The following is a 248,391-nucleotide window of genomic DNA, read 5'->3' as shown; positions in this document are numbered from 1 at the left end:
ATCCGCTCCCCCGGGACATGACCCCGCCCTGCGACCCTCGAGTGCCTCCTCTGCGTCCCGGTGTGTCCCCAAGAAGCGGTGACAGCGGGGCACAGCCGAGGGCAGCGGGGCTGGATCCGCATCTTTGGGATGCGGGACACAGGGAGGGGGAAAAGGGATACCTGGAAAAAGGAGGGCGGGACAAGGTGGAGGTGAATAATTAACGGCGCCGGGAGGCGGCAATTAGTGACACAACCGGGCGCTTTGTGGCATCCCAGAAACGCGGGGCCAAGGGACAATTAGTGGGACGAGATGAGGGATGAGCGCCCCGGGAAAGGGACGCGCTCCAGAAACGGATCCGATGGAATGCGGGCATCGCTGCGGGGGCAACGAGGAGGAACGGGAAAAGTCCCCGGAGAGGCCGGGTTGGGTGGGATATCGGGAATAAATCAATCCCTGGCAGGGTGGGCAGGCCCTGGCACGGCTTGGGCAGAGAATTTTGGATGCCCATCCCTGGAAGTGTCCGAGGCCAGGCTGGAGCACCCTGGGGTAGTGGGAGGTGTCCCTGCCCATGGCACGAGATGATCCTTCACCTCCCTTCCCATCCAAACCATTCCAGGATTCCATATGATCTTCAGTTTAGTGACCTCAGCAGAGGGAAACGTTTGAGTTACAAACACCTGGAGCTTCCGACCCGACCTTCCCATCCCTGCCCCTCCAGGCTCGGTCCTGCGGCTCAGGCACCGCCGTTCCAGCTGCAAACAGCTGCATTTTCCATGGGCTGGGAGGAAGGTCAGTCCCTCCCGGGCTCCAGGTGCTTCCCGAGTTCAGGACACTGAAAGGAGGAGCAGCTTCCAGAGCCATCCCACCCCTGCTGGGCCCTCCCAGGAGGGTTCCTTCCCCACTCCAGCAGGAAGTGGAACACAGGGAAAAGCAGCCAGACTGGTCCCTGGTGCCTCCAGGGCTTCCCATCCCACCCCTCCACTCCTTCCCCACAAACACAACCCGTTCCCTGCGGGAATTCTGTGCTGTGCAGCAAAGCCCTGGGGACTGATGTTATTCATTGCTGGGGAAATGAGCTCACCCACAGCTCTGCAACACAGAAACAGCCACCATTCCCAAAAAATCAGGTTACAGGGACACACCAGAGCTCTGGGATCAGCTCAGGTGGTTAGAACTTGGTTGCAACAACACCAAGGTCGTGGGTTCAATCCCCTCTGTGGGCCATTGAGTTGAGAGTTGGACTTGATGATCCTTGTGGGTCCCTTCCAGCTCGGAATGGTCTGGGATTCTGATTCTACATTAAATTGCCTGTGAGACCCAATTCCAGGGAACCTGCAGGAGAATCTTGGGATGTTTGTTTTGTCCACCTGTGCCTGAGATTTGAAACAGGGCAGTGAAACAGCCCAGAAAGAGGAATTCAGGAGCAGAGCAGCTCCAGAGCTCTGGCCCAGAGTCCCACTGGCTGCTGTCCCTGGGGCTGGAGTGGGAAAAGAGCCTGGCACAGGAATTCTGCTGGCCCGGAGTGGCAGCTGTAACCAAGCTGTGTTTCCCTGCTGTCAGCACTGCTGTCAGCACAGTGAGCTGGTTTCCCTTCTGCCTCCTGCCCAGACAGAATGACCTCAGGGCTGGGATTGCAGCGGGCTGGCCGTGTCTGCAGAGGGAAGTCCTGTGGCTGCAAGTTGAGGTGATCTTGTTTTGACTTTAAACAATGCAAATGACATGCAAGTGCGTGAAGGAGAGGGGCAGAAATAACAGCTTTGTGGTCACTGAGCAAACTGAATGGTCTCAGCAGACTGGCTGGGCCTGGGCTCTTGTGCAGGCAGTGAAAGGAGAGTTTAATTCTTCATGAAAGGAACTTTGGGGGTTGTGCACTTCATAGGAAACCTCTTTTTTTTTCCATTGGAGACCAACTGATGCTCCAGGAGAGGGGCAAGATGACAACAGCAGGAATTGTGGGTGAGGAAAGGGATGAGATGGGGCTCAGGTGATGATTAGGGAGGATATTTGGGACACTCCCATCCCTGGAGTGTCCAAGGCCAGGTTGGACAGGGCTTGGAGCAACCTGGGACAGTGGGAAGTGTCCCTGCCGTGGAACTGGATGATCTTTAAGGTGCTTCCCACCCAAACCATTCCATGACTCTGTGAAGTTTGAGTGTCAAACAGCCTGTGATGTTTTGCCCCTGCAGAGGAAGGGCCAAACCTGCTCTGTGTGTCCTTCCAGTGCTCCTTGGTGGGAATCAGCTCCTCGTGGATTCCTGTGCTGGCTCCTTAAACCTAAACCCCCATTCCCACTGAACCCCAAGCTCTGGATGTGCCCAAAATCACAGACAGTCCCAGTGCCTTGGAATTTCTGTAGGATTTTCAGGGACAGCTGAGGGTGCTGAGCAGCCTCAGGAGGGGGAATCTCTCCAGTTCCTGCAGCTGGTTTATGGAAGCAGGAGATGATACAAACTCCAAATGTGGATGCTCAGTATTCCATTTATGGGAATGAGGAGAAAAGCCACATCCAGCTCCAGTTTGCAGCTCCAGCCCGAGCAGGGATGGGGGAGGTGGCTCCACAGGCTCCTTGTCCTCATCCACCCTGGAGTTTGGGGGTTTTCCTTGTTGCCAAGGCCAGATTTGCACAAAATTCTTTCATTTTTTCTCTCTTGCTGCTTCTCCCATGGCAGTTCCCTGAGGGAATCCTTCCTGGTTGGCACTGCAGGACTGTCCCCTGGTGTTGAGCAAATCCAGCTCTGTGAGGCCCCTCCATTCCCATCTTGTCCCTTTTCCCATCTGGAAAAAACTGAATTTCACCCCAGAACTGCTCAGTGAGTTCCCTTTGATCTGCTGGCTGGGGCAGACCCTGGAGCAGCCACAAGAATTCCATCCCTTCAGGCTGGATAAGGTGCTGCTCCCTGTGCCAGGCTGGGAGCAGGGATTGCTCTGAAGAGCCCCTGATGTTCCCAGAGCTGTTCTTGGCTCTGCCCAGTGTGGATTTAGCAGGAGCAGCCCCTCTCCTGCTGTCCCTGCCTCTGGATCCTGTGCTCCATCCATGTGTTCCAGAGATCTCCAAGCTTTTCCCACTCCAGCCCCAGGGACACTGTTCAGAGCTCTGCTCCTGAATTCCTGTTTCTGGGGTGTTTCCCTGCCCTGGCTCAGGAGTGTTCAAGATGCTGTTCCCTCTCCCCTCAGCTGTTCAGGTTTTAATACAAATTTGCTCATTCACAATTAATTGTTCCTTTTCTTTACCTTCCAAATCCAGTCCTGGTCAGTTCTGTAGTGATTTTGATTCAGGCTCTACCAGTGTGATGCTGTTCCACAACTCTGCAGCTCCACAGACCATAAACTCCCATTTCTGGGAGTTCTCAGCAGCAACTTTTCCCCTCTGCCACCACCTTTCCATGTTTTAACACAGATTTGCTCATTCAGATTTAATTGTCCCTTTCCTTTTTCCTCCCACTCCCTGTCCTGCTCAGTTCTTTAGTGCCTGGCTATGATTTTTATTCAGATGACTCAGGCTCTGCTCACAGTCTGTGCTCCCCAAGCCCCAGGAGGGACAGGGGGTTCCTTGAGGCTGTAACTGACACCTTGGCCACGTGTCCTCTGCTGTCCCCTCCCAGGTTTGGGTCCTTGGAGGCTTCAAACAGAACACAAGATGAGGACATGAATTTCACATTGACATTTTTATTAACGCCAACTGTTTTTAAATCTTTTTTTTTTTCCTTTGTAACCTTTTTTTTCTTTTTTTTTTTTAAACAATAGCACAAAAATGTTTCAGGGAAGCAGCCTGACAGTTAGTCTGATGACCTTCCAAAATACAGTTAAAGCCACACCAAATACGAATTCCTGTTAAAGAAAAATAATAAAAGGGAAGGGAAAATGTGGAACTCCAACCTTTGTGTTGTTAGAGGGTGTTGTGGCTGGTTAGTGGACCACGCTGCTTTGGGAGGGGATGATGGCACACAGCTGGGACTTCATCATCATCATCATCATCATCATGCCAGTCAGCACTAATTTAAGGCTTCTTAATTACCATCAACATCACAGAAAGGAAGGAAAAGCCACGGCCAGGAGGAGATGGGAGCAGTTGGATCCTTTGGCCAAGGAGTGGGGGCTTGGCCTGGCCCTGCAGCATCTCCTGCCCTGCATGCAGTGGGAGGGGGCAGGTAGGAACAAAAAATGACCCTTTTCTCTCCTCCAGTGTGGCTGTGGAAGGTGTTTCCTCACAATCCCCTTCTCTCGAGGAAGGAACATCAGTGGGTGGAGCCCAGGAGGGGACTGAGGAGCAACAGAACGTGTTTGTCTTTGCTTAGAGGTAACACAAAAGGGAGGGAACCCACTAGGCAGGGACTGGGGGGGTTTGCAGGAACATGTCCCCAAACCCTCACCCTTGGGATGATGCACAGACTGTTCTAGCACTGCCTGCCTTCCCAGTGACCTGTTCCACACAAGCTGAGGCATTAACCCCTTCCTGCCCCAGCCTCTCCACTGACCCACAAACCACTGGTTTCCTTTATTTTCCTTTTTGGGGATGGGGAGGGTGTAAAAAACAGAACATCTGTCAATAGAGTGTCAGGAGGAAGGGGTGGGGGTGTTAAATATTTTAACCACTGACAAGGCTTGAGGAAGTTTCACAGTTTTGTTATGCTCTATTTTATTACTATCATATTTACAGATTTCTTTTTCCTTGTTTTCTCTCTCTCTTTTCGCTGAATTGCTGATAATTTTAATAGAATTTTCAAATCTGGAGTGTGAGCAGGAACCAGTTAAACTCTACATTCACGGTCCAAAAATCCCCCACACCGAAGTGGTGGGGAAAAAAAAAAAAAGGAAAAAAATAAAACAAAACCCAAAAATACTCCAAATTCTTGGCATTCCGGGTGGCTCCTCCCTTGTCCCCCCCCCCCCGAGGGCGTTGCAGGCCTGGTGGCACCTGGGGGGGGCTCACACGGCGGGCTGGGGGCGCTGCGCCAGGAAGTGATGGATGTTGTCGGCGTCGCGCCGGAGCCAGGCGGCGTTGAGCAGGATGTTCTCACAGCACTGCTGGACCGTGCGCTCGGCAGAGGGCGCCGGGTGGCTCTCGAAGAACGCCTGGGAAGGAGGAGAAACAACCAGGGGCAGTCAGGATCATTGAATCATTGAATCAAGTGGGTTGGAAAAGACCTCCGAGATGATCAAGTCCAATACTTGATCCAACCCCACTGTGATCACCAGCCCAGGGCACTCTGTGCCCTGGGCTGGTGATCACAGTGAGGTTGGATCAAGATGTGGTGGATTCTCACTCAGTGCCACATCCATAGAATCACAGAATCCATTGGGTTGGAAAAGCCCTCCCAGATCATCAAGTCCAACCCTTGGTCCAACTCCAGTCCCTTTACCAGATCATGGCACTCAGTGCCATGGCCAAGCTCAGCTGAAAAACCTCCAGGGATGGGGAATCCACCCCCTCTCTGGGCAGCCCATTCCAATCCCTGAGCACTCTCTCTGCAAAGAATTTCTTTCTGCTCTCCAACTTCAATTTCCCCTGGCAGAGCTTGAGCCCATCGTGCTCCCTTGTCCTATTGCTGAGTGCCTGGGAGAAGAGACCAACCCCCACCTGGCCAGAACTTCCCTTCAGGCAGTTCCAGACAGTGCTGAGGTCACCTCTGAGCCTCCTCTTCTCCAGACTGAACACCCCCAGCTCCCTCAGCCTCTCCCCACAGCACTTGTGCTCCAGTCCCTTCTCCAGCCTCGTTGCTCTTCCCTGGCCCTGCTCCAGCCCCTTCCCTGGGTCCTGTCCCTGCTCACACAGAGCAGGGACTGGAGCTGCAGCCCCTCATTCTCCAGCTGAACAAACCAACTGCCCTCACCCTCAGCTTCCCCTCAAGGTCCTTCCCCATCCTCCTTTCCCTCCTTTAGTCTCCAACAGCTTTAGATCCATCTTAGATTCTGCCCACAGCACTCGAGGTGAGGTCACACCAGCACAGACTGAAAATCTGGCTGAGTTTTCTCCAAACAGGGAGTGGGAACAGCAAAATCCCTCCATTTCTCTGCTAAAGGAAAGCCCCAGTGGCTTTTCCATCAGCCTGTCCTGTCCTGTCCTTGCTGCAGGGACAGCACCAGGCCCTGAGGAGCTGAATCCAGCCCCCCAGGCAGCACATCCCGTGGGTATTTCGGGACACCCAGAGGGGACACTGGGCAATCCTAAGGCCATTTTGCAGCAGCATTTGTGCAGGGATCAGGTTTCCCAGAGCTCCTCCCAGGCCTCTTTCCAAGCCATGGAATGACCTCCAAGGGAAAGCAGCACTCAGGAGTTGTGCTGGATGGTCTCCCACTCCCTCCTCCAGAACCAACCCCAGCGATCCCTGCCAGGAACTGAGGCTGGAGGAGCCTCCCCAGAGGCTGCTGTGACTTTGCACTTTGCAGTCAGTTAAAGGAGAGCCATTCCTGCCTCCATCCAAGCAGCTTTTCCTGGGATTTGGCACATCAGCTCACACTAATGTGGCCACAAGGTGCCATGGAGGCTCAGCCACATGAAGTGCTCCAGCTCAGAGCTTGGTGTGCTGGCCCAGGGAGTCCTCTTGGAAAGGAATTGGGATTTATTTAGGGATTTGTTTCTGGTCAATGTTTTTCAAAGTGTTTTTTAAGGAAAAAACATCAACTATAGTGCAAGATTGCTCTGTAAAATCTATTAAATGTTCTCAAGGAAAAGATCACTAGATGGTAAAAAGGGCAGAGAGGGCTCAGCTCATCTTTGGAACAAACAATTCCTTCTGAGTATTTCCCTACCAGGAAAGTGGTAATTAAGGGTAATATTTTTAGGTTTCTTCCTCAAAGGAGTCAGTCTTGTGAAAATGTGGGGAAAGAATAAATAATCAAGCCCAGAGGCATTCTCAGAACTCCACCAAGACAAAGGGGGTGTAACAAATCCCATTACCTGGAGCCACCAATTCAAGAGAAACTCTGCAGACCTGAGTCAAAGCACAGCACAAGTGGCCACAGGAAACTTGGAGCAGAGGGTGGAATTGAGCCAATTCCTGGCAGGAATTCCCCCTGGGTGCCCTGTCAGTCTGGGGAGGATGAGCCCCAGCTCAGGGTGGAACCTGGGGAGGCTCCAAACTGTGCTGGATTTTACCAAAGTCCAAAAGAATGAAACAAAGCACCAGAATTGCACATTAATTTGCTAATTGAAGGCATTTCAGTGATATTTTATCCCACCCCAAGCACTGAATTCAGGGACAGAATGGGGCAGGGCCACAGCCCAGCCACAAAACCCACATGGAACCTCCTGGCTCTCCCCTCAGTGCTCACAGTCACACAAAGCCTGTCACAGATGAGTCAATCCCTTCCTTAATTCAAGTTTCTTACCTTCACTTCTGCAGCCATTTTATCATTTGCAAATCCATCCACTGTGAGCTGAAGGGAAGAACAACACAAAGCAAGGGTGAGCCTCCAGCATTTCCAAGAGAACAGGTCAGGGCTGGCTTTTCCTCACACCTGCACGTACCTTTATTAGTCTGGATATTAAGAATCCCCCTTGGTATCGATTATAAAGTTCCTCCCAGTTGTCCCTTACAAATTTCCAAGCAGCTTTCCTGCCCTGCTTGCTGCCTCCAGCTACTCCTCCAATCACTGACACCGTGTCCTGGGGACGTACCTCTTCCTGGGGATGGAAATACAAGGAATATTCCACACTCTCCCAACAAATCCAGCACTGGCTCTGTGCTTTTCCAGGCTTGATGCATTTCTACAACCAATCTGTCAATAAAAGCTTCCCCCACCCCCAAGTTTTAAGGCACAACTCAAAGGTTTAATCTGTAAATAAAAGCAATTTTTCCCCAAAAAGAATTTTTAAGAGAAGGTTTAATTACTAAGATAATTTCTCCTGTTGTGGCACATTTAATGTTCACACTGGTCTAACCCCCCAAGTGCTCTGAACTTGCCATTCCCACAAGGGAAGGATTATACAGAGTCCTGAAGGAATATCCTAATATTGGGATTATTATTATTATAATTATGGTTATTATCTTAATATCCAGCAGGGAACTTACTGAAAGTGCAAAGGTGAGAACTTTTTGAATCAGTTCTGGCTGAGAGATGGCTCCAAGAACACGTTCAATCCTGTTCTTCTCCTCCTGCATGTCTGCCTGCTTGTGGAGCTTTGGAGAAAAGGGAACAGGGTTAAAAGAGCAAAGAAAAAAGGCTGATTTCTCACCTAATGAACTCACTGGGTATGGCAGAGCTGCTAATTAATCTTCAAGCCCAACATGTGACAAATTGACCTGGCTGTGACTCACCCTGCAGTTACTCCCCCACCACAGACTCACCCCGTGCCCATCAGCACAAATTAAATTAGTAATAAACTGATTTGCATCTCTGTTTATGTAAAGGTCAAGTAGTGTGTAAGGTCAAGGATTCCTCCAAGCCTCCAGCAAGGAGGGATTATCCCAAAAGGAGAGCTGGAACACTCCACTAGGTGGCAATTTCACACCAGCCAGGGAGCAGGGATGGAGCCTGGGTGTGGATAACCCCCATTTGGGAGGAGCTTTAGGGCTGAACTCCCCAGTTTTGGTGTCAGGGTGCACCCACCTTCAGCATGGTGTCCAAGGTGGAGCTGTCTCCGTGCTTCAACACAGTCACATAGACCTAAGAGAGAGCAAACCCAAGGGGTGTCCTCAAAACTGGCACCAGTGCAACAACTTGTAGGGATTTGGGTTGGAATTCACACATCTGGAAGGTCCCAGCACTGATGCCTTGTGTGTTTTAAGACTGGGTTTAGAGATGCCTCCACTCCTTCACCTCTCCCTCGATTTCAGCAGGATTTTGGCAATGCCAAACCCACAAAAACCAGATTGCCAAGGACAGGGATGTTTCATCCTCCCCAGGATCATTGTCTTTGGAAGCTGATCCAAGCCTTGGGCTGATCCAACCTCCCACCACCTCTGCCAAAACCAGCTGGCCTCACACCTTGGCCCTGGTTTCCTGCAGCTCCCTGTTTAAGGGGAGCAGGGACAGAGTTTTGGGCCCCAGGGTGTGCAATAACCTACAGGACTCCTCAGATCAGCTGACAGGATGTGTTTGCCTTCCACGTGGTCCTTAAACCGGCGTCGGGCCTCCTCTAACGTTGCCTTGTGCCCAGCCTTGCCCAGTTTGCCCAAGACCAGCCCCCTCAGAAGGGCATCCAGGTGACCTGGGAGTGAGGAGAGGGACAGCTTGAATTATTGGGAGCCACAGCTGAGTCCAGGCCTTTTCCCCCTCTCCTTGGTGGGGAATACATTGATTTTTTTCACAGAAAAAGGGTTGGGAGAAGAGGATTTCAGCCCAAACACAACATGTAAGTCTAAAATATGAGTTAAATCAGTGATTTTAACCATTTTACCTACACCAGGACTGACAGGGCAGGTAAACATGCACATAAATGGCTTTCCATCCTTGTAACCCAAGGATTTTCCTGCATTCCAGCAGATGGGAAGTTAAGCAGAGAATTTTTACCAGTCACTGAGCAGGTACAGAAAGGTTTTCCCATTTTAACTGGTGCAAAACTGAAGGATGTTCTGGGGTTTGTGTCTGGTTTTAAATATAAAATCATCCCTGAATGCCTCTTTTTCCTCCCTCCTCTCCCCTTTCCCAAATTTCTGATGGCTCACTGAGACAAGAATTTTCCAAAATCATTGCTGGATTTCACAGACATTTCCTCCAAAATCCTGACTTTCTGACATAAAAGTTTTCCAAATCCACCCGTGGATTTCACAGAAGTTTCTCCCCCAAATCCTGACTTTTTGACATATAATTTTTCCAAATCCACCAGTGGATTTCAGAGAAGTTTCTCCCCCAAATCCTGACTTTTTGACACATAATTTTTCCAAATCCACCGGTGGATTTCAGAGAAGTTTCTCCCCCAAATCCTGACTTTCTGACATACAACATTCCCAAAACCTCCACTGGATTTCACAGAAGTTTCTCCCCCAAATCCTGACTTTTTGACATATGAGTTTTCCAAATCCACCAGTGGATTTCAGAGAAGTTTCTCCCCCAAATCCTGAGGTTTTGACACATAATTTTTCCAAATCCACCAGTGGATTTCAGAGAAGTTTCTCCCCAAATCCTGACTTTCTGACACTCAACATTCCCAAAACCTCCAGTGGATTTCAGAGAAGCTTCTCCCCCAAATCCTGACTTCCTGACACACAACCTTCCCCAAACCACCCCTGGATTTCCCAGAAGTTCCCCCAGCCCTGGCTCATTCCCACAGCACTCTCCCACCCCCCAGGACTCCACAGAGAAGTTCCGTACCCTCTCCAGGTTTGGGGTCCCACCCCAGTCTCTCCCCGATGGGGGAAAAGACGTCCCTGACGAAGCCCTGGATCTCCTCGTGGAAGTCGGTGTGGGACAGGAGGGTGGAGAGGATGCCCAGGTTGCAGCTCAGGTCGCTCCACACGGTGTAGTTGGGCTCGTTCACAAAAGCCTCCATGACCTTCAGCACCTCCACAGTGCTGATGATCCCGGCCCGGGCCTGGCGGGGAGAGCACGGACTGGGATGAGCTCCCAGACAACTGATGGCTCACTGGTTTGTTTATTTATTGCTTATTTGATTATTTATATTATTATTTCTTTTGTTTTCCACTTTAATAATAAACAATACCACTTATAATGAAAAATATTTCTAATAAGCAGTGACATTTTGAACACAATAGTATTATAATAATCTATAACTAATACTATTTATGAATAGTATTTATTGTCAATAGTAATATTTCTAAATTATGATGATAAAATAAAATCAAGAAAAACAAATATAAAAATATAATAATAGAATAATTAAAATAATGGTAGATAAAAATAATGAAAATAATAGTATTGATAAAATAATGATAATGATGGTAATGATTATGATGATAGTGATGAGGATAATAATGATAATAATGGTAATAATAATGATAATGATGAGGTTAATAAAGATGATAATAATGATAATATTGTTACTATTGATAATGATAATAATGATGATAATGGTAATAATAATGATTATTATAATTATTATAATAATGATGGTGATAGTGGTAATAACAATAATGATTATGGCAATAATGATAATGATTATAATGATAATAATGATGATAATGATGATAATAATGATAATGGTGATAATGATAATATTGACATGATGACAATAATTATGCAAATATGATAATATTGATAATGATAATAATGATAATTTATATAATTATGACAATGATAATAATAATGATGATAATAATGATGCAAATATGATAATATTGATAATGATAATGATAATTTATATAATTATGACAATGATAATAATAATGATGATAATAATGATGCAAATATGATAATATTGATAATGATAATAATGATAATTTATATAATTATGATAATGATAATAATAATGACAATAATGATATTAAGGATGATAATGACAATCATATGATGATAATAATGATAACGATGATAATGGTAATATTCTTAATATTGATAATAATAATGATAATTATTATTATGATAATGATTATAGTGGTAATAATAATGGTGATGTGATAATGATAATAATGATGATAACAATAATGATAATAGTGATTATAGTGGTAATAATAATGATGGTGATAATGATACTAATGATGATAATAATAATGATAATAGTTATTATAGTGGTAATATTAATAATTATGATTATGATGATGATAGTGGTGATAATGATGCTGATGATAATAATGATACGATGATAATAATAATGATTATAATGATGATAATGATGATAATGATAATTATGATAATCATTATCACGATAGTAATAATGATAATAATGACAATGACAATGATGACAATGACAACGATGACAGTAGTGCTAACGGTCCCAACCCTGTTTGTAACCCTCCCCTGCCCTGGCAGCCCCGGTGCTGCCCAGCAGTGCCACTCACCAGAGAGAACAGGTCGTTCTGCAGCCCCAGCCTGTCGACGGGCGGCAGCGACAGGTCGTGGATGGCGGGGATGAGCGCCTGCAGCATGGCCGCGCTGTACTGCGTGCGGAAGAACCCCACCGTGCCCAGGTTCAGCTGCGGGGACACAGGGACACAGTGCAGGGCAGGGCACGGCTCTCACTGCCGGGCACGGCACTCACTGCCGGGCACCGCGGGGAGAGACCCAGGATGGGCGGGGGAGAGGCCCGGGATGGGCGGGGGAGAGGCCCGGGATGGGCGGGGGAGAGGCCCGGGATGGGCGGGGGAGAGGCCCGGGATGGGCGGGGGAGAGGCCCGGGATGGGCGGGGGAGAGAGAGAGATCCAGGATGGGCAGGGGAGAGAGAGAGATCCAGGATGGGCAGGGGAGAGAGAGAGATCCAGGATGGGCAGGGGAGAGAGAGAGATCCAGGATGGGCAGGGGAGAGAGAGAGATCCAGGATGGGCAGGGGAGAGAGAGAGATCCAGGATGGGCAGGGGAGAGAGAGAGATCCAGGATGGGCGGGGGAGAGAGAGAGATCCAGGATGGGCGGGGGAGAGGCCCGGGATGGGCAGGGGAGGGGCCCGGGATGGGCGGGGGAGAGAGAGAGACCCAGGATGGGCAGGGGAGAGAGAGAGAGACCCAGGATGGGCAGGGGAGAGAGAGAGAGACCCAGGATGGGCAGGGGAGAGAGAGAGAGACCCAGGATGGGCAGGGGAGAGGCCCGGGATGGGCAGGGGAGGGGCCCAGGATGGGCGGGGGAGAGAGAGAGACCCAGGATGGGCAGGGGAGAGAGAGAGAGACCCAGGATGGGCAGGGGAGAGAGAGAGAGACCCAGGATGGGCAGGGGAGAGAGAGAGAGACCCAGGATGGGCAGGGGAGAGAGAGAGAGACCCAGGATGGGCAGGGGAGAGAGAGAGAGACCCAGGATGGGCAGGGGAGAGAGAGAGAGACCCAGGATGGGCAGGGGAGAGAGAGAGAGACCCAGGATGGGCAGGGGAGAGAGAGAGAGACCCAGGATGGGCAGGGGAGAGAGAGAGAGACCCAGGATGGGCAGGGAGGGATCCAGGATGGGCAGGGGTGGGGCCCAGGATGGGCAGGGGTGGGACCCAGGATGGGCAGGGGTGGGACCCAGGATGGGCAGGGGTGGGACCCAGGATGGGCAGGGGAGAGAGAGACCCAGGATGGGCAGGGAGGGATCCAGGATGGGCAGGGGTGGGGCCCAGGATGGGCAGGGGTGGGGCCCAGGATGGGCAGGGGTGGGACCCAGGATGGGCAGGGGTGGGACCCAGGATGGGCAGGGGTGGGACCCAGGATGGGCAGGGGTGGGACCCAGGATGGGCAGGGGAGAGAGAGACCCAGGATGGGCAGGGGAGAGAGAGACCCAGGATGGGCAGGGGAGGGGCCCAGGATGGGCAGGGGTGGGACCCAGGATGGGCAGGGGTGGGACCCAGGATGGGCAGGGGTGGGACCCAGGATGGGCAGGGGTGGGACCCAGGATGGGCAGGGGTGAGGTAGAATGAGCTGGCAAAGTGCCCAACACAGAGAGAGAATCGACCCCCCTCCACTAAGGTAAGAGGAGGGAGGGAAAAAATCAGAGGACAAAAAAAAGAAAAAAAAACAAAAAGAAAAAACCCCCAAACCTGAAATAGCAAGCTTCTTATATTATACAAAAGAGGCAATTAAAACCAGAATGTGATATAATACATATATATACAGATGTGGGGAAAAAGCCAAACCAACAACAGCCACTGAGTTGCTCACCCAACAACACAGAGCTCCAGGACTCAGCTCACAAAACACTCCAAGCTCCCCCCAGAGGATACTCAGCAAGAGGAGAAAACTAATAACAAAGGAGAAAAGTTTTCTCCTCTCTTGCTGAAGTAGTTCCCAAACTAAACAGCTGTGAAGTGAATGAGGCTCAGCACCCCCAGTAGGGGTGAGAGCAGGTCTGCTCAGCACAGGCCATGAAGGGACTGAGCTGGGCACCTCTCACACCTTCTTTTATACCTGATTTGTATGTCAAATGATATGAAATATCTCTCTGGTTGCTTAAGTCAGGTGATGCTTGTCCCCTCTAATCTGTGTAGACCCTCTGGGCCTGCTGAACTGAGGCCAAGCTCAAACTAAAGCCACAACACCACAGCAGGTCACAGCAGTGAGTGGCCATCATTAAATAAAGATAAAGCACAGGAAGGGAGGAAAAATGGGGATTTCTGAGGAGAAATGAACAGGGAGAGGAGAGGGAGCTCCCCCAGCAGCTGCTGTCCCTCAGTGTTTAGATCCTTTCTGGTTTTGAATTGTCTCTCAGTTTTCAAATTTTCTCATAACTTTTAATTTCTGTTTTTAAATGCCCAGTTTTTAAACTCTCTCAGTTTTAAAATCCTCTCTCAGCTTTGAAATTCTACTTTTAAATTCCCTCTCAGCTTTTAAATCCTGTTTTTAAATTCTCTCTCAGCTTTTAAATTCTCTTCAAGTTTTGAAATCCCCTCTCAGCTTTTAAATCTTCTCTCAGCTTTTAATTTCTTTCAGCTTTTAATTTATCTCAGTTTTTAGTTTATCTCAGTTTTTAATTTCTCTCCCAGCTTTTCAATTCTGTTTTTAAATTCTCTCTGTTTTTAAATCCTCTCCCAGCTTTTAAATTCCCTCTCAGCTTTTAAATCCTATTTTTAAATTCTCTCTCAGCTTTTAAATTCTCTCCCAGTTTTGAAATCCCCTCTCAGCTTTTAATTTCTGTTTTTAAACCCTCTCCCAGCTTTTAAATTCCCTCCCAGTTTCTGAGTTCTCCCCCAGCTCTCAGACTCCCTCAGTGCAGCCAAGCTCAGCAGTCAGTGATGGTTTTCCACTTGCACATTTCCCTGGCAATGACCACCAGAAAACCTTCCACTAATGAAAGATAAACAGCACTATTTTTGCTCAGGATGGACTTGAACTAAACTCTGGTTGCCATGGGAGACTAAAAAAGCCACCCCATCTCAACTCCAAAGCTGCCTCTGATTGCACAGGCTTGGATTCCTAAAAAGTTGCAGTTTACATTGTCTGGAGTGGGTTTGGAAGGGAAAAGGCTCCTCTAAGAAGTGTCCAGAGAGGAGCCAAAACCCCACAGCAGCATAGAGAGGCCCCCCTGGAAGGAATTCAAGACTCCAAGAGGAAAGGACAAGAAGAGAAGAGGAAAATGAAATGCAAGGGAACACCCCAGTGGCACCAAAGTCAAGCCCAGTCCTGCTCTCCCTGCTGAGGACTCACCTTCACCCACTGCTCTGGTTTGGTGTCTTTCAAAACCACGGTGAGCTCTGGTTTGTCCATCAGGACCTGCATTTTGGCACAGGTGGGGTCATCACTCGTGCAAATACTTATGGGCACCATCCACATGGGGAAATCCTCCCCTGAAGGAGAAAGGATGGAGAGGAAGGTCTAAGGAAAAACACAACACTTGGAAACAAGGTGTTCACACAGATCCCAGCGGCAGGTTCAGCACTGGCTGCTTGAAATTAGGCAGGAAAGAGGCACAAAACTGAAGGGAAATGGCAGTTTTAGGGTTAAAACCCAAGAATCTTTGAATCCTCTTTGAAGGCAAAACCATTTTCATTTATAGGATCATGGAAGATGAGTGCAATCTGTGTCTCAAGCAGAGGTGGCTTCCACATGAGGCACTTTTATTGCAGCCCCACCATCACCCAGCTGGCCCCAAACTGGGCATTTCTGGAGCCAAGGACTGCAGAGCAATTCTGCTCCTGGGAGCAGGATGTGGAAACCACACGTGGGAAGCCTTCAACCTCAGAATTCCTCAAGTTTTCCCACCAGGATCCAAGCAGGGATCCACCTGTTCCACCTCCCAGAATTGCTGCCATTCCCTGAAAAGCAAGAATTGTCCTGCTCCTGCTCATCTTACCAGTATATGGTCCACTGGCACAGAATTTCTTCTGGACTAACTTCAACACTCTGTCATCCTCTTGCTGAAGAGAAAGAGAAGGAAGAAGAGGAAGGAATTAATAGAACATCTAATTTCAGGTTCTGTTGTCACTGTGTGTGCCCTCTGCTTTCTCCTCTGGAGAAAGGACCTGCCTCGGGAATCTTTCCAGAACACAAACCCCTGCTCCTGTTAGAACACACATTCCCTGTTTCTCAGCTGAATTTGCTCCCAGTGATCCTCCCTCACCCTGCAATTCTTGTGGAATAAGCATAATTGAGGTGGAATGAGAAGCAGGGTGAGCTAAACCAGAGCCTCCCTCCCTCCCCCAGCACACATTTCACACACACACAGAGCAAACAGGCTCTGTCAGCAAACTCCAAAGACCCAGGGGGGGTTCCTGGGATGGCTCCATATGGATTTGCACCAGGAAGCTGCACCTCCCTCCCTTCAGAACCAGCACTGTCAGCACCCAAAGCCACCCTGATCATGGAGAAGGCTTCAATCAGTGGATGCACTAAACCTGATCCTAAAGCCCAGCTCAAGGCAGAGTGGAATTTACCTGTTCAGCTTCCACATAAATGAGGGGGAATCCCATTTGTTTGGTCCACGTGTTCATCACAGCAGCAATGGGTTTGCCACTGGCTTTTTCCAGGCTGTCCCAGAGATCCTCTGCAGAAGAAAAGTCTGACTCAGGACTCCCAGAGTCTTGATGTGTCAGGATTTATTAAGGATACACAAAGGAGGTTGGGCTCTTACTCCAGTTTGTCTTTATGCTTTGAGTTGTGCTTTTATTAAATTATAATAGATGACAGGCAGGAAAAAGGAAATATTTTAAACCACTCATGGGGGAGAAAGGAGAGAAGCAGCTTCTTTACTACTAAAAAAACAAAGCAAGCAATACACACTGGGAGAAAATATCATAAAAATTAACATTAAAAATTCAAATAGAAGCATCTCCTTCAGGTTTTTATATATGATGTGAAAATTGCTGAGCAAACACCACAGAGTGGTTTGGGCTGGCAGAGCTTGATGTTCCACTCCCACATTTGCACAAAAAGGTTTAAGCAAAGAAAGTGCTGGGGGACATTGGACAAGACTTTGCCCTGTTGGATCCCACACACGATCAATACCTGCCAAAGGGAGCTTGCAAAAGGCTCACCTGGCAGAGCACAGACTCTGTTTCTAAACTCCACTCCTGAGCAGAAGTGGGGAAGGGCAAATCAGCCCTTTCACAGCCCCTCAGCCCCCCTGAGGCAGAAGATCCCTAAGGATGCTGATTCCTGGCTCTGCAGGGCATGGAACTGGAAACAAGCCAGTTATTTCCTGGAATTTCAGTTGTCTCAGGTGGAGAAAGGGCTGTCTGATAATCCATCACTTCAGCACTGAAGGGCTGGACCCCCAAGACCCCCTTTGCCACCCCCACAGTGGCCTCACAGTTACCTGTGGCCGCGTTTTTCTGCTGGAACTTCGTCAGATACAAATTCATTCCTTTCCGGAAGTCCTGGGAACACACAAGGGACATGTCATGGCACCAGAGCAGAGCCTTTCCCACCCTCCCTCTGGGCTGCATTTATTCCCAGGAACCAGCCAGGGGCTCTGCCAACCAGGGCTACACCTGAAATTCCTTCCACATCCCCCATTGTCTTACTCCTCCCAGATTAAGTTCAAACAAAAACTGGGGGATTTTTCAAAATACAGGACTCACAGATTTCATTTTTTTGTTAAAAACCAGTAATTTTTAACTGTGAAAACCATCTGAAAGTCTCCACGTGGCTTTTCCAGCCCAGTCCCTTTACCTCATCCCCAATGTAGTCGTGCAGCATCCGGATCACAGAGGCTCCCTTGCTGTAGGAAATGGCATCAAATATTTCATCCACTTCAGAGGGGTGGCCCACACTGACCTGGGGGAGACAGGAGAGCTCACAGGGAGAAGGATCTGAGCTGCCACAACAGTGGATTTTGCTTGTTGGTTTGTTTGGGGGGTGGCTTTCCTCCTAAAGCAGCCACATGCACATCCAGCACTGGGCTGTCTCAGTGGATCTCTGCACTCAGGTAATTAAACTGGGGTGGGTTTGTGAGTTAAACACACTTTAAGTTGGGTTTTGGTGTTAAATCAAATGGATTTGGGGTTCTTCCTTCAGTGTTTGGTTCAGCACTTCCCCCAAGGCAATAAAACCAGTGGGAAATGTTCTTCCTTCAATATTTGGTTCAGCACTTCCCCCAAGGCAATAAAACCCATGGGAATTGTTCAATGCAGAGACAGTGAACAAAACACACTCAGGGAGTGAATCACTAAAATCACCTTTTGCACAAAGCAAGGACATTTCCCACCATCTATTCCATCAAATTCTCCTTCAGCCACCAGAACACCAGGAATGAGGAGGGAGTTTCCTTAGTGCAGAGATGCTCAAATGGAGGAAACCCCCCAGAGCACACCCACAGCTTTCCCTTTGTGGCAGGAATGATATGGGAGCTCCCTTTGGAATGCCCAGGGGACCAGCTTGCCCAGGGGACCAGCTTGCCCAGGGGACCAGCTTGCCCAGGGCTCACCTCAATGGGGTGACTGTTGTCCAAGGCATCGAGCTCCTGGGCCCGGGTGTAGTCGGCTGACACGAACTGGGTCCAGATGTCGTACTCAGGGAAACAGTGATCCACACACAGGTACTCAATCCATGAGGCAAAGCCCTCGTTCAGCCACAGGTGGGTCCACCACTCCTGCCAAGGAAAGAATCACAGAATGGATTGGGTTGGAAAAGACCTCTGAGATCAGCAAGTCCAACCCTTGATCCAACCTCACTGTGATCACCAGCCCAGGGCACAGAGTGCCCTGGGCTGGTGATCACAGTGGGGTTGGATCAAGATGTGGTGGATTCTCACTCAGTGCCACATCCACAGAATCACAGAATTATAGAATGGATTGAGTTGGAAAAGCCCTCTGAGATCATCAAGTCCAACCCTTGGGCCAACTCCAGTCCCTTTACCAGATCATGGCACTCAGTGCCACGGCCAAGCTCAGTTGAAAAACCTCCAGGGATGGGGAATCCACCCCCTCTCTGGGCAGTCCATTCCAATGCCTGAGCACTCTCTCTGCAAAGAATTTCTTTCTCATCTCCAACCTAAACCTCCCCTGGCAGAGCTTGAGCCCATCTTGCCCCCTTGTCCTATTGCTGAGTGCCTGGGAGAAGAGACCAACCCCCACCTGGCCACAACTTCCCTTCAGGGAGTTCCAGACAGTGCTGAGGTCACCTCTGAGCCTCCTCTTCTCCAGGCTGAACACCCCCAGCTCCCTCAGCCTCTCCCCACAGCACTTGTGCTCCAGTTTCTTCTCCAGCCTTGTTGCTCTTCTCAGTTGGGTTGGAAGAGACCTCTGAGATCATCAAGTTCAACCCTTGATCCAACCCCACTGTGATCACCAGCCCAGGGCACAGAGTGCCCTGGGCTGGTGATCACAGTGGGGTTGGATCAAGACATGTTGGATTCTCTGTCCCTGGAGGTGTTTAAGAGGAGACTCAGAGCCACATCCAGTCCCTTCTCCAGCCTCGTTGCTCTTCTCTTCTCAGTTGGGTTGGAAGAGACCTCTGAGATCACCAAGTCCAACCCTTGATCCAACCCCACTGGGATCACTCTGGCACTCAGTGCCCTGGGCTGGTGATCACAGTAGGGTTGGATCAAGACATGGTGGATTCTCTGTCCCTGGAGGTGTTTCAGAGGACACCCAGAGCCACATCCAGTCCCTTCTCCAGCCTCGTTGCTCTTCTCTGGCCCCGCTCCAGCCCCTCAATCTCTTACCTCAACTCAGGGGCCCAGAACTGAACACAACACTCAAGGTGTGGCCTCCCCAAGGCAGAGTCCAGGGGAAGGGTCACTGCCCTGGGCCTGCTGGCCACGCTATTCTTGATCCAGACCAGGATCCCATTGGCCTTCTTGGCCACCTGGGTACACTGTTGGCTCCTGCTGAGCTTCTGATCCCTCAGGATCCTGTCCCCAAACCCTCCTCTGCTTCTCCTCTGAAACATTTCCCCCTGGGAGGGTGGAATTCCACAAGGAAGGCTGTGACAAACCCCACAGGGATCAGCCCTGCTTTATTTTTGGAGTGGAGACCATCCAATTTGCTTTTGCATTTCTGATGCATCTGTTTCCCAGACAAGGCTCCAAATCTGGTGCCTAAGGATGGATGACACTGCAAGGGGGATTTGGGGGAAATTAGATTGGATTTCTGTATCTTTTCCCCTCCCTTTTTCTCTCCCTTATTCCTCTGGTAATGTAACTGCTCACAAATCCATTTCTTCCCCTGGAATTTTCCTTATTTATCAGAAAAACTGGGATACTGAGCTGGCCAGAAGTGGCAAAGCAGAGATGCTACTGAGGTTTTCTGCTCCAGGCACCTCATTAGAGAGGAAGAAAAGCTGATTTTCTGGGAATTAAGTAACACTGGAATGTCTTTTCCTACTTCACAGCTGCATCACAGAAGATAAGACAATAACCAACATGAATAAGCTGTTAGATAAAATTCTGGAAGACCCAGAGCTTCAGAAGGAAAAGACAAAGGTAATTTAATGCTAAATTCTAACTAGGACCACATTCAAACAACTCCTGATTAATTCACATGGAAAAAATGTAGGAAGACTTCCAGAGGACACTACAGGAAATAAGACAATGGTAATAAAGCACTATTTAAATATTAAAATTTATTATTTTAAAGACACCATGCTGCTGATTAGGGGCATTTAACCACACTTGGGGCATGACAGGATAAAAATAATAAAAATAGAATTTTTAGCTGTTACATACCATGGTCACAAGGTTTCCAAACCACTGATGGGCAAGTTCATGTCCCACAACCAGAGCAACCCACTGGCGAGATGAAGAACAGGAATTTTTGGGGTCAATGAGCAAAGCAGTCTCCCTGTGTTGGGGAGAGAGACAGAACTGAGCAGGGGCCAAGCCCAGGGGCAGAAACACAAGCAAAAGAAGGTTAAATCACCTAAATAAGCTAAAAAGTGATCAGCACAACTGAAAAAAAAAACCAACCCCAAAGCTACTTCAGTGTAGACATTTGGACAGTTCCACAGCTCTTGGAATGCTTTGGAGCAGGAATTCCTTATGGCATGCAAGAAGACAAGTGGAAAATAAAAAGCCAGGCAGGAATGAGAAGGTTCATCCTTTATTTATAAAGCAGCTCAGCTACAGAATCTAAGAGGCTCAGCTGCAGGAGGGATGCACAGCACACCTTCCCTGCCTCCCCCATTCCCAAAGGAATTCTGGCTCTTCCAAGGTGTCTCACATGAGTTTCTCCATTGAATCAGCACAAACCTCCCACTGGCAACCCCCTGCCACCATCAGGACTGATAAAAAGTCCTGGAATGCTGTAACTCCAGGGAAAACCCCTCAGCAGAGCTGGTGCCTCCCCAAGGGCAGAGCCAACGTGTCCAGCTCAGCACAAGGGGGGAAAATGAACAGCACCATTAAGAAAAGCTTCCAAAAATTCTCCTCATCCAGGATAAATACATATCAATTTTTTTTTTCCACAGGGTGTAAAATATCAGATTTCATCAGAATTGCAATGAGAAGACAAATAGATTTGAAACCTGGAATTTCTGTTTCAGTTTTTGAGGCCAAATTGAAAGCTTAGAAGAAAGAATTAAAGCTGTGTCAGGATTTCAAGTCCAAAGCTTACAAGTTGTTCAAAATGCAGGGAAATCATCCTAACAATGAGCACAGAAAGTGGAATATCATCAAGCCAAAGCACAAAAGCTTGACCAGAAGAAGGAAAAAAATAAAACTGAAAAGGAAGGCAAGTTAATGGGTTTGATTTGCTGCTCTCCACATGGTTACTACTCTGTGCTTGCTCAATTTCCCAACTTGCCCACAAGGTTAAACAAGAAACTCTTCCAGTTGTGTCAGTGAGTTTGACAGGGAAAAAAAGGGGCCAGGAAAGTTTTCCTGCAGAACAGGCAGTGCTGCCAGACACTTAAACCCCTCACACCCTTGGACAGTACCTGCATTAGCTGGTTTTTGCCTTTCTAAGCTGTTCAACACCACCAGAATTATCCAAAGTGAAGGTATTTACTCTGTCTTATTTGGGATGACACCCAGTAATTACAGCTCCCTAAAACTAATCCAATTATTCCAAGAATTAGTGAACAAAGAGGGGGGAAAGACAGTATTTTAACAGCATACCTATAAGTAACAAGGCCCCAGTTCTCCATGGCACCTTTATAAAATAAATACAAAGGTTTATTGATATTGATACACACCTCTTCCTAAACGTTTATAATTCAAATGAAATACAGTTCATCAATAAAGTGAGTTACTTTACCAGCAGCAAAGTCTGCAATAGCTATGAGATCAATTTTAGGAAGAGGGTAAGGAACATTGAAGTAGTCCTTATAAAAAGGCAGAGTTTTAGCAGCAACCTGTAAGAAACAAGAGGAGAAAAGTGCTGTTAACTTGGAACTGGGAAAACTGGAGAAATTATGATTGAAACTAAAAAGCAGCACAAAGATTTCTTCCAGAAGCCCCACTCCCACAGCACAGTGGTTTGGAAGATTCCCCATCCCTGTTTTGTCCCAGGCTGTTGCCACCCCCCAGGACTCCTCAGCATCTTCAGACCCAAGTGACATCAGGGGATCAGAACTACACCAGAAATCAGAACTTCATCAGAAATCAGCAAATAGAATTTCATTAGAACCTCAGGTCAGAACTTCATTAGAACCTCAGGTCAGAACTTCATTAGAACCTCAGGTCAGAACTTCATTAGAACCTCAGGTCAGAACTTCATTAGAACCTCAGGTCAGAACTTCATTAGAACCTCAGGTCAGAACTTCATTAGAACCTCAGGTCAGAACTTCATTAGAACCTCAGGTCAGAACTTCATTAGAACCTCAGGTCAGAACTTCATTAGAACCTCAGGTCAGAACTTCATTAGAACCTCAGGTCAGAACTTCATTAGAACCTCAGGTCAGAACTTCATTAGAACCTCAGGTCAGAACTTCATTAGAACCTCAGGTCAGAACTTCATTAGAACCTCAGGTCAGAACTTCATTAGAACCTCAGGTCAGAACTTCATTAGAACCTCAGGTCAGAACTTCATTAGAACCTCAGGTCAGAACTTCATTAGAACCTCAGGTCAGAACTTCATTAGAACCTCAGGTCAGAACTTCATTAGAACCTCAGGTCAGAACTTCATTAGAACCTCAGGTCAGAACTTCATTAGAACCTCAGGTCAGAACTTCATTAGAACCTCAGGTCAGAACTTCATTAGAACCTCAGGTCAGAACTTCATTAGAACTTCAGGTCAGAACTTCATTAGAGCCTCAAGTCAGAACTTCATCAGAGAATCAGCAAATCACAACTAGATCAGTTGAGTTAAACCATATGTTTTAGTCATTACAGACATTTATTTGTCCTCTTCAATAACAAGCTCAGCCTTTTTGAGCCATTAAAGCAAATCAGAACTAAGTTAAACCTTTTGGTGACTGCAGACATTGGTTTGTCCACAACTGAAAGTCTGTGTAAAACCAAACTCAACCTCTTTGAGACATTGAAGCAAATCAGAACTGAGTTAAATCCTGTGCTTTGGTCACTGCAGAGATTGGTTTGTGCACAACTGAAATGGTTTAGTATCAAGCTCAGCCACTCCAAGCCACTACAGCAAATCAGAATGGAGTTAAACCTTATGGTTTGGTCCTTTCAGACACTGGTTTGTCCACAGTTGAGCTCTTTGAGACACCCCCAGAAACCCCATGGATTTGGGTGATTCCTGGGCACAGTGACCAGGAATCACAGAATGGATTGGGTTGGAAAAGACCTCCAAGATCAGCAGGTCCAACCCTTGATCCAACCCCACTGTGATCACCAGCCCAGGGCACTCTGTGCCCTGGGCTGGTGATCACAGTGGGGTTGGATCAAGACATGGTGGATCAAGACATGGTGGATTCTCACTCAGTGCCACATCCACAGAATCACAGAATCCATTGGGTTGGAAAAGCCCTCCAAGATCATCAAGTCCAACCCTTGGTCCAACTCCAGTCCCTTTAACAGATCATGGCACTCAGTGCCACGGCCAAGCTCAGTTGAAAAACCTCCAGGGATGGGGAATCCACCCCCTCTCTGGGCAGCCCATTCCAATCCCTGAGCACTCTCTCTGCAAAGAATTTCTTTCTGATCTCCAACCTAAACCTCCCCTGGCAGAGCTTGAGCCCATCGTGCCCCCCTTGTCCTATTGCTGAGTTCCTGGGAGAAGAGACCAACCCCCACCTGGCCAGAACTTCCCTTCAGGCAGTTCCAGACAGTGCTGAGGTCACCTCTGAGCCTCCTCTTCTCCAGGCTGAACACCCCCAGCTCCCTCAGCCTGTCCCCACAGCACTTGTGCTCCAGTCCCTTCAGCAGACACCAAACCCCCTGAGCTCATTTACCTCCAAGGCAAACTTTCCTTGCTCTGCTTTGCCCACGGGCGTGTAGACCCTCACCAGGACCCCATCCTGAGATCTGGCCTCCACAAAGTCGTACTCGCCCACCACGAAGGCCACCAGGTAGGTGGACATCACAGGGGTCCTGGCAAACTTCACCTCCACCAGGTTCTCGTCGTCTGGGTAGGGCTTCCTGTCCACCACGTTCTGCAGGAACAGGAGCAGATCTGTCAGTGTGGGGAAGTGAAACTGGGATTGCACAATGTGTTGGAGTGGCTATTCCAGCCTTGTGAGTCATGGACACACAGAAGGGGGTTAAGGTTTAAAGTGCAGGCCATGGTGTGGCTCCACTCCTGGTGAAATGCCCTGTCCCACCTGGAGATGATATTATATATCAATTATATGTTTTAATAATATATAAGTTATATTCCATTATTTCCAAAGCTTCTGTCCTTCCAAAGTGACATTGCCCCTATCCCAGGAAGGCTCCAGGAAACCTTCCTTTTTTTTTTGCTGGAAACCTTCCCTTGAAACAAACTTTTACTTGACACAGAAACCTTCCCTTGAAACAAACCTTCCCTTGAAGCACAAACCACATGGGCAGAGCCAGGCCAGACTTTACAGGTAACTCTCAGTGGTAGGAATAAAAAAAAGTCTATTTTTAAACCGACTCTTCTGCAGCAACATCATCTAAAAATACGTGCAGGCAGCAAACTAAAAATGCCCATCTGTGTTTGTGACAGAGGTGCTTCTGCTTCCATATTTTATCCCAGTTCTGGACAGAAATTCTCCAGAGCAGAAAACTCTCAAGTACTTCTGGATAACACACAAAGTACTTTCCCACAGTCAGTCCTAATCCACCAGCACGTGGCTTGACATAGGCCAAGATCTACTATTATTTATTGTATATATTGTATACATATTTTACACATATTACATATACTATTATTATTTATTGTACTTTTTTAAACCACCAGCCTTGTCCAGCCTGTTCAGGCTTTGTGCATCTGACACAAACATGATCTTGTTCCAAGCTCTCAGCATTTATTGCTCCTTAGCAATGGCAAGACAGCCTGTACTCCTAATTCTGCTCCCAAGACACTTTATTAATTATCAATTAAGCAGCTGGTGTTATCACAGCTTTATTTTAAGTAATATTTATTTGCACATCAAGGACTCACCATATTTGACAAAGCTACTCTGTCTTTAGGAACCACCAAAGAAATATCAAATGTTGCTTTAATTGCAGGTTCATCCCAGCAAGGGAAAGCTCTGCGAGCATCAGTAGCCTGAAAAAAAGAGCAGGAAACAAATAAAGCACAGAGATTGTGGCAGTAAAACACTCAAATTCAGATTATCTCACAGCAAGAGGTGGGTGAATCGTGGTGTGGTCTCCTCACTGACACTCTTGGCCTCTGCATTAGAGGGTTTTATTCTTATTCCACTCTTGGTTTGGAAAACATAAAAGCAGCTGCAAAGGCCTCTGTGCCCTGATGGAATTGTACAGGGTGAGGAAAATTTAGCAGAGTCATGAGAGGAGCAAAGCTCAGTCATGTGAAAGCAGAGAGGGCACCCAGGCGTTCACAGGCCCTGCACACACGACCACCCGTTTATGGTCCATCAAACTCCTCCCAGAAAACACCCTCTGTGTGTGCCTGGGAGGGCTCTGGGCTTTATGTAACTGGGGGGTTACAACAGGGTGTAAAACCTGCCATTTGGGCCAGGTTTATGTAACACAGAACCCAGCTCAGGGCTGGGGTGTCAGTGAGACACTGAGATAAAGGCACAGGGTGTTGTTAGAAAGAAATGATGCACTTAAAAAAATACAGTTTGACTCAGGTGTGTGACCATGAGTGGCTCCACAGGCAGGATCATCCCAGAGCAGCACCACCCCTGCCTGGGGAACCTGCAGATCCAGAACTCACTGAGGCCACAGTGGAAAGGCTGTTTTTAGTGTGACCCACACTCAGAGCAAGAAGTCAAAAATAACAGGGACTTTATAAATTTATCCAGAATCATAGAATGGATTGGGTTGGAAAAGACCTCCAAGATCAGCAAGTCCAACCCTTGATCCAACCCCACTGTGATCACCAGCCCAGGGCACTGAGTGCCCTGGGCTGGTGATCACAGTAGGGTTGGATCAAGACATGGTGGATTCTCACTCAGTGCCACATCCACAGAATCACAGAATCCATTGGGTTGGAAAAGCCCTCCCAGATCATCAAGTCCAACCCTTGGTCCAACTCCAGTCCCTTTACCAGATCATGGCACTCAGTGCCACGGCCAAGCTCAGCTGAAAAACCTCCAGGGATGGGGAATCCACCCCCTCTCTGGGCAGCCCATTCCAATGCCTGAGCACTCTCTCTGCAAAGAATTTCTTTCTAATATCCAACCTAAACCTCCCCTGGCAGACCTTAAGGCCATGCCCTCTTGTGTTACTGGCAGTTGCCAGGGAGAAAAGACCAACCCCCACCTGGCTACAGCCTCCTGTCAGGGAGTTGTAGAGAGTGATGAGCTCTGCCCTGAGCCTCCTCTTCTCCAGGCTGAACACCCCCAGCTCCCTCAGTTTCTCCTCACAGGACTTGTGCTCCAGTCCCCTCACCAGCATTGTCATAGAATCATAGAATGGATTGGGTTGGAAAAGCCCTCTGAGATCATCAAGTCCAACCATTGGTCCAAGATCAGCAAGTCCAACCCTTGATCTAACCCCACTGTGATCACCAGCCCAGGGCACTGCGTGCCCTGGGCTGGTGATCACAGTAGGGTTGGATCAAGACATGGTGGATTCTCACTCAGTGCCACATCCACAGAATCACAGAATCATAGAATGGATTGGGTTGGAAAAGTCCTCCCAGATCATCAAGTCCAACCCTTGGTCCAACTCCAGTCCCTTTACCAGATCATGGCACTCAGTGCCACGGCCAAGCTCAGTTGAAAACCCTCCAGGGATGGGGAATCCACCCCCTCTCTGGGCAGCCCATTCCAATCCCTGAGCACTCTCTCTGCAAAGAATTTTTTTCTGCTCTCCAACTTCAATTTCCCCTGGCAGAGCTTGAGCCCATCGTGCCCCCTTGTCCCATTGCTGGGAGAAGGGACAGATCCAGGCAGTGTCTTGGCCTCTTCCAGGCCCAAATCCCAGCTGGGATGAGCCCAGCCCGTACCTCGAACTGGGTGACGGCGGCGTAGCGCGTGTCTCCGCTCGGGGTCGTGTATTTACTCCGGTAAAACCCCTTCATTTTGTCGTTCAGCTCCCCTACAAAGTCTATCTTTAGTGTCCCTGTCCCTGCAACACAAACAGAGGGGATGTGGTTATTGGAATGAGCCCTGGATCTGCTCTGGATGTCCCAGTAGGGCTGGGCTGACCCACTGCCCCTCTGGAGGTGCCCCCTCTGCTGCTCCCCATCCCGTCTGTGCCAGCCTCCCCCAGACCCCCCTCTCTCACCAAACAAAAACTCCAGAAGGGCATCCCAGGCCAAGCCAGGCTCCCCACAGACTTTCAGGATGGACCAGAGGCTGCTGCAATGCTCATTTTCACCTTCTAAACCCAAAGCACAACCAGGAGAGACAGACCTTAAGCCATTCCTGAAATCTGATCCTGCAATCCTTACCTTAAAGTTTGCAGAAATATGGGATGTGAGTAATAACAGCATGCTCTGGAATCCACTCCATCCAAAGCCAAGATGGAGCCCTGGCTGTGTTCAAGCCCATAAGTCAATTAGTCTCAGGATTTATTCTGCCCTTGATGTCTCGGTGCAAAAGGGGAAACCTGAGCCTGCCCAGAGCAGCAGCCAAGATCCCAGAGAACCAAACACTCCAGCCTGATATCCCAGAATCTGCTGTTTGTACCAAACCTCCAGCCTGATATCCCAGAATCTGCTGTTTGTACCAAACCTCCAGCCTGATATCCCAGAATCTGCTGTTTGTACCAAACACTCCAGCCTGATATCCCAGAATCTGCTGTTTGTACCAAACACTCCAGCCTGATATCCCAGAATCTGCTGTTTGTACCAAACACTCCAGCCTGATATCCCAGAATCTGCTGTTTGTACCAAACACTCCAGCCTGATATCCCAGAATCTGCTGTTTGACTTTATCCAGGTGAAATAAAACTGCTTTATTTCAGCTGAGGAGCTGCTTCAATCTACAGGCTCCTCAGAGCAAGAAACTGTAGCAGTTTCAGAAGAATCCAAACATCATCGGAGAGGAAAATCCTCAGGAGAGGGAACAGCTCATGTGGAATAACAGGAACTGTGTCCCAACAGCAGGGAAATAATTAGAGCCACCTCAGGTGTTGGGAACAAATATCACCATTAATCAAAGCAGATTTCCAATCCCAAAGTGACTGACAGATCCCACAGAGAGCACCACACCCACACTCAGGAATTTCAGGGGAGGCAGAGCTGTCCCACTGCAGCTTTTCCAAGTGCAAACCCCTTGAACCCAGGGCTGGAGGCAGCAGGAAGCAAAGGGAATAGCTCTTACCTTTCTGCAGGGTGCTGGGAAAGGAGAGAGTAACCTTTTCATCCTCATTTTGATAGTTGAACCCTGTGGCGTGAACCTCTGGAAAAGCAAACACAGCACTTGGGTCAAACTCAGCCCCAGAGATGGTTTTGTGCTCATGAACATTTATAATAATAAATAATAAAACGTTTCAAATTCACTGAATCAGCTGAACCCAACGTGCTGCAGCCACTGAGCAAATCAATGGAGACTGTGAATAATCCATAACACAAATGTGGGGAGGCAAAGGAACACCCTCCCCGTGGTCAGAATTCCAATGCCATGGCCAGAGGTGAAAGCTGAGCTGATCAATTATAAACCTGCAGTAAGAACAATACCTGCACACCAGGAATGTTGGGAACAGCTGCTACAATCCTGATAAATGGTGAGATATTGCACCAAAACTCCCCTTGGTGGGAAAGATTCCATCAGTGCAGCAGGACTTTTATTAATTATCCCAAACAGGATGCTTAGGGTTGATTCACCCAGTTTGTGGCTCTGCCTCTGAAAAGCACATTAATCTCCAGAGCAAGGGGGGGTTTGCTTGGATTTAACCACAAGGAAAAACACAATGGTGGTGTTATTTTAAAACAGCCTTCAGAAGCAGGGCCCTGCCTTGGGGTTCCTGTGCTGACCAGCAAAGGTATCCCAAACCCACCCCAAAATGAAGCAGTTTGGTGTTTACACAGCACAGGAACTACCTGTGGGTGCAAACACCCAAACTGTGGGCCAAGCTGGAGACACAGGGGCAGGGAATCTCCACAGCAATTAAACTTCTTCCTTCCTCATTCAAGCCCCACTTGTTGCCTCCAACCTGAAGTGGATCTGGGATCCCTCAGCCAAAAAAGTCTGGGACAGCCACACAGGACCTCCCTTTGCATGTTCTGCTCCCTGTGTCATTCAAGCACTGCAAAAACCTCGGAGAAATCACGTTGAAGAACTTTAAACCTGCTCCAAAACACAGGAGAAATGGTTTCTACAGCAGCATCTTCCACTGCCAAACCTGATAAAGCTGGACACAAAAACACATCCTTTTCATCCCAAAAGGAAAACTTGCCACTCAACCAACGACTTGAATAACAAAGCTCGTTTGCAGCAACGATTTCAGCCACAAAATGACTCGTTTTCCAGGCTCAGGTATCACTCCAAGCATCCAGGTGCTGGGTTTCAGCCTCAGGGTGATCACTGAGCTGTCCCACACGTGACAGAAGGGGCTGGAAACAGGTTCCTGTTGTTCTAAAATTTCAAGTGCTGTTTGTTCTGGAATAGTGTGATTTCAGCCTTAAACCTGTGCTCACACAAATGCAGGGACTGCAGGAATTAATTAGTCTGAAGTGCAGGTTTCACAGAGCTCTGCTTAGTGTCTAAGCAGAGTTAAACACAGAAATGCTCCAACGACATAGAAAGAGATGCAAAAATAAAGTGCAGAAACAAATGCAAGCAAAAAAGTCCTTCACAGGATCAAGCAGAAGAATTTCAGACTCTTGATCTGTGCTGAGGAATCACAGAATCATAAAATCACAGAATGGATTGGGATGGAAGAGACCTCTGAGATCATCAAGTCCAACACTTGATCCAACCTCACTGTGATCACCAGCCCAGGGCACGGAGTGCCCTGGGCTGGTGATCACAGTAGGGTTGGATCAAGACATGGTGGATTCTCACTCAGTGCCACATCCATACAATCATAGAATCCATTGGGTTGGAAAAGACCTCCCAGATCATCAAGTCCAACCCTTGGTCCAACTCCAGTCCCTTTACCAGATCATGGCACTCAGTGCCACGGCCAAGCTCAGTTGAAAACCCTCCAGGGATGGGGAATCCACCCCCTCTCTGGGCAGCCCATTCCAATCCCTGAGCACTCTCTCTGCAAAGAAATTTTTCCTGATCTCCAACTTCAATTTCCCCTGGCAGAGCTTGAGCCCATCGTGCCCCCCTTGTCCTATTGCTGAGTGCCTGGGAGAAGAGACCAACCCCCACCTGGCCAGAACTTCCCTTCAGGCAGTTCCAGACAGTGCTGAGGTCACCTCTGAGCCTCCTCTTCTCCAGGCTGAACTCCCCCAGCTCCCTCAGCCTCTCCTCACAGGACTTGTGCTCCAGTCCCCTCACCAGCATTATCACAGAATCACAGAATGGATTGGGTTGGAAGAGACCTCTGAGATCACCAAGTCCAACCCTTGATCCAACCCCACTGTGATCACTCTGGCACTCAGTGCCCTGGGCTGGTGATCACAGTGGGGTTGGATCAAGATGTGGTGGATTCTCACTCAGTGCCACATTCACAGAATCATAGAATGGATTGGGTTGGAAAAGCCCTCCCAGATCATCAAGTCCAACCCTTGGTCCAACTCCAGTCCCTTTACCAGATCATGGCACTCAGTGCCACGGCCAAGCTCAGGTTGAAAAACCTCCAGGGATGGAGAATCCACCCCCTCTCTGGGCAGCCCATTCCAATCCCTGAGCACTCTCTCTGCAAAGAATTTTTTCCTGCTCTCCAACTTCAATTTCCCCTGGCAGAGCTTGAGCCCCCTTGTCCTGTTGCTGAGTGTCTGGGAGAAGGGACAGCCTGGGAGTTCCAAGATTTTGGAAATCAGTTGTAAGATGGAGCATTTAAAACAGAATCTGTGCCAAGGACATCCAACTGCCAGCAAACACTGGGCAAGGAGCACCAAAAATAAGGGATTGGCTTTTCTTCTTCTCACTCTGGGTGTACTGAGGCAGAAAATGCAGGAAGAGCTTCAGGAGAACAATCCTGATGGGCAAGGTGTTGATCTGGAGTGGGCTGAGAGGAGCTGGTGCTGCTCCATCCTGCAGATCCCAGGAATTCTGACCCACCAGACAACAAAGCTGTTGTTCTGGAACAGCAGGTGGGTGCCCTGGGACAGAGGGAAGGACAGGCTGGAATCCTGCTGGAATCCTGCTGGGAATGTGGCAGCCTGCAGGGATCCTGCTGCTGGTCCAGGCTGTGGTCAGAGGGTAAGAGAACACCTGAGAAAGGCCGGATAAGGATCAGCTCAGGAATGCAGAAACACTCCCCTCCTGGATTTTAAAAGGACCACAGCAAACCACAAACATTTTTATCTTTTTCCAACGATCTGATAGCAGAGACAAACAGCAGCAGGACGTCAGGAGCAGAGCTCCAACCTCCTGAAACTGAGGAGTGCACAAGAATGTGTGTTATGTGGATCTTCTGCCAAAGGTTGACAATGGATATCAAGTTTCCCCCTCCTCCTCCTCCTCCTCTCCCAAATCTGAAGTGCTCTTAAGTGTGTTGGAGTTTGTGGATCTGCTGCTTTACAAGCTTTGTAACCTGTACCAGGAGAGACAGAGCTGGACAGAGTGAGAAGATAAAACCTCCAGGGCTGTCTAACTCAAAGCAGCTCCTTGCACATAAAATTCCAAAGCAATGGAAGATTCAAAGCTACATTTTTCCATTTCAACTGACTACTCAGTGCCAATAATTTAATCCAGAGCAAAAGAACCATGGAAATCCATCAACAATACTTTTTGTTAAGAGTTTAATAGAACTGTTTGTAACAAAGATGTGATTGCAGCAAAAGGCTGTGTGAATTCCTACCAGTGCAATACAAAAGCTCCTGAGGAGAACAGCCCAGTTTTGGCAGCCTGCAAACTTTGGAGAGTTTGGCAGTGCAAGGTTGCAAGTTAATCACCAGCACATTAGGACACAGTCTGGGCTGAGCTGCATGAGAAAATCAAAAGCTGCTGCTCCAAGTCTTTGGGAAGATAAAAAAAAAGCCTAAAAATTGCACTCCAGAACTTGGATCACTCCAAATTCTGCAACAGCTACTGAAATAATTTAACTGTCCTTCCACAGAGCACTTCCTGCAAGTGCACAGAGAGCAGAGAGGGATCCATGGATTAATGATCCCGGTTTCTGGGTGGGATCACTTCTCACCCCTGGCTCCCAGCCAAGGACTAATCCAGCCTCAAATGTGCCTGAATTCAAAGCCCACACAAAAGGTGGAGTTTTCTCAAGTGGCCCTCGAGCCATGGCATGGAGAAGTCAGAGGCAATTAAGGTATGGTGCCTTAATGAACTTGCATTCCCACGGGAGACACAGGGGCTGGGGGCACTCTGGTTTCTCCAGCCTTGTCCTGCAATTCCCAGGAATGCCAACAGTTCCAAGCCCTCTCCTGCCTTTCCATGAGATTCAAACCACTGGCTGTAAAACCCCACACCAGTCAGAAGTCTTGGCATGTATCAGATATTCCAGTCCAGGCCACCACACTCCAGCTCTCCTTAAAAACCTCCACTAAAACTCTGTCACATCGAGGCCTCTCCAGAAAAAAAGGATGAAGAAGAATTTCCCTACAACAAAGGAATGTTCACAAGTGGTTTAATTTAACCAACTCCACTCTGCCACAGGCAGCAACAACAGTCGTTTTTCCCACCTGGCCCCAGGTGGGAATTCATGTTCCCTTTCCCTTCCTTCCACTGGAACTAACACACCACCCTCAGGAAGGTGATTTGTCTCCAAGCAGCCTCTTTTTTTCCCCTTGCAGAGTTTCCTGATCCACTTGGCTGCTCAGCAGGGCAAACAGGAATGCCAGGAGAAGGGAGGGAGGGAGGGAGCACAGGCACCACTGCCCTGCCCACAGCAGCACCATGTCAGGCTGTGTCACGACTGTCGGGACATGGCCCTGCTCACACACATCCCTGCTCAGCTTCCCACAGGCACTGCTGATTTTTGGGTTTTTTTTTTTTGGTTTGTTTCTTGTTTCAAACAGCAGCAGAGCCTCTGGTGCCACCAGCACCCCACAGTGGGAAAGGAAAGACCAAAATAATGAGTTCTGGCCTCAAAGCCTCTTAAAGGTTGAAGTACAACCCAAAGTTGTACTTTGGGATATTATTCCTGCTAAACAAACATCACTCCAGCTGCCTGGGATTTCCTGTGTGAAGTTGCCAACTGTTCCCCTCCAAGCCCCTCTAAACTGAAGAAGCTGCTTTAGATCCCACCAGAATCTGAGGAGATTCCAAGCCAAGGACAACCAGATTCAGTCACTCCATCCCAATTTCACAGATTCACAGGAAGCTCCAACTCCTTCGCATTCAGCACGTCTGAAACTCAATCCCTTCAAACTCAACTTGCTTGGGAATGTCTTTGCAGCTCTTCATTCAGCTGAGCCAAGTCAACCATCTGGATATGGGCAGGGCAGCACGTGCACCCCTAAAAGCTGCACTAGAAATGCTAAAAAACAGCTTTGGGGAAAAAATAAAAACCACCTCAATCCCAATTACTCGTGATGATCAGTGGGAGGAGCCGCCTGAGCAACGGAAAAGTGGGAGTTTGGAGCAGCTTTGTTCCATGACAGAATTCCTGGCACTCACACAGCAAAGCCACAATCCCCACTTACAAATCCCTGCACCGGTTTGATGATGAAACAGGAGATCTTTCTGAGTAATCAGCGGCCCTGGTTTGTTCCTCACTGTCACTGGGGGATTACGCAGCAGAATTCTTCACTTTAAAGCTGCAGAGATCCTCCCTCAGCTTCCCGACAAATATTGGGCAATAATCTGATTTCCCTGCAAATCTGCATTAAAATTCCAAAGGCCAAGCCCTTCCTCTGCTGTGTCCATGTTTGGAAGGGGGGACAGGGGGACAAGGAGCCCACAGTGCTGGCCAAAGTCTCCTGTACAGCCACAGAGCAACGAGCACTCAGGATTAACAGGAATTATTGGGAAAATAAAGAGCTGTTCTGCACAAAAATCAGCAGGTCAGCTCCTCAGACAGGGGACAGGGACCTGCTGAATAAGGTCTCTTTCCCACAGCTACTTTTTGGGACAGAACCACACCTGAAAGAAGAGAAGTGACAGATTATCTTTCATCTTTTCTCACATTACAGACAAGGGTGAGACAAATTCTTGCCCACTGAGACAAAGAACTGAGAGTTAACAACTCTTCACTGGAGGAGACTTTTAAAAGAGGATTTAAAGAGTTTTAAAGGAGAAAACACCTTTCACTCCTCACTGCTTTTCACACACTCTGCAGGCAGCTGGTACCTACGGAATTAAATCCCAGGGAACTGGCTGATATTCCTGTGGGTTCCCTGGACTGTATTTCACCCTCAGTTTCCAGAGCAGTTATACAATTACCATCCCAAAGCTGGACACAATAGAAGCATTAGTGAGACTGACTCGAGCTGTATCAACAGGTGCCAGCAAACACTCTGCCAATGCCACGCAATTTTCCTTCCAAAGCCATTTTACACTGGCTGGCCCCTTCCCAAGCCCAGAGATGTTTTAACCCCGTGAAGTCTGAGGATAATGACAGTGAACAGGCAACGAAACTGCACCTGGAGGATTTATGGTACAGCAGTTGTGATGCCAGAGTGCTGTACTCAAACTCCTGAGTGTCCAGAGTGACACACTCAAGGCTATCCCAAAAACCAGAAGGAATTTAAGCCACAGAAACTCACTTGGGTTTAAGTCTCTGTTAAGAGCTACTATTAATACTTCGAAGTTACAAAAGATCTACTCTATTTTATGTATTTTTTCTGATTTAACTGGTAAGAGATTTTATTCCCAGGTACTTTTTGACCTTTATTTTCATTTTCTCACTGGCAGAATAAGCCCTTGCTGGGTGGTTTGGGCCTGTGGCAGGGAACAGACTCCAGACACGCTCCGATCTTACTGGGGCTCGTTATCTCCTCATTACTCAGGACAAGGAATAGCTCCAGGAGCGCTTAGCAACACCCTGCTCCCAACCCACCCCACTGCTCTGGCAGCGTGAGAAAGGCTGGGAACGCTGCGGTGCCAGGGTACAACCCGCAGCACGTAGGGCACAGCTCTCCATTCCCTCCCTGCTGGAATGGGGTGGCCCAGCTCCAGGATCCTCAGCCATTCCCTTCCCTCTCGCGGCGCGGCACTTCCTGCGCTGAGCTCGGCTTTTCCAAACACACCCTCGGCACTGAGATCCCTCCTCACAGAGCTCCCTCCCCACTCAGCCCCACTCCAGAAACCCCCGGTTTGCTTTAACAGTGTATTAAAAATAAAAACAATTCAAGCCACTTTACATGCAAAGATTCACTGTCAACATTCTGGGCCCCTCAGTTGAGGAAAGAGATTGAGGGGCTGGAGCGGGGCCAGAGAAGAGCAACGAGGCTGGAGAAGGGACTGGATGTGGCTCTGGGTGTCCTCTGAAACACCTCCAGGGACAGAGAATCCAACATGTCTTGATCCAACCCTACTGTGATCACCAGCCCAGGGCACTCTGTGCCCTGGGCTGGTGATCACAGTGGGGTTGGATCAAGGGTTGGACTTGATGATCTCAGAGGTCTCTTCCAACCCAACTGAGAAGAGCAACGAGGCTGGAGAAGGGACTGGAGCACAAGTGCTGTGGGGAGAGGCTGAGGGAGCTGGGGGTGTTCAGCCTGGAGAAGAGGAGGCTCAGAGGTGACCTCAGCACTGTCTGGAACTCCCTGAAGGGAAGTTCTGGCCAGCTGGGGGTTGGTCTCTTCTCCCAGGCACTCAGCAATAGGACAAGGGGGCACGATGGGCTCAAGCTCTGCCAGGGGAAATTGAAGTTGGAGAGCAGAAAGAAATTCTTTGCAGAGAGAGTGCTCAGGGATTGGAATGGGCTGCCCAGAGAGGGGGTGGATCCCCATCCCTGGAGGTGTTTAAGGTGAGACTGGCCGTGGCACTGAGTGCCATGATCTGGTAAAGGGACTGGAATTGGACCAAGGGTTGGACTTGATGATCTCAGAGGTTTTTTCCAACCCAATTCATTCTGTGATTCTGTGGATGTGGCACTGAGTGAGAATCCACCATGTCTTGATCCAATCCCACTGTGATCACCAGCCCAGGGCACTCCGTGCCCTGGGCTGGTGATCACAGTGGAGTTGGATCAAGGGTTGGACTTGGTGATCTCGGAGGTCTTTTCCAACCCAATCTATTCTATGATTCCACTCAGAATCCCAGGATGGTTTGGGTGGAAAGGGACCTTAAAGCCCACCCAGTCCCACCCCTGCCATGGGCAGGGACACCTTCCATAGACCAGGTTGTTCCAAGCCCATCCAGCCTGGCCACTTGCCATGTACAAATCTATCAGCCATGGGACAACATCACTGCAGCAGAACTGGAATTATCTCTACAAAATCCATCCCAGAAGTTCACAGTTCTTTTCTTCTTTAAATGTCCAAACACAGCCCTTCTCTCCAACCTTATTGAGTTGTTGGATAAACTTTAAACCCAACCACAGGAACACCTTCCTCCTCTCCATCATCAAGATCATTCCATTAATTGACAATTCTGGTTGTAACAAAGCCTTTAATGACATTACTGTGGATTTTCCTTACAGAAAGGAATATCTTCCTTGAGGAAAGGGAAGCTCTGCAGAGACTTTTTTCTCTGAAGGATTTCAGAAACAGTTGGACCAAAGAGCTGCTGGGCTTGAAAAAGCTCCAGAAAAAAACCCAGGAAGGCTTTGCCCACTGTTAGACCATCACTGTTTGATGGAGCTTATTTTCCACACCTCCTTCATTTCATGCTCCAACTGCTAAAACCCTTCTGAGTGTTTGCAAATCTCCTCAAAATACAACTGGGGAAGTCACTGACTAGAACTGAGTGTTACAAACAGGCACTGCTGCTTCCACTTCCCCAGGAACTTCCAGCCTTCCAGGGGGCCTGATCCCAATCCTTGTGCCCTCAGTCACCTCCTCAGTCACTCAGACAGTGTCACCCTTTTCCCTGTTGTCCCACACTTGGAATAAGCTGCTCAATGCCAATGAAATGTCTCCTGCACTCCCCAAATCCTTCCCCTGGAGTATTTCCTGCTGCAGGTCATGACCAATACATTCCTTATCTAATCCCTGCCACAGATTTTGCCAATAATCCCAAATCCATAGGTACAGATCAGGTTCTTACACATTAATGCAATATAAAGGTAACCAACAGTGCCCAACCAAGCACCCTTTGCTGAAATCCCTCAGGAATGATGGGGCAGAACGCAGATTTCATGGAAGGAAAGGAAAGGAGGAAGGAAAGCGAGTGTGGAAGTGAGATAAGGAATCCTGAGCTTATCAAGCTGTTATGTAATGATGGAATCTGAGTTGCTGGCTGTTGGCAACAGCTCCCAGAAGTCCAGGGATGAGGTCAGTCCTACCTTCATCCCCTTCCGGCGCGTAGGAAGCCGTGATGATGTCGATGTCAGCACAGTTCATCACAATCTGGTTGGTTGCATTTTTCACCTGCAAGAGAAGAGATTCCATGAGCACCAGGATGAAAACAGCACTCCCTGCTCCCCTGAGGGAGACATTCCCACCTCCCATCCGCCCCAAACCCCCCCCAGCAGGTGTTTGAAGTGGAATTTCCTGGCTGGGAGCGGGGAGGAAGCGCCGGAACAGGCACTTGGTCCGTGTTCAGCCACCCAGGCCTGCTTATCACACTGTAAATTATTTAAGGGAATGAACTGCCGGGTCTGAAAGTTTGACAATAGAGCCCTTGTCCATGCCAGGGATCCCAGGAGCAATAAAAATCCATGGAGCCTCCTTTGGAGATGACCTACAGGAGACCAGAGCAAAAACCCTGGATGGGAGAGGGACAGAAACACACCCTGTGCAGGTGCTCGACTCTGTAAGAACTTCCTGGGTTAGAAACATCTGGCAAAGGATTCTCCTTCCCGTTTTCCTGGGATCTTCCCTCCTGCCAGCTCTTGGCTCCACATGCTTTGCTTTACTCACCAAGTGCCAGCTCCCTGCCTAGGAATAAACTGGGGGGCTGTGCCAGCTTTCTGTTTGAGTGCAAGGGCTTGAATGCAGAGGAATTCAAATTAAATATAAATTAATTACAAAGGGGTAAAATATTTGGGAGTTAAGCTGGGAATTATTTAGAAATTTATGGCTGAAACCACTGGAACAGTCAGACTGGATGGAGCTGGGAATGTTGCTTGCCCTGGATGTGATTTCAAGCAGGAGATGACCAGTTCTTGAAATAAAGGAGTAAAAAATTCTGTAAGAGCCAACCAGTTTAACATGTGCATGGAGAAACTGCTCCAACCTCAGAGTCAGCCCCTCAGAGCACAGGGAATTCCAGCCCTCTCTTTTCCTTATAACCTTCAAATGCCTGTTAACACCTGGACAGGTGTCCAAACAGGTATCCATGTCCAAATGGGGCAGGAACCACCTGGAAGTGCCTCCAGCCCTGGGGGCAGCACAGAAGGACATGGAGCTGCTGGAGAGAGTCCAGGGGAGGCACCAGGATGGGCAGAGGATGGAGCAGCTCTGCTGGGAGGGAAGGCTGGAGAGTTGGGATTGTTCAGCCTGGAGAAGAGAAGGCTCTGGGGTGACCTAATTGTGGCCTTCCAGGAGCTGAAGGGAACTGAGGGAAGATGGAGAGAGGCTGTTCTACAAGGGACTGGAGTGACAGCACAAGGGGAATGACTCCAAACTGACAGGGCAGGGTTGGGTGGGATACTGGGAAGGAATTCCTGGCTGGGAGGGTGGGCAGGCCCTGGCACAGGTGCCCAGAGAAGCTGTGGCTGTCCCATCCCTGGGAGTGTCCAAGGCCAGGTTGGACAGGGCTTGGAGCACCCTGGGATAGTGGAAGGTATTCCTGCATGGAACTGGATGGTCCAAAGGGTCCCTCCCACCCCATTCCATGCTCTCCCTGCCATGGGAGCTGCTTCCATGGGCCGGGAGCTGCTCCTCCCATTTTGAAGTGCCCAGCCCAGCTCACCCTGTTGGCATCTCCAGTGAAATGGGTTTATTGCATGGGAAGCCACAATAAAATAAAAGCTCAGCTGTCCCAGCTGTCCCTGTGCCACCAGGGGCTGGGATCTGGGAGAGGAGGAGCAGGAAGTGGATATTCAGTGCAGAGCTGCTCTACCCAGGCCCCTGAGTCATCTGGGGCATAAAACCCAGATTCCAGTCCAGGCAGTGATAAGAGGCTTAAGAAACTTAACTGTGTAACTTGGGAGGTGTTCCCACCTCCATCTGAGAGCCAAAGGGCTCCCACAGGCTCTTCCAAGGAGATCCAACCCCACAGTGGGTGGTGAACACACCCCAGCTGACCAGGAGCTCCTGTCTAAGCTCAGCCACCAACTCTGCTCCTGAAGCAAATCTCTCTGGTTTGTTCCCACTCATGGAATTGTTTGTTTAATAAATATTACCAAAGGTTTAAACTTTTTGAAGTGTAATTATTAGTGCCTCTTTCCAGCTCCTGCAGTGCTGTCACACCAAGAGGTGCAGCAGAGCCACTCGGGCCATTCATGGCATTAAACCCCAACCAGTTTTCCCCAATAAACCCAACCTGGTTCTGAAAGCAAAGCACAAAACAAGCAGCTGTCACAGCTGAGGTGACACAAGGGGAGATTTGATGATCTAGCAAAGATTTCCATCTGAAATCTTTTTTTTTTCCAATTCTATGCCCATGAAACTAAACAACTACACCACTCCCCCAAACTCAGAATCAAAGCCCAGTGGGTTTCATCACAATAGGAGGGTTTGGGGTTTCTCAAGGTCCTCTAAAAGACAGAAAAATCAGAATGAGAAAAGCTTTTTATAAATGTCTAGAGACCTTTATTCAATCTATAAATCCAAATCTCTCTGGATTGGGAGTTCAAGATGCATTAAGAGCTGCCCAAATTGCAGACAATGTGGGTTTAACAATAGGCTTGATCTTTAAAAAACAGCCCCTGCCAAGGACACAACTTGGAGTGCCTGCAAAATAAGACAGTTCAGTTTTAAGCAGAGACAATTAAAGGCTCCTTAGAAAGAAAATCACCCATTTTTAGGGGTTTTTTCTTCCTTAGTACCAATATCAAGCCAGTTTTACAAGAGTGCAACAACTAGGAAATGTATAAAGGGACTAAATGAACCAGCTAAAAAACTTTATCCTCCACCTGCCAAAAAACCAAGGGTGGAATTCCTTGTGCAGGCAGGAATTCTGAGAGAGTGGAGGGCAGGAATTCTGAGAGAGTGGAGGGCACCAACGCTCAGAGAGAGTGGAGGGCACCAACGCTCAGAGAGAGTGGAGGGCACCAACGCTCAGAGAGAGTGGAGGGCACCAACGCTCAGAGAGAGTGGAGGGCACCAACGCTCAGAGAGAGTGGAGGGCACCAACGCTCAGAGAGAGTGGAGGGCACCAACGCTCAGAGAGAGTGGAGGGCACCAACGCTCAGAGAGAGTGGAGGGCACCAACTCAGAGAGAGTGGAGGGCACCAACTCAGAGAGAGTGGAGGGCACAGGACCTGCTGAGACTCCCAGAATTTAGCTCAGAGAGGGAAGTAAGTTCTCCTGTTGCCACACAGGCTCCAGCATGAGCCTCCTCCTCCCCCTGTTCCACTGAAATCCTGAAGCACAGACACACCTGTGAGAACAAAAACAGGACCAGAACCCGCCCAACATACTTAACTTATGACCATCTGATGTCACAAGAACCTCCAGCCCAACCATTTCAGACAACTGGAGTGATTTTTGTATTAAAGGGCAAAAAAAGCAGCTTTCTGCATAAGGTATAAGCAATTACAAAGGGGGAAATGTGGGGCTGTCACCCTGGTTCACCTTGTTCTAGGATATAATAAATTTATTTTCAGCAACAAGAGGTTAATCAAGGGAAGAGCAAGATCTAAATGCCCACAATGAGCATTTCTGCACATTTAACACCAGAGGAACCCACAGGAATATCTGAAATAAAGGAACATAAACCTCTTGCTTTTGGTGAAACTCTGGTAAATTGATCAGAATTCCAATATTTATTGAGATCAGCCAGACACTGACACCACAGGGAAGGAAAATCCCACCCAAGGGGAGACAACAGTTTAAGTTGTCCCCAAGTTTTCCAAGGTAACATCATTTGATGGCAGAAGAACTAAAAATGTTGATTATTTGGCTCTGCCAAACAGGACTCAAAGATTTTCATTGGAGAAGGAAAGGATTTGATGGGAAAACCTTCTTAGGGCAGTAGGAAGAAGGATTGGAATGGCTTTGGTGGAATGTCAGCCTACCTGAAATACAGGATGAGGAGCACCCAAAGAGACCTCCCATACTCCAAACTAACTGTCCAGAGCCATAAATATGCCCAGATAATTCCAATTTTATCACAACAGCTCCAGAGCCCTTCCCTAAAAGCAGCATTGTAACAAGCACGTGTGTTTTTAGCAATTCACCTTCTAAAAGTAGACAACTAAAATTACCTCAGTTGTCTTCTGGGGTGGATCTGTTTAAGAATTCAACAGGATGGAATTCTTAGGGAGGAAAGAGATTTATTAATCTGTATCCCCTGCAAATTTCTGGGAGCCAAGGAGTAAAATTAGCAAGGCCATGACTGACTGATTGGCCCACTGGAAAAATTCCCTTCATTCCAAAGAGCATCCAGCCCCAGAGTGGCTCAGAGGTGTCAAATTCACATAGCCAAGTAAATCCATCTCTACATGAGCAGCCTCCCAGCCTCGGGAATTTCGGGGCTGGAAGAGCCTTTTTTGGGGGGAAAAGGGCAAAACATCCCTATTTTTGAGCTGGTGGCATAAGGAGAGCCCTGAGGTGTTGGCTTGGAAGCACCAGGTTTAACACTCAGCTTTAATCCTTAACTCTGAAATTCAGGTTTAATTTCACTTGCTGGAAATGCAAATTTAGGTTTAATTTCACTTGCTGGAAGTGCAAACTCAGGTTTAATTTCACTTCCTGGCAATGCAAACTCAGGTTTAATTGCACATGCTGGAAATGCAAGTTCCAACAGTGGGTAACACAACCATGTATTTATTATTTATCCTGGATAACTTCCCCTCTCCCCAGGAGATCCTGAGCACAAATACTACACCCATCAAGCTTCATTTTTCAGGGATTACACACAAAGAGTGTCACAATTAATCTTTAACTGGCATCCAGCAGGATCAGACTATACATTCCTCAGGCTGCCACATCCTGCATAATTAAGCTATAAAAAGCAACATATACAGGTTAAACTTTGCTAAATATACCAGAGGATCCTTAAGATGCAATAAAGGGGCTGCAAAAGGTATTTAAAAGGGCCACGTCCCTCAGGTTGTAAATTCTTTAGATAAGTTGCTTTGCAACCAAGAAACACCTCGGTGTGGTTTGCAAGGAGCCAAATGAATCACCCCACGACACTCTCTGGGGAAGGGAGTTTATTGACAGGGAAATACCAGGAAGTTGGAGGACAAGTGCAGCTTTCTGGAGCTCTGCCCCCTGTGCCACACCGGGGACTGTTTGCAACGTGAAGAACTCGAATTTAAGAGCTCAGAACTTGGGGAGGCAGCTGCTTGTTGATGGTTCCTCGTGTTTGTGGTGCTGGAGAGCACAAGGGTCACACATCCCCTCTTTGTTCCAGCCCTCCCAGCAGTCAAAAGCAGAGTGGAAAAAAAGGCTGAGCCACCCTGAGTAATCCGAGTGCCCTGCACTGATAACCAGGCCCTGAGAGCCAGGGCGGGCACCACTCAATCTCAGGCTCACAGATGAATAAATGAACTATTTCCACCCAAAACTCCTCATTGTGCCCATTGAGAACCATCCCCACGCCCTCAACAAATCAAGTTTAAACAGTCCAAGCTGACAGGGCTGGCAGAACAGTCCCAGGAGTGGGAGCTGCAGATCTGCCACCACAATCCCAGGAGTGGGAGCTCCAGATCTGCCACCACAATCCCAGGAGTGGGAGCTCCAGATCTGCCACCACAATCCCAGGAGTGGGAGCTCCAGATCTGCCACCACAATCCCAGGAGTGGGAGCTCCAGATCTGCCACCACAATCCCAGGAGTGGGAGCTCCAGATCTGCCACCACAATCCCAGGAGTGGGAGCTCCAGATCTGCCACCACAATCCCAGGAGTGGGAGCTCCAGATCTGCCACCACAATCCCAGGAGTGGGAGCTCCAGATCTGCCACCACAATCCCAGGAGTGGGAGCTCCAGATCTGCCACTGACTCTGCCACATCCAGGCTTTGTCCCAGCTGGGATGAGGGATCCTGGGGAAATGGTTCATTTAAGGATTTTGGGGGTTTTCAGCTGTGATAAATGGGAATTATGTACTGTCAGTTTATGTAATTGTTACACAACTCTACAGGCTTCAGAAATATTCATAAGAACATTAATTATATTATTTAAAAATCTTGAATAACTGGACAAGATCCAACACAGGGGTTATCAGATACTCCACAAGCACAGCTCAAAAAGCCACAAAATTCAACAGTCAAGAGACAGATTTCAGTCCCAGTCCTTTATCCAGAAGGCCAATTCCCTCACCTGAACACCAGAAGTGCCACAATAAACCACAAACAGGCATCTCTCCTTTTAAAGGCTCTGCAATCAGCCTGGTCACTCCTGCCACTGAAGGACCATCCTTATCTTTTGGGTCATAAAGGGGTTTATCCTCTGGAGATCACCTGGAGCTGCCACAGAAGTGTGAACGTTCACTATTGTGGCATAAAGACAAAGTGCTTTAAGTTATTTACAGGTGCTAAATCCAACACGAGTGTCCTGCCCCAAAGCCAAGGCTGGAACGTTTGAGTTGAAAGACCAAAATTCTGCAGAGAGGGTTGTAAATCCTACTAATGGTGTGAGTAAGAATGATCAAGTGTTTACTTGTAATACCTTGACTAAACATCACAGCCTGCACTAATTCCACTCTGCTCTTAAAGATGCAAAATAGCAAAGCAAACAAACCACTTTGGATGCAGGGAATGAGAAGGTTTCATGGTTTTTGGGATTAATCAAAGCCTCAGAACTCACCCCCTGGGTCAGAAAGCACCACTGGATTAAGACCTTGATGTGGATTGTTGCTTGTCCAGCCATTATCAAACTGGAATGGGGCTGAGGGGCTGGTGATTATTGATTGGCTATAAAGAAACAACAGCAGGATCCTCAAGAGGAAGCAGCACATGCATTTCCCTACCCAAAATCTGGAAAATTCAAAGTCTGTGGCTCAGCAGAGAATCCCTTTCACTGCAATGACTGCACAGTGATGCCCAAACCTTCAGGTTTGCTGAAAACAGAACATCTCTGGGGAGCTGCTCTTCACTTCAGCACAAGGTGCAGGCAGAAAGGCCCAACAGGTCCTACATTGACACAATTTGACCCCAAAAGCATAACAATGTTTTTATTTCCCAGACTCAACCCCAGCTCAAGAAAAGTATGCTCATAGTTACTGTTTTTCCTTCACTGAGCCACTCCCAGTATAAATAAAGCATCCTGTCCATGCAGGTTGTTCTTCTCCCCAGGAAGGTGCAGAAGAGTTTCCTTCTAATTTTCTGGAATGTGCCTTCCCTGTGCTTGGAGCAGTGGGAGCCCCAGCAACCCCCTGCAGGGAGATTCCCAGCCTGGGCCAGCCAGGTGAGCAATCCTTCCTTCCCCACTCCCACAGGGCTGGGATGTGGCCCGGCATTCCCTGGGTCAGGGTGTTAAAAGTTATCCAAAATAAAGATACAAAGTTAGAGCCGTGTTAAACACCTCACCCGGCGGGTTTTTTTCCATCCCGTGGGAACATCAGAGCAGTGAACAAGCAGGTTTGTTTTGTTTTGTTTTTTTTTATACAACCTGGAACCTGTCAGATCCCTGTTCTTCCTTCAGCCGTGCCCTCAGTGGTGCAGGATTTCACCCTGCCAGGTGTATCCACTGCTCCAGGAATTCCCTGAGCAATCCCCTGCATGGCAAACAATATTAAACACACCTCCACAGCACCAAAACCTGCAAACCAGCCAGGGGTGCCAGAGGAAGGCTCCAAGTGCTGGTTATCCCTGGATCCAAGCAGAGATCCCAAGGCTGCTGTTCAACACTCCTCTCCTCAGCAGCAACACGGGCTTAAAAAGCCACTGCTCCCCTCCCCCCGAGTGTTATTTTTAACCTGGATGATTTCAGTGATCCCATTTACAGCCCCACAGCTGTAACAGGACTTGAGGAGCAGCAACTTGGGTGCAAAGACAGGAATAGGTGGCCGGGATTAAGGTGGAAGAGAATGGGAATTTCTCGAGTTGGCATTTTCAAACCCAGCCCCCAAAAAGCTGGAACCAAATCCTGGGCTAGACAGCAGATCTAAGAGGAGATTTACGTTTTCAATATTTCTGTCACATGACACAAACTTACTCATCTCTGCTCGGGTTCCTCCAGGTCCCAAAAGTCACAAGATTCCCCATCATGCCGTGCCTTTCACCCTTCCCAGCTCCCACAGACACTCCCCAGCGAGTCATTCTCTCTCCCCTCTCTCTACCTGTGCTTCACATTCAGCTGCTTTATTGCCTGCTTGTATTTATTACCTCATTTTAAAACAAGGCTTAACCACCCCCTCAGACCAAGATTTAAATCTGTTCACATCTCAGATTCGAAACCTCCCTCAAATATTTTCAAGCCCTCTGTGCCACCACCCCCGTGGAAGGAAAAACACCCAGTTCCCCCTCACAATTCCGTACCCGTTTCAAACCACAAGGAAAGACACGAGGGCAAATTCGAGTGGCAGAGCAGCCTGAGAGAATGACGGGAGACTCCAAGGATTTCATCAACCTGGTTGTGGCTTTGAAGCAGGAGCAGGCAGGGAGGATTTCTGCCTTTCAGGAGAGGCTGAGAGCTCAGTGTTTTCGGTCTGCAAACCCCTTTCCCAGCGCTATCCCAGCCTCTCCTCCGAGCTTCCCGACACACCGAGGCCTACCCTTACCGTGCCACAACAGAGACTGATCTTCCCACCGCATAAATTTGGCTTTTTCCAGCAAAATCCCGAGCCATCCGAACGCCTGGATGGAGCAGGGGGGACACACGAAGGGAGAGCTCCCTATGGATTTAGGGGTTCCCTATGGATTTAGGGGTTCCCTATGGATTTAGGGGTTCCCTATGGATTTAGGGGTTCCCTATGGATTTAGAGGGGAGCTGTGGGATCCCGGGCAGGCAGATCCCGGTGTTCCCAGCCGTTCCAGGCTTATCCCACATCCCGGGTTGTGCCGAAGGAGCCGCCCGGGGGGACCCGCGGGGGCCGCAGCGGGGCTGGGCGGGGCCCCCCCGGCCGGGCCGGCTTTTGGGGAGGTCGGGAAGGGTTTTTTTGTGGGGAACGGGGGGTTTATCCATCCATAGTGAATGGAAAGAGAGGGCGGGGACTGCCCCGAGGGGCCTCCCTGCACCTGCCCGGCCTGGGTGTTGAGGGGAGGGGGAGAGGGGTCTGGGGGTGCCCTGAAGGGGGGGACGGGACCTCTGAAGGGCTCGGGGGGGTCCCCTGAGGGCTCGGGGGGTCCCTGAGGGGGGGCTGAGACTCCTGAGGGAATCGGGGGTCCCTGAGGGAATGTGGGGGTGTCTGAGGGGTCTGCGGGTCCCCTGAGGGGGGCACAGGACCCTTGAGAGGCTCGAGGGGTCCCTGAGGGGATGGGGGGGTTCCCTAAGGGGAGGACGGGACCCCTGAGGGAATGGGGGGGTCCCTGAGGGGATGGGGGTGGTGAAAGGACCCCTTGGTGGGGGGCAGACTGAGGGATCCCCCTGAGGGGAAGGTGGGCCGGGGGGGATCCCCTCAAGGTGGGGCGGGAGGAGGAGGAAGATGATGAGGAGAAAGGAGGCGGCGGCGGGCGGGTGAGGAAGGTGGGGAGGCCGTACCTGCACGGCGGCCTCCAGCTTGCCCTCGAAGGTGAAGTCGATGAGGTCCGGCTTGAGGCAGAGCCCATAGTTGAGGGGGGACACGTCGGCGGGCAGCCGCTCGAACGGCCGCTTCTCCGGCATGGCGGGAGCGCGGCGGGTGCGGGGCTGCGCCCCCCCGGCGGGGCGGCGGGGAGGGACGGGGAAAGGGGCGGGGGGGACGGGGAGGGAGGGGAAGAGAGGGAGGGAGGAAGGGAGAGGGAGGGTTGGGGCGGGAGGGGGGGGGGGGGGGGGAAGGAAAAGGAACGGCGGGCGGGAAGGGCGACGCGGCGCTGGCCCCCGCACGGACACACGGAGAGAGACAGACAGAGGCAGACAGAGAGAGGGACAGACAGAGAAAAAGAGAGAGAGAGAGAGGAGCGGGAAGGAGGAGCGGCGGGAGCGGAGGATGAAGAGGAGGATGATGATGAGGAGGAGGAGGAGGGAGGGGCGGGGGCGCGCGCGCGCTCCCGGCACGAGGCGGCCCCGGCGGGGATGGGGATGGGGGGGGGGGGGGGGGGGGGGAGGCGGACGGCGCGTGCGCGCCACGCGGCCGCGCACGTACAGCTGGGGGGGGGGAGAGGAGGGAGCGCGTTGCGTAAGGGGAGGGAGGGAGGGGCAGTGCGCGTGCGCGTGGCCACGCCCCCGCCCCGTGAGGGCCACGCCCCCTTCTGTTCCCTCACGGTGATGGCGGGAATGGGGAGAGGGGGTTAGTGCGGGGGACTGGTGGTCAAGGAGGGCACATGAGCGTTGTTGGTGGGGTACCGGCCCTCAGGGATGCAGGGAGGGCACAGGGAGCGTTGTTGGTGGGTACTGGCGGTCAGGGAGGGCACAGTTGGCACTATTAATGGGTACCGGCCCCTCAGGGATGCAGGGAGGGCACAGGGAGCACCATTAGTGAGGTACTGGCGATCAGGGAGGGCACAGAGCACTGTTAGTGTGGCACCGGCCCCTCAGGGATGCAGGGAGGGCACAGTGAGCATTGTTAGTGGATGCTGGGGGTCAGGAAGGGCACAAAGCATTGTTAGTGTGGTACCGGCCCCTCAGGGATGGAGGGAGGGCACAGTTGGCACTGTTAATGGGTTCCGGCCCTCAGGGATACAGGGAGGGCACAGGGAGAGCTGTTGGTGGGTACTGGCGGTCAGGAGGGCACAGAGCACTGTTAGTGTGGCACCGGCCCCTCAGGGATGCAGGGAGGGCACAGGGAGCACTGTTAGTGGGGTATTGATGCCCAGGGATGCAGGTGGAAATGGCACAGAAGAAGGGTGGAAATTGAATCAGGGAGCCTGCTCCAGCAGCTTTCCCTGCATCCCACTTTTGGGGAGACAGCCACAGCCCAGCCCTGCTCTGGATTTTGGATCAAGGAACTCATCCACTGGCTCCATGTGGTGTAAAACATGGATCTGATTAAGCTCAGCCTCCCAGAACTTTGTGCCATGGCTTTGTGGGTGTCAAACTCCCCATTTTAAGGAGGAAGCACAGCTGGCAGAGGCTGGAAATCATTCCTTGCCTTCCACCACTGAAAGCTGGGATTGATCCATTTTTTATTCCCTTCTCCACAAAAAAAGATCTATTTTTGCTGTTTAAAAGATAAGTTAATGCCAAGCCAGGGAAGGAGGGGAGTTGGATTGAAGAGAAGGAGCAGGGAGTTGAGGAGGGAACAGGGAGTTGAGGAGAGAACAGGGAGTTGAGGAGGGAGCAGGGAGTTGAGGAGGGATCAGGGAGTTGAGGAGGGAACGGGGAGTTGAGGAGGGAGCAGGGAGTTGAGGAGGGAACAGGGAGTTGAGGAGGGATCAGGGAGTTGAGGAGGGCGCAGGGAGTTGAGGAGGGAGCAGGGAGTTGAGGAGGGAACAGGGAGTTGAGGAGGGAGCAGGGAGTTGAGGAGGGAGCAGGGAGTTGAGGAAGGAGCAGGGAGTTGAGGAGGGAGCAGGGAGTTGAGGAAGGAGCAGGGAGTTGAGGAGGGAACAGGGAGTTGAGGAGGGAGCAGGGAGTTGAGGAGGGAGCAGGGAGTTGAGGAGGGAGCAGGGAGTTGAGGAGGGAGCAGGGAGTTGAGGAGGGAGCAGGGAGTTGAGGAGGGAGCAGGGAGTTGAGGAGGGAGCAGGGAGTTGAGGAAGGAGCAGGGAGTTGAGGAGGGAACGGGGAGTTGAGGAGGGAACGGGGAGTTGAGGAGGGAACGGGGAGTTGAGGAGGTAGCAGGGAGTTGAGGAGGTAGCAGGGAGTTGAGGAGGGAACAGGGAGTTGAGGAGGGTGCAGGGAGTTGAGGAGGTAGCAGGGAGTTGAGGAGGTAGCAGGGAGTTGAGGAGGGAACAGGGAGTTGAGGAGGGAACGGGGAGTTGAGGAGGGTGCAGGGAGTTGAGGAGGTAGCAGGGAGTTGAGGAGGGAACAGGGAGTTGAGGAGGGCGCAGGGATTCCAGGCGGGAAGCAGGAATTCAAGTGAGGGAATGTGGATTTGAGGAGGGGAGTAGGGATTTGATGGGGAGAACAGGGATTAGAAGGAGGGAGTGTGGCTTCAAGGGAGAGGAGGAGGGATTTGAGGAGGGCAGCAGGGGGTCAGGAAGGAAGCAGGGATTCAGGGAGACCTGGAGGAGCCAGCGGCACGAACTGGGGCAAGGAGAAAGTACAGACAGCTCTTAGCACATCGTTATAAAAACCAAGCGCTGCCGAGCCCGGGTTCATCTGGGGCTGCTGCGGGGCCGCATTGTGCTGCAGAGCCCCGGGGAAGGAAAGGGAGACAAGGAAACAGCTGGAAACAGCTGGAGCGGCGCGGGGGGTTCGGCAGCTGCCGCCCTCCTCCATCCTGCCACCTCCCAGCGCCTCAGTGGGGTGCGGAGCCCCGCGGGACACACGGACACGGGCGGACTGTGAGATGTGGGGCCTGCGAGGGGACATCGGTGCTGAAACCTGGGCTGGGGAATGTTTCCTGGCTGGGTTTGGAAGTGAACTCCCAGCTGGATGCTGGAGAGAAAGTGCTGTCTCCTCCCCGCAGAGACAGAAGGGCTGGAGCGGTGATCCTGCGGCTCATCAGGAAGGTTCCATGAGGGATTTGCAGCCAGGATGGAGGGAATAGGACTCAGCCTGGCTGTGCCATGCTGAGGGCACTCTGAGGCCACCATGGATGGCTGGAGGGATGAAACCCAGCTGTGCCACAGTCCTGCTGAGGGATTTTGCCAGCCCAAAAATTCCATCTCCTCCCACCTCTCCTCTGGCGTTTGCTGCCCTGGCACAGCTCGTGGCCAAGGGTGACTCTCCCTGAGCAGAGCCATGATAAGGTCAGGGGCAGGATGAACCTATTCCTGGAGCAGAGCTGCTCGGCACTGCAGGAGGGAAGCAGAAGGGATTGTCTCCTCCGAGCTTTAATTCCCAGCCCCTGATGGCCACAGGGTCACTGGGTGCCCTCCTGGCACGTGAGGAGCTTTGGTGGCCACGGTGGCCACAGGGCTCGTGCTCAGCAAAGGGCTCCGAGCGCTTTCCGTGGCTGCTGCTCCACACGGGAGATGTTGTCAGCTGACAGATGCTGCTGTCAGCAAGAATCCAGAAAGAAAGAAGGAAGAAAGACAGAACCTCCACGGAGAAAGCCGGGGGGAAGCCGCCTCCTTCACCATGTCCTGACCAAACCGGGTTCTCCTGCAGCGCCAGACTGGGGAGGGCCTGGGGACAAACGGATGGGGCGGGAGCCAAGAGCTGTAATTAGCCGAGAGCCTCTGCAGCCTCCAACCACTGTCAGTGCTCCCTCCTAATCGGGGAAAAAAGGGGAAGAAAAGAACAAGAAAATCCCCAAAGGAGGCTTTTCTTTTCGCGGAGTTCTCGCCGTTCCTGCGCGGAGTGGGAGCAGCCGGAGGGCACCGGCTAATCCTAATCCTGCCTCGCAGGTCTGGGCCGGCGGCTTAGGGCTGGAATCTCTGGCATTCGGGAGCATGGGGACAGCAGTGCTCGAAGCTGCAGAGTGGCTCTTGGGGACTCTTGCTCCATGGGACATTCCCGGGGGGTTGGGAGGTGTTTTGCCTGGATTCTCCCTCTGCGTGGCCCTGTGTGCGTGCGGCTCTTCCCGTCACCTCCTGGATGTGGGACGAGTTGCACAAGGATGGATGGATGGAGGTAAACGTGGCCAAGGCCCTGCCTGGAGGTGGCAAGGACAGCTCAGCTTTGGGCAGGCACTGAGCCCTGATCCCAGCTCTGATCCTGCTCTCCCATGGGGCAAATCCCTGCGTGGTGGCTTGTGCAAGGGCAAGGTGACACGTGGGGACACCATCAAGTGGCATCTCCAGAGGCCACTGCTGGGGTTGAGCCCCATCCCAACCCGGATGCTCCCAGTCTGTGCTCCCCAGGAGCCCCTCACAGTGAGGACGTGCCGTGGCTCCTGGGGGGTTCCTGAGCCCTGGAATGCTGCCCACGGAGGTGAAACCGGCTGGGATGGCATCACAGGGCAGCTCTGCAGCCGGGAGAGCCAGAAGGGCTGGGAAAATCCAGCCCCACGAGTCCTGAGCCGTGGGAAAGCGCCAGGGCCATGGGGCACTGGGGGTAATGACTCAGCCCTGTCTGCTCCAGGACTGGCCCCACAGCCCTGAGGCTTCATCCCGGTTTTCCAGAGGGCAAACCAGTTTTCCCACTGTGGTGCAGCAGTGAGATCCTCCCATCTCCTACTTTTGACCCTCCACATGCATCGCCCCAGATTTTGGGAGCTGCTGCAGGGATGCAGATGCCACCCTGGTCCCCCATGGGTGCCTGGCTCCCCCCGTGCCCCCCGGCACGGCCGCTCCCGGCTCATCCCGCTCCCGCCGGCACAGATAACAGCGTGGGCCGGGATCAACGGTCTCGGGCACAGCGGAGCCGTCACTACACATTAACCAGCTGTCCGATGGAGCAACGCGGCCTCGGAGCCAAGATCAACAGTCCCCAAAGCAAACTGGGAGCGGGGCCAGCCGAGCGAGCGCGGCCGGAGCCTCCGGCGAGCCCCCCGCTCCCGAGGGCCCCCCCAGGCCTCACACCCCGTGCCGGGAGTGCCGCTGGCTCTGCAGGATGGGCCGAGGCCGTGGGCGGGTGATGAGCATCCCCAGGGTGTCCCTGCGGCTCCCAGAGATGGAATTCCAAGGGGAGAGGGTGTGGGATAAGTTGGTTTGTGTTTGGGCGTGGGTGCTGCATCCTGGGCTGTCCCGGGGACATTGGGAGGGTCCTTTTCCCCTGAGCCCCCATTTCCAGCAGCAGCATCCTGGGAGTGCTGCATCCCAGTGTTTTGGGCTGTCCCAGGGTCACTGGACAGACTCCTAAAGTAAGACCCTCCCCAGCAGCAGCATCCCAGAGGTGCCGCATCCCAGAGGTGCTGCATCCCAGAGGTGCCACATCCCAGAGGTGCCGCATCCCAGAGGTGCTGCATCCCAGAGGTGCTGCATCCCAGAGGCGCAGCATCCCAGAGGCGCCGCATCCCAGAGGTGCCGCATCCCAGAGGTGCAGCATCCCAGAGGTGCAGCATCCCAGAGGTGCTGCATCCCAGAGGTGCAGCATCCCAGAGGTACAGCATCCCAGAGGTGCAGCATCCCAGAGGTACAGCATCCCAGAGGTACAGCATCCCAGAGGTACAGCATCCCAGAGGGGCAGCATCCCAGAGGGGCAGCATCCCAGAGGTGCCGCATCCCAGAGGTGCAGCATCCCAGAGGTGCCGCATCCCAGAGGTGCTGCATCCCAGAGGGGCAGCATCCCAGAGGTGCCGCATCCCAGAGGTGCCGCATCCCAGAGGTGCAGCATCCCAGAGGTGCAGCATCCCAGAGGTGCTGCATCCCAGAGGTGCTGCATCCCAGAGGTGCTGCATCCCAGAGGTGCTGCATCCCAGAGGTGCAGCATCCCAGAGGGGCAGCATCCCAGCATTCTGGGGGGGCTTCTGAAGATCTGGGGGGGGTCTCTGCAGGTTTGGAAGAGCTCTGGAGATCTGGGGAAGCTCTGCCAGTCTGAGGGGGCTTTGCAGGTCTGGGGGTGCTTCTGAAGGCCTGGGGGGGCTCTAAAGATCTGGGGAAGCCCTGCAGGACTGGGGGGGGCTCTGCAGGTCTGGAGGGGCTTCTGAAGATCTGGGGGGGCTCTGCAGGTCTGGGGGGGCTTCTGAAGATCTGGGGGGGCTCTGCAGGCCTGGAGGAGCTCTTAAGATATGGGAGAGCTCTGCATATCTGGGGGGGCTTCTGGAGATCTGGGGGGGCTCTGCAAGTCTGGAGGAATTCTGAAGACTGGGGGGGCTTCTGTAGATCTGGGGGAGCTCTGAAGGTCTGGGGGAGCTCTGTGAGGGCTCTGCAGGTCCAAGGGGGGCTCCGAGCCCCCCTGCACCCCCAGCATGGCCCAGGGTGGGGGTCTCGGGCAGAACAATCCCCCCCCTTTTGGCAGTTCCCGAGCCCCCCGCACTGCGCCACGGGGCACGGCGGGAGCCCCCATTGCACCCTCCGGGGGGGGGGTGTGCGGGGTGTGGTGTCCGCGTGGTGAGTGTGTGGGCGGAGCCTCCCCCTGGCCCCGCCCCCCCGCGGCTCCGCAGCCGATGGAATTTTCCACTCGCTGCTGCCGCGGCGCGCGCGCTCGCGCTCAGGCCACGCCCCCTCCCGCAGAGGCCACGCCCTCCCCTCCGCGCGCTCGCGCGAGGCGCCTCCCCATTGGTCCCGCCTGCCCGTCCCGGCATTCCCCGCGGCGGCAACATGGCGGCCGCCATGGCGGCGGCGATGGGGCTGAGGGGGACGCGGCTGCTCGGGCAGGTGGGACCGGGCGGAGCGGGCCGGGGGGCTGCGGGACCCCCGGGGAGGTGCGGGGAGAGCGGCTTGGCGCACTCAGGGCCGTGGCACGGGTGGGAGGTGTGAGCGGCGTTAAATGGCGGGTTGGTGCTGTTTGTGTCCTCAGGCCGTGGGCTCCCTGCTGCGCCCCGTGGCTGCCCCACCCTGCCTGGTGCTGCAGGTGAGGATGAGGAAGAAGAAGAGGAGGAGCCACGCGGTGCCCGAGTGGGCGCGGGAGCTGAGCCCGGCGCAGAAGGAGCGGCGGCTCCGGGCCATGATCCCCATCGCGGCTGAGGAACACGTCGAAAGGACCTTCTACTTGGCCTCCACAGGTGGGGCAGCAGCAGCTCTGGGGCCACAGAGGGGGAACGAGGAGCTGGAATCTCACCCAGCCTCCCACTCTGCTGTCCTGCCCGACCCCTGCACCTGCTGGCCCCTTTGTGTGTGGAATTAGAGAATCCCAGGCTGGCTGGCGTTGGAAGGACCTTAAAGCTCATCCAGTTCCACCCAGGGACACCTTCCACTGTCCCAGCTTGCTCCAACCTGGCCTTGGACACTCCCAGGCCTGGGGCAGCCACAGCTTCTCTGCCCACCCTGTGCCAGGGCCTGCCCACCCTCCCAGCCAGGAATTCCTTCCCAGTATCCCACCCAACCCTGCCCTGTCAGTTTGGAGCCATTCCCCTTGTGCTGTCACTCCAGTCCCTTGTAGAACAGCCTCTCTCCATCTTCCCTCAGTTCCCTTCAGCTCCTGGAAGGCCACAATTAGGTCACCCCAGAGCCTTCTCTTCTCCAGGCTGAACAATCCCAACTCTCCAGCCTTCCCTCCCAGCAGAGCTGCTCCATCCTCTGCCCATCCTGGTGCCTCCCCTGGACTCTCTCCAGCAGCTCCATGTCCTTCTGTGCTGCCCCCAGGGCTGGAGGCACTTCCAGGTGGGATCCCACCTGTGCAGACCCATTTGGGGGCAGTGCCTTCCCCATCCCTGCTGCTGGCTGGGGCTGCCCCTCCTTCCCGGGCTGTGTGGGCTGCCAAGAGCTCAGCCCAGCGACTCCCTGCCTGCTGCTCTTTCCCCTCACACCCCTCAGCAGCCCTGTGGGTTCTGTGCCCCCCTGATTTGGCTGCTCCTGAGCCTCTCCTGCCCTTTCCCCTCTCCCAGGGGACATCATCGATCCCTACGTGCCTCCCGAGGGCGACGCCCGCCTGAGCTCCCTGTCCAAGGATGGGCTGAAGCAGAAGCTGCAGCAGGTGAAGCAGACAGCAGCCTCCCAGCTGGCGTAAGTCCCTGCTGTTAATTCATCCATGAACTCCATTCTGTGCTGCAGGAGCTTTGCTGGCTGGTCTGTGGCACAGCTGGTGTCTTCTGCCTTGAGAGATCCCCAATATCTCACCTAGAAGGGGAATTAGGGGGTTGTTTCCTGCCTGTTTCTTCCATTGTCGTCGTGTTTCCACTTCCCCAGAAGTCCCAGGTGTGAGAAGGAACACAGGGCACCTCTCCTGGGGGGAGTGGACATGCTGTGCCCTCATTTTCTTGAGGATTCTGTGGATCTGTCTGGTTTAGAAGCACCAAAAGGTTTTGTGTTAGTGGGGAATCTCCAGTTCTCAGTTATTCCTTGGTGGAAGTTGGGCTTGAACTGTGTGGGATCATTTGGATCATCCAACACACTCAGGACAGTTCTGTGTGGGATCATTTGGATCATCCAGAATGCACAGGACAGTTCTGTGTGGGATCATTTGGATCATCCAGAATGCACAGGACAGTTCTGTGTGGGATCATTTGGATCATCCAACACACTCAGGACAGTTCTGTGGGATCATTTGGATCATCCAACACACACAGGACAGTTCTGTGGGATCATTTGGATCATCCAACACACACAGGACAGTTCTGTGTGGGATCATTTGGATCATCCAACACAGTCAGGACAGTTCTGTGTGGGATCATTTGGATCATCCAAACACAAAGGACAGTTCTGTGGAATCATTTGGATCATCCAAAACACTCAGGACAGTTCTGTGGGATCATTTGGATCATCCAAACACAAAGGACAGTTCTGTGGGATCATTTGGATCATCCAAAACACTCAGGACAGTTCTGTGGGATCATTTGGATCATCCAACACACTCAGGACAGTTCTGTGTGGGATCATTTGGATCATCCAAACACAAAGGACAGTTCTGTGGGATCATTTGGATCATCCAACACACTCAGGACAGTTCTGTGGAATCATTTGGATCATCCAGCACACTCAGGACAGTTCTGTGGGATCATTTGGATCATCCAAACACTCAGGACAGTTCTGTGTGGGATCATTTGGATCATCCAACACACTCAGGACAGTTCTGTGGGATCAGATCATTTGGATCATCCAACACCCACAGGACAGTTCTGTGGGATCATTTGGATCATCCAGCACACTCAGGACAGTTCTGTGGGATCATTTGGATCATCCAACACACACAGGATAGTTCTGTGGGATCATTTGAATCATCCAACACAGTCAGGACAGTTCTGTGTGGGATCATTTGGATCATCCAACACACTCAGGACAGTTCTGTGGGATCAGATCATTTGGATCATCCAACACCCACAGGACAGTTCTGTGGGATCATTTGAATCATCCAGCACACTCAGGACAGTTCTGTGGGATCATTTGGATCCTCCAGAATGCACAGGACAGTTCTGTGGGATCATTTTGATCATCCAAACACAAAGGACAGTTCTGTGGGATCATTTGGATCATCCAAACACTCAGGACAGTTCTGTGGGATCACTGCCATCATCCAACACACCCAGGACAGCTCCAATCTGTTCCTTCTCTCCTCTTCCTGTCTTTCCAGCCTGCGGAAGATCAAAGATCACGACCCGGATTTCAGCACCAAAACCTTCCCAGAAAAGGCTCAGGAGATATTTATTGAAGCTCACAATTGCCTGGCAAAGTGAGACCCTTCCCTGACCCTGCTTCTGTTTGTTGAGATGCTCTGGTTTCCATGGAATCATGGAATGGTTTGGGTTGGGAGGGAGCTTGAAGCTCGTCCAGTTCCAGCCTCCTGGGATTGGAAAGACAAGGAGGAATTCAGGGTTTCCCAGGGTGGCTGCCCCATCCCTGGGAGTGTCCCAGGCCAGGTTGGACAGGGCTTGGAGCAGCCTGGGCTGGTGGGAGGTGTCCCTGCCCATGGCAGGAGTGGGACTGGATGATCTTCAAGGTCTTTTCCAGCCCATGAAATGGTTGGCTCTGCTTTCCAGTAACAGATTTCAGACCTGCATCTCTCCTGGTTCCAGTTCCAACCCCCAATAAAACATTGAGGTCAGAACTGGCTCCCACATTCCTGTGCCTTTCCCTGCAGTTGCATCAGCTCAGCTCACATTCCTGTCCTGATTCCATTTCACTTTTCACAGCTGAGAATTTTGCTTTTCCTGTTCTGCCTGGAGCTTCTGTGCCTCCTGGAAAAGCAGGAATTTGTGAGGAAACCTCTTTGTTGTATTCACTTGGGTGTGTTTGCTTTGCAGTTTCAACAAGCAGAAACTTCACTCCCTGGTGACCGAACGCTGCTACCCTGTGAGTGTCTGGATATCATGGAATGTTCTGAGTGGGAAGGGACTCAAAAGGATCAAAGTCCTGCACAGACACCCCAACAATCCCACCCTGTCCCTCAGGGCATTGTCCAAACCCTCCTGGAGCTCTGGCAGCCTTGGGGCTGTGCCCACTGCCCTGGGGAGCCTGGTCAGTGCCCACCACCCTCTGGGGGAAGAGCCTTTCCCTGAGATCCCACCTGATCCCACCCAGCTTGAGATCCCAGAACATGCTGAACTGGGAGGGACCCAGAAAGGTCGTCCAGTCCCACCCGTGGCCCTGCACAGACACCCCAACAATCCCACCCTGTCCCTCAGGGCATTGTCCAAACACTCCTGGAGCTCTGGCAGCCTTGGGGCTGTGCCCACTTCCCTCTGGGGGAAGAGCCTTTCCCTGAGAGCCCACCTGATCCCACCCAGCTTGAGATCCCAGAACATGCTGAACTGGGAGAGACCCAGAAAGGTCATCCAGTCCCACCTCTGGCCCTGCACAGACACCCCAATAATCCCACCACCCTCTGGGGGAAGAGCCTGTTCCCTAAATCCCATCCAAACCTTCCTGACACAGCTCCAGCTGTTCCCTGAGTCCTGTCCCTGCTCACAGAGCTCTCTGAATTTAATCACCTGCCTCATTTTTTCTGGATATCATCCATGGATTTTTAAACCTCTCTAAAACTGACAATGCCTCATTTTCTCTGGACACACCAAAGAGCTGGGAGGGAAAACCCCAATCCAACAACAGCCAACAATCAAAACACTGTTGTGTGCAGCACTTTGCTTGTCCTGTCCTCCTCTGAGCTGAACTGCTGCTTGTTTTCTATCCTTGGTAGGAAATGGTGCGTGGGAACAGGTACAAGACCATCCGGTGGAGCTTTGTGGAGTCCCTGGAGCCGCCCAGGGTGGTCCATGTGCGCTGTGACAGCCTCGTCAGCCGCGGGAACCTCTACGGGCAGGTGACGGTGCGGATGCACACGCGGCAGGTACGGCCTGGCCTGGGCCCTGCCCTCCCTGCAGCCACCCTGGGCTGGGCTGGGCCTGGCAGGATCCCTCAGGCTCATCCAGTCCTCTCTGCAGCCACCCTGGGGTGGGGTGGGACTGGCAGGATCCCTCAGGCTCATCCTGCCCTCCCTGCAGCCACCCTGGGCTGGGCTGGGACTGGCAGGATCCTTCAGGCTCATCCTGCCCTCCCTGCAGCCACCCTGGGGTGGGGTGGGACTGGCAGGATCCCTCAGGCTCATCCTGCCCTCCCTGCAGCCACCCTGGGGTGGGCTGGGACTGGCAGGATCCCTCAGGCTCATCCAGTCCTCCCTGCAGCCACCCAGGGCTGGGCTGGGCTTGGCAAGATCCTTCAGGCTCTGCCCTGCCCTCCCTGCAGCCACCCTGGGCTGGGCAGGATCCTTCAGGCTCATCCAGTCCTCTCTGCAGCCACCCTGGGGCTGGGCTGGGCTTGGCAGGATCCTTCAGGCTCATCCTGCCCTCCCTGCAGCCACCCAGGGGCTGGGCTGGATCCCTCAGGCTCATCCTGCCCTCCCTGCAGCCACCTTGGAGCTGAGCTGGGCCTGGCAGGATCCCTCAGGCTCATCCTGCCCTCCCTGCAGCCACCCAGGGCTGGGCTGGGCCTGGCAGGATCCTTCAGGCTCATCCTGCCTTCCCTGCAGCCACCCTGGAGCTGAGCTGGGCTTGGCAGGATCCTTCAGGCTCATCCTGCCCTCCCTGCAGTGACCCAGGGGCTGGGCTGGATCCCTCAGGCTCATCCTGCTGTCCCTGCAGCCACCCTGGGCTGAGCTGGGCTTGGCAGGATCCCTCAGGCTCATCCAGTCCTCTCTGCAGCCACCCTGGGCTGGGCTGGATCCCTGAGGCTCATCCTGCCCTCCCTGCAGTCACCCAGGGCTGGGCTGGGCCTGGCAGGATCCCTCAGGCTCCTCCAGTCCTCTCTGCAGCCACCCTGGGGCTGGGCTGGGCCTGGCAGGATCCTTCAGGCTCCTCCAGTCCTCTCTGCAGTCACCCAGGGCTGGGCTGGGCTGGGCAGGATCCCTCAGGCTCATCTTGCCCTCCCTGCAGCCACCCTGGGCTGAGCTGGGCTGGGCAGGATCCCTCAGGCTCATCCAGTCCTCTCTGCAGTCACCCTGGGCTGGGCTGGGCCTGGCAGGATCCTTCAGGCTCCTCCAGTCCTCTCTGCAGTCACCCAGGGCTGGGCTGGGCTGGGCTGTGCAGGATCCCTCAGGCTCATCCTGCCCTCCCTGCAGCCACCCTGGGCTGAGCTGGGCTGGGCAGGATCCCTCAGGCTCATCCAGTCCTCTCTGCAGCCACCCTGGGGTGGGGTGGGACTGGCAGGATCCCTCAGGCTCGTCCTGCCCTCCCTGCAGCCACCCAGGGCTGGGCTGGGCTTGGCAGGATCCTTCAGGCTCTGCCCTGCCCTCCCTGCAGCCACCCTGGGCTGGGCAGGATCCTTCAGGCTCATCCTGCCCTCCCTGCAGCCACCCTGGGGCTGGGCTGGGCCTGGCAGGATCCTTCAGGCTCATCCTGCTCTCTCTGCAGCCACCCAGGGCTGGGCTGGGCTTGGCAGGATCCCTCAGGCTCATCCAGTCCTCTCTGCAGCCACCCTGGGGCTGGGCTGGATCCCTCAGGCTCATCCTGCCCTCCCTGCAGCCACCCTGGGCTGGGCTGGGCTGGGCAGGATCCCTCAGGCTCATCCTGCCCTCCCTGCAGCCACCCTGGGCTGGGCAGGATCCTTCAGGCTCATCCAGTCTTCTCTGCAGCCACCCTGGGGCTGGGCTGGGCCTGGCAGGATCCCTCAGGCTCATCCAGTCCTCTCTGCAGCCACCCTGGGGCTGGGCTGGATCCCTCAGGCTCATCCTGCCCTCCCTGCAGCCACCCTGGGGTGGGGTGGGACTGGCAGGATCCCTCAGGCTCGTCCTGCCCTCCCTGCAGCCACCCAGGGCTGGGCTGGGCCTGGCAGGATCCTTCAGGCTCATCCTGCCCTCCCTGCAGCCACCCTGGAGCTGAGCTGGGCTTGGCAGGATCCTTCAGGCTCATCCTGCCCTCCCTGCAGCCACCCTGGGCTGAGCTGGGCTTGGCAGGATCCCTCAGGCTCATCCTGCCCTCCCTGCAGTGACCCAGGGGCTGGGCTGGATCCCTCAGGCTCATCCTGCCCTCCCTGCAGCCACCCTGGAGCTGAGCTGGGCTTGGCAGGATCCCTCAGGCTCCTCCAGTCCTCTCTGCAGCCACCCTGTCCAACCTGTTTTTTGTCTCTTTTGGCAGATTTTGGCAATCTATGACCGCTTTGGGAGGCTGATGTATGGTGGGGAGCAGGTGCCCAGGGATGTTCTGGAGTATGTGGTGTTTGAGAGGTACCTGGTGAACCCCTATGGCTCGTGGAGGATGCACGGGAAGATCATTCCAGCCTGGGCCCCTCCAAAGGATCCCATCATCAAGGTAATGGCTCCAGGAAAAGGCACCAGCATGGCTGGGAAATGCAGATTCCTGGTTAGAAATGGACAAAGCTGAGCTCACAGTGAGGAGGGGAAGGTGGTGGGTTAACCCATGGGCAGGGCTGTTTATTGCCTGGCATTGTCACCTGGAGCAGCTGGAACAGGCTGAGGGCAGCCAGGGGATAATTCAGGGAGTTATTTCTCCCTGTGCCTGACCTGATAAAGTGCTGCAGGTGCTCTGTCTTCCTGAGTTATTAAAAATAGATCCCAGAGACAAAGGAGATGAGAATTCCACTGTTGTACACGGTCTGTCATCCCACCCTGTTCCCCCTTTGTGTTTTCCTTGTGCTGCCTCCATCCAATCCCCTCCTTTCCCTTTCCAGAAGCCTCTTCTCCCCTTCCCTCCTCTCTGTGACATGGAGAATCCCCAGGGCAGCAGTTCAGAGCTGCTCTGTCTCCTGCTGACCCTGTTCCCTGCTCTTGCAGACGGTGATGATTCCTGGCCCAACCCCGGACCCCTCACAGGAATATGAAGAAGTGAAGTAGCAAGTTCTGGATCCCAGGAAGGGACAGCAGTGACACAGCCTGGCAGGGAGAACTGGGAGAACTGGGAGAACTGGGAATGTGTGTGGAGGCAGCAGCTTGGACGTGGCTGTGCCTTCCCTGTGGACATCCAACAACCAAAGTGGCTTCAGAATGGACTCCAGTCACTCCAAATTTGTCCCTGAAGGAGTGAGAGGGGCTTGGGAGGGGGATTTGGGTGGGCTCTGGGAAGAGCTTTACTCTGTCCAAGTAGACTTTGTGTTCTGCAGCTTCAGCCTCTCTGTGTTTGTCCTCAGGGCCATTCTCAGCCCAACCTCTGTCCTGGACCTCCTTGTGAGAGCCCTTGGAAGTGTGTCCAGACATGGGATGTTTGTCACTTCCATGGGAAGTGTCCCAGACCTGCTGGTCATTCATTAAAATTTCCACCAGTAGCTGTTGCCAGGTTGTTTTCTCATCCTCTCTCCCTCTCTACTGATTCCCAAACTTCTTTTTTAAAACAAAAACCAGTGCAAAGCAGCAAGAACACTTCAAACCAAAGTCTGGGGAGGGGGACTGGACTCGTGGGAGTTTCCCCAAGGGGCTGAGGCAGCACCAAGAAGTCAATTTAATTTAATTTAATTTAATTTCCAGTCCTTGCAAGGCACCTCTGCCAGCGCTGGGGGGTTTGGTGTTTGTGACAGACCTTGTGTTGTCACTGAGGGACTGGCACCATCCTGTGGACATGGTGGCACCTGCATCAGTGCCTGGTTCTGCAGGATTGGGAAAACATACCCAGAGGTTACCTTTTTCCAGGGCTGGGAATAAACCAGTGAGGCTCCTTATTCCTGCTCTGTTCTGCTCAGCCAAGTCCCATTTCCTTCTCACAGAGCAAATCACTCACCAGCCCCCCAATAACAAAGCATTTCTTCTTCAGCCTTGTCTTACTTTTTAACTCAGCCATTTCCAGAGCATTTTTATTTCATCCTTGAGAGTTCAGGGTGGTTTTATTTCTGCCTTGAAAAGAGAATTTGCAGAGCTGTAAAAAAACCCACAGAGTATTCAATGTTTCTTGTGAATGATGTTCTTTTGAAAGGGCAGAACATCATCTTTATGCTGTGCCAGGAGAGGAGCCAGCAATGGAATCCCTTTCATCTCTTTTGGAAGTCAGAAGGGTGTCACAATCTGTTCCTGAGAGAACTTTCTATATGGAGCCTCTGCCTCTGCCTGGCTCAGGAGACACTCAGAGAGAGCTCTTGGAGTGTGGGAGCTGAGCCAGGAGCAAAAATAACTCTGGGAGCTGCTGGTTGTGTGTGCTGGGACAGGTGGGGGGATGTGACTCCTCAACCCAGACCTGCACAAGGGTGAGAGAATTGGGGTTGTTCAGCCTGGAAAAGGGAAAATTCAGTGACCTAAATGTGGCCTTGAAGGAGCTGCAGGAAAGATGGAAAGAGACTTTTCACAAAGGATGGAGGGACAGGACAAAGGGAATGGCTTCCCACTGCCAGAGGGCAGGGTTGGATGGGATTCTGGGAAGGAATTCCTTCCCTGGGAGGGTGGGCAGGCCCTGGCACAGGTGCCCAGAGAAGCTGCTCCATCCCTGGGAGTGTCCAAGGGCAGGTTGGAACAACTGGGACAGTGGGAGGTGTCCCTGCCCATGGCAGGGGGTGGCACTGGATGGGCTTTAAGATCCCTTCGAACCCAAACCAGGATGGGTTCCTGTGAGGTTCTCCAGCCCTGGCTCTGAAGGAAAAGGGTTTTTCTGTGTGGAATGTCTGGCTTCTGGGGGAGAATGGCCTTTCCTTGTACTCGAGCAGTGTGTGGCTCCCCATCTCCCCTCTCCAACCCTCCATTCCTGGGTTTCCTGCACAGCCTCTTCCTGGGGGTATCTCAGCTCTTCCCCAGCCCCAGGAATGAGCCCCTGAGTGCACACTCTGTACCAACACTGTTTATTCACTGTATTTACACGTGGTTACACAGCAGGGTGGGCTTGGGCCACCACACACCTCACACTGAGCACGGTGGCTGTGCAGTGGGAGCAGTTCCAGCCTTTCCTTCCCTTCCTGAAAGCCACCTGGATTTATGGATGGGGCTGTTGCTGCTCCCAGGGGCACACCTCGGACTGGGTTCCCCTCTCACCCAGCTCTGCCCTGCCCGTGGGGGCTGGGGGGGGATCCACACCTTCCTCCTCCCATGGACACACCTCAGAGGTTTTCCTGGTGTCTGTGCTGGGCTTGGCAGGTGCTGATGGAGCCTCCTCTGCCTCCCAGGCCCACACCTGGGCCAGGCCAGTGCTGGGGCTGGAGCTGCTGCTCTGAGGGGGCTGGATGCCAGGCAGGATCCTGCACAGGGGCTTGTGCTTGGGTTCCCCATCAGAACTGCCCTTGGATTTCTTCAGCAGGGCTGTTGGAGACCCAGCACTGGTTCCTGCCACCAGCTTTGGGAGTCTCTCCTTCCCTGGGGCTGCTCCTTTCTCCAGCACAGGCTCAGCCCCTTCCCAGGGACAGATTTCAGCTCTATCACTGGATTGAAGCTCCTGAGACTCCCAAGGACAGATCTCTGCCTTCAGGCTCTCCGTGCTCTGGGATTTCTTTGCAGGCTCTGTGCCCCCATCCTGGGGTTTGACTGGGGGCTGTTCCATGTCCAGGCTCTCCCAGGGACAGATGGACTCTCGGTCTTTGCTCCCCTTCTCCACAGGTTTGGAGGCTTCTTTTGATGGGAGTTTGTCCTTCCCCTGAGCCCTTCCCTTCTCCCACTGAGCTTCAGCCCCTTCCCAAGGGCAGATTTCAGCTCTATCACTGGATTTGCCCTCCTGAGCCTCCCAAGGACAGATCTCTGCCTTCAGACTCTCTGTGCTCTGGGATTTCTTTGCAGGCTCTGTGCCCCCAGCCTGGGGTTTAGCCAAGGGCTGCTCCGTGTCCAGGCTCTCCCAGGGACAGATGGACTCTCGGTCTTTGCTCCCCTTCTCCTGAGGTTTAGAGGTGGACACTTCTTTTGGTGGGAGTTTGTCCTTTCCTGGAGCTCTTCCCTTCTCCAGAACAGGTTCAGCCCCTTCCCAAGGACAGATTTCAGCTCTGTCACTGGATTTGCCCTCCTGAGCCTCCCAAGGACAGATCTCTGCCTTTATGCTCTCTGTGCTCTGGGATTTCTTTGCAGGCTCTGTGCCCCCAGCCTGGGGTTTGGCCAAGGGCTGCTCTGTGTCCAGGCTCTCCCAGGGACAGATGGACTCTCGGTCTTTGCTCCCCTTGTTCAAAGGTTTGGAGGCATCTGTTTCTTTTGATGGGAGTTTGTCCTTCCCTGGAGCTCTTCCCTTCTCCAGAAGAGGCTCAGCCCCTTCCCAAGGACAGATTTCAGCTCTATCACTGGATTTGCCCTCCTGAGCCTCCCAAGGACAGATCTCTGCCTTCAGGCTCTCCGTGCTCTGGGATTTCCCTGAAGGGGATTTGAGCAGTGCTGTGCTCCTGGCAGGAGGTTGTTCTGGGGGGTTCTCTGTGCCCAGGCTCTCCCAGGGGCAGATGGACTCTCGGTCTTTGCATTCCTTCTCCAGAGGTTTGGAAGCTTCCTTTGATGGGAGTCTCTCCTTCCCTGGAGCTCTTCCCTTCTCCAGCTGAGCTTCAGCCCCTTCCCAAGGACAGATTTCAGCTTTGTCACTGGATTTGCCCTCCTGAGCCTCCCAAGGACAGATCTCTGCCTTCAGGCTCTCTGTGCTCTGGGATTTCCCTGAAGGGGATTTGGGCAGTGCTGTGCTCCCATCCTGGGATGTTCCCGAGGGTTCCTGTGTGCCCAGGCTCTCCCAGGGACACACAGCCTGGCGCTCGCTCTTCCCCAGGGATCTCTCCGGACTGGCCAGCGCTGCCTGGCGTGTGATGCGCTTGTCCCCCCTGGAGCCCCCACTGGGGACCTTGGACTGATGGGAGGGAGGCTCAGCCCCTTCCCAGGGACAGATTTCAGCTCTATCACTGGATTGAAGCTCCTGAGACTCCCAAGGACAGATCTCTGCCTTCAGGCTCTCCGTGCTCTGGGATTTCTTTGCAGGCTCTGTGCCCCCAGCCTGGGGTTTGACTGGGGGCTGCTCCGTGTCTGCGCTCTCCCAGGGACAGATGGACTCTCGGTCTTTGCTCCCCTTTTTCACAGGTTTGGAGGCATCTGTTTCTTTTGATGGGAGTTTGTCCTTCCCTGGAACTGTTCCCTTCTCCAGAACAGGCTCAGCCCCTTCCCAGGGACAGATTTCAGCTCTGTCACTGGATTTGAGCTCCTGAGCCTCCCAAGGACAGATCTCTGCCTTTATGCTCTCTGTGCTCTGGGATTTCTTTGCAGGCTCTGTGCCCCCAGCCTGGGGTTTGGCCAAGGGCTGCTCCGTGTCCAGGCTCTCCCAGGGACAGACGGATTCTCGGTCTTTGCTTCCCTTCTCCAGAGGTTTGGAAGCTTCCTTTGATGGGAGTCTCTCCTTCCCTGGAGCTCTTCCCTTCTCCAGCTGAGCTTCAGCCCCTTCCCAAGGACAGATTTCAGCTTTGTCACTGGATTTGCCCTCCTGAGCCTCCCAAGGACAGATCTCTGCCTTCAGGCTCTCCGTGCTCTGGGATTTCCCTGCAGGGGATTTGGGCAGTGCTGTGCTCCCATCCTGGGATGTTCCCGAGGGTTCCTGTGTGCCCAGGCTCTCCCAGGGACACACAGCCTGGCGCTCGCTCTTCCCCAGGGATCTCTCCGGACTGGCCAGCGCTGCCTGGCGTGTGATGTGCTTGTCCCCCCTGGAGCCCCCACTGGGGACCTTGGACTGATGGGAGGGAGGCTCAGCCCCTTCCCAGGGACAGATTTCAGCTCTATCACTGGATTGAAGCTCCTGAGACTCCCAAGGACAGATCTCTGCTGATTTCTTTGCAGGCTCTGTGCCCCCAGCCTGGGGTTTGACTGGGGGCTGTTCCATGTCCAGGCTCTCCCAGGGACAGATGGACTCTCGGTCTTTGCTTCCCTTCTCCAGAGGTTTGGAGGCTTCTTTTGATGGGAGTTTGTCCTTCCCTGGAGCTCTTCCCCTCTGCAGAACAGGTTCAGCCCCTTCCCAAGGACAGATTTCAGCTCTGTCACTGGATTTGCCCTCCTGAGCCTCCCAAGGACAGATCTCTGCCTTCAGGCTCTCCGTGCTCTGGGATTTCCCTGAAGGTGACTTGGGCAGTGCTGTGCTCCTGGCAGGAGGTTGTTCTGGGGGCTTCTCCATGCCCAGGCTCTCCCAGGGACAGATCTCCTCCTTTATGTTCTCTGCACTCTGGGATTTCTTGGACTCAGCTTTGGAGCTTTCCAGGCTTTTCCTAACGAGCCTGGCAAAGATCCCGGTGTCCCTGTGCTGTGCCTGACTGCTGCCCATCTCTGCCAGCTTTGCTTTGGGATCTTCCAGCCCTCTGGATCCTGGTTTGTCTTCCCCTTTGGAAGTGCCACGCGTGTCCTGACTCAACCTCTCCTTCCCTGCTGGAGCTGCAGCCTCTTCCCAGGGGCAGATTTCTGTTTTAGGAAGCGGCTCATCCTTCACTTCCCATGGACAGATGGTGGCCTTTCTGCTGCTGATGGTTCCAGCTTCTTGGGATGAGGGTTTGGGCACAGCTGGGGGTTTTGCTGGGAGCCCCATCCCGGGCTGCTCCAGAGCTTCTCCGGATCTGAGGGATCCCTTCTGGCTGCTCCCCTTGTCTGCAGCCAGAGCCAGCCCTCCCACTCGCCCTGGGGCTGCTGCCTGTGGGGAAATCCCACTTTGCCCTTGGGAAATTTCACCACCATCTGGTTTTCCTGCTTTGGATAAGGCCATTCCCCTCTCCCAAGGGCAAACCTCTGCATCAGCCTCAGCTCCCTCTGCCTCCCAGGGACATACCGAGGCCCGGGCACTCGCTGGGCTCCTCGAGGGCACTTCTGGAGGCTCCAAGCCCCTGGGAGCAGCTTTGGGTGGAGCCTCCCTGGTGCTGGCACTGCCCCAGGGCTGCCCAGCTGCTGCCAGGCTGCTCCCGCTCGGCACACCCAGGGATTTTGGTCTGATTCTCTCCCTCTCTCCTTCCTGTTTCTCCTGCTCTGGCTGAGCCCCCTCCATGTCCCAGGGGCAGATCTGTGCTCTGACAGTCCTTCCCTGCTCCTGGGTCTCCCCAGGACCCAGAGGTTCAGGCTGGCTGCTCACCTTTTCCAGAGCCTTGGCCGGGCTCTCCTCCCCCTCGGGGATCCCACTGTCCTCAGGGGGAGCGATGGCCTCCTGGCGCAGCAAGGCTCCTCTTCCCACTGGCATTCCCAGGGATCCCGTGGGACAAACCCCAACCTGTGGCTTCTCCCTGGCTGCTCTCTGGGGGGTGGAGGGGTGGGGGCTGCTTGGGGTGGGCTTTGCAGGTGGCTGCTCCTTCTCCCAGTGGTCCTGGGGCTGGATGGACCCGCTGGTCCCCTGGAGCCCTTCAGCTGTCCCTGCCTCCAGTGTGACTGCAGGAATATCCTTCCCTGGACCCCCTGCAGGAATATCCTTCCCTGGATCTGCTGCAGGAACATCCTTCCCTGGACCCACTGCAGGAACATCCTTCCCTGGATCCACAGCAGGCACATCCTTCCCTGGACCCACTGCAGGAATATCCTTCCCTGGATCTGCTGCAGGAACATCCTTCCCTGGATCCACTGCAGGAACATCCTTCCCTGGACCCACTGCAGGAACATCCTTCCCTGGACCCACTGCAGGAACATCCTTCCCTGGACCCACTGCAGGAATATCCTTCCCTGGACCCACTGCAGGAATATCCTTCCCTGGATCCACTGCAGGAACATCCTTCCCTGGATCCACTGCAGGAACATCCTTCCCTGGGCCCACTGCAGGAACATCCTTCCCTGGACCCACTGCAGGAACATCCTTCCCTGGACCCACTGCAGGAATATCCTTCCCTGGATCCACTGCAGGAACATCCTTCCCTGGATCCACTGCAGGAACATCCTTCCCTGGACCCACTGCAGGAACATCCTTCCCTGGACCCACTGCAGGAACATCCTTCCCTGGACCCACTGCAGGAATATCCTTCCCTGGATCCACTGCAGGAACATCCTTCCCTGGATCCACTGCAGGAACATCCTTCCCTGGACCCACTGCAGGAACATCCTTCCCCATCTCCACCCCAGGAGCTGTTTTCCCCCTGCTGGCCACCTCCAGGGTTTCACAGGGATGTTCAGCTCCTCCTTGGTGGCCAGTGCTGGGTGGGACCTCATGCACCCCCAAGGGGGGCTCCAGACCCCCACCAGCATCCACATCCCCCCAGGGAGTGCTGGGCTGCTCTGCCACTTTGTCCCCACCACCTGTCCCCAGGGCCAGGCTGTCCCACTGTCCTTCTGTCCCACTGTCCCCCCAGCCCGTGGTTTCCCCAGGAGTGGCAGCATTGTTGTTCTGCTGGCAGGGGACTGTGTGCCCACGGGTGGGGGGCTCTGGCCTCTGCCTGCTCCCCTCGGGGCTCTTGGCAGTGGGGTCTTGGCTGATCCCCCCAAGAGACAGGGCTGAAGCCTCTGCCAGGCTCGACTTCTCTCTCCTGCTGCTGCCCCTCTTCCTGAGGCTCCCCTCGCTCTCCCTCTTTCCTTTGAGGATGCTCTTCCCCCTGGAGCGGTTGAGGGCTTTGATGGCGAGTCCCAGACTCCGGAATGTCTTCTGGGAGGGTGCCCTGGGGCTGGGGGTGGTGGCCTCTGTGTCCCCGGGGGTCCCTGAGTCTGCTGCCTCGGCAGCTTTTTGTTTCCTGCTCAGGATCTCGTCCTGGATCAGCTCCCAGGGACAGACCTGTGCCGAGATGGGCGCTGGGACCTGCAGCCCACCCTTCCCCACCGCGGGGTCCGTGTGCCCGGGGTGTCCCTCCGGTGTCCCCTCTGTCTCTCCCACCGGTGCTGGGGGGTCTGGGGGTGGCTCTGCCGGCTCCAGGCACTCCCCAGCTGGCACCGAGTGCCGCCCCAGGCTCTGGTAGCGAACGGGGGGCACAGGGGGGGTTTTCCTCACAGCCACCCGCACCTTCCTGGGCGGGTGGGCACTGTCCATGCTGACACTCTTGATGGGCGCGTAGGTGACGTGTTTCTGCACCTTGGCATCGCCCAGGGCGGACGTGTCCTCCTGGGAGCAGCTCTTGGCAGGGCCTTTGGGCTTCCTGGTGTCCTTGGGGGGGCCGTGGCTGGGTGGGTACCCCGAGGCTGGAGCTGACAGCTGCCTGCTGGTGTGCCACTCCTCACGGGCAGCTCGGCTGGCAGCGAGCAGGGCCTCCTCCCGCGCCCCACTGACGACACTGTGTGACTTCTGCAGGAGGGGTGCCCGGGCCGGGGGCTGCCGCCAGTGCCCCGACAGGTTTTGGGCACTGGCCGACCTGCACATGAGCGGGGCGCTGTCCAGGGAGTCGCTGTCGGATCTGTCCAAGCTCCCCGGCGAAGGCTCCTCGGGGAGGAGGATGCTGTTGGTGGGCGACACTCGTGGGGGTCCCTCGGTGCTGCTGCTGCGGGACTTGCGCAGGGCCGAGGAGCGGCGCCGGGATCCTTCATCCCGCATCCTGGAGCCGGCGCCGCCGGTGTCGCGCTTGGCCGAGGGGCCGTGTCGTGCTGTGGTGCCCACGCGGTCCCCGGCGCTGCTGCGGCGGGAGGAGGAGCCGTCGGGCAGGTCGGCGGTGCCGCGGCGGAGGATGGAGCGCGCCAGGCTGCGGCGGGAGCTGCGGCGCCGGGGCAGGTGCGGGTTGTTGGCCGCCATGCGCCACGTCTTGTGCACCTCCAGCTGCCGGTACAGCTTCTTCAGCTCCTCCTGCGCCGGCAGGGCAGGGAGAGGGGAGAGAGGAGAGCACGTACAGAGGAGGCTGTGGTTGGGGCAGCCCCTAAACCCCCCATGCTGCTCCCGCGGCCAAACACCCCGTGCTGCCCATCCCTCCGGGACCAACCAAGGAGGGTTTGCCCACCCGGGGTGGGTCACACCCTGCACCCCCTTCTCCCTCCCCTCTGCTTTGCATCAGGAAAAGATTGCGAAAGGCACCTCTTACTCTGCACAACCAGCGTCAAAAGAAGGTCCTGAGTGTGCCACCCACCCGAATGTCATCGGGGTCGAGACTGTGCTCGCTCCAGGCGGAGGCGATGCTGCTGTTCAGGCAGGAGCCCGAGCGCCGCATGTCCAGCTCGTCCTCGTACACCTCGGCCGTGATCTCCTCCCGCAGCGGAGAGCCCGTGTGCAGGAACTGGGGGGGCCACCACAGGGGAGTCACTGAGGGGTCCCTGATGGGCCAGGGGACCCCAGCCCAGCTCCCCAAGTCCCTGGGCTGAGCCTTAGAGTCATGGAATTGTGGAATCCTTAAGGTTAGGAAAGCCCTCCAAGATCATTGAGTCCAACCATTAACCCAGCACTGCCATGTCACCACTAGCCCATGTCCCCAAATGCCACATCCATGGGTTTCTGAACACTTCCAGGGATGCTGATTCCACCACCTTCCTGGGCAGCCCATTCTAAGGCTTTACAATCCTTTCTATTAAGAAATTCTCCCCAAAATCCAAGTTAAACCCTCTCTGGTGCCACTTGAGGTCATTTCCCCTAGTCTTGTCCCTTAATCCCTTGGAGCAGGGCCTGACTCCCCCCCAGCTCCCTCCTCCTGTCAGGGAGTTGCAGAGAGCAAGAAGGTCCCCCCTGAGACTCCTTTTCTCCGGGTTGAGCCCCCCCAGCTCCCTCAGCCCCTCCTGCTGCTCCAGCCCCTTCCCAGCTCCAGTGCCATTCCTGGGACACGGTACCTTGGGGATGAAGAGCAGGGCCAGGGTCATGGTGATGGTGCCGTGGGTGTGAGCGAAGAAGAGGAGCAGAGTCCAGTCAGGATGCAGGGAGGGGACGATGATGAACCTGGAAGGGGCAAGAAGGGCAGCACCAGGTCCCACCAAGGCATCCAACCCACCTCTAAACCCCACAGCCTCCCCCTGCCTGGGGATCCAGAGTTTCTGCCTGCCTGGGGATGTTTCCTGAGGATCTCCAGGGATGGGAATGGCAGTTCCCAGCCCCTCCTGGCCCCGTGTCCTACCTGACCACATGGAAGGCAGTGGAGATCATGAGCTCGTTGTGGAGGGCGATGCCCATGTAGCGGGGCTCGTGGAAGGCGGAGGGCACGGCGCGTGTGGCGTAGCACAGGAAGCTGCCCCACAGCAGGAACAGCATCTCAGCTGTGGGAGAGAGCAGGGAGTGGTGCTGAGCACCCAGCCCTGCCACCCTGCTGCCCTCAGCAGCTTTGAGGGGGCACCTATGGGTGCTGAGCTGCGGGGTGGGTGCTGCTGCCCACCAGGACCTCCCTGCATCCAGCCTGGCACGTTCACCCTGGATGCTGCTGGAATATGCTGGGTCTGGAGCAGCCCCTGGCACAGCCTTTCCAAAGGCCACTGGAACTCAACACCTGCACCAGGTGATTCACCCAGTACCATCTGGGGATGCTCAGAGGGGAGGGCAGGAGGCAGCTCAGGTGCCCCAACCCTCCTTGGAGCCTCCAGGTGGATTAAATGGGGCAAGGAAATTAAAACCCCAGAGGGCACATTTATGGAACGTGATCCTGGGGCTGTGGGACCCCCGGGCCACCCTGGGGGTGGTCTCACCGATCACCATCATGTAGTCCCAGCAGTCGTGGCCGCAGATGTAGAAGTGGAGCCCATGGGTGGTCTGGGTGCGGATGACCAGCGGGATGTTCTTGTTGATGTTCTCCAGCATCCCGATGGTCCAGGCAGCCAGGAACCACAGCACCAGGAGCAGGATGGGCGCCAGCATCCTCAGCACCCGCCCGCTCGACACGTAGGGCGCGCGCTGGGCCGTGCGGGACAGGAACACCTTCAGCACCCTGCGAGGGGCACAGGGGTGAGCCCCCAGCCCTCCCCCTGTGGGGGTCCTGAGCCCCCAGCCCTCCCCACTGCGGGGGTCCTGAGCCCCCAGCCCTCCCCACTGCGGGGGTCCTGAGCACCCAAATCCCCCCATTGTGGGGGTCCTGAGCACCCAGCACTCTCCACTGTGGGGGTCCTGAGCACCCAGCCTTCCCCACTGTGGGGGTCCTGACTCCCCAGCCCTCCCCACTGCGGGGGTCCTGAGCCCCCAGCCCTCCCCACTGCGGGGGTCCTGAGCCCCCAGCCCTCCCCACTGTGGGTGTCCTGAGCACCCAAATCCCCCCGCTGAGGGGGTCCTGAGCACCCAGCCCTCCCCACTGCGGGGGTCCTGAGCACCCAAATCCCCCCATTGTGGGGGTCCTGAGCACCCAGCACTCTCCACTGTGGGGGTCCTGAGCCCCCAGCCCTCCCCACTGTGGGGGTCCTGAGCACCCAAATCCCCCCATTGTGGGGGTCCTGAGCACCCAGCCCTCTCCACTGTGGGGGTCCTGAGCACCCAGCCTTCCCCACTGTGGGGGTCCTGACTCCCCAGCCCTCCCCACTGTGGGGGTCCTGAGCACCCAAATCCCCCCACTGTGGGGGTCCTGAGCACCCAAACCCCCTTGCTACCGGAGTCCTTATTCCCCAGCCCTCCCCACTCACCACCACAGGGATCCTGAACACCCAAACCCGCCCCACCATGGGGGTCCCAAGCCCCCAGTTCCCCCCCAACTCCGGGGGTCCCAAGCCCCCTGCCCCCCGTTCTGTGTACCTGTACAGCTTGAGGGTGATGGTGCCATAGACGGTGGCGAAGCCGAACATCCGCACCCAGCGCAGGACGATGCAGCGGAAGATGCTCGGCTTGAAGTACAGGATGAACACCTGGATTGGTGGGAGAGAGGGATCATGGATGGCATGGGGATGCCAGAGACTCGGGAATCACCTGCTTTCAGGCCAGCCCTCCCCACTGACCCTACAGCACCCGCCGCAGCTCGTGCAGGAGGGAGAGGGGATTTGGGCAGGGATTAATTCCCACAGCCAGCAGGAGAAAAGGGATTTGGTTTTCTGAGAAGGTTTATGCTGCAGCCCCCAGGGACTGTGCCAGCAAAATTAACAATTAGGTGGAGTCGTGCCCGTGCCCTGCTTGGGGCAGTTCCATCCTGTAAACTCAATCCCAGAGGGTTTCAGCCCCAGGGACAGCTGGATACTCACGGGGAAGTAGAGGAGCAGGGACCCGAAGAGAATGGTCTCCAGGAGGATGATTCCTGATGCCCGGATCCTCTGCAGGGACAGAGGAGTGAGGGAGCAGACAGGAGCTGGTGCTTGGAGGGGATGGAGCCAGGGCAGGATGATGCCCCTCCAAGAGCCCCCTCTGAGACTGCAGGGTTTGGGGTGGGAAGGGAGCAGGGCAGGGGGTGACAGTGAGGGGAGAAGCAGGAGACACCTTGGGGCAGGAGAAGAGCAGGGCAGGGGGTGTCAGTGGAGGGGAGGATGATGCCCCTCCAAGAACCCCCCTGAGACCGCAGGGTTTGGGGCAGGAGGGGAGTGGGGCAGGGGTTGACAGTGGAGGGGAGGAGCAGGGGACACCTTGGGGCAGGAGGAGAGAAGGGCAGGGGGTGCCAGTGGAGGGGAGGATGATCCCCCTCCAAGAGCCCCCTCTGAGACTGTAGGGTTTGGGGTGGGAAGGGAGCAGGGCAGGGGGTGACAGTGGAGGGCAGGATGATCCCCCTCCAAGAGCCCCCCCGAGACTGCAGGGTTTGGGGCTTGGAGGGGATGGAGCCAGGGCAGGATGATCCCCTTCCAAGAGCCCCCTGAGACCGCAGGGTTTGGGGCAGGGGGGAAGCAGGGCAGGGGGTGACAGTGAGGGGAGAAGCAGGGGACACCTTGGGGCAGAAGAGGAACAGGGCAGGGGGTGCCAGGGGAGGGGAAGGAGCAGGGGACACTTTGGGGCAGGAGGAGAGCAGGGCAGGGGGTGCCAGGGGAGGGGAGGAGCAGGGGACACCTTGGGGCAGGAGGGGAGCAGGGCAGGGGGTGCCAGTCAGGGGAGGAGCAGGGGACACCTTGCCTTGCTCCGTCGGAAGTGGTAGGAGACCAGCATGCTGAGGAAGATGGCCAGCATGCAGCAGGCCTGGCACGACAGCACGGCCGCCCGCAGCACCTGGTCCTCCTGGATCAGGCAGGGCTTGTCATCCTCACAGGTGGCACAGCCCGGGCGGCAGGGCCAGCACGCCAGGCGGGACCCCCCGTCCAGCCCTGCAGCACCTGTGGGGGCACAGGGAGGGCTGGGTGGAGTCACTGCACCCACGTGGAAACATCGAGTCACCTCACCTGGCGGGTGAAATCACCACGTCCCAGCACGTGGTGGCACTTCCCGTGCCAGGGTACACATTCTGGCTTCCTAAAGCCCCCCAGCCCTGGCCCCCACTGCTGTATCCATGGGTAAAACTGGGTGAAATGGGGCTGGGCATGGCACCCACCTGCCCAGGCACCGCTGGCCACTCCGCCGGCCCCGTAAAAACCCGGCTTGCACCTGCACAGGTACCGCCCGAGGACGAAGCCGCGGCTCTCCTGGGGGACACACTGAAGGAGACAGGCTGAGATGGTTGGGAGGGCAAGGGCTCACCCCCCAGCCTGTGTGCTCCCCCATCCTCACAGCCCCCCAGCCCCAGGGGCTCCAGCACCCCCAGCTCACGGCTACCTGACCCCACACCATCCTCCCCCACGCTCGGGAGGAATCAGTGGTTAAACATTTCAGAATTAAAAGCCAAAGCTTGGCCCCAAATCCCTCCCTAAAACCTAAATGGACACCTAATGCAGCCGAGCGCCCTAATCCTGCCCAGCCATGACGGCAGTGCCAGGCCAGGCACTGCTCCCTAATCCCCTTGGGCCGCATCCTGCCCTGAATGGGCCGTGCTGGCAGCTCTGCTGGGCATTGTTGTGTTCTGGAGGGATGCCCAGCACAGAGCCTGTCCCTCCAGAGGGCACCGCTGGCAGGAAACAGAAGCTGGTGACGCCTCTCCCACTTGGGGACAGCTTTTGGTCATTGGGATGGGACTGCAGAGCTGGGGGGATGTGGGGTTTGCCCTGGCTGGGTGTGCTGTGGGTTGTGCCAAGCCCTGAAATGCTCAGGCATCACCAGCTCGCCCGGGTGGGCACCAACAGAGGGGACGGGGGGTTGGGAGGACGGTGTGCCCACTGGCTGCCAGGCCCCGTGCCCGCGGTGCCCGGGCAGGGAGCAGGCAGGTCACACGCTGTGGCTGGCGGTGGGGAGGGAAGATTTGCACAATAAACCCCTCGCTGCGGTGCGAGAGCAGCTGAACGAAGCAGATGGGTCGGTCGGGAGAGGATAAAGCTCAGCCCGCAGGGAGGGACATGGGGCAGGGGCAGCCCGGGCATGGTTCGGTGTGGGGGTCTCCCAGTCCTGCCAGGTGAAGGGATGGGGTGTGGGGGTCCCCCAGCCCTGCCAGGTGTGGGGATGGGGTGGGGGTACCTGGGTGCTGTTGAGGTCACAGCGATGCGTGTCTGAGAACCAGCCCGGCCCGCTGGCACACTGGTCAATGGTCACATCCCGCAGCTCCACATCCACCCTCAGGACACCCCTGTGCAGAGGGATGGGGGTCGTGTGGGCCCTCCCCGTGCCCACCCTGTGCCCCCCACCCAGGGTGGCTCCCAGGAGGGGTCCCAGCTGGATCACCCACCCCCAGCAAGGCCGTGACAGGGTGGCCTGGGTGCAAGGGGAGCAGCACAAGGGAGACCAAAGGGGTCACCTCTGTGCAAATACACACGTGGGGTGCACACACACCCACCCCTCGAGGGTGACACCCCCAGCACACACACGGGGCACCTCCCAGCCCTCCTGACATCCCTCCCCACTCCCTCCGGGCTCTACTTACTTGAACTCGGGGCTGAGGTCTGGCTTGAGCCCGTAGAAGGCAGAGGAGAGCGTGACCGCCCAGGTGGGCAGGAACCTGCCGTCCCGGCACTCCAGGAACGGCGGCGACCACCTCACGTGGCTCGAGTCGCCCACGTAGCTGTCCCCCCGCTGCCACTTGGGGGTCTCCATGCTGCGCAGGTCATTGCTGAGCACACGCTTGCGGAGCGCGGGGGTCCGCTGGGACTTGAGGGCGTTGAACCACTCGTTGTCCCAGCTGAGGTTGCCCAGGCTGGGGGCGGCGGCCGAGACGTCCTGCAGCAGGATCTGCCCGTCCCCCTTGGTGGCCTGGAGCATCAGCCGCGGCTTGGGGGCCAGCGGGTGGGCGTCGAGGGCCAGCACCGCCCTGCGCACCCAGGGGTGCCCCTCGGCCAGGCTGCGGACCAGCGCCTGGTACCACTCCACGTCCTCGGCCACGCTGGCCTCGCGGATGTCGTTGGTCTGGAAGAGCATGTTGAGGAAGTTGGCGGCGTGTGCCAGCGCCTCGGGAGCGGCCCGGAGGGCGGCTCGCAGGGCCGGGGGCGGCCCCGGCCCGGGGGGTCCCGCCGCGACCCCCCCGCTGCAGTTGGCCCGTGCCAGGCGCTGAGCATCGCCCGTCCGCAGGAACGCCAGCGCCGCCGCCGCGCCCTCGGCGTCCCCCGGCGCTCCCGGCTCCAGGGTGGGCGCCCACGAGGATGAGGGGCCCGGGGACCATCCTGGCGGCCGCGGGGGTCTCTCCTGCGGGCGCTGCCCCGCCGTCAGGACGGCGATGTGGAACAGCAGGGCGCGGACGCCCCAGAACAGCGGCCACCGGCGCGGCCCCATGGCTGGGGCTCAGCGGAGCCCCCCGGCCCCCTGCGGGCCCCCCGGCCGGCCCGGGGGGCGCATGGCCGGCAGGGACCCCGAGCTGCCCGGAGCCGGCCCCGCGCTCTGCCGCCCGTTCTCCTCCCCCGGCGATGCCGGAGCAGACGTCACCGGCTCCAAACCGTGTTCAGCGACTGGCGCTGCCCCCCCGCCCGCCCCCGCGCTCCCGCTCGGGCGGCAGCGCTGCCCGGAGCCCCCCGCACCGACCCCCGCACCTGGCGTGATGCAAGAGCATCCTGATGGGCAGCCATGGCAACGCCAACGGGAATTTTCCTGCCGGTTATCCTCGGCAGCCGAGGGGACCAGGACGCCCGCGGGGTCCCCATACGGTCCCGGGATCCAATCCCGCAGCATCTGCCCCACCACCACGCGGGGTGTCCCTGCGGGGCTGGGGGCGCGTGGGTGCGGGATGGGGCGGGCAGGAGCAAGGTTTGAAGCCCACCCTCCGTGCGTGATGCCCCGAGCCCCGCGCAGCGCTGTCGTGTTCACAGAGGGGAAACTGAGGCACAGGAGCGGCTCAGCTTCCCTGCCCGGCCTGAAGCAACGGGGACCTCCCTCTCCAGCAGCCCCGGGGAGCGCTGAGCCCCAACCTCGCTCCGCCGGCGGGGCCAGAACCGGGAAAGAGCCGGGAAAGAGCCGTGCTGGGCTCGCGAAACGAAGGGCACGGGCGGCTGTGCCTGTTTCCCCTGCAGCTGTACCGGGGTGGGCAACGAGCCGCGTGTCCAGGTGTCCCCGATGCCCCCCATGCCATCATCCGTGTCCCCCACCCCTGCCCGTGGGTGCGGAGCTCGGAGCCGGTGCCCCCCGTGGGTGCGGGGGGGCTCAGAGTCGGTGCCGCCCGTGGGTGCAGGGGCTCGGTGCCGGTCCCCGGTCGGGGCTGCGGGGCCGCCGGTGTGTGCCGGAGCTCGGAGCGCATCCCGGTGCTCGCAGCGGGTCCTCCCGGTGAGTGCGGGTTTCCGGAGCGCATCCCCGCGCTCGGTGCGTGTCCCGGTGCTCTCACCGCATCCCCGCCGGTCCCCGCGGCCCTTTCACGTGCAGACGGGGGTCTCGCGGCGGGGGGCGCGGCATCCACACACCGGGGCGTGCCCAGCACCACCGGGAGAGGCGGGACCGGGGCCGGGGGGGCGCGGCCAGCGGCGGAAGCGCGGGGGCGGAGCGGCGGTGCGGGGGGGGCTCCGCGGCCGTGCCAGGGCGGCGGCGGCGGCCGGTCCCGGTCCCCTCCCGGTGCCGGTGCCTTCGGGCCATGCGGCGGCCGTAGCCATGCAGCGCGACGGGGATGCGGCGGCCGCGGCCGCGGCGTCGTACCGGGTGCTGAGCCGGCTGCTGGGCTATGGCACCGGGCCGGAGGCGGGCGCGGCGGGCGGCGCCGGTGCCGGTGCCGGTGCGGCGGGCGCGGTGCCCGGCGCGGGCGGGCGGCTGGCGGTGCCCGGCGGGCCGCGGCCGCAGCTGATGGTTTTCCGCAACGCGGCGGCGGAGGGGCGGCCCGGAGAGGACGGCGGCCCGGCGGCGGCGGCGGCGGCGGGCGGGGGGGGTCCCGGGGGGCGGCGGCGGCGGCGGCTTTGCCGAGCTGTGCCCGCGGCACCGCTGCGCGCTGGAGCCCAAAGCGGCGGCGGGCTGGGGGGCGGCCCCCGGGGGGCTGGAGCTGCAGCTGGCGGCTCTGGGGCTGCGGCCGCCGGGGCTGGGGGCCAAGGGGGTGGCGGGACCGGCGGGACCCCCCTGCCCGTGCCTGGGGCCGCCCGCCGGGGAGGAGACCAGCGATGCGCTGCTGGTGCTGGAGGCGCTGGAGCCCGACGAGGGCGGCAGCGGCTCCGAGGACGAGCAGGGATCCCCCGGGCGCGGGGCCGCCCGAGCCGCCGGCAGAGCAGCCCCCGGGCCCGCAGCGCCCCCGCCGCCGCCTCCCGCAGCCCCCGCGGGCACCGCCACCGGCCCCGGCGGCAGGAAGGGCTCGCTCAGGATCCGCCTCAGCCGCCTCTTCCGCACCAAGAGCTGCAGCGGAGGCTCCGCCGCCGGGGATGCTGCGGCCGCCTCGGCCGGGAGTCTGACCGACGTGTGCGGGGCCCGCGGCCGCGAGCAGGACACGGGCAGGTACGGGGGGTCTCCGGCACGGATGGGGCGCGTTTGGGGTGCTGGGATGGGTGTATTTGGATGTTGGGATGGGACGCATTTGGGGTGCTGGGATGGGACGCGTTTGGGGTGCTGGGATGGGACGCGTTTGGGTGCTGGGATGGGACCCGTTTGGGGTGCTGGGATGGGACCCGTTTGGGGTGCTGGGATGGGACCCGTTTGGGTGCTGGGATGGAACCCGTTTGGGTGCTGGGATGGGTGTATTTGGGGTGCTGGGATGGGACGCGTTTGGGTGCCGGGATGGGTGTATTTGGGGTGCTGGGATGGGACGCGTTTGGGTGCTGGGATGGGACGCGTTTGGGGTGCTGGGATGGGACCCGTTTGGGGTGCTGGGATGGGACCCGTTTGGGGTGCTGGGATGGGACCCGTTTGGGGTGCTGGGATGGGACCCGTTTGGGTGCTGGGATGGGTGAATCCAGGTGATGGTCGGGCTCTGCTCCCAGGGAACAAAGGACAGGACAAGAGGAAACGGTCTCAAGTTGTACCAAGAGACGTTCAGGTTGAATTTTAGGGAAAATTTCTCCATGGAAAGGCTGGTCAGGTGTCAAAACAGGCTGCCCATGGAAGTGGTGGAATCACCACCATCCCTGGAAGTGTTCAAAAAATGTGTGGATGTGGCTCTTGGGGACAATGTGGTTTAGTGACTGTGGTGGGATTTGCTTGAAAGTTGAACTTGCTGCTCTTGGGGGGCTTTTCCAACCTTTTTTTTCCCATGACCAGTGAGGTGGAAGGTGGTTTGGAGGAGCCACTGGAGCCCTGGGATGCTGCAGGTGCCAGGGAAGTGCTGTCCCCTCTGGTGCCACCGCTGGGTCCCAGGGACTGGAGTTCCCTCTCCCTTCCCACATCCTGCAGGGTGGTTTGCTGAGGCTCCAGTGGCTCCTGGGTGGTGGTGGGTGCTGCTCTCCCTCTTGGAGGAATTTGTTCTCCTCCAGGAGGAATAATGGGCAGCCAGATGTTGTCTGGGATGAAGGGGCAAATCCCGGGATCTGTGGCTGTGTCCCCCCTGCTCCATCAGCTCTGGCTGCTCCAGCTGTTTGCTGCCAGCTGTGGAGGGCACAGGGCAGCTCTGTACCCACTGCCCAGGCTCCTGTGCTCCAGAAACCACTTTCCATGGCATTCCCAACAGCAGAACTGAAATGCCTCCCAGGAGGGGAGTCTGGAGAGCCTGCCCAGGTGTGGGGAGCAGCGTGGAATGAGTGGATGGACTCAGTGTTACAGCCCAGCCCGTTCCCTGCAGGGTTCATGAACCTCCCACGGGGATTTTGGGCTGTGTTCCCTCCTCCTGCAGCCAAGGACCTGCTGAGGGATGAGCAGGAAGCTTTTCCTGCAGGCTGGAGCTGCTGACCTGGGGTCAGGTGTGACCTGCAGCCCCGGCGTGTGGTGACAGCACATTGGGCAGCCCGAGGCAGCCCGAGGAGCCCAAATTACCTCAAAATTAGCTGTGCTTTGAAGCAGAGGGTGGGTTGGGAGGTGGCAGCTCCCAGCCCTGCAGCTGCTGAGTCCTCTCTGGAGCCCCTGTGCCCCCGAGGAGCCTCACTTGGCACTGGGGTGTTGGAGCAGCTTGAGAAGGTTCCCCACAAATGACTAAATGGGCCTCAAACGAGGTGTCTGTAATGACATAATGTTTGCTAATGGGCTTGTGGTTAATTCGAGGAGTTCTGGGACCTCCCAGTGCTGGGATCAGGTGGTGGAGAGCTGGCAGGGAGCAGAGAACACCTGGGAATTGCTGCCTGGCTCTTCCCTTGGTCAGGGAGCTGGATGGTCACTGTAATGGTCACTTGAGTGGTCACTGTAATGGTCACTTCTCCTGCAGCTCCACACACTAATTAGACATTTTTTAACAGAGGTTACTTCAAGGTGCCTGATGCAGCAACTCTTGTGGTTCAGAGAGGACTTTGCTCCTCCCAGTTCCAGGAATCCCATCCTGATGATGAGGGATTGGTAATTAATGCTGGGTTTGGGATGATGGTGCACCAGGAGCTTTCCTTGGCTCTGCTGAGAGCTGGAGGTTGTTGGCCTGTGGCCCCCATGGATAGAGGATGGGTCTGGTGGTCTGATGAGGTGGGTCAGAGCATCTTTTGAGTTAACTCCTGGCTCTGTTTCTTCCCCAACTCTTATTCCTGACTGGAGGTGAAGCTGCTCCCTTGGTCTGTGGCTGTTTTTTTAACTTTAAACATCCACAAGAAGCAAAATTCCTGGTGTTTGGAGTGGAATAAGCAGAATTCCTGGTGTTTGGAGTGGAATAAGCAGAATTCCTGGTGTTTGGAGTGGAATAAGCAGAATTCCTGCTGTTTGGAGTGGAATAAGCAGAATTCCTGCTGTTTGGAGTGGAATAAGCAGAATTCCTGCTGTTTGGAGTGGAATAAGCAGAATTCCTGGTGTTTGGAGTGGAATAAGCAGAATTCCTGCTGTTTGGAGTTGCTGCCCACCTTCCCATGGTGCTGCCAGCCCTGGAGCCACCTGGGTGCAGCTTTTCCCTTCACCTGCAGCAGCAACTTGGAAGAAAACCAGCCCTGTTGTCCAAAATCAATAACAGGCTCTGCTGAGCTGCAAGAAACCAAATCTGGGTGGAAACACCAACCTGGGGCTTCTCACCCAGGACCTGAGTGTTGGTTTTTAAAGGTTATAGTTGTGAAATTGCCTGTTTTGGGGAGGAATTTGTGCAGCAGAGGAGGCTGGAGGGAAGGACACAAAGTTGGGCATGAGCTGCCACCAGTCCCTTGCCAGGCTGGTACCCAAATTTATCAGTTCTTTATCCTGGTGACCCTAAAATGTTGATTTTTCTGGAGCTCCAGGGGTTTCCCAGATTTGTGGGTGTGGAATTTCTCCATTCCTGAAGGGCAGAGTCCACCTTTGGGGTTCTCCAGGTCACACCTGATGACTCCTCTGTGGCTTTTGGGATCCTGCAGGACAGGAGGAGTGTGGGGTGGGTTGTTTTGGTGGAGGCTGGAGGTGGATTCAGCCCATGGGAGGCATTTCTTGCTCTCTCCCCGTGGCTGATGAAATGAGAAATCTCAGAAATTGATGCTGTGAAATTCTGGCATGAACTGGGGCTGTTTTGGTGACAGTGAAGTTCTCCCTTCTGGCTGCCCTGGTGGGTGGGAGCTGAGCTGTTCTTGTAGTTTAAAGCTGGTTGATATTAATCCAGGAGTGTAATTTTGTGTGTGGCTGATAATTAGTGAATTATTCTCTGTGTGGAGGGAAAAAAAATCCAAACCCCAACCTCAAATAAATGTGAGAGGCTTAAAATCAAAACACTTCCACACATTTTAATGGGTTTTAGTGGAGAATCATGGAATCATTTAGGTTGGAAAGGACTTGTTGGTTCATTGAGTCCAACCATTAGCCCAGCTCTGCCAGGATGATGGTGAGGAGACCTCGAGTGGTTTTAGTTGTGAACAGAAAGTGTTAAAAGTGTGAAGAAAAGTGATGTGTCTGGACATAAAAACCAGAAGTTCACTCACCCCAGCCCTGGATCCAAGTCCTGGGGGGGTTTCCATACTCTGTGCCTCAGTTTTCCCTGCCTGGATGTGGATAAATCCCTTTAACATTCCATAGGGAAGGTGCTGGAAGGAGTAGGGAGGGCACAGTGTGGTTATAAAACCACTTGGGAAGCAGCTTCCTGGGAATGTTGGTATTCCTGGCCCTCTCCAGGGGTGTCTTTGCAGCTGTTTCCAGCCCTTTGGGCAGCTCTGGGTTTGCCCCCTCCCCTTCCCCTGCATTCTGGGGGTCTGGTGCCCTCCAAACCCTCATCCAGGCACAGCCCCACATTGCTCAGGGCCCCAACCTGTTTGTCCAAGGAATTTGGCACTGCCTGAGCCGGGGGAGCAGCGTGAGGGCTGTTGGGAAACACCTCCTTGGCTCTGCCTGCTGGACTTGCTTGGGGATTTCTTTCCAAAGACTTTATTAATTACCTACTTAGCCATTTGCTTTGTGGCAGGACAGAGCCCCAGCTTTGCTGGGCCTGCCCTACTTAGGCCAGATAAACACGTGGATGGAGCTGCTGGGAAGGATGGAGAAGGTTCTCCTGCTCTGAGAAGGGCAAGGGGTGTTTTCTCCTGGTGGGATGGGGACTCTCCTCATCTCCCCTCACCCCGTTTTTCTTATTTCCAACAGGAAACACAGACTGACAAGAACTCAAAGTGCCTTTTCCCCGGTTGTGTTCAGCCCCCTCTTCACAGGTGAGCACCTGGAAGGCTTTTCATCCCAGTCTGGGGTTTCATTTTGCTGTGGAACGAGCAGTTTGTGCTGAATGATGGATGTTGATTCCAGGAGATCCCAAACCAGGATCTCTGTGGTGTCCCTCTGTCCTGCTTGGCCTCAGACCCAAAAAGGAGAAGGGTCTGGGACCAAGGAGAGTCCCTGGGGATGGTCCAGAGTCCCTGGGGATGGTCCAGAGTCCCTGGGGATGGTCCAGCTGATGCTCCAGAGTCCCTGGGGATGGTGCAGAGTCCCTAGAGATGGTCCAGCTGATGGTCCAGAGTCCCTGGGGCTGGTCCAGAGTCCCTTGGGGTGGTCCTGGGGATGGTCCAGAGTCCCTGGGGATGGTCCAGCTGATGGTCCAGAGTCTCTGGGGATGGTCCAGAGTCCCTGGGGATGGTCCAGCTGATGCTCCAGAGTCCCTGGGAATGGTGCAGAGTCCCTGGGGCTGGTCCAGAGTCCCTTGGGGTGGTCCTGGGGCTGGTCCAGAGTCCCTGGGGATGGTCCAACTGATGGTCCAGAGTCCCTGGGGAAGGTCCAGCTGATGGTCCAGAGTCCCTGGGGATGGTCCAGAGTCCCTGGGGATGGTGCAGAGTCCCTTGGGGTGGTCCAGCTGATGCTCCAGAGTCCCTGGGGATGGTGCAGAGTCCCTGGGGATGGTCCAGCTGATGGTCCAGAGTCCCTGGGGATGGTCCAGAGTCCCTTGGGGTGGTCCAGCTGATGGTGCAGAGTCCCTGGGTCTGGTGCAGAGTCCCTGGGTCTGGTGCAGAGTCCCTGGGTCTGGTGCAGAGTCCCTGGGGATGGTCCCTTCCCCAACCCCCCCTCCCCTCAGCTGCTGTTCTCCACGTGACCCCTCTGTGTCCTGTGCACATTTATGAAGCAGTTTCAGGCTGCTGAAAGCCCAAAGCTGCTTGTGCTGCCCTGGGGAGGTTCTGAGGACAACCCCCTTCCTTCTGGGTGCTGGTCATGGCAGGGACTGTGTGTGTGGAGTTGCTTTTCCTCAGCAGAACCTGCAGAGGAAAACTTGGAGATGACAAAATTTGCTTTAAATTTAGGAGGTTGATTTCATTAATTATTAGTTTATCCTATTAACTATTTTTCAAATGACTTATGTCAATTTTTACCAGTTGGTGGAGTAGTGGCAGTGCCCTCCTAGGAGATTTTCCTGCACAAAAGGCCATGGAATTGTCTCCAAAGGACTGGATTTTCCTGGCTTTGCTTTGTGGTGGCTCCTCCAGCCTCACACTCTGAGCTCTTCCTTTCTTTAAGGATTGTTTTTAGGGGATTTTCTCAGCTCAAAGTGGGGCAGAATTCCAATGTCTTGATAATTTACTTTCTGAAGGTCTTGGAGGAGCCTCTTCTTACCTTTCCCAACCTCTCCATGGGGCACCCCTTGGAAAAATCTGCCTCCAGTGCTCCTGCCCTGCCTGGGGAAGGATTTAAAAGCTGAATTTCTGCAGCTCCTCCTGGCCTGGGTGTCTTTGGTGTTGTTTTGCACCAGCTGAATGTGGCCCAACCCCTTCATTTTTAGGGTGTGGAGGTGAGAGAGGCCAGTGTGGCTGCCCCAGGGAGAACAACAACAACCCCCAGCACTGCTCTGAACTGGAATAATTAACAGCCAGGCCTTTGGAAAAGCAGGAGGAAGCTGAGTCAGTGCAGGGCAGGTGGATCCTCTCCCTGCCAGGGACCTGCCAAGGGGTGGGAGCTGCAGGGGAGTTCCTGCAACCTGAGGCAGCCTCAGCTCCTTCTCCTTCCCAGCCTGGTCCAGGATCAGCTGGTGGTTCCCCAGAGCCTGGTTGGGGTGAGTTTTTTGGAGGAAAAAACCCACCATGGCTGTTTCTTACCTTTGGGATTTGGATCCTGGTACTGAGGCCGATGCTTTGACCTTGATTTGATCTGATGTTTTCATTCCTCTCCATGATTTTAGCCTAATTTTAAGCATTTCTGGTTTTAAGTCAGACTGGGGATTTTAGCTTAATATTATGCTCCAATTTTAAGTTAGACTGGGGTTTTTTTAGCTTAATTTTAAGCTTTTCTGGTTTTAAGTTAGACTGGAGGGTTTTTACCCTAATTTTAAGCTTTTCTGGTTTTAAGTTAGACTTTTTTTTAGCTTAATTTTAAGCTCTGATTTTAAGTTAGACTGGGGTTTTTTTAGCTTAATTTTAAGCTTATCTCATTTTAAGTTAGAATTTTTTTAATAGCTTATTTTTAAGCTCTGATTTTAAGTTAGACTGGGGGTTTTTTAGCTTAATTTTAAGCTCTGATTTTAAGTTAGACTGGGGGTTTTTTACCCTAATTTTAAGCTTTTCTGGCTTTAAATTAGACTGGTTTTTTTTTTAGCTTAATTTTAAGCTTTTCTGGTTTTAAGTTAGACTTTTTTTTTAGCTTAATTTTAAGCTCTGATTTTAAGTTAGACTGGAGTTTTTTTAACCTAATTTTAAGCTTTTCTGGCTTTAAATTAGACTGGTTTAGCTTAATTTTAAGCTTTTCTGGTTTTAAGTTAGACTGGGTTTTTTTTACCCTAATTTTAAGCTTTTCTGGCTTTAAATTAGACTGGGATTTTTAGCTTAATTTTAAGCTTTTCTGGCTTTAAGTTAGACTGGGGATTTTAGCTTAATATTATGCTCCAATTTTAAGTTAGACTGGGGTTTTTTTAGCTTAATTTTAAGCTTATCTCATTTTAAGTTAGAATTTTTTTAATAGCTTATTTTTAAGCTCTGATTTTAAGTTAGACTGGGGGTTTTTTACCCTAATTTTAAGCTTTTCTGGCTTTAAATTAGACTGTTTTTTTTTTAGCTTAATTTTAAGCTTTTCTGGTTTTAAGTTAGACTTTTTTTTAGCTTAATTTTAAGCTCTGATTTTAAGTTAGACTGGAGTTTTTTTACCCTAATTTTAAGCTTTTCTGGCTTTAAATTAGACTGGGATTTTTAGCTTAATTTTAAGCTTTTCTGGCTTTAAGTTAGACTGGGGATTTTAGCTTAATATTATGCTCCAATTTTAAGTTAGACTGGGGTTTTTTTAGCTTAATTTTAAGCTCTGATTTTAAGTTAGACTGGGGGTTTTTTAGCTTAATTTTAAGCTTCTCTGATTTTAAATTAGACTGGGTTTTTTTTACCCTAATTTTAAGCTTTTCTGGCTTTAAATTAGACTGGGATTTTTAGCTTAATATTAAGCTCTGATTTTAAGTTAGACTGGGTTTTTTTTAGCTTAATATTAAACTTCTCTCATTTTAAGTTAGACTGGGTTTTTATCTTAATTTTAAGCTTCTCTGATTTTAAATTAGACTGGGTTTTTTTACCCTAATTTTAAGCTTTTCTGACTTTAAATGAGCCTGATTTTTTTCAGTCTAATTTCAAGCTTTCCTGGATTTAAGCCAGACTGTTGTGTGGGGGTTTTTTTACCTAATTTTAAGCTTTCCTTGTTTTAATTTAGATTAGTTTTAAGAGCTTTTCTGGGTTCAAGAGCCTTTGTGTCATTATTTCCCCAATCAGCATCCTGGATCCAAAGCCTTTGGGCTTCAGGGAATCCCAGTTATTGGATGTGTTTGTTGGAAAAGCCTTTCCAGCTCCTCCTTAGTCATTTGAAGGGCATTTTTGTGGCCTTTGGGGTGTTTGTGGTTGATCATTTGAGTCAAACTCAGAGGGGTGAGAGCAGAGTCAGGGCCAGCAGGTGCCACTCAGGGGTCACTTCCCCAGTGTCACCCATGGGCATGAGCTCTGCTTTTATGGGAATTCCGTGCTGGGAAGGCCTCTTGGATGCTCCTCATCCCACCCTGGTGGGCTTGGATGAGCTTCAGGCACAGGTGGAGTGTCAGTCCCTCAGCCTGACCTTGGGGCTGGGAGTTTCTTCTTCTCAGTTTGGTGTCTCTGCAGTGTCACAGTGTGGAAATTTGGTTTGGAAACAACCAGCAGGATGGTTTTCCAAGGCCTGTGGAGGTTCCTGCCCCTTGCCCTCCCTGGGCAGGTGCAGCACTGACTGTGTTCTCCACACCCCGCAGGTGAAACGGTGTCTCTGGTGGACGTGGACATCTCCCAGCGAGGACTGAGCTCCCCTCAGCCTCCAACTCCTCCCCCTCCACCCCGGAGGAGCCTCAGCCTGCTCGGTACCTTGTCCCTGTGGGAATGGGGGAGCATCTCCAGGCTCTCCTGCCCTTGGGCTGCTCCTGCTTGCCCTTCCTTGGCAGAGGAGTCTCTGGGTTTCCTGTGGATCAGGCAGGAGGGGAGGGATGGTGGGAGGGAATGGGATGGGTTTGTGGCATTTCTGCTGCCTTGGGGGGACTTTTCCCCTCCCCACCCATGGCCCAGTGAGGTTGGATCTCCTCTGGGTTATCCAGCTGGTGGGATTGGAGGCTCCTGCAGCTGCAGCAGCCTGGCTGGGATGCTCCTCATCCTCCTCTGGAGGAGCTTCCTCTGAGCAGGAGAGCTTGGGCTGGGTGGAGTCAGCAGCTGTCCCTTGTGCTGGGCCTGAGATCTCCTGGAATTGCCTCTTTTTCTCTTGCTGGACAAGGAATTCCTCCCCTGTGTGTGCAAGGCTGGTGTGAGCCCACGCTCAGAGGCCAGAGGAGGGTGGGAAGCTCCACGTCCCTTCCCCAGGCAGTGCTGGCTTCCTGGCTCTGTTCTGTCACACACCTGCTCTGTCTCCTGCTTTCTGAAGCTTCTCCTGCCTCTGTTCTCTCCTAGATGATATCAGTGGGACGCTGCCTCCATCTGTCCTAGTGGGTCCCATGGGCTCTTCCCTGCAGTCTTTCCCTCTGCCTCCGCCTCCTCCGCCCCACGCCCCAGGTCAGCCCAGCTGTGGAAGGCTCTGCCTCTTCCCTTCAGGCATTTTGGGGCTTCCTTGGCCAACTTTAGGGCCTTTTCCATCAGTGCTGCTGCCTTGGCTGCGCAGGGACACGTGATCTTGTGGGCACTGCCATGTCCAGGCTCTGCTTCCCGAGGCTCTGGTGGTGCTGCTGAAGGTCAGGGTGGCCCCAGCTCTGCCCTCAGTTCAGCCTCTCCTGTTCTCTGCTTCCTCTTGGCCCCATCTCACCCTGATGAGGAGGGTCAGCAGTGCCATGGGGACAGAATTCCAGGCAGGAGCCCCAGCTGGGGCAGCCCCACAGCCCCACACACACTTTTCCTGAGCATTCCTCCTTTTGCTTTCGCTTTTTGCAGCACCCAGAGGGCTCTGCCCCTTTTCCAGGATGTGTCCACTCCTCCCACCCTTCCCACGCCTTTCCTCTGAGGCAGGAAAGAGCAGGTGAAGGGAACGATTCCCATTGTGTCCTTCACATGGATATTGCCCTTCTGTGGGTGCTCCTCCTCCCCTGAGCTCCAGAGCCGTGCCAGGGGCTGGGATGGCCGTGCCAGGGGCTGGGATGGCCGTGCCAGGGGCTGGGACCACCAACCCTGGGCTGTCCCTGTGGCTGATTGGTGACCCTGGGCTCGTCCTGTGCCTGATGGTGGCCCTGGGTGGTTTCTCCCTGTCCCTGATGGTGGCCCTGGGGGCTGTCCCTGTCCCTGATGGTGGCCCTGGGGGCTGTCCCTTTTCGTGATGGTGGCCCTGGGGGCTGTCCCTCTCTGTGGCTGATGGTGGCCCTGGGCTGTCCCTCTCTGTGGCTGATGGTGGCCCTGGGCTGTCCCTGTCCCTGATGTTGTCCCTGGGCTGTCCCTGTCCCTGATGGTGGCTCTGGGCTGTCCCTGTCCCTGATGATGGCCCTGGGGGCTCTCCCTGTGGCTGATGGTGGCCCTGGGCTGTCTCTGTCCCTGATGGTGGCCCTGGGGGCTCTCCCTGTGGCTGATGGTGGCCCTGGGCTGTCTCTGTCCCTGATGGTGGCCCTGGGGGCTCTCCCTGTGGCTGATGGTGGCCCTGGGCTGTCTCTGTCCCTGATGGTGGCCCTGGGGGCTCTCCCTGTGGCTGATGGTGGCCCTGGGCTGTCTCTGTCCCTGATGGTGGCCCTGGGCTGTCCCTGATGGTGGCCCTGGGCTGTCTCTGTCCCTGATGGTGGCCCTGGGGGCTCTCCCTGTGGCTGATGGTGGCCCTGGGCTGTCTCTGTCCCTGATGGTGGCCCTGGGCTGTCTCTCCCTGTGGCTGATGGTGGCCCTGGGCTGTCTCTCCCTGTCCCTGATGGTGGCCCTGGGCTGTCTCTCCCTGTCCCTGATGGTGGCCCTGGGCTGTCCCTGTCCCTGATGGTGGCCCTGGGGGCTCTCCCTGTGGCTGATGGTGGCCCTGGGCTGTCCCTGATGGTGGCCCTGGGCTGTCCCTGTCCCTGATGGTGGCCCTGGGGGCTCTCCCTGTGGCTGATGGTTGCCCTGGGCTGTCTCTGTCCCTGATGGTGGCCCTGGGGGCTGTCCCTGTCCCTGATGGTGGCCCTGGGCTGTCTCTCCCTGTCCCTGATGGTGGCCCTGGGGGCTCTCCCTGTGGCTGATGGTGGCCCTGGGCTGTCTCTGTCCCTGATGGTGGCCCTGGGCTGTCCCTGTCCCTGATGGTGGCCCTGGGCTGTCCCTCCCTTTGCAGACGCCTTTCCCAGGCTGGTCCCGGCGCGTTCTCCGGAGGGGATGGCCCAGCCCATCCCACCCCTGCAGTGCCCCCTGTCCCGACCCGATTCCAGCAGCTTCGCCGCCAGCCTGAGGGAGCTGGAGAAGGTAAAGGGACTGCTGGGAGAGGGGGGAACAGCCAGGAGGGAAAATCTGCATGTTCAGGGATGGATCTGGGGGTTGATCCATCCCTTTTGAGGACTTGGGAGGGTGTGACTAGATAAGAGTGGGAAACCCCCCCTGCCTTTCCCCCAGTGAGGAGTTTGGGCTCTTGTGCAGGTGACAAGGAGCAGGATGGGAGGAAACATCCTGAGGTTGCACCAGGGGAGGTTTAGAAGGGATGTGAGGGAAAAAGGGTGCTCAGGCATTGGAAGGGCTGCCCAGGGATTTAAAAGTCACGTGGATGTGGCACTTGGGGGACGTGGGTTAGAGGTGGCCTTGGCAGTGATGGGGGAATGGTTGGACTGGATTGTCTCAGAGATCTTTTCCAACCTTAATTCCATGATTCTTGGAGTGTAGGAAAGCCTTTTGTTGTGCATGGAGGGGGTGTCCTGGTCTCATCTGCCCCTTCTCCCAGGCAATAGGACAAGGGGGAACAGGAGAAATTGAAGTTGGAGATCAGAAAGAAATTCTTTGCAGAGAGAGTGCTCAGGGATTGGAATGGGCTGCCCAGAGAGGGGGTGGATTCCCCATCCCTGGAGGGTTTTCAGCTGAGCTTGGCCATGGCACTGAGTGCCATGATCTGGTAAAGGGACTGGAGTTGGACCAAGGGTTGGACTTGATGATCTCAGAGGGCTTTTCCAACCCAATCCATTCTATGGATGTGGCACTGAGTGAGAATCCACCATGTCTTGATCCACCATGTCTTGATCCAACCCCACTGTGATCACCAGCCCAGGGCACGGAGTGCCCTGGGCTGGTGATCACAGTGGGGTTGGATCAAGTGTTGGACTTGCTGATCTTGGATCAAGGGTTGGACTTGATGATCTCAGAGGTCTTTTCCAACCCAATCCATTCCATGATTCCCCACTCTGGAGTGGGCAGGGATGGGTGGGGAGTTGCCCTCTCCTCCAGGAGCAGCAATTTCCAACCATCCACCCTCCAGGTTGGATATAAAGCTCTTCCACTGGGCACTCCAGCAGCAGGAGCAGCCTGTGCTGTGTTTGGTTGCTGACACCCCCCCCTTGCCAGCTCTCTGTGACACTCAGGCTGTGTCTCTCCCCAGTGTGGGTGGTACTGGGGCCCCATGAACTGGGAGGACGCCGAGATGAAGCTGAAGGGGAAACCTGATGGCTCCTTCCTGGTGCGAGACAGCTCCGACCCTCGGTACATCCTCAGCCTGAGCTTCAGGTCCCAGGGCATCACCCACCACACCAGGATGGAGCACTACAGAGGTGAGACTGGGGGGGCTGGCACCTCCCCTTGTGGTGCCATGAGGTCCTGGCACCTCCCCTGGTGGTGCCATGAGGTCCTGGCACCTCCCCTTGTGGTCCCCCAAGGTCCTGGCACCTCCCCTTGTGGTGCCATGAGGTCCTGGCACCTCCCCTTGTGGTCCCCCAAGGTCCTGGCACCTCCCCTTGTGGTGCCACGAGGTCCTGGCACCTCCCCTTGTGGTGCCACGAGGTCCTGGCACCTCCCCTTGTGGTCCCCCAATATGGGAATAAAGAGCTCCCTGTGCCTGTCCTCAGGCACTGCTCTGGAAAACTGGGAATAAAGAGCTCCCTGTGCCTGTCCTCAGGCACTGCTCTGGAAAACTGGGAATAAAGAGCTCCCTGTGCCTGTCCTCAGGTCTTGCTCTGGAAAACTGGGAATAAAGAGTTCCCTGTGCCTGTCCTCAGGTCTTGCTCTGGCAAATTGGGAATAAAGAGCTCCCTGTGCCTGTCCTCAGGCCCTGCTCTGGAAAACTGGGAATAAAGAGCTCCCTGTGCCTGTCCTCAGGCTCTGCTCTGGAAAACTGGGAATAAAGAGCTCCCTGTGCCTGTCCTCAGACCTTGCTCTGGAAAACTGGCCCCAGAGAGGTGCTGCCAGCAGGGGTTGGGGATCCTGTGCTGCTGAGGTGTGGGGAACAGCAAGAGCTGTGGGTGCTGAGCCCCTCTTGATGGGAAGATGTCCCAGTATTAATTCCAGCCTGTCCGGAGCCAGTTCCCTGTCCTTGGCTGCTGCCAAGAAGGAAGGATTTTCACCTGGTCCTCATAGAAAGTGGGAGAAGCTCTCACAGCTGGAGCAGTTTGAGGCTTTTCCATAACTGAGCTTTGGAAACTTCTCTTTTTGCTTTGTGACGTCAGGGCTGGGACTTGAGGGAACTCCTTTTCCTAAATTAAGGAAAAATTATTGATGGGCAGTGTGGTCAGGCCCTGGCACAGGTTGCCCAGGGCAGTGGTGGAGTCACCAGTCCTGGAAGTGTTCCAATAACCTGTGGATGTGACACTTGGGGACACAGGTTAGTGGTGACCCAGCCAGAGGTTGGACTGGAGGATCTTGGACACCTTTAGCCCAACCAGTTGCACAATTTTGGTGCAGGGAGAGGGTGTTGGTGCAGCACGGGGGTCCTTGGACTGGTGGGACTGGAGGTTTAACCCACTTGCAGGTCTGTGATCTGCCTGGAGGCTGCTGGCCTTGTGTCCCCATCTCCAGTGTCACCCGTGGGTCGTGTCAGGTGACAGGGACAGGGCCAGCTGTGTCGTGGGTGTCACTCTGCTCCTGCTTAACAGTCCCTTTAATTAAGGTGTTTGGAGCAGCTGGCAGAGACATGGAGCTGTGGAAAGTGATCCCTGGCTGAGAAAAGGGACACCAGCACCTGGAGGTCTGGTTTAAATACCCCCAAGTGCTCTGATGATTCCTTGGGAATGCTTTGGGATGCTGCAGAGGAGCAGGAATTTGTGCAAATGCTCTGGTGAAGTGTGTTTTGTTCAGGTTTCAGGCCCAGCAGTTGTAGCTGTTCACAAGCTCAGGCAAACGTGGCCTGTGGCCACCTCTGGGTTGAGGGGTCATGTCACATCTCTGTGTGTCCCCAGCTCTTGGAGAGCACTGGGACAACCTGCTGGTCCCACTGGTGTTCCCTCTCAGTGCCTCATCCCAGCTCTGGGAAGTTGGCCTGGGATGTTAAACTGTCTCTAAATGTCCCCTCTTGCCACCAGTGCTGCCATAACGTGCCACCTTCTCTGCTCTCTTGGAAGGGACCTTCAGCCTGTGGTGCCACCCCAAGTTCGAGGACCGGTGCCAGTCTGTGGTGGAGTTCATCAAGAGGGCCATCATGCACTCCAAAAACGGGAAGTTCCTCTACTTCCTGCGCTCCAGGGTTCCAGGTGAGGCCCCCCTGGGATCAGCCCCCCTGGGATCAGCCCCCCTGGGATCAGCCCCTCTGGGATCAGCTGCTGCTCTGGCCCACAAAGCTGGTTTAGGTGACTTTGGGCTGTGCTCAATGTCCTGGTCCCCATCCTTGCCCACTCCTGAGCCATCCTGAGGAGCAGAGGGATGAGGAGACTTCCCAAACCTTCCTTTCCAGGAGTGTGGAAGCAACGAGACCCCCCCACACTGTGACAAATTCAGGACCCAGGAAGCTGCTCCTTCCACAAGCAATTATTTGGCTACTGGAACTCCCCTTCCTTCCCTCCCTCCCTCCCCCACTCTCAAACCACTCCATGCTTTGGAGCTTCCCAGTTTTCCCTTGGCTGGAACCCACGTGGGGCTGTGGGAGGGATTCCAGGTGTGAGCTCAAAGGGAGCCCCAGGGGATAATTCTGTGGATTTGGAGTCCCTGGAGGGCTGTGGTGCCTGAGCCCATCCACAGGCAGGGGCTTGCAATCCAGGAGGGAATGGGGAAGCTTTGTTTGGTTGCTGAGCTTGTTTCCTCATCCATCAAACTCTGGAGGGCTCACATTCCCCTCCTGGGAATATGCAGAGCAAAGCCTGGGGCTTGGCCACGCTGCCTCCCTTCTCCTTTGACTCCCTTCACCCTCTTGCTGCTCAAAGGGAGGATTCATTTACCAGTCCTGGTGGTTTGGAGCTGGCTTTTCCCAGGATCTGCTTTCCCAGCCACCCCCTGGCATCAGGGGCTTGGGAGGGAGGAGTTTGCAGGCAAAGGGGGGTCACTCCTGGCAGGTTTGGCTCCCCAGGGATTCCCAAGGACTGGGATCCTGGGAAGCTCCTGGGGCTTATAAAAAAGGAAGGGGAGAGACTTTTTATCTGAGCAGAGAATGACAGGATGAAGGGTAATGGTTTTAGATTGGAAGAGGGCAGGGTTAGATGGGATATTGGGAAGGAATTCCTGGCTGGGAGGGCGGGCAGGCCCTGGCACAGGTGCCCAGAGAAGCTGTGACTGCCCCTGGATCCCTGGAAGTGTCCCAGGCCAGGTTGGACAGGGCTTGGAGCACCCTGGGATAGGGGAAGGTGTCCCTGCCCATGGCAGAGGGTGAGACTGGATGATCCCCAAGATCCCTTCCCACCCAAACCATTCCATGATTCCCTGTGGGATGCAGCCTTGTGCAGAGCTCAGCTTGCCCAGTGCAGCTTTTCCCTTCGGGATCAGCAGCACCTCCTTTCTAACACACCCTCCCCTCCAACGTTGCTTTTCTCCCCCCCAAGGCCTCCCCCCAACGCCTGTGCAGCTCCTCTATCCAGTCTCCAGGTTCAGCAACGTCAAATCCCTTCAGCACCTTTGCCGCTTTCGGATCCGGCAGCTGGTCCGGATCGACCACATTCCCGACCTCCCGCTGCCCAAGTGAGTCCAGGGATGAGTCCCTGTGGTTCCCTCCCAGCAGGGAGAAGGGTCTGAGTCTGCAGCCAGAGCTCTGGGAGGGAACAGTTGACTCCTCCAGCCTTGGAGCAGTGGGATAAATGTCCCGTGGGGTGTAGGGATGCGTTGGGAATGCTGAGCTTGGGAGCGAGGTGTTCCCTGCCATGGCACAGCTTTGGGATGCACATTCCTGTTCCTGTGGAACTGACTGTGCTGGGTGGGCTGGGAGGAGGCTCTGGCTGTGCTGGGGGGAGGCTGGAGGGGTTGTGGCTCAGGGATGAAGCTCTTCCTGCTCCTTTTCCAGGCCCCTGATCTCCTACATCCGCAAGTTCTACTACTACGACCCGCAGGAGGAGGTTTACCTGTCCCTGAAGGAGGCCCAGCTCATCTCCAGACAGAGCCAGGAGCTGGAATCCTCCACGTAGCGGAGCTGCCTCTCCTGTGCTCCTGGCACTGATGGTATGGGAATGCTGCTGGGCCCCATCCCTGGCACCACACCCGGGTCCTGCCGTTCCCTGGCACTGCCAACCCACAGGACCCTCCTGGGGGAGTCGTGGCTGGTCACTCCGTGGGCTTTGGGTATTCCCAGCTTTTCCTGGAGAGGGGAACGAGGCTTCCTGGCCTTGTACCATTCCCAGGCTTTCCCTGGAGAGGGGAACGAGGCTTCCTGGCCTTGTACCATTCCCAGGCTTTCCCTGGAGAGGGGAACGAGGCTTCCTGACCTTTTACCCTTGGAAAGGGGCGCGGGATTTCATGGTCTTTTCCCATTCCCAGCTTTCCCTGGGAAGGAGAACAAGGTTCCATAATCTTTTCCTATTCCCAGCTTTCCCTGGGAAGGAGAAAAATGTCTCATGGCCTTTTCCCATTCTCAACATTCCCTGGGAAGGAGAACAGTTCCATAATGTTTCCCCATTCCCAGCTTTCCCTGGGAAGGAGAACAAGGTTCCATAATCTTTTCCTATTCCCAGCTTTCCCTGGGAAGGAGAAAAATGTCTCATGGCCTTTTCCCATTCCCAACATTTCCTGGGAAGGAGAACAAGGTTCCATAATCTTTTCCCATTCCCAGCTTTCCCTGGGAAGGAGAACAGTTCCATAATGTTTCCCCATTCCCAGCTTTCCCTGGGAAGGAGAACAAGGTCCCACAGTCTTTTCCCATTCCCAGCTTTCCCTGGGAAGGGGGCCAAGCCTCCTGCTCCTCCCTCGTGCCCAGGTGCCCCCCAGGCTGTGCCCCCCCAGCCTGGCTGATCCCTCTCCCCTCTCTCTCCCTGCAGGAATTTGGTTGTTGCCGTCCCGCAGCCCGAGCCAGGCCGTGGTGAAGGAGGCCCAGACCCTCCTGCTGCTGGTTTGGCCAGAGAAGAGTGGCCAGGCTTGCCCAGCAGCCCAGCAGAGCAGGATCCAGAGCCCTGGCTCCCGGGAAAGGCGGCTCCGAGGCAGCCCAGCCCGGCCCCGCGGCCTCCGGGCGGAACAAGGAATGTCATGGCACTATTTCCAAGGGTTTGGGAAAGTTTTTATTTTTGATGTCTTTTAGTTTTTATTTTCAGCATGAGAAATAACTGTCTGATGACCCTGCTGGGTTTTATTATCCTGCCATGGGGAAACTTGGAGGTGGGGAGAGACGGAGGGAGAAGGGAAGATCCGTCTGCTCCAAGGCATCGTGGCAAGACTGTTCTTGGATCCTCACGGAGAGGGGATGGAGCTGGAGGAAAACTGAGTCAGAAGGATGTGCAGCTCCGTGGAACAGCTTTCTGGGAGAAGCTTGGAGCTCTGGGCAGCTCCACAGCACAGCTCTCCTGCTTCCCAGGGTTTGGGAGGAGAGAGCCAAACCCAGGCCTGGGCAAGCTGAGCTTTGCAGCTGGATTGGCAGGATGGTCCTGTCGAAGGCTGGACTCAAGGAAGGAGGAGTGGGAGCCATTGGGATGTCCTGGATCCAAAGGGAATGGCTGGTGCTGCTCCTCTCTGAGGAAGCACCATTCCCTGAGCAAACACTGGAAGATTCCCCGGAACCCCTGGGAAGCAGGAGGAAGGTGGGGAAGCTGTTGCTGGAACTGTTGGAGCTGTGTGTGGACCAAAGGTGCTTCCTGCAGGGACCTCAGTCCTGCAGAGCCACGGGATGTGCAGGCCCAGCCTCTCTCTGGCTGATTCCACAAGCTGGGAATGAAGTGGCTTCTTTTGGAGCAGGGAAGGATCCTGATGAGGAACTGGGGCATGAAGAGCAGCTCTGGGGTGACTCAGAACAAGGAGCAGATCCCTGAGGCTTCTCCTGGAACAGCATCTGATCCCTCCTGTCTCTGGGACTTCCATGGATCCACAGCAGTTCAGGAACAGCAAAACAAGGAGAGGTGGTGGCTCTTGCCATGTTTTTGGGCACAAATACCCCCTCACCCCTTCAAATCCTGGTCTGCTGCTTCATCCACTGCAGCCACTGAGTGGGAATTCCATGGTGGACTTTCAAGTGATGCTGGGAAGTTTGGAGAAGCCTCTTCATTCCTGTATTTAGAGGAGCACATTCCTGTGCTCTGAATCCAAGGAATTACTCCGTCCTGCCAGGTCTGTGGATCCAAGGGGAGTGCCCTGGGAGTGCCCTGTGAGCTGCCAGGACCTTGGGCTTGCCCTGCAGGATGATCCCTGTCCTGGAATCCGACACGGTCGTGTGGATTTTAAAGGAGCCTGGAAAAATTCCACCGGCCAAGTGTTGCCACGAAGGTGCTACAAATCCTGCCCTCCCTCTTCCCACCATCACCTCCCAACCCTCCTGGGCTGGGCTTTGGAGGAAAAACATGGTCTGCAAAAAGGATTTGGCTTCAAAATCCATAGAAATACCTCATTGGACACTGCTCCATCCTGACTGTGTGATGGAAAAGCTTCCCAAGAGCCAGGCCTGCTCCAACACCGGAGTCTCCAGCTCAGTGCCTGGTGTGTCCCACCAGGATTGTCCCCAGAAAGAGACCCTGGAAGCAGGACATGTGGCATGGCTGGGGTGTGTGGATCAGGGATGGGTGGTGGGATGCAGGGAACAGGGATGCTGTGAGTCAGGAAAGCTGATCCTCTCCACAGTGACAGCATTCCCACTCCTTCCCTCCCTGTTCTGGGATGGGGAGGTGCAGGCTGGGTGTGGGAAGGGAAAGGAGCCACCCTGGAGAGCAGACCAGGGAGAAGTGGTGCTGGGTGGGCACCAGGAATCGGTGCTGGGCTTGTTTTGGGGTGAAAATGCACAACCCTGGTGGGTCAGGAGAGATGCCGGTGTGTCCCACCCTGTGTCCCACCCCCGTCCCCGCGTGTCCCACCCCCATCCCCGCGTGTCCCACCCCCATCCCCGCGTGTCCCACCCCCATCCCCGCGTGTCCCACCCCCGTCCCCGTGTGTCCCACCCCCATCCCCGCGTGTCCCATCCTGTGTCCCACCCCCGTCCCGGTGTGTCCCACCCCATCCCTGTGTGTCCCACCCTGTGTCCCACTCCCATCCCCGCGTGTCCCACCCTGCGTGTCCCACCCCGTCCCCGCGTGTCCCACCCCGTCCCCGCGTGTCCCACTCCCATCCCCGCGTGTCCCACTCCCATCCCCGCGTGTCCCACTCCCATCCCCGCGTGTCCCCCCCCACCCCTGTGTCCCTCCCCACCCCTGTGTCCCCCCAGAGCTCCTCCTGAGGGTGGATGAGGTGGTTCCACATCTCCCTGAGCCACTGAAGCAGGCAGATTTCAGGGACAATACTTGAATTCCATGTTTCTGGTTGGCTGTTGATGTCCTTGCAGGATTTATCCCAACAAACCTGATGGTGCTTCTGCTCCTGTTCTATTACCTGAACCCTGAGCATGGCAGGGGGGGCAGCTCTTCCCAAATTTGGGCCAGCAGGAAAGTTTTGGGTCTGAAATGATGGGAGGGTGTGTTGGATTGGGGACTGGGGGTGTGGGATAGGGACAAGACCCTTCCCATGGATCCATGGAGGTGGCAGATGCTCCTCAGCATTCCCAGGGCTCTGCTCCACCTCTCCTTGCTCCGAGCCAGGCAGGAAAGCTGGAGCAGGTCAGTGCCAGCCCCAGCCTGTGGCTGATGGTGCTGGATGAGATCCCAAGGTGAACTGTAGTTAACAGCCTTCTCCTGAAATCCGTTGCAGATAAAGCTGTTCCTGCCCATTGAGGGGTGAGGGGAAGGAGGGATTTGGTCTCTGTGGGGCTGGGAATGATCCAGAGTTTTTGATCCATTGTTGGAAGTGAGGGGAGAAGCAGAGTGAGCTCCAAGGCCATGGGGAGCATCTCCAGGAGATCCTGCCTTGCCAGTGAATCCCTGTTTGGGAACAGCCCCCTGGTGCTGGATCCCACCTGGAATGTTTGCAGGCTCCTTCTGGAAGCTGCTCCCATCCTGCTGATCTGGAAGAAAAATGTTATCACCACCTTTGTCCAACCTTGAATTCTGCAGAGGTGGTTGTTGTGCTGCTCCCCCTGTCTGGGAAATGGACCATAAAACCCACCAAAGCGCAGAAAGTGTCCATGGAAAAGCTCCTTTTCCTCTGGAAGTGCTGCTTTTCCAGCTGGGTGGGTGCAGCCCTCAGCCCTGGGTGGGTTGGCAGGATCCCAAGGGTCTCTGGGCAGCTTCTCCTTCCTCTCCCACCACCCTGTTTCAAGGTAGGGAATGACCTTCCTCCCTCCAGCAGCGAGAAATTGGGAGAAACCAGGGAATTTTTCTCACATGGAAGTTTCCAGCTCAGTATCCACCTCCTTGGAGCAAAAAAAAAAAAAAGAAAAAGGGGGAAAAATTCATCCTTAGTTTGAGTTGGGTTGAGCTTTGTGGCTGGATTTGCAGGATGGAAGCACCTGGGCTGCTCCTGTGGGAGGGAACTGATGGATTTGGAAGCTCCAGGAATGTGGTGTTGCCATATCTGACCAGATTTTGATGCCTAAAAGTGCTTTTTAAAGCCTAAAAGTGGTTTTAGTAACAACCTGTGGTGTGTGGGGCTGTGCTGCTGGTCATGGCTGGGGCTCAAGGCCAGGAATAGTTTGAGGAGGAAAAGCAGGATTTGCTAAAGGAAGAACTTTCCTTCTTCCAGGGAAGGGAACTGGATATTTCCCTTCTTTCTTTGCAGTTGGGATTAATTTACCCTTAAAATGGACCAGCAGGTCTGAGGGCTTGGGGAGGACCTGGACACCTTCCCACCCCTCCTGGGCTTTTGGGAACAGGGAATTGTCCACCTTTCCAACCCCCCTTGGCTTCTGGGAATGGAGGGATTTATCCTTGTGCTCTGAGCAGCCCCTCACGCCTCATCCAGAGTCTTCCAGGTGACCTGGGGCAGGTGGGACCCCCCTTCCCAAACATCCCTTGGGATGAGGGGGGTCCTGGCAGTGCCACCTCCGACTGTGCCTCCAGCTGAACAAGCACAACTGGTGCCCAGTAACACACTGGGGAGCTCCCAGTGCCCCCCTGGGATGCTCCCAGTGCCCAGTAACACATCAGGGGTTCCCAGTGCCCCCCTGGGATGCTCCCAGTGCCCAGTAACACATCAGGGAGCTCCCAGTGCCCAGTAACACATCAGGGAGCTCCCAGTGCCCCCCTGGGATGCTCCCAGTGTCCTCCTGGGATGCTCCCAGTGCCCAGTAACACACTGGGAAGCTCCCAGTGCCCCCCTGGGATGCTCCCAGTGCCCAGTAACACACTGGGGAGCTCCCAGTGCGCAGTAACACATCAGGGAGCTCCCAGTGACCCCCTGGGATGCTCCCAGTGCCCAGTAACACATCAGGGAGCTCCCAGTGACCCCCTGGGATGCTCCCAGTGCCCAGTAACACATCAGGGAGTTCCCAGTGCCCTCCGGGATGCTCCCAGTGCCCAGTAACACACTGGGAAGCTCCCAGTGCCCAGTAACACATGAGGGAGTTCCCAGTGCCCTCTGAGATGCTCCCAGTGCCCAGTAACACACTGGGGAGCTCCCAGTGCCCCCCGGGATGATCCCAGTGCCCCTCTGGGATCCTCCCAGTGCCCAGTAACACATCACGGAGCTCCCAGTGCCCCCCTGAGATGCTCCCAGTGCCCAGTAACACATCAGGGAGCTCCCAGTGCCCAGTAACACACTGGGAAGCTCCCAGTGCCCCCCTGAGATGCTCCCAGTGCCCAGTAACACATCACGGAGCTCCCAGTGCCCCCCTGAGATGCTCCCAGTGCCCAGTAACACATCAGGGAGCTCCCAGTGCCCCCCTGGGATCCTCTCAGTGCCCAGTAACACATCAGGGAGCTCCCAGTGCCCCCCTGGGATCCTCCCAGTGCTCCCCCCACCCCATCCAGGGTGTCACTCCTACACTGGATCCAGCCTTGCCTTTAGAGAAGGAATGAACAGACTTTGGCAGCTCCAAGGGCAGGAACCACCCTTTGGTAGAGCAAAAAAAAAAAAATGCAGCTTTGCTTAATTTTATCTTTATTTTCCCCCTTTTTAAAGGTTTTTTTTGTTGTTGTTGTGTGCTTAATTTATTAAAATAGTTGCTGTATAATTTATTTTCATAAAGTATATTAAAAAGTTACTAAATGGTAAAAAAAAAATAAAACAGACTTGCAGGCCAATCTTTCAGATAAAAAAAATAATAATGTTTTTTGATATGAACCACAAATGCACTTTTGGGTGTGTTTGGTTATTTTTGGGGTGGGGAGGGGGAGCCCTGGCTGTACCTGTGGGTTTGTCTGTATATATTGTATTAATAGGCATGTTTGGCCTCTCGTGGGAGATGTTGGTCCCTGCTGCAGGTCCTGGGGGGGGACTGGCCTGAAATTCCTGGATTTTGGGGATTTTGTTGGGGTTTTTTTAAGTGGTCAGTGAGGGAGAGCTGACTTGGTGTTTGTAACTCATTTCTAGCGTGGCTTTGACTGATGGGTTTGTTTTTCTTGGGGTTATTTTGGGGAATTTTTTGGGGTGTTTTTTTTTTGTTTTTTTGTTGGGGTGGGAAGGGAAGAGAGAGGGCTTTGAAATAAAATATTTGGAAATTGTTGAGTGTTTTCTGTGTGTTGGATCTTGAGTCGGTGACACCCCCCTGCTGGTCCTAAAAAATCAGGGAGAGCCCTGGGCACCCTCCCTGGGGTATTCCCAATGCCCAGAAAGACATCAGGAGTGCTCCTGGTGCCCAGAACCACATTGGGGGTGCTCTCAGTGCCCCCCAAACAATGGGGAGCCCTGGGTGCCCCCGTTGGGTGTTGCTGGTGCCCAGAACCACATTGGGGGTGCTCTCAGTGCCCCCCAAAAACGATGGGGAGTCTTGGGTGCCCTCTGGGTGCCCCCTCGGGGTGCTCCTGGTGCCCCAAAAGACACCAAGATGCTCCCAGTGTATCCCCCCTGGGATGCTGCCAGTGCCAGCATCCCTGTGGGGTGGGATGAGGACCCGAGGGCTGGGAATGCCCAGGTACCCCCTCCTGTCCCCCAGGGTGCCCCCGTGCCCCTGCCCAGCCCCTGCCCCGGTGCGGGGGCCACGTGCGGTGCTTCCCCTCCCTCCGCCCGCCCCGAATCCTCCGCCGAGGCGCTTTGAACGCCCCCGAGTTTGGCAGATCAAAGGGCTGCGGAGCGACAGAATGGGGCTGGGGAGGGGCTGGCAGCCTCGGGGAGCCTTCATCTCCCCCTCCTCCTCCTCCTCTTCCTCCTCCTCCTCCTCCTCCAGCCCTGGGCGCGGGGCAGACGGGAGGGGTGGCGGGTCCTGCCCCCGTGTCCCCCCGCGGGGACAGTGCCCGGGGCAGGGCTCTGTGCGGGGACAAAGGCGGCTTTGACGGGGCCAGACGGGCACTCCAGGCGGGCTCCGACATCTGGGGCTGCTCTTGGATGTTCGCTTGGCTGGTGGGAGCCAAAGGGACGCGTGGGATGCTGCGGGGGGAGAGGGCAGCGGGCGGGTTTGGGGGTCCTCCCAGCCCCGAGGAGCTGCGGGCAGGGATGCTGTACCTCGGGATGTGCCCAAGAGGGTGCCAGGGGAGCCACGTGCCCGGGGGCAGGGCTGGGGCACCTCCTCGGTGCCCCCCCCGAGCCCACAAAGCCGCTTTGTCCATCCGCCTGCGAGCGGCCCTGGAAAAGCCCCAACATGGCTGCGCCGCAGCAGCTTTATTTTTACCAGCTCATTTGCATCAGAAAGCGGCACATTTCGCGGCCCCCGAGACTCGCAGCCCCCGGACAAAGCCGCTTTCTTCCCGCTCCGGCTCCCCCAGCCCAGCCCCGACACCCCCAGCCGCGCCCCGAGGGTGCCCAGGGTAGGGGGGGCAGGGGCTCAGCCGAGGTGGGGGGACATGGGGGTGACTCCTGGTGATGCCCATTCTGTGCCAGCTCCGAGCCCGGCAGGGACCCCGCCCCAAACCAGCCTTTGGGGTGTCCTGGAGCTGCTCCCCATCCCTGAATCCCACCCAAAAACAACCTTTGGGGTGTCCCAGAGCTGCTCCCCATCCCTGAATCCCACCCAAACCCAGTCTTTGGGGTGTCCCAGAGCTGCTCCCCATCCCTGAATCCCACCCAAAAACAACCTTTGGGGTGTCCCAGAGCTGCTCCCCATCCCTGAATCCCACCCAAAAACAACCTTTGGGGTGTCCCAGAGCCGCTCCCCATCCCTGAATCCCACCCTTAGGCAGCTGTGTCTGAACCACGAGGCTGGGCAGACCCAGAGGGGGGCACGGGGTGCCCCTGCCCTTGCTGCCAAAACACAAAAATCACTCTTGGCCGTGCTCTTTTATGAGGCTTTTTTGGCCTCAGTCCCCCCGTTTGGGGCTGGGTCCTGCCGAGGGGATGGGGTGGGTGCTCTGCTCATCCTCATCCTCATCCTTCCTCATCCCAACGTGCTGCAGCAAATGTGGGAACAAGGGAGACTGAGCCACAGGCTGGGGCTGTTCCAAGGGAAACTGAGGCACAGGCTGGGCCCATCCAAGGGAAACCAGGGCACAGCACAGGGCAGTGCCAAGGAAGCTGAGGCTGAGTGTGGGGCTGTTCCCAGGGATCCAAGGACAGGCCCAGGGCCGGGTGCCCCTGGCCAAGGCACGCTGGCAGTGCCCCAGGGGTCACCAGGCCATGCTGGGCTGGCACCAGCGCTGCTCCAAGCTAATATTTATCCAGGCTGGAAGGCTTGGCTGCTGTGCTGGGAAAGGCTGTGGCCAGGCCAGGGGCCATGAATCCGCTGCCTGCAGAGTGGGGAGCCTGTGCCACCCATGCCCTGCACTGGTGCCACCCCAATCCTGGGCACAAGCACTGCCCCTGGAACCCCCGGGAGTTCCACAGCCCTGGGAGCCTTTGGGAGAAGGGAGGTGGGTGAAGGGATGGATGGAAGGGAGGAGGAGGAGGAGGGAGGGTGGGGTAGAGGGTGAGGGGTGTGGACAGGTGGATGGGAAAAGGTTGGGGAGATGGGATGGACAGATGGATGGATGGATAGATGGATGGATGGATGGATGGATGGATGGATGGATGGATGGATGGATGGATGGATGGATGGATGGATGGGGAGATGGGGAGATGGAGGGGCAGAGGATGTGTGGATGGGCAGGAGGAAAGGATGAATGGGAATGGATGGAAAGATGGAAGAGGGATGGATGGATGCATGGAAAGATGAAGGGATGAGAAGGGGTGGAAAGATGGATGAAGGGATGGAAGAAGGATTTGGAGTGGAACTGGGTGTGAGGGGCAGGTGGGATGCAGATGCAGGGGAGGGATGCAGGATGGAGGGGTGGGATGCAGGGATGGAGAACGGGAAGGATGGAGGGAGGCTGGAGGGACGGAGGAGGAGGGAAGGAGCGGGATGGGGATGGCGGGGTCCGGGTGGGGCCGGGGGGGCCCCCTCCCGCCGCCGCCGCCGCCGCCGCCGCTCACATGACGCCGCTCCCGGGATGCGCCGGGCGGCGCCGGGCGTGGGCGGCGGCGGCGAGAGGCGGCGGCAGCAGCGGGGCCGCACCGGGGCGCGCCGGCTCCGCCACCGGCACCGGGACCGCCACCGGGACCGCCACGGGCACCGGCACCGGCCCATGGCCCGCGGCCGGACCGCCGCGCCCGCGCCCTGAGCGGCCCCATGGAGCAGGTAGGAGCGGGACCGGGATAGGGATGGGGATTAGAACCGGGAGCGGAGCTGCCGTGGCGGGGACGGGACGGGTCCAGCACCCCCGGGCGTGGCGCCGTTCCAGGGATCCGAGGCTACCGCGGCACCACACGAACCGCCCCCCCGGGACCTCACCTGCTGTCGGGGGGACCCCACTTGCCACCCGTGCGCTCCCCACCCACTGCTTTTTGCCTTCCCGCGTCCCCACCCACCTTCCCCAGGGCCCACCAGTCCCGCGTCATCCCCTGCCCCATTCCAGCCACCCACCGGCTGGCCCAGCATCACCCGTGTCCCACCGCAGCATCACCCACATGGGACCCCCGACATCACCCACCGGCTGCCCCCAGATCACCCATCTGGGACCCCCAGCCTCACCCATGTGCTTCACCCAGCCGGGGGGACGCGGTCCCTGCTCTGCACAGGTTTCTGTCACAGCCCGAGGTGGGTCTCGCCCCACTTGCTGGGAGCAGCCTGATTTGGGGAAGGGTTTTCTGCTCTGGGAATGGGCAGGAGCTGCCCCGCAGTGTTTGCTGTGGGGTGTGGAAAAACCTCGTGGGGTCTTTGCTCTGTCTCCCCATCGCGTTATTCACCACCCAATGCCATCCTGGCCGCTGTGCCCGGCTGGGCTGTGCTGTCCCTCCCTGGTGCCCACCTGGGGCTGGGGGTGCTCTTGGTCCCCCCGTTCCGTGGCTCTGCGTGGACAGGAGTGTCCCTGGGGTGGGAGTTCTCCCCCTTAGATCATCTCCCCCCATCTGAGGAGTCCAGATCCCTCCCTGCAGCCCCTCAGGCTCTGTCTCGTGTTTTTCTCCCCCTGCCCCATCCCTCGGGCTCAGCTCAGGTCTGAGTGCAAGATTTGATGCTTTGTGGTTGCCCCTCAGCCCCCGACCCTCCGCGGGGCAGGAGGGGCTGTGGCAGGCGCGGGGACAGGGGCAGAGCCACCACGCTGGGCACGGCGCATCCCCAGCTCCCAGCAAGCTCTGGCTGCACGTTGGGGGCCGCGTGCTGCAAAATCCGCCCCCCCGACCCGGGAAGGGCCGCGGCGGGGAGAGGCAGCACGGGGAGGGGGGGGACACAGCGTGGGGGTGTCACTGAGGGGGGTGAGCACCCACCATCAGCAGCCCCATCGGCCCCCTGGCATCTCACCCGCCCCGCCGGAGCGGCAAAGCCCCCGCGGGGGCTGCTCGCGATGCACCGACACCCTCGGGTGCTGCATCCCCCCCGGGGGCTGCGAGTGCCCGGAGCACCCCCTGCCCGCCCGCCGCGGCTCGGGGCTCGCTTTCCCGCTGGAAAAACCCCCTGTGCCACATCCAGCTGCAATGCAGAGGAGCTCCCGAGCCGCTCGCACGCCTTCCCTGCCGCCCTGATTGGCGGCGACGTCTTCGGAAGGGGCCGAGGTAATTTTAGGCCGGGAGCGGCAGCAGGTTGGCATGTGCCCGGAGGCACCGGGCAGGGCTGGAAGCGCCCGGCAGCGCTGCCCGGCCACCCTCCCACCTCCTGCCACGGGCACCCACGGGTGGGGATGATGCGCGGAGCGAGGGGTCGGCAGGACACGCCGATTCCCGGCGGGATCGCAGCCCCTCCCTGATGTGGGATGAGCGTGTAAGTGGCAGCGCCCCCCCCGTGTCGCTCCCGGGATTCCTCCCCAGCCCAGCCCAGCCCAGCCCAGCCCAGATCCCCCCGGCCTTGCTGTTGTTTATCCCGACGGCCCCGCTGCGGGCAGCGAAGGAGGGGTTGGGGCCGTAACCCTTTCGTCTCGCCGACGGCTCAAAATGGCTTCGTGGCTGCCGAGGGGGAGCCGGAGCTGCTGGGGCCGGGGGGTGCTGAGCGCCGGGGGCGCAGCTGGAACCCCACCCCGGAGGGCACCCACGCCACCCCCGTGGGCAGCGCTCGGGCCGCGGGCATCGCTGGCCCTGCCCCGCTGCCCACCCCTCGCTCCCGCGCCCCACTTTTGCTTTTCTTCCTTTTAATTCCAGGGATTAGGTTAAAACCCATCTTTCCAGGCTGGAGTCCCCGCTCGCTGCCTTTGTCTGCGGCGCGGCAGCGGCTCCGCAGGGAGCGGCAGCCCCGGAGGGCGGGCGGGGGTCGGGCCGTCCCCGATCCGCTCCTCGGGCTGCCGGGATTTGGGGTGGGGGACTGAGGTGTGGTGGGTCTGCTCTGCCACACCGGGCAGGGTGGGCAGCGGCTGCCCAGGCAGCAGGATGGTGATTCTCGGGTGGATGGTCATGGAATGGGGTGTGGGTGAGTGGCAGTGGCAGCGCTGGGCACGGGGACGCCCTGCCGGGTGTGTGCTGTCCCACCCTGCACGTGGGGACAGAGCAGGGAGGTGTCCCCGGGGGCTGGGATGATGAGATCTTGGGGCTGGGGTGGGGCTGGGGGAGACAAAGAGGGTTGGGAGTGGGGATGGAGCATCAGCTGGCTGGGGGCATGGTGGCATCCTGCTCCGTTGGCATCCTCCTGGGAAAGCTGCCAAGGAGCAGGGATGGGGCTTGGGGGTCCCCACTGGGACTCCCCAGCTGGGCATCCCAGGATGGGGCTCATCCCTCACGGAGATTCTTCTCCCTGACCTCCTGTGAGGCCCATCTCTGTCTTTGCCTCACATGAAGTAGGGAATTGGGTCCACCAGGGCCAGCTCAGGTGGTGTCACCTCTCTGGTTGTGTCACCTCCCCAGTGAGGGGACTCGGGAGTCCATGGCTGGGTCCTGCCATCAGTGGCTCTTCTCCACCAAGCTCCTGCCTGGCCCAGGGACTTCAGGCAGGATGTGGCCATGTGTCCCTCATGAGGGGGCACAGCAGGAAGGACCCCCAAGAGTGGGGCTGCCCAGAGGAGAATGGGAGGGGGCAGAGGGTGGGCACAGCTGGGGGAGGTCTCTGCTGCTTCCCATGGACTGTCTGCTGGGAGAGGGTGGATGTTGGTTGGTGTCCTGTGAAAAGCAGGGGCAGAAATGCAGAAATTTCTCATCCCACCTGTATTAATATAAAGTTATTAGCTATAAGTGTCCTTGGAACAATTAAAGCTTTATGAACCCAGCACTGCCTTTTTAACAATGGACAGAACACAGGCTGGAAAGGTTTTTGACCTTCCTGTGAGGATCACACTTTAGCCAGGGAGAACTTATTATCTGTAAGTGTCCCAGAACACTGAAGTCTTACACACTGGGCAGCACAAAGGTTGGAAGGGTCTTTGACACTCTGTAAGGACCACACTTAATAGCAAGAAAAGAACTTGCTCTACAGCAGCTCCTGAAATAACTTGTATCAAGACAAGTATGTGACAGTTATTGTGGGGTTTGTGTTGCTGGTGATAACGTTTGGCTGCAGGATTGTGTTCAATTGATGACAAAACCCCCAAGGAAATCAGCACAAAACACATTCCACAGACAAGGACACCAAACCCCCCACGACAGACTTAACTAACAACAGAAAACTCCTAACCAGAAACACACCAACCTAAACCACAAATCTAGAACTCCCTCAGCAACACAGAGCAACAAAATGACCTGCACAGAACCTTCTGTTACACAAAGCAAAAGGAAAGAATATAGAGCTGTTTCCCATTAACACACATGTTAATAAAGGACTGCACACCTTAAAGGAACACAACAACCGCTGTAAAGTGAGATATACACCTAGCAAGTTATGAGCCATAATTATTAGTATTAAAGCAGCAAAACACAGTTAGTAAATAAGATGCCTATAGAATAAAGATCCAGCCAAGTGAAAGGAGCATCAGAGTAGCTGTGAGGTGGAAGTGAAAGCATAGAAGGGTATGAGGTAACAGGAATAGTATAAGATTTGAGATAGAAGGTATAAAGTAATAGATGTTGAAAGAGAATAAAGTATAAAGTATGAAATATAGAGAGTACAAGGGTTTCTCACCCCTACATTATCTGAAGAAGTGGGAGGAGACAGCACAGCCCCCTCAGAGACCATGGCATTTCTCCCCAATTTTTGCTCATGCCCAACCTCTTTTATACTTTTTTTCTCAGGTGGTTTGAGTGGCTACAGTCAGTAATAAGTTTTGAGGTGCTACACAGCGCAGGCCTGGGGGTTGGCACTCTGGGTTGTTCCCAGATGTGGCAAAAGGTGACCGTGGCATCTTCACAACACTCCACCCTGTGCCAATCTTACCAGTCTGGCTTTAGCACTTTTGGAAAGCCACTGGGATTTCTTTGTCCTCTGACAAAGGTTGTGGGAGCCCCTCCAGGGGGCTGAGGCGTTTCCTTCAGCTCATCAAGAGTTTATCAGACCTATCACCCCACACTGGATTGGCCCTCGGTGCCAAACCCAGCTGGAGAGGACATTTCCTGGAAAGTCCCTCTGGAGAGAGGCTGGGATGGGCAGTGCTGCTTGGCTGGCAGGCAGAGGGCAGCCATCGGGCACATCCCAGCTGGCACAACCCAGGGAGCGTGGTCCTTGCAGAGGGTCTGGGGACAGAGGGACCCACCGTGGGGTCTGGGGGTGCTGAGCGTGGGTGGAGGGTGCTGGAGTTGGGGTGAGTGTGTCCAACTGCATCGTCACAGGGAGGAAACGTCCCGTCACTCACATCCGACTGTTTGTTCCCTCCAGCAGCTGGGACAGTTCCCAAGGCCAGGCAGGGCACAGCGGTGGTGGTGGCATCGATCCTGTGGGCCCCCCTCGGGTGCTGGCACACACAGGTTTCCAGAGGGCAAGATCCCTCCATCCCACCCCTCAGATGCTGGAGGTGCTGTGCCCTGGGGTGATGGGTGCTGTACCCTGGGGTGATGGGTGCTGTACCCTGGGGTTATGGGTGCTGTGCCCTGGGGAGATGGGTGCTGTGCCCTGGGGTGATGGGTGCTGTACCTCTGTGGTGATGGGTGCTGTGCCCTGGGGCGATGGGTGCTGTACCCTGGGGCGATGGGTGCTGTACCTCTGGGGCGATGGGTGCTGTGCCCTGGGGTGATGGGTGCTGTACCTCTGGGGTGATGGGTGCTGTACCCTGGGGTGATGGGTGCTGTGCCCTGGGGCAATGGGTGCTGTACCTTTGGGGCGATGGGTGCTGTGCCCTGGGGCGATGGGTGCTGTGCCCTGGGGTGATGGGTGCTGTACCCTGGGGCGATGGGTGCTGTACCTCTGGGGCGATGGGTGCTGTACCTCTGGGGCGATGGGTGCTGTGCCCTGGGGTGATGGGTGCTGTGCCCTGGGGTGATGGGTGCTGTACCCCCTGGGGTGATGGGTGCTGTACCTCTGTGGTGATGGGTGCTGTGCCCTGGGGCGATGGGTGCTGTACCCTGGGGTGATGGGTGCTGTACCTCTGTGGTGATGGGTGCTGTGCCCTGGGGTGATGGGTGCTGTACCCCAGGGTGGCTGTTTTGCCATCACCCCATCCCTGTTCTCATCCCTCGGTGTCCCCTGCCCATCCTTGTCGTGGTTTCTGGGTGTCCTTTGCCCAGTCTGGTCCCTTCATTTCCCTGTCCCCTCCCCATCCCTGAATGTCCCTTGCCTGCTCGCGTTGCTGGGTGTCCCCTGCCCACCCCGCTCTGGGATGGCAGCCTTTGGGAGCTGCCATCTGGGCAGGACATGCCCCTGAGCAGGATCAGCCCCTGCGGCCTCTTTCCAGCCGCGAATTCCCGGCGCTTCCGCGGCGGCCGCCGCCAGCTCGGTCATTTATTTGTTCTGGTGTGCCGAGGTTTCTCCAGGCGCCCGAGGAAGTCGTTGTTGACACAGACTTTCTTAATTGTGTCACGGAAAACTCTGTGCTTGGCAGCTGAGGTGTCCCGGGCCGGCATTCCCGGGAATACAGAGTGGCACAGGGGGGCCTGCGGGCTGTCCCCATGCCAGCTGTCCCTGTCCTGGCTGTCCCCATCTCTCTCTCTGCCAGGCCAGGCTCTGTCTGTCCATCCTGCTGTTTCCCGTCCTTGCTGTTTCCTTTCCCTGTGCGTCTGTGTCACCCTTTGTCCCTCCGTCAGCCCCAACCCGGGTGTTTCCGTCCCCACGTCTGCCTGTGCCAGTCCCCGTCACTCCTGTCCCCCTGTCCTGGTGTTTCCTGTCCGTGTGTCCTGTCTGATGCTTCTCTTCCAGCACTGCCTGGCCTTGGCCTCGCCCTGCCGGTGCCTGTCCAGCTGGTCCTGTCCTGCTGTCCTGTCATCCCTCTGTCCTGCTGTTCTGTCATCCCTCTGCCCTGCTGTCCTGTCATCCCTCTGTCCTTCTGTCCTGTGCCCACCCTGATCTGTTCTGCTCACGGTCCCTGTCCCTCTGTCCTGGCTTAAACTGTCCTGGGTGTCTCCTCCCCATCCCAGCCCTCATCCCTGGGTGTCCTGTATCCATCTCTGTCCTGGTTCTTGGATGTCCCTTGTCACTGTTACTGTGACATCCATCCCTGGGTGTCCCATCCATGTGCCATTCCTGATCCCTGGATGTACCTTGGCTGGTAACATTCCTGGGTGTCCCTTGCCCATCCCTGTCCCTTTCTTGGTCCTGGTCCTGGGTGTCCTGTGCATGTCCCAGTCACTCAGTGTCCCTTGCCTAGTTCTGTTCCTGAGTGTCCCCTGCCTGTCCCGGTCCCCAGTGTCCCCATTCCGCTCCTTGGGTGTCCCCCACCCATCCCTGGGTGTCCCATCCCGGTCCCTGGATGTCCCCTGTGTGGTCCTGTTGCTGGGAATCCCCTGCCCATCCCAGTCCCTCGCCAGTGCCTGCTCTGGTCCCCGTCGCGGTGCCAGCTCGGTGCCGGTTCCCGCTGTCCCGGTGCCGGTTCCCGTCCCTGCCGTGCCGGTGCCGGTGCCGGTGCCGGTTCCCGCTGTCCCGGTGCCGGTTCCCGTCTCCGCTCCGCTGTCTCGGTGGCGGTCCCGGTGCTCGCGGCCGGTCCCTCCCGCCGGGCGGGCCGTTCCGTTCCGAGCCGTTTCGAGCCGCCCCGCGCCCCGCCCGCCGCCGCGGGCGCCCGGAGGAGGCGGAGCCGCGACCGGGGCCGGGGCCGCCGCCGGCCCAGCCCGAGCCGAGCCGAGCCCAGGCGAGCCGAGCCGAGCCGAGCCCAGCCGGACCGCACCGTGCGGGGCCGGGCCGGGCCGAACGCAGCGGGACCGGACCGTGCGGGGCCGGACCGCACCGCATCGCACCGAGCGGAGCGCGCCGTCCGGGACTGCGCCGGGCAGAGCCGAGCCGTGCGGAGCCGGGCCGGGCCGAGCCGAGCCGAGCCCGCCGAGCCCCGATGAATGGGATCGCCTTCTGCCTGGTCGGGATCCCGCCGCCCGCTCCCGCGGTGAGCGGCACTGGGGGCACTGGGAAGGCGCTGGGAGCGCGGACTGGGAGCAACTGGGAGCGGCACTGGGGGATGCTGAGTGGACTGGAGGGATTGTGGACTCGAGGGAGTGGGGACTGGGAGGAACTGGAGATGCTGGGGGAGAAACACTGGGGGATACTGAGGGAGCGGCACTGGGGGATACTGGATGGACTGGGGAGGCTGTAGGCTCGGGAAGTAGGGACTGGGAGGAACTGGGAGATACTGGGTGGACCAAGGAGGCTGTAGTAGGGATGTGGGGAACGGGAGTTGCTGGGGGAGTGTGGAGCAGGGACTGGTATTGCTGGGAATGGTGCCGAGGTCTGGCAGTGGCGCAGGGGGGTGGGTGATGCCCGAGCTCCTCAGGGCTCACCCTGGGGATGGGACTGGCACTGGGGCAGAGCCAGCACCCTGGAACTGGGCTGTGGGTCAGGGCCAGCGGGACCAGGGAGGGTCCAGCCACGCACACGATGCCTCGGGTGGTGGTGGCCATGGTGGTCTGTCCCCAGTGCCCACCCACAGCGGCATCATGGCAGGGTGGAGGGTCTGTGGCGCCTGGAACTGGCTTTGGAGCTCAGGGTGAGACCCCAGGGCTGGGCTGCCCCTTCTCACGACGAGACCCACAAACACCCACGCATTTCCTCCCAAACTCCCGGCTGGGCTGTCTCCATGTGGCTCCGGCTGATCCATCCCTCCCAGCTCTTGGCCCTGGGCAAGCAGCAACTCCCCAACATGCCAAATAGCCCCTCGAGGTCAAATCTGGCCCCCCTGGTATCTGCTGACCCGTGGCACGGGCTTTGGCACTGCCCGGCGCCGCTGGACTGGAGGACACGGGGGCGATTCCCATCTTCCCGTCTCCCGGTGGTGCCAAGGAAGGCCAGCCCAGCTGCTGGCTAAATCCCCATTTCCTGCCCATTTTATGCCCAATCCCGGTGAAGCCTTGGTGTGGAGATGGGCACGGCACTGCGGGACCCGGGGTGGGGGTCCGGTGGCCGCGGGGGGACCGTGGTGCCGGCCGGGCGGGGATGTGGCTGCGGTGTGGCACTGGCACAGCGCCTGCTAATTTGAGCAGAGGTTGCACGTCCTCGCCCCGGAGCTGAATTTGGCCTCTGTTCCTCAGTTCCTGGTTTTTTGAACTCGGCTTCCTCGGCCCCGGCCATGGGGGTAATAACCGGCCTCAAAGGATTAATTGGGGTGTGCGAAATGGTTCAGGGATGAGGAGCTGCTCGGCGAGCGGCTGAGCATTAATCATGGTTTCTCCTCAGATTCCTCCCTGCTTACTCTGTACCGCTGAGTGCTGGCTCGTGGATTTTCAGGGGGGGTTCCAGGCTTGAAATCTGCTTTTTTGGGGGGTGAAATGTGCCCTCGGGGGGGAGGGGGGACAGCACCTGGAGCAAGACCCGAGTCCTGGGGTGCTGGATGACTTGGGGTGCTGGGGGACTGGGGGGAGGTTATTTGGCCACCCTATCTGGGGAGGACAGTGGGCAGGAAGGCGCTTTGTGGTCCTCTAGTGAGAGTTCAGTGCTGTGTAAGCAGAAATCCTGCCCAGTGGCCGCCCCCGGGGCTGCGTGGCAGGGGCTGTGCCCCACTGTCCCCAAGCCCTCATCGAGTGGCTTCTGCCCTCAACCCCTCATGGCTCCTGCCCCTGTCCCCCATTTACTGTCTCTGCTCAACAAATTGAGTTTCTTAATGCCTTTTTTTTTGCTCCTTTCTTTCTGAACCCTGAACTTGAAAGACAGGAAAAGCCTGTGCTCGGGGCTGCTGCTGCAATCCTGCCTTGTGAGCGCAAAACCTGGCACTGGCGCCGGCTGGGGCACCGGGCTGATGCCACCCCGGGGTCCTGCTGGCTGCCTCGGGGGTTTGGGGAGTTTTGGGGAGTTTTGGAGGGGTTCTGGAGGGCTCCAACCTCTGTGGTTTAACCTTGATGTGTGTCACATGCTGTGCCCGCCTGGCACCTCTGGCACCCGTCACCGCGGGGGGACTGATGGGTGATGTGTGATCCTAAACCCCCCTGGGGCTGGCAGCACTGCCTGGCACCATCATCCAGTGTCAGCTGCCAAGGAAGCACTGCTGGGTGTTATTTAGGGCTTGGGGACCTCGGGGCTTGGGCACCACGACCAGGGGGCAGCCCTGGGTTGGGGTCACAGTGTGGGTGCTGCATGAGCCACTGCTGGGATGGCTCTGAGCCAGAGCCAAGGGCCTTTCCTGAGCTCACAGGGAGCCTCTGACTGGGAGAAAACACCGAGGGCTGAGGGGGGGTCATGCTGGGAAGCTGCCGAGCCCCGGGATGGCCTTTTATTCTCATTACAGGGGAAAAAAAAGGATTAGGTTTCAAGTCGGTGCCGTCCCATTAATAAACCAAGTTTGTCTTCAGCAAGGCAGCAAGACCTGATTTAAAAAGGAATGGAGATAGATGACCTATTTTAAGCTCCCAAGTTGGAAAATATCGACCTGGCTGCCCGTGGCCCGCGAGCGGTGGGGCCGGCGGTGTGAGCTGTGCCGTGCCATGCCGTGCCATGCCGTGCCATGCCATGCCATGCCGTGTGCCCTGCTCCCCAAACCCGGCTTTCCAGGAGGCTGCCTGGCTTGGGATGCCCCAGGTTGCAGAGCAGGGTGGCTGCTTCAAACCTGCCGCCGACCTCCTGGCTGCTTCTCCCGGGGATTTCATTAAGCCTTTCCCTAATTGCCTGCCCGGGCCGTGCCGCGCCGGGCACACCTTGGTGTTGCAAGACCTGCGGCGTCGCGGTCCGGCAGGGAATGGGCAACACTCCCGGCGGGTTTGGGCAGGGAATGGGCAGCATTCCTGGTGGGTTTGGGCTCCCTGTGGTCCCCAAAGCTGGGAGAGGGTTGGTTTCTTGGAATTGGGGCGTGCAGGGATGTGGGGTCGGTCCCATTCCCAAGCCAGGCTGGGAAAAAGGAGCTGGAGGGTGAAGATGGAGCTGGGCTGTCCTCAGGGAGGAGGGGACAGGTCATTGCAGAGTGGCCAAAATGGGGCACTGGTGACCATGGGGACAATCCTGCTCTTGCCCAGGGGATGAGGCCCAGTGGAGTCCCCCATCCCCCGAGGGAGTTTGGGATGGCAGGAGCCATGCCAGGGTAGGGAACAGGTTCCTGCCATAGCCCCGAGTCCTGGCATAGCCCCGAGGGGCTGTGTCCCCCTGCCCCAAAATGGGCACCCAGGCAGGTCCTGGGGCTCTGCAGCCCCCCTGCTCACCCACCACTGGTGGCACCCACAGACCTGTCACTGCACACCCAGGGCCCCCCCCGCTGCCCCCTAAGGGCAACAGTGGGTCCCTTGATGGGTCCGAGCGCGTGGGGCGGCCCCGGGGCGGGTGGGACGGAGCCTGGTGGCTCTGGGGACAATCAGGCCATTGTGGCACATAGTGGGCTCTTTCTGTGCCGCGCCAGGCGGGGGCCGGGCTGCGGTGCCAGCGCTTTCGGGGTGAGCCCGGGTCCCCAGCGGGGCTGGCGGTGACTGGTGTGGCACCAGTGGCAGGACACCGATGTCCCCAGGCGGGGAGGTGACAGAGGGGGACAGGCCGGACATTTGGCCAATGGATGAGTGTGGGCTGCGGAGAGATGTTGGGCTGCTCCTGATGGCAGGAAAACATTGCCAGGTGTTGGTGCTGGGGCTTGGGTCCCCAAAGCCAGGTCCCCAAAGAGCCAGGTCCCCTAACCCAGGTCCCCTAAGCCAGGTCCCCTAAGCCAGGTCCCCTAACCCAGGTCCCCAAAGCCAGGTCCCCTAAGCCAGGTCCCCAAAGAACCAGGTCCCCTAAACCATGTCCCCAAAGCCATGTCCCCAAAATCAGGTCCCCAAAGCCAGGTCCCCTAAGCTAAGTCCCCAAAGCCAGGTCCCCAGAGAGCCAGGTCCCCTAATCCAGGTCCCCAGAGAGCCAGGTCCCCAAAGCCATGTCCCCAAAGCCAGGTCCCCTAAGCCATGTCCCCAAAGCCAGGTGCCCAAAGCTGCCTCCTCTCCGTGCTGTGGCTGGAGGGAGGCTCAGGACCCACCTTGGCTCTTTGTTTTCACCACCCAGAGGGATGTGGGATTTGGCACTTCTGTGCATCCCTCACATCCGAGTATTGCCCACCCGCCCCAACCCTTAGGCATCACCCCACAGGGGGCCAGGGGGGTCCCCCACATGTGTGGGGAGTGCACCCCCACCCTGGGCCCCTGGCCTTGAGCGGGGCAGGGGCTGGAAGGAGCAGGCACAGCCTTGCCCTGACCTCCCTGGGTAGGATTTTCCGCCGTGGAGAAGCGGGAGCAGAGCGCAAGGTGCCTCTCGGAGCCGCCGCAGGAAATGGCTCATTGTTAGCCCAGCTGAAAAAAAAAGAGACCCAAAAAATTGCCATAATGAGGCCAGCTTCTATTTGAGGGTTTCCATGGGAAAAACAGGAAACGGAATCCTGTTACTTTTCTAGGGCCTGCTGCCGATAACGCCGTTTTTAGGACAGGGCAGAGAATGAGGAGGAGGAGGAGCTGGGGATGAAGGCAGCCCCAGCATGGCCTTGGTGGTCCCATTTCCTCATGGGTTGAGAGATAAAACTCCTTGGTGTGGCTCTGGCTCTGGTTTCCCAACCTCTCTGCCATGGGGGCATCGGGAACATTCCCACTGAGCTCAGACTCTGATGTGGCTCTGCTGAGGGTCCCCAGTCCTTGTCCCTGCCTTGGAGCAGCTTTCCCTGCTGGCACTGGGTGTTAGGGATAATCCATGTGGGCTGAGGACCTGGGAGACCCAGGACAGGGCATGGAGAGACCACAAGGCTTCACACACTGTTGGTGACATAGGGAGATGCTTCATTAATGTCCCCAAAAGTGCCTCTGGCTGTCCTGGGATGTGGCCCTGGGAACCCCTGAGCATCCCACACCACTGTGGGTCTGTCCCCTGGGGGTGTCTCTGCTCTGGGGCTGGAGGTGCTGTGGTGGGATACAGGAGAGCCAGGATGGAGCCTGCCCTGGATTTGGGATGTGGTGTGAGTGGAGGTTCCACGTGCACACACTCACTTTGGTGTGGTGTCATCAGCCACTGGCAGGGCTGTCAGTGGGGACAATCCAACAATTCTGGCTCAGAATCCCTACCAGGGATACCAGCAGTGGTGGGAACCAGCACAGGCAGAGCCACATGGCCATGGTAGGCACCAGGACTGGCAAGGAGAGGTCAGGAAAGGGGATGAGTCTCTGGCCACACTCCCAAATTTCTCTTGATGTGGCAACCAGGTGAGCCAGAGCTGCTGCTTTGAGACATGTCAGGAATGAGATCCCTGTGGAGCCAGGACTGGTATCCTGGTGTGGAGGCTGCCAGGAGAGAGCCACGTGGGACCCAGCACGGGCTGACGATGAGTCTGAGTCTGTGAAGGAGATGCTGTCAAGATAAACGTTTGGGAAGGAACAAGGTTATTTCCTTTCCCGTGTTAACACCCAAACTAGAGGGGGGGAATGTCAGAGGGATGGTTTGTGGCTCCTCTGCTCTGCTTCTCCTTGGCTCTGGTCTCACCTGTGGGTCCTGGTGGCTGTTCCTGGTTCCCCTGTGAGCTCCACGGGGTTTGTGGAGGTGCTGAGGGGCTCAGTTGAGTGCTGGGAGCAGCTGGGTGGTTGTGAGGCCTTGGGAAAAGAAGTTGTTGGGAATCTTTGTGGATGCTTGGAGCAAACCCTGCTGCCATCAGCAGAAAGCCATTTCCCAGGGTCTCCACCCTCCTCATGGATGGTGCATCCATCCTGATAAGTCCCTGCCTAGGCTGGGACATGGCACAGTTTGCTGGAGGCACTTGGGGTTTTGTCTCCATCACTGAGATGCTTCTCCTTCACGTTCCCAGCGCTGCTGCTCCTGTGTGGGTTGTGCATCCCCTCCCCGGGGCTCCCAGCCTGCCTTCCTCCCATTCCCGGGGGGATCCAGCTGTGTGGGGGCATCCCGGGGGGCAGGGGGGCCTGTGCTGGCTGTGTGTGAGCCAACGAGCACACCCCAAATCCCCGCTGAGCTGCAAAGCTCCTCAGCCCTGGTTTGAGTTAAGGAGAATTAAAACGCTTTCTCCTGCGGGTCCCTAATCCCCGGGGCTGGGGCACTGCCAGTGGGATGCCCGGATGCTCCCGGTGTGGTCACCTGGGTGCTGCCCCCTGTTCTCCTGCCACCTCCTCCTCCAGGTCAGGTCCTGCTGCCAGAGCATCCCCACCCTGCCCAGGGTGCCTGGGTGGGCACGGGCAGCTCCTACCTGCAGGGGAGCATCAATCTTGGCTCTTTCTGGGGGTGCTGCCTCCCCAAGAGCTGCCTGGGGCCGAGGGGTGTGGGTGGCACCCCTGCCCCATTTCCCCCCACAGGTGGGAGTGGCAACAGCTGTGCCATATAAGGGCTGGAAACCAGTTATTGTCTCAGCAGGGCTTTCTCCTGCTTAAAAATCCTATTAAAACCTCATTTTTCTGACCCTAATCTCAGCTGGCCATTCGGGAGGGATTAGTGTTTGCCCCCCCGGCCCTGCTGGATCCAGGCTGGAGAAACCTCCTTCCTGTAGGGAAGTGGTGCCAGAGGAGGGTGGGTGGGTTCTGAGCCCAGCACCACCAGCTGCCTGTCCCTGTCCCTCTGTCCCTGTCCCTGTCCCTCTGTCCCTATCCCCGTCCTCTGTCCCTGTCCCCATCCCTCTGTCCCCGTCCCTCTGTCCCTGTCCCCGTCCCTCTGTCCCTGTCCCTCTGTCCCTGCCCGAAGGGTGACGTTATCCTCGCCGCGTGCCAGGGCCAGTGATGGCCCAGCTGGCAGAGCCCCACGGGCGCAGCTGGTGGAGCCAGGACATGTCCCCAGCTGGGACCACCAGCTCCATCCTGGGATGTCACCAGGATCTGGGCAGGGTGGGAGAGCTCTGGGAGCAGCAGGTGTGGGATGGGGGAGTGGCATCAGTGTAAAATATGGAGATTCCCCATCTGTGTCCCCTGTCCATGTGTCCCATCCGTGTGTCCCTGTGTGTCCCCCGTCCGTATGTCCCCTGTTCGTGTGTCCCCTGTCCATGTGTCCCATCCGTGTGTCCCCGTCCGTGTGTCCCGTCTGTGTGTCCCGTCCGTGTGTCCCGTCCGTGTGTCCATGTCCGTGTGTCCCATCCGTGTGTCCCATCCGTGTGTCCCATCTGTGTGTCCCGTCCGTGTGTCCCATCCATGTGTCCTTGTCCATGTGTCCCGTCCGTGTGTCCCGTCCGTGTGTCCTTGTCCGTGTGTCCCGTCCGTGTGTCCCATCCATGTGTCCCTGTCCATGTGTCCCATCCCTGTGTCCTTGTCCATGTGTCCCGTCCGTGTGTCCCATCCGTGTGTCCATGTCCGTGTGTCCCATCCATGTGTCCCGTCCGTGTGTCCCGTCCGTGTGTCCATGTCCGTGTGTCCCGTCCGTGTGTCCCGTCCGTGTGTCCATGTCCGTGTGTCCATGTCCATGTGTCCCATCCGTGTGTCCCATCCGTGTGTCCCCATCCGTGTGTCCCATCCATGTGTCCATGTCCGTGTGTCCCGTCCGTGTGTCCCATCCATGTGTCCCTGTCCATGTGTCCCATCCCTGTGTCCTTGTCCGTGTGTCCCATCCGTGTGTCCCATCCCTGTGTCCCGTCCGTGTGTCCCGTCCGTGTGTCCCGTCCGTGTGTCCCGTCCGTGTGTCCCCAGCGGTGCCGGTGCATGCCGGGAGCGCTGCCTTCCCCCTTGCTCCTGTTTGGCTGCGTATTTAGGACACTCCTGTGCAAAACACAAGTATTTTGGAAGTTGTCCAGGCTTGCATTCCTCGGGGTGGAATCTGCCCCCGCGAATGCCGCCTGACCTTTCCCGCTTTGGGCTGCGGGAACAATCCCAGTGCCCGTCCTGCCCTTGTGCCCCCCACCCAAGGGTGGGACCCCCCTCCCCACACCCCCCTGAGGCTGCCCGGGCAGCTCCTGCCTGTTCAGCGCTGCGGGACAGGCTGAGTGGAGGTGGCAGGATGAGTCCTGTTGTCTCCAGTGCTGCTCCAGCCACTCCAGAACCCCCGGCCCGATCCAGCCCACCATGCCAGGCTGCTCTTTGCCCCTTTTCAGCTGCAAAGCCCCCCCGGGCACTGCTTGCACCCACAGCCCTGTCTGGTTGCTCCAGCCAGGCAGCTCTGCATGCTGGGACGTGCCAGCTGCCTGTCCCCAGGCTGGGGCGAGGGCACGGGGCTGCCCCCGGGGTGGCTCCCACAGGAGACCCCTGGCACAGGCACCAGGTGGCATCAGAGTGGCCCCAGGGAGAAGCTGATGGCAGGGATTTGGCTCCCACATTTTCTCATCCCGGTTTCTCCCTGGGCTGCTGGTGGGGAGGCACCGTGAGGGTGCTGGGGGTGTGCACATGGGTCCTTGGGGACATGGCTGTCACCACACCAGCCAATCCAACCCCCCAAGTCGGGCTTGGGGTGGGCACTGGGGCAGGTTTGAGGCAGAATTGTAGCACTTTGGGCAGCATGGACACTGTGGGTGTTCTGGGCACCAAAGCATTGCCAGTGTGTAGGGGGACTGTGTGGCATTGCACCCCTGGACTGTCCCCTCGCTGGCATCTGGTGCCACCGCGGGTGCGTGGCATCACCCTGGTGGGCTGCAGCGAGGGGGGCAGAGCAGAGGAGGGGGCGAGACGCACGAGGGGGTGTCTGGCCCCGAGGCTGCAATCCCAGCAATGCCCGGCATTTCCCCGGCGTGGCTGCACGTGCCTCTCCTCGGCCTCCAGCACGGCAGGAATGCGGCGCGGGACCCTCTCGTGCGGGGACAGGGACAGGGACAGGCGAGCCGGGGGGATCCGGGGCAGGGGCACACTGCCCACCCACAGCCCCGGCCCGGCCTGGGGGTCTGCGGGTGCTGGACTCGCCAAGGTGCTGCTGTTTTCCCTTGTTCCTCCCAGATTTTGGGTGCTGTGGTGGAGAGCAGGGGGCACAGAGGGGTGTGGCGTGGTCTGGGGAATGGGATTTGTCCCCATGGAGCAGAGGGAACGCCCAGGAACCGGTGGGGAGGGTGGTTTGTTGTCCCTTGTTGTCCCCAGCATTGATTGAGGAGCCCAGATGGAACTGGGGGTGGTGGTGGCCCTGTGCCTGGAGGACACCAGGGACCTGCCAGGCCTGCAGCCCTGGGAGTCCCCAAAATGGGAGATGGGGCTGGGGGTGACTCTTGGTTCAGCTCCTGGTGGGAAGTGTCCTTGGAGCCGCTGCTCTTTGCCACAGGCTCTGAGCAGAGGGGTCGGGGCTGTGTCTGTCTCCAAAGGGCTATTTTTGGCCTCCAAGGGGCTCTTTTGGTCTCCAAAGGGCTCTTGTGGTCCCCGGGGTGCTGAGTAGGACCCCAGGGTGCTGTGCCAGCAGAGCCTGTGGCTGGTTATGTGTCCTGCTGCCTGGACTGTGCTGGGTGCAGGGGACAGGGAGGCGGCACGGGCTGTCTGAGAGCCCCCCCTGGCTCCCCCCTTGCAGCACCCGGGGCTGACAGTGGGGACACTTGCTGCACCCCCAGGCTGTCCCTCTGCCTGTCCCCGGCATCGCCCGGTGCCCTGCAGAGAGGAAGGAAGGAAGGGGCCGGGAGGAGGGAGAGGAGGAAGCGGAGAGGGTGGGATGCTGCCCGGGGTGATGGAGGAAGAAGGGGGCGGTTTAAAAAAAAAAGAAGGAAAAAAATGTAAAAAAAAAAAAAAGGGAAAGTCTTGGCAAAGTGACACCGCAGGCAGCGCGGGGGTGGGGCGGGGGGCTGGCTGGGGGCGGTGGGCTGGGCACTGATCCCTGCCAGCAGCTGGAGCCCCAGCCCGCCAGCCCAGCCGGGACGTGTGGCTGGTTCATCCCGATCTCCATTCCTCCCTCCCTCCCTCGCTCCCTCCCTCTCTCTCTCCATCCATCCATCCATCCATCCATCCCACCCTCCATCCATCCGGGAGGCAGGGGGTGGCTGGGTGGGGGCTGCGTTGCTGCGGGGGTTGTGAGCGAAGGAGCGAGAGGCTGATGCGACTGTGAGCGGCACGGCCGGGCTGGGAGCTCCGCACAGCGCCCACCTGGGGGGCTGCGGGGAGCCCATGGGGGTGCCCAACCCCGGCTGAGAGCCCCCCAGCGCGGCGGGATGGTGGAAGAGAGCGCGGGCGGAGCGGAGCGGGGGCCCTGCCGCCCCCCGGCTGTCCCCAGCCCCAAGAGGCTGTGGAGCGTGGAGCGCTGCTGCGGGAAGGGCTGGCGCCTGGAGCGCCCCGTCGGGGTGGATTGCAGCTCCCCCGAGCCCCGCTGCATCTGGCTGAGCAGCCTCCGCCGACACGCGGCCGCCCCCGACCCCCGGCCGCCCCCGGCCCCCCGCACCGCCAAGGGCCGCCGGGTGAGAACCGCGAGCCGGGGGGCGCGCCCGGTTTGGGTGGGGGGATGATTTGCAGGGGTATGGGGGGTTCCCACGGCGCGGGGTGGGGTGTGCCCGGGGGCTCTCACAGCTGCAGGGCTGTGGTGTGTCCCCTTTGTGTCCCCTTCGTCCCCTCCTGTGCTGGAGGGGGGTTAGGGTCAGGGATGGGGGTCCAGGCTCCTGCTTGGGAAGGTGTTTGGCTCCCACTGCCCTGCTCGCCATGTCTGGGAGGGGGGATGGATCCTGCCCCTCAGGGTGCTGGAAAAACACTCCTTGGCTCTGCAGGAGGGGGACACTGGTGGGAACTGCCTGTGCCATCATGTCACCATGGGGGTGGTGAGGTGACATGGGGTACAGGGAGCTGGTGACAGCGGTGCTGGTGGGTAAAGGACCTCACAGGAATTAGGATGACTTGGGTGGGGTGGTCTGGATGTCACAGCCACTGGCACAAGCCATGCCAAGGATCAAGGGGCTCCCCCCATCCCCTCAACCCTGATGGGATGAGGGCTTAGAAGAACTGGGATAAGGAAGTTGAGGATGCAGCTGGTGGAGCCCAGCAGAAACCACCAGGATGAGGTTTAATAAAGCCAAAAATCTGGGAGTGGGGACAGGGCTCTGAGGACAAATGGCTGAGGTGGTAAATTGGGTGTCAACCCCACTGTGGGGGGAACTGGAGCATCTGCGGGGCCCTGAGCCAGCATGGAGGGTGTCCAAGCCCACAAATGGGGGCTTTGTAGCCCAAAAAGCTTCAAATCAGGATGGGCAAAGAGGGAAACTGAGGCACAGCTGGTGGGATGGTCCCTCACAGGGGTCGCCACATCTCGGGACGTGTCCCTGTGTCCACGGCTGTGACACGGGGACACGTCCCCCTGCCCGCGGGTCGGTGCTGCCGTCGGTGTCTCCAACCATCCTGCCCTCTCTCCAAGGCCTGTCTGTGCCGGTTAAAATCAGCAGGGCACATTCAGCTGTCAGCTTAAAAATAATCCGGCGAGCCGGCGGCCGACACAATGGAGGGCGCAGATGGGCACAGGCGCCGCCGGGATGCTCCCGGCCCCGGGGCGAGGGCATGGGGGTCCCACAGGAGCGGGGGGCGCCTGTTGCCATCTGGGGTTGGGTCATCCGTTGGGATTGAGCGGTGCAAGGCGGGGATTGTGGCTTGTGGGGGGCTTTGCTGCCTGTGGGTTGTTGGGAGTGGGGGTTTCTGTGGTGCTGTTTGGAGCATTCCTTGTGGTTTGGGTGTTTGTGGAGTGTGGGAGCACCCAGGGTGGTTGTCCCCTCCCTCCCAGATTGTGCAGCAGTGGTGGAGTGGGTTGGTGGGTGTGATGCCTCATAGCAGGGCCATGTCCTCACCCCAGGGACCCCCATCCCTCGGGAGAAAGGACCCCCATCCCTCGGGAGAAGGGATCCCCATCCCTCGGGAGAAGGGACCCCCATCCCCACGCCAGGCCCCGTGTGGGACGTGCTGGATGGGGGCACAGCCGGGCCCCGCCGAGCTGCCCTCAGACCTCCCCACCGGCAGCGAAAAGGCCCACTCAGCACAGGCACAGACAAAGGCTTTTTGTGCCTTGTCCCTTTGTGTCCCTTGTCCCTCTCCCCTCCCCGCTCCCCATCCATCGCTTCCACCCAGACAGCCCCTGAATTTTAACACCCTCGTCCCAGGATGGGCTGACTCCAACTGCTGCTGCGGGGAAGGAGTCGGCACTCGGGCAGGATTCCTGTGGATCCACAGCCCTGGCTGTCCCTCCAGCTCCCAGATTTCCAGTTCCTGCTGTTTTAGCAGACCTGAGGGTTCCCAGGGCATCAGGCAGTGCCCTTTGCTCCCTTTGGCCATGCAGCTGCTCCCACCTCCGCTGGGCTGGTGGATGTGCAGCCAGATGTGCAGCCAGATGTGCAGCCCAGGGAGCAGCACCATCCCTCAGTGGGGCTGTGCTAAACCTTCCCAGACTCAGCCAAGGTGTTGGGACTCTGGATGTCTCTCCCAGCTCCCTGCCTCGGTGCCAGGCAAGGTGCCCATAGCAGATCCAGCTTCACCACAACCCCATTCCTTCTTCCACCATTGGCACTGGGAGCTGTGGGATGGACCCGCATCCCTTTTGGCCCCATCTGCTGCTCTGGGCAGTGTCCCTTGCCAGATCCCAACACTGTGCCAGGTCCCTGCTCCATCTCAGGAAGCATCACTCATCCCACCACCTCCCGCATGGCTCTTTCCGGCTTGCCCAAGGTTATTACCACGATGTCATCAGAGGGGACCTTTTGTCCCCAAGTCCCCCATCCACCCCCATCTCTCCTCCTGGGTCCCATCCAGACCCCCAGGCACAGCTCATTATTTATTTTTATTTCCTTTCCATTCATCTTCTTCCCAAAGGTCCCACGTGAGGAATCTGGGGTGGATTGTGGAGGCTGGAATTTGCTTCTGGAAGGCTGGGAATAGAGAGGAGGGATGTCTTAGGAGTGGAGCAGCTTTTTGGGTAGAACTCAGGGGGTGTGTACATGGAGTGCTGAGCTGGTACCTCCCTCCTCAGAAGTGACACCTTGTCCTTGTCCCCCCACAGCCGACGCCGGGCCGGAGAGATGGAGCATCCCCAAATGCCAACGTGCCCCCAGAGGGGGGGTCCTTCCCCTGGGTGGGCCCAAAGACGCTGGTGCTGCGGAAGAGCCCCCAGGGGGGGTTTGGCTTCACCCTCCGCCACTTCATCGTGTACCCCCCGGAGTCGGCCGTGCACTTGGCCAAGGTAGGGCTGGGCAAGCTTGGGGGGCCCTGGGGACCCCCAGGGATGCTGGAATGGGACTCCAAGGTGCTGTGGTTGGATACAGGATGCTGGTATTTGGGTTGGGAGTTGGGGGGATGAGGAGTGGACCATCCAACAGCTGCTCTGCTGGGGTACCTGGAGGTGCCCCCAGCCTTTGGTGTTCTGGAATGGAGGAGCCCATGGAACTGCTGGGAGATGTGGGAGTTGGCAGCATCTCTGGAGGCATCCCAGAGCCTTTTGGGATGGGACATGGCTGTTTGTGGGAACAGAGAGAATCCCTCAGATCCGAATGATGGCTCTGGCATCCCTGGGAATGGCAGGAAAAGGCACTTCAGAGCCCTCAAGGCCAGTGGGGACTGGTGGATTTTTGGCTCCCAGTCTCCTAGATTTTGGTGGGAACCTTCCAACTCGATCTTTCCCGGCATCTGTGTCCAGCTGCAGCTGGACCCTCTCTGGGCACTGCCTTTTGTGGGGACACAGCCCTGGGATGACCCTCCTGCACCCTCTGAACCACCAAGAACCTCAGTCTGGGCTCCAGGATGGAGGGATCCCATGGAAAACCACCCAGCAGCTTCCAGTCTGGATGAAGCTCTGCAGGCAAAGGGACAAGCCAGCTCCAATCTCCTGGAATTTGGAATCCTCTTCTCACCCCGTTTTCTGCAGCAGCAGCAGCTTTGTGTGGATGAAGGGAGAAGAGTCTGGGAGCTGCGTGGTCTGTCACAACCCTTTCCTGCTCCAGGCTGGGCAGACCTGGATGCTCCATCACCCTGGAGCTTCACAGCTTCCCCCCGGCTCCAGCTGCCCCACGGGCTGGCGTTGGCAGACAGGGAACTGCAGTGGGAAGTGAGTCACAGGGTGGGGAGAACCGACTCGCCGGAATCCCTGCTCAGCATCCTCCGTCACGGCGCTTTTCCCAGGCTCCTCGTATTCTGCTTCCCCAAATCCTTCCTGTCTTCCCGCACCGGGAACACGGACCTGCCCCGTCTCCGGCAGCGTGACTCTGGTTTTGTCATGGGAATGGCCTGGAGCTCCTCCAAACCGACCCACTCTCTCCTACCTATCCCTCATCCTCCAAAGGATCCTCCAAGAGCGAGGGATTGATCCTGCCCCGCTGGGCACCTGGGCTGAGCCCTGATGGGATGGGAGGACACGGGGCCGCGTGGGAAGGAGCCAGATCAGCGCCGGGAGCTGGAGATGCTCTTGGAAAGAGGCTGGGAATTGGTGCCGGAGCCGGCGGGGCAGGGTGCGGCGGGGCTGGCTCAGCACCCGCGGGCACCGGCAGCCCGCCAGGTCCGGGGGCTGAGTTTCGGTGGGTTGACTCAGCAGGGAGGGTGGCAGGGATGGGGCCGCTGTGTTTGGCACCGCCGCGCCCTGGGAGCGCGGCTGCCGGGATGGCCCCGGGGCCGGGAAGGGCTCTGGGATGCCACAGGGCAAGGAAGGGCAGGGAGGGGGTGAGTCCGTGCCTCCAGGGGCTCTCGGTGGCCCCATGCTCCTGCTCTGGCACCGTGGCAGCCACTCTTGTGGGCCAAGGCTGTGGAATGTGGCTCTTCCTTCCCACCCTGGAGTGGTGCCTCCAGCCCTCTCCTCCTCCTTGCTGGGAATGTCCCCCCGTGACACTGGGATGGACACTGGTCCCTTCCCAGCACCTTGGAGGGACATCAAGGCTGTGTCCCTGCTGGCCTGCACTGGCTGAGGGCTGGGGCCAGGCTTGTGTGTCCCCCAGAGATGGAAGGATCTGGCACTGGTGGAGTGAGAATTCCCCTTTCAGGTGTCCAGATCCCTCCCTGGGACACACGTGTGGGGCTGAGCAGCCCAGGGTGCCCCGTGTCTGGTCTGGGGGCTCAGCAGTGTGGATGCCAGGACCCTGTGTCCTGAAACCCCCCCCGGGACCCCATCTGCTGGGAAGAGATCTGCTGGCAGGGATCTGCTGACACAATTCCCACGCCAGGGGACAGATCCATGTGGCTCCCAGAGCTGTCCCCTGCCCATGGTTGGGTGCAGGACCCCTTTGCCACCCCCCTGCAGTGCCCTCTGCAGCCCTGGCAGCCCACCCCGAGCAGTGGGAGGCTGCAGAGATGGAACCCCACTGTGGGGCCCAGGCTCTCCCTGCCCAGGCTTGGTGGCCCACGGGGCTGGATGAGCCCCTTTCCCTCTCCCCTGTCCCAAAACCGACCCCTTTGCTGTCAGCTGAGTGTGGGGGGCTCTGTCAGATCCCCTCCCTCCCACTGCCAGGGCTGCTGGATCTGGTGTCAGGAGGTAATTTTAGCTGGGAGAGGCAGAGGCCAGAGGGACACGTGGGTCCCACGAGGGGCTTCCTGGGGTGGCACCCCCCAGAACCCCCCAGGTCCCCCTGTCACGACTGCCCTGGCCCCACCACTAAATCAGTGCTTTTCTCTTTTCTTGGCAGGAGGAGGAGAATGGGAACCGAGCAGGTGAGTTCTGGCACTGCCATGGGGACCCCTGGGGACACCCCCACAGGCACAGCTGGTGGGCACAGGGATGTGGGGAGCACGTGGCTGTTGGGGGTCAAAGCGGGTGTTGCTGTTGCTGTTGCTGTCACCACAGCCCTAAATTTCAGCTGGCAGTCAAGTGACATAGTGCTTTGGTGGCAGTTTGGTGGCACTTTGTGCCCTAGATGGGCTCAGTGTCCCCAAAACCCCTTGGGAGGTTTGTTGGACATCACGCCCAGAACAGGGTCTGCCCATGGCCAGGGGGGCTGTGGCGTGGCCAGCGCTGACCCCCACCCAGCATGGGGTGTTTGGGGACAGGGACACAGCCCTGCTGTGCTCCTGGAGGCCCCTGGTGATGTGAGTGAATGTGAAGGTGTCAGAACGGATCGGTGCTGGCGCGGTGACGCGGCGCCGGGGCCGCGCTCCCGGGGAGCCAGTGCGGGCAGCGGTGCCAGACCCAGCACCCAGCAGGGCTGGGGGGCTCTGACCCTCACTCTGGGTGGTCCCAGAGTGGTTCGGAATCCCTTGTGGGCACCGTGCCCACCCAGCACCCGACGGCTTTTGGTTTTGCCAAGGGGACTGGGAGCAGCCCTGGCTGGGGGCGATGGGGACCAGGGGCTGCCCCAAGCTCTGGGTGTCACCCTGGGCAGGATCTGTGCCCGCAGGTGCTGGCAGGGCTGGGGGATGTGACCACGAGGAGCCAAACGTGCTCCTTGCTGTGGGGTAGTCCTGGCTGTGGCAGCAGCTCCCTGAGCCTGTGTCCCCCCCGGGCAGGTCCCCCCCGGAGCCGCCTGGAGCCCATGGACACCATCTTTGTGAAGAACGTGCGGGAGGACGGGCCGGCTCACCAGGCCGGGCTGCGCACGGGTGAGTGGGCACGCGGAGCTGGGGGTGGCTCCAGGCTGCTCCCAGGATCCATGGAATGCTCTGCCTCCTCTGCCAGGGACTTCCTTGCATATTTTGCTCTTTTTCTTGCATTTCTTTTATTTTTTCTCTCCCCCTTCTGGTGAGAGGCCACACCTTGAGTGTTGTGTTCAGTTCTGGGCCCCTCAGTTGAGGAAAGAGATTGAGGGGCTGGAGCGGGGCCAGAGAAGAGCAACGAGGCTGGAGAAGGGACTGGATGTGGCTCTGAGTCTCCTCTGAAACACCTCCAGGGACAGAGAATCCAACATGTCTTGATCCAACCCCACTGGGATCACCAGCCCAGGGCACTCAGTGCCCTGGGCTGGTGATCCCAGTGGGGTTGGATCAAGGGTTGGACTTGATGATCTCAGAGGTCTCTTCCAACCCAACTGAGAAGAGCAACGAGGCTGGAGAAGGGACTGGAGCACAAGTGCTGTGGGGAGAGGCTGAGGGAGCTGGGAGTGTTTAGCCTGGAGAAGAGGAGGCTCAGGGGAGACCTTATCACTCTCTACAACTCCTCTGAAGGGATGTTGTAGCCAGGTGGGGACTGATCTCTTCTCTCAGGCAGTAGGACAAGTGGGCACGGGCTCAAGCTCTGCCAGGGGAGGTTTAGGTTGGAGATCAGAAAGAAATTCTTTGCAAAGAGAGTGCTCAGGGATTGGAATGGGCTGCCCAGAGAGGGGGTGGATTCTCCATCCCTGGAGGTTTTTAAGATGAGACTGGATGTGGCACTGAGTGCCATTATCTACTAATCAAAGTGAGGTTGGACCAAGGGTTGGACTTGATGATCTCAGAGGTCTCTTCCAACCCAGCTGATTCTATGATTCTCTTTGCCACCTGGTTCTGTGAGCTCTTGGCTCTCTTGGCCTGGGTTGCTCAGAGCAGCTTTGTGGTCCCCATGGGTTAGGCTGGTTTTAGGGTCCCCATGGCTCCTCTTGCCACATGGGACCTGGCAAAATCCCTGTTCAAACCCTGCTGTTGGTGGCTGTGGGGACATCCAGGTGCCACCATTCCATTGTGGTGACACTGTCCTCTCCTGGGGCTCTGCAGGTGACCGGCTGGTCAAGGTGAATGGGGAGAGCATCATTGGGAAAACCTACTCACAGGTCATCGCCCTCATCCAGAACAGGTGAGTCCCCTTCCTGGGGATGGGAGGTGACGGGATGGGGACATGTCACAGCAGGCACTGTCCCCCGGGTGTCACTGGGATGACAGAGCCCTGAGGCAGTGATGCTGCAAGGGAAGCAGGGACAGGCAGTGCTGTCACTGTCACGTGGGGATGGGGATGTTCATCCTATGGGAAATCCAGCCAGGTGTGACTGGGGGAAGGTGGGGACTGACCACATCCTTCCTGACCCTTCTGTCCCCTCTCCCCAGTGACGATGTGCTGGAACTTTCCATCATGCCCAAGGATGAGGACATCCTCCAGCTGGTGAGTTTGCCAGGCAGGTGCCAGGGATACTTGGGGACACGTGGGGAGAGGTCACCAGCATTCCTGGAGGTTCAATGGGTGCAGATATGGAGGTACTGGGGGTCCAGAGCAGAAACACAGGGGATGTGGCCCCTATTTTTTGGAGGGCATTCTCAGGCGTAGCTGGAGTTGCTCTCAGTCTCAGGGTCTGACTTATCCTCGGAGCACCCCATGTGACTCTGTTGGCAGTTATGTGGGATCTGTGGGTGACAGTGGCCCTGCAGGGTGGCCTGAGCTGAGGGATGTGTGTGGGCCTTCCCCTGGTGCTCCTCTGGTCCTATCTTGGATATCAGATGACACCACTGCTTGTCCTCAACCTGGGAGATCCATTCCCATGGGGGTTGGGGGGTCTTACAGCCCATGTGCTACTGCTCCAGATTCTGGGAATCCCCACCATGAAGTCAGAGGCATCTGTGAAAAGTGAGATGGGAGAGCCTGGCTGGCCATGCCAGGGTATTTTAGGAAGGAGGGGAGGGGAGAGTGGAAGGGCTGGGGTTGCTGCCAGCTTTGCTCAGTGCTGGGGGGCCCATGGGAAAGCAGGACCAGGGGGGCAGAAAAGCCAGGCCAGCTCACCCAGACAGGAGGTTTACATGTGGGTTGGGAGGAGCAGAGATCATGGGGATGGGGGACTGTGACCCTGTGCCCCCACCCTGACCCCCTGTCCCTCCACAGGCATATTCCCAGGATGCCTACCTGAAGGGCAACGAGCCGTACTCTGGCGGGGCACAGAGCATCCCTGAGCCCCCTCCCATCTGCTACCCACGGAAAACATACCCCTTCCAGGCACGGGGTGCTGAGCCCACCCCGGGGCAGCCGCAGGATCCCCGTGCCCACCGCCCGGCTCCCGCCGGCCCCGCATCCCCGCTTGGCACCCGCAGCGACACCAGTGGCAGCCCCGCACACCGGCCTGAGGATCCCCAGCCTGGGGGTCCCCCACCGCGCCCCACCGCACCCCACGGGCACCCCGGCTCCTTCCCCCGCCCCGGCTGCCCCAGCAACGCCGCATCCTCCGTGCCCGACCGCTACGGGATGCCCCCTGCCACCCCACCCTGCTACGCGGTGCCCAAGCACCTCCCGGAGCACCGGACTCACTGCGGCTTCAAGGAGGTCATCGGGGGGCCTTCGGGGGCTGGGCGGCCCCCCCGGGACATGGCCCAGCGGGTGCCCGGGCGCCAGGAGTGCCAGCAGGCTCTGTCGCGCTGGTTCTGCAGCCAGGAGCCGCGGCGCAGCGCCTCGGAGGAGCGCCGGCACGCCCTGCCCCGCTACCGCAGCGTGTCCCAGGACCGCCTGGGGGGCTCGGCGGGCGCTGCCAGCCGGGGGTGGCCCCACAGCGCCTCGCACGACACCCTGCTGCAGCCCACCCGCGAGGGCTGGGCCCCCCGCGCCCGCTCCGACCACGCGCTGGGCAGGTACGGGCGCTCCATGGAGGCGCTGGAGCCTGGAGCGCTGCTCCCACCACACCTCGACCGCTCCGCCTGGACACCCGAGCGGCTCTGCCGGGCCACCGTGGCGGTCACGGGGCCACCCATCATCCCGCACGGCTCCTTCGCACCTTCCTCCTCCTCCTCGCGGGAGGTGGCGCCGGTGCAGAAACACCCGTCGCAGCCCAACCTGCAGAGCGTGGATGACTCGGGGTACATCGGCTACCGCAGCTACAGCCCGTCCTTCCAGCGCCGCACGGGGCTGCTGCACGCCCTGTCCTTCCGCGACCCGGCCTTCGGGGGGCTGCCCACCTTCAGCATTGCGCAGCGGGCGGTGGCCCCGCTCATGGACAGCATGGCCACCCCTGGCACACCGGCCGCCGGCCCCCCGGCGGTGCCCACCGTGCCCCGGGAGCAGCGGCCCGAGGGCAGCCGTGTGCCCGAGCAGCAGGAGGAGCGCAGGGAAGAGGTGGTTCTGCGGCAGAAGCCGCCCACGGGGCGCAAGATGCCACCACCGCTGCGGCAGATGAACTTTGTGTTCCCCGAGGGGGTGAAGGAGACGGACATTTGTGACCCCCAGTCCGCCAGGGGCAAAGGGGACAGGCTGGTGGCCGAGCGGCTGGGCCGGCGCGTGGCGCCCTTGGCAGCCCCCGAGGACTCCCTGGCGTCCATCCCCTTCATTGGTGAGTCTGGGGAGCTTGTTGGTCACCTCTGGGAGGGGGTTTAGGAAGTCCCGTGCCAGGGAGGGCCTGTTTGGGGGCAGGGTGTGGGGCAGAATTCCAGAGCACCCGTCCATTGAGATGGGGTTGTGCCAGCAGCACTCACTGCTCAGCACTCCACAGTGTCCTCAGGGTTTGCTGTCCCCAAGCAGGGCTGGGCTTGGAGTTGGGGTGCCGGGGTTTGGGCTGGACTGCCCTCGGCTGAGGGGTCCCAGCAGGGACTTCTCCTGCCCCAACACCCCCTACAACACTGCCCACCCCCCTCGCAGACGAACCCACCAGCCCCAGCATCGACCTGAAGGCCAAGCACGTCCCGGCCTCCTCGGTGGTCTCCAGTGCCATGAACTCTGCGCCCGCCGTCGCCACCAGCCCCTCCTCACCCACCTTTGCCTTTGCCCTGTCCCGGCACTATTCCCAGGATTGCAGTAAGTGCTGAGGGAAAAAAACCATCCTGGGGGCAATAGGGGGAGCAGCCCCTCACCCTGGAGCTGTGTCCTGTGCCCCTGGGCTGACCAGTGTGGGCTTTGCCCACCTCCCCATCACAGGCAGCATCAAGGCCGGCCGCCGCTCGTCCTACCTCCTGGCCATCACCACCGAGCGCTCCAAGTCCTGCGATGATGGTCTGAACGCGTTTCGGGATGAGGGCAAGATCCTAAGGTAGGGCTGGACCTCCCCTCCCAGTCCCACCACCCCTCAGCTCCCATGCCCTCCCGACTGCCCCACTGACGGGGGCTGCTCTCCCCCCAGGAGGATGCCCAGCCGGGTCCCCAGCCTCCGCATGCTGAGGAGCTTCTTCACCGATGGGGTAAGTTGTGTTGGGGGTTCTGGGGCTGCCCCTAAAGGAAGATTTCCAGGATTGCCTGGGCGGTTGCTGGTGGAGCAGAGGGTGCCAATGGCATCCCCCCAACATGCCCCTCTGTTCCCCTTCACAGTCCCTGGACAGCCTTGGCACGTCTGAAGACGCCCGTTCCAAAAGACACTCAACCTCCGACCTCTCGGACGTCCCGTTCAGCGCCGTGAGGAAGGAGGGCTGGCTCCACTGCAAGCAGATCCTCACCAAAAAGGGGAAGGTAGGCAGGTGGGGGCCCCCCGGAGCCCGGTGGCCATGCAGGGGGGACGCTCCCCGCCGCCAGCACCCCTGAGCGCCGCGCCCCGTGCCTTGTCCCCGCAGAAGGTCGGTGGAGGGCTCCGGCAGTGGAAGCGCGTCTTCGCCGTGCTGCGCACCCACTCGCTGTACCTGTGCAAGGACAGGCGGGAGGCGGTGACCTGCGCCCCGGCCCCAGGTGAGGAGGAGCCGCCGATCAGCATCCAAGCGTGCCTGGTGGACATCTCCTACAGCGAGACCAAGAGGAAGCACGTCTTCCGCCTGACGACCGCTGACTTCTGTGAATATCTCTTTCAGGCAGAGGATCGGGAAGACATGCTGGCCTGGATCAAAGTCATCAGGGAGAACAGCAAGGCTGAGGGCGAGGTGAGAGCCACATGGGGCTCCCGGCTGCCTCTGGCTCTCCCGGCACTAACCGCCTCGGCTCTCTCCGGCTCTTTGCCTTGTGCTGCTTCCCCAGGCCACGGCCAGGCCCATGCCGTGCTCCCAGGGGTGCGTGGGGGCTCCAAGAAGAGTGTGGCTCCGTGCCCCGGCCAGGGTGGGCTGTGCAGGATGCTCAGGGTGCTCAGCGGAGGTGCTGTGGCTCTCTGTGTGTTCCAGGCAGGGTCGGCGTCGGATCTGCTGGTGGCATTTGGTTGTGCAGTGGGAGAGGAGCTTGTGTGGCTCTGCCCTGGTGTGTTGTTGTTCTGCCATGGTGTGACATGTCTCTGCCATGGTGTGTCGTGGTTCTGCCATGGTGTGTCATGGCTTGCCGTGGTGTGACCTGTCTCTGCCATGGTGTGTTGTATCTCCTTTCACGGAGAGAGATCTGGGCATGGTGCCCGTGCGGTGCTGCTGTGACTGGTGCCAGATCAGGGCTGAGCCCTCACCAGGCAGCTGTGGACTGTTCAACATGTTGTTCGGGTCTGAGGTGGGGAGAGCTGCCCCTGGGGCTGATCCAGTGGAGGATCCACAGGGATGCTGTGCCGGCGCTGGGCTGGCTGTGTGCTGTTCCCCCGTGGTGCTGCCATGGTGTGGTTTGGTGTCAGTGCTCGTGCCGGGTTGTGACAGGCTCTGGCCCAGAGGGTGCGTTGAGCTCGGAGCAGTGTCTGGTTCTCTGTGGCACAGCCCTGCACCGGAGGGTGCCGTGGGCTCGGTGGGGTTGGCAGTGCTGGTGCTGCCGAGTTGGAACATGTGGAGTCATCTGGGCAAACACAGGAGTTGTGGTGCCTCTGAGAAGGACCAGCATCCCGTGGGGATGGATCTGTGTCTGTGGGTGCTGTGTGGAGCACTGGGTATACCTGGCACGGGTTGATGAGAGTGTGTGTGTGCCATGGAGGGACATGCATGTCCCCATGTCTCTGTGTCTGGCTTGGACACATGGCACAGAGTGATGGACACTGCAGTGGAGTGGCAAGCAGTGGCTGTTCCTGGGCAGCAGGGACCTGGTGCTGGTCCTGCCTGGTTATTCTGGGGCAGTAGGAATCTGGTGTTGCCCCTGCCTGGTCCTGTCTGGTTATTCTGGGGCAGCAGGAATCTGGTGTTGCCCCTGCCTGGTCCTGTCTGGTTATTCTGGGGCAGCAGGGACCTGGTGCTGCCCTTGCCTGGTCTTACCTGGTTATTCTGGGGCAGCAGGGACCTGGTGCTGCCCTTGCCTGGTCCTGCCCAGCCTCACGCTGTGCCTGGCAGAGCGTGGACTTGCCCAGGGTCTCTGGTGGACGTGCTGCTCAAGCTCTCCTTCCCCTCTTCTCTCTGCCTCCCCAGGACCCCGGTTTTGCCAGCCAAGCACTTATCAACAAGAAGTTAAACGACTACAGGAAAGTGAGGTACGGACCGGGGCGGTGGGCACCGAGCCCCCGGGGCTTTGGCCAGTGGCTCCCTGGATGGGGCAGTGATGGAAGTGCTGCCTGTGCCCGGCTTGGCTCCGGGTGCTGCAGGGTCCTGCTCAGCCAGTGTGGCACCTGGCAAATTTAAGAAGGGTTGAAGCAGCTCGGTGCTCCCCATGGATGCCAGGAAGCCTGGGAGTGATGCCGGCGTTTCCCGGGAGGTTTTGCGCCGCGCTGGTGCCCCCCGGCCGTGCCCCACCTGAGCCCCCCGCTCTCCCCGCAGCCCTGCGGGCACCAAGCCCGATTCCTCACCCAAGGGCCCTCGTGGGCTGGGGATCCGAGCAGAGTTCCTGAAGCAGACGGGAACCAGCGCGCCCCGGTCCCCCAGGCAGGATGCAGCTGTCACCAAAGGTACGTGCCAGCCTTGTGGCATGGGGGACCCCCACGGCAAACCATGGGGGTGTCACCCTGGCACTGCCATGGTGCTCATCCCTGTGGGGCAGCAGGGATGCTCTTCTCATTTATCCCAGCTCATTCACAAGTGATCCGGCGGGTTTTCCTCCCCAGATGAGAGCAGCTCCCAGAAAGCCCCGTGGGGCATCAACATCATGAAGAAGAACAAGAAATCTGCCCCCCGTGCCTTTGGTGTGAGGCTGGAGGAGTGCCAGCCTGCCCCAGACAACAAGGTAGAGCCACGCCAGCCCAGCCCCCGCTCGGGGACCCCACACCTGCCCAGCACTCTGTGACCCCCTCCCTGTGCCTGCAGAACGTGCCCCTGATCGTGGAAGCTTGCTGCAAGGTGGTGGAGGACCGAGGGCTGGAGTACATGGGCATCTACCGTGTGCCCGGGAACAACGCAGTGGTGTCCAGCCTGCAGGAGCAGCTCAACAAGGGAGCCACAGAGATCAACCTGCAGGATGAGGTGAGGGCAGGGCGGGTCCCCATCCTGGTCCCCAATCCCTATCCTCATCCCTATCATGCCTCTGGAATGCTCTCCTGGCTGTTGTCCTGGTCTATGGCTCTGTCACTATTCCTGTCTTCATCATCACCCCATCCCCGTCGTCATCCCAGTCCTCATTATCATCCCTGTCCCCGTCATCATTCTTGTTGCCATCATCCCTATTTACAGCATCATCCTTGTCCCCACTACCCCCATCTCTGTCATCATCCTTGTCTCCATCATCATCCCTGTCCCCATCATCATTCTTGTCCCAATCATCCCTATCTCTGTTATCATCCCTGTCTTCCATCATCATCCTCGTCTTCATTTTCCCTGTTTTCATCATCGTCCTTGTCCTGTCATCCCTGTTTCCATGTCCATCCCCATCCCTATCGCTACAACCTTCCTTGGAGTGGCAGGGCCGCCTAGTGGTCGGTGACAGCACTGTAGGTGACATCTTGGGGACACTTTTGCCCTCTAGCCTCTTGACACATCGCTGCAGTGACACAGGGCTGTCCCTTCCACACTCAGGGTGGGAACAGCTGTCCTGCCATCCTCACAGCCATGGTGGTGCTGTCTACTGTCCCTCTCAGTGTGGGTGGCCTGGGACACCCTTGGTTTGGGGACTTCCTCCCTCTGAGCAGCCTCTTCTGTCCCCACAGCGGTGGCAGGACTTGAACGTCATCAGCAGCCTCTTGAAATCCTTCTTCCGGAAGCTTCCCGAGCCCCTCTTCACTGATGGTGAGTCCTGCACCCCAACCCTGCCTCCCCCTGGGCCACCAGGCCCAGAGTGAGTGAGTCAGTGGCCACCCAAGGGGAGGGACAATGCAGAGCCCCCCTCACCGAGGCCCCCTGGCCAGCCCTTGTCCTTCTCCCTCCTTGCCCTTTAGTGCCCCACCCCAGTGGGACCAGCACTACCCTTTTCCCCACAATCTGCAGCTGGTTCATCCAGGGGTCCCCACCTCTGGGGGGTGTCCTCTCCCCTCCACCCAGCTCTGACCACCCCCATGTCCCACTTTCAGATAAATACAACGACTTTATTGAAGCCAACCGGATAGAAGATGCCAGTGAGAGGATGAGGACACTGAGGAAGCTGGTAGGGAGAGGGGGCAGGGGCTGAGGGAGGGGCACAGCCCTGGAGCCCCTCCCTGGGGGCTGGCATGGGTGGGAAAGGTGATGGGAGCTGAGCAGAGGGGTGACCTGGTGCCTCCCTGCAGATCCGGGACCTGCCAGGTCACTACTACGAGACTCTCAAGTTCCTGGTGGGTCACCTGAAAACCATCGCTGACCACTCGGAGAAGAACAAGGTACGGGACCCCCACCCTGGGAATCTCCCAGCCTCCTGCCCCACCTCCAGCCCCCCAGCTGGGGTTGAGCTGCAGCACTAACCTGGCTCTGGTTGCAGATGGAGCCCCGAAACCTGGCCCTGGTGTTTGGCCCCACGTTGGTTCGGACGTCCGAGGACAACATGACCGACATGGTGACGCACATGCCCGACCGCTACAAGATCGTGGAGACCCTCATCCAGCATGTAAGTGGCATCAGTGGGTGGGTGGGCACTGGTGTGGCTGGAGGAGGGGGTTGGCAGCACCCCAGGCTTGGGGAAGGGGCTCCCCAGCCATGCCAAGCTCCCTCTGCTCCTCGCTGGGCCGTAACCCCTCTCCTCTCCCCCACACAGTCAGACTGGTTCTTCAGTGACAAGGAGGACAAGGGTGAGAAGGTGAGTCCTGTCCCCCACTGGGGGTCTTGCTGTGGGGCAGGAGTGACACAGGAGCCTTGGTTGACTGTTGGCAGCCCCCTGAGCACTGTCCCTGCTCCCCTTGCAGACCCCCGTGGATGAGAAGGAGGCTCAGTCCGTGCCCAACATCGAGTACCTGCTCCCCAACATCGGCAGGACTGCGGCGCCTGGCGAAGCCGCAGGTGAGGGGCAGTGTCCGTGACACCAGACCCTCCTGTCCTGGCACTGTGGCACCCCGGGGTGCCCCTCTGGATGCTCTGTCCCCCATGCCCACACCTCTGGGCAGCCAGTCTGGCTCGCCAATCCATGGCAAACCCGTGAGTGCTGGAGTGTGTCATCCCTGCACCTTCCTCACTGAAAAATGGGAACAACCTCCCTGGGGGTGCCAGACGAGTCCCCTCCCTGCCCTCTCCCATCACCCTTCTCTCTGGTGGCTGCTCCTCATCCCTCCATGGCACCCCAGCAGTGCCCACCCCATGGGACCCCTGCCCATGCCCGCGCTGCCAGCCCGGAGACCGGGAGACTGTGATGTTCGACTGATTTCTTACGTTCTTTCCTTGAACTTCTCTGTGCTGTCCTCTTCCTCCTCCTCCTCCTCCTCTTCCTCCTCCAGCGGACCTCCTCGAGAGCTAGAGCGGGTACAGTTTGATCCTGGGTGCATTGCTCCTGCACTAACCCCTCGGGTGACCACGAGAGAGCGGGAGCAGGGTGGGCAGTGGGAGGGGAGGGGGCCCTGTCCTGCCTGGCCACTGTCCCCAGGGTCCCCAGCACTGGGAGGGGCTGCTGAGCCTCTGGGGAGCCCCAAATCCTTTCTCCCTGGGTGTCCCACGTTGTTGGCAGGTGGCATTCCCTGGCAGGGAGGGGTGCTGGGTGTCTTGTGACTCCAGCGCTGGGCTGTGAGGCTCCCAAAGCCCAAGGGAAGGTCAGCACCCCCTTCCTGCCTCCCCCTCTCTCGTTGTCAGCAGCTGTTAACCCCATCCTGGGCATGTGGGGTGGGAGAGGGTGTCTGTGTCTTGTCCTTGTCCTTCACACCAAGGCAGCAGTGCCAGGGCTGCCTGTCACCCCTGTGTCCCCTCTTACCTCCTAACCCCCAGGGGAGCTGGGACAACCCCATGGCCTGTCCCAGCACCCTCCAGCACAGCCCATTCCAGACCCCTCTCCGAGGCTGGATGTGGTGCGGAGCCACCTCCCCATGCTCCATTCGGGTGACATGGCAGTGGCAGTGCCCTGTCCCTGTCCCCTCTGTGCCTCATGGCCCTAGGAGGGTTGGGGTCCTGGCTGTATTTCCCAGCTGTGTGTGACTGTGTGTGTCCCCCTTATTCCCACTCCTCACCTCGGGGTTCTGCAGTGGGTGAGCAATGCCAGGGACCCCCAGAGCCCCCCCAACACCTCCTGCACCCACCAACTCATGAACCTGCTCAGCACTGGCGTCCCTGCCAGGGCCCTGCCAGTGTGACACCCCCAGCATGTGCCCATCCTGTCTTGGGGGAATGGAGCAGCAACCATGACATCCCTGGCATGTCCCCATCCTTGTTTGGGGGAATGGAACAGCATCCCCAGCTCTACCCCCTGACCTCCCCAGCACACACCCACCCCCAGGACCTCACTGACCCTCTGCTCCCTTCTGCTTTCCAGGCTCGACCCGCAGCGGCTCCGCCAAACCGAAGGTGAGGGGGGACTCTGGCCTGGGGCTGGCAGAGGGGGACGCAGTGGTGGGGACACTGAGCCCGTCCCTGTCCTTGTCCCTGTGCCTGTACCTGCCCCTGTCCCTGTCCCCATCCCTGTCCATGTCCCCATCCCTGTCCCTGTCCCTATCTCTGTCCTCGTCCCTGTCCCTGCCCCTATCCCTGTCCCTGTCCCCATCCTTGTCCCTGTCCCTGTCCCTGTCCCTGTCCCCATCCCCATCCCTGTCCCTGTCCCTGTCCCTATCTCTGTCCCCGTCCCTGTCTCCATCCCTGGCCCTGCCCCTGTCCCTGTTCCCGTTCCTGTCCATGTCCCTGCCCCTGTCCCTGTTCCCGTCCCTGTCCCTGACCCTGTCCCCATCCACATCCTTGTCTCCATCCTGTCCCATCCCCGTCCCTGGCCCTGCCCCTGTCCCTGTTCCCGTTCCCGTCCCTGTCCCTGACCCTGTCCCCATCCCCATCCCCATCCCCATCCCTGTCCCCGTCCTGTCCCATCCCCGTCCCCATCCCCGTCCCCGTCCCCGTCCCTGTCCCTGTCCCCGTCCCTGTCCCTGTCCCTGTCCCTGTCCCTGTCCCTGTCCCTGTCCCTGTCCCTGTCCCTGTCCCCGTCCCTGTCCCTGTCCCTGTCCCTGTCCCGCCACCCCTAACCCGGTGTCCCCGCACTCCCAGGGCACGTGGCCGTCGCGCAAGGCGCCGCCGCACCGCGAGCTCCTCGCCATCCCCTTCGTCTCGGCCGCCGCCCGCAAGAGGAAGAAGAGGAGAGAGGCCGAAGGCGTTGGGAGCAGCACCGACGATGACGCGGAGCGCAGGGACACCCCGGGCCGGGAGAAGGAGCGTGAGGGGACCCCGCTGGGACCTGGCAAAGCCCCCCGTGGCACCAGCACCGAGCCCAGCCTGGCCGGGACGGAGCGGGAGAGCTCCAGCAGGGCCGAGCCGGCGCCCGACGCCCGCTCCATCGTGTCCGGCTACTCCACGCTGTCCACCATGGACCGCAGCCTGTGCTCCGAGGTGCACTCGGTGGCCGGGAGCCGCGGGGAGGAGGCGGATGATGAGCGCAGCGAGCTCAGCCACATGGAGACGGACACGGAGAGCCGGGAAGGCACCAGAGCCCGGCCGGGGCAGGTCGGGGGCACCGGTGATGAGGACAAGGGACCCCTGGGCCGCCCGTCCTTCAACTCGCACCGTCTGATCCAGTGCGACACGCTGGCGCGCAGGAAGCTGGCACGGCCGCGGCCAGCCGGGGAGCCCGCGGTGCCCGGCGGGGACGAGCAGGTCTGGGTGCCCCCCGGGCGGTCCTCGCTGCGGGAGCAGCTCCGGCAGCACCTGCGAGCCTCGGTCGACGACATGGGGGTGGTGGGGGTGCGGCTGCGCCGAGCCCACTCCCCCGAGACCCGGCGCAAGAAGAGCAGCTGGCGCCGGCACACGGTGGTGGTGCCCGGCGGCCTCAAAGACCTCAACTTCAACGAGTGGAAGGAGCCGCGGGGGCTGGAGGGATCCCCGGGCCCCTGCCATGACAAGGACTCGGGGCTCAGCAGCCTGGAGTCCACCAAAGCCCGGCCCCAGGTCCCCACCCCGGCACAGCCTGGCACTGCCAATGAGGGGACGGGCACCAAGAGCCCGCCGGGCAGCCCTGGCCCCCCGGCCCCCCTGCGCTTCCCCCAGTGTCTCTGACCCTCCCAGCCCCTCCAGCCAGTGTTTAATTTAAGGATTTGCCCTTGTCGTTGTATTTAATTGTGCTCTGGACAAGCTGCTGTTATTTAATGGGTCTTGGTGGCCCCGTGCAGGGGTGGGACAAAACCACCTTGTCCCCTGTGCTTTGGGGACCAGCAGGGACCTGTGGAGTCCCATCCCATGGTCCCGCTGTAGTCCCAGTGCCCCCCAGCCCCCGGGCAGTGCCAGGAGGGGTGTGGGGGCTCACGGGGACTGTCCCCACCCCTGGCAGTGGTGGCCCTGCTGTCCTGGCCACAGCAGCACGAAGTGCAGGCACTTCCCTGGGCTCTGTGGCTGCTTTTCCAAGGACTTCCCTGTGTTGGGGACCGGGAGGACTTTGGTGCCAGAGACCCTTGTGCTGGGGACCATGGGGATCTTTGTATCAGAGACCTTCCCTCCTCTGGGGACCTTGGTGACAAAAGCCTGGCTTTAGGGACCCTGAGGACCTGTGTCAGAGGCCCCTGTGCTGGGGACCTTGGTGACAAAGTCCTTCCCTTCTCTGGGGACCCCGGTGACCTCAGTGCTACAGATCCCTGCTCTGGGGACCCCGAGGATCTTGGGGACCTCAGTGCTGTCCCTCTGTCCTGGGTGCTCTGTGTTGGGGTACAGCTGAGCCAGGGGGCCTTTGGCACAACTGACGGGGTCCCCACGGGCTGGGGGGCTGCACTGGAGCGGGTGGGAGGGGCTGGCACTGAGGGACACTGCGGTGGGAGGGGACACTGCCATCCTTTCCCCCTCGAGCCGTGAATGGCACCGAGGGACCCGGGGTGTGGCACAGCACCTTCCCACCCTGCCCCCCTTCCTACCCCCAGGCCAGAAGCACTTTAGGAAGGGGATCCAGGGGGGCTGCAGGGATCCCCAGCCCAGCTGTGAGGGCACACAGGTGCCACCAGCTCAGTGGCCTCGTGTCCTGCCGCTGTCCCTCCGTGTCGTTCTCATACGTTATGCAAATATTTGATGTAAAGTTGTTTTTTCTTTTTGTTTCTTCTATTTTACTCCCCCCCTTACCCCCTGTAAATATCATCTCTGCCCGTGTAACATATTCCAAAGGATTTATAAGGATTTTTTAAGAAGTTTTGCTCAGCTGAAAGGCCAGCCCCGACCTGGGGACGTGCTGGACCAGTGGTGACTTTTTAAACCCTCCTGCATGGCCCTGCCCCTTCCCGGCGTGTTGTCCCAGTCGGCCTTGGTGCCAGGATATGCAAAACTGCAAAAAAAACCCCCAAAATCCCACTGCTTTGCTCCCCTCCTCCAGTCCTGGTCTATATATTGGAAATAAACTGGTTATTCAAGGAGGTGGTTATTGCTGTTATTGCTTCCCGTGGTGGGGGGTCAGTGTGGGGACCCCCATTTTCTGTGCTGCAGCATCCAGGGAAGGTTTATCCATGGAAGGGTTTATCCATGGAAGGGTTTATCCCACTTTTCTATGAGGCTGAGGGAAGGAAATGGACCCCCAAACCCACTGACAGTCCCAGGGGATGGGGTGACCAGGGTGGTCTCAGAGCTGGGGGGTGTCCCATCAACCCACAATGAGACAAAATTCCCAACCTGGAGAAAGGGGGGGGAAAAAAATCCAGAGAGAGAAAGAAAAAAAAAAAGTAATTTTATTAAAGCCAGACACTCTGATAGAAAAGAAAAGTAATAAAGGGAAAAGGAAAATAAAAAGCAACCCTTTGTCATGGGATTTGCAATTACAATGGTCACGTTGTGCACAGAACTACCCATGGCATCCACAGCGACACGGGGGGCACGGGGGGCACGGGGAGAGGCACATCCCCCCTCACCCCCCACCTCCACCCTGTGCAAGGCCTTTTTTTCTTTTTTTTTCTTTTTTTTTTATTTTTCAATTCTTTTTTTTTTTGTTTTTCTTTTAAAACAGTTCACGAGAAAATTCATGCGAAGAGACACACGACGTTGTAGAAACCCCAAAACAGCCTCTAAAGAGAATCAGGAACTTCGTATTTTTTTTTCTTCTTTTTCTTATTTTTTTTTTTTCCCTTTTCAGAGTCGTAGCCTTTTTTAAACAACATCCAGACAGCAAAGCAGGGTGTGCATGCAGCGGGCGCCTCCGACACATGCAGGCAGCGCTTGGATTTTTGCTATTTTTTTGCAACATTTTCCTGTTTTTTTGCCTTTTTTTTTTTTTTATTTCTTTCCTGGTTTGAACCAGGATCACGTTGCTTTGTTTGTTTGTTTGTTTGTTTTTGTCCTCTTGTTTCAGCGAAGGCACCAAGCTCGGTGCTCAAGGGAGGGGTTGTTTTTTTTTTTGCATGATGCCATGAAAGGACGGACGCACACGCTCAAGGGGAAACCAGCCTGATGGGTGGGGGGGGGCAGGGATTGGGGGGCTGGGGGGGCATCTGGGTGCAGGGCAGTGCCCTGAACCCCCTCACCCAGCACCGGGCACCCCCTTATTTAGGGCAGTGCACCCCAACACCCAGCACTGTGCACCCCAGTGCTCTGCAGGGGGATCACCCAGCGTGACACGATGCTGGGAGGGGGTCCTGGGACAAAGTGGGGACACCCCAACTGTGTGACAGCTTGATCCCAGTGGGGTGGGTGTCCTGGACACCCCTGGGTGCTGCTGGGGTGGGGGTTGTACCAAGTACAGCCCCCCTGACACCTTTTTGGGTGTCCTGGACACCCCTGGGTGCTGCTGGGGTGGGGGTTGTACCAAGTACAGCCCCCCTGACACATTTTGAGTGTCCTGGACACCCCTGGGTGCTGCTGAAATGGGAGTTGTACCAAGTACAGCCCCCCGATACCTCTTTAGGTGTCCTGGGGGTTGTACCAACTACAGTCTCCCTGACACCTTTTTGGGTGTCCTGGACACCCCTGGGTGCTGCTGGGGTGGGGGTTGTACCAAGTACAGCCCCCCTGACATGTCCTGGACACCCCTGGGTACTGCTGGGGTGGGGGTTGTACCAAGTACAGCCCCCCTGACACCTCTTTAGGTGTCCTGGGGGTTGTACCAACTACAGTCCCCCTGACACCTTTTTGGGTGTCCTGGACACCCCTGAGTGCTGCTGGGATGGGGGTTGTACCAAATACAGTCCCCCTGACACCTTTTTGGGTGTCCTGGACACCCCTGGGTGCTGGGGGGTTTGGGGGTTGTACCAAGTACAGCCCCCCCACCCCGACACCTTTCTGGGTGTCCCTGGGGGTGGCACTTGTCCCCTCACCCCCTCTCCAACAACGAGGTGAAGGGGGGGGTTCTTTGTGCGCCTGGAAAGTGGCACATCCATCCCCACGAAGCAGCAGGATGGGTGTGGGTTGGGGGGCTGCAAAGGGGGGGACAGGGCAGAGGGAGAGGGGGGCGATCCCCCCACCCCATCCTGGCCTAAGAAGCTGCGGCTTTGCTACAATGATTCACTTTGGTACCAAGAAAAAGAATTCAAAAGGAAATTAAAAGCATCAAGTGACTGCTATTGCTGCTGGGACAGGGGGGGTGTCCCACCCCGGGGTGGCACCCACGGGGGTCAGTGTCCCCAGGGCCACCCAGCCGTGGGGATCTGAGGGATGGGGACAGGGATGGGACAAGGAAAGTGCTGGAAGGAGGATGGGAACTCAGCACGAGGGCGAAGAAGCCGCTCAGAACCAGCCCTGTCAAAACCACAAGGAGCTCTAGTCTAACCAGGGATAAAATCCACCCCCTAATATACCAGACGTGATTTATTTCTTCTCTTTTCTCTTTAAATATTTATATATATATTTATATTACGTATATTATATATATATAATATGTAAATATATTTTTTAAAACAATATAAAATGTTAAGACACTTCACTTAAATGTAAAGAGTTGCTTTTTGCAATCCAAAGAAATTGCATCATGATTTTTTTTTCCTTTTTTTTTGTCTTTTTTGGTTTTTTTGTTTTCTCTTTGTTATTCAAAAAAGGCTCGTTCTTCTGTACAAAAATGATCGAGATACAAAAAAAAGAGGGGAGGGGGAAAAGAAGAAAAAGAATCAAAAGTAAAAAAAAAAATAACCAACCCAAGGACGAATTAGCCAACGAAAGGAGTGATTCCATCTCGTGGTGCACTGGGCACACATAGAGCACACACACACACACACCTGGGCACACCTGGGCACAGCTGGGCACACCAGGAACACACCTGGGGCATAGCTGAGCCCACTTGGACACACTTGGAGCACACCTGGGCACAGCTGGGCACACCCGGGGCACAGCTGGGCACACCAGGAACACACCTGGAGCATAGCTGAGCCCACTTGGACACACTTGGAGCACACCTGGGCACAGCTGGGGCACACCAGGAACACACCTGGGGCACACCTGGGCACACCTGGGCACACCCGGGGCACAGCTGGGCACACCAGGAACACACCCAGGGCACAGCTGGGCACAGCTGGGCACACCTGGGCACACCCGGGGCACACCTGGACACACCCGGGGCACAGCTGGGCACACCAGGAACACACCTGGGGCACACCTGGGCACACCCAGGGCACAGCTGGGCACACCAGGAGCACACCTGGGGCATAGCTGAGCCCACTTGGACACACTTGGAGCACACCTGGGCACAGCTGCGGCACAGCTGGGCACACCAGGAACACACCTGGGGCACACCTGGGCACACCAGGAACACACCTAGGGCATAGCTGAGCCCACCTGGAGCACAGCTGGGGCACACCTGGGTACATCTAGAGCACACCTGGTGCACATCTGGGCACACCTGGTGCACACCTGGGCACACCTGGCTCAGCTGTGACAGGCATCACCTGGCCACGCCCCCCAGGGACCCCTCAGGTCCCCCAGGCTTGGTGAGGCCAGGGCTGCCCCCCCAGTGTGGGACCCCCACCCAGAGCAGGGGGCTCTGGGGACTTGTCCCACCTGCTTGTCCCCTCGGGAAGGGGACAGGGGTCTGGCAGGGCATCCCCGTGCCCTGGGGTCCCCCAGCACCCCTTGTGCCCACCCCAGTGACCAGTTAAAGTGCTTCGTTCCACCCTGCGGGGTTGGGCAGCCCCATCTGCCCCCTCCCCATTTCACACCCTCACCCTCCGGCCTTTCTGGCACGCCCGGGCACCCCCCTGCCCCACCTGCCTCCCCCCCAGCTCCCGGGGGGACCCCAAGGTGGTGGCAGCAGTGACACCCCCCCGGGATGTCACCGAGCCCTCGGCCAGCGAAGGACGCGGCGCGGCCGCGGTGTCACCGTCACCGGTCACCCAGCGCCGAGTGCCAGCCGGAGCGCCGGGGGTCCTCTCCTCCCGCCGGGATGGCACTCCCGGGGGGCACACGGTCGGGCCGGGCGGTGCCAGGGGCGTCTTCGGCGGCCGCTGTTTGCCCCCTTTGCGCGGTGGGCCGGGCGCTGCCCGCGCGGTGCCAGCCTGAAGCTCCTCCTTGCTCGAAGCTGGTGAAACTGGTGGAGTGAAGCTCTGAGAGCTCTTAAATAAACAGAAAAACGGCGGGGCGGGAGGGCGGGGGGGGAGGGAGAAAAACCAAACCAACAGCGATCCAAAGGAAAGGAAAAGGGAGAAAGGAAAGAAAAAGAGAGAGAGGAGAGAGAGAGAAACAGAAAGTGGCTGGTTGGCCATTGCGGAGCGAGATGGGAGACAGGAGTCGGGCCGTGGCGGAGCGGAGCAAACACAGGTCGGGCCGAGGCGGAGCGGAGGCGAGACACGAGGTCGGCCACATTGGAGCAAGACATTGATAAAACAGAAAAAGAGGGACAGGTGACGATCCCTCCAGGTGCCTCAAGAAGACAAGTCCCAGGGAGGAAGAGGAGCCCAAGGAAGAGAGAAGCCCGGCCCTGGGAGCAGTTGGGTGGAGCTGGCAAGGATGCTCAGAATGAGATGGAGGAGTTCCTTGCCCCAAAGGAAGTCAATACGGGGATGGATGTTCTGCCAGATGCAGGTTTTTCTGAGACTGTGGGGGAAGTCTCACTGGCCTCTTTAGATGGTCTAGTGGCCTAGAAAGAAAAGCAAGATTCAAGGAGGAGGAGGAGGAGGAGAAAGGGGAGGAAAGTCAAAAAAAAAAAACAGTCTTAAAAGAAGAAGACAAAGAAAGGAAACAAGAAGAAAAAAAAGAGACAGAAAAAACCCAAAACAACCAAGAACCAAAGGGAGTCTGTTCAGAAGCAGCATTGAGTCAGGCCTGAGGTCAAGCAGCTGGAAAAGGGCCACCACAAACAGCACGAGATGAGCTGGTCCCACGCGTTACTGGACAGGGAGGGGACGACCCCGAGAGCAGAGACGGACGGACGGACGGCCACGTGGACAGACGGGCACACACACACACACAGGCAGGCAGAGGGGAGAGGGGGAGAGGCAGGGGGGGACAAGAAGGGCAGTGTTAGACCGGGCACAGCACCTGGCAGAGCCTCGGCAGCCCCGGCGCCTCCGGGGGGTGACGGTGCCCACCCCATCCCACTGTGACACTGTGCCAGGAGGGCACCACTGGCATGGACAGGAGCCAACCTGAACAGCCAAAAGCTGGGCCAGGGCTCTGGGAGGGAATGATGTTCATAAACCCTCAGGGAACAGGGAGAGGGATCCTCCAGCCCCCTCCTTGCCCCCAGTGGAGGGGGTGAGCTGCAGGGTGGGGTGGAGTGGCCAAATCCTGCACAAGGAGGGTAGTGAGGACAAAAGTAATAAGGAAAATTCCTGCTCTGGCCACCTCAGTGTGGTCACTGGGAGATGCCAGGTGCCAGGTGGCCAATAGTGCCCCAAGGCTGGGACAAGGAGGACCACGGTGACACTGAACACCCAGGACTGTGCTGGTGTCTGGCCCCCAGGGAAGGGGACTTGGTGGCCTCCCTGGGGTGTCTGGGGTCAGGAGATGCTTCCCAGCCCCTTGGAAATCCCAGTACAGCCCTTTTGGCCAGTGTTTCTCCACAGTCCAGCCCTGGACAGGGGGCAGAAGGAACCCTCTGGCTCTCCCTGATTCTGCAGGGTGTGGAAACCCACGTGCCAGAACCAGGACCTGGGGGCAGAGAGGTGCCCATTTTGCTCATGCAATATTTGTCCAAATTGCATGAAATCTTCCCCAGTCCTGCTCCAAGCAGCTGAGAAAAACCTTTGTTTTATTCAACAGGGTTTATGGATCCAAGAGAATGAGCAGAATCGGGTTTATTGCACCTTTTTTTTTGATGCCAAGCCCCTGGAAGGGGATTGAGACACAGAACGGTGAGTGGGGGGAGAGAGGAGGGGGCGAGCCCACTCGTGGTGCTGCTGCCCACCGAGGGGAAAGGGGGTGTTGGAAGGTGGGGAGAAGAGGTGAGGAGGGAGGGAGGGAGGGCACCAAACTGGCCGTGGTCCTCTTGCCCGTGGCCTGAGCAAGCTGGGAATCCATGGCCAGCCCTGGGGTGTCAGCCAGGACAGAGCAGGGTGAGCCCCACTGCCCGCAGCAGGAGCTGCCCCCAGGGATGGGAGAGGGGTAGGTGCTGGATGCTGGGTGGGGAGGACACTCCATCCCATCCCAAAATGCTTCTCTTCCAGCTGCTGTGGCCCACTCACCCTCTTCCCACACTGCTGGGTGCCCCAGTACCATCACCCTGCCCGTGACACCCCCTCCCCAAATGAGCTGCTTCTGTGAACGTGGCATTGCAGTGCACGGGGGGTCCTGGTCCCCAAAACCTCTCAGGATGGGTTGGACAGCCCCAACCCTGGCAAGTGAATCCCCTTGGAGCCCCCGTGCCAAGCACACGGCTCTGCCACACTCATCACCATGGCCAAGGAGCTTTCAGGGTCCCCTGGGGTGAGGGGACCAACGCTGGGGCTCAGCCCTTTTGTCAGGGTGTGGTGACACACAGGGCTGAGGGACAAACAACTCCAGCTTCATCCTCACATTGTGCTGGGAAAGTTTGTCACTCTCAGCACGCAGTTGTGTCCCTGTCCCCAACAGCCACTGCAGGCACAGACCATGGCAAGAGCCCCTCCTACAACCCAAAGCCACACCCCTGTGCCCCCAGCCCCACCAGGCTTGGCCAAGGTGGCACCGAGAGAGCCCAGTGTCCAAACCCATCACCATCAGGGGTCTGCCATGCCCCTCACCCAGACCTGGGCAGTGAGGGCGATGCCAGGGCCGTGGGCAGCCTGTGGCTCTCCCTGCTGCCAGCTGGGACGCTGTTAGGGATGGACTACCTGCTGCTGGCCCTGGATCCGCATGTACTCCATGCGCTGCTTTATGTGCTTGCTCTTGTCGGGGCTGCCCTGCTGGCTCTGCTTCAGCCGCGACGCCGGATTCACCACCTTCATGGCCGGGATGGACACGCTGCCGCTCTGCCGGGACAGGGAATTCGGGAAAAGGGGTTAAAACCGGCAGGTGAAGCCCCCACAGGCACCGTGGGCAGGTTGGCACTGGATGCCTGGAGCTGTGCCGAGCCCCTGTGGCACCGCTGTGGTGTCCCTGCCTGGAGTGCCCAGGGTGGCAAAGCCAGGCAAGGACGAGATCAGTGGCTCCATGTGCCAAAGGAGCTCTCATGGGTGAGCTCCCAAACCAGCCAGGACTTACCAGGAGCCACCAAAGAGGGAGTTAAGGGCAGACACGGCAAACACCGGGAGACCGAGGGCAGGAGGAGCACACCCTGCCAGGGCAGAGGTGCACGGCCAAGAGAGAGGGAAAGAGGCCACGGCAGGCAGAAGCAGATTCCAGGTGGGAACGGCGGCAGTGGGAATACAGAGGTGTTTATTAACTGGCTGTGCACAGGTGGAGACACAAAGTCTTGCAAGAGCAGCAGTGAGGGAAGTGGTACCTGGACACACCTCCCCAGAGTGGTGCCTGGCAGTGCCACACACTACGTGTGCCCCCGTGCCTGGGGCACCCCAGATCCTCTCCCTGCCATCACCGTGTCCTCCCACCTGCCTTGAGTCAATGGAGAGAGCCAACAGATCACCACAGGGAGGCCAGGCTGCTAAATCTGTGTAGGGACAGAGCTCTGCCTTGTCTGCCCTCTGTGATCCGCAGTGATCCCATGGATGGGACAAGGGGATTCCTGTACCCACAGCACAAGGGAATGACAGAAACATGGAATATCCTGAGCTGGAAGGGACCCACAAGGATCACTGAAGTCCAATTCCTGTCTCTCCACAGGACACTGCAACCATCCCACATGTGCCTGCATCACACCATCCATCCCCAGTGCTCCAGCAGTCCCAACACAGCAGGCACTGGGAGCTTTCCTAACCAATGCAGCATTTTTGGAAGGTGACACACCACCTGCCCTCTCCCTCTTTAGGACAGACTCAGAGCAGCCTCTCCAGCCTAACCCCGAGCTTTGCTTTGTGTGCACCCACACACGTGCCAGACACAGCCACAAATCCATCCTGCAGCTCCACTTCTAGTTTCCCAGGCTCTGGCAGCACATCAGGAGCCAACAACAGGAAAAACTGCAGCTACACCCACTTGCCAGCCCATTCTCCCAGTCAGAGCACCCCAACAGGGCCTGGCACTGCTGGGAACCAGGGCTGGGATAATGGCTCCAAATGGGAAAGGAGATTTATTCCCCAGTGCTGATTGTTAATAAAGGAGCAGGTTGATGTCTGAGCAGCTTGGGGCATTCCCCCCCTCCTCTTTTCCCAGCTATTCAGCTGGATTCCAGCAGAAAGTAATTTGGATGGCTTCAGGGAGCCCGCGCTGTGATTTAATTAGGAGAAACATCTGCCAGGCTCCAACTGCAGTTCATTAGGAAAGTGTTTATGCAAAATGGTGAAACGAAGGACGGTGGGTGCTTCGTCAGCCAGAGCACCCAGCCCTCGTCAGCCCCGTGGGATGCTCATCATGGACCCCATGGGATGCTCATCACGGATCCCACAGGATGCTCATCATGCACCCCACGCTCATCACCAGCACCGTGCTCAGCCCCCAAACCTGCCAGGGCAGAGGACACCACCTTATCCAGGACCTAATCCAGGATGGGACCAGGCAGCACTGCCTGGCACCGTCTCCCTTCCCGCTGCTGGCTCCTGCCTCAGCTCACTCCTGCTTGCCTGCAATTCCCAAATCCCCTTCAAGTGCCAGGGAGAAAAAAGAGGTTGGTTTTCCACCTTGGCTGTGCCTGGAGGTAGAGTCACAGAGAGGGAGCAGGTAGAGGTGGAGGAAGAGACATCAGAGTGAGTCCAGGGCAGAGCACGGCAAGAGGGATAATAGAAAATAAACCTGCGGAATGCCGGGGGGCAGCTGCGGCTTGGGGAGCAGCGGTGGCTTGGTCTTGCTTGGGGATGGGCTCTTGGGAACATCATCTTTGGCCTGACTGAGGTCCAGCACAGTCCCATCATCACAGCTGCTGTGTTTGAGGTCCCCCAGACCCTTCCTGGTGTCCTTGGATCCCGCTAGTCCAAGCAGGTCTTTGGGGAACACAGACTCCACCGAGGGGTGGCTGCTGATCTCACTGATGGTCATTTCCAGCTCACGGATCGTTTCTTCCAGGCTGTCCAGTCTCTGGTATGTGTCTTCATAGATCTCCTTGCTGCACGGAGCCGTGGGGCAGCGAGGGGACAGCAGCCCTTGGCAGAGTCCCTCCACCACCTTCCCGCCCATTCCAGAGTCCCCTGTGGCAGCCCCTCCATCCCACCCCGGAGCTGCTGTGCCGTGGCTTGGCCTGGAGCACACAGTGACCTGCTCCAGGGGGTGCTCAGCCTGGGACTGTCCCTTTCCCTGTGGGGCTGGATCCCTGCCCAGGAAAGCTTCAGGATTTGGCACTGGGCAGGCTGGGGCTGGTTTGGAAGCCCCTGCAGAGTCTCCAGGAGGGAGTGATTCCTCCTGCACACTCTGCCTGACTCCTCCTTGGGGTTCCCCATCCCTGGGAAGTTGAGGGGTGATGCCAGCACTGGTGGAGGGAAGTGTGGCCTCTCCAGCTCCAGCACCCGCAGCTTTTCGCTGGGGCTGAGGAGGCTGTGCAGCCACAGGACCTTGGTGACAAATCTTGCTGCTGCCTTCTCTCCTGCTGGCAGCGTTCAGAGCCATGTCCCCTCCTTGTCCCTCTGTGGGGTGGCTCCTTTTATCCCTTGGGAAAGTCAGGACCTTGCTGGCTGTTACAGGGAGCCCCCAAATCTCTCCTGCTGCGTGGGCACAACCCCGAGATGTGCTGCTGGGTGGCTGCAGGGCTGTGGCTGGAGGGTGCCCATGTACCAATGGAGACTTTTTGGGGCTACCAGGAGCCACATGGCCTTTCCTTGCCCCCTTGGCTGCAAACTCCCCTCCTGCTCCTCCGCTGCCCGTTTCCACCCACACCTCCGGCTCGGCTTCGGGGGACGGCGGCTCCGACACCCACTCGGTGAGCACAATCTGTGGGAGGGAGAAAGCCCGGCTCCCCGGGGCTGCCAGGGCCAGCGGCTCCTAGGTAGAGAATTCAGACAGATTAGGAGCCAGAGGGGAGAGCAGGAGCTGCTGGGGGGGCACTACATGGCCCCACACCCTATTGGGGTCCCTTGGCACCGGTGCCTCCGGGCATCGCTGCAGGGAGGTGTTTGGGCAAGGTGGGGATGCTCAGCTCCCTCCTGCCCAGCCCTCATGGCCCATCAGGATCCACAGCACAGACAGGGACTGAAATGGGATGCTCAGCTCCCTCCTGTCCAGCCCTGATGGCCCACCAGGACCCACAGCACAGACAGGGATTGAAATGGGATGCTCAGTTCCCTCCTGACCAGTCCTGATTTCCCACCAGGACCCACAGCACAGACAGGGATTGGAATGGGATGCTCAGCTCCCTCCTGCCCAGCCCTCATGGCCCATCAGGATCCACAGCACAGACAGGGATTGGAATGGGATGCTCAGCTCCCTCCTGCCCAGTCCTGATGGCCCATCAGGACCCACAGCACAGACAGGGATTGGTTTTATTGTGCTCAAAGCAACCTGGGCCTGGGAGATTTTGGCAATGAATTGCCTGGAGTTTCTAGGAAAAATTGAGTCGGTGCTGCTGCACCTCCCAAATGCCTTTGGAAATCCAACTGCTTGAAATTCTCCATGCTGGTGTGAACTGGCCTAGCACTGGTGCAAAAGCTCCTGGCAGAGCTTCAGCACGGGATGAGCCATCACAAAAGAGCTGCCAAGGGGCACCCAGCCTTTACAACCCTAAATCACAAGAAGTCACCTGGAAAATGCTCTTCTTCCTCCCTCACCTTCCCTGTTCCCATTCCATGGGAGATCCAACGAGCTGAGCAATGACTGAGGCACCAGAGCCAGGTGTGCCCTCCTGGCAGAAGAGATGCCAGAGTCAGCTGTCCCTGAGCCTGAGGATGAGGCAGAGCTCCCCTCAATTAGTGCCTCCTGGCATCAGCAGAACCATCTCTCCTGCTCTTGGTCCCCTTGTTCCCCCACTCTGGACATCCCCTGCTCCAACCCATCCATTCTCCAGGCACTTTCCTCCTGCTGTCTTCACCCTGGAGCCCAGGATGGAGGGCAGGAGGCTGGGAGGGAGCTGGGGCTGAGCCCAAGCAGATCCCAGCCCTTCCCATTCTGCCCTCATCATGCATATGGAGTGGGGTCTCCCATGCATCACCCACCAGTGACACCCCCCTGGGCACCCAGTGTGGTGTGAGAGCAGCCAGCCCTCCCTGTGCCATGCCCAGTGTGGTGCTGGGGTGGCTTCTTCCTTCCTCCCATCCGGACCTGGCCCTCAGGGGAGCCAAGGGGCTGTTGGTGGGTTAGTGCTGGGTCCTGTGCCTGTGCCACGCAGAGACGTGAGCGAGGGAGTGGAGAGAAGCCATTAGTTTGTTAAACCAGAGAAAGAAGCAGAAGTGAGTTAAAAAGAGGCAGGAGAGGAGGTGGTGAAAGTGCAGCCCCGTGGTCGCTCAGAGCGAGCTGTTACCTTCCATCCTTCGGCTGCAATGGAGGCTCCGTTGGGCCACAGCTCTGCGAGCCCAGGGGGGACGGCCCCGAGCGGGTCGTGCCGGAGCTTGGGGAGGAAAGGGGAGGCAGAGCTCCTCTGAAACACCTGGGGAGTCAAACACGGGGGTTGGAGGAGGGAGGCTTGGGGTAATGAGGACGCAGCCTGTGCCTGCAGGGATGCTTGGTGTGGTCACACCATGACTGGGGCTTGGCAGCAAATGAAAGAAACTTTGGCTGGTATCAGATGCAGAGGCAGCCTCGTCCCCTCTGCTGTTGGCAGCATCACTGGTCAGCTGGACTGCAGCGTCACCATCCCTCTGTCTGCAGCATCATCAGTCCCCTTGCCTGTACCATCACTGTCCCCTGCACCATCACTGGTTCCACCTTTACCATCACCTGTCCCCTGTCTGTATCATCACCTGTCCCCTGTCTGTACCATCACCTGTCCCCTGTCTGTACCATCACCTGTCCCTTGTCTGTACCATCACCTGTCCCCTGCCTGTACCATCACCTGTCCCTTGTCTGTACCATCACCTGTCCCCTGCCTGTACCATCACCTGTCCCTTGCCTGTACCATTACCCATCCACTCTACCATCACTGGCCCCACCTTTACCATCACCTGTCCCCTGTCTGTACCATCACCTGTCCCTTGTCTGTACCATCACCTGTTCCCTGCCTGTACCATTACCCATCCCCTCCACCATTACTGGTCCCACCTTTACCACCAACCTCCCCCTGCCTGCACCATCACCAGTTCTGCTGCCTCCTCAGTTAAAACATGCCAAGGAAAAGCCATCCATGACCCACTTGGGCACCTTCACTGCAGTAAACAGGGGCAGGATGTGGGGCACAGCCAGCCTGGAGTGTTCACAGCCTGAGGAGGGTATTTCAGGTTGGATCTCTGCAGTGCTCTGTGCACAAAACCCAACGAACCTCCAGCTGCAGCTGTGGAGTGTTAAAAACCAAATAAGGTTGGCTTAAAGCCTGAGATGGGGTGGAAGTGCTGCAGAGGGACAGTGGCCCAGCTGTGCAGCACCTGGACCCAGAGAGGGCTCTGGGTGGGTGCCACGGCTCCTTCCCCACACCACTGCACTCCTACTGGGAGACGGGAGGAGGGAGAAGCCCAGTGTGGTGCCCACATGTGGGATGTCACCCCCCACCACCCCAGACCCCACCTGAGGTGTTCCCTGAGCATCGTGAGCAGACAGGGCAGGGTGGGCATCCCCTGTGGCGCGGGTGAGTTGGGGGTCCCGCCGCCCCTCCCGCGCTCACCTCCAGCTCCGCAATGATCCGATCCTCGTCGTCGTCGTCCTTGATGGCAGAGGCGATGATGGGGGGGGTGGACGCTGGCCTGACCACCTCCGACACCGTCCGCCTCAGCTTCACCTGCGGCTTCTGCGTCTCCAGCTCCTCTGACTCGGCCTTCTGCAAGGGGCAGCAGGGGGGTGAGGGGCAGGGGCCACCTGGAGCCGGGGCTGGTCCTGCTGATGGTGGCCCGCTGGGTCCCAGCCCGGAGGCCACCCCACATCCCATGGTCCCTACCTTCATAAACCCGGGCTCCTTCTTGCTGGTGACGATGACCTCGCCGCTGCGGGTCGTGGTCAGCCCGTGGGATGAGGGGAAGCTCCGGCGTGGAGGGGGAGGTGGTGGTGATTTGGAGGGTTTCTCGGTCCGGTACCGCGGCACCGTCAGTTCGTCTGGGCACAAACGATGCTGTGAGGGCACGAGACCTTTCCCTGCCCCTCTCATACAACCCTGGCTCTCCCTGGGCACAAACCTCCCCTTGGGGCAGCATGGACCAGCCCAGGACCCCTGAGCCATCACACCCCTCCAGCCCCACATCCAGAGGTGACCCCACACTGTACCTGAGCCCCTGCGGCCGTTGGGGTCTCCTTTGCCCCCCGATTTTGGTGCATGTTGTGGCTTGGAGGGTTTGTGCTCAGGTGTGGAGGCGGCGCTGCCGCTGCCCGTGGCTTGTTTGTGCTTGGCAGCAAATTCCAGGTCGGGGATGGCCTTCATCAGCTCAGCCTGTGTCTCCTCCAGGAGCCGGTTGATGTCCTTGGCACTGTACTGGGTCAGCGCTGCCCGCTTCTCCTCCCAGTCCCGCTCCGCAGCCTGTGGATGGCAGGCAGAGCCCGCTCCAGCCCCATCCACACGGCAGCTCCTCCTGCCCTTGCAGGCAGGATGTGACCCCCAGCCCTGCTGCCAATCCTGGGAGGAGCAGGGGGGCCAGTGTTGCTCCATCCTCAAGCTGCACAACCCCCTCACATGCAATGGGGGTGGTCCCAGTGCTGCATCTCCCTGGGCTCCCCACCCTCCAGCCACCCCAGCAAGGAGGAGCTCCTGGTCCCAGTTTCAGCTGGGAGACATAGACAGACCTTCTAGAAGAGCCCCCCCAGGCTGAGGAACCCCCACCCCAGGCTCTCACCTCCACAGACACAGCTTTGTCTGCGCTTTTCTTGCTGGGGGTCTCTGGCCCCGTCTGTGTCTTGGCGGGCACCATCTCCGGAGCTCGGGAAGGGTTATTGCTCTTGGAGGGGTGGGTCTGGGTCTGGGGGGGGCTGTGCCCGAAGCTGGGCATGCCCAGGGTCTCAGTGGCAGCTGTCAGGTGGTGGAGGCTCACTGGGGGGCTGGTGGGCATCTCCAAATCCAGCCCTTTGCTGAAGTCTGTCTCGGGGGCCACCTTCTTGGGGGACTGGCTGAGGTTGCTGGGGGAGGTCCACACGCCCTCGTCCACTTGCCTGTCAGGGACAGTGATGGCGTTGGGGTGTGCACAGTGCTGGGGGGAGTCACTGCACCCTCCCCACACCACAAAAAAACTGCTCTCCTGCATTACATGGCTGAAGGATTTGGTGCTGTGGGGCTGGGAAGGGGTTGGGGTTGATGCTGCAGCCTGTTTGGGCAGAGCACACAAATGAGCTCTTCTACCTGGCTGCCCATTTCCATGAGCCTTGCAGGAAACTGGATCTCTCCAAATCCTGCCTCTCCATCAGAGCTGGCTCTTACTGCCCTTTGGATTCAGGAGTTATTAGGGATGAGGATGACAGCCAGGCAGTTCAGACACTGCAGGATCACACAGGATAATTTCCCTGGAAAACCAGGCTAGTGATGGCCCAAGGCAATCCTGGAGCTGGTGCATGGCCGAGCCTGAGCCATCCCGAAAGGTCTCCTAATGGGAAGAGGCAGGTGGGCTCCACCACAGTGCATGACCCAGCCTGCCATGAGCATTAGATCTGGGAGATGATTTTTCACTCCAGCAGAGTGATGCTCTGCTCCTCAGGAGAGAGATTTCTGATCACACTAAGGGTTGTCTTTCCTTCCTGATACACAATCCCTCTTTTCTCAAAGTGGTAAGGAAAAGGGGGGTTCCCACACAGACCTGGAAAGGACTGAGGGTGGGTTTGAGTTGCTCAGCAGAAAAATGAGCCTTTTATCAACATCCCTTGGGGCTCACCTGCGGATCTGGGCGAGGGTGTCTGTCACTGTCTTGCAGCGTTTGAGGAGCCCATCGAGGCGGTTCGGCTCCTCCTTGAGGAACTTCACAGCTTCCACCTCCACCCGCAGCACCACCCGCATCTTGCTCTGCAGGCTGGGGAACTGGGCTGGGGGGGCAGACTGGGGGTCACCGTGGCCCCCTTGTGCCAGGGAGACCATCCCAGTGCCCAGCTGGCAGTGCCAAAATGCTGCCAAAACCCCATGACAATCATACCCACAGCATGGGCACCCTGCCAGGTGGAGCAGAAGGGGTGGATTGTGGGAAACTTGGGGTCCCTGGGCACCAATTTCATCCCCTGAAGGTGCCCCCTTCATATCCATGAGCACCCTGACACATACAGTGTTGGTGGGCACTGGGATATCTGCTTCAGGAATTCAGGTGGACACACTGGCAGGTGCAAACAAGCAAACCCAGAGGCAACAGACAACCTGGAGCATCCCACACACAGGGATGGAGCAAGGAAGGCTCTGCTTGTCCCCCAGCCCTTCCTCACCTTTCAGGTCTGTGAGTGTCTCCCCGAGCTGCTTGAGCACCACCGCCTTCTCCTCCAGCTCCTGCACAGGGATCAGCCGGTGGTTGTGGGCCAGATCCTTCTGGATCTTCTCCACTGACTTCTCCAGGTCACTGTGAGCACAGAAGAGGGGCAGGGGTGTCACTGTTGTGCCACGATGCTGGAAAACCCCAGGGATGGCAGGTCCCCATGCAGCAGAGGGGAGAGGACCATCGAGTTGGGGACCCCTTCTCACACAAGGATGTGACCAGTGGACTGGGGCCCCATCTCATACAAGGATGTGACCAGTGGATTGGGGGGCCCATCTCATACAAGGATGTGACCAGTGGACTGGGGGCCCTTCTTCATACAAGGATTTAACCAGTGGACTGGGGGTCCTTCTTCATATGAGGATGTGACCAATGGATTGGAGACCCCTCCTCACACAGGGACATGGCCTGGCAGTGGGCAGAGCTGCTGATCTACACCCACATTGGATCTGGCCCCTGGAGGGACATGCCAGGACCCCCTGCCCGGGCTCACTTGAGCTGCTGGGTGATGAGCTCCTCCTCGTTGAGGTAGCGGAGCCTCTCCTCCTCCACCAAGCTGCGCTGGCGCTGCAGAGGGTCCTCGTGCTTGCGCATGGTGTCCGTCACCCGCACGCTGATCTCCGTCTCTGTCCGCCGCAGCATCGTCTTCACCGTCTCCTGGTTCTGCAGCTGTGAGGATAAAGAGGGTCCAGGATGGGCAAGACCCTCCTTGATGGGTAATGGGTCCCTACAAGTGGCCATCCCTGAGCTTGGTGTGGGGAGGGACCCCCTCGCTCTCCCACACCACAGAATATTCTGAGTTGGAAGGGACCCATGAGGATCAGAGTCCAACTCGTAAGTGAATGACCCACATGAGGAGCAATCCCACAACCCTGGTGCTGCCAGCACCACACCCAACCAACAGAGCCAACCTCACACCAGAAAGAGCCCCCAGGAAAAGGGGATGTTCCTGTTCCACCCCAGTACGAGCTGGGCCAGGCTGGGGACCCCTCGAGCACCCACCTGCAGCTTCTTGAGCTGCTGCAGCTGGTTGCGGAGGTCGCTGGCGTTCTGCTGCAGGTCGTGCAGGTGCAGCTGCATGTGCAGGCGGGTGATGGCCGTGGGCTGCCCCGCGGGGGTGCTGGTGGCAGAGGGTGGGGGGGGCGCAGGCACTGGTGTCCCCCCACTGCGGCTGGTCGCTGCCAGGTGGGAGAGCAGAGGCTGTTGAGGGCTGATACCCCACCCCAGCACAGGTTTCTGCCCCCATTTCTCTTCTTTCCCCACCCAGTCCTTCAGGCCAGCAGTTCTGGTGGTCTCCAAAACTATTTCCCTGCTAAGAGGCCACCCCAGAGCTGCCCCAGAGTAGGATACTGCAGACCCCCACTGCTGTGCCCACACTGGGATGCCCACCACCCACAGGCAGAGGAGGAGGTGCTGCAGGGTGAGGGGCTTATCTCCAGCCACTTACACGCTGATGGGGGGGTCCCACCATTGGTGGCTTCTGTCTTCTCACTGCAACAAAAGAGAGAAGGGCAGTGAGTGTGGATCAGGCACTTCCATCCTCACTGGAGTGAGGCAGGGGCATGGCTGGTGCTGGTGTCCCCTGGGAGGGGGACAGGACCCCTGGTCTTGGCAGGAACAGCCCAGCTGGAGGCATCCCCCTCCCCACAGCAGCCCCTGGGGTTCCACACCTGCCCTCCTGCTCCTCACCTGGGGGTCTCAGCCTCGGAGCCGCGGAGCAGAGCGCTCTGCACCAGCCCTGTCAGGCTGGCAATCTGCTTCTCCATGGCCTCCATCCGCTCCCTGCGTGGAGAAAGGGAGACAGGGTGGGTGAGGAGTTGGATCTGGAGCCACAGACACCCTGAGGTTTGTCCTGGCCTCACTTACATCCGCCTGTCCCAGGAGGGACATCAGGGAGGCAGCAGCGCTGCTGCCACCGGCGACATCCACCCCCTCCATTCCCTCTCTCTCCTGCCCCAGCACCCCCAGTCACTCCCCTCCACCCTCACTTGGTGCCTCATTCCCTATCCTGGCACCTCCACAGTGTAATGATCCAAAGCCTTCCTCTGCTCCTCCTCTACCTCCCCAGCTGTCCTGATGGAAACCCACCAGAGCAGCAGAACTCATATCCATGGAGGGCTTCTCCCAGCCCCCATCTCACCTTGTTTCCGTGTCCTTGGCCGGTCCAGGGGAGCCAAACCCTGAGAGTGGGCGCTCTCCAGGGCCAGGGAAGAGCTCCGGGGGCCCGGAGGAGCTGGGGTTGCGCGTCTTGCCCACGGGGCTGTCCATGAACACCGAGGAGCAGGAATCCTTGCGGAAGGACTGACGGACGGGCGAGGAGCGGCTGGGGGGGCCCGAGTAGGGGCTGTGGGGGCTCTGCCCTGACTGCACATCCACCATCTTCTGCGGGGAGGACGGGGGCATGCGGAAGCCCAGCCCGGGGCCGTACGTGTCGCTGTAGATGGGCGCGTTGGGCTTGTACAGACTGTCCTCCAGCTCCGACTGCAGCGCGGCCGCCGAGTACGTGCTGAGGGAGCGCACGGAGCCCCTCTTGTACAGCCCCCCCGAGTAGCCAAAAGGGTCCCCCATGCCAGCCAGGGACTGCGTGGAGGTGATGCTGAGCCGGCCCTCGTGCACCATCCCGTAGGGATCGGCGTACAGCCCCTCGTTCTTCACCAGCACCACGTTCTTGCCGGCCAGGTCCTCGTCCGGCTTGACGTCGCGGCGCTCCAGGATGGCGCTGGGGCTGGGGGACACGCCCTGGGCGGGGGGCAGGCTGGCCAGGCGCTCGCCGTGGTGCACGGGGCTGCCGGCGTAGGAGGGCGGGCGGCCACCGCTGTAGGACATGCGGGAGCGGGACGGGGATGAGGATTGCAGCCCCGGCGGCGGCGAGCCCGAGGCCAGATGGGACGCCGGGGACATGTTGTTGAGCCGGCGGGTGGGTGATGACTCCCGGGACGTGTACACCATCTCCCGCTGTGGGAAGGGGCACAGGGTCAGCACTGTGGCACCGGGGGTTCATCCCCTCCACTGCTCTGCCCTGCTGGGACCCCTCACCCCTGGGAGCCTCTCCACTCCCGGCCTTGGTGAGCAGCTCCCTCATTGCCATCCAGCTGCAGGATGGTTTATTCTGATGAATTCCCTAAATACCATGTTCATTACTCTGCTGTCAGGCCCCAAACATCCACTATCTTAAAGAACACTCTGGATCCAGGCAAGACGAATCCCAGTCACTCCTCCTGCCACAAACACATGGAATTACCAGTCCCTGTTGCTTTCTCTCTTTACTGGTCTCACTCCAACAGCTGCAGACACCCCCAGGCTCTCCCTGTGACACCCCATGTCCCCCCTTACCCTCAGGTCACCATTGGTGATGTGTGAGGCTGGGAAGGAGGCGTAGAGTGGCTCTTTCCGGTAGATTTTAATGATGCTTCTGTCCTGGATGTCACTGAAGGGAGAAGCAGAGCCTGAGCATCCCGGACAGGCACCCCTCAAAGTCTACACTACACCCATATGCCCATTTCTGCTTCATCCCCCTGATTTCCCTGCTCATGATGCCCTTAAAGGAAGGAAAACAAACCCATGGTGGATTTCTGAGCCCTCCCTGCTCACCGGACATCCTCCAGCTCGTAGAAGACGTTTCGGGACTCGTCCTTGATGAGGATGGCAGTGTTGGGAGACTTGAGCATCCCCATGGTGAGCTTCTGGGGGAACATGTGCACAATGAGGGCGTGCAGGGTGTCCATGCTGCTGATCTCGTGGGTGATGTGCACGCGCCTCGTCTCATCCCCAAACTGCAGGAAAAGGACCCCTGGAAGCAGAGGGAGCAGAGGGTGGTGAGGTGTGTCCACACCCCTTCTCCACAGAATATCCCAGAGGTGCCCAGGCCACCAAGGAAGGTTTGCCCACCTGGAGGTCTCTGTGGCACCTAACCAAGGACTTGGGGACCTCTATCCACCCAAATCTCACCCTGGAGCAGTGAGGTTGAAGGCAGCTCATCCCCCTGTGCCACCCTGCAGTGCTCCTGCTCCTCCCAGGGTTGTTTATTTGGGCAGATGGAAACCAATCCCTTTTCCAGCACACACCGGATTCTGCCCCACAGGGGTGTTTGGTGCCAGGCAGGTGCCTGGCAGAGCCTGAGGGTACCTGGAGATCTCAGCTTGGTCTGGCTGGTGGACCGGGACAAGGGCAAGCTCTGCCGGAACCGGTTCATCCTGTTGAAGCCCAGGGGCAGCTCCGCTTCCGACATCGTTTCCAGGGATTCGGCCGAGGCGAAGGAGAGTTTGGCTTGATCGGCCAAGCCAGGCTGGGAGCCCTGGGAGTGTCGGGAGCTCCTGGTCTGGAAGGGGAGAGGGGAGAGGTCAGAGGAGGCCGGTGATGGGTTCCCCAGCCCTGCTCTGCTCCCCTGGATGTGGTGGGTGCTGCTCCCACTTTCTTCCAGAGCTCAGTGCCTTGTGTGAATCACAGAATCATGGAATATCCCGAGTTGGAAGGGACTCACAAAGATCATCACCTGCAACTCCCAGCCCTGCACAGAACACCCCTGAAAATCCCACTATGTGCCTGAGGATGAGGCTGAGCCACATCCAGGGATGCTCCATCCTGAATTCCCACTGAGCTCAAGCCCTGATTTGATCCAGACACAGTGTCAGTTCAAAACCTCCTCCACCTCCTGCTCTCAGCATGGAGCCCCATTCAGAGTCCCCCCACTCCTGCCATCCCTCACTCCCACTTCCCACTCCAGGATGGCAGCACAAAGCTTCCCAGTGCCATTCCAATGCCTCTGAGCTCCCACACCAGCTCCGACGGGCACAGACCCAGCAGTAGCTGCTGGTGCTGGAGCCAAGACTCGCGTGCAAGCACTGGAATAACCTTCACAATTACAGGAGGTTACACATCCATTACACCAATGAACCAGCTCCTGGGAAACATAAATGCCTGGCTTATTGTGGAAGCAAGGCAGCAGTGAGGTTTATGGCTGTGTGAGCCTGGAGAAAGTAATGGATTGGGCTTTATAGCAGGAAAAATTTAATATGCCAGGAGCCCAATTTCACAGGGCTGAGAGTGCGTTCACTGCAGGGAAGTTCATGCTCTAGATGTGGATTTTCAGCACAAACAGCCCCAAATATGTGGCTGGGTCCCCTTGGCACAGGTGCCTGCCCAGCACTGCTGCCTGTCAATACCCCAAAAAAACCAGACTTGATTTTCCAGACACATGTTTAACGTTGGCAAATCAAACAGAGGGAACAAACAGCTCCTGGGGTGTGGAAAAGGCAGCCCTGGAAGGGACAACAGCTCTATTTTAAGACCGAAAAGAAAAAAAAAATCAATATGAAATGATAACAGCCATCATCATCATTTAAATTAGACATTAATTGGAAGATTTAATTAATCCTGCGAGGCGGGGTTTTGGAGGACTTGAAATGTTCTCGCTGTAGCTAATTGCTGGAAAATTGACTGCTTGGTTTAGTTGTTGTTGCTTTAGCACAAAGCGCGCTGGCAGCGCAGATGCTCAAGTCCTACATCAAGGAAGAGCTGCAGGGATGGATCCAACCAGGACCAGCACACTCCCACCCCCAGGGAGCTGTGCAGCAGGCGAGGAAGCTGCAGTGGGCAGGAGGTGATGGACAGACCCCTCTCCTCTTCCTCATGTTCATGGCATGGAGGTCTTTGGGGTGTAGCAGCTGTTTTTGGGGCTCCCCACCCTTTCACCCTTGAGGGCTTGTGGTTGCCCTTCTCCAGGTATTTGCTCTGGGTCTGGGGTGCTGCCACTCAGCTCCCAACCTGGGATGGAGCCCTGGCCAGAGAGGGACGTGGCTATCACTGCCAGGGCTGCACCTCAGCCTGGCTTTGCCCTCCTGGATCCTTTGTCTGCCATGTGTCAGAGGGGTCTCAGCCTGCCCTGTATCCATCCATCCATCCATCCATCCATCCATCCATCCATCCATCCATCCATCCATCCATCCATCCATCCCTCCCTCCCTCCCTCCCTCCATCCCATCCCTCCCTCCCTCCCTCCCTCCCATCCATCCATCCATCCATCCATCCATCCATCCATCCATCCATCCATCCCATCCCTCCCTCCCTCCCTCCATCCATCCCATCCCTCCCTCCCTCCCTCCCATCCATCCATCCCTCCCCCCTCCCTCCCTCCCTCCCTCCCTCCCTCCCTCCCTCCCTCCCTCCCTCCCTCCCTCCCTCCCATCCATCCATCCATCCATCCATCCATCCATCCATCCATCCATCCATCCATCCATCCCTCCCTCCCTCTCTCCCATCCATCCACCCATCCATCCATCCATCCTTTCCACTCCCCACCCCCAAACCCCCCCAGTCCCACTGCCCTGGGGTCCCTGCAGCCCATGGGACACCTGCAGGAGCAGGTGACAGGGACAACTTCCCTGGTCCAGCTGAGCCCAGCCCCCTCGTGCCCCTGCCCCACGGCTGCTGCTGACCTCAGGTAATTAAACTCATCTGCTGGAGATAATTATGGCATCAGTCAAACAACAACAACAAAAAAGGGAAAAAACCAGGCAGGATGGAAGTTAATGGATTTTTAGCCCGGAAGGGACAGTTCTGGCCTGATGCTCACACAATGTGTTCCCCCAGCCCCAGCAGGGAGCAGCAGCCTCCCAAAACTGTTGCTGGCACCAGGGTAGAGCCACACACCCCCTCCTCAGTGCCCCTCCCTCAGGGCACCCCCATGGGCACAGGATCCCCACAGCTGGGCACGGGACCCCCATGTGCCTCAGGATGCTGGTGGGAAGGGCAGGTCCTGTAGTGGGACACAATTCCAAGCGCTCTGTGGGGGTCTCTGCCATCTTTTACCAGTGCCCATTTTGGGCAGCAGGACCCAGGTGCCCACAGAGCCCTGCAGGGCTGGTTGGGAAGCCGAGATGCCCATGGAGGGGACAGCAGTGGCTGCTCCGACCTTGGCCTCCAGCAGCCCATTAATGAGCCACCTCCGAGGGAACTGGAGGTTTTATTGCTCTGCCTCACTAATGATTTCTCCTGCTCTCAGATAATACATTAACTGACAGCTCAGCCCCCGCATATCCTGTCCCTGCCACCAGCTGTGCCCATGGCTGGGCAGCCCCAGCTGCCCCCCAGCCCCTCTGACAGCACCCACAGCCCTCCCAGAGCAGGTGGGACCTGGGCACAGTCACCGAGGCTGTGGCTCATCCCAGCTGTGCCAGGACATGACACCTTCATGCAGCTTCATCCATCCATCCATCCATCCATCCATCCATCCATCCATCCATCCATCCATCCATCCATCCATCCATCCATCCCTGTGGAGTCTGCAGTGGGTGCACAGGTCCCTGCTTTGCTGGAGATGCTTTTTTTGGGGGCCAATCCTGCCTTGAGGGACCTACCCAGGGATGGGCAGTGCCAGGAGCTGTCTGTGCCAGGATGGATGTTCCCTGCTGTCACCCCACACAGGGCATGCAGGATCCCACTTCACACCCCACTCTGTGGGTGCAGGAGAAATCCCTGCAGTGACCAAAACCCACCCTGGACCCCCAGCCTGGGCACAAAGCCTTGTCCCCCACACTCCTCAGTTTTGTCCCCACAGGAACAGTTTTATCCAAGCCCAGACCCCCCCACAAGGGGTTTCTGCAGCTTCAGAAGAGCCCAACATTCCCTGGGGGCACCGAGATCTTTCCCTGTGGGATCTGAAACCCACCCGTGGTGGCAGTGAGGGGGTGGAGGGGAGGGGACACAGCCCTCTGCTTGTTGTCCCCGTGCTGCAGAGATTCCATGCTGGGAAATGACCCATTTCTTGCTGAACCAGCATTAACAGAGGGTTAATGTGATCCCAGGCTGATTCCTGCCACAGCAGCAGCTTCCCCTCCAAACCAGGGATCCTGGAGCTGCCCCCACAACCCTTGGGAATCAGGGAATGCATGGAAGGGGAGGTGAAGGAGTGCAGTCACCCAAAGCTAAAAAAAGCCACCAAAGGAAAACAAAAGCCACCCAAGGCCAGCAGGGAAGATGTGGAGCTGCTGGTTTGCAGGGGCAGGGTGGGTGAGAGGGTGGGTGGGCAATGGGCACCAAGGTCAGGTGCCCACAGCCCACCCCAGGGAGCAAACCTGCTTTTTTTCTGCCAGGGATTGAACCTCCCTGGGAGCCTCCAGCATTCCAGAGCAGAGGGAATCACGTTGGTGCAGCTTTACACCCTGGGAGTGCCCATGGGTGCTGTTGTGGTGAGTGTCCCAGTGAAAACCCTCTCCCAAAGCTCCCACCTTCCCCCCAGCCCCTCTGGAGAGGGCAGAGGAGCCAGGCAGTGGGAAGACCCTCCCACTCTGGCAGGGACAGGAGCCTTCCTGGGAGCCTTATATAAAAGAGGTGGGATGGGGAACGGAGGGAGACTCGGGGGTTTTTTGTCTTTTATCTCCCCAGAGCTAAAAAAAGCTACAATTAAGTGATTCTTTTAGCTCCTAAAACCCCCAACAATCCCTTCACTGTGAGCACAGAAGCAGTTTCATTATATCTGCCTGGCTAGATAAGGATGCTCCTCTCCTCATTCCTGCCTCTCCCTCTCCTTGTCCTCATCCTCTCTCCCTTCCTCCACACCCCTCTCCAATTTTTCCCTCCCCAACTTCCAGGGCTGAATTCCCAGAGCTGGAGGGACCCAAAGTGCCAGCAGGTTTTTGAGGAATCTGGGCAAGGATTGGGGTCATCCCTCTGGATGCAGCAGTGATGGGCACTGTGGTTACCAGACAAGCAGCAGAGCTGCTGGATCTGGATGGAGAAGGGAAGAGTGGGAGAGGCCAGGAGAGGAGCAGAGGGACCAGGGGCACAGAGAAGGGGGGCACAAAGATGGTGGAGGGGCACAGGAGCAGCTCTGGACCTCCCACAGGCCACTTCAAAGAAGACAGGAGGAAAAAAACATGGGAAAAAAAGCATGGGAAAAAAAGCATGGGGAAAGGATCCTGCCCCAGGATGGAGCAGCTGTTCCCACACAACACTCAAAGCCACCAGAGCCCATTAATGTTTCCACTCACTCCCCAGGCCAGGCAGCAGGACTGGCCCTGCCAAGGGACCCTCGGGGAGGGGGCACAAGGTCTGTCCCAGTGGAGCCTCTGCCAGTCCCTCAGTCCTGCTGGCTCTGAGGGCTGTGTGGGATTCGATCTGAGGAGAAAATGGTCCCTTCAGGGCTGTTTCTGCCTGACCCTTGTACATCACCCCCTCCCCAGCACGGGGGATGCTCAGGGGCTTCCACCACGGTAAAATATTATTGTAACAAGGAGAGAGGGAGGAGAAGGGGGTCCCTCACACACACAGAGCACACAGCTCCCCTTCCCAGCCCACCCAGCCCAGCCAAGCTCTGCAGCCCCTCTCCCCCCAGAAACCACCCAGGACCCCCAGCCAGGCACCGATACAGACCTGCACTCGCAGCCCTCACTGTCCTGATGCCACCAGCAGTGTCTGTCCCCAAGCTCAGCCTCTCCCCAGGACCCTGCTGTCACCAGGAGAAGCCTCCCAGGCTTTGGTGGGCAGCTCCAGGGGGGCTGGGTCCGGCAGCAGCCCCCAGACCCCCCAGCTCAGGCTCCATCCTGCCCCACTGGCAGGGATGATGCCCCAGAGCACGTTTGGGCATCGCCCTGGAGCCCTGGGAAGGTCCTGGCAGCTGCACTGCCCCACCAAAGCCACCACCTTCCCCACTCCTGCCCGTTTGCATCTCCTCTGCTGTGCCACATGAGGGGGATAAAGGCGAGGGACCCCTGAAATCCTTGGGAAACAGCTGGCACGGCGCTGGCAGGGCCAGCCCTGGGCACGGCAACGCACCCGGTTATTTACCAAGTACACAAAGCCCTGCTCCAGCCCCTGGTTGGACACTGATCTGGATTAATCCCTCATAATCCCCCTCTCATCCTTAATCCAGCAGCCCAGCACAGGTCCCATCTGGTGGAGTGCTGAGCCCCCAGGATGGGTGCTGGAGCTCAGCACCCCAGTGGGCTGGGCTGGGCTGGGAATGAGGAGACCCCACCAGGCTCTGGCTGCAATGCTGGGAACAGGGAAGGATGTTCTGGAACATTTGCTGTGGGACCAAGGTCAGCCCAGCACCTCCCTGAGCCATCTCCTGGCACAGCATCCCTTGGGAAAGCGTTGGGAAGAGCCCTGGGAGAAGAGGGATGGGATCCCTCACGTGGGGTCCCACCTGGTGCTTCATGGACCCCCCCTTCTCCATCATTCTCCTTCACTCCTGCCTGTCCCTCTACAGAGAAAAAGTATTAAAAATAAAAATATCTACTAAATATCTACTAAAAATAATAAAAAATATCTACTAAAATAATAAAAAATATCTACTAAAAATAATACAAATATCTACTAAAAATAATAAAAATATCTGCTAAAAATAATAAAAAATATCTACTAAAAATAATAAAAAATACCGACTAAAAATAATAAAAAATATCTACTAAAAATAATACAAATATCTGCTAAAAATAATAAAAAATATCTGCTAAAATAATAAAAATATCTACTAAAATAATAAAAATATCTACTAAAAATAATAAAAAATATCTACTAAAAATAATAAAAAATACCGACTAAAAATAATAAAAAATATCTACTAAAAATAATAAAAAATCTACTAAAAATAGTAAAAAAATCTACTAAAATAATAAAAATATCTACTAAAAATAATAAAAAATCTACTAAAAATAATAAAAAATCTACTAAAATAATAATAATACTACAAAAAATAATACAAATATCTACTAAAAATAATAAAAATAGCTACTAAAAATAATAAAAATATCTACTAAAAATAATAAAAATATCTACTAAAAATAACAAAAAATCTTCTAAAAATAATAAAAAATATCTACAAAAAATATTAAAAATATCTATTTTTCTCCAGCACTACCTCCATCCCCAGCCCTGACTGCACACACATCCCCTCGTGCTGCTACTTGAGCCTCCTGCCCGGAATTCCCAGGCTTTGGCTCCCTGGATCTGGAGGGCCCATCTCTCCTGGCCGTGTGGGGACTGTGAGGCCACAGCCGGATGGAACAGTCTGGATTTACAAACCAGAGCTGGAGGGGAGCATCTCTGAGAGCCTGACTCAGCTCCCTGCTCCCAGAAAACACCATGCCCAGGATAAATGGATCTTGGAAACAAAGAGATGGGGGGAAAAAAAACAGAAAACCTCCCCAGAGGGTATGATCCTTTTTCCCTCTGCACAGCCTTTCCATGGATATTGCAGGTGTGACCCCCATCCCCAAACACACCGGGATTCTCCAGGACAGGGCTGAGCCTCCTCCACCCCACCCCTTGGAGAAAGGTGTGCTGGGAAAGCCTCTCCCTGGGGAGGGGGGAGATGCTCCCAGTGCCCAGAGGAAGGGGATGGGGACCCCCTGGGACCCCAGCAGGGTGAGGGGTCCCAGGGAATGGGGCTGGGGCTGTGGCCCCTCGTCTGGGTGCTGGCAGGAGGGGCAGCAGTGAATGAAGCTGTCAGCAAAGCTGGGAGCAAAACAACATCTGTCCCTCCTGCAGCTCTGCTTCCATCAACATTCCCAAGGAAAATTTTAATTGAAATTTGAAGCTTTGGGGGTTGTTGGGTTTTTTTTTGTTTTTGTTTTTTGTTGTTTTTCTTTTTTGAAGCAGCTCTGAGAGCTGTTACGAGAACAGAGGCAGGGAAGGCAGGGGTGGATTTCCAGACACCTGTGCTGCAACGTCCCCCTACCATTTCTCTGCCTTCCTGACCCCATCACAGCATCTCAGGGGGGTTCAGCCAGGCCAGTCTGATCCCACAGGATTGTTTGGGGGTCACTGAGCCCAGGTGGTCCCTGCCCTTCCTTCCCTCTGTGATGCTCTGAGAGCCCCCCCACCTCAGTCCCACCCTGGACCCCAGACTGTCTGGGGGGGCTCCTGTGGAGGGAAGGGACGTGCTGTTTGTGGGCTGGGATGCTGGAATGTTGCCAACTGGAGCCCACCTGGTGTCTGACACCTCTTGGAGACTCCCCAGCCCTCCCACCTGGACCATCAGGAGTGCCCCACCACTGTGGTGAGCCCTCTGCAAACAGACTGGTGCCAGCACATCACAAACTGCTCTGCTCCTTCATTCACTGCTTCCTTCATTCATTCATTCCTAACGAACTCCGCTCATCCTTAATTATTGATGCTCCCAGAGGTGAGTCAGCCAAGAGCTGATGCTGTTTTGTAAGAGGAGCAGAGCTCAGGTAACAGGACACTTCCCCAGCAGACACCTCCTCGCCTCCAGTCTGGTTGCAAATTCCTCCTGGGAAGCACCCCTGAGCAGAATCCAGCATTCCCAACTGGGATCCAGCACCCCTGAGCAGAATCCAGCATTCCCAACTGGGATCCAGCACCCCTGAGCCAGAATCCAGCATTCCCAACTGGGATCCAGCACCCCTGAGCCAGAATCCAGCATTCCTGACTGGAATTCAGCCTCCATGACCAGAATCCAGCATTCCCAACTGGGATCCAGCACCCCTGAGCAGAATCCAGCATTCCCAACTGGGATCCAGCACCCCTGAGCCAGAACCCAGCATTCCTGACTGGAATCCAGCCTCCATGACCAGAATTCAGCGTTCCTGACTGGAATTCAGCATCCCTGACTGGAATTCAGCATCCCTGGTACCCAGTCATGAGCTCAGCACCCTCCCAAGCCTGGATATCAGCCCTCATGGTTCAAACCAGTTCCAGACTGGGCATCCCAGTGCTGCACACAGAGGGCTGTGGTACATCCCACACATCCCAGCTCAGGCACTTCATCCCAGCCTGATCCTGGTGAAACAAACCCTCTCTGTGCCCTTGTCCAGCATTTCCCTCCCAGTTCCAGCAGGCAGGAGTGCTGGACTCCAGCATAGTCTTTGTGCAGGATGGAATTCCACCAGCCCAGCTCCTGTCCCTGGAAATGTCAGAGCCAGGAGATGCCCAGCTGGGAAGAAAAGGAGGAAAAACTGGAGGTAGCTGGAGCTGCAGGACTAAAGGTGGAAGAAATGAGAGGCCTGGGGTGCTCTGGGCATCACCCAGAGGGAACACCAGGAGTTGTGCCCCACGCAGGGGGTTCAGCCCCTCCCCTCTCACCCCGTCCCTGTCTGGCCACCAAATTAAAAGCGTTACTGCTCAGGGCAGCAATAATTCACCAGCGTCTAATGCTCAACATTTTGTCAGGATTATCCCGATTAACCCAGAATTAATCCTGATCTCAATGTTAACAGGATTAGCGTTAAAATCGGATTAGGTTTTTAAACCGGACCCCTTGACTAAAGCAAGGGGCCTCCCCCTCCAGATGTGCACAGCCAGCCAGATGTGAGAGAGCCAGGCAGGAGCTCTCTCCCCTGGGATGTGCTCATGGGCAGGTGCAAAGGGGTGAACCTACAGCCAGAGCCCCTGTGATGCCAACACGCAGCCCCTGCCCGACCCTCTGGAGGGGATGGCACTCGGATGTCACTCCAGGCTGGGAACACCCTCCTGCCCTCGGACACGGCTCTGCAGGGACACGGGTGGCTGCTCCATCCCTCTCTGCATTTCCCCCCTTCCTGCTGGCACCACCAGCCTTTGCCTGCCTGATAAATATTTAAAAGCCTGGATCCTCTGCAGCCTCATGAATATTGACTCTGCTGATTGCCCAATATGATCCTTCTTTACCTGGCACTGGCAGCACGGGGGGACCAGGATGGGACCAGGATACCTGCACGGGAGAAGGAAGATCCAAGGGCTGTCCCATGAGTCCAGCCATGCTTGAGTCCCGCCCCCAAAATGCTTGGTTTTTTTCCCAAAACCACAGGGGTGGAGCAGCCTCACTGCTCACCATGGGGCAGCAGAAGGTCCTGGTGCCCAGGGCAGGGCTGGCAGGAGGTTGGAGCTGGGAACAGCCCAGGTGAGGGGACAGGTCCATCCACCCTCATCCCACCCATCTCCTGGTGCTGGGCACCACCTTGGCTCCCACGGGGAGGAGAATCATTAATTATTAACCTCCCAGCAAAGGCACCTGGGCTTTTCCTCCTGGAATTGCTTTCCCTGGGTCTCAAACAGGAATGTCCAGCCTGAAATTCATGAGGAGAGGAGTGTCCTGCCATGAGACCTTGGACAAATGAGGGTCCTGATCCAGCAGCTCCCCTGAGGCTGAGGCAGTCCCAGGACATGCATTAGGGAGGGGTATGTGGCAGGAGATGCTTTTGGGGGTGAGAGGGCCAGTCCTGCCTCCATCCCTGGTGCCTCGACCCTCACCCACCCCCTCCTGGCCGTGCTCAGTCCCTGCTCTGGCACCGCTGCCTCGTGTGACAGCAGCTTCCAAAAATAAGCAAATTACTGCATCCTTCAGGGACACTGGTGGATGGGAAGGAAAGCCACGTGTGAGGAAGCAGCAGAGAAAGGGGATGGGGGGAGAGGGGACAAGTCCTTGCAAGGGATCAAAGGCTGCAGCACCAAGGAGGGGACCTGGTACAGGCTGGAAACCAGAAGGGATAAGGATCAGCAGTGTCAGTGACAGGGACTTCACAGTGGCAGGTGACAAGGCTCAGCCCTTTGGAATCTGAGGCAGGATTTGCTGGAACAGCTGTGGACAGGGAGAGCAGGCACTGGGTAATGTGTGTGGGAGTCTTTGGGGGAAAAGGCTTGGAGGGGCCAGTGCAAAGAAACCCCAAAGCCAATTTCAGCAGGATCAGGAGCAGGGAAACAGCCCCAGACCTGGGACAGCAGCCCGGCCACTGCTGCAGGTCCTGCTGCTGCTTCTCCCCTGGGTCACCCAGAAAGTCTCACCGTGCCTCAGTTTCCCCATTCCTACTCTAAGGATGCCACTTGCACCCCAAGCAACCTGATGCAGTGGGTGGCAGCCCTGCCCATGGCAGGGGGGTTGGCATGAGATGCTCTTCAAGCTCTTCCACCCCAAACCACGCTGTGATTCCATGATAATAAACACTGCCAGGATGGATGGGAAACTGAGCTCTGGAGAGCAGCTCCCACCGCAGGTCAGCAAACCAGCAAGAGCCCCAAAAGCAGAGTGAGGGGTGGGATTGGGAGCTCAGCAGCCACTGCCCCCTCCTGCCCACCCCAGAGCCCCCTCCCAGCAGCGATAGCCGGGAGGCAGCGGGAGGAGGCTCTGCGGGAGCAGAGGGATTACAGCAGCTAAGCTGCCTGCTATTTGCTCATCTCCTGCAAGCAAATACCGCTGCCTGCCTGTGATTCCGGCTGGGCAGACGCCGGGGAGGTGGAAATGGCTTCCCACAAGGAAGCTCCGTGCCATGGCAGAGGATCCAGGCACGAGCACAGAGTGGGGACCACAGCCCCAGACACTTGTTTTAAAGACAAATGTGTCCTGTGTGTCCCCTCCTCCTCCCCCCTCTCCCTCCCACATCCCAGTCACTTTTCCCTCACGAGCTTTTGCTTTGCTCCCTTTGATGTTCCTTTAAAGTCCTGGCACCAAAGGAGCTCCACTGAGGCTCTGCCTTTGGATCTTCCCATTCCTCCTCCATCCCACCAGGAGCCAGCCCACCCCCTGCATTAGCACAGCAGGAGCCCCAACTCTTCAGTGCTGCCTCAACTCTTTCCACAGTGTTCCCCACAGGATTTTTCCCCTGGATGTGCCCCTGGACCTCCCAAGCCCTACAAGCCACAGGGCTGAGATGCCCCTGCCCAGGACAGGCTGACACTCAGAGCATGGCAGAGATGGTGGTTGGGATGGGATTCAGGTGATGGAAAGGCAGGGGGGACATGAGGGGACATGTGGGATGAAACGTCTGGGGACAGTGTGATGTCCTGGACACCCCTCTGCAATGACAGCACTGCCACCAACACACACCACAAGGACCTGCCACCAACACACACCACAAGGACCTGCCACCAACAAACACAGCAGTGCAGGGATCCCCTTCCCCAAATCCAGGCCTGGACAGCCCCAAATCACTGCCACCACCTGTCCCCAGGCAGGTGGGGATGCCAGGGTGGGAGGACAGCAGGTCCTGCCCCCAGACCCATGAGCAGCAGCAACATTCCACATCCCTGGGTGTCTCTGGGAATCCAGCACAGCCCTTCCCACCACCTGATCCCCTCCATCCCCATCTGCTGGAGCTCTGGCTGCAGCTCCCCCTCTTTGGCCAAGGGATGGAGAAGGGCTGGCCCTGCACCCCCAGCGGTGGAGGATGGCAGGTGGACACAGCCAGGGACCCTAAAGGGTCATGAAAGTTTTATTTTGGGGAGGGAGCAGGGGGGTGGGAGGCAGCTTTCCCAGCTGAAGGCCCAGCCTGCAGCTACAGAAGACCCCAGGGGACACAGGTGGCTGTGGTGGCCTCAAGGAAGCCCCCAGCACCTGCTCCTTGGGATCAGTCTCCCCTCAGGGCTCTGCCCATGACAAGCCATCCCCAGCTGCCTCTGCCTCATGCCCCACTTGGTAGCAGGGTCAGGCAGCTGGGGCTGGGAAGAGGAGGATGGTTTAATCCACAACACATTCCCAGAGCAGACAGAGCCAGAAGATGCTCCCATTGCAACCAAAGTACTCCCAGGCTTGGGTGGGAAAATATGTGATTGGAGAAAATGCATCTCTGTGGCTGCAACCCCCAGGCTGCTGCTGAGGAGGGACCTTGTGGGGTGGGAGAATCCCTAAAAAGTTCATCCCCCTTTTATTTCTGAGTAACAAAAAAATCAGGAAAAATATAAAATTTGAATCTTTTGTGCCTTCCCCCTCTCCAGTCCCAGGAATGTCCCTGACAGGACGTGGCTGTGAGAACTCAGACAGCTGAATATTCAGGGAGCTGCTGCTCACACAGGTTTTACTCTGCAAACACTCCAAGAATGAAAACTCGGGACAAGTGCACATATTGGGCATTTTTCAACTCCTCCACCCTCCTCTGCCAACCATGGAAAGCCCCTGGTTTATACCAGAGGAAGAGCAAACCCACAAGGGACAACAAACCAAGGTCAGCCAGCAACACGCCTGACCTTGAAGTGTTGCCACAGCATCCCTGGGCGAGGAGGAGGAGGAGGAGGAGGAGGAGGAGGAGGAGGAGGAGGAGGAGGAGGAGGAGGAGGAGGAGGAGGGAGACATGCGTACTTCACCCTGCCACACAATAGCCCGACTGTTTGCAAGGTGCTGGCAGGAGCCACGGGGCAGGGGCAGAGCTCTGGAGCTGCCAGGAGGCTCCCAACAGCATCCCCTCTGTGCAGCCTGGCAGAGGTGGGTTTGGGCACAAAGCTCCCGGGGCAATAAAGCAAACATTAATTGTTTTTCTGTTTCTCTGTAACACCCAAGTGACAGCTCAGAGGATGGAGACAAAGATGTGACAGCCAAGGCTGGACAGAGCTGTCCCTTCCCCTCCCAGACACCTCCAGCAGAACAACCAACCTTGTTTTCTGCTCTAGAGATCCCTCAACACCAAACACAAGCTTGCAAAGCCCATTTCTCCTCCCTCTCCATCAATCCTGCAAAGTGCTGGCGCAGCATCTCCAGTCCTGAGACTCCCAAACTCGTCTCCTGCCCATCAGGGTGGGATCAGCTGGGATTTCTGGGGAATGAGGGGCTTGGGAGAGGGAGATGAGGAGCCTGAATGGGGAAGAGGTGCTGGGCATCAGCCAAGTGCAGATAAATGAAGGAGGCACCGTGTGATGGGAAGTGTGGTGGGTCCCAGAGCTCGGCAGGGTCATGAGGGAAGGGACAAGCTCAGCCCCTCAGCTCGGGGAGGAGGGAGAGGAGGAGAAGGAGGAGGCTGGAAACCAGAGCAACCCCTGTACCTCTGCCTGGGAGCAGCCACCAGGATGGAGCTCCACAGGTTGACTTCTGACCCCATCCAAAACACACTTTTTTCCATCCTTTTCCCAGAATTAAGGTCTTTGCTGTGATGAAATGACTCCACAGCAGCCGGATTTGACTGTGGGGTGAGTGGTCACAATGCAGGCAGGCCACAGACTCACCCTCTCAGAGACCAGGTTTGTATCTGCACAACTCAGCCCAAAACTATAAATCCTTCTTACAAGTTTAAGCCACTGCTGAGCTGAGAACAAACTCCTTTGGCACAGGAATCCTCAACCAAAAAACACCCCGAGCTCCCACCCCCCTCCACGGACACAGAGATGAGACAAGGGTGGCCAAGCACATGCATTTCAAACAGAAGCATGAAAAATCAGAAATACTGACCTTAAAGCTCCAGTAGTTGGGTTGCTAACAAAAAATAAAACAACAAAACGAAAGGAAACACAAAAAAAAATTACCATTAAGATTCTGCTTTGACTTTTGTTTTCCCTTTGAGACTTGTTGACTTTAAACTGCGATATTAAACCTGCTCTGGTTTCTGTCCCTCCCAACTGGTTGCTGAAGTTTCATGCTAAGGGGGAGCAGGATCATGCAGGCAGGGAGGGGAGGTGGATTAATGGGGATTGATGTGAACTGAGGTGCAAAGTGAGCCCAGCAGAGCGAAGCAGGGAGTGGGACAGCAGCCCAGAATCACTGCTGGAGTCACTGCTGTGCCCACACCGTCCTGGCACGTGTTGGTCAGGCTGCTGCAGTGCTGCAAGTCAGAATAATGTTCATTTTAAAGGGATTTTCCAGTCCCCCCCTCCCTTTGCCCCCAGTCCCTCCCTGTGTTGGGTTTGCAGAGGTGTCAGACTGATGTGCTGCGGCGAGTGACGGGCGCTGGCACCGCTCACAGCCCGGGGAGCTGCACAGCTCAGGAGCTCCCTGAGCCACCCACTGAGGGTGCTCAGCTCACTGCAACACCCACTGCTGTGGGGCAGAGACTCAGGACCCCCTCCCTGGGCAGCATCGGGATGGCACTGCCAGGATGGAGCTGAGGGAGCCCAGCAGGTCACACAACCACGGAATGGTTTGGGTTGGGAGGGATCTTAAAGCTCATCCAGTGCCACCCCCTGCCATGGGCAGGGACACCTCCCACCAGCCCAGGGGGCTCCAAGCCCCATCCCATCTCCAGCAGGAGGGAAGGTGGATCCAGTGACAACAGGTGGGATCCACCTTGCTTGGAAGGGGCTGTGCAGGTGATGGGTGGGGTGGGAGAAATGGCCACAAAGCAGCTTTTGTCCCAACAGTCTTTTATTGGGATCAAAGTTCTTGCCTTGCTCTGTTCTCCCCTTTCACACTCACCCATCCCCTTGTTTTTACATCCCATTTCTTTCTCCATCACCATCACTGTGCCCGCAAATCTGTTACTTACAGAATTATTTTTTAATTATTATTTAAATCTAAATGGAGCTCCCAGTCCCCACCAGTCCCCACCAGTCCCTGCAATGCACTGCCAAGGAGTCTCCCACGACATTGCTCTGGGAGCAGAGGGAGAAGCTGCAATAACATTAGACCATCTCAGAGTATTTATCCAAGGACTTTCCCAATCCACTGGCAGATTTGCTGCTTCCTTCCCTTCACTTGCTGCTGATTTCCCCCTTCTGCTGACAAGTCAAACAGAGGTCCAGTCGATGTGTATAAACACAAATTCACTTGTTAGACTCATCCCAAGCCTCAGCAGGACACTCTTATTCCAATTCAAGATGCTGTTCACATTAATATTCCATACAGGACCAGTAGTCCCAACCCAAGTTCACCCTCAACCAAACCAAAACTGTTTTAAAAGTGATTTAAGTCAAACAAGTGCAGCGTTTTCATGCAGACAAGCCTCAAGGCACAAAGGTCTTTTCCAAGGGCACACCGTGACTCAGAGGCAGAACAGGAATAGAAGTTCCGAGCTGTGATTACCAGGCACTATTAGATAACAACCAGCAGGATCCCAGCCTATCCTGGGCATGCCAAGTTTTTCCAAAACATTCACTGGAAAGTGGGAAACAGGCTAGGAGTGAGTGGCTTTGGGGGCTGACAAGGCCACCCATTGCATGGAGCCACTAACATGGAGCTGCACCAGCATCTCCACAGCCTCAGCTCCTGGGGCAGGATGGGCGTGCAGGGAAAGGGGTGCTGGGTGAAAGGAAAGGGGTGCTGGGTGAAAGGAAAGGGGTGCTGGGGGAGGGAAAGGGGTGCTGGGTGCAAGGAAAGGGGTGGTGGGTACAGGGAAAGGGGTGCTGGGTGAGGGAAAGGGGTGCTGGGGGAGGGAAAGGGGTGCTGGGTGAAAGGAAAGGGGTGCTCGGTGAGGGAAAGGGGTGCTGGGAGAGAGAAAGGGGTGCTGGGGGAGGGAAAGGGGTGCTGGGTGAAAGGAAAGGGGTGCTGGGTGAGGGAAAGGGGTGCTGGGTGAAAGGAAAGGGGTGCTGGGTGAAAGGAAAGGGGTGCTGGGTGAAAGAAAGGGATGTCGGGTGAAGGGAAAGGGGTGCTGGGTGAGAGAAAGGGGTGTTGGGTACAGGGAAAGGGGTGCTGGGAGAGAGAAAGGGGTGCTGGGTGAAGGGAAAGGGGTGCTGGGCAGCAGACAAGCAACACCAGGCACAGGCAAGTGACCCTGGGCACAAGGCAGGCTGGCAGCACCAGTACCCACCCAGCAAAGCCCAGATTTCAGCACTGCCACATGTCAATCCGAAGCACCCGACCCCGGGGAGAGGCTCCAGCAGCAGGAGGTGAGCAGCAGGATTGCATCAGCCCCTGAAGGCTCTGCCAGGCTGTGCCTGGAGTCGGGAATGTCTCCAGTGAAGCTGCACAGGGCAGCAGTTTTGTAACTCTGCTCCTGCTCATCAGCCTCAGCCCAGCTCCCCACACCAGATGCCACTGCCCAGGCAGGTCTGAGGGAGGGAGATACAATAAATCACTGCCAGCTTCAGATGGACAGGAGTAGATCAGTAAATCCTCCATCCCCTTCCCTTGGCAGATTCCAGCACCTGGTTCTCCCCACCTGCCCCCACCAGTACACCCAGTACCTGGTCCCCAAGGCCTGGGTGTGCTGCCTTCACAAGAGAGGGATGCCCAGTGCCCACCCCCCTCTTAACTCCTTCATGCTCTGAATGGCTGAAATGGGCCATTCCCATGAGATCTGATGTTCCAGCAGCACTGGGAAGAGCTGTGTTCAAACCAGTCTGGCCCAGTCCCCAAAGGACCCCAATGCAGTCTGTGGGAGGAGATGTTGCTCCTGACTTTTTCCTTTCTGCAACTTTTCTTTTTCCCCTCCCTGCTCTTCATTTTGCTCTTGAAAAGTCTCAGTAATTTTCCTCAGCCCTGATATTACTGATCCTATCTGGTGCCAGCCTTGGGTGTGTATTTTATTTATTATTTTAGGATGACTGGACAAGCTTATCACAAAGTCCATAAATTACATCCCCACCACACACAACCAACTCCACATCACGCTGCTGACGAGCTTGTCTGAACCCCAAGTGCTGTGGGAGGGAATCAAGAACATTCTGGAAGGATTCAGGCTGGGTAGCATGACCTGGAGCACTTGCCAGGATGGCACAGCACCCACACTCTCCCAGGTCCCTGCATCCAGCCCTGGAAAAGCCCTTTCTGTGGGAGTGTGGGAGCTCTGGGCAGAGCCTTGCCTGCAGCAGGGGGACAGGGACACGCTGCCTGCCCTGCCCAGGCCCTGCTGGGAGGCAGGACTGGCCAGGGCTGACAATCTGGTGCTGTCTGCCAGCGCCAAGCGGGCGATGGGCACCACCACGCAGACCTTTCTGGGCTCCATCTGTCCTTGCAGGCACTGCTGCCACTCTGACACATTGCCCAGCTCAGCCTCCACCCCTCCCAAACCTCCCAAAGCAAAGAGGTTGTACCCCCAGCACTGGTACCCTGCTCTGGGCACAGCGGTGATGGGGCTGGAATAGCACAGCCTTAAATGCAGTGACATCCCACTAATGTCCCCCCTAAACCCAGGGGCAGAGCAGGGACAGCCCCAGTGGGGTGCCCAGCCCCCTGCCAGCCCCCTGGCAAGCCAGCCAGGCTGGCAAGGGTGGATTTGTACAAAGAGAAGGGAAGAGGAGAGGGCCAAGGTAGAATTAACATATCGCTGGCTCTTCAAAAGCATCAAAGGGAGATAATGGTCCGAGAGAGGATTTGAAGCGACAGCCTCGTTACAAGCAATAAAGCAGGCAGCTCCTTGCAGCAGGGCTCTGCAGAAGGTGGGCAGAATTACAAAGGCTGAGATTATAATTACAATGAAAGTCGTGTCCATGATGCTGTAAAAATGATGGACTAACCAAGACTAACCCCCCCACCAAAGCACAGACGTGTCCATGTGTGTGCACAGGAGCTGGAACACACGTGTAAGAGCAAGGGGGGCTGTGAACCCACGGCCAGGAGGGAGCCATGCACACAGGGATGCTTGGAGGGAGGCACTCACACACACACACAAGCTGCAGAGAGGAAAAACAGAGCTGGAAGGATGTAATCAAGCACATTTTGGAGTTAAGTTTAAAAAAAACCAAAACTATTCTTTGTGGTTGTCCCAGGAGAAGACAGGAGGTAAATGAAATCCAAGCGAGTCACCGCCTTGACCTAGGTGGACTTCCCTTGGTTAGCAATTATAACACAAATCTGTTAGTGATTAACAAGACAGGACCAAGTGTCCCTCTAAAATGGGCAGCACAGCAGCCCCAGCACGCTGCTCTGAAGGGAGGACAGAGGCAGCTTCATCACCTTTTTAATTAACTCATTTTCAGGAGCTCCAGTTCCTGATCGAGTCCCCCCCTCAGGCACAACATCTTGACAAACACAAATCTCCTTGAAAAATAACAATAAAGTGAGTTTAATCTGTTTCTCCTTATTAAAGTTTTTTAATGCTTTTCAGCACAGGAGAAACTGAATTTAAGTGGAAATGGCAAAATGACAAGATAGAGAGTTGAACACAAACAGTGACCAGACAGAGCAAAGAGCGGCGCCAACATCGTGTGCTGCAGATATTGTCACCTGAGGACTCACAATTATTGCCAGGATGCCTCAACCCTGAGCAGGAGAGAGGCCAGCAGAGACCAGATGGGATGCAGGAGGGCTGGGGCTCATTCCCATCACACCTGGACTCCTCAGGGTGCTTGGTGGGTCACCTAAACCAGACCCCACCATGCAAAGGGCACCAAGGCACTTGTTTTGCTCTCATCTTTCTGGCACCAGCATCTTTACACAGGGCCTTGGGGTTTGCTATCCCTGTCCCCAGTTCCCAGCCCAAAGAGGCTCTGCTGGCCATCACAGATGCCATCAGAGATGCCATGGCCAGCTGTCACAGTGACTCAATGTCTGGCATAACCCACAAAGCCTTGTCCCAGCTCCACAGCTCAAACTTTCCCTCCAGGACCGTCCACTTGCCCACGCACCATCCTCCTCTCCAAGAGCATCAGCTCTTCAGCATTAACTACAGCCTTGACCTACAACGTGGTGTCTCTGGGGCAGCCCAGGCGACACCAGAGCCCAAACACCTCTGGCCATCAGTGGATTTGCATCCCCAACTCTTACTCAAGCCTCCTCCTTTCCTGATAAGCTCCTTTCCTGATGAGCAAATCTGCAATGCCTGTTTAGAGCAAAGCACCAGGCCGTGCTCTGCTGAGGAGCAGCCATGCCACTGCCTGCTGGGGCTTTACAATCTCCTTTCTGCAGCCTCCACGTCCAAGGTCAGGGACCTCTCCTGTGCTGCAGGTGCCCTGGGGACCAGCTTTGGTGCTCAGCACACCCCCAGCCTGCCTGTGAGGGGAGCAGGGGGGTCTCTGTTCCATCTCTCCCTGGCCCCTGCACCGACAGGAGCTCCCCACAGCCATGCAAAGGGGTCAAGGTCTCCTCCACCTTCCATCCTGCTCCCGGGCCAAAGGTTTTGGGGGAAGGCAGGGAAAGCGGGCAGAAGTTGGGCAGATCAGATGGCAGAGTAGCTATGGCAACGGCACGGCGTAGGTGGACCAACACAATAGGGACGTGCAAGGTAAACCCGGCAGCGAGCAGGGAGCGACAGGGAGTGAGCAGGCAGGGAGCAGGGAGCGAGCAGGGAGGGAGCAGGCAGGAAACAGGCAGGGAGCAGGCAGGAAACAGGCAGGGAGCAGGCAGTGAGCACCGCTCCGCTCCGCACCGCGCACAGCACCGCGCTCCGAGCCCCGGCACTTTGGTGTGACCGCCCTCCCTCCATCAGCCCCCCCAAACCTGGGGAAACTCATCCCTGTCATAGATCTCTGAGAAACCCAAGGGACAAGGTCTGGATCCTCCGCGGAGTCCCCCAGACCCACCAGCACTGTAACCATCCCCTCGGAGGGTGAGAGCAGCCGCAGCCCCTCTGCCTCCCCCCGCAGGGTCCCGTGGGGCACCAGCATGGTGGGGTGTCCACCCACCCTCTGCCCAGCCAGCAGCAAAGCCTGGGGTGCAGAGGACCCCAACAGACGGCTGATGGAGACCGACCTGCTCTGCTTCGCTGCCTCCCCGGCACTGCTGGTGCTGCCGGAGCCGGGCTGGAGGAGCCGCAGGCACGGCAGAGCCGGAGCCGGAGCCGGAGCTGGGCTGGACGAGCCGCAGGGACGGCAGAGCCGGAGCTGGGCTGGACGAGCCGCAGGGACGGCAGAGCCGGAGCCGGGCTGGAGGAGCCGCAGGGATGGCAGAGCCGCCGCTCCGGCTGCTGCAGGGCTGTGGCGTTCCCTCCCCTAAACCCGCTCAGCGCCAGCCCAGCACCGCGCCACCGGTGCGGGCGGCAGCACCAGCCCGTCTCGCAAGGACCCCCGAGGCCATGGGCAGAAGGAAATAAATTTGGGTTAGGAACAGCAGGAAACTTTGGGGCAGGGATGGATCAATGCCTTCACCTTGTCCGCGTGTGCCAGAGAGCAGGGAGAGGCTCAGCCCTTCCAGGAAGGAACAGCGGTGAGGAAGGGGGAGCACCGGGAACCAGGCTGTGCCAAGGGGAGTGCCCCAGGTGCATCCCACCTCCAGTTCCTGATGGGCATCTACTGGGCATCTCCCTGCTAGATTATTCCATGGCTCCTTCCTGCCCTTCCCAGGGCTGCCATCACTGTCACCAGCATATTTTTTATCCAGTTCTCTGAGACTTCAAGACCAGGTTCTATAAAAAAAAAAAACCCAACCAAGGAGGTGTGGGGTGACCCACAGAGCTTTGCACAACTGCAGCTCCCCCATTCCCAACCAAACCATGGGCCAGGGCTCTTTTAATCAGCCAGGAATTGCTCTCAGTAAGGGAAAATCCAGGAATCAATAGGACTGGCTCCGGCTGCAGTCCCAGGGACACGCACACACGCTCGCGTTACTCCGACAGCCACGCACGCTCTGCTCCACCATTACAGCCCTTTCCAGCGGCTCCCGTCGCTCTCCACCTCTGGAGACCAAGATGAGACCCCGGGAGGAGCAGTGGAGGGCCCCATTTCCCTCTCCCACCACGTTCCTGCCACCCGGGACACCTCGGGCAGCGCTCACAAGCCACCGGCCCCACTGGCTCTGCAAAGGTGGAGTGTCCAGGTACCCCCAAACCTGCCCGTGCTGGGGCACCCCCAGCCCAGCTGGGTACCCCACAAGGACAAGACCATGCCAATCCCATGCCAATGCCATGGGCACCTCTCCATGCCTGGCTCTGACACCCCTTGGGGGGCTGGAGCGAGCTGTGGGAAAACTATTCCTCTCATTGCAGGGGTCTGGCTTTGGTGCCCACCTGTGGGAAGGATGCTCGGCCAGGTGGGCTGGAGGCAAGACAAACCCCCGCAGGGCACCATCTGCCCCTCTCCACTGTCCAAGAGGGGCAGAGGGGGTCGGTGTACCCCATGGGGGGACAAGGACACCAGTGACAACACAGAACTGCACGGGCACCACCGGGGGCTTTGCATGGCCTCCTGTGCACATGGGGTGGGCAAGGTGAGCCCCCCCCAGTGCTGCACCAAAGGGCAATGCAGGGACAATCAAACTGCCACCCACTCCTGCTGCGAGTCTGGAAATCGGGGGGAACCCAAGGAAAGGGGAAGGGGGGGAGGCTGGAGGGAGAGGGGAACTGGAGGAAAAGGGGGGCTGGAGGGATGAGGGGGTGTTGGAGGGATAGGGGAGCCTGGAGGGAAGGAGAGGCTGACGGAAATAGGGACTAAAGGAAAGATGGGGCTGGCGACAATGGAGTGACTTTCCCCTCCCTGGGGCCGAACCCCGCGGGCGGGGAGAGGACACGATCCGCCGGTGCCGGGGTGGGATTGCAACCGGGATGTCCAGGTGCGACCGGGAATTTTGGGGAAGGGATACGGGGATGGATAGGAAAGGCGACAGGACGGCTGGGGAAGGGGAAGAGGCTGCGCAGGGGCAGCCGCGACACCGGAGAGATGCGCCCCGCTCCATCCCGCCCCGTACCTGCGGCAGGTGAGCACTGCGGGATCCGCAGCACCGCCCGGCCCTTCTCGGCCCTTCTCGGCCCCGCTCGGCCCCGCTCGGCTCGGCTCGGCTCGGTTCGGGGGCCGCGGGAGGGGCCGTGGTGGCGGAGCTGCCACCTCCGGCCACCTCCGGCCACCTCGGGCCACCTCGGGCCACCTCCCGCCGCCACCGCCGGCCCCGCCCCGCCCCGCCCGCGGCGCCGTCGCCATGGCAACCACCGCCACCGCAACGCCGGCAGGGGGCGCTGCGCTCCGGGGGCGGGGCCGGGGGAAGGGGGCGGAGCAAAGAGGGATGGGCACAGGGATTGGCAGGGATGGATCCGCATGGACTGACAGGGATGGGCTCATGGACTGACAGGGATGGATCCGCATGGACTGACGGGGATGGATCCACATGGATTGACAGGGATGGGCTCATGGATTCACACATGGATGTTCACACACATGCATGTGCTCATGGATTCATACATGGATGTGCTCATGGATTCACACATGGATGTGCTCATGGAGTCACACATGGATGTGCTCATGGAGTCACACATGGATGTTCACACACATGCATGTGCTCATGGATTCATACATGGATGTGCTCATGGATTCATACATGTTCTCACACATGGATGTTCTCATGGATTCACACATGGAGGCACACACACATGAATGGGCTCATGGATTCATACATGGATGTTCTCATGGATTCACACATGGATGCACACACATAGATGGGCTCATGGATTCACATGGGTGCCTTCATGGATTCGCACATGGATGTTCACACACATGGATGGACTCATGGATTCACACATGGATGTTCACACACATGGATGTGCACATGGATGTACCCACACACACAAACGGGTACCCAGACATGCACATAGATGCACACATGGATGCAGACACTCATGGATGTGCACACATGGATGAACACATGGAGGCACACATGGGGGCACACATGGAGGCACACATGGAGGCACACATGGATGCAGACACTCATGGATGTGCACATGGATGCACACATGGATGCACACACTCATGGATGGGTGTGCACATGGATTCACAGGGATGCACAGATGGATTCACACACTCATGGATGGGTGTGCACATGGATGTGCACACATGGATGCACAGATGGATTCACACACTCATGGATGGGTGTGCACATGGAGGCACACATGGATACAGACACTCATGGATGTGCACACATGGATGCACACATGGAGGCACACATGGATGCACACACTCATGGATGGATGTGCACATGGAGGCACACATGGAGGCACACATGGATGCACACACTCATGGATGTGCACATGAATGCACACATGGATGCACACACCCATGGATGGGTGTGCACATGGATGTGCACACATGGATGCACAGATGGATTCACACACTCATGGATGTGCACACATGGAGGCACACATGGATGCACACATGGATGCACAGATGGATGCATAGATGGATTCACACACTCATGGATGGGTGTGCACATGGATTCACATGGATGTACAGATGGATTCACACACACATGCACCCCTATCTGTCCCCCTTTGCCCTCCACCTTCACCCCCACCTGCAGCCCCACCTTCATCCCTACCTGACCCCCAACCTGCACCCTCCTCTACATCCCTGCCTGCCCCCCCCATGCCCACCTGCCCCCCTCCTGCCCCACAGCCCACCTGTGACCCCCAGGCGACGCTCCGTGTCCCTGGGGCTCCTCAGGGCTGTACATCCCTGCTGCCTGTTATTTATTCATTCCAAAGACGGATTTATTCCGGGCAGCTGCAAATCTGCTGCCGTCAGGCAGCCACCACCACGTTAACACTCAGCTCAAGCCTTTTCCTGGCTTTTTTTTTTTTTTTTTTTTTTTTTATTTCCCTGCAGCAGAACTGGACAAGCTGAAATCCAAGATTTTGGACACTTTTTTGGGGAGTGGAGAGAGCAACACCTCAGCTCTGGCTCAGTGCCCAACACTGCAGGACTCTGAGAGGATGGGGTTTAATCACAACACAGCTTTTAACAGGTTATGGACAAGAAACAGGCCTGTAATCCCTTTTTTTCCTAGGATTTATAAGCCATCTGCATAAAGCTACACGTTCCTGGTCCTTGTGCACCCGCTGAGCCCCGTGTGGAAAAGCACATCCAAAAGCAACAGGAATATGAGAATCAGGGATGGGCAACTGAGTAACCCCTTAAACCACAACAATATAATTTTTCTGAATATTCCTTATTTTTCCAACAGTTCCAAACTTTCTAGACATTCAGCATCGAGCACCACATGGCAGGTCCAGATGAATCCCATCTCCCAGAGCATCGACCACGGAATCACAGAACAATTTGGGTTGGAAGGCACCTTAAAGATCATCTACTTCCACCCCTCTCCTGCTGGACTTCCCCCTCCCCGGGCAGGATTTTCCCCCCAGCTCCCACAGCCAACATGCTCCAGCAGCTCCTCATCCCCATCCCATTCCCATTCCTCTCTTCAGCATTAACATTCCCATTCCACACGTTCTCCCATCTGGATTTTAAATTATTTGGCTGCCCCTCGCACTTCTCTGCACATTTACCACCAGTCTGGTGGTGCAATTATTTCCCTGGATTTTTTTTTCCCTGCTCTGTTACATACACACAAGATTAAAATGAGTCTTTCTCTCCCTTTCCCATTCCTGTGCATGAATCCAACAGCTTTTTGCTGGGGGCTCTGCCAAGCTGAAAGGGATGTTGACATTTATGCAATGTTTCTATTCACCTCTGATCTTGCAAACTCTCTTATATGTAATTTTTTCTTCAAAATCTCAATAAAACAGCAAAGCCTGGGATCTGAAATACCTCCCAGGCTCCTCAGGAACAGAACACCAAGTTTCAAATGTTTCAGGCAGACCCAATGCTGTCCCCCAATGTCATTTAAAGGTTGGCACTTGAGGTATCCAGGGTTTCTAGATTCATTTCTCCCTGTTCTTATTTACTGCCTGTGGTGGAAATGAAGAAAAAGGGGGAAAAAAAGGGGGGAAAAGGAAGAAAAACTGGGGTTTATCTGGAGGTGCTTTTTCTTTCTGTACCAGTTGCAAATAGATGATGATTGTGGTGGGGAGTGATGGACCCTCTCCAACCAAGCCCCAGAAATCCTGTCTGGGTTTGCCAATAGCTGCCCAGACACCCCCCACAGCCCCACTGGTTCAGAAATAAAGAAGATAATTCCAGAATCCAGATCATCTTTCTTTCACCTTATAAAAATCCTCTGCAGCTTAGCAGACCCTGAGCCAACACAAGCTGGATTTTTTATGGCTGCTGCTTATTTAAAAAGTCTTTTAATCACTGTAATAATAGGAAAAAAAATCCTATTTATTTACTGGAAAGTATCACTCCGTGCCTGGAAAAGTCCCTGGTCCAGCTCAGAAGTGGCAAACACGGATTGGGCCCCATGTGTGGCTGATGGTGAAGGCAAAGCCACGATCAACAATCATCCCCCAGCCAGAGTCTGGGTGTTTGGGGGTGTGGGGGGCAGTGCCAGGCAGGTGACAGCCTGGAGGAGGCAGCGGTGCCGTGGCTGCTGCTGCTGATTTTCCTGACCAAGCTGGATTTCTTTCTGCCGGGTCTGGGAGCTGTCACTGCCATCCCTCGGGGTCTATTGGAGATGATCTGAGGTTTCCTTCCAGCCACTTCCTCTGGATGCTCCACACTCCCCCTCCCCAGGGCACATTTATGTGGGGATTTATCACCAAACAGCATCACCGGTGCCCAGGCAAGGGGGGTCTGGGATCCCCAACACCCCGAGGTGCTGCCCAGACCTGGGGCACACCCAGGAACTGGGAGGGGTGTCACCCATAGGCACAGGGATGGGTGTCACCCCAGGGAGACCCCTATTCCTGGGAGGAGAGGGGGTGCTCCCCTCCAGGGATTGAGGATGCTCTTCCTCACACCTGGAGGATGCTCTTCCTCAAATCTGGGGAATGTTTATCCTCACATCTGGGAGATGCTCAATTTCAGACCTAGGGAATGTTTATCCTCCCACCTGCAGAATGCTCTACTTCACACCCAGGGAATGCTCTTCCTCACACCTGGGGGATGCTCTTCCTCACATCTGGTGGATGCCCAGTCTCACACCTGGGGGATACTCTACTTCATACCTGGGGAATGCTTATCCTCATATCCTCACATCTGGAGGATGCTCTTCCTCAAATCTGGGGAATGTTTATCCTCACACCTGCAGAATGCTCTACTTCACACCCAGGGAATGCTCTTCCTCACACCCAGGGAATGCTCTTCCTCACACTTGGGGGATGCTCTTCCTCACACCAAGGGAATGCTCTTCCCCACACCTGGGGGATGCTCTTCCCCACACCTGGGGGATGCTCTTCCTCACACCTGGGGGATGCTACCCCCGGGGCTGCCGCAAGCACCCACCCATTTCATGCACGATCCAAGCCCCCCACGAGCCTCCTCTCCTCCAGACACCCCAGGGAGTGCAAAGGGGTCTGTGTCTGCCCCCATGCCCGGAGAGGACGCCCCTTACCTGGTCCCTCATGCGCTCCTGCTGCCCCCGGAGCGCCAGCGCGTGCTGCGGGTACTTGTTCTTCAGGTGGTCCATGAAGGCATCCCGTTTGCGCTCCATCTCCGTCTTCTGGAGGCCGGTGAGGGCCTCCAGGCTCTGGGCGGCGATGACGGTGTGCCGGCGCTCCGAGGTGTGCACCAGCCCTACGTTGGAGAAGCGCCGGGTGCCGTTGCCCAGGGTCCGGTACTCCCGCGGGTACTCGGCATCGTCCGCAGAGATCATGTGGGTGCTCGTCCTTTCGGGATCTGCACGGGGTGGGAGAGCAGAGAGGGGTCAGGGCCGGCCCCACCGCCATGGGGCACGGCAGGGGGGCTGAGATTTGGGGGTGGGATGGGGATTTAAGCTTGGAGTGATGGCTGAGCCTTGCTGGGAGTGGGGTCATTCCTGGGTGGGATACACCGGGCAGGGGTGGGGGCAGGGGTTGTCCCTCTGTGATGGCAGCGGCGTCCCCACTCCTGGACATGGGGGTGGTGGTGACAGGAGGTGGGAGGGGGCAGGGGGGATGAAGGGGCTGGGGCAGTGGCAGGGATGGAGGGGCTGGTGTGCCAACAAACCCACGATGTGCAGACCAAAACAGGAATAAAACAGTGTTGGGTCACTAAAACAGCACAGACAAACACGAGAACTGGGCACTGCTCTGGAGCACAGACAGACAGAGGACATAACACAGGACAAACCAAAAAGAAAACAAAATCAGGCCAGGGTGGGGGAGGTTTGTGTCTGCCCCTCAGTGTGGACACTGTGCCAGGGGGGCAGGGCCCCCCATGCCCTGCCAGAGACCCCACTGGCGGGCTCAGCCCTGAGACCGGACCAGCCTGTGGGCACGAAACTGGCACCACAGGGATGCTCTGCCCTGTCCCAGCCCATGGGCACCAAACTGGCACCACAGGGATGCTCTGCCCTGTCCCAGCCCATGGGCACCAAACCAGCACCACAGGGATGCTCTGCCCTGTCCCAGCCCATGGGCACCAAACCAGCACCACAGGGATGCTCTGCCCTGTCCCAGCCCATGGGCACCAAACTGGCACCGCAGGGATGCTCTGCCCTGTCCCAGCCCATGGGCACCAAACCGGCACCACAGGGATGCTCTGCCCTGTCCCACCCAGCCCATGGGCACCAAACTGGCACTGCAGGGATGCTCTGCCCTGTCCCAGCCCATGGGCACCAAACCAGCACCACAGGGATGCTCTGCCGTGTCCCAGCCCTTGCCCGGAGCTCAGCCCATCCCGGGCACCCAGAGCAGGCAGTGGAGGGGGCAAGGGGGCAGACAGAGGGTCACAAGTCCAGTGAGGCAAAAGGGACTTGTCCCTTTGCTCATAATTCATTTGCTGCACGTTGTGATTCTGATTTCCAGGGAAGCTCAGTGCGAGTGGTGCTGAATGCCTGGAAGTCCCCACACGCCGCCAGCTCCTGGCACCTCCTCAGTGACTGCAGGACGAGGCCACCTCACAGCCCTCAGCCCCAGCCCTGTATCCACTGCAGAGCAGCTCCAAGGCACCCTCTTCCACCCCAAAATCCACTTTTGAGTGTCTTATGCCATCAGAGCTGGTGTCACCCAGCCCTGGACTGGTCCCAGCTGCTGCTGTGCCTGCTCAGAGCCCACGGGCTCTTTGCCACCACTCACAAGTTTGGCAGTGTGTGCTGCAGGGCCCCATCGTGCCCAGGTTTCCCTTTCACTCCCCTTTTAACCTTGATCCATTATTCATCTCCCTCCTCGTCCTTTTCCTTCCCCACTCCCTTCCTTCCCAAGCTCCTGTTAAGCAAGTCATAGAGGGTTTTTTCCTTTTCCTTTAATTATTTATCAGCCCAACATACCAGCTTTGTATCAGCCAATAGTGTCATTAATGCAGGATGGGACTCCAGCGTGTGCTACGGACAGAATTCCTCTGCTCAAGGTCGTACAAGGGGGTTTGCTACGAGCCAAGTGGGGACATCACGCGCTCTGCAAATGCCACGGGGACATCCCAAAGCCTGATTCCCATTCCCTCCTCCAAAAAACAGCCAGTCCAGCTCCCATCTCCCACAGCCCATCACCAAATGTGACCTTGGCCAGGCTGTCACCCCTCTGCCCAGAAGAAAAGAGCACAATGAGAGAAGAGCCGAAGCTCCCGTCCCTCTCCACCTTGCCCTGCCAGTCCCTGTGTCACCACAGCACAGGGGAGGGCACAGTGGCACAACCACCACGTCCAAAACACCCCAAGTTCCCCCAGGGAAAGCAGCACAGTGGGATGTCAGAGGGGACACTTTGGTCCTGCTGCTGGCAGAGAAGAAAGCAACGCAGAGAGGTGCAAGAGCATCATCCCAAGGTCCCACCAGCTGTGGAGCTGCTGCCAAAGCCCAGCACTGATGGGAAACAGATGGAGCAACTTGCCCTGGACCCCCAGCCAGCCCCTGAAGCTGCCTGCCAGCCTCTCCTCTCATGTAACAGCCCCAGAACATGTTTCTCCCTGGGATTTGCTGATATCAGGCAGCAAATTATTTCTGCCCACCCCCCCTGCCCCGCCTTGTCCAGTTGCTCAAACTCTTGTCCCATGACCACAGAGCAACAGAGATGAGTTTAGGGGGGCAACTGTGTCCAGCATCCAACACCCATCCCAAACCCAGCACTGGGTGATGATTGGCAGCACCCTGGGGCACCCTTGGGAGCAGCCAGGGCGCTCCCAGCTCAGTTTGGGGGAGTGGGACTCTGGGCACCCCATAACAGAGCCGATGTGCCCGGTGTGGTCCATCCCTGCCAAACCAGCCCCTCAGTGGTGCTGCATCCCGAGCACCACAGGGACACCCCAGCTTTGTCCTATCCCATCGGAATGGTGTGTCCAGGGAGGCTTTGAAAGAGGGATGAAGGGCCACTCTGACAGCTCCAGCTGCAGCAGTGACAGGGCTGGGAGGAACGAGCTGCAGCTCCTCTCTCAAGGAGGCCTCGAGCTAAAGGAAGATGCAAGGACGGGGATTTGGTGGGTTTTACAGGGGCTTGTTCCCTGCAACCACCTCTCTGGTGCCTCCAGCAGCCCCGGGTTCGGCAGCCCTGGGATGAGGCCGCATTTCCAGCTCCTTCCCGCCCTCCTCCTCCTGCTCTCGCTGCCGAGCCGTGATCAGCATGCAGCTCCCCGCTCCCTAATTACACGCTCCGGGAGCGGAACGCGCCAGCTCGCTGTTTCTCTGCCGACTACTAAAAGGGATGATTTCAAAGCCCTGCACAAGCTGCACAGGGGTCAGAACAGAGCTGGATCCCATCGGGGGCTCTTCCACCCCCGGCTGTGCCGCATCCGCTCCCTCATCCATCCCCGGGATCCTGAGGAAAGGAGGGTGATGACCCCCATGCCACAAACCCCATGATCCAAGAACCCCTCTAAGGCAAGAGGAGGAAAAGCCACTGCAGACACGTGTACTGTCCTCATGTCAGCCACCTTTTCCCTCCAGATATCCCACCCGGAGCGGGCAGAGATGATTGGACAAGGAGACTACCATCAACTGGGATACAGGGGGCTCTTTTGCAAAGGGACCTCAAAACACTCACAGTCAGTCGTGCTTTCCTGGCACTATCCGTGAGCAAGGAGTGCTAATCCCTCCATCAGGGACTCGCCCCAAGGAAATAATTCCACCCTGCCACCCCAAAATCCCCCCACAAAGTTGTTTCTCCTCCTCCAGTGCAGAGATACCGGACCGTGGTACCCACACACGGGCTGCCCACGACAGCAGCAGATCCCTGGAAAGTGCTTTCCAAGGCTGCTTCCAAGTAGGTCACTGGGGTGGGAGAGCCGGTGGCCGGAGCCTGCCCAGGGTGCCCACCTTGGCACTGCCCCAGCCCAGCCCAGCCCAGCAGGGTGTCCCTCCGGGCTGTGCTCCCGTGGCTTACCCGCGGGCGCAGGACGGTTCCCACGGTGGCGGCCGGCAAACCGCTCCGGCGGGAGGGGGGTGGCAGCCCCCCGCTCTCCAGAGGCTGCAGGCGGTTCCTTGGCGGGACGCAGGGCTCCCACGACAGCCAAGATCCCCCGGTAAAGCCTGGCCAGCCCCTCTCCGAGCAGCGGGAGGTTAAGGGAACGCGGTTCTCTTTGCCGATTCATCCATCCATCTTCCTCACCTGCCAGCAGAGGTGTCACCTGTGCCGGGGCACAGCCCCAGCTGCTAGCAGGGTCCGGCCATCGTCTGCTTCCCGGGAAAACAGGGGGACCAGAGGCAGCAGAGCCTGACTGTGCTTTAGGGGATGCTCTTCAGGGCAGGGAAGGCCCCCAAAAACCTTCCCGGTGCTGTGGGCGCTGCCCCGCGGGAGCCGCTCCGGGTCGGCGCGGCCGCGGGATGGGCGGCACGGTCCGCTCGGATCCCCCCGCCAGCAGCTTGGCAGGGCTTTATCATCCAAAGGATCTCTCAAACACAGTTTATTACTGCAGTTTCATAAATCTTCATGAGGCAGCAAAGCTCACGCGGGTCGTGAAAGCGGCGGCACTTAGCGGAGCATGAAAAATCGGCCGAGAAAGCATTTGGACAAAAAGGGGCGAGGGGAGGGGAGGCAGAGAGTGCATTTGGGGAGAGAGGGAGGCGAAAGAATAGCAGCCCCTCGGAGCGATGCGGCTCCCCCGCACCCGGCCATTAGTGCCGCCGGAAGAGCGGGATGCACTTGCTTCCTCCCCAAGGCTGCACTGCCGCACTGCCAGCGCTGCCAGCGCTGCCTGCTCAGCACCCACGGAGGCTGCCCAGCACCCAGAGCCCTGCCCGGCGCTAACCCCTTCCTTGCCGCGCCACAGCCAGGCTCCCGGGGATGGGAGGGATGGATGGGAAGCGCAGGAAGAGCCTGCACAGCTCCTGCGCCGCTGCACTTAACTCGTGTTGTGCTGCAGAGCCAATGCCAGGAATACCCACCCCTTCCTGAGCTGGGACCTGCTGGGATAAAATCAGAGAATCCTGGAATGGTTTGGGTTGGAGGGGACCTTAAAGCCCATCCAGTGCCACCCCTTACCATGGGCAGGGACCTTCCACTAGACCAGGTTCCTCAGAGGCACTTTCTGAGCCTGTCCCTGGCTCAGCTCACTCTGTGTGTCCTCATGGGAATGCCAGGAGCAGGACAGACACAGGGTCCATCCCTGCATGGGACCGTGAAAGTGAGGAGTCTGCACAGCCTCCTTGTCCCTCTCACAGCCACACGGGGAGTGAAAGCTGATGGTGACGGGGCTGGAGCTTCCCCACAGTCCTCTTGCTCCTGGGCTGATGGGCACCATCCACCAAACCTCCTGGGAAAAGGCAGGTGATGCCAAGACCACCCCACAAGGAACCATTAACACCTATTGCAGGACAAACCTCTCCATGCCCACCGTATGCCCAGCAGTCCCATGGAATGTGGGAGCTGTGGCTGTCCCATCTCCTCTCCCCATGCCCAAGAAACCCTCCCCATGGCACTGCCTGGGCACAGCAGTGGACAGAGGGCTCCCCACCGTGCCTTTCATTCCCACATTCCAGTGGAACCAAGGAAAATAAAACACACTCCAACTGCTTCATCAGAAACTTCCCAGCTGGGTTAGGCAGATCCCCGGAGCCAGGATGCCACTTGGCTTCTGGGCAAGGCAGGGGCACAGTGCCCGTGCACGGTGGCAGTCCGGATGTGCTCCAGCCTATTCCCAGCCTCTGCACGCCCTGGATTTTGCCTGCACCCCATTAATTCCAGCCCTGTCAACGCTGGAGCTGCACAGAGACAAGGAGTCCGAAGCCACTTCATGTCCTGGTGCACACTGGTTGCTCCCAGCTGGAGCTCAGAGAAGTCCAGCTGGCATCTCTCCACGACACTGCCCTGACAAGCAGCTCCTTTACTTTGGAAGTGGAGAAACCACCGGATAAATTCGCATGTCATTTGTCAAAACCCAAACTGAAGGAGAAATTCCATCTGGACGGCCCTGGAAAAAGCAGCAGCCACTTCCCACCTCGCCGGGTGTTAACTCACCCACGCGTGCACATGGCAATGGGAGACGAGTTCACCTGCTCACTGCCACGGGTGGCAGTGCCAAGGGAAGGGCTGGCACACCTGGATGCTCGCTTTGAGCTTGGGATCAGCACCTCAGTGCTGAGGTGCCCTCAGCCAAGGCAAAACAAGTGGCACAGAGGGTGAGACGGCGTGGGAAGGACGGCTGAGGAAAATCTTCCCACCACCATCAGCTTCCTCCCCAACCTTTGGCAGGAGGCCGAAGCCGGCGGCATCCTCTGAGCATGGAAAGCATCCCTGCCTGGGGACCGGAGGAGGACAGAGCCCTGCGTGCCCTGGCAAGGGATGGCAGCATCCTCTGCTGGCAGGGATGGCAGAGCGGCTGGGGAGATGCCAACAGCTTGGGGACGCAGGATAAAAATAAAGGAGAGGAGAGCATGGCCAGAGCCAGGCTCTTCACAGCTCAAACACAAGCCACATTGTGGTCTGCTCTCCCACCCACGCGGCAGCCGCGATCCCAGGCGGCACAGCCGGGGCCTGGCATGGCATGGGAATAGCCCGGGCGGCGCCAGCCAGGTCCGAGCCTTGGGATCCCCCTTGGCCTGAAGAGGAGAAGGGAACTGAAGCACTGGAGGGGAGGAACATGCAGAGAGAGCAGGTCCAGCTGCAGATGGGGATGCTGAGAGAGGAGAGGCCCAAACCCAAGGTGGGAGCAGAGGGAAATCACCATCGTAATGAGCATGTCCCAAAAGGATCTGGAGTTTTCCCGGGATTTTGGCTGCCTCCATGCAGGGCATGTGTGGATGTGGGGCAGTGACTCACCCACAGTGGTGAAGCAGAGCCAAGTCTACCTGTGAGCCGAGTGTCCCCCTGCTCCTCAGCCTTTGAGGTGGGATGTCACGACATTAAAGCCAAGAGCCAGGCACGAGGCCGTTTCCATCCCACATCCCCTGGGGACAGCCACGAGAGATGTGTGCCCACCACCCCGGTGCCACCCTGCCAGCCTGGAAACATGGGCAGGCTCTGCTTCTGAGAGCTTGAGATCAAAGGCAGAGCCAAACCTCAACAAGTCCATGGGGAGGGGGAAGGCTGAGGGGTGGGGTGCAGAGTTCCCATGGCAGGAAAGGCCCTGGGCAGAGGGGGCTGATCCTGCCTGGGGCTCAGCAATGCCCCGTGCCAGCTCTGCAGCCTCACTGGCCACACTCATGCAGTTCTGTGAGGCAGCTGATCAGTGCCCTCATCTCCTGCCAGCAGTGCAGTCATGCTCACCACACACCCGCCGGCGGGAGCTGCAGCCTCCTGACAGCAGCTCCCACCACGTGCTGCGCCGGAGCAAATCCAGCTGACGGGCCATGAGGGAAGGGACCACCCCTCCAGCACCCCAACGGGAGGGGGCTCACAACAAAGCCACTAAGAGAAGAATCCAAGCCAAACCCGTGGCTTTTCCAGCCCTTACCCCACAGTCTGGGCTCTGGTTGGAGTCACCAAAGAGATCAGCTCCATGAGAAAGTGCTTGGAAAAGGGATTATTCCTGGTTTGGAGTTTTGGGGACCACAGCAATGGTGCAGTGACAGCCATGCCACACTGCCCAGCACAACACTTGGTCCATCCCCTTGGCACAGAGGAGCCAACTCTTTCGAAGACTTGGCACTGCCACCATCATGATGTGCTTGGATGCACATCCCGGAGCTCAGCAGGTCCAGCCACGTTACTGAGCCCTGTTCCCGCGGCCTCTGGGCAGGGCACTGCCTGTCTGGGTGACTCCTGCCAGGAGCTGGGGGATGCTGTGCTCTGCCAGCTGTGGGGGAGAGGCTGGAAAAAGCTGGGTTGGTGTCACAGAGGGGCTCAGGAGCCCAGGAATGCTCCAAACGGGGGTGTGGAGAACAGTCCCTATTTATAAGCACACAGGTAGCACGTTGGTGGTTGGTCACAGCCTGCCGTGCCAGCCTGGTTAGTCACAGCTAGTTAAAAATCAGAAATGCTGGAAAAAATATCTCAGATCCACGTTTAAAGCCTCTCAGATGCAGGAAAACACACTCAGGAATGGAAAACATGGGGTAAGATCCAGCCTGATCCAGGCCTGTCAGCCTGATCAGTGACTCTGGGTGCACAGATCATGGGACAGGGATGCTGTGGGGACATGTGACATGTGCCCCTGTCTGCAGGGCACAAGGACACTGAGCTGCCCAGTCCTCACAGGGCTCTCTGCATGGCAGCACATTCCACCTCAGAGCAGGAATGCTGTGGGTGACACGAGGACAAGGCCACTGCACTATCCCAGGGGCAGATGCCACCCCTCCCTTCAAGCACTGAGCAAACCCTCCTGCCCTGCTGGGGCACATTGGAGGGCAAACCACCTCCTGTCCAGCCTGCAGCCCTCCCACCAGCGCCAGTCAGAAGCTGTCCAGGCAGCGGGGTTTAGTCAAGCAAAAGGAGGGCAGCAGCAGCTGCCTCAGCGCTGCCTCCTCCCACCAGTGCTGGGCAACCAGTCCTGCCCAGCCCAGCCCAGCCCAGCCTGCTCCATCGGCCCCTCCCTGGGCAGAGCCCACCTCTGTGGGGCTGGGAACATCCCCAGCCCATGCCACTGTCCCCATCCAGGGCAGAGCCCACCTGTGTGGGGCTGGGACCATTCCTACACCAAGCCATCCCTCCCCTGCTGGAGCAGAGCCCCCTGAGAGGGGCTGGGATCATCCCTCACCCCACACCATCCCTCCCCTGCTGGAGCAGAGCCACCTGAGAGGGGCTGGGATCATCCCTCACCCCACACCATCCCTCTCCTGCTGGAGCAGAGCCCCCTGTGAGGGGCTGGGATCATCCCTCAGCCCACACCATCCCTCCCCTGCTGGAGCAGAGCCCCCTGAGAGGGGCAGGGATCATCCCTCACCCCACACCATCCCTCTCCTGCAGGAGCAGAGCCCCCTGTGAGGGGCTGGGATCATCCCTCACCCCACACCATCCCTCCCCTGCTGGAGCAGAGCCCCCTGCGAGGGGCTGGGACCACCCCCGTGGGACCAGCATCACCCAGAGCCTGCTGAGCCTGCCCCCCTCCCGTACCCGCCTCTCCCCGGTCCATACCCACGAGCAGCGCGGTGAGCCGGTGGTGCCCGGGCTCGATGGCTCTCTCGGGCTCCCGCAGCCTGGGCAGGGCGCCGGGGGCAGCGCTGGCGGGGTGCTTTGCCCAGCGAGGCAGCATGGTGGCACCCAGGCAGCCGCGAGGAACCAGAACGCGCTCGGAGCGCGGCTCCCGAATCTGTGCGACAAACACATGCAGCTCCTGGCATATGTTTAAAGCAAACGAAAGATGGCTTTACTAATCACTTGGCATTTAAAGCAACGCGGCGTCTCCGTCAAGTCGGATCTAAGGAGACGGCTCCAGTTGCGTTGGTTGTTTATGTTAATTAAATACGGGATCGGGTCGTTATTAAACACGCACGCAGCCCAAGTGAGCAGTGGGTGGGTTGTTACCGACCTTATCTCACGCTCTGACCTCGCTCGGCGCTCAGCCGTGTGGCGACTGTCACCTCACATCCACCGCCGGATCCTGCGCGCCGGGCGGAGCCGCGGCCGTGCCCGGTGGGCACCGGAGCTCCCGAGCGATCCCTGTCCCTGTCCTAGCGAGGGGCTCCCAGGGCCTTCTCCATGGCTGTCACTCCCTGCCACCATTCCCGTGCCAGTGCCCATCGCATCCTCCCGGCTCCAGCCGGCGCACTCCCTCACATCCTTTCCCTGCCCCGCCAACTCTTCCCCCCTGCCCGGTTTATCCCTCCGCTCGCGCGGACGACTCTTGCTCTCTTTTCTGGCTCAGAGCTCCCTGTCGGTCCCTGGGTATTCTTTTTTTCCCATCCTTTAGAAATGTCAGCGTGCCCCCTCAAACACATCACATGGGCAGGGAGAAAGGAGCCGGTGCTCAGCTGGGCACTGCCAGCGGCGCCGGCAGATTGTCGCGCTGCCCTCCCTGCCCTGCCACGAGCTGCCAGTGTGCCACAGGCTGCCAGAGCCACTCCAGGAGCTCTTCCATGCCCACACCACCCCCAGCAGCAAGTCTGGAGGGTCCAAGGCACCAGGGCTGCTCCGTGCTGGGGATACCAGAGCCCGATGCCACCAAGCTGCCCTGGGCACAAACACCCTGAGTCCCACACTGTTGGCAAGGGCTGGCCCATGGCTGTTCCCATGCCATGGGAGCTCATAAGAAGGAAAATCAGCATGTGCCTGCCAGGAGAGCCTTTCTGCAAAGGGCTTGTCCCCAGGACACGGTGCTGGATTCGGAGCTTGACCAGCTGAGCAGGATCAGGTCACACTCTACTGCTGGGTGGGTCTTGCAGGAGTTGGAGTGAACCTTTCTGAAGCTTCCCAGAGCCCTCCCCAGCCAGGGCTCTCTCATGGATTCACAGCCACTCAAGCCTGGACATCACAGTCCAAACAACCCCGGGTGGGAAGTGCTGGGAGCCCAGAAACCCCCCCAGTTTGGCTTTATCCCCATTTTGTGATGGGGAAACTGAGACACGGAGGGAACAGGGGCAGGACCACTCCTGGCTCAGAGCCCAGCGGTGGCAGGGCAAGAAGGGAGAAACTCTGGAGCCCAAATCTCCCTGCTGGAGCCCTCCCAGGCTCCCAAACAGCCGCAGCCATGAGTCACAGCTGGCACAGCCACACTCATGACATGCTCTGCCATGACAAACCCTTCCAAAAATTCATTCTCCTCTTTGCCAAGCACTTCTGGAGAGAGATGAGTTGGTTTCTGCACCCCAAACACACAGGGGAGCCTTTTTTCCCCCTCTCTCCCCTAGTTTGGGGCCAAGGGCATCTTTCCCTAGACATTTATATCATGACCTTATCTGGGTGATATTTATATTGGTGCACTGTGCTGGGCCAACACTGTGGGGAAGGGGCAGGAGTTGCTCCAAAAAGCTTTGAGTCAACACAGGGTAACAAATGGTGAGGAAACATGACCAAGGACAAACTGCAGATCAGTGGCAGGGATGGGAAGCTTGTCCAGATCTCCTGTGGGCCAGGACCTGGTGGTGCTCCAGAGAAGATGCTCTGTGCTCCCTGCCACAGACACAGCACAGGGATCACGGAGCTGAAGATGGAGATTTGGGGTCTTGAGGATTGTGGAGTTATGGCCAGAAAATGCTGGAAAACAAACACAGTTGCTGCTGGCAGCAAGGATTAATTGTCCTTCCTGCTGATCCCTGAAACCTGGCTGGTTCCTGCAGTCCCACTGCAGGGAGGGCCAGAGGATGGGGTGACCTTTTAATTCTGATTGCTCTGCTGATGAGGAGTAAATAACCTTTATTGCAGTTTAAGAGCTGCTTGGAAGTGCCCGCCTATAGATGTAGAGCTGCCACATCCTTAGCACTGGCGGTCCCCGGGGCAGAGCAGAGCAAAGCCTGTCCCACATCCCACATGGAATGCAGCTGCCACGGGATGGGGGCAGGAGCCAAAGGGGGTTCCAAGCACCCAGAGTTATGCCAGGACACTTCTCGCTGCAGGGAGAGTTGGTGCCAGGCAAAAGTGCCACCAGCCTCACCTCCACCTGGCATTGCTGTGCCACCACCATGGGGACAGCCCCCAGGAGGGTCCTGCCATCACAACTGGAAGGGACATCATTACTTGCACTCCAAAACCCCACCCAAATACACTCAGTAATGGAGGCGAAGGCCTGTTTTTAAACACAAAGGTTAATTTTCCCACTTTGGGGCTCCCCAAGGCAATGACTCCCCTGCAGCACAAACCTGAGGTGGCAGGGTGGTGACAAGAGCCACCTGAGCACACCCAGACCTCACTGCTGGGTGACCCTTTGCCCTCACCAGGGCTGGGATCGGCCAGGCTGAGCCAGGACGTGTCCATGAGGCAATTCCCAGGGAGAGGCTGGGAAAAGCAGCTCTAACACATCAGGGTGAGATCTGCATTTACACCTGCAGCACCAGACATGGGTTTGCTCTCAGCAGCTCCCAAGGATCCACTTCCAGACAGCACCAGCATTTCATGTGCCCGCGGGGGACAAGGGTGAGCCAATCCCTGCTCCGTGCCCGCTCTCCAGTAGCTGGTGCCAGGTCCTGGGAAGGGCAGTGCTCTCTCCTCCACACACCAGCCAAACCCCCCACATTCTTATTAATCTATAAACTCTTCAGAACCACGACTGCTCCTCACAATGCCCGTGCAGAGCTCTGGGCACAATGAACTCTCGCTCTGCCCCGGCACCGACGGCCACGGTTGGGATCCCAACAGTGAGGCAGTCATGGAATGGGAATGGGGCCGTGTTCCCGGGGCTGGGACAGACAGCACAGCTTTGTGTCTGCTCCCCTGGGGCAGCACACACAGTCTATGCAGCAAGACTCACCCATGTGGTGCCCTCACACACACACAGTGGGTCTATTGTGCATCATTCCCACGGCAAGATATCGGGGATGAACAGAGTGCTCCACTCCTGGGGCACGGGATGCTGGAGGGGGATAAGGGATCTGCCCTGCCAAGCAGCCAGGGGTGCTGGAGGGGCAAAAGGAGTTAACCAGGAGTGGACTGACAGTGAAAGTATTGCAAAAACTCAGCCATGCTGCAAGTGGTTTGATCTGCCCATGCCCAGCAACACCTGCATGCCCCAGGGTGGGATGCTGGGCACAAGTGGGAATGGATGTGCCCCATTCCCAGTGGTTGGAGTGACTGAGATGTGGGATTTGAGCAGTTTCTGTATCAGTTGGTCTGCCTGTCCTTGTGAGCCCGGGCACAGACAGACAGACACCCTTTCCTTGCTGTACCCAAGCACAGGAAGGAGGAGGTGGCTGAAGAAGGAATCTCTGCTGCAGCACCCACCAAAGGACGACACAGAACTCCTGATGGAAAATCAGTGTCTCATCAGGGAGTGTTTTCCCACGCCCAAATTCCCCCTCCTCACACAACAATGTCCATCACTGTGCCAGGAAAAGCCACATCAGGACACGAGTTCTGCCCCAAACCAGAGGATGGAACAGCCACAGGCTGTTCACACCAGACCTTATCCCAACCCTTGAAGTGATGGAGTGGGAAAAAGACCCTCATCCAGGCATGATAAGACGTGGGGCAGCTTAGAGCTGGACAGGCAGAAAGCCCTTTTCCATTCCACAGGCAGGTGATCTCATTGTACCAGCAGACGGATCAGATCCTCTGCTCCCAGAAATGGAAGGAAAGCAGATTAAGCAAAAAAAAAATTCATTGAAGACCTTTTGGCATCACACGGCTCGATGCCTTTCACAGCTGAAGGGCCAGGAAAGTGTAGTTTCTTATTAGACTCAGCCAACTGATGGCTGATAAGTTCTCAAGTCATAAAAACTCCTCAGAGCCCAGCGAGAACCTGGAGGTGTCAAGGCAGCTCAGAGGATGCTCAGCCTGCTCGGAGGAGCGACGGGAACGGATCTGCGGGAGAGGAACCAGCGCCACGTGGCTGCAGGGAACATCTGCCGAGGCTGGCAACCCCCAGAGCGCTGGCAGGGCCCGTCACAGAGCCCAGACGGGACCTGCCAAGCGGTGGCAGGTGGAGCCGAGGGAAGGATTTGGCACCCAAGGGCCCCGCCAGCCTCCCACGGGAGTTGGTGCTTCAGGGCTCAGCTCCACTCGCATCCCAAGCTGTTCCTGCGGCCGCCCCAGCACCCTCTGGGCAAGCCACGGCGCTGGGGCTTTGCTCCCCAGCTGGTGAGGAAACCAAAACCCAGCCTGGAGGAGCAGGAAGCGAGAATTTGTTCCCCAAAACGACACAACCCGAGCGGTGCCTGGCACAGCATCCCGGCCCTGAACTGCTGCGGCAACACCTCCAGGGCCCGGCTGGCGCCCGCCGCGCCCACCGGCTCCCACCCGGCGCCGTGGCACAGCACCAAGTCCTTCTGCTCCCCCCCTGCTCCAGCACCCTCTCCCTTTGCTCACTTGCTCAGCACAGATGCACCAAATCCGATGGAATTTGGAGCGGAGCCTCATCCCGACGCAGTTGGGGGTTACAGGAGAAGGGCCCAGTTCTGCATTAAAATATCCACCCCCCAGACATGAAATATGAAGGGACATATTCCAGGACCAGCTGCAGCAGCAGTTGATGCAGGTCCTGGTCCAGGTCCCTGGAAGGAGCTTTCAGTTCTAGTTTTCCAGAGATAAAGCCTCGGCAAGGGCAGTGCTGGGGTTTGAGGGACACAAGACCCCCCCTCCCTGAGCTTTAGAATCACAGAGAGAATCCTCAAATGGTTTGGGTCGGAAAGGATCTTAAAACTCATCCAGCGTCACCCCTGCCATGGGCAGGGACACCTTTCACTCTCCCAGGATGCTCCAAGTCCTCTCCAACCTGTCCTTGGACACTCCCAGGGGTGGGGCAGCCACAGTTTCTCTGCCCCCTTTAGTGAGGGCAGAAATCCCAAGTGCCATGGAAGAGGTTCATGACTCCCAAAACCTTCTGGCACTGATGAGCTGAGTCACTGCCAAACTTTGAGCAAATCTGCAGGGTGGGGTAAATCAGGGAGGTTCCACCAAGCCCTGGGAGCTGCACCCCCTCAGACCACCCAGGGATGCTGCTCTTTACCCACCTGGAGAGCCAAACCCCACCTGGCCTGAAGGGAAACCATCACCTGGCTTAAAAAAATCTCTATATTTCCTCCAGGTATAACAATTATTCCACAAGGTATAGGAAAAACCCCCCACAAGCAGCATCCCTTGCACAGGGATCTGGATCCCAGGGTTTGCCAGGCATTCTGGCAGCTCCATCACACCCTCAACACTCCCACACCAGGTGCCCCCTCACCTGGGCACCTCTGCTCCTGGGTCGATCTTCCTTTCAGGGCAGCCCTGGTTTCCTCGGATTTAAATCAAAGCTCTGTTAGCTACAGTGCTATTACCACTGCCAAAAACAGCAACTAAATGGCATTTCCCCACTGCTCCACTTATATTTCTGTGCTCTTTACCCATTTGTAAACTGCAGGAGGGAACAATTTAAGGCATCTGAGTGAAATGCTTAAATTAACAATTTACAAATAGCTTAATTGAGGTCCTGGTCTCTCTCTTCCTGAGCAGAAGCTGCTAAATGATTCTGAATCATTCCTATTTATTGGTTCTTGTGCTGTGAATTGCAGGCCCTGGACTATGATAAAGGCTTTAATACCTTGGCACAGGCTGGGGGGAGCCCTGACTTACACTGAGCACGGCTGGTGACAGACAGGCAGAGCCACCAACGGGAGCTGAGGAACCAGGAAAGTGGGGAAACCGGGAGAGGGAAGCAGGAGATGAGGGGGTTGATGGATCTGCCTGGACCTGAGGGATGCTGCAGAGTGTACAGCCCTCCTGGGGGGTTTATGGGGCTCCAAATGAGGCCTTTGCACTGAAAAAGTGCTGTTAGGGAGCTACTGGTGCTTGGATGTGGTTTGGAGGGTGGGGAAGCTCAGCCCTGTGGTTTGGGATGAGTCCTGGGAAGAAGGATGAAGGTGCTGCATGATGGTGGAGCTCAGCCACCCTCTGAGGGTGTGGAGTTGACGAAACAGGTGGTTGGACAGGGCTTGGAACAACTTGGTCTAGTGGAAATTGTCCCTACCCATTGCAGGGTGTGGATTTGGAGGAGGTTTAAGGTCCCTCCCAACCCAACCCAGTCTGGGATTCTGTGATTCTCTGCAACAGCCACCAAGAACACCCTCAAGCCTCTTGCCACCCCCACAAAGCCCAGGTGCAGGGATGCCCCCATTCCCCTCCCATCCTTCCCAAAACCAGCTCCAGCAGTGGAGGAGGGCAGCCATGCCCAGGAGGGATGGCAGGATCCGCTCTGCCCACGGCCCTGCACTTGTTAAACCTCTCGCAGGCAGCCAAGGACACTCACGTCTGCATCAAACTCCTCAGCTCCCGGGCTAATTCTGGCACATCAGACAGTAATTATAGGTACAGTGCCGGCGCTGACAAGTCTGGAGCTCGTCAGCCCAGCTCCTGTCAGCTCGAGCTGCCGGCGCCCCGTGGGGAGCCCAGGGGGGCTCATCCCCTCCCACCCGCTCCCGGCTCTATTTTGGGGCTCTCCTGGCACAGCCCGGCCCCCGGGCACCTGCTGTCACACCGGGGCTCAGCCCACCAGCGCCAGCCCCAGCCCTCCCTGGGTCTGCTGGCAAAGGAGCTCCATCCCCTGTGGGTTTCCATGGCTCCAGACTGTGCTGCTCCTGCACCTGCCGGGTTTGGCACTGGGGTTCTGCCATCACTGGGTGAAGAACAGGCACCTGCTCCCTGTGCCCAGCCCCGAACAGGGACCTGCTCCCTGTGCCCAGCCCTGAACAGGGATCTGCTCCCTGTGCCCAGTGCCAAAGAGACACCTGCTCCCCATGCCCAGCCCTGTCACCTGCTCCCTGTGCCCAGCCCTGAACAGGCACCTGCTCCCTGTGCCCAGCCCTGAACAGGGACCTGCTCCCCATGCCCAGCCCCGAACAGGCACCTGCTCTCCATGCCCAGCCCCAAACAGGCACCTGTTCCCTGTGCCCAGCCCCAAACAGGCACCTGTTCCCTGTGCCCAGCCCCAAACAGGCACCTGTTCCCTGTGCCCAGCCCTGAACAGGGACCTGCTCCCTGTGCCCAGTGCCAAAGAGGCACCTGCTCCCCATGCCCAGCCCTGTCACCTGCTCCCTGTGCCCAGCCCTGAACAGGGACTGCTCCCTGTGCCCAGCCCTGAACAGGGACCTGCTCCCTGTGCCCAGCCCTGAACAGGCACCTGCTCCCCATGCCCAGCCCCAAACAGGCACCTGCTCCCTGTGCCCAGCCCTGAACAGGCACCTGCTCCCTGTGCCCAGCCCTGAGCTGGAACTGTGGCCATGTGGCTACAAGGGACAGGAGCCAACAAGGCTCCAAACCAGAAGAGGCTGTGCTTGGGAAGCTCAAACAACACCAAGGAAGAGAAGGATGAGGATGAGGAGGAGACAGGCTGGTTGTTTGCCAATTTTAGCAGGGGGGAGGAAGATGCATGTGGGGGGAGAAGCAATAATTTTAATTAAAAGGCAAATGACTGCAACTGAAAGTTGTCTTGAAGTACAGAGATATTAAAAAGCTGTTGGCTCTGTGAAATATTCCTCCCTGGGCTGCTTGACAGGCAAAAGTATTGAGGCAGCACAGGCTGGTTTATCACCCTGGCTTGGGGAGCTCTGGGAAGGGGAGAGGAGAGGGGGAACCAGTGGGTGGGTACAACCCCTTCCCCTGTGCCAGAGGACACCACAGCACCTGGGAAACCTTGTCCTCTGCTCTGTATGGGCCAGTATTCCTCTTCCCTGTGGCTGTTTCCCCTTCCCCTGGGCAAACAACAGGCTGAGCATCCCCAACATTCCAGTCACACGGACCTTCCCAGCCCAGCCCCATCACGGATGAGCCTTCCCTTCTCTCCTGCTCCTTCTAACAAGTCCCTGCTGCATCCTGTTGACTTTCACCAAGACTTTGGGAACAAAAGCCCAGCCTCCACGCTGCCAACACTCCTCAAAACCCTTCCCGGATGCCTCCAGACCTCCTCTGAGCCACATCCCTGCCGGAACTCCGGTGGGATCAAAGAGCGGTGCCGGGTTCTGTCGCTGAGCTGTGGGTCTGTCAGTCTGAGCAGGTGTTTGCAACCTCTCAGAGAGGTCAAAGCCACTTTTTTTCAGGGAGACAAGCTCATTAAGTGGCATCATTACACGGCTGCATGATGACCTTAGAGCTGTCTGTGCATTCACCTCCACGAGGATGCGACTTCCGAGAGCGGCGCCTCTTTAATCTTGTTCAGACAGAGGCAGAACAAGCGCTGAGAGTTGGAAGCTGAAGCACCAGAAACACAGACAAGAGACAGCAAATGTGCTGAATGGGGCCAGACAGGGGGTTTCTCCATCATTCCCACCTCTGAACCAAGGTACAGCATCCTTTGGGAAGATAAACACCCGCTCAGCCAGGACTTATGGTCATGATGCAGGAGTTGCTGCCAAGACTTTACAGCCTCTGCCTCACTGGGGTCAAACTGGATGATCAGAAGGGACTTTTCTGCTCTGAGAAGACCCCACAAATCCAGCAAATCCCACAAATCCTACCTATGACCTTCACACCTTCCACTCTGCCTTCCCACCTGTGCTGATTTTAACACCTCCAGGTGCTGCCTGACCCATTCAACAACTTGAATCCCCAAAAACCATCCCCATTCCTCCACTTTCCTCACCAACATACTGGGATTCAGCACCAGCAGGACCTGCAGTGTTCCCTGTGAACACCAGTGATGCAACTACCAGTGTCTCCAGTCTGGAGAGCCAACTCCAGCTCCTGAGGAGACCAGCAGGAGCCACAGGCACCAGCACAGCCCCCAGACCTTCCTTCCCACATGGCCCCAAGGCAGCAGCCATGGAATGTGCTCTCCAGCTCAGGGGGCAAACCATTCTGAGCCAGGAGCTGCATTGCTTGTGTAGCTCTGGGGCAGCAAAGGAGCTGGAGCACCACTGGGGGCAGGTCCCCACCCAGCTATGGGTGGGCTGCTGTCTCCATCCTGCTCCTCACTCCCAGTTTGGGATAATGTTCTCAGTGTAACCCACAGGAAATGCAGTTCAGTGTCAGGGCACTGTTCCAGCCCCTGGGTTTGCACCAGGCAGGGGCTCCTGTGGGCAGGGCTGCAACACCCCACCCATCACAGGCTGCGATTATCCCACCTCCAGGTTTTCCTGCCTGGCACAGCCCTGCCTGTGCTGGGATTCCAACTGCCTGACAGCCACAACATCCCTCGGGACAGACAGACACACCAGTGCTGCTCCCCTCGGCTTCCAGCTGGCACCAGCCCTGGAATCTGCCTCCTCCAGGGCAGGAGGTCACCGAATTCCCAGATAAATAAGCCTAGAGCAGAAGGCAGTGGGATGGTGTTGGCTGATGTCCCTCCAGGTCTGCTACATGATGGCTGCAGCTCCCAGCACTAAGGAATGCCATGGGATGGGCTCCTGGAGAGCACAGATGGAGAGAACCATGGAGAAAAAGGAGGTTTTTCTGAAGGCAGCTGGTTTCCTGACCACCTGGGCCAGGACTGACTGGTGCCACTGCTGCTCCTCTTGGGATTATTTTATCTGGGAGCTGCTGACAGGGCTCTGGTGAACTCCTCAGCCTGCCCAAAAAGAAAAGCTGGAGTCTTTGCTGAGACTCCAGAGCAATCCCTGGCAAAAGGAACACCCAGCCCATTAGAGGCCGACAGATGCCACCGAAATAAATTCTATTATTATGACAGACCCAGCAGGAGCTGCTACTGAACAGATTCCACCACACTCCTCCTCTCACAGCTTCCCTAAACCAGCCACACTTCCACAGACAGCTCTGAGGGAAGGCACCTGTCTCTCCCCCTCACCACCAGAGAGCCAACATCTGCCTCTCATTCCCCTCTGGAAGGTTTTACCTTCCAATCACAACCTCAAATGATGCAAACTCCACTCGGTGGAGAGAGAACTAATCCATTCAGGAGCACCAGGGACCCCTCCAGGAGCACCAGGAACCTTTCTAAGAGCACCAGGGACCCCTCCAGGAGCACCAGCGACCCAGGGACCCCTCCAGGAGCACCAGGGACCCCTCCAGGAGCACCAGGGACCCCTCCAGGAGCACCAGGGACCCCTCCAGGAACACCAGGGACCTCTCCAGGAACACCAGGGACCTCTCCAGGAACACCAGGGACCTCTCCAGGAACACCAGGGACCTCTCCAGGAGCACCAGGGACCTCTCCAGGAGCACCAGGGACCCAGGGACCCAAGGACCCCTCCAGAAGCACCAGGAACCCATCAAGGAGCACCAGGGACCTCTCCAAGAGCACCAGAGATGCCTCCAGGAGCACCAAGAACCCATCAAAGAGCACCAGGAACCTCTCCAGGAGCACCAGGGACCCCTCCAGGAGCACCAGGGGCCCCTACAGGAGCAAACACCATTCCCAGCTCCACAAACCCACCTCCTTTCTGCAAAGAGGTGGGGAGCTGATTCCTCAGTCATCAATGCAAAGCACAAACCAGGCCACACCCTCTTAGGAACACCCAAGAAAAACCGAGCTCCAGGTGCTGCCCTCTCCCACCACAGTCCTGAACCCAGGAGAGGGTCAGGGAAGGAGTGAACACCCAACATGAAACAAGCAGGTGGGGGAAGGACCCTGCCGGCCCCGGTACTGACCTGGAGACTTTAAACAAAGGGAACAGAGTCCTGGCTTCTTCCCTCCTGCAATTCCATCGAGCCCTGGTTAGGGACAGGAAAGGAGGAGATTCATGAATGAACGTGATCCAGGTGGGAACGTTTGCCAGAGATGGAGGGGAATAAACAAATAAATCAGAGCAAGCAAACACATCATAAATCTGAAACAAAAGGGCAGCAGCAGGAAGGATCTGAGTGAAACACAGCGTGGAGAGTGATGAGGAGCCAGGCTGTGCCCCCCTGGGGGGGCATAAGAGGGGCAGACTGCCCTACCACAGGGACACAACATTCCCACACAGGTGGGGGTTGTTCCCACATGTGGGGATGGGAACATCCCACACGTGGGCTGCAAATGACCCCCAAAACACTCCTGGGTTCTTGCTGTGGGGCTCAGCCTCCAACTCCAGGTGGGTGTTTGTTGGGAAGAGGAGTTATGGGCATGGAAGAGCAAGGGGGGATCAGAGCAGATGGACTGACCGTGGGGGTTTTCTCCAGAATACACAGATTGGACTTTTCTATCTCAAATGAAGCTGCACAACCTCCTTGTGCCCAGTTTGTGCAGCAGCACAGCCTGTCCCAGGGTCCTGCCAGCTCCCTGTGGGGGCAACAGCAACTCCAAAACCTCAGCACCAAATTCCCCTTCCCAGCCCAGCTGAGGGGCTTGAACCCTCTCACTCTCACTGACATGTCCCCACGAGAGAGCACGATGACAACAACAGAGCTGGGGGCACGTGGGGAGGGCAGAGGGGCTGCCCAGGCTTCACCCCTCTCTGCCCTGCACCCCCAAACCTCCCACCTGCACTGGCTGAGCCCTGGCAGTGCCCAGCTCCCAGAAAAACAGCCCAGAGCTGCTCTGAGCCTTTGTTTTTAGGGATGTGGGGTGGTGTTCTCCTCGCCCCTGTGCCTGGAGGAGCGGGGTGACAAGGGCAGGACTGGCAGGGGATACAGAGCCCGGTGCCCACAAGGGTCCCTTTCTTTGCTGGAGAGAGGGAGAAGCTGCTCCCAGCTCGGCTCCCTCGTCACGCCCACAGCTGTGGGACATCTGTCCCCTCAGCCCGAGCCTGGCACTGCTCCAGTGCCCTCACCCTGCTCTCAGTTCTTCCAGGGCTGAGACCCAGCAGCTTGGGGGGGGCTCTGGGGGGCAAGGAGGAGGAGGGAAAGGGGAGGAAGGAGGTTAATGATATTTCTAACCCCTGCATGGCTGTATCCCAAATACCAGCACTGAAGGACTCAGCATCCCTGTGAACTGCTGGATCTCTGCTGTGCCACGCCTGGAATGCTCCCAGGGCAGCCTGGCCTTGGGAAAGGCCTGTGATCCCTGGATTTGGGTGGGTTTTCCCTCTCAGACCCAGTGGGGGATTGGGGTTGGGATGTGGAGCCCCCTCCCCACTCCAGAGCCACTTGTATCAGGGTGTGGGTTCAAAGCTGGTGGTTCAGGGATGGATTTCACGCCCAGTGTGAGTAAATAATCTTAAAGGCACAATGGCAGGGAAACAAAAAGCACAAAATATAAGTGGAAAATCCTTCTGAAATGCAGTTTATGGCTTTGTTTTGATAATTGCAGATCAGGTTTAATTATTTATGCCATATTTTGTCATGTGCCAGGAAACGCTTCGGAGTCACCCTACAAGGACGTCCTTCCTCTCCCTGGCTCATGAGGAGACCTGAGTGACAAAACACAGGTTTGCCAGTTGAAACAGAAACAGGAGGGGGCCAAACGTGCCTCCTCTTACCCATTCCCACAGAGAACCAAGTTCTCCATCTCACCCTCGGGATTTTCTTGGTGTGGAGGGGAGGAGGAGGAGGCTGGGGGTGTTTCCAGCCCTCACTGAGACCCCCAGGAGCAGATCCCAGCTCCTGGTTTTGCTTCACCTGCATGTGAAGGGCCAAGGACTTGCCCCAGGAGCACCTTGGCTTCCCCATGTGTGGAAGGGAGATAAGAGACTTGCTCTTACTGAGAGCTGGGGCTGAAGGCTGAAAAGAGCTAATTATTATCTGCACAGCACCACAACCTCCCTGGAGTTATTCTGGCTGAGATACCGAGTCATGAGGCAGCCAAAAATTCCCTCAAGGTGCTGCCACATCCCAGGACGGAGGCCATGGCAGCACCCAGGCTGAAACCATCCTGCTCCAAGCCCCGCAATATTCCCAGGATTCAGCAGGAATGGTGCCCCTTCTTTGCTTCAGCACCCTCATGGAAGCCTCAAGGGAGCAGCACAGGAGCCTGGCCAAGAGCTCTGGTGCCCACCTGAGGGGCCTCATGGATGGAGGAGATGCTGGTTCACACCTCTAGGTCTGAGCAGATCACACGGGAGGGACAAAACGGAGCATGGACAGAGCTGGGAGCTGTGTGGGAACAGCCTGGCCAAGCCCTGGGGCAGAGTCCCTGCTTTCTGCAGGGCAGGGAGGGAAGGAGGGCAGGGGAGGCACCATCTCAGTGTCCTTGAGTGTCCTTCAGAGGCTTTGCTTTTCATGCAGTGCAGCGAAGGACTGAAAATCCCCACCTGCTCTTGCCTTTGATTCCCACCAGCACAGAGAGAGTTGAAAGCAGGCAGGGAAGGCGAGAGAAAGGAGGAGGCGGGCGGGAAGGGAGGAGGGAGAAGAGGAGCAGGTGTGGGGGGAAGGGGGCACTGCCAGCCCCTCTCACCCTCCCAAGACCTGGAGCCCCTTCTGAGGGGACAAGGACTCCTTGGGAGCCTCCTGCTCTCACCCAGGGCTTGGCAGCTCCATGTGCCAAGGAGGGAGGTGAGGGCAGACGATGCTCCCGACAGCCATGCACTGGTGTCTCCTCCCCAAAACACACCCACACCTCGGCATCACCCACAGCTCCCGAGGGGATGCCATGCCGTGCCAGAGCTGGGTGGCTGCCCCTGAGTGCCCCCAGAGCAGCTGGAGGAGGCAGGAAAGGTGAATGGACACCCCATGGGCAAGCACAGCCTTCGGCCTCACCATCACCCCCCAGCCCTGCCATGGCAGGGCCCAGCACGGGGAGGGCAATGGGCAGGGCTGGCAACACGAAGCTACGCCGAGTTTGGTCTGGGCAATGTGTTTTTAATGAGCCAGATAATGTTTTTCAAATTATGCTGGAATCATTAATCCTCCTGAAATGAGACAGATTCCGCAGCCGCAGGCGGTGCCGGCGCTGCCTGTTGCACGTCCCTGCTGCCTCCTCTCCACGGCTTTCTGCTGGCAGAGGGGACATTGGAGTGACACCCCCATGATCCTGTCCCCCTCTCCTACAGGGGACACAGTGCAGGGTTGGCCAGACCCCTCTGCCACAGCATGGTTGGATGGAGGAGGATCAGGGCTCTGCAGCTCCCGCTGCATCTCCTCTCTCTGCTCCTCTCCTTGAGCCCCAATCCCAACCCTGACCCAGGCTGGATCTGACCAACACCAAGCTCATCCTCCTCCTCACCCCCACATGAACCCACCACCCCTCACACACACGGGGCTTTGTCCCCAGGCCTGCCAGGTGCTGCCTCTCCCTTCCAACTGGAGATGCTCCACAGGGGCAAAAATAGCCTGGGAAGCCAGAAATTATCAGGGAAGGAAAAATGATCCAAACCAGCCCCGCAGCACCTGGGAGGAGGTGGAGTCAGCCCAAACCACCCTGCCCTCCTCTCTCCTGGAAGCATCAGTGTCAAGATGCAGCCCTGGCAGAGCAGCTTGGGATGTTCTCCCCCTTGGGATGCGGGAGATGGGCCTGGGAGGTCAGTGCAGGTGGGATGTTGAAGCCACAAAAGGCACGTGCTGGGGGGGAGAGGGACACAAGGCGGGAGTGGCTCCAGCCCTGCCACCTCCCCGTGCCCTTTCCCAGAGATCCCACTCTAATTGCAGGAGGGAGGTGCTGTATTTTTCCATGCATGAAGATCCAAAGTGACACTTTTCCCTTTCTCTTTTCGGAATGCGAGAGAGAGAGAGAGAGAGAGAGAGAGAGAGAGAGAAGGAGACAGAGCAGGTTCATTAACATAAAACCACCGAGCCAAATAAAACCCCTGAGTGCCGTGACAGCCTCCCTGCAAATAACACGGGAGAGGGGAATTTATTCCTCTCCAGCTCTGCCCTTGCCAAGCACCACAGCAGAAGGAAAGTCAACTGACAGGTGGTTGTTTCACACCCTATTGCTGCACCACTCGGCTCGGCCCCGCCGCCCCCGAGCCACTGACAGATGGATGGGATCGGGATCGGGATCGGGATCGGGATTGCCGGCCCTGGCTCCAGCCCAGGCAGCCAAGGGATGCTCAGGAAGGGCAGTGTGACTGGAGCACCTTGGGAAGGCTGCAGAGGGGTGGCCAAGCCCAGATGCTGAGCAGTTGGAGCAGGGATTTGTCTCCAAGGCAGAGTTGTGTCCACATGTCCAAAAATATCAGGATGCCGGTGCAGGATCACTGTGGAGCTTCCAGGGAAAGCAGGATATGGGTGAGTGCCACCAGGCTGACTGCAGGCTTGCAACATCCATATGCTTTGTGCACACCAGTTCTGTGGGAATTTGGCTTCTGGAACACGTCAGTGACTTAGAAACACACATGGCCTGTGCTGCCATGCCTGGTGTCCAGCTGGAGCCAGAGATCCAGCTCCATCCACACTGGCTGCCCCCAGCCAGGTCCCTGCACATCCCTTTCCTCCCTGCACATCACTGGATTCCCCTCTCCATGTTCATCTCTTCCACCTTCCTCCTCCTCTCTCTTCACCACAGGGCTTAGGAAGGACCTACACTTGGAAACACATCCCCCCAAATTCCCACTCCAGCTCTCCACCCCTCCCTCCTGCTCCCACAAGCTGCCAGCTCTCTCCAAGTTCAGCTGGGTGCAGGATCCAAACCTCCATCCTTCTGCACTTGGGCTCATTTCAGCTCAAAATATCCCATTAAAACAAAAACCACAAAGCCCAGACCAGATGTCACAACCACTTCTCCAGCCCATCTCTCTGGGAGTTACAGTCCCTTCTCCACCCTGGCTATCCCTGCCTCCCACAGGTAATTAAGTCAATTAACAAGAGCCACTGACCATAAGGTTTGGATGCCCAGAATCCCAGGATGCTCACAGGGAAAACATCAGTGCTTTGGGAAAGGGGAAATCAGGGAAAATTCTGGCAGATCAGGAGCCAAACACTGTTGGCCATCGTGGTGGCTGCAGGAAGGTGGGTCTGAGCCACAGCATTCCCTGGGGCTGGGGGCTTCCCCACAGCATTCCTGGGAGATGACCCACAGAATTCCATGAGGCTGCATCCCCAGAGCAAGACCTGCAGCTCAGGGAAAGGCAGGAGAATGCCCAGGCTGCAGGACAGGAGCCATAAATCCAGGCAGCTCCTGAAACACGGAGGCTTTAACAGGCTGTAATTGAAATAGATAAACTTGAGGTGGACGAGACCTGGCAACACCCTCCAAAGGTGCCAGGAGATTGGCTGGAGCGGGGAAGTGCTGGGGGTGCCACCCCAGGGAGGCCTCACCTCCACCCACATCCACAGCCCATCCTTTTTGGGTGTCCCTTTCCAAGGTCTGAGCACTTCACAATGTCACGGAGTGACCCAAGACTGGAGATAACGGGGTGGGACTGGAAGAGAAGCTGCTCCTTGACTCCCCTTTCCCAAATCTGCTGGAATGCTGGTTCCCAGTCTGGAGCTGGAATGCAGATGCTCCATTTCCCAGCCTGGAGCTATTAGCTGTTCTAGGAGCCCAAATGCATCATCTTCCTTTGCAATCAGAACATTTCAGCAGAGGGGGGAAAAACACAAACAAACCATAAGTGTTTGTCCCCCTCCCCTTCCTCCCACCCCCACCCAGCCCTCTCCATCAGCCCTTCTGTTGGAGATGAATTTAAAAAAATTAAAAATCCGTCATTTGCATTTGTTCTGAAAGTGGAAACCGTGCAGGGGGAGGGAAAAAATAAAAACAGCTGACAGCAAAGTTTTATTATCCCCATCGGGCGGCGAGGAGCAAATCAGTAATTTTTTAACAGGCATTGAAGCTCCTTTGCTGAGAGAGTCCTCGAGCCTGGGTGCACCTGCAGCCTGGCACAGCCAGGAGGGGGGTTAATGAGGCCCTTGGATGGCAGTGACTGCAGCTGATGAGCTGCAGAGCCTCGTGGGGCTGAGCTGGGACCTCCCCAAACCCACACACCGCTGTGGCTGGGGGAGATGGAGCCTGTCTGGGGGGTGAGACCCACTGGCACGGGCCCATCGTGGGGTTCAGACCTCCCCAGGTGGTGCCAACAGGGCTGTTTGTGCTTTGTGAATCCAATGAATCCTCAAAGCTTGGCTGAGCAGCCTCCATGCTCAACCCCAGGGACCTCAGAGCAGGCATTTCATGGAATCAAAGGGTTATTTGGGTTGGAAGGACACTAAAGATCATCCAGTTCCAACTCCCTGACATGAGCTGGACACCTTCCACTAGCCCAGGTTACTCAGAGCCCCATTTCTGATCTCCAAAGGTGATTTAATAATAAAGATAATAGTTCCAAAACTTGACCCCAGCTGCTGGGAAAGAGCCAACAGAGGAAAGAGATGGTGGTGGAAGAACTTCCCAGCCAGGGGAGTGGCACCAACAGGAGTCTCCATCCTTCCTGTACCTCCTCTCCAGCCAGCACTGCCCTCCCCAAGTGCAGCCCCCCAGGGCTGTGGGTGCTGCCCCCCATCAGGGCACTCTGCTGGAGGTTCAGCACCTTCAAGCCAAGAGCTGCAGGGCTGGAGTGAGTGCCAATGTGAGACTCAAACCTGCAAGTGGCAGCAAGTCAGGGGTGCTCCTCCAGCTCAGGGACATCACCAGCACCAAGGGTGAGCCCCAGCACCATGGACAGAGCAAAATGATGGAGAACTCGCCCTCCCAGGAGCAGGAAACAGCCCAGGACCCACATGGGAGTGCTCCCCATGTGCACAGCAGCTTCCCAAAGCCCACCCCGCTGCACCCCTGAGCCCCTCCAGCACACCCCTCCAGTCTGCAGCCCTCTGTTCTCTCCACAACAAGCTTGGGAAGACAATCTCAGCAGCAGGAGCCTCAGTGGGCTCGCCCATGCACTCAGCACCCTGGGGACACCCAGGATCACAGGATCCCTGAGGCTGGAAAAGGCTGGTCCCCTGATTACCCTGTGCCCGATGCCCACCTGGGCACCCAGCCCAGAGCACTGAGTGCCATGGCCAGTCCTGCCTTGGACACCCCCAGGGATGGGGCCTCCAAACCTCCCTGGGCAGCCCCTTCCAATGTTTAACAGCTCCTTCCATGAAGAAATTCCTCCTGATGTCCAACCTGACCCTTCCCTGGCACAGCTTGAGGCTGTTTCCTCTTGTTCTCTGCTTGTCTCCTGCAAGTAGAGCCTGACCCCTCCCAGGTCCCCCCTCCAGTCAGGGAGTTGGAGAGACCCAGAAAGTCCCCCCTGAGCCTCCTTTTCTCCAGGCTGAGCCCCTCCAGCTCCCTCAGCTGCTCCAGACCTCGCTCCCATCTCCCTTCAGCTCCTCTTCTGCCCCCAAAGGGACACAGCCAGCATGGCCCTGTCCCCCTCCCTGGGCACCAGCCCTGGCTGTGTGGGGGTGCTCCTGCAGCTCCAGGCCACGCTCCATGCCATGGGACACGGCCCACACGTGTGCCAGGCGTGTCCCTGGGGCGCAGAGGCAGCCACAGAGTGCCCTGGTGGGGATCGATGTGTGGCAACGCCGAGGATCGATGGCTATAATTAAACCCTGCCCGGGTGGGCTCTGTCCCTCCTGCCCTGCAGACATGGCAGGGGGGGCTCTTTCAGCCCCACAGCGGTGGCCCGTGGGGACCACAGGGCCCAGACAGTGACAAGGCAGCACCGAGCCAGGTCCCTGCAAAAGCCAAGGGCACCCAGGGCCAGCCTGCTGCCATGGAAAGGTTCAGAATAGAGGATTTCTGGGTGGGAAAAGAAGACGAGGCAGGCACAGGTGGGTGTTTCCCACCAGGATGGAGCTCCAGGGCAGGGAAGGAAGGATGCAGAGGAAGGGGGACAATGTGGGGGGACAGATGTGCCCTCCCTAGCAGAGTGAGGTGTCCCTACCAGGACGGAGCAGGTTCATGATCCGGGCACAGACACCCCCCAGCACATCAGAGAGATTCCTTTATCCCCCTTTCCATAAAAGCAGAAAACCCATTTGGGGGCAGATTTGTGGTTTTCCTACATGAGGGACCAGGACTGAGCCTGGTACCAACATTAACCCACCCCAGCACTGACCCCACCACCTCCCAGTCCAGTTCAATCACCATGTCAGTTCTCAGCCAGCGCCCCCACCCTCTCCCCTTCCAGCCCACCCCCCCAGGAGGGTGTTGAGCATCTCCCAGACCCCAAACAGGACATTCCATAAAAAAGCAAACAGGGTGAGTGTCCCTCCCTGCCCACCCTGCTGGGAGGGGAGGGACAGCTCCTGACAAAGACTAAACCTCTCTTCATACAAAGACACTAGCCCTGCCAGCCCTGCCAGGGCCTGGGCTCTGCACCCTCTCCCTGATGCCATCCCAGCCCCCCCCGGGCAGGTCAGAGCCCACCAGCAGCTCCCTGGGGGAACAAGGCTCAGTGAGGAGCACAGAGCCATTCCCACAGGCGGGTGAGCACTGCCAGTGTCAGGGGCAGTCTGGTGGGAGATAATTAGCACATTGGTAATGAATTCCTCATTAACATGAGGGAAGAGCCACCGCTGGGGCTGGAGCGACTGTGTGGCTTCAGGCAGCTTTGGGGGGCACTGCCCTGACCCCCGGGATGGGCTGTGCAGAACCCCCTTTCTCAGCAGTGTTGTGAAAACCAGGGAGCAACCAGAGGGACTGAAAAGCACCTGCACCCCCAGGATCCAGGTGCTGGAGCAAGTCTGGGGTCTCTGGGGCTGACCCCGCTATAGGGAAGGGCTGAACCCCCTGCCTGGAGCCAGCACAGGGAACACCCACCCCCCACCTGGCACCCCTCCATCTCCATCGAGCTGGATGTGCCCCCCTGTGCCACCCCTGAGATGCCTGGGAAGGGGCACAGATCCCGAGGGCTGTCACCGGGTGCATTCCCAGAGCCAAACACAGTCAAAGCCAACTTCCCTGGGAGTTGGATGCTGCCACCACGCAGCAACAGCGGGTGGGTGGGTGGGCACAGGCGGGGGCCGAAGCGTCGCCACTCCCCAGCCTGTCTCAGCACAGCCCGGGCGAACACGGAGAGAACAAAGAGGGGAGAGGCTGCAGAGCGAAGACTCAGCTCCCCGCAGCGAGGGCAGACAAAGGGACCCCCACCCATGGCAGGAAAACCCTGCCAGCATCCCCCTCACCCACCGGGGCTGGCACAAGGCAGGGCAGTGCTGGCAGCTGCATCACACACCCACCCACCCACCCCCACACCCGCCCTGCTCCCACGGGGGGAACAGACCCCACTGGGGCTCCCCTCCAGCCCTGAACATGCAGGAGCATCCCGGCCATGGCACAGGGCAGGGCTGGCAACCTCCGGAGTTATTTTAAGTTTCCCTCCCGCCGCCTCCCCCCACGCCCCAGCCCTGCCCGGGATGCGCCAGATTTTTCTCCTCCTGCAAAGGATGCTGAAAATATCTCACAAGGGGCGACCTGCAGCCCCGTGGCTCGTTATGCCCTTTGTGTCTCGGCAGAGGCTGAGGGAGAAGCAAAAAGGGGGGACAGCAGGTAGGGGAGAGCCCAGAGCCTCCCTCCTCGCCCATCTGTCTCCTCAAGAAAGGCAATCCAGAGCCCGGCAGCATCAGCAAAACATCCCATTTAATGCCCAGCGCTGCACGCAGGGAGTGGACACAGCCAGCGGCACAACAAACGATTCCTCGGAGCACCACGGCGAGCCCCTGCCCCCAGACCCCCAGCCCTCCCCTGTTTCTAGGACACCAGCTCTCCAGCTACTTCACCCCTTCCGAGCAACCCCAGGCAACAAACAACCCCTAAAAGCAGCAGCATCACCAGCACCAACTGAGCACCCCCAGCCCACCCATGCCCAGGGCGGGGAGAGTCGCCCGGGGTTGGGGGTCACCCCATCCCAGTGCCTGGCACACACCCCTTGAGAGCGCCACAATGCCACACACCCCCTTCCTGGGTGCCAAGCCCCGGCCAGCACAACTCCAGCACCCAGAGAAATGATTGTTTTTATCCCCCCTCCTCAACCCACCCCACCCGAGGTCCCCCCCGGGCATCACCACCGCAACCCCCCGGCGACATGGGAGGGAGGGGAGGAAGGCAAAAAAACCACACGAATAAAAAAAATACCTGCTACTTAAGAATGGATGCACATAGTGAGAGTGACATGCCTTGAGAGGGTGTATTCCCCATTCCTGCTCGGCTCTCTCTGCTGGCTCTCCGTGCCTCTGCTCCGCTCTCGGCCGGGGACGGCGGCGGTGGCAGCGCGGTGGGAGCGCGGGGGGTGTGAGCGCGTGGGAACGCGCAGCTCTCGCTCTACAAAGGAACAAATGGGAAAAACACATTAGCTCATGAGAGATTAATGTGCGGGGAGACGGCTCCCCCTCTCTCTCCGCTCCCTCTTAAAGGCCCCTACGTTTTACCCGGTGATAGGCGGCCCAGCCCCGCGGCCAGGAGCAATCCGGGTGGCACGTTCTTGTCACCTGGTGCCGGTTCTTGTCACCGGGTGCCGTTCTTGTCACCGGGTGCCGTCACCTGCCGCCGGCGGAAGAGGCAGCCGGACCCAGGGGATTGCACAGGTGATGGGAGGGAGGAGCGACAGGGGACAGGATATGGGGATTTATTGAATGGTTAAGGCTGGCGCGGACCATCGGCAGGGTCAGCTGGGCCAGGGTGACCCACCCCACTGTGGAGAGGTGTCAGTGGAAAAGCACTTGGACATCTCCTGGGAGCGTTTGTGCTGCTCCTGGGTGGCATCTCACGCTGGTTCTGCACGGGCAGACGTGTTGCTTCTGCCATAAAGGTGGGTCGGGGGAAAAGAAGCAAAAATAGCAGCAGAAACGCTGCCAGCAGAGCTGTGACCACACCTGGCCAGGTGGGACTGGCACCTCCCAGCTGATGCAGTGCCATGGCTTGGCCACCTTCCCACAAATTGCCAGAACAAGCAGCCAGAGAGACCCTCTGCAGCAGAACTGTGGCAGGGTCAGCCCCTGACAGCAGTGCCACCCATGGTGGGGACCCCCTGACAGGGGGATCAGCCTCTGCCTGGCAGTGCCCACCACAGTGGAGACCCACCCACGAGGGTCTCACACTGGTGCCCACCATGGCTCCAAACACTGATGGTTCAGGGGAGAGCAGCCCCCCAGTGTGATGGGTACACAGAGGTGCTGTCACCTCACCCCTGCTGGCACCTCCTTGCCAAGAGAAACCATTCCAAGGTCCAACAGGAAGAAAGGAGAGCAAAAAACGGCAGGAAAAAAAGTATACAATAAATACAAAATTTTTTTTTGAGATATTTCCCAGGACCAGCATGGAGGGGTTTGGGCTTCATCCCCTTCCCTCTGCAGTGGGGCTGCTCCCTGGGCATGAGGAGGGTGTGGAGATGGGCAGCACCCCCGGAGCAGGGGGAGGGTGTGGAGATGGGCAGCACCCCTGGGCATGAGGAGGGTGTGGGGTTGGGCAGCACCCCTGGGCATGAGGAGGGTGTGGGGTTGGGCAGCACCCCTGGATCAGGGGGAGGGTGTGGAGCTGGGCAGCATCCCTGGATCAGGGGGAGGGTGTGGAGCTGGGCAGCACCCCTGGACATGAGGAGGGTGTGGAGCTGGGCAGCACACCCAGAACATGAGGAGGATGTGGAGCTGGGCAGCACCCCTGGATCAGGGGGAGGGTGTGGAGCTGGGCAGCATCCCTGGGCATGAGGAGGGGGATGGAGCTGGGCAGCACCCCTGGAGCACCAGGAGGGGGTGTGGGGCTGGGCAGCACCCCTGGGCATGAGGAGGGGGGTGGAGCTGGGCAGCACCCCCAGAACATGAGGAGGATGTGGAGCTGGGCAGCACTCCTGGAAAATCAGGAGGGGGGTGGAGCTGGGCAGCACCCTTGAAGCACCAGGAGGGGGTGTGGGGCTGGGCAGCACCCCCGGAGCAGGGCAGGGAGGGAGGGTCGGGCACAGCAGCCCCCGGAGCAGGGGGAGGGAGGGAGGGTCGGGCACAGCAGCCCCCGCAGCGCTGCATTAGAGCCGGTGCCGGTGCCGGGGGAGCCGCGCCCGCTCCATTAGAGAACATCCGGGGGGCAAAAGCCTTTTCCAGCGCCAGCCAAGTGCATCCTGATGGCACTGACGTGCTGCTGACAGCAGGATGCCCCAGCACGCACAGCAGGGACACCCCGGGGCTGGCACGGGCTGGGCACGGGGATGGCACCCACTGCAACGTGCCACCTGTCCCCGCGCTGTGCTGGGCTCCTGTGGCTCAGCCCGTGCTCCCGGGCAATGCCATCACCTGCCCACTGTGCCCCATCACCACTTGGCACCCCTCCTGGGAGTGGGGAGAAGGGCAGCTCATCCTGCTGGGAGGCACCAGAGAGAGGGAAAAAAAGGGTGAGTGGAAAACAGGGATGGAAAAAGTTGCTGTTCAGACCTGGGAGCATTTCAGAGATGAGACAGGAGGTGGAGTGGAGTGAAATCCTCCAGTCTGTTTCTTGCTGATGGGCAGATCAGTGGAGTGAAAATTCCCCCTGGCATTAAAAGCCCCTCATTTAATACCAACCCCTAATCTGCTGCTCTCCAAGAGGTGCCACTGGGAAAGTCAAAATTTCCCAGGGCAGGGGGGAGTGTGGACACCCCACGGGGCCATCCCACACCCCAAGTTAAGGGAAATAACCTGCATGGGGCAGACCCTGCCCTCCCCACGGGCTCCAGGATTCCCATGGCAGATCCCACACCACTGCCTGATGTGATCCCAGAGAGAGATTTGTGTGGAGCATCAGGTGGGAGATCCAAGGAGAGAGGTGGAAAACACTCCCTCACTCAGTGGGAGCTGCCCTGAACCCCAAGGAGCAGATTTGAGGCATTTTGGGTTGTCTGGGATGGACATAAAACTCGAACAGCCAGAAAGGGCCAACCTGGCACAGCCCCAGAGATGCTGTGACACTTCCCAGTGGAACTGGGAACATCTGGGACCAGCAAGGCAAAGGCAGGCCTGGAAAGGGGCTGCACCAGGGGGTGGTGGCACTGACAGCTCCCCAGCCTGCAGCTCCTGGAGAGGCAGGGTTTGATCACAGCAGATCCAAGGGAGGTGGTGAAACGTCTCTAAAGGAGCTGAAACGCCGTCTAATCGGCACATCTATTTTCTAACAAGTTACATATTCCCTTCAGAGCTCCAGTCATCTCAAAAACACATTAAGGAGAAATATTTGAAAGCTAAAATGTATTAAACAAGCACTTCATCCTCATCAGCAGAGAGGTTATGGACCTTTGCTGGTCTCCTTCCAATAACCTTCCACGGGAGATACCACGAGGCAAACTCCTGTTTGCAAAAATCCATGAAAAACACGTGCATGAGGGGCCAGTCCTGGGTGACACAAAGCCCCAGACAGCCTGGCAGGGGTTGGCAGGGCAGGGCAGGGGGGTGGTGGCCCCCAGGGCCTCCCCACAGCAGCCAACAGGCACCAGCTCCCACCCAAACCCACCGGAGTGACCTGAAAACATCCAAGTTCCTTGGAAAAAAGCCAACGTGAGCACGGGTTATTTATTTGTTTTCTTAGGCTTTGTGGAAGGGGAAGGGAGAGGGAAGGCCCTGCAGCCACAAGAGAGAGGAATTTAATTTGGAAGGGAAAGCTGATAGCACATATAACCACAGGATGCCAGGAACTGGCACTTGAGCAGGGAACCAACATCCAGCCCCACGAGAGAGCTCTGGAATGAGACCCCGTGGGACCCCAAAACACCCTCAACATCCCCACGAGAGAGCTCTGGAATGAGACCCCATGGGATCCCAAAACACCCTCAACACCCCCACGAGAGAGCTCTGGAATGAGACCCCGTGGGACCCCAAAACACCCTCAATACCCCCATGAGAGAGCTCTGGAATGAGACCCCGTGGGACCCCAAAACACCCTCAACACCCCCACGAGAGAGCTCTGGAATGAGACCCCGTGGGACCCCAAAACACCCTCAACACCCCTCACTGCAGAGACCTGCAGCCTTTTGCCTTCCCAAGGAAGAAAAGAGGCTCCTAAACCTTCTGGGTTCTCCCAGCTTGGTGGCAACTTCACAGTCACAGTTTCACTCTCCCTCCCCCAAACTTCCCCAGGCCCACAGAAGAGGCTCAAGGTCCTTTCCCTGCTGGGCTGGACAGGAGGAACATGAAAGCTGAGCTTTAGCTCTTAATTATTTATCAAATGTTTCTTTTTTTGTCTTACTTTTCTTAAAAAGTCCTTTGAAGAACCACCACAGGATGAGCTTTGGGTGTTCCTTGCCTTTAATTAGCTGTCCCCACAAACCAGGCCATCCTCATCCTCATCCTCAATGTCCTTATCCTCATCCTCAGTGTCCTCATCTTCATCCTCATCCTCATTCTCATTCTCATCCCATTCCATGTCCTCATCCTTATCCTCATCTTCATCCTCAGCCTCATCTTCATCCTCATCCTCATCTTCATCCTTAGCCCAGTCCACATCCTCCTCCTCATCTCTATCCTCCTCCTCCTCCTCCTCCTCCTCCTCCTCCTCCTCCTCCTCCTCCTCCTCCTCCTCCTCTTCCTCCTCCTTCAGCATCACCTGGGCACTCTGAGCCTCTCCTGGGCACCCTGAAACTAATCTGGGCTAATTAATAATCACCTGTGCACCATGAACCTCACCTGGGCACCTTTGGCATCCCCTGGGCACCTTTGGCATCCCCTGGGCCCCCTGAACCTCACCTGGGCACCTTTGGCATCCCCTGGGCACCCTGAACGTCACCTGGGCCCCCTGAGCCCCTGGGGGCTTGCCCTGAGGTTGTGCCCCACAACAGCAGTGCTTATTGAGCTGTGTGTGAGCTCAGCCCAAACCCCTCAGCTCCAAGCAGGGACACACCCAGGCTCTGGATGTGGGAATTTGGGCTGTCCTGCCCTGCTGAGCCTCCCCAAGAGCAGAGAGGGGCACCCTGAGGTGCCCCAGCCCAGCCCAGCCCTGCAGCTCCATCTCCCTCCCCTCTCCTGGGAGACTCTGAACCAATTCCTGAGCATCTGAAGCTCCAGAGTTTGCCTTGCTCATATTTTTAATGTCTCTTCACACAGAGCCATCCCACACACAGCTGTCCCCTCCTTGGCACAGGCTCCAGTCCCCCCCGTGCCCAGCCTGTGCCCACGCTGGCCCCACAGCCCCCGTTTCCATTTTTACTGCTCCCAGTCACGCTCAGCCCTCCCAGCCCCAGCCTGCAGCCCTGGGGACGTGCCTTTCCCCCTCCAGACACCCTCCATCTTCCTCCAAATCCACCTGGGAAGATGAGGGAAGCCTTTACCTTCCCTCCAGGCAACGTTTGTGTTGCCACATCCAGCCCTTTTTGCTCCCAAAATCTCCTTGCCAAGGGGTCCTGCCTGAACCACCCAGAATTCCCACCCTGAGCCGCCACTTCTGGACCCAGAATTCCCACCCTGAGCTGCCACTTCTGGACCCAGAATTCCCACCCTGAGCAGCCACTTCTGGACCCAGAATTCCCACCCTGAGCAGCCACTTCTGGACCCAGAATTCCCACCCTGAGCCGCCACTTCTGGACCCAGAATTCCCACCCTGAGCAGCCACTTCTGGACCCAGAATTCCCACCCTGAGCAGCCACTTCTGGACCCAGAATTCCCACCCTGAGCCGCCACTTCTGGACCCAGAATTCCCACCCTGAACAGCCACTTATGGACCCAGAATTCCCACCCTGAACAGCCACTTATGGACCCAGAATTCCCACCCTGAGCAGCCACTTCTGGACCCAGAATTCCCACCCCGAGCAGTCACTTCTGGACCCAGAATTCCCACCCTGAGCTGCCACTTCTGGACCCAGAATTCCCACCCCGAGCAGCCACTTCTGGACCCAGAATTCCCACCCTGAGCTGCCACTTCTGGACCCAGAATTCCCACCCTGAGCAGCCACTTCTGGGCTAAACCAGCAGATTTGCACCTCCCATTCAGCAGCCTGGAAATAAAGTCAATATTATTCCTTTCCCAAATATAAAAGGAGGAAAACAGGCACAGAGCAGGGGAACGGGCTTTGCCCCTCCGTGCTGGAGCCAGCCCAGAGTCCCTGCCCTGCCCCAGCCCATGGGAATTTCCTTCTGGGAGTGCTGGAGCCCTCCAGAAATGAGCTGGAGGAGCAATCAAAGATATCCAGAAGAGGAGAAATATTCCAGAACCTGAAATACTCCCCATCCTGCCCCAAACTGGGATGGAACAGGGAGGAGCTGGATGTTCCCTTTCACAGGGGCTGCTGAGGGCTCCTTAACAGTTAAATTCTGGGTATTGGAAGATGTTTATAATCAAAGGCACAGCCAGAAAATAATTTTGATTGTCTCAGAAAGGGACCCTTCGCTGCCTGTGTGTCCCTTCCCATCTGGAGCACACCAGGAGCATGACAGTCCCTGTCCACTCCTGATTTCCACTGGGAACTGCTGTGAGGAGCTCAGCAAGCTCTGAGGGCTCAGCAATCCTCATTCCACAGCCCTTCCCTGCAAACCCAGACACAAGGACCACCCATCCTGGTCAGGAGGTGGAAGGTGATGACCTACAACCACAGCAGCTCAAGGGGAAAGGGGTTGAAACAGCAGAAACTGAGATATCAAAGGGTTTGGTCAGTTTGGACCTTCAACTGGTTTTTTAGGAAAGGAAGAAAAGTTCAACCCCAATGTGGAAACCCAAATGCTGGGTCTGAGCCAGGTCTTGCCCTCCCCTGGTCACACTGGGTTGGGAATCACCCCCAGCAGTGCTGGGGTGTTGGCACAGCTGTGCCCACCCTGCACCCCGGGGTTCCCTGCCTGCACCCCCTGGGATTGGCCACTGGCACAGCACAGAAACCCCCAGAGAACCCCCCCAGGGGCAGCTGGAGGCAGGGGGGACCTGCTGGGGCTGGAGCTGGGCCCTACAGGGGACACTGAGCTCTGGGACACCAGTGGCAGGGGTGACACGGTGCCAGTGCTCTGATGGCAGCTCCACATCACTGCCATTCTCCTCTGCTTTCCTCTGGGCATCGGGAAGAGGAAAAATCTCCATGGCAACCAAGGACAGATGTGACCATGACTTGTAATCAGGCTCTGGAGCCAGCAGGTTTGGGGGTTGGACCAGGGCCCCTGTGCCAGCCACGCTGCCAACCCTCTGTGAGGGCACCTGCCCCGAGGGGGGACCTGGAACTGCCCAGATTTCACAGCAGAAAACCTGGGCAAGGGGGGTCTGGGGTTGGACCCCCAATGCCAACTCCCAGCCCAGTCTCTCCAGCTCAGCTGGGGCACTGGGACTGCCCTTTACTCAGGAGGAGCATGGGCTGTGGGTGATGCCCAGCTTTGGCAGGCTGTGCCCACCTTGCTGGGCTGGCATTGAGGAGGGGGCACTGTCCTCCCTCAGCCAATATCCAGGTTTCTTTTGCCAAGTGGGCAAGGAATTGTTGATGTTTAATATCTGGACATCAGAGCAGGTGGAGGATGGAGGAAGAGGATGGACAAGAAAAGGATAGGGGTGGAAAACAGGCTGAGAGGGTCAGGTCTCCTCTCTCTTCACTCCACATTTGGCATCTTCCTGTGCTGGGTGTGACACTTTGCTCCCTAAAGACTCACAGAACTCCGTGCCCTTCTTGGCACTGCTCCATGGGACCTTCAGCCATGCCAAGGGTTGTCCCCACAGCCTGGCCATCAAATGGGGCCAGAGGTGGCCACCAATGGGGACAGAGGAGGCCACCAAATGGGGACAGAGGAGGCCACAAAATGGGGACAGGGATGGCCATCAAAGGGGGACAGAGGTGGCTATCAAAGGGGACAGGGGTGGCCACTAAATGGGGACAGAGGTGACCATCAAATGGGGACAGGGGTGGCCACTAAATGGGGACAGAGGTGGTCATCAAATGGGGACAGAAGTGGCCATCAAATGGGGACAGAAGTAGCCATCAAAAGGGGACAGAGGAGGCCATCAAATGGGGCCAGAGGTGGCCACCAAATGGGGCCAGAGGTGGCCACCAAAGGGGGACAGAGGAGGCCACAAATGGGGCCAGAGGTGGCCACCAAAGGGGGACAGAGCCAGCAGAGCTACTCCTCAGGGCTGAGCAGGTGGCAGCTGGTGGCCACAGGACAGCCAGCTCTGCTCCTCCCAGGGGACAGGGGAGCCACCCACCCTGGGCTGGGGAAGGAAAACCAGCTGCTTTACAAGGTTTGATTTCTCCCTGCAGCTTTAAGAGGATTTTCTTGTTAGAAGGAGCAGCTTTGCTGGTTGAAGAGCTGCCCGATATTTCCACTGGCCGGGCAAGAAATCCTGCCCTGACCCCAGACGAGGTGGCCTGGAGGGAGGCCAGGCTGGGGCTCCCCACGCTCAGCTGACCTGAGCCATCCTCCCCTCTGTGTTCAGGACACCACCAGCAGCCCCCAAGGAACACCCAGCTCAGGGAGGAATAGCAGGATCTTCCTTGGAACGGAAAGAGAAGAGCCCCCAAGCCCCCTGCACCAGCTGGCCGTGGCCTCAGGACAATGGTGGGGACACAGAGGTGGCCAAGAGGTCAGTGCAGGCTGGAATTCTGGTATGGGCCATCCCTGTGCTTGGGATCTGCCAGCTCTGCCTTGTCCCAGCAAGGACAGCAAGGAGGTCACAGTATGATGATGGAAACACCTTCAGTTCACCCTCAGGGGGTAGGGGAGGGTGTGGAAAACAGGAGCCATCAGAGAAGCTCATAGAAGGTTCTGGGGGCTTCTCCAGAGGCTCAGGGGCATCTTAGGAGAAATCCAGAGCGTTTTCTGGAAAGTTCAGCGTTGGGACAGGAGAGCTGAGTTATCAGGGCTGATCACAGGCAGGCACTGACAGCTCAAAGGGAAGGAGATGAGCTGGGGCAGGCGGGGAGAGGTCGTGGAGAGCCAAGAGAGAGAAAAACAGCAGCTGATTTACTGTTTGCTGTGCTGGGAGGAGGAAGGGCAGCAGAGAGGAGCAAAGGGAGGAGCAGGGCAGCAAAGGCATCAGGGTGAAGTGCCACATCCACAACAGCATCAGCCTGGGTGTGCTCGGGGCAGGACGGTGCTCAGTGAGCTCAGGGGCAGCCCTGGACTGCTGGAGATGGAAGGAGAGGTGCTGGGAGCCATGGGATTTCCAGGGGATTGGGAAGAGAGGAGTTGATGCAAGATTCTGTGCCAAATAAAAGAGGGTTGTTAAGATTAAGGCACCGTGGAAGGGGAGAGGCGAGGAGAGAGCTGAGTCACGGCTCACACCTCGCTCCGGGGAAGTGCCACAGCCAGAGCAGAGCTGGGCTGTCTGCAGCAATCAGGGAGAAAGGGAAAAGGGCAGCATGGAGGGCTCAGGCAGGGATTAAACATTATTTACCACGGCTGTGCTTGAGCTGATGGCCAGACAGCCACCAGGAGACAGCACAGAGGCAATCCTGGGTCATGGGCAGGGCTGTGGGAGCGCTGGCAGATCCCTCGGCTCCTCCCAGTGCCCTGAAGTACCAGCCTGGGATGGGGAAAGGATGGAATTCGAGCCAGCAATAACTTGGATTCCTCCAGGTCCTCACTCTCCTGGAGCAGAATTTTCACTGCTCCAAGGAAGGGGGTCCTTGGGCTGCCTGTGGCACCCACTGGACTGTGGGGAGGGGGTGCCCTGGGTGGGTGACACTGCACATGGCACAGGGAGAGCTCGGGAGGGGGAAATGTCTAAAAAGAGCCACTTGAAGGCTATTTCTGTAGCAGAAGGAACCCGAAATCTGGGTCAGAAGGGATAGGAGGCACGTCAGTGGCTTGCTGGGTGAGAAAGATGAGTTCCTCCAAAGCTGGAGGGTGAGACACCCCATGCCAGCAGCCCCAGGGGGGTCTCCAGGGACCAGGGACTCGGTGCCACTTCCAGCCACACCAAAGCACAGGAAGAGGAGAGTTAAGGAGGTTACATGGGTCGATTCTGTCCCCAGCTCCACAGGCAGTCGATGCCCAAAGCCCATCCTGGCCTGGCTCTGTGCTGTGCTGGCCCCAGGGGGGCACAGGCAAGGGGGGCAGTTTGGGATGATGATCTTCACAGATCGATGAGCAACAGGAGCATTGCATGAGGTTTTTCTTCTTGCCTCCCACTGACTCGCTGCTCTGCACTTGGCAATTTAAACATTGTTGATTATCTCCCCTGTCACACACAAAAAAAAAGGGAAGGATTTTTGGCAAGGAGTTCCAGAAAACTTGGGTTCATCCCAGTACAAATGAGGAAAAGTTTTGAAAAGTCGAAAATGTACAGGATGGGAAAAATCTTTTCCTGAAAAGCTGAAGCTGGCTGGCAGCTCCCTCCTCTTCCCCAGGCAGGCAGCAGCACCTTCCTGTGCTTGTGGCACTTTCTCCATTTGCTTTAGGCAGTAAACACCCTCCCCCCCGGGTTCCTTACCCCTTGGGCTGGAGAGAAATTCCCTTGAATTTGGAAGAGGACAGAGAGGCACTCAGGGGTGGGGAATCCATTTCAAGGAGGACTTTGCAAGGGGTTGGTGAGCCCTGAGGAAACCAGCTCTGACAGACCTTTTCCTCCCTTGTTTTCTTGACATGCAGCAGCAGCTGCCAGCAGACTGTGCCTTTAAATCAGAGCCAGGCTGATCCCCAGGACAGCAGCTGGAAAGGGCATGTCCAGGGCTCCAACAGGGCTGAGAGCCCCTGTGGCAAACACGGGCTGAGGGAGGGGAGCCTGGAGCCTGCCTGGCTGCTGGGGCTGAAGGGGCTGTGAGGATGAGGGGGTGGAGGGGATGAAGAGCTGGAGGCAGTTGGGAGATGCAGAGGGGGCTGCAGGGGCTGAAGGGGCTGTGAGGATGATGGGATGAAGAGCTGGAGGCAGTTGGGAGATGCAGAAGGGGCTGCTGGGGCTGAAGGGGCTGTGAGGATGAGGGGGTGGAGGGGATGAAGAGCTGGAGGCAGTTGGGAGATGCAGAAGGGGCTGCTGGGGCTGAAGGGGCTGTGAGGATGAGGGGGTGGAGGGGATGAAGAGCTGGAGGCAGTTGGGAGATGCAGAAGGGGCTGCTGGGGCTGAAGGGGCTGTGAGGATGATGGGATGAAGAGCTGGAGGCAGTTGGGAGATGCAGAAGGGGCTGCTGGGGCTGAAGGGGCTGTGAGGATGAGGGGGTGGAGGGGATGAAGAGCTGGAGGCAGTTGGGAGATGCAGAGGGGGCTGCAGGGGTTGAAGAGGCTGTGAGGATGAGGGGGTGGAGGGGATGAAGAGCTGGAGGCAGTTGGGAGATGCAGAGGGGGCTGCTGGGGCTGAAGGGGCTGTGAGGATGAGGGGGTGGAGGGGATGAAGAGCTGGAGGCAGTTGGGAGATGCAGAGGGGGCTGCAGGGGACCAGTGAGCTCAGCTCAGCCAGGACTGAAGCCACAGCACTTGGGTTGGCTTAGGCCATGACCAGGGAGGCTCAGCCTGCACAGAGGGATGGGCTTCCTCCTTGCCTTGCTCTGGGGAGCATCAGGTGGAGCAGAAGGAGCTGCAGAACTAACCCCAAGCACACCCAGAGAGGGGTGGGAAAGCTGCAGTGGGGCAGGAGCACAGCCCCTCCCAGGCCCCCAACCCTGCCCACACCCCCCTCCCAAAGGACCTCCTGAGATGGGGTTGTTTAGGATAGAAGTGCCAATCACATCTCCCTCAGTCTGGTCCTCTCCAGGCTGGCTTTGCCAGCCAGAGCTAATTAAATCCTGGATGCAATCGCTGCTCCAGTGGAAGTTTCTTCACTGCAACAACCAAGCCAAGCATGGAGGAGCCTGTGCTGCTTTGTATCCAGCAGGAACATCTCCCACAGCCAATTCCCAGTGGTCCCACCTGCTCTCTGGGGGTGTGGACAGGTCCAGAGCCAGCCCCTCCTTCCCTGGCTCTGCCCAGGGTGACAGTCCCAGTGTTTCCAAGAGCAGGTGATGCAGGTGAGGGTCACACCCAGGTGACATTCCCGGGGTGGGAGATGCTCCTGCCTTTGGCATCACATCCTTGCAGTGCATTGTGAGTGCCAGGGGCACCTCACAGAGCACCTCTTGTTGGTGCAGAGCTGCACAAGCCATGGCAAAGCCAGCCTGGATCCCAAACCAATGGTTGGCTCAGGAGATTGAAGTCCAGACACAAACCAAAGCCACAGGTTGTGTTGGCCCAGCCAAACACTCACAGCTGCAGCAGGACCTTCACTCTGACTCCCAGCAGGGAGAAGACACCCAGGAAAGGCATTTTTCACCCCTTAACCCACCCCTGCCCAGAGGCAAAGCCATCAGACACCTCCCAGCAGCTGATGGACAAAGGAAAACAAGGGATAAAAAGAGCCAGGGCCCACCAGGCAGTGTCTGTCCCCTCAGCAGATGCTCTAAAGCTCAACAGAGAGGATGATCCCAGAGCTAAAGCACTGACAGGAACCTGAGAGCCAGACACCCATTCCCATCCTCCACAGGCTTCCTCCAGGACTCTTCATCTCTATTTTTGGGCCATCCATACTTGCTGCCTCCAGGGGAGGGTGGGTGGTGGGGAGGCCACCACAAGCTGTTGTGCTTCCAGGCAGCTTTTGAGTGTCCTCCTGAAAGCTGGGCCCCAGTTTGCAGAGGAAACTGGGCAGCCTGGTCATCCTGAGGAGGGGGTGTGTGAGCTCTGGGGCTGCTCAGCAGCAGCAGGAGGGGTTGGGGTGGGGCATGAGGAGCATCAGGGACATCAGAGCTGCACACCCTGGTCAGTCTGTGGTGCACAGAGCAGGGAGGGGAGAAACCAGGACCAGCCAGAGCCTCCTGGGTGGGCAGGTTTGGTCTGACTCCAGTCACAAGATCAGTCTGGGACACCAGGACATGGTGAGTTGTCCCTTAAAAGCCCAGAGAGAAGCAGGGAAGGAGAGAGGAGATGAAAGGGAAAAATGGGCTTACATGTTCCCCCCCTTAATTCAGCCTGTCCAGAAAGCAGCTCTCCAATAAACCTGCTCAATACCACTTGAGTCCACAAGATGCAGCAGATAAATCATCCTCCTGGGATGGAAGAGCCAACACAGCCAGAGCTGGAGGAGGGAGCGTGGAAAAAATGCCTGTGTCACTGCCTGAACTGTGCCCAGGTTTCTGGGCAACAACCTCACCCCAGTGGGCAACAACCTCACCCCAGTGGGCAACCTGGGGGCCACTGGGTCCTCCTCCAGCCACCCCACCTCCCCCAGGATGTCACCAGCTCAGGAGAGGGGAGGGAGCAGGAGCCACACAGGTGCCTTCCCTTCCTTGGCATTGCCAGTCAGAGGGACAAATGGGCTGGGCAGCAGCTCCCGAGGGTGAGTGGGCAGCTGGAAACAGCAGGAGGAGCAGGAGGAGAGGGGAGGAATCCCGAGACGCCTCAGGGTGAGTTCACACCGAGTGGAATTGCTGGAATTTTGTGAGAGGAAAACAATTCGAGTGAATGTTGGGGAAAGGGAAAGGGAATGAAAAAAGAAGAGGCTGTGAGGAGGGGTGGGGGATGCCAGGGACAGTGCCCACCGAGTGAGGGGCCCCATGGTGCTGCCCACAGGGAGGGGAGGAGGTCGGGGTGCTTGGCATTGTCCTGGAGCTCTGATTCCATCTCATCCCCACCCAAGGGGAGCATCCACCAGCACAACCAGGTGCAGAACAGCCCCCACAGAGCTGCCAAAGTGCCAAAACCTGCCCCAGTTCCAGCTCCAGGGGTAGCACAGCCCCCCTCACAGCCAGGGCCTCTGCCAAGGGCTGTTTGTGGGCTCAGAGGAGGGAAAATGAACCCATTCACTACAGAGAGAGGCCACACAGGACTGAAGTTACTGTCTAAACCTTTAGCTGGAATGAGTGAGGATTTGCCCCTGGAGCTGAAGAAGGGACGAACTGGAGCAAGGCTGGACCAAAACTGGGCAAAGCTGGACCAAAATTGGGCAAAGCTGGACCAAAATTGGGCAAAGCTGGATCAAAACTGAGCAAAGTTGGAACAAAACTGGGTAAAGCTGGGCCAAAACTGGGCAAAGCTGGACCAAAACTGGGTAAAGCTGGGCCAAAACTGGGCAAAGCTGGACCAAAACTGGGTAAAGCTGGGCCAAAACTGAGCAAAGCTGGACCAAAACTGGGCAAAGTTGGACCAAAACTGAGCAAAGCTGGACCAAAACTGGGCAAAACTGGACCAAAATTGGGCAAAGCTGGACCAAAACTGGGCAAAGCTGGACCAAAACTGAGCAAAGCTGGACCAAAACTGGGCAAAACTGGGCCAAAACTGGGCAAAGCTGGACCAAAACTGGGCAAAGCTGGACCAAAACTGGGCAAAGCTGGACCAAAACTGGGCAAAGCTGGATCAAAACTGAGCAAAGCTGGACCAAAACTGGGCAAAGCTGGACCAAAATTGGGCAAAGCTGGACCAAAACTGGGCAAAGCTGGATCAAAATTGGGCAAAGCTGGACCAAAACTGGGCAAAGCTGGACCAACAACAGCCCAGGCTGGACTGGCATCACTCCCTCAGCCTGGCTGGGACTGCACCAAACTGGTGGTAACAATCACACCAAGGGTTCCAAAGAAGCAAAGGCTGGTGGTTACTGAGCCCAGAGCTGGCCAGAATGACAGATTTATTCAGAGTATTCTGCACAAACCCCAGACCTGTCTGATGGTTGCTCCTGTTGCCCTGGAGACACAACAGGCCTCAGCATTATTTATGCTTTTCTGGTGGCCAAGACAGCCCTGGGATGATGTGGCTCATTGATTTCCCTAATGAAAACCTTGGTGAACCATAATGTTGGCCCACAAAGGAGTGGGGAATCTCACAGGCTGAAGCAGAGTCAGCACGAGCTGCTGTTGCACAGAGATGGATCGAAACCAGGATCTTCTCCAGCTGCTCATGGAGCCAGGGAAAAAAAACCACACATGGAGGGGCCAGAATTCCTCTCCAGTGGTGCCAGGACTGCTGAGCCTCCTGAAGGGATTTTGCCCATTAATGCAGAGGAGCCAAGAGGTCTCATATCATGCTTTGGTAAAATGCCTGAAGAACAGGGTCCAATGATCCCAAATCCCAGCAAACTGAGCTCATCACCACAGGGATGCAGGGAGAAAGGAGTGGGTGCCAACCCTCTTAAATATCAATAATCAATGCTGGAAAAACACACATTTCATATATATATTTAAGAAACTTAGAAGAATAAAGGGAGGGGTGTGGCAAAACCTCTGGATTTGTTCTCCTGGATTATCAGCAAAGTGCCCCCTGCAGAGCTGACAGTGAGAAACAAAACAGTCATTACACTCCCGAGTGCTGAGAGAGGGAGAGGATCTGCCAGGCAGGTTTGTGATTAAAACCAACATGCAAATGAGCTGCAGCCTAACGAGGGGAGGCCAAGGGGTCAGCACCAGGATGGAGGGACGTGGGAGTTGGGTGGCTCCAGGGAATCCAACCCTGGGAGATCCATCCACCCCTGAGCAGCAGTGGGTGTTCCAAGGGCTCCTTCCCTTGGGATGGAGGGATGAGGGAGGCAGGAGCAACAAACTGCTCTCCTGCAGCCTCATCCATCCATCCACCCATCCATCCATCCATCCATCCATCCATCCATCCATCCATCCATCCATCCATTCATCCATCCCTCCTTCCATCCATCCATCCATCCATCCATCCATCCATCCATCCATCCATCCATCCATCCCTCCTTCCTTCCATCCATCCATCCATCCATCCATCCATCCATCCATCCATCCATCCATCCATCCATCCCTCCTTCCTTCCATCCATCCATCCATCCATCCATCCATCCATCCATCTATCCATCCATCCATCCATCCATCCATCCATCCATCCATCCATCCATCCATCTATCCATCCATCCCTCCTTCCTTCCATCCATCCATTCATCCATCCCTCCTTCCATCCATCCATCCATCCATCCATCCATCCATCCATCCATCCATCCATCCATCCATCCCTCCTTCCATCCATCCATCCATCCATCCGTCCGTCCGTCCGTCCATCCATCCATCCATCCATCCATCCATCCATCCATCCATCCATCCATCCCTGATCAGCAGTGGGTGTTCCAAGGGTTCCTTCCCTTGGGATGGAAGGATGAGGGAGGCAGGAGCAACAAACTGCTCTCCTCCAGCCTTCCTCTGCGAGGAAGAGGAAGAGGAAGAGGAAGAGGAAGAGGAAGAGGAAGAGGAAGAGGAAGAGGAAGAGGAAGAGGAAGAGGAAGAGGAAGAGGAAGAGGAAGAGGAAGAGGAAGAGGAAGAGGAAGAGGAAGAGGAAGAGGAAGACTCAGGGTGTGTGCAAGAGGAAGATACTGGGAGGGATCACCCCAGTGTGGCACATCCACACGAGGCCACCACGAGTCCATCAGTCTGACTCCTTTGCCAGTGACTCCTGAGCTTGGTTACAGCCAGATGTGGCACATCTGTTTGCAGCAGAACCCACCCCTCCCTTCAGCAGCTTCGACTTTTCCATAGTTACTGCACCAAGGCACCTCCCCAGAGCTCCCAGGTGACCCTGTGGGAACCCCACACAGGTTACACCTTCCAGAGGTCGGAAAAATCCATCCCACCTCCTCTTGGAGCTGCCCCTGTCCAGCTGTGCCCAGTGAAGCCACCTGGGCAATGCCCATGCCAATCCCCACCATGGAAGGTGGGCAGGCAGGACGAGCTGAGGACACCAGGGCTTGGTGAGTCTGGATGGGAGGAGGCTGAGCATGACATGATGAAAGTCCTCAAAGACAGAAAGGGCAGCAGCTGAGGACAGGAATAATCTGTTCTTTGTGTCTGCTGAGGAAAGGACAAGAAATAATGGGCTTAAACTGCAGCAAGGGAGGGTTTGACTGGATGGTAAGAAAAACTTTCTAATAATAAGGACTATTAGAGGCCTGTGACAGCCCAGGGAGCCAGAGGGATCTCCATCACCAGAGGCTTTTAAGAACAAGACAGACAAATATCTGTCAGAAATTATATAGGAATAGCTGATCCTGCCTTGGGGCAGAGGATAAATTAAATTACCTCCTGAGGTCCCCTCCAGCTCTCCCTCTCTGCAATTCCTTGTTCTCCTCGTCCCCAGGGCTTTGTGCCTTTAAGGAGGAGGCATCTCCCTGGGAAAACAAGTGCAGCTGTCACTGGGGAAGTGCTGCCATTAGCAGGGCTGGGCAGAGGTGAGACCCAACACCCTGGCACAGAGATACAGGATCCATTGGCTCCATCAGTCATTCCATGTGATGGGGCCCTGATCCCTGTGGAGGTGTCTGGGAGCAGAAAGTCTGGCAGCAAGTGCAGAGGGACAGTCAGCAAAGTACTTCAGACAGGGGAAAAAACAGTACAAGATATTTTTTTTTTATGAACACTCTTCAACACATTTTGGGAGCATTCAGTTCCTGCTGGCTGGAGAAATGCCACTGCTGAGCTCTGCCCCAGCACTTTGGGAGGATCTGGAGCTCCAGACGAGCTCTGTCTATCCTGGGAGATGTACCCACATGTGGGAAGAGGCTGCCTGGAAACCAGCAGGGCTGATTTGCAGCTCTGAGCATCAAATCATGTTCACAGTGACAGGATTTCCCTTCTCTTTGAAAGACAAGCTCTTCCTTCATGTCAGCTCTTCAGCAGGAACCCGAGGAGGGAGCCAGCCCTTCTCCTGCCTCCTGTGACCTCTGTTCCCCCCCAGCCCTGGCTGCTCCTGGGGCCATCACTCCATTGGGGAGAGTTACGTCATGTGGGGCTGAGGGAAGGGCTCCCTGCCCCTCCTCGGGGCTGTGTCTGCCCAGGGTCCAGCTTGGCTGTTTATTTGGGCTTTTTGGAGTGGTTTATGGCCAGGCTGGAGCCAGCAGGGCTGCACCACCCCCTGCCCAGGGGACCTCCCTGATGCCATCACACAATAAATCTGCAGAGTTCTCTGGAGGCAACTGCCCAGACACTGCAGAGGGTGGGCACCACCCCTGGGAGGCCTGGGAATGGCTCTGGAGCTGCTGAGACACTCAGGGAGCCTGGGAGGGAAGGACAGTGACTTACCTGCAGCAAATCCCTTGTCCATGAGCACCCTGGTCTAGTGGAAGGTGTCCCTGCCATTGACAGGGGGTGGAACTGGTTCCTTTCAAGCCAAATCCTGTGATTCCACAATTCCATGATATGAATTCAGGCATCTCTCTCATCCCAGACTGGAACTTTGACCTCCTCCTGGGTCTGAGAGAGGAGAGAGAACCCAACATTTAACAGCCCCCCCAGTAAGGAGACACTGACACCCCAGGCCAGGTGGGATTCCACATCCACAACAACAGACAAACCTCCCCAGGACCTTCAGGGGTGTCACCAGCCCCTGCCCAGGCCACAAACCTGCAGGGCTTGGGGGTACACATAAATTTACAGCCAGGTGGTACTGCAGGGAGCAGCCTGTGCCCACCCAACTGAGGGGTGCCAACACCCCTGAGCGCTCCCTCCATGCCATGGGGACCCCTCATCACCCACCCCCCTCCCTGGTGGGTCCCTCTGCCCCTGGAGGGGGATGCTGTGTGTGGGAACCAGGGGCAGGCAGGGCCCTGGGCAGAGGTGGGTACCTGGGTGCCATAGAAAGGGGCTGCAGGAGGATGGGGAGCAGAGGCAGGGGGGCACATCCCACCAGGATGCTTCCCTAAAGATCCCACCAGTCTGGATAGTGAATCCCACAGGTTGTGGCACCAGCTCTCCCTGCCCAGGGGTGGGGATGGGGCACAGGGGGCAGCCAAGGCTGTGCTGCTCCCACCTGACTTATTCAGCCTTGGGGCTTCACCTTTGTATGAGAGAAAAGTGGCCTTGCCCTGCCAGGTTGCTCCAAACAGAAATTCCCAGATGGTGTTTTGGGATGGACACAGGACAGGGGGTGGTGGCACTGCCCAAAGTGACCATGGCAAGGTCTGGGGCACTAAACAGTGTTGGAGGGGGACACAACCCACAGATTCAGCCTCTTGGGGTAGAGCCAGGAGGGCAGGAAACCTCCAGCCCAGGTGGGTCTGGAGCAGCTCAGTGAGCCTGGCAAGGGACTGCAGTGGGCACAGCCTGGCAAGGGACTGCAATGGGCACAGCCTGGCAGGGGACTGCAATGGGCACAGCCTGGCAAGGGATTGCAATGGGCACAGCCTGGCAAGGGACTGCGGTGGGCACAGCCTGGCAAGGGACTGCGGTGGGCACAGCCTGGCAAGGGACTGCAATGGGCACAGCCTGGCAAGGGTCTGCAGTGGGCACAGCCTGGCAAGGGATTGCAATGGGCACAGCCTGGCAAGGGACTGCAGTGGGCACAGCCTGGCAAGGGATTGAATGGGCACAGCCTGGCAAGGGACTGCAATGGGCACAGCCTGGCAAGGGATTGCAATGGGCACAGCCTGGCAAGGGACTGCAGTGGGCACAGCCTGGCAAGGGATTGCAATGGGCACAGCCTGGCAAGGGTCTGCAGTGGGCACAGCCTGGCAAGGGACTGCAGTGGGCACAGCCTGGCAAGGGACTGCAATGGGCACAGCCTGGCAAGGGTCTGCAGTGGGCACAGCCTGGCAAGGGATTGCAATGGGCACAGCCTGGCAAGGGTCTGCAGTGGGCACAGCCTGGCAAGGGACTGCAGTGGGCACAGCCTGGCAAGGGACTGCAGTGGGCACAGCCCGACTCAGCCAGAACTCCCAGAGAATTCCACACAAAGGGAGCAAATCCAGGGGCAGGGAGATGGCATTGTTGCTGTTTTGGAGGGAATGGGTTGGATGGGGCAGGGGAGGAGGTGCCTGCCCCCAGTGTCGGGCACTGCCACCCCACAGGTGCCACCAAACCCCCCTGACCTACAAATTAGCCCCGAGCCCCATTTTATGCTAAATGGTGGAGGAGTACAACAGGCTCTGGCAAGGCTTCAAATTAAGACTGCCAATTAATGCTCCTCTTGGGGCTAATTAAATATTACTTTCCACAGCACTTTTCTCCTCCCCTAAATACTTTGCCAGCTCCTTCCAGAGCCAGCCCAGCGCAGCTGCCTGGGGCAGATGACACCAGGCACAGCATGGGGGGACCCTCCCTGGCACCCAGGTGGGCACCCCTGAACCCACAGCCCCTTCCAAGGTCTAAGGTGGGGGAAATGATTGGATTTTGGATGGTTCACTGGGTTAATTGGGCTCGTAAATTTGTTTCCCGGAGCCAAGAACTTGCAGCTCTTTGTAGTTTGACTGAAATTCCTTTAAGGGTGGGAATGGCACAGGCAGAGAGGATGGGGAGGGAAGGGTGGCAGATCCTCACCTGCTGCCACCAGCAGGACACAACAGGTCCCTGTGCCCCAGGCTGCTGGCAGCAGCTTTGTGGTCTCCCCAAGGACCCCCTGAGCCAGTTTGGGGGTCTCTGGAAGGCTGAGGGAACCCACACACCCCACAGAAAGAGGAGATGTTGGAGGACTCACCCCACAGCAGCAGCAGCAGGTCCTTCTCACACCACCATCGGGTCAGGGAGGGCAAAAATGGGGAAATCTGAGGGAGGCAGAGCTCAGGGAGCACATGGCTGTCCAAACTGCCCTTCTCCTCACCCCCAGGCAGATGCCAAACGCTGCTGGCACCTCCCAAAGCCAGGAGCTGGTGCTGGTACCAGGATAGGAGCTTCAGGGGGCATCAGCTTTGTGGGGGTGAGGGGGCAATGGCTGTGGGTGCCCCAAAGTATTTTGTAGGTACCAAAATGGGAGCTGGCAGAGGAAAGGCTGAATGTCTAATGGTGCTGAAAAATGCAGAAACTTGGGGTTTCCTGAGATATTTCCAAGATTCTGGAAGAACTTCTGTCTCCAGGCAGCCAAGGGCCATCACGGGGCTGGTTCCAGAGTCTTTCCCAAACTGTGGGAGCTCCAGTGAAACTCCAGTGCCCCCAGTCAAACATTCCCAACACACACCTGAGCCTGCAGAAGGCCCGAGACCATCACTCCACACACAGAGTTTGGGGAGTTGGTTTTCTGAGGCACATTTGGATTTCAACTGCGACAGTTCAAGGGCTGAGTTGCTGCCAGGAGGCACCACCAAGGGGTGGGGGCATTTCCCTGGGCTCCTGTGCCCCCCAGATTCCATTTGGGAAGCCAGACAGCTCCCAGCCCCTCCAGGCAGGGAGGAGACGGGCTCTGGGAGAGGGCAGGGGGTGCAGGAAGCTTTGCTGAGGGCAAACAGAGGGCACAGAGCCCGGAGCTGACTCCTGGCCTGTGCTTAGTCACTAAGACAAATTTCAAAAGGTTAAAGGGGGAAAAAAACAGGGAAAAAAAAGAAAGAATCAAGAAGGAGAGATGAGAAAACATCTCTGTTGGTACAGCCGGCCCTGAGCCCCAGGAGAGCATCAGCTGCTGGGCTTCTCCTCCCGTTTCCATGGCAATACAATTTGGTGCTCTTTAGAAGAGCTTCTCCCCTTCTCCCCCTGCTTAATTTTATTTCGTGGTTTGAAATAAAAGTGGTTGGCACGGCTGTTGTCTGAGGAGCATCCTGGGCGAGGGGGAAAGGGGAGGAGCAACAGGGGAAAGAGGGAGCTGAGCCCCCTCCAACCCCAAATCTGCCCCCTGGAGGAGCAGCTTTGCTGGGCCCATCTCAGTAACATTGAGGGATGGATGGATGGATGGATGGATGGATGGATGGATGGATGGATGGATGGATGGATGGATGGATGGATGGATGGATGGATGGACGGACGGACGGAGGAAGGGGCGAAGGGACGGACGGAAGGACGGATGGATGGGTGGATGGATGGATGGATGGATGGATGGATGGATGGATGGATGGATGGATGGATGGATGCCGCCTGTGAAGGTCAGGGTGGTCCCCTCCCTCTCTGGGGATGGGCTGGAGCCCCAGCACACACTCCCTGACCTTGGGGACCACCCCAGGACACTCCCAGGCTGCCACCCCCCTCCTCGTGCCCATCCCATCCCTGCACAGACAGACCCTCCTCAGACTGGGCAGACTCAGTGCCCACCCCAAGGACTCAGAATAAGGCACCAAATACAGCCCTGATGAACTGAACACAATTAAAGAGCTCCCAAAATCCTCCTTTTCCCAGACACACCCCCAGGACGGGAGCAGGGAAGGGGCTGGGAGGCACCAGCACAGCCAGGTGGTGGCAACACAAACCATCCCTTCCACAAGGCATTTCCCACACCAGGAACAGGAACTGGAGCTGCTCTTTCCCAACTGTCCCAGGGGACCAGGACCTGCTGGAATCCCCAGCTCCTCCCCAGGCTGCTGATCAGCTCCTCGGGCTCAGGAACGGCTCCAATCTGCTGATTGGGAACAGTTGGGCTGTTTGGGAATGTTTTGATTAAATATTTTTTTCATAGAAAAATTCCAACTGGTTGAGCTTGAGCTCTTTTAACCAAAATAATCAACATGGAGAAGTTTCCCAGTTTAAAGGAAAAGGACTGAGGAGAAACATGTTGGAATTTTATATCCCTTAAACTCTAATAGACTCTATTTATGGAGAAAGAAAGTTAAGAGCAATCAAGTCAATTTTTTGAAGTGGCAGGAGGGAAAGGGAAAGGTTTCAGTAACCAGACAGTGCTGTGGGTTTTCCACTGGTTAAAAAAAATAAATAAAAAAAAGGAAAAGAAAACACCTTTTTATCCCCACCCAGAATGGGAAAACACTTTGAAATCTCAATCCTTGTAGCCAAAAAGCTACACCAGACAGGGCAGGTCCCACCTGGAGGAGCTTCCCACACTTCTCCACCTCCAGACCCCACAGGGCAGGTCCCACCTGGAGGAGCTCCCCAGACTCCTCCACCTCCAGACCCCACAGGGCAGGTCCCACCTGGAGGAGCTCCCCAGACTCCTCCACCTCCAGACCCTACAGGGCAGGTCCCACCTGAAGGAGCTTCCCACACTTCTCCACCTCCAGACCCCACAGGGCAGGTCCCACCTGGAGGAGCTCCCCAGACTCCTCCACCTCCAGACCCTACAGGGCAGGTCCCACCTGGAGGAGCTCCCCAGACTCCTCCACCTCCAGACCCCACAGGGCAGGTCCCACCTGGAGGAGCTCCCCAGACTCCACCTCCAGACCCTATAGGGCAGGTCTCACCTGGAGATGCTCCCCAGACTCCACCTCCAGACCCCACAGGGACTTGGTGCAGGTGCTGTCCAGGTGGCTTCGTGGGACCAACGAGGTCCCTGAGGGGTTTGCTCAGAGGGAACTTCAGGCAGAAGCTCCTGCTTTGCTCCAGGTGGATCTCAGGCCTGGGGCAGGGCTGGCAAAGGGACTCACAGGATCATGGAATCATTAAGTTGGAAAAGCTCTCCAAGACCATCAAGTCCAACCCTTGACCAGCCCTGCTGGTCACCACGAACCCACGTCCCCAAGTGCCACATCCACAGATTTTTGAGCACTTCAAGGGGTGGTGACTGTCACGTGGGAAACGGGGCAGAAAAACAAAGAACTTTCTGTCCAACCTCTATTAATTTATTTTTGTTATTCAGGTCCCCTCAAGGTATCAAAGCCCTTTTCAATGTCCCAAACAGTCTGTTAGTGCCTCTTAGGAGACCCTTTGCTCAACAGATTCACTGCGAAGAGAAAACATTTGATGTCTTTTATAGAGACTGCCCCAAACAGCGACGGAAAACTCCCCAGTGAACCTTCTCTTGGGAGGTACCACATTATGGACCGACTGCCAGAGCCTGACAGACAGACTGACCTTAACAGCACCCCGAATATTGAGATCAATATCCCGTAAAAACACCTTTATTGGCACAGATTTGTGACAATTAAAAGGGTCCGGTGATGGCCGTTAAGTGCCTAATTTACATCTAAACTCACAAACCAAGCACCGCAAAACACTCGGGACACTCTGAAAGAATTAAAGCAAAACTTAATTCACACTAAAACAAAACAACTCAGCGACGTGACCAAAGCACACGTTCTAAAATACAGTAAATTTCTAAAAACCCAGGGAAGAAATTCACTAAAAGTGAAGCAAAACGAAAGCACAGAAAGTCCCTTAAAAAGGAATGAAACTAAATATAAAGCAAATTAAAGGTAGTATCTAAATAGCCACGTATTTATCTGACAATTAAGAGGATTGTTCACTCCGGGGCATCCCAAGCGAGTGGAAGGAGGAAAATCCACCCTTTGGCCACCTCTGCAGAGATTGATGGAACTTCTCTGTTCTCCTCGTGCCCAACCTCCTTTTATACTTTTTTCTTGGGCAGTTTGGGTGGTTACACCCAATTAACTGATTCTTTTGGGTGATACGGACCTAAGGATGGTCTTGAGGTGTTCCCGTCCCTTGGGATTTGGGAAGAAAAGCCTTGTTATGGTCTCGTCACTCCCTTCTTCCTTTTATCCCTCTTTTTATTCCCTTTCTGGGTTTCTGGGAGTTGTGCTGGAGTTTTCCAGGAACCCATCAGGACTTTCTTTGGCCTTTTGTCAGTCTGAGCATCATCACCTTCCAGTGACTCCAAACTTCCCTGGACATGCTGGTCCAGTGCCTGACCACCTTTCCCGAGGAGATTTTATCCCAAATTCCCACCCCAAACCCCCTCTGAGCAAACCCCCCTCGGTTTTGGGCACCTGTAGGAGCAGAGCCGGGAGCGGCTCAGCCCTGCCGGCTCTGCCCGGGCAGACATTGCCATCGTGTGGGCAGCTCTGGCAAGGCACCAGCGCCGGGAAAACGCCAAAAAACTCTTCATTGGGTTCCTTTTGTGCTAAAAAAAAAGATACTCCTCGGAGTAGGACGAGCCTGGAGGGTCTGGCTGTGATGGGGAAAGTCGGAGCTGATGGAGCAGAAGTTTCACCAGCGCTGGGTTTGGGCGCCCCGAGGGCTGGGGCAGCTCCTGGGGCAGCTCCTGGGAGGGTATCCCGGGAAAAAGTTCATTACCAACCACTTTAATTGCAGGGTGAAACAGGGACAAAAATTACAGCATAAAAATTTTTAATGATGTTCGTTGTGACTTTGCAAAGAGTAACCGCGAGCAAGGAAAGTAAAAGGGAATTAAACGTGCCTTGAATGTGGAGGAGTGAGAGAAAAGGGGAATTTGGGGCTTGCTTGAATAAAAGAGTGATAAGAGAGGCCCCTTTGGCACCTCCTCACCAGCACAGCGAGAGGGAGGAAACCTGAGCGAGGGGGTAGAAGAGAGTAGTGCCAAAAATAAGATTATATATTAGAAAACAGGTGTGAACATAAGGGGTGTCTGGAATAGATCATATTGGAAGATCCCTGGATAAAAATCACGAGATTTTTGTACCCAGTAAACACAAACTTTGGGGCAGGAGCTCTCCGAGTGTCTCCAGCTGTGGCCAAGCTGTAAGAAAATTGTGCTTTGCCATCAATATCTCGATTTTCTTTAAATCGAGGGAACCGACTGTGCCCTGAGGGGATGTGGCTCGGAGGGGGGAAAGTCCTGGAGTGAGATGGAAAAGGGAGAGTGGGGAGGGAAAAGGGGAGTTGGAAACTTCCAGAACAAGGTGCTGAAGCAGTTTGGGGCTCCCCCATCAAAGCAAGGCCACCAGTCCCTGCCGGTGACTGGGGAAACTGGGCGTGTCCAAGGGGAGGGGGGACAAAGAGCTGTCACATGGGGGTCCTGTGCCTGCACCCCCAGAAGAGCTGTGACACCCTGGAAAATACAAATATTGTGGATAAAACGTGTTTGATGGGCATCGTTTCTGTTATTCGCTGTTAGTTTATTATGGGGTTTGTTTTGTTTGATTAATTTTAATTAGTTTATTGGATTGGATTAATGATAACAATGGATGGTGGGATAGAGGAAGGGAGGGAGGGAGGGAGGGAGGGAGGGAGGGAGGGAGGGAGGGAGGGAGGGAGGGAGGGATGGATGGATGGATGGATGGATGGATGGATGGATGGATGGATGGATGGACGGACGGACGTATGGATGGATGGATGGATGGATGGATGGATGGATGGATGGATGGGATGGATGGATGGATGGATGGACGGACGGAGGGATGGATGGAGGGATGGATGGATGGATGGATGGATGGATGGATGGATGGATGGATGGGATGGATGGATGGATGGATGGACGGAGGGATGGATGGAGGGAGGGAGGGAGGGATGGAGGGATGGATGGATGGATGGATGGATGGATGGATGGATGGATGGATGGATGGAGGGAGGGAGGGAGGGAGGGAGGGAGGGAGGGATGGGATGGATGTGAGGGACTGCAACAGGAGGTCATTGCTCCTTGTCACCAGGTCATGCCTGGCCAGGCACCCTCCAAAGGAGCAGGTTGGGAGCACTGGAAACCCTCCACTTCCAGACTAAACCCCCAAACTGCATCCCACCCTCAGTGCCAACACCCCCCCCTCTCCCATTGCCACCCCCAGGGTGTCTCCCCATGTCCCTCCAGCCCCAGTCCCTCCTTTGCCTCATCCCCTGGGCAAACTCCATGTCCTTCCCCTGCTGGGCTTGGTTGGTGTTTTGGGTTTAGGGTTTTTTTTGAGAACCTTTATAAAGATCTCATTGTTGGAAGGAAAAATGGGATCTCCTTTCCTTTTACCTTGAGGGCAGCCCCAACCCCTCTCCCCTCTACAAAAACACACAGGAAAGGGGTTTCTTTTCTGCTTGATTGGATTCAAAGGGATCTTTGTCTGGGGGTAGGTAGAGAAAAGCCCTCCCCCACCTCCCTTTTGACCCTCAGGGCTCTGTCTGGTTTTGTTTTAAACCAAGAGAGGCAGAGCTGCACCCTTGGGATGTTATAAATACACATTCTGGGGGGGAGGGGGTGGCGTCATCCCACGGAGCTCCGATCCTGCCCCGAGCACGGGCCAGCTCTGCCTCCAGCTGCACAGAAACAGCCCCCCCTGCCCTGAAATCCGCTCCTCTCCGCGGGATTGAATCATCCCAAAGGGCTCCTCGAGAGGAAAAGCCAAAGGCAGAGCGGGAGCAGCGCTGGGGGTGGGGGGGCTGCACTCCCTGCGCTGGGATGGGGCTCCAGGAGGCTCCTGCAGCATTCCCAGCCCCCTCGGCATCCCAAGAGGCATCGCAGGGCTCTGTGACAGCCCCTTAAGTCAGGTATGAACACGTGGACACACGCGCACCAGGCGTGTAACGTGTCCGGGGGTACCTGAACACCCAGAAAAACTTTGCCGTGTGGGAAACTCCCCCAACTCCCCCAGAGGGTGGAGTTTTCCCACATTTCCTCCTCCCCCAGATAATCCATTTGGAGCCCCACGTGCCCCTCCTTATCTTCACTGGCAGCTCAGCTCGAGGAGGGGAGTTCAGCTTTGACAAGGACTTTAAACGTGTTGGTGTCTGAAGAGGGAGGAAAGAAGATGACATTAATTATTCAGGTTTGGGAGGTGACAGCACAGCCCGAACGATTTTGCTGCCACAAACTGCTATTAATGGATTATTTCTTGCTCCTCTACAGAAGTATTTTCCAAAGACTCCGTGCCAGAGTTTTTCTTGGAGGAGGAAGTGCTGGAATTACCATTATAATTGATTATAATTGTGGGAGCTGTCAGGGTTAAGAATGGAAATGGTGGGAGGGAGAGCACATGGCAGAGGGGAAACCCTCCTGGAATGGCAGGATGGAAAACCAAAGGTACAGCAGGGAAACGGGAATGGGAAGGGGAAAGAGAAGGGGGAAGGGGAATGGGAAGGGGAAAGTGAGAAGGGGGAAAGGAGAAAGGGGAAAGGAGAAAGGGGAAAGGGGAATGGGAAGGGGAAAGAGAAGGGGGAAAGGGGAATGGGAAGGGGAAAGAGAAGGGGGAAAGGGAAAAGGGGAAAGGGGAAAGAGGGAAAGGGGAATGGGAAGGGGAAAGAGAAGGGGGAAAGGGAAAAGAGAAAGGGAAAAAGGGAAAAGAGAAAGTGGGAAAGTGAGAAAGGGGAAAGGGAAAAGGGGAGGGGGAAAGAGGGAAAGGGGAAAAGGGAAAGGGGAAAAAGGGAAAGGGGAAAAAGGGAAAGGGGAAAGAGGAAAGGGAAAAGGGAAAAGACAAAGTGGGAAAGCGAGAAAGGGGAAAGGGGAAGGGGAAAAGGGGAAAGGGGAAAGAGGGAAAGGGGAAAGAGGAAAGGGGAAAGAAGAAAGGGGAAAGAGGAAAGGGGAAAGGGGAAAGGAGAAGGGAGGCTCCACTCCAATGAGGATTTGCCGGTCCTGCAGGCACCAAAGGACATGAATGGGGCAGAAACAGCCCCATCTCACCCCCCCAAACCTCCCCCAGAGCCTCCCTGCCCCCTCAGAGGTTCCTCATTCCGTGTATTTCTGTATTTCTCCAGCTGGGAACCTCCAGAGAGGGGGAGCAGCAGCAGAGGGGATCCCAGGGATCCAGGGAGGGCAGGAGTGAGCCTCCCAAATCATGGAAATCATGGAAAGAACCCCCAGAGCCAGATGGGCAGGGGCACAGCTGGGCAGGGAGCAGCACTGCACACACGTGTCCTGCTGCACACACATGTCCTGCTGCACACACATGTCCTGCTGCACACACGTGTCCTGCTGCACACACATGTCCTGCTGCACACACATGTCCTGCTGCACACACGTGTCCTGGGGCACACACATGTCCTGCTGCACACACATGTCCTGCTGCACACACGTGTCCTGGGGGCACACACATGTCCTGGGGCACACACGTGTCCTGATGCACACACGTGTCCTGGGGCACACACGTGTCCTGCTGCACACACATGTCCTGCTGCACACACATGTCCTGGGGCACACACATGTCCTGCTGCACACACATGTCCTGCTGCACACACATGTCCTGGGGGCACACACATGTCCTGGGGGCACACATATGTCCTGGGGGCACACACGTGTCCTGGGGGCACACACATGTCCTGCTGCACACACATGTCCTGCTGCACACACGTGTCCTGCTGCACACACGTGTCCTGGGGGCACACACGTGTCCTGGGGGCACACACGTGTCCTGGGGGCACACACATGTCCTGCTGCACACACATGTCCTTCTGCACACACATGTCCTGGGGGCACACACATGTCCTGGGGGCACACACATGTCCTGCTGCACACACATGTCCTGGGGGCACACACATGTCTGCTGCACACACATGTCCTGCTGCACACACATGTCCTGGGGGCACACACATGTCCTGGGGCACACACATGTCCTGGGGCACACACATGTCCTGGAGGCACACACATGTCCTGCTGCACACACATGTCCTGGGGGCACACACGTGTCCTGCTGCACACACAAGTCCTGCTGCACACACATGTCCTGGGGGCACACACGTGTCCTGAGAGCACACACAAGTCCTGGGGGCACACACATGTCCTGCTGCACACACATGTCCTGGGGGCACACACATGTCCTGGGGCACACACATGTCCTGGGGCACACACATGTCTGCTGCACACACATGTCCTGCGGGCACACACATGTCCTGCTGCACACACATGTCCTGCTGCACACACGTGTCCTGCTGCACACACGTGTCCTGGGGGCACACACATGTCCTGCTGCACACACGTGTCCTGGGGGCACACACGTGTCCTGCTGCACACACGTGTCCTGCTGCACACACGTGTCCTGGGGCACACACATGTCCTGGGGGCACACACGTGTCCTGGGGGCACACACGTGTCCTGGGGCACACGCATGTCCTGCTGCACACACATGTCCTGGGGCACACACATGTCCTGCTGCACACACGTGTCCTGCTGCACACACATGTCCTGGGGGCACACACATGTCCTGGGGCACACACGTGTCCTGATGCACACACGTGTCCTGGGGGCACACACGTGTCCTGCTGCACACACATGTCCTGGGGGCACACACATGTCCTGAGAGCACACACATGTCCTGGGGGCACACACATGTCCTGCTGCACACACATGTCCTGCTGCACACACATGTCCTGGGGGCACACACGTGTCCTGAGAGCACACACATGTCCTGGGGGCACACACGTGTCCTGCTGCACACACATGTCCTTCTGCACACACATGTCCTGCTGCACACACATGTCCTGAGAGCACACACGTGTCCTGAGAGCACACACGT

The 248,391-nt window shown here is 57.1% G+C and overlaps 6 protein-coding genes across 12 annotated transcripts; 3 read left to right on the top strand and 3 right to left on the bottom strand.

The window, feature by feature from the left end:
* Positions 1-3,628: 3,628 nt before the first annotated feature.
* NPEPPS (aminopeptidase puromycin sensitive) lies at positions 3,629-47,753 on the bottom strand. The gene is made up of 23 exons (XM_071577063.1): positions 47,252-47,753; positions 37,842-37,926; positions 28,703-28,780; positions 27,382-27,503; positions 25,402-25,509; positions 24,227-24,427; positions 22,129-22,225; positions 21,990-22,023; positions 20,601-20,715; positions 18,360-18,524; positions 17,606-17,710; positions 17,250-17,310; positions 16,369-16,478; positions 15,789-15,852; positions 15,143-15,282; positions 11,880-12,014; positions 10,237-10,456; positions 8,991-9,133; positions 8,533-8,589; positions 7,995-8,102; positions 7,451-7,606; positions 7,312-7,359; positions 3,629-5,055 (listed from the first exon to the last, which is right to left on the bottom strand). Exons 1-23 carry the CDS (start codon positions 47,372-47,374, stop codon positions 4,909-4,911), a joined length of 2,622 nt encoding a protein of 873 aa, XP_071433164.1. The 5' UTR covers positions 47,375-47,753; the 3' UTR covers positions 3,629-4,908.
* Positions 47,754-53,881: 6,128 nt separating this feature from the next.
* Positions 53,882-61,986, top strand: MRPL45 (mitochondrial ribosomal protein L45). Its single transcript, XM_071577404.1, has 8 exons — positions 53,882-53,991; positions 54,134-54,338; positions 55,161-55,278; positions 56,843-56,941; positions 57,513-57,561; positions 58,406-58,555; positions 60,837-61,010; positions 61,493-61,986. The coding sequence occupies exons 1-8, from the start codon at positions 53,935-53,937 to the stop codon at positions 61,550-61,552; spliced, it is 912 nt and encodes a 303-aa protein (XP_071433505.1). The 5' UTR covers positions 53,882-53,934; the 3' UTR covers positions 61,553-61,986.
* A 1,341-nt stretch (positions 61,987-63,327) lies between these two features.
* Positions 63,328-77,205, bottom strand: GPR179 (G protein-coupled receptor 179). Its single transcript, XM_071577486.1, has 12 exons — positions 76,249-77,205; positions 75,846-75,954; positions 74,833-74,935; positions 74,421-74,617; positions 73,568-73,636; positions 73,128-73,237; positions 72,098-72,336; positions 71,536-71,674; positions 71,255-71,360; positions 70,564-70,710; positions 68,616-70,286; positions 63,328-67,979 (listed from the first exon to the last, which is right to left on the bottom strand). The coding sequence occupies exons 1-12, from the start codon at positions 77,088-77,090 to the stop codon at positions 63,606-63,608; spliced, it is 8,106 nt and encodes a 2,701-aa protein (XP_071433587.1). The 5' UTR covers positions 77,091-77,205; the 3' UTR covers positions 63,328-63,605.
* Positions 77,206-78,298: 1,093 nt separating this feature from the next.
* On the top strand, positions 78,299-98,119 carry SOCS7 (suppressor of cytokine signaling 7). Its single transcript, XM_071577485.1, is given in 11 exon segments — positions 78,299-78,661; positions 78,663-79,214; positions 83,370-83,434; positions 87,451-87,555; positions 88,133-88,234; positions 89,949-90,076; positions 91,194-91,362; positions 93,145-93,273; positions 94,552-94,687; positions 95,007-95,161; positions 95,974-98,119. Coding segments are annotated over 10 exon segments (1,779 nt in total). The 5' UTR covers positions 78,299-78,389; the 3' UTR covers positions 95,128-95,161; positions 95,974-98,119.
* Positions 98,120-104,560: 6,441 nt separating this feature from the next.
* Positions 104,561-142,242, top strand: ARHGAP23 (Rho GTPase activating protein 23). 3 transcript variants are annotated; one of them, XM_071577512.1, is made up of 24 exons: positions 104,561-104,702; positions 124,809-124,988; positions 127,414-127,438; positions 128,231-128,323; positions 129,410-129,488; positions 129,737-129,791; positions 130,503-131,934; positions 132,240-132,395; positions 132,516-132,627; positions 132,718-132,775; positions 132,903-133,040; positions 133,142-133,441; positions 134,819-134,880; positions 135,164-135,291; positions 135,448-135,566; positions 135,647-135,802; positions 136,483-136,561; positions 136,843-136,916; positions 137,038-137,127; positions 137,226-137,351; positions 137,499-137,540; positions 137,647-137,740; positions 139,194-139,225; positions 139,910-142,242. In XM_071577512.1, the coding sequence occupies exons 1-24, from the start codon at positions 104,694-104,696 to the stop codon at positions 140,909-140,911; spliced, it is 4,641 nt and encodes a 1,546-aa protein (XP_071433613.1). In that variant the 5' UTR covers positions 104,561-104,693; the 3' UTR covers positions 140,912-142,242. The 3 variants fall into 3 exon arrangements, with proteins under 3 accessions (XP_071433613.1, XP_071433612.1, XP_071433611.1); XM_071577511.1 differs by lacking the exon at positions 104,561-104,702 and adding an exon at positions 111,617-111,933; XM_071577510.1 differs by lacking the exon at positions 104,561-104,702 and adding an exon at positions 121,671-122,238.
* A 1,191-nt stretch (positions 142,243-143,433) lies between these two features.
* Positions 143,434-192,719, bottom strand: SRCIN1 (SRC kinase signaling inhibitor 1). Of its 5 annotated transcripts, none has more exons than XM_071577322.1 (21): positions 192,330-192,719; positions 188,435-188,718; positions 175,862-175,885; positions 161,899-162,091; positions 161,365-161,563; positions 161,107-161,200; positions 159,914-160,728; positions 159,463-159,555; positions 159,221-159,264; positions 158,776-158,951; positions 158,267-158,442; positions 157,727-157,857; positions 157,192-157,339; positions 156,166-156,478; positions 155,603-155,852; positions 155,280-155,434; positions 155,010-155,162; positions 153,717-153,842; positions 151,067-152,245; positions 149,053-149,190; positions 143,434-146,355 (listed from the first exon to the last, which is right to left on the bottom strand). In XM_071577322.1, exons 1-21 carry the CDS (start codon positions 192,535-192,537, stop codon positions 145,957-145,959), a joined length of 5,298 nt encoding a protein of 1,765 aa, XP_071433423.1. In that variant the 5' UTR covers positions 192,538-192,719; the 3' UTR covers positions 143,434-145,956. The 5 variants fall into 5 exon arrangements, with proteins under 5 accessions (XP_071433423.1, XP_071433425.1, XP_071433426.1 ...); XM_071577323.1 differs by having other exon boundaries at positions 146,262-146,879; XM_071577324.1 differs by lacking the exon at positions 151,067-152,245.
* Between the last annotated feature and the right edge of the window lie 55,672 nt (positions 192,720-248,391).

This window comes from Pithys albifrons, chromosome 25 (genome assembly GCF_047495875.1).
Source record: "Pithys albifrons albifrons isolate INPA30051 chromosome 25, PitAlb_v1, whole genome shotgun sequence".
Taxonomy (NCBI): domain Eukaryota; kingdom Metazoa; phylum Chordata; class Aves; order Passeriformes; family Thamnophilidae; genus Pithys; species Pithys albifrons.
Note: the sequence above shows the minus strand (reverse complement) of the source record. Positions and strands in the feature narration are given on the sequence as shown.

What these genes read in the sequence shown, in the direction of transcription:
- NPEPPS (XM_071577063.1), bottom strand. Translation starts at nt 47,374, where the DNA reads ATGCCGGAGAAGCGGCCGTTCGAGCGGCTGCCCGCCGACGTGTCCCCC. An exon ending in GAGTAGCTTTGTCAAATATG is followed by an intron (nt 24,428 to 25,401) that starts GTGAGTCCTTGA and finishes CTGTTCCTGCAG; the next exon opens with AACGTGGTGGACAGGAAGCC. An exon ending in TAATATCCAGACTAATAAAG is followed by an intron (nt 7,360 to 7,450) that starts GTACGTGCAGGT and finishes TCTTCCCTTCAG; the next exon opens with CTCACAGTGGATGGATTTGC.
- MRPL45 (XM_071577404.1), top strand. Translation starts at nt 53,935, where the DNA reads ATGGCGGCCGCCATGGCGGCGGCGATGGGGCTGAGGGGGACGCGGCTG. An exon ending in ACAGCAGCCTCCCAGCTGGC is followed by an intron (nt 55,279 to 56,842) that starts GTAAGTCCCTGC and finishes CTGTCTTTCCAG; the next exon opens with CCTGCGGAAGATCAAAGATC. An exon ending in TGACCGAACGCTGCTACCCT is followed by an intron (nt 57,562 to 58,405) that starts GTGAGTGTCTGG and finishes TATCCTTGGTAG; the next exon opens with GAAATGGTGCGTGGGAACAG.
- GPR179 (XM_071577486.1), bottom strand. Translation starts at nt 77,090, where the DNA reads ATGGGGCCGCGCCGGTGGCCGCTGTTCTGGGGCGTCCGCGCCCTGCTG. An exon ending in GTGACCTCAACAGCACCCAG is followed by an intron (nt 74,936 to 75,845) that starts GTACCCCCACCC and finishes TGTCTCCTTCAG; the next exon opens with TGTGTCCCCCAGGAGAGCCG. An exon ending in ACCACTTCCGACGGAGCAAG is followed by an intron (nt 73,637 to 74,420) that starts GCAAGGTGTCCC and finishes CTGTCCCTGCAG; the next exon opens with AGGATCCGGGCATCAGGAAT.
- ARHGAP23 (XM_071577510.1), top strand. Translation starts at nt 121,996, where the DNA reads ATGGTGGAAGAGAGCGCGGGCGGAGCGGAGCGGGGGCCCTGCCGCCCC. An exon ending in AGATCAACCTGCAGGATGAG is followed by an intron (nt 135,803 to 136,482) that starts GTGAGGGCAGGG and finishes CTGTCCCCACAG; the next exon opens with CGGTGGCAGGACTTGAACGT. An exon ending in GCGGCTCCGCCAAACCGAAG is followed by an intron (nt 139,226 to 139,909) that starts GTGAGGGGGGAC and finishes CCGCACTCCCAG; the next exon opens with GGCACGTGGCCGTCGCGCAA.
- SRCIN1 (XM_071577322.1), bottom strand. Translation starts at nt 192,537, where the DNA reads ATGAATCGGCAAAGAGAACCGCGTTCCCTTAACCTCCCGCTGCTCGGA. An exon ending in CAACGGCCGCAGGGGCTCAG is followed by an intron (nt 155,435 to 155,602) that starts GTACAGTGTGGG and finishes GTTTGTGCCCAG; the next exon opens with ACGAACTGACGGTGCCGCGG. An exon ending in GGATCCAGGGCCAGCAGCAG is followed by an intron (nt 146,356 to 149,052) that starts GTAGTCCATCCC and finishes TGTTTATTTAAG; the next exon opens with AGCTCTCAGAGCTTCACTCC.